This window comes from Vulpes vulpes, chromosome 4 (assembly GCF_048418805.1).
Source record: "Vulpes vulpes isolate BD-2025 chromosome 4, VulVul3, whole genome shotgun sequence".
Classification (NCBI taxonomy): domain Eukaryota; kingdom Metazoa; phylum Chordata; class Mammalia; order Carnivora; family Canidae; genus Vulpes; species Vulpes vulpes.
The window spans coordinates 41313367-41546312 of record NC_132783.1 but is presented as its reverse complement, the minus strand read 5'-3'; the positions used below and the strand labels follow the sequence as shown (position 1 = coordinate 41546312).

Sequence of the window (232946 nt, the reverse complement as noted above, 5' to 3'; positions counted from 1 at the left end):
GGGCGTGTATGGATCATGTACGTATAGTCCTGAAAGGATCCTGGCTGACAGTCCTCTTCCTCCCACCCTTTGCTCCCAGGGTCCCAGGCAGCTGGAAGGGCAAAGGGGCATGGAGGAGTACATGTCGGAGTTTTGAATGGCCATTTCCTCTCACATTGCACTAGAGAAAGACTTCAGTCCCATGCCATGCTAAGAGCAGCGAGGCTATAGGCATGATCAACTTTTGTTCCCAATATTAGGAGGGAGGTTGATCTTGGTGAACAGATCCCAGGCTCTGGCACAGATCAAAATTTTTTACCCAACTGATAGAGGAGCTTGAACCCAAAGGATCTTCCTAATTCCAGCTTAGATGCAAAAATTCACTCACCCTGAAAGTCCCCCTGCAGTCATGGTAAGTGGCCATTACCAAAAGCAAAATCATTCCCCAGGATTAAGAATGGAAGATGCACTGTGAGGACAGTCGCAGTTCCTCTCCAGGAACTCCTGGGAGATGACCCAGGGTGTTGGACCAGGTGGGCGGAGGAGAATTACAGCAGAGTCGTGTGGCCCTTGCACTGACCCAGGAGGACTCCTGCTCTCCAGGCCTTGCGGTTTGTGGTTCCTTGAATGCCGCACAACACACCTTGGGCTTGCTGATGCCAAGATTAAGAGTCTTGTTGGGTGGCCTTGAGGTCCCACCCAAAGGAGAGGGGCAGGCAGGTTTATCATCCTTGTGATCCGCAGAGAACTGGCAGGACCCTGATTCCCATTCCTCAGATGGAATCAGGACCAGCAGTGGGTTCTTAGGGACCTAATACTCCCTCCAGGCCAGAATAGCAAATGAAGCAGAACTCTAGAAACCCCTTCTCTGAGGGTTCCTTCTTAGGACCCAGGAAGCCGAGTTGGTGCTGAAGATGGTCAGATGAAACCTCCGGGCACATGAGGGGAATGTGTAGGATCAGAGGAGGTTATATGAGTTGATGCTGGATACCAGACAACAGGGTGCTAGGACTATTCTCTGGCAAAAAATATTGTTTTTTTCTCATTTCCAAACTGTTGTGCCGTTCCCCTTCCCTTTCCTAACGTAAAAAGAATCAACAACAAATTATTTTTGTTTCAGAAATTCAAATGAGAAACTTCTAGTTAATGGATTTTTTTTTCTTTTGCAGGACACCCTTTTATCACTTTGTTCAAATGTAAACGTCCCCTTTTGCTTTTGAAATACATTTCCTTTTGTAGTTTTAAGGGAAAAAACCCAAAAGCAAAATCCCAAACTTTCCCCTACACAATATTTCCAAATGTTTATTCCCATAGCAATCTGAGAAGTAAACAGGGAAGGATTTAATTCCCACCATTTTCCACAAAACGGCAAAGCCCCCGAGGTACCTGGGATTTCCTGGGCTGGTGTAAACAGTGAGGGCTGGACTCGGCCTTCAGTGCTCGCACTGCCCCCTCACTGAACGAGTGCCTGTGTCCTAAGGGAAAGGTCACAGGGACATGCCCGGGAGAGGGAAGGAACAGCGGCCAAGTGCAGGCACTGAAGGCTGGCGGGAGTGGCCGGGGGCAGCATCCCATCAGCAGTGCCCACGGCCACACAGGGCGCCCCGCACCAGGCCCTGCGAGCAGCCCCCAGGGGCCACTCTCCTCTTCCTGCCCGCTGTCCTCCCTGTCCTTCCTCCTGGCCTCCTTTGCTTTGGGGCTCTCAGGAGCTGCTTCTCCACACTCTGTCCGGTTCTGTGTTTTCTTCCCCCAACAATTCAGCCGAGACCTCCAAACTCTCCCGAGGGCCCCCCAAGTTTATGTGGGATCCCGCCCCACAGCTGCAGCGCTGCTTGGCCCGGAGAAGCCAGAGGGCCAGAAATCACAGCCCTAGGAAGCCCGACTGCACCCCCTCCCTAGAGTCCCCAGCCTGCACCCCTCCCACCACACCTAAGACCACTGCGGGGGGGCAGGGGGGTGCGTGACCTCCCCCGCAGGGGCCCAGCTGCCCAGGAGGTCCAGGTACTCCTGGACCCAGCAGTCCTTAGAGGCCTTTTCCTTCCCAGTTTTGCTCTTTGGCCCTGACTTCCTTCCTACCTGGCCCAGAGCACCTCTTGAGTGACAGTCATCATACTACACACACTTACATGAGCCAGGGACCACTTGAGTTCTAAAAGGCAAAGCGATACCAGATTTAAAGCTTCAAGACAGAATTTGTGGGTGGCGAGTCACCCGCACACCCAGGTGGCCGCCTCCTTAGCCAGTCTCCATCTCCCTCTTCGGCACCAGAAGGTCCTGCCTTTCTTCAGAGGAGCCTGAACTAGGTTTCCGCCCCTTCCCACTGCTCGCCTCCACTGCACCTTGTCAGAGCTCCTCTGACTTCTCCCTCATCCATCACCTCTCCAGGAGGCTTTGTGCCAAGTTTTCATGACCTGTAGTAACTAAATTAGGATTAAAAACCATAATCCCTCCCCACTCCCTCATGCCTTCTATTTTTCCTCCCTCCCTCCCACCCCTGTCTGCCTGGCTTCCTCCTCTGGCCCCTTCTCTCTTCTTCCTCTTTCTTTCCCTTTCACTCTCTCCCTTTCTTTCTTCCTTTCTCTTTGCCCCCCCCCCACTCCTTTCTCCTCCCATCCTCCTCCCCCTCTTTCTTTCCTTCCTTGAAGAAGACTCATCTATTCCAGGGCACTGGGTTCCAGGACTCTGAGGCAGAGAGGGGCTGGGGGTGGTGCAGGGGGAGACTCTGCAGGCTCTTCCCCAGAGCCTCCTCCCTACCTTCTTCAGGGGAAGCCTCCTGGAAACCAGTGCCCTGGCCCGCCTCAGTCCCCTCCCCTACCAGCAGCCCCATTTCCTGTGCACAGGAGGCCTCTGCTGGAAGCAGCAGAATTTTGCACAATCATGCAACAGCTGGTATGCCTCTTGCTACTCAACTTTTTTTTACTTCGACAAATTTGGAAAACGGCTTACAAGAAAAGGGAATTAGAAACTTCTTGGGCTTTCTGCCTCAGTGTTTTTCCTTCAATTCAGGTCACAGAAGCCTGATGATTATTTTCCCTTAGCAGAGAAGACTTAAATTGTTTTTTCTTTTGGCAAGAAAAATGTAAACTCTCCTAGGCCTGATCCTTCCAGCCAGGGCAACCTTACTGAGAGGAATAAGCCTTGTAAGCCAGCATTTACTACTTGCTCATCCTAGGCATTGTGCGTTCTGCATCTTATTTAATTTTCACAATCCTATGAGATCCTAATTACTATTAATCCCATCTTAAAGATAAGGAAACAGAGGTGTGGAGCTTAAGTGATTTGTTCAAGTTCAGTACGATTTGGAACCAAATTTGTACATCGGAGGTTCCATATCTGAGCATGAACTCATGGGCACTGTACTACATGGGGCCTTTATGTGTGTACACATACTCACATTCACACACACACACACACACACACACAATTTGGATCTTTAACAAGACAAAATCTAGTTATTTTTGTTCAAGTACCAAAAATAGGGATAGGGAAGCATGCCAATCACCCAACTTAGGCTGGCTTCCGGTGATGAAAAAGCAGGGCTCTTCACTCACCTGGGCAAGTTGGGCCTCCACAGCCTTCCTTACTAGAGACATGCAAGTGCAGAGAAGTGATGACTAGGAGGCCCTGGGCTGAGAGAAAACCCAGGCGCCCACACTGCTCTCTCCAAGGCCCAGCTGTGTCTAACCTCCCAGCCCATGCCTGCATCTGTTTGAATGCTTCTGATTACAAGTAAGAACACTTGACTATGATTAGATTAAACCAATAGTGGTTTTCTTTTATCATTACAAGGTCAGAGATAGATAGATCTAGATTTCACATTTTTAAAAATGTTAGCAAGTAATTTAACTCTTCAAATCCCTATTAGCACCAACAAAATGATCTGCTGGCCAAATATGACCTGTGTGACCTGACAAGCTTCCTACAATTGTACATTCAGGATGACGAGGTAGGGTGATGAGCTTAAGGCTTTGGGAAGGAATCAAGGTCTTTACCTCTCCCCTTCCGGGAGCCACTGCTGGCCCCTTACTCCCAGCAGCGACCCTGACTGATACTGTTCCCAGCCATCACCCAGTGCCTGAGTAAGTTCCTGTTTTGCCCACTTGCCTAGGCTTTCTTTGATTACTTAACACAGAGGAAATGATCATTATAATAGCTAACATTTTGTTGAATAGTTACTGTGTGCTATCAATTTCTATGCATCATCTAATTTAATCTTCATTAGCATTATTTTATTATTTATTTATTTATTTATTTATTTATTTAATTATTGAGTATACAAGTGGGGATGGGGGTAGAGGGAGAAGAAGAGAGAGAGTCCCAAGCAGACTCCATGCTGAGTGGCAAGCCAGATGCAAGGCTTGGTCCCATAACCTGGAGATCACTATCAGAGCTGAAATGAAGAGTTGGACACTTAACTGACTGAGCCACAGAGGCTCCCCATATTACTCCCCCCCGCCTTTTTTTTAAAGGATTTTATTTATTTATTTGAGAGAGAGAAGGTCGGGGAGGGAAAGGGAGAAGCACACTCCTCACTGAGCAGTGAGCCTGACGTGGAGCCCCATCTCAGGATCCTGGGATCGTGACCTGAACTGAAGGCAAACGCTTAACTGACTGAGCCCACCCATGAGCCCCTCTCACTTTTAAAGATAAGCTAAGGCACAGAAAGACTCAGTAACTTATTTGCAATGTCAAACAGCCTACTAGTGTGCATCTGGAACTCAAACATAAAAGTAAGTCTGATTTCAAACCCACATCCTTAGCCGCTATAATCAATTAGGATGTTTTGGACTATAAAATCCGAAAACCTGACTACAACTGGATTAAACAAATAGGGTCTTATTTTTCATAAGCAGACCAGTGTTAGAAGACTGCAGGGTTAGCTCAGCAGTTTAACATCTCTGACATCCCCTGGTGTTAACAATGTTTCCTCAAGCTCACAAAAAGGCTGTAGCAGCTCCAAGCATCGAGTCCTCACACAGCAACTTCTCAACTGCACCCAACAGCAGAGTTCTTCCTCAGATCTCTTTCTTGTCAGGCAGGAAAACCTTCCCACCCCAAACTCCACATCAAGTGTCAACTTGTGTTTCATTCACCAGAACTGAGTCACATGCTTCACCCTAGACCAATCATTGGCAGAGAATAAAATTAGTATAACCAACTACAATTCAGTCCCTGGGGCTGGACACAAAGTTGCCTCTATTAGCAGAGAAGAAGGGGATTTGGCTGTAAGATGGCCTGGCCCATTACGTCTGCCTCAACCATTGGGAATATGTGAATTGACTCTCAGGATCAGGTAAATTTTACAAAAGCCCTAATAACAACAGAGTAAGAACAAGAGGACTGTTCTCACGTGGATGATAAGCCAGGAAATGATTACTAGTACTCAACCAGAAATTTCCATGAACCTAACATCCCATTTCCCGGGATTTCTGGGTCACTTCAGTGTTGCTGATATCATTTGTACAGCACTGTACTTTGTACTATGCGCATAACATAACGTGCCACAAGTTGTTGCTCAATAAAACCTTTGTGAAGGCTGAGACCCGAGCTAAGGGATTAAGCTGCATTATTGTTGCCAATATTTTTTTCATGGCAGGATTCAGGAACCTGTGTCTAAGATATAAGGAGAGATAGTGATAAAGCCTGACACAGTGATGCAGTCCCCTTATTTTTGCAGAGCCCATTCCAGATTTGGCCCCTACTCAAGGGCTCAAAGACAAATCTTGGCAGGTTGCCCAGCCTCAGCTTAACAATCACAAGCTCAGAGTCCAGCCTCACTAACTACCTGGTCTTGTGCTTTTCCTTTCTTCTGCATTAACTACAGCAAGGATCTTTTAAGACTCTTTTCTCAATTGAAAAACTTTTTTTTTCATTTGTTTTTTATCATGTTATTTTTTTTAAGATTTTATTTATTTATTCATGAGACACACAAGAGAGGCAGAGGGAGAAGCAGGCTCCCCGTGGGGAGCTCAATGCGGAACTCAATCCCAGAACCCCGGGATCACGACCTGAGCCAAAGGCAGATGCTCAACCACTGAGCCACCCAGGTGCCCCGGGCATCCAACTCCTGATGTTGACTTGGGTCATGATCTCGGGTGGCACTACTCCTCCCTCAGACTCTGTGTCAGCATGGGGTCAGCTTGAGATTCTCTCTCTCTCTCTCATCCTCTGCCCCTCCCTCTTGCTCGCTTGCTATAAATAATTAATTAATAAAATCTTTAAATAAAAATAAAGTAACCTGTTTCCTTTCTTCCACAAACCTCCCCTTTTCCCTTCTTAGCCTTTATTTCTGGAACCCAGGACCACCCTGAAAAGGACTAACAGGATGAAGGAGGCTGGCAGCCTATTCAGTTCCTGTTGAAACCAGCCAGATCCTGTACTTCCCTATAAACTCCCCAGGCCCTACCTGGGGGTGGCAGTGGTGGTGGGAGGGCTTACAGTTTTTGAAGGCCATAGCCTGCTGCAGCCTCTTGAGCCCCACAAAGCAGTAAAGCTATTGTTCCTCTTTATCCCAAACTCTTTGAGTTATACTTTGGCCCTGACGTACAGAGGTTGGTTTTTGACAACACCCCCACAATGGACAGTAGTGAGAACAGAGACTTGTCTGCCTTTTATCATCGCAATACCCCCAGGGACAAGGACAGTGCCCGCTGCTCAGGGTGCCCTCAATAAATCCTTAGTAAATTAACAAGTAAATTCTCAAGTTAAACAGTCTAGAGTCAGAACATAAACGTGTCTTAATACTGGTTTTTCTCTGTGCTTTTAGGGTCTTATACACTATGTGGTTGATGCTTTCTGTTAAGTCTCAGAAAACAAGAATCTCTCCATCCACTTCAGGATATTACTAAATACCCTCCTGCATGCCCCTTCTGATTCTATGTGCTTAATGAATCGATAAGATTGCATTCGCCGGGCTTATTTTGAAATGCTTTGAATTTCATGCACAAGAAATGTCTACTTGTTTTTCTCCCTAAATCTTACCAAGTGGGGGAATAAATTTCATATGTGAGAGCCCAAGAAACTCTTCCTTATGTCTCAGGTCCCTGTCACTTTGGGAATGCATGGGAAAGTCAGCTTTATTTCTACTGTGTTCCAGTTCACTTTCATTCCAACAGAGAAAACAATCTTCCTTTTTATTTTCTAAGTGACTTCCCATGGTTTGAAAACCTCTCACAATGAAAAGTAAGAAAAAAAAAATAAGAAGAGTTACAGTGAATGTGAATGAGAAAATTACCATTTTTATTGTCCTCTTGGTTCTCAAATGAGAAGATGGAATCCTGTGAACTGACCTCTCTTCATCTCACACTCTCTGGAATGTGCTTTGCATCCAGCATAGCAGAAGGACTCCATCCTTCTCTTTCCATTTTCTCTGTTAATGTTTGCATAACTACTAGCAGAAAAGTCTTCTCAGAAGTCCAAAGCCAAGAGTAAGTACATCAGACTCTAACCCAGTATGTATGGCAAAATAAAATCTATTTAAATGGTAGTGATGACTAAACACAGTGCCACTCATGAGCTGTGGAAGACAATGTTACCATTGTCTTATGGAAATAATGTGTATACAGCACATTGTTCTCCTTGTATCAGTTACTGTCAGCACATATTTATGTCTGTTCATTAATTTATTCTTCCTTTACAAATTTTCTGATATCTTTCTCGCCTCTTAAAAATATATCTGGAGGGGCACGTGGGTGGCTTAGTTGGTTAAGTGACTGACTCTTGATATCAGCTCAGGTCTTGATCTTAGGGTAGTAAGTTCAAGTACTGCACTGGGATCCACTGGGCATGGAGCCTACTTTAAAAAAAAAAAAAAAAAGTCCAGAAGACATTTGCCTTTAAATTTCCTTTATTTTTACTCCTGCCTCATGTATTAATTGGGAAATAATGATTATGATGTTAAACAAATTACAACCACCAATTAAATAGCACTTATTTTGTTCCAGTTGTTTAGTCCTCACAACTACCTTTGAAGATTAGAATTATCTCCATTTTACAGATGAGAAAAAGTCCAGTTTAAGCAGTCACCCAATCAGCCTCACAACCTGGATTCCAATTCATGTCAGTGTGGCTAGAAGCCCAGCCCTCCCTAGGACAAGAGGGTCACCCCCAGGATGATGCGTGCATTCACAGGGTCCTTACTATGGGCCAGCTCTGGGCCTAGCCCCCTAGCTCAATTTCAAATTTATTCTTCAAAACAAACTTACAAGGGGAGTGTACTTAATCCCATTTCACCATAAGAAAACTGAACACAGAAGCTAAGTAACTTAAGAGCTAGAAAGGGCAGAATTGATATAAATTTTGGCTCATCGATTTCAAAGCCCACCTCACAGGGTGCCTGGCCTAGAAAATTCTCTAGTTTAATGGAGACAGGATTTCAACATTGACAAGAAAATTGTGTATTTATCAACTAAGAAACTTCTGAGTTGTATCCCCAAGTCCTAGATTTTCATAAGACTGTTTTTTATATATTGAAATAATTGAGGAAACTCATATATTGAAGGAGAGGCCTGGATTGCATGCATTTATTTTCTTTTTAGTCACTGAACCATGGCCTAAACCTTCTCAGGTTTAAAACCAAATCTATATCTAATTAGTCTTGATTTTAAAGCCAAACTCTCATTGCCATTCCATTACATAACCAATTCCATGATTCTTCCCAGAGAAAACCCATCAAATACCTTAATCCAGATTCTTCAAATTCTCCCAATTTATCAAATAGAATAAAAAGTTGGCCAGAGCTAAAGGGAAGTTAATGCCCAGCACAGTATTGGAGACAGCTGAATGTTTATGGAGTGATTAAATAAGCCACAGATGAAATACCATGTTGTCAATGCAATTTATATAACTTTTAAATTTTGATACAGCTTCAAATTTATGGGAAGGTTGCAAGAGCAGTACAAAAGAATTTTTACATATCCTCCACCCATTAACATTTTGCCCCATTTGCTTCATTATGAATGCAATTTATAAACATGATCATGCTTAATAAAACAATTTTATAGCAATTTATAATTAATCAATATTAGTAAAAATGATTTAAACCCAAGCTAAAAAAAAAATACAACTTTGCTGCCAGGGTTAACAAATATAAATCTAATCAAATATAAATCACAGCCTTTGAATTGGAAAGTTCATTGGATTTTGCCCCATCTATAACCCACACATAATTATCGGTGACAATGTTAAGACACCCAAGGCTGACCACAGTGATGTCCATTTCAATGTGAGCTTATTTTTCAAAGGAGAATCACTCTAAATGGCCTTTGAAAAAAGAAGCTGTTAATGCCAAAACAATATTTGTTTTTGAGAGAGAGAGAGAGAAGTGTGGGGAGGGGCAGAGGGTGAGAATCCTAGGCAGGGTCCATACCCAGTGCAGAACCTGACTCAGGGCTCAATCTCATGACCCTGAGATCATGACCTGAGCTGAAACCAACAGTGGGATGCTTAACTGACTGGGTCACCCAGGCATCCCAGTCAAAACAATATTTTATAACAAAACCCACAAATGATAAAAGAATCCTACCTAAGAGAGTAATCAAATGGCAACAATCAATGCCTCAAACTTTCCAAGAACAACAACCAATACAGCTGCTGCCCAGGAATCCCTATCTATGTGACAGTTGAACCTCCATTTCCTCAGAGAATAATAACAAAGCAGCCTCATTTTGATAATTCACTATTTTTCAAAGCTAACTATAAGAAATCTACATGACCTCACAACCTTCCATATTTGGCTCCACAGACACTGCAACTGTCATGTTCCTATGATTTCCTGACAAGACAATGTGTGGACTTCCTTTTCTGGGTAGGAAGAGGTGTTTGGGTTATAACTGGGTCATGTGGCACTAGAGGTGTAGGGGGAGGGCTAAAATCGCAGTCCTGGCACAGACTGAAGAACAACCTTCACTGACAGAACACGCCGTCCAAACTCTTCACAGAGAGATGAATCAGGCATGTGGTAGCAGGCAGACACATCTCCTAGCTGCTTCATCTTCTCTCTGGTTGTCTTCAGCTCCAGCCAGGGCCTTAGAAATGCTTTATTCCAGTGTCCGCTGAAAATACAACCTGTAATCCCTCAGTAAATATCCATCAGGGAAGTCACACGAAAAGATTGCTCTAATTCACTCTTGCTGGTGGGCTGCCAAGGGTAAAATAATACAGTCCGCGTCCTTTCAGTCATGAGGAAACCATTGTCACTGAATCTCCCAGGGATGCTTCCTACATCTAACCAAACAAAGGGAGCGACAGCAGAGGTTTCCAGATCAAAAGCAAATGTGTTACCTTGCTGAGAGATGACAGCCTGAAAGAAAAAGATAAATTAAGTGGACGATGAGACAAGACCTATCTATTCTGTGCACAGTGCCGATCAGGACATTTATGTGAGCCAACAAGGAGCGCATCTCCAAGAGCTTTGGCTCTGCAGCTGCCAAAGTCCTATATTCCATGCACTGTGTCAGATACTAAAGATTACATGGAAATTTATTTAAGGCTGTGGGAAATTACCAAATTGTAATCTCCAACCACGTGTAGAAATATGTAGCCTCCAATTATTAAGGAGAATATTTCACGAGACACTCAAAGCTTTGTTATCTGTTAGAGTTTTTCTCAGGGGATCAAGACAGGAACATTTTGGCCTAAGCGCTGGGAAGTTTCAATGACTTTCTCAGGGTATAATGTGGAGCTAGCTGTGGAGCACAACCATGGAGCTTATCTTCTGGAAAGATCCAGCAATCTAGACAGCCACCTGCCAGGCATTTACAAAAGCTCTACTGTTAGAGCTTTCTCTCTTTGATTGCATAGCACCATAAAATCACATTGTTAGCACTTCTAACGCGTGTGAATCCCATACCACATCAGCAAAGGAAAGTGCAATTTAAACCCTGTCATTAGCTAGCCAATTAGCACATGCTAAAGGTTGGGCTGTGCCCCAGAGGGTAGGGGTTGTCAGGTTCTCTCAGTGTGAGCATGCAGCTGAGAGTGATCTGGTATTTAAAGCTGTGCCTTTGACATGAAACGTGAACCCTCTAACGTGCAGGCATGCCACACCATAGGTCTGATGTTGGACGCGATGTGTGGCATAACAAATTTCAAGGCGCAACTTCTACTCTATGTAATTCTGGCCTTACACCTCATGCAAGATTCTGAGTCATACACAAGAAACTGTACATTGGAGGAAACAGGAAAAGAATTTAACAAGATGTATTATTAGGTATCTCTCGGAGTTTCAGAGATTCGGGTCTGAAGCTAGATGTTAAACTCCCAAATCATGCTGCCCAGCTGTTCAGTGAAGACCCTAAAGCAGTCACAGGTGTGCAATTCACATCCAGCCTGCCAGGCTGCCAGGGAGACCTCAGCTACTGTTGCTCAAGGTCAAAGCCAGAAGGGACACTGGTGCCTGGTTCCTCTTACTGCCTTCTTCGGACCTGAAGTCTCCTATCTATATATGACTGCAGAGCCTGGGCTCAAGCTTGTACCCTGGCTTCAGGGAGATATGGTAAACAACTTCCTGGCATCCTACAGGGGATAGCACACCTAAGTGCCTGGCCTATGTTAAGCCTGCAATAAATGTGAACTATTATCACTATTATTATATCACTTTAGGAAGGGCAAGTCTCATTGAAATCCAAATGAGGTAGGAGGAAGGAACAAGCCCCACTTCTCTCCCACACTTATTTGCCCCAAGGTAATGAGGTCTGATTTAGGAAACAGAAAAATATTTTAAAATCCTAAATCTACCTAAATTTATCTGCTGCTATATACACTTTTTTGGTTTCGTTGTTCTTGTTTTTCTGGAAAGAAGCTGTGTAAATGTATGACATTCCCTTCATAGCTGTTACCCATCAGTTGTTACAAATGACTTACATCTCAGTCTGTGAATACTTTACTATTAATTAGAGAGATATGTTTTCATTTCAAGAACTGAGTTTTAATATGATTATTTCTAAGTCAATGCCAAAAAAAACCTCTCTCACTTAAGCATTCTCAGTGAAGTTCAGGTATAAAACAAATTTAACCTTCACTAAAAATAGAGAATAGAACTTTCTAGAGAATACATTCAATCACCATGTATACGGAAAGGATAGGAAAGGTTTTCAATCAACTAGACAGATTGCAAATTCTCCAGCCGCACTATGTTTGTAACAACACACCCTGGTCATCCCATTTTTTTTCTTGGCAATTATAGGTTTGGTGATTAAGCTACTTTGAAGCCATAAGTCAAAGAGAGTAGAGGGAAATTTTAAAAAAATTCATAGACTATACTTAAAAACTCAGAGTGCTTCTGCTGGGGTTTCCTGGCCGCAGCACGCAGCACACTGCTCCACTCTCTGCACAGATTTGGTCACTTGTCAACGCAGCACATGATACTTCAGGGATGAAGCAGTAAAGCCCGAGGGTGGGGGGCGGGGGGCAGGGAGAGCAAAGCCTGGAATGCGGTGCAGGAGCAATCCAGGATGATGACTCCTGCTGCCTCTTCCTGCTCTCCTCCAGCCCACTGTGCAGGGGTCAAGGGACAGCAAGAGTGGCAGGAACCCTAAACTTTGACAAACACTGAATTAGAAAAAAAGTCATTTGGGCTTTGCTTCTAGAGGGAAGAGACTAATATTCCCCAGGTCCTAGGTAAACTCGGCACCAAGGAAAAATCCTGCAAAATGCAGGATGTCATGTACCTGCCCCAGGAGCAGGACAGCTTGGCAGGGGCCACTGTGACCCCAAGCCCACCAGTTCTTACAGTGATGTAACCACTTACAGTGATGTGCGCCTTGTGGAGCCCCACGGTCTCACTCAGTGAGGACAGGAAGTGATAGTTGGTTGGGCTCGAAAGTTGGCTGTCAGTTGAAAGGTAAAAGGAAACCACACAGCTCTGGCGTGTACAATTCCCACAATTCTCCAACAATATAGGCACAAACTCCTCATAGAGGAGAACAGCTTTCCCTGCTTTCATGACAAAATACTCCGTCTCAGAGGAGCACAAGGGCTCCAGGGAACTCCACGTGTGGATTCTCACCTGGGAGAAACAAGACAGAGCAAAAGCAAACATTCTTGGTTACTATTTTTTTAAAAGAGAATAACAGGTGAAAGAAGAGCAGAACTAGTTAAGAGACTGAACCGTGGGTTTAACCCCAGCCCCACTTAGTACTAGTTTTGTAATGGACCAAGTTACTCAACTTCTCAAAGGCTCCCTTCTTCCATGTAAAATGAGAATAATAACAGCACTAACTTCACAGGCTGTTTTGAGAATAAAATAAAGTAATCCATGGAAGACGCAGGACCTGGTGCACTGTCCTTATTCCATAACCGTGACCTATTTGCAGTGTCCCCCGAACTGTAGCCTGAGACTCTCTGAGTTTCGACCCTCTTTTCTTGCCTTGCATTATTTTAAATCCAGGTGTATTTTTTCCATAGACATTCTGAATGCTTTTACAGATTTTCACTTTAACAAACCATTTTTTAAGGATTTCTTTCTGTCAAGTTTAGGGTATTTCTAGCTTCTTGTGATTATGTAACCTTATATCTTAGTGGCACTTTACAGTTTATCATCATTTGCTTTCCTCTCATTATTTTATTCACTACCCATTGAAACCCTTTAAGTTAGGATGATGAATGAAGATATGATATTCACAGATGAGGAAAACAAGTCACCAGGCATTACACCTTATGGTCAGAGGATAAATGGCAGAGTTTTCTTTATTTTTAATTTTTTTTTAATGGTAGAGTTTTACCCCGAATATACAAGTATTCTGAGTCCAAGGACAGCCTGTTTTCTGCCACAGGCACTAGAAATACTTTAATACAAATTAATTTATCTTTTCTTTTTCCCAAAAGAAACACAACCAAATAACTACAGAATAAAAATAAATAAATAAAAAAACCTCTCCCTCTGCCTTAGAGAGAAAAATCCTCCAAGCAACTTACAGTGAGCTTCGCCTTACAGTCAGAGCCCAAGTCTGACACACCATAGATGAAAAACAGGTCTTGATCCTCAAAACCCACTGGCAACAGTGGGGCGAAGAAATGCCGAGCAAAGTAATGAAGCATCTTCCACTTTCCTCCGTACTCTAAAAATAGGCAAGTTAAGAGATGGGTAGGGTCAAGTGGTCAGGGGCATCTTGCCCATGGGCCAGCTATGTCTGACTTGTCATGATTCTAGGGACTGAGCAAGCAGGGAGAGTCAACAGGAGCAGGAACCCATGTTCACTGAGGCTTCGGGGGCATTTGGGACATTACCTCATGGCACGCTCACATCTGGGTGAGGTCAGCATTAACACCCATTTCGCAAAGAGGAAGGAGAGGCTCAAGCAGTTAAATCAAATGTGCCACAGGCCGCACTCTGAGCCCAGACTTGACTCCTAGGCAGCACTTTCTCATGCATAATTTGGCTTCCAAGAGCTCAATATACCAATACACTTCTCTACTACATGTAGATGAAGAGGGAAGTCAGTTGCAGGGCAGTAAAAGTATTACATATATTTGTAACTGTAAGAAAATATAACAATTGTATAAATAATATTATAAGTATTCATTTATAAGAGTTACAGGGAGGGGGTGCCCAGGGGGCTCAGTCGGTTGAACATCTGTCTCGACTTCAGCCCAGGTCATGATCTCAGGGTTGTGAGATCAAGCCCCATGTCTCAGCTCAGTGCAGAGTCTGCTGGAGATTCTCCCCTTTCTCTCTCTTTATCTGTCTCACTGTCCTTCCCCCCGTTCACACACACTCCCTCTCTTCCTCGGATAAATAAAGTCTTTTAGGGATGCCTGGGTGGCTCAGTAGTTGAGTGTCTGCCTTTGTCTCAGGGCATAATCCTGGCATCCTGGGATCGAGTCCTGGACTGGTCTCCCCACAGGGAGCCTAGTTCTCCCTCTGCCTAGGTCTCTGCCTCTCTCTCTCTCTCTCTCTCTCTCTCTCTCTCTCTGTCTCTCTCATGAATGAATAAACAAAAATCTTTTTAAAAATGAAATAATAAATAAATCTTTTAAAAATACAAAAAATAAGTTGAAAAGAACATAGTAATATAATAACTTTGTATGGTGATAGATGGTAACTACACTTATGGTGAGCATCTTGTATAGAAATGTCTAATTACTGTATGGTACATCTGAAAAAAATAAACACACTTGGAAAAATAAAACAATTAAAAAAGTAACAGAAAGCATTAATTAGCACTCAAACTTTCCTTCCTTTTTCATGAGCACAAAAGCCTCTGAGTGAAATAAAACAACTATTGTCACAAATACTATTGGCAAGTCAGCCTGGAGGAGCACATCCAAAGAGATGACAATTAATGACAGTTGCTCAGATACAATTAGAAGCTTTGAAGAACCTCTGAATTCTGTGTCCTGCTGGCATGTCTAGTATGCTAAACCCACAAACCAAAAAATATGTTAACATGCCTCTATTTCAAAAAGATCTTTCCCACAAAGTACTGCATCACGGAACAACTTCCAGAGAGATAGTAGGGGGGAGGAGGGGGAGGAGGAGGAGGAGGAGGAGGGTGAGGGGGTGAGGAGGTGTGGTGTGGAGGGAGTATCATGTCCAGAATTCACAGTGCAAGCTGTCGAGATGGACAAATGTGGTTTGAAGTTCAGATAGAAACAATTTCTTCAGGCTTTCCAAAATTTCAACTGCAACCCTTACTATTGGAGAGGCCTTTCATATTAGATCTATAAAATGAACTAGAACTTATAAAACTGACCTTGAAAATGGGATTGGGGTACCAACCTCCGTGCAGTCAAAAACCCACAAGAAACTTTTGACTCCCCCAAAACTTAACTACTAATATCTTAATGTTGATCAAGCCTTACAGATAACAGAAATAGTCAATTAACACATATTTTGTCTATGTATTCTATATTGTATTCTTACAACAGAGCAAGCTAAAGAAAATATTATGAAAGTCAGAAGGAAGACAAAATGCATTTACAGTACTGTACTATATTTACCCTAAAAATCTGCATATTAGTGGACCTGCACAGTTCAATCTCATGTTGTTCAAGCATCAACTGTATTTGGAAAGTTTTCCCATAAATGGAAGATGGCTCAGACCTGAGGTAACTTATATACACTCACGTGTGATACCCATTACAGGAGAAGAGATTTCACATGCACGGCTCCAGCTTCATGGCCACACATAGAATATAGGAGAACAGCAATTGAAGCACAAGGTCTCACTGATACACATACTAGTTACTAATCAGTGACAAAGTATAGATGTCAATATAATACCCTGCATAATCAGCTCTAAAAATGCTATGTGATTTCTGGCTTTTCCACTAGCTCTGTAACTGTCCGAGTTTATGAGCCAAGCAAAATAAAATGTCCAGGTGGATTTCTGTATTTGTAAAATTCTAAATAAAAATGAGACTAATTTTTAAAAGGAAATATATAAGAATCTATAGATTCCAAGCAGCACCATTTCAGAGGAGAAGAGGTGACACATACCTTCCCCACCCCACCTGCATACACTATAAGCACCAGATTCATTGAACCAACGAAGTAGAATCAAACAGAGGCTATGCGGCTGCCCAGAGCAGGAGCAGACATAACATACCTTGTCACACCTTCTCCCTGGCACCTGTTTCCTGTAACAGCTACAAGAAGATGGTGACCCTCTCCACTGAGACACTGTCCTGCGAGACTTTAGACAATGAATGCTTGCTCTGCCATCATACTCCTATACTTGGGTTTACTCACCCTTTCTAAAGGATTCATTAAAATCATCTCAGTACAGTCATTTAAGGAAAGATTTACAAAGACTGGGCTCTCCCAGTTGTCAAACCAAACTCGGCTTCCACGACCTCATCCACATACACGATGGCAGGGTTAGGGTCCAGTGTTTCTGAATGATTTCTTTGTCCAGTTTTAAGCATCCCAGAAAGCCTACTCCCCTCAGTCTACCCCCGATTCTCATTCAATATTCTTTCATCTGGTTGCTGTCAACAAAGAGTTTGGTCAGAGAAACTTGATCAAAACTCCAATTTACTGCAAGAGGTGATTCGGCACACTGACCCAAGCACACGGGTAACGGACTCCTTTGGATTTGTGTCCACAGCTAGTTTGAGAGCCTCACTCAGCAAAGGGGCTTTTTCACTTTGTGTCTTTGCCTCACTTTTGAGTCAAAATTCTTGTTAACATTAACTGACCTTTGCTTCAAATCACCGCTAGTGAATGTCAAAGATTATTACTCCTTAATTTAAAAAAAATATTACAATAGAATAATTCACACTGCAGGCACCATGCCAGTCATCTTCCTATTGCCAAATGAACTGCTGCAACTGATAACCCTTCCTACGTAGATTTCTGACTCCACTACCTTTCCCCCCCAAGAGATAAACAGGGCAAAAATAAAGATGACCTTATGGACCTAAAGGGAAAGGACATATTAACAGTCAGCTGGGCCAGCCTTCCACTTGGTTGAATTCTTCTAAATAGAGGAAGAGAGGCTTAAATGAATGCTTCTTTTGCCTGGAAAGTCTTCCTAATTAAATTAGAAATGTTCAGCAATAAGACACATGGCTGAGATCTACATGAATCTACCCTCTTCATTAGCCTGCTTTTATGACTTTGCACAGCCCAGAACTCAAACTAAGCTGCCTCTAAGGCTCCTGGGGAGACCAGGCAGGTGGGCGGGGTGGCTGGGCCCCAGTTCACAGGCTGCAGGAGGACCCCTGTGAACCCCGCTTGGATTAATCTGACCCCTCAGGCTCCCAGCGTTCTCAGTGCCTCTCTGCAGGGGAATTGCTTTCTCTCTCACACGCACACAAAGAATGCTGCAACACTTACCTAGAGAAGCCCAGGAAGGAGCCTGCCAGATGTCATTCAGCTGCCAATAAAGGGCGCCCATGGTGTATCCTTGCCCACGCACTATCTCACTGCGGCTGCGCCGATAGAATTCAGTCTCTACTTTGACACACTGGGCCTGCATCACCTGATTCAGGGGAAAACATTGAAGCACAGGTGTTACGGTTTGACCTTAGTGTCTGGATCTGAGAAAACTTTGGGTGTTTTTTTTTTTATTTTTTTTATTTATGATAGTCACAGAGAGAGAGAAAGGCAGAGACACAGGCAGAGGGAGAAGCAGGCTCCATGCACCGGGAGCCCGATGTGGGATTTGATCCCCGGTCTCCAGGATCGCGCCCTGGGCCAAAGGCAGGCGCCAAACCGCTGCGCCACCTAGGGATCCCCCTTTGGGTGTTTTTTAAAGCAGGTTGGATAAATTAGGGAACCTGATTAGCGTTACAGCTACCATTATTATACTAGAACTGGAACTAGACCCTCAGCACAACAAGAATGTTGTCTACAACGGCTGATTTGTTTGGGAGTCTTAGTGTTTCGTTTATTGTAACACTGGGTGATGGAGGAAATAGGACGGTATAAAAGGTACCTTGCTAATGATAGTGTAGGCAATAATGGAAAACACTTTTATTCCAGAGTAAATGACACATATAGTCTAACACTAATATTTTTTTCATAGTGATGGGTTTTAAAAATGTATTCATAGCTACTAAGGAAAAAAGTTTTATTAGAAAAAATTCTACAGGGAAAGTAACATTATGCGTGTGATACTGTCCAATCCCTAACCCCCCCTTTTTTTTATTCAAGCAACTGTTCTTATGACTTTAGATAACGTAAAAATTCTTATGAATGTAATTCCTCCATTATAGCAGAACAGATGTTAAATTGGAGCAATGAGACAAGTGAATTTAGTTCCTATTGAAGAGGCAGTAAAGAAGTTCATGCAGGACTCTTTTTTTTTTTTTTTTTGAAGGACTCTTAATTATTGGCAACATCATTGAAAACTCATTCTTTCATTGCTGCTGTTATCATACACTTTTTTGTGTGTGAAGATTTTATTTTATTTTAGAGAGTGTGAGCCAGGGGGAGAAGCAGAGGGACAGATTCTCAAGCAGACTCCACACTGAGCACAAAGCCCAACGCAGGGCTCTAGCTCACCACCAAGACCTTCCCAGGTCTGACCCCTGCATCTCACTGGCCTCCAGTCCATTGCTTCTGGCTCTCCATGCTCAGACCACCTTGGCCTTTCAGCTCTTCTGCATTCTCTGCTCACCACATGGGTCCCCTCTGGCTGCCAGCTTCTGCCCTCTTTTTCTCTTTCCTCTTTTATGAGGACAGCCATCACTCCTCAGCTAGGCCTCTTTCCCCTGCTATCCACACTCCTAACATTGCTCACCTCTCCTTCTTAGCACTTATTACTGTTTAAAGTTTACATTTACTTACATGACTCTTTACCTGTCTTCTACATAAGTCAACAAGCTCTTCCAGTGTATATCAGACTAGGAAATTAAGTTATCTATTTCAGGCAAAAATGAAAAACTTCTAAGACAAACCCATAATCTATTAAACAGTCATGGTTGCACTTAGTTAGATCTAATCCAGAGGACAACTACATATTTTATGGATAGAGGTAGAGGTGACCTGTGTTTTTCTTTTTCTTCACTGAAGCTTTTTTTCAGGGGAAAAAAAAAAAATCTCAGCAGCATCAAATTATTTACATTGCTCCAAATTCTTTCCAACCTTTGTGAACACATATTTGCAGCATATACATTTAGTATTTTATTCTCATTTAGTTTTCACATGTGTACATTTCCATGCCCTGGCACTAGCTAGCATCTCTGTGCTTTAAATGGTTATAAAGTTATACCACAGTGTGATTCATCATTCTCCAATTATTGGGCTTTTGAATGGTTTCCAGTTTTTTCTTTCAGTGTAAGAGCTAAGAACATTTTATGTTCTTGTGTTGTTTCTTTTGGTAAGAACATATGACAAATGTTAAACTCCTTGCTGCATATTGCTATACTAGGTTCTAGTCATGAGGCTGCTATTAAACTAAACTGGTGGTCTCTAAGCTGACCTTTGCCTCACACAGATTTTAATTGGTCCACAAAGGTGGGTGGTTTTTGGTTTTTGGTTTTTTGGATGTGGGTGTTTTTTTGTTTCTTGTTTGAATGTTGTTTAATGTCTTAAGCCAGGGCCTATATATTCCATTTTGTCACAGTTCCCAATAATCATACTCCTATCCATTTAAATTACCTTCCTAGACCCCACAAACATTTGATTTTTAAGTCTCTATTTCAATTTTCAGAATTATTTGCAAGATATATTTATTTCTGTATACCTAACAACCTCCTCACTGTAATTTATCTTTTCTGCCTTAATAGGTAAATATTAATAATCTTTTAGGATTTTTACACTTAATTTTTTTTACAGGCATGCAGGATTCCTACCCCTTGCTAGCAATGAAAGAACAGGGCACTAGGCAAGTCCTAACTAGTGGCCTATCATATCTGAATTTGGTGGGAAAGAGAATAATCAAGACTCTTGAGCACTCTGGGCTCTAGCACAGTGCAGTACACTCCACAGACAGTTGGTGCCATGCCAATATCATGGATCTGGGTTTACCCAAACCAGTAGGTGCCAGTTGAGGGTAATGAATGACACTTTTGTTCATAAAAATACAGAAGGCCATTGCCCACTATCCTTCTTAAAGGGATGTTGTACAATCCCACTTCCCTGGAAAATTTCTGGTACTGCCTCTTTCCCTTTAAAAATTTACCTGTATTTATACACCATGCAACCTTCCCTAAAGAGGACAATCTTTACATATAAGAAGAATAAATGCTTAGTCATTTCCTAGGCTACTCAGTCCCACTCTTAGCAGACAAATCTTATTTTAGTTTCAAAAAAGTCTATTTTCAGCAGCTTGCTTGATTACACTTATGAAATCAGTCTCCTTGGAGAAACAGATGGTAGGGTAAAAAGAAATTGGACCAGGACACCAAGACCTAGGTTCCAATTCCAGCTTTGCCACTGGGATGGAGATTGCTAGCTATTTACAAAAACCCATTATCCCTGTCCTCCAGAATGACAGAGCTGTAGGTGGGCTACACTCCCTAGAATCACACCCTTTACCCTTGGAAGCCCTCCTGACAGAATGTAATTTATATTTAAAGAATATAAAAATTATCCTGACAATAAGAATCTTCCAACGAAGCCATGTTTCAAATTGACACAATTCATAATATACAGTTCACCCTTGTAGCTTCCAATTCATTGGTTTTTAGTAAAATCACAGATTGTGCATTTTCATCACTACCTAATTCCAGAATGTTATCACCCCATAAGGAAACACTGTACTATACTGGTTAATAGCAACTTCTCATTCTCCCCTCTCCTCTGCATCTGGAAACCACTCATTTACTTTCTTCTGACTCTATGGATTTGCCTATTCTGGACATTTTATGACTTTGCACTTACATTTAGATCTTTGATCCATTTTAAGTGAATTCTTATATATCGTGTGAGGTAGAGGTCCAAATTAATTTTTTTACATGTGGATATCCATTTGTTCTGGCATCATTTGTCCAAAACACTATTTCTTTTTATCCTTTCATTGTTTTGGAACCCTTGTAGAAAATTTGTTGACCATAGACTTAGGTGTTTATTTCTGGACTCTCAATTCTATTCAATCAATCTAATGTCTGGCCTTAGGTCAATACCACACTATCTTAATTGCTGTAGCTTTGTAGTTAAGTTTTGAAAGTAGGATGTCTGGCTCTTCCAAATTTGTTTTTTCCAGATATTTTAACTATTCTGGAATATTTTAACTATTCTTGCATTTCCATATGAATTTTAGGATCATTTTCCCATTTCTCTGAAAATGGTAGCAGGAATTTTGATAGGGATTATGTTGAATCTTGGATCAATTTGGGGAGCCTTGCCATCTTAATAATCTTAAGTCTTCCAATCCATGCCTTTCCATTTCTTTAATTTCTCTCAATAATGTTTTGTAATTTTCACAGTGCAAGTCCTGCATCTCTTTGGTTAAAAACATTAAAAAATATTTTACTCTTTTTGATACTATTGTAAATGTAATTATTTAATTTCATTTTCAAATTGTTCATGCTTAGATGCTTAGAATACAGCTGATATTTGTAAATTGATCTTATATCGTGCAAAGTTGCTGAATTAACTTATTAGTTCTCATAGGTATTTTAGGTGGATTTTTAAAGCTTTTCTATATAAAATTATGTCATCTGCAGACAGAGATAGTGTTACTTCTTCCTTTCCAATTTGGATGACTTTTATTTGATTTCCTTGCCTAACTGTTTTGACTAGAATCTCCAGTACACTCTTGAATAGAAGTGGCAAGAGCAGGCATCCTTGTCTTGTTCCTGATCTTAGGGAAAAATTTTTCACTATAATATATTAGCTGTAGGTTCTTCATAGGTGCTCTTCTCAGGTTGAGGAAATCCCTTCTTGTCCTAACTTGTTAAAAAGTTGTGTGTGTGTGTGTGTGTGTGGTTTTTTTTTTTTTTTTTTTTTGGTCACAAAAGGGTGTTTTGTCTAATGATTTTTCTTCATCTATTGAAATAATCATGTAGCTATTTTTCCTTTATTAATATGGCATATTACATTGATTTACTTTCATATGTTGAACCAATCTTACATTCTGGGATAAATCCCACTTGATTATAGATTATAAACCTTTTTATATGCTGCTGGATTTAGATTGTTAGTATTTTGTTGAAGATTTCTTTCTGTCTATATTCATAAAAGATATTAGTCTCTTGTTTGCTTTTCTTATATATATGTCTTTGTCTGGTTTTAGCAACAGAATAAAAATGGTTTCACAGAATGAGTTATGAAATGTTTTCCCTTCTGGTTTTTGGGAAGAATTTGTGAAAGATGGTGTTAATTCTTCTTTAAACATTTTTTTTAGAACTCATTAGTGAAGTCATCTTTGTAGAGGACAATTTTTTATTACTAATCAGTCTGTTTAGTGGTCATAGACCTACTTAGATTTTCTATTTCTTCTTGAGTCAGTTTTCATTGTGTCTTTCTATGAATTTGCCATCTCATCCAGATTAAATGACTTCAGTTATACAATTATTTACAGTATTCTCTAATCATCTTTTTTTTCTTTAAGGTCAATAGTAGTGTTCCCTTTTTCGTTCCTCATTTCATAATTGGAATCTTCTCTCTTTTTTTCTTGGCCAGTCAAGCTACAGTTTTTTCAATTTTGCTGATCATTTTAAGGAACTAACTTCTTGGTTTTGTTGATTTCTCTATTGTTCCCATAAGGCCTTTTTTAATGTGCCAAATTTCTGATGTCAGCTTTACTTAAATACTGAAAATTGATGTTATAGTCCAACCAATCACCTCAGTAGTTATAGAACTTCCCTTATCTCAACTGTGAAAGGATATAATATTGTAGTTTAAAAGGCAGAAACTTGCTCCGTTCATTGCCTGAGAACTTGGGCAAAATACTTAACCTTTCTGAGCTTGTTTAAATATAAAATTAAAACAAAAATATAGATGTTTGGAGATATTGTTAGAATTATGTGAGAAGATATGTAATGCATCTCATGGCCCAGGGCCAGGCATTTACTAGACACACAAAGAATATTGATTGTTTGACTGCTAAATTACATGTTGCATATAAATATGTTAGTATATAATGTACTCTATTAATCATTCCCCTCCTTTACTCACTCCATCCATCTTAAAAGCTCAGCATAGCTTGGATCTTCTATCAAATCTCAGTGCTGCTTATCAAAGAAATAACTGTCCCAAGGTAGCAAGTATCATCGATATATAGCCTATAACACAGTATAACTTTTTTTGTTGTTCTTATGATCAAGTTACATGCAACACAGGAACACAAAATAGATCCCTAAAGAATATGAATCTCTTAAAGACATTCCCAAGCATCTAGCCCTCATTATATTAACAAATATGTGAAGAATAAATGAAGGCACTAGAGGGAGCTATAAGCTAAGGGGTTAGTAAGAACTGTCAATAACCCAGCTTCCTCTCTCAGTGGCTGGTAAGACGCCATACTGACAGACTGAAGTTGACTAACAGTTTAGATGTGTTAGTATAGACAGTCTTCAAACTAAGCAGTGAGGCCTGTGCAACATAGCTTAAGAGAGTGGGCCTAGGTAAGTAGGCTATTTGGAATATAATATAACAGGATAAGGTAGGAGAATGAAAGGTGAAGCAAGATTATTTTGGAATATTAGAAGAATTAAAGAAGTACAAACTGAGTATGCTTTTGCTATTACAAGATAAGGAAAAGATAGGAAAAGATCTAAATGTGAAGAAACTTACTACAAAGCTTTCTCAGCTAAGATTTTTCTGAAAGGTGAAAAAATTGCTTTATAGAACATCTTAAAATGTGGTATACAAGCAGTTACTCTGTTCTTTAGAATAGTATGACAGACAATGAGAAAAAGAAGAGAAGGTAGAAGCAGGAACAGAAAAAACGGACCAAAGAAAGGTTTTTCTTTCTAATGCACATGTCAAAGATGATTGTTCTAAAATCACAATAGTAAGGGGAAAAAGAATGTTTTATTCTAACATATCCTGTCTATATTTCAGTCAAGAAAATTCAACACTAAAAACAAAACAAAAAATCATAATTCTGATTTTTTTCCACCTCAGATCCCATCTGGTAAGTATATCAGAAAGTTCTAAAGTAGAACTAACACAAACCCAATTCCAAGCCAATGCCTATAAGACACCAGTGCTAAATTATCAGATGAAAGCCTTCCCTAACAAAAACCAGCAACAAATAATTCCACTTGTACACCCAGCTCCTGTGTACCACTAATGCTAATGAGTTCAGAAAGAACAATTATTTTTGTCAGTTCTCTGAATGTGTTTTTGAGGAAACAGAATAAAGTAACAGTAATAAAATGAACAGCTGGGAGAAGGACAGCCAGCATGAAAAACAACAACTGAAAAGGTTCCCGTGTGTGCACACACGAATAAGGATCAGCCTATTTCATGTCTCAAAACTGAGACACTTTTACAGAATATTGGTTATGAAAAGCTAATAATAATGAATTCAACACTTTAAAAGGGACAGATATCAACTTTATCTTTTAGCTTGTGTTCTCTGAGGTAAGTTCATAAATTACACCACACTGGCAAAACTTCCCTAACTGATAAGCTTATGGTTAAAACATTAAAATTTTTTTAATCAGTTTATCACCTTCTAAAAAAGAGTATTCTTTTGGCTTACAGTTTTCTGCTTCAGCTTCCATCCAGAATTTTAATGTTTTTATATAGGAGAAAACTGATGAGAGTAGGCATGAGTTTAGATAAAAATTGGCATATTTTTAGGTGCTAAGATGCAAAAATTAAAATGTGATCATGTTTAACAAAAACTTCTAATCTACTTCAGATCAACTCATATGATTGGGATTAGGCTCCTGCCTTCTCTCTCCGAACTTGAAATAAGTATGGAAAAAAACATCAGATAAATAAGAAGTGACTATAATATACTCTTTTTTTTTTTTAAGATTTTATCTATTTATTCATGAGAGGCACATAGAGAGAGAGGCCGAGACACAGGCAGAAGGAGAAGCAGGCTTCCTGTGGGGAGCTCAATGCGGGACTTGATCCCAGGATTCCAGGATCATGCCCTGAGCCTAAGGAAGACACTCAACCACTGAGAGCCACCCAGATGCCCCAACTTTAATATAGTCTTAGGTATGTACGTAGTTCACAGGTTCATAAAATAAAATTGGCAAATAAAAAGAGTAAATGGAAACATTAAGAAGAAAAGATTACCTAAAATTCAGTTTGATGATTTCTTACAAAGTTAAACATAAATTTGTCATATAACTCAATAATTTCAGTAATGTATTTCAACTCAAAGGAAATGAAAATATGTGCACAAAGATTTGTATGCTTATATTCATAGCAGTATTATTCATAATAGTCAAAAATCGGTAATAATCCAAATGTCTACCAACAGATGAATGGATATATAAAATATTGTATATCCATTACAACAGAGTACTATTTAGCAAGAAAGAGGAATGAAGTACTGGTACATGCTATAACATGGAAGAACTTCAAAAACGTTATGCTAGGTGAAAGAAGCCAGATGCAAAATATCACACATTATATAAGTCTAGTTATATAAAATGTTGAGAAAAGTAAAATCTACACAGACAAAAAAGCAGATTAATGTTTGCCTGGGGCTGAAGGTGAGAAAGGGGAGTAACTGCAAATAGGAGCAAGGGATCTTTTGGGAATATAAGAAATGTTCTAAAATTGGGTTATGGTCATGGTTGCATGACTCCATAAATATACTGAGTCACTTATTTGTACATTTAAAATGAGTGACTTTTATGGTATGTCAATTATATCTCAATAGAGTTGTTTTAAAAATAATCCAATAAGGTGCATAAGGTGCATAGAGATCTTAAGTGTATGCCTCAATGAATTTTATCATATGTATACACCCATGTAACCAGCACCCAGATCAAGGTATAAAGCTTTCTTTTAGCACTCCAGAGAGTTTCCTTATGCACTTTTCTAGCCATAATTCAGTATCCTCTCCACAAGAATGGTTGCCACTAATTTGCTCTCCATCATTTTGATTCATTTGTCTATACTAAAACTTCAATGTTTCTTTTGCTCAACATGTTTGTGAGGTTCATCCAAGTGATGCTGATATCAGCAGTTCATTCTTTTGTATTGCTATGGAATATTCTATCACATAAATACACCATAGTTTAAAAATCCTTCTGTTAAAGAACATCTAGGCTCTTTCCAATTCGGAGCTATTATGAATAAAGCTGTTGTGAACATTATTTTAGATGTTTGTTGGCAGACATATGTACTCATTTTTCTTGGGTACATAGCTAGGAGTAGAAATGCTGATTCAAAGAGGAAGCGAATGTTTAGCTTGGATAGAAACTGTCATAAAATTTTCCAAAGTGGTTAAATAAATTTCTATTCCTACTAACAATGTCTAAAAGTTCCAGCTGTCGCACATCCTCACCAACAGTTGGCATTGTCAATCTATTTAATTTTAGCCATTGTGCTAAAATGACACTGTGTACCTTGTGTGTGGGAGTATCCTATCCTGATTTTCATTTGCATTCCCTTCATGGAGAATGAAATTGAACACATTTTCACATATTTACTGACCTCTGGATATCTTCTCTGGTTAAGTGACTGTTCAAGGGTTTTGTCCATTTTTTAGTAGGTTATATCCTTTTATTACTTTACAGAAATTATTTATTCTGAATACAAATCTTTTATCAGATATATATGTTACAGATACTATTGCCCAACCTGTGGCTTGTCTTTTCTCTCTCTTAATGGTATCTTAATTTATAAAAGTCCATAATCTTAATGAAGTCCAATTTATCTTTTTTTTTTTCATAGTTTATGTCCTGTTTAAGATATCTTTGCCAAGGCCACAAAAATATGTTACTTTCCACAGTTAATCCTTTGATCACTGATCAAATTAATTTTTGTGTATGGAGTCAAAGTTCATTTATTTTCCTATAATGATACCCACTTGATACAGTACTGTCTATTGATAAAACTATCCTTTCCACAGGATTGCAGTGACATCATGGCCGTCAATCAAGTGATTATATTATACGTGAGTCTGTTTCTGGACTCTATTGTGTTCCATTGTTCCATTTTATCTTTGGGGAAAGCTATTGTTTTAATTACTAACACTTTATAGTGATCTTGAGTTAGGGAACATTTTAATGCACAATTTGTTGTAGAACTTTGTGAGCTGTTTGTTCTTTGTAAGAGAGACAAATACCAAAAATTAACTGTTACAAGTATTACATGTCATCATTTATCTATTTTGAAGAAGATAAATTCCTCAATCACTGAAATAAAAACCTGAATATTTTTTCACCACATAAGGCTTTTACAAAATCTACATGATTCCTTATGTTAATTGCAGGAACCTGTTGAACTCCAGAATGAAAATGCCTACCTGAGTAAGGTAAATGGTATCTTTGAATGTCTGTAATGGATCTGTGCTTTCCGGGAGTTTGAAATGAAATCCAATCTGAAGTAGTATTTCATCATTACCACCTGCGTGATGTTGTCGATGAAGTGAAAATTTGCTGTTGTAAGACCAGTCCTCCTTAGATGAAACCTTTCGAGTGAAGAATAAGAGGTACAAATTGAGAAGTTAGGAGTGAAACTATTTTTCCACACACTTCTAACAAACTCAAAAAGTGCTCTGCATACTGGAAAAGAGCTCAAGGTTTATTCTGCAACTCTAATTTCACAGATGGTAGATGTTTTTGCCATCATACTTGTTATTGGTGAAAGAGTAGCCCTGTGCAAAACTGAATCACAAAACTAGGATTTGGCACCTATACTTTCCCTTACTCAAGCCTAGAAAGTTACATTTTGGCATTCATATCAAAAGTCTTGTCCTATCAAAGCACTATTCCTATTTTTAGAACATTCATCATGTTTATTTTTAAATGTTATTTTATCTATTCAAATGAATAAACTGTCAAAAATGAATAATGGACTGAAATCAGTATTCTGTTAAAACTGTCAATTCTTTGACAAGAATAAAATATGACTATTAAGACAGTAAACGCTTTAGCACTTGTTCATTTGTTTCTCAATTACTACTAAATATATTTGACATATACACATGTTTAATTTTGAAATAGTTGAAGACACAAACCAAACAATGATACTCTTTTCCCCTAATAATAAATCTTTTTTTTTTTTAAAGCCAGGCACAATTTATACACTCAGTCATCTCTTTACGAAGTGATCATCAAATCAAACTAAGAAATAAAAACAAATACCATGCATATGTTAGCAGTATACCTTTTACAGAAAAATAAACAATGATTCTGGCTTCTAGGCCTATGATTTAATGTCCTGTTAGCATCTGAAAAAGATATAAGACAACTGCTGCCTACACCTGAAAACATCAGTTTAATTCAGATTACACAAAGACTTTGAAAAACAGTCTATCCCACTCTCAAAAATCCCTGGAAATTAAAAATATTAATCTTTGTTCATAAAATATGACTTCTAATTCCCTATAAACATGAAATGAGGGATCCCTGGGTGGCTCAGCAGTTTAGCACCTGCCTTCGGCCCAGGGCGTGATCCTGGAAACACAGGATCAAGTACCACGTCAGGCTCCCTGCATGGAGCCTCCTTCTCCCTCTGCCTGTCTCTGCCTCTCTCTCTCTCTCTCTCTCTGGGTCTCTCATTAATAAATAAATAAAATCTTAAAAAAAAAAAACATGAAATGCCCAGACCCATCACTTCTAAAGGAAAAATTTATTCTTTAGGAATTTATTTATACTAAAATATAAGTAGTGTACATTAGCCATGTTCACTGTGGAAGTTTTTCCAAATTATATATGTTTTCCAAAACTGTTACCACCAGAGAACACTAATTACTACAGTTACTTATTTAAAAGAGGTATTAGTATTTACAGTCATCTTGTACACATTTGAGATGTACACACCTTTACTTCTTTCAATGCTTCCCTTCTTTCAATGCTTCTTCCTTTTTAAAGCCTGAAACACATCTTCAGGCTTCTCAGCCCTGATTGGTAATGATATGAATGTATCCTATAACTGGTAACCTGATCTTCTGTTATGTGGAAAGCTTTTAATTTCTGATAGCCATGGTTTGAGAGTCTTATAATTTTCAGCTGTAACGATGTTATCAGAAGGAATTAGAAAGTGCCAGATAAGGCTCTAATTGTTTTAAGAATATTACTTACTTAATCCTCATGACAACTCTACAAGTTGGTATTATCATCACTCTATTTTAGATATGAGGCACAGAAAGGTTCAGTAATTTGTGCAAGAACTTAAGTTAGTTGGCACAGTCTAGCTCCAGCCTCTAGTTCTTTAAACCTAGATGCCTTTGAAGAAAATAAAACCTTTATACAGGGACACCTGGGTGGCTCAGCGGTTAAAGCATCTGCCTGCAGCTCAAGGAGTGATCCTGGAGTCCCAGGATCGAGTACCACATCAGGCTCCCTGCATGGAGCCTGCTTCTCCCTCTACCTCTCTCTCTGTCTCTCTGTGTCTCTCATGAATAAATAAATAAAATCTTAAAAAAAAAAAAAACTTCATACAAATCCTCCTAGAATGGACTTTATTGACAATAATAACACCTTACATTTTAAGGGTTGTCGCTATGTGTCAAGAACTGTACTAAGTGCTTCATGTGTAAATTAACTTAATCTTTACACGTGATCGCATGTACACATGCATATCTGCATATAGACACACACACATTCTTTCTCCCTTCTCTCTTCCTCTCTTTTCTCTCTCTCTCTCCCTTCCCACCCCAACGGTATTTTACTACTACTAAACCCAATTTATAGATAAGGACACTAAAATTTTTAAAAAAAATTAATTGTTCCAAGGCAATATAGCTAGTATATGACAGTTCTAGTATTCAAATCTAGATCTGTTTATTCCAGAGCCCAAGCTTTTAATCATTGTGCAATACTGATAATGGACTATTGAAAATATTATTATTTTTACAAAGAAATAATATATACCAAACTAGTAAGGGACATTTTAATATTTTTGTTAGATACATGAAAAAAACCTCTAACTAAAAATTCAAGTTTTATGTAAAGTTATTCTTTTGGCTTCTTTTATTTCCCAATTACCTAATTCAAATCTTCAACTAAGCAATGTAGCTCAAAAAAGAGGTAATCGTTAAATCAAGAGCTCATAATAAACAGAATTTACAGAACTTAGTTTCTCCTTTCCTATTTTAAAACATAGTGTTTAGTATCTTTGAACATAATCAGGCATTTCCCAAAAACTGCATTATTGTCAGAAGGTAAACAGAAAGGCTAATAGATTTAAGAAAAAGGTTTAGCAATTTATAGCACTCACTGAAATGTATAGCACCTCCTGAAATGTATGAAAAAAATAGTTCAGCTCTGGTATGAAATAACATTTGAATACAGATATGCTACTTGCTACCTGGGGATAATGACAGAACTCTCACTCTAGTACCTTGATTTCCTCCTGGGCCTCAGTTAAGGGGATGGGGGGGGGGGTGGTGGTGGAGATTATTATTATGTGGAACAATGGGTCTCTGGTAAAGAGTGTCTGCTCAGTAAATGATTTTGCTTCTTTCAGTCCTTCTTTCCCATTCTAATGCCTATTCCTACCTGGGTCAGGATGCTCAACTCCATCTCCTTCATTTTGAAACAATAGTATTCCTAAAAAAATCCACCCCATAATATGGGAGTAATAAAAAAAACAAGGGGGTAGAGCTAAGGTTTTGACATTATTTTTTAAAGCTAAAAATACAACATAACTTCATTGTGTGGAAGCAAATATAGTTTGGTTCAAGTGGTAAAATTGAGGAAGATTTTGAAACTGTCTTAAAATTTTTTGTGGTTACATGAGTAATAAGGGAGGGCGAAACAAAAGCTACAGGTATTTGATTATTTTTTATAACTTTTTAAAAGACCATTTATTTTGAGAGAGAGAGTGTGCACGTGTGCATGCATATGAGTTGGGGGATTGGGAGGGGGAGAAAAGAGAAAGACTCAAGCAGACTCTGTGTTGAGTGCAAAGCCCAGTGTGGGGCTTGATCCATGACCCTGAGACTATGACCTGAGCTGAAATCAAGAGTTGGATACTTAACTGAGTGAGCCACTCAGGCACCCCCAGGTACCTGATTATTACAATAGATGAAGAAAGAAAGCATTTGACAAAATTCAATTTCCTTTTATGATACAACCACTCAGCCAACTAGGAATAAAAGGGAACTTCCTCAACCTGATAAAAGGCATTTATGAAAAACCTATGGTTAACTTCTTACTAAACAGGAAAAGGCTAAAAGCTTCCTCCCTAAGAAAAGCAATGAGATGAAGATGTCTGTTCTCACCATTTCTATCCTACATTGTACTGGAGGTTCTAGCCAGGGCAATTAGCCAAGAAAAGTTAATAAAAAGAATCCATATTGAAAAGAAAGAAGTAGAACTAATTCCGTCTGCAGATGACATGCTCTTAAATATAGAAAACCATAAGGGATTCACAAAAACTATTTTTTTAAGATTTTGTTTATTCATGAGAGACACAGAGAGAGAAAGAGAGAGAGAGAGGCAGAGACAAAGGCAGAGGGAGAAGCAGGCTCCATGCAGGGAGCTGGACGTGGGACTTGATCTGGGTCTCCAGGATCATGCCCTGGGCCAAAGGCGGCACTAAACCACGGAGCCATCTGGGCTGCCCCACAAAAACTATTAAAGTTAATAAATAAGTTCTGCAAGGCTGCAGAATATATGTTCATTCTACAAAATCAACCGTCTCTTTACATACAAGTAATGAACAAGGTGAAAATAAGTAAAAAAAAAAAAAAAATTCCATTTACAAAAAGAATAAACTGCTTAGGAATAAATTTAAAGTATAAACTTTGTATACTGAAACTACAAAATATTGAAAGAAGACATCAAATGTTCATGGATCAGAAGACTTCATATTGTTAAGATGGCAATACTTTGCAAACTGATTCAACACAATCCCTATCAAAATTCCAGTGTACTTTTTTGCAGAAACTGGCAAGGTGATTCTAAAACTGATACATAAATGGAAGGCACCCAGAAGAGTCAAAACAACCTTGAAAAGAAGAACAAAGTTGGTGGAGTCACACTTCCTGCTTTTGAAACTTACTACAAAGCTATAAATAAAGAGGACAGTGCATACTGGCATAAAATAGATAGGCAGATCAATGGAAACAAATTGAGAATCCAAAAATAAACCTTAACATTTATCATTAATTTATTTTTACAAAGGGGTAAAGAGAATCAATGGGGGGAGAGAATAATGTTTTCAATAAATGATGTTTGGGTAATTAGATATCCACATGCAAAAAAACGAACCTGAACACCTCACACTTTATAAAATAATTAACTCAAAATAGATTACAGATCTAAATGTAAGAGCTAAAACTAGAAGACAACATAGGAGTAAAGTTTTGTGATCTTAGGTTAGAAAATGGTTTCTTAGATGCAATAATAAAAGCACAAGAGATAAAAGAGAAGATTGATAAGGACTTCATCAAAATTTAAAACTGTTGTGCTTTAAATGATATTACCAATTAAGTAAAAAGAAAACCTACAAATTAGGAGAAAATATTTACAAATCATATATCTGATAAAAAATATATCCAGAATATATACATACATACATACATGCTCATATACATATAACTCTTTTAAAAACTTTTTATTTAAATTCAGTTTACTTAACATATAGTATATTACTAGTTTCAAGGATAGAATTTAGGATTCATCAGTTGCCACTGCTCATTGCATCAAGTTGCCACTGCTCATTGCATCAAGTGCCCTCCTTAATGTCCATCACCCAGTTACCCCATCCCCACCCACCCACCTCCTCTCCAGCAACTCTCAGTTTGTTCCGTATAGTTAAGAGTCCCTAATGGTTTGCCTCCCTCTCTATTTTTCTTCTTTTGTTTTTACTTCCCACCCCCTATGTTCATCTGTTTTGTTTCTTAAACTTCATGAGTGAAATCATATGGTATTTGTCTTTCTCTGATTTATTTCATGTAGCATAATACAGTCTAGTTCTATCCACATCACTGCAAATGGCAAGATTTCATCCTTTTTGATGGCTGAGTTATATTCCAGTGTGTGTGTTTGTGTGTGTGTGAGTGTGTGTGTCTGTGTGTGTGTAGATAGATATAGGTATAGATATAGATAGATATAGATATAGATATAGATATAGATATAGATATAGATATAGATACCACATCTGTCAATGGACATCTGGGCTCTTTCCATATTTTGGCTATTGTGGACACTGCTGCTATAAACACTGGCACATGTAACAACAAAAAGATAAGCCAATTAAAAAATAGGCAAAGCGTTTGAATAGAAATTTCTCTAAGGAAAATATACAAATGGCCAACAAGCACATGAAAAGAGGCTCAACATCATTAGCCATAAAGGAAATGCAAATTTCCAGGGAAATGATTAAAAAAAAGAGAGAGAGAGAGAGAAAATAAATGTTGATAAAGATGTAGAGAAATTAGAACCCTCATACATTTCCTGGTGGGAATGTAAAATGGTGCAGTCATTACAAACTATGGGAAACAGTTTGGCAGTCCCTTGGAATGTTAAACATACGGTCACCATGTGACCCAGTAATTCCACTACTAAGTATATACTTAATAGAACTGAAAACATATGTTCACACAAAAAAATGTATACAAATGTTCACGGCAATATTGTTCAAAATAGCCAAAAAGTGGGAATAACACAATGTACATCAACTGATGAATGGATAAACAAAATGTGGTATATCCATACAATGGAATATTATTCAGCAATAAAAAAGAATGACAAGTACATGATTTGAGATGGATGAACCTTGAAAACTTTATGCTCAGTTAAAGAATCCAACCTAAAAAGGTCACATATTTTATGATTCCAATATATGAAATGTGCAGAACAAATATATAGATACACAAAGCAGATTAGAGGTGCCTAGAGCTGGGGTGGGAAGGACTGAGAGAATAGGGAGTAATCTGGGTACACAGTTTCTTTGGGGTAATGAAAATGCTCTAAAATTAGGTCATGATGATGGCTGCACAGCTCTGTGAATATACTGAAAACCATTTAAGTGTACATTTTAAATGGGTACATTGGGCAGCCCTGGTGGCACAGCGGTTTAACGCCGCCTGCAGCCCAGGGCGTGATCCTGGAGACCTGGGATCGAGTCCCACATCAGGCTCTCTGCATGGAGCCTGCTTCTCCTTCTGCCTGTGTCTCTGCCTCTCTCTCTCTGCATCTCTATGAATAAATAAATAAATAATCTTAAAAAAATTTTTTAAATGGGTGCATTTTATGGTCAGTGAATTATATCTCAATAAAGCTGCTTTAAGAACACATACAACTCTGAAATTGAATCCATCTATGAAACTGAATCTGTAGGAACAAGGAAAGTGAAATGCCATAGTGAAAATCAAATACACCAACATGAAAAATAAAAGGAGAAGAAAGGGGAGGAGGAAACAGAAGAGGAAGGAGAAGAGACTAAAGAAATAATATGATCTGATAGCACTAGACAAAAGTTTATGTATCACATTCATTTCTCTTACTGTGGCAAACCATCCAGTTCTGAATATCTGTAAATGATAAAATAGTTGTTTGGATATATAGAAAGGAGAAGTGAGAGTTACTTTCATGCATGACAAGAAGTCAGGCTTAAGCAACCACTGGTTCCTGTTTAATTTTTAAATGTTAAGTGAAGGAACATTATTAAAAGCAATATCGAAAAGGTGTAATCCCCAAAATGATGACTACAAAAATTTAGCTCCCCAAACTTTATTATTTTTTAAGATTTTATTTATTTATTCATGAGAGATACAGAGACAGAGGCAGAGACACAGGCAGAGGGAGAAGCAGGCTCCCTGTGGGGAGCCCTATGCGGGACCCAATCTCAGGACCTGGGGACCATGACCTGAACCAAAGGCACACGGTCAACCACTGAGCCACCCAGGTGCCCCGGTCCTAAAACTTTAAAGAAAAAAAAAAGTTCTCTTCTATGGTCTTCCTAAACTTTCATTTAAATAAGAAGTACCTTTCTTAAAAAAAAAAAAAAAAAGATTTTATTTATTTGAGAGAGACAGAGAGAGTACAGTGGGGCGGGGAGAAGCAGGGAGAGAGGGAGAAGCAGACCCTCTGCTGAGCAGGGAGCCCAATGTGAGACTTGATCCCAGGATGCCAGGATCATGACCCGAGCTGAAGGCAGATGCTTATCCGACTGGGCCACCTAGGTGCCCCAAGAAGTACATTTCATTTTACTTTCTGAAATACTGTTGAGAAAGTGGAATATGCCCACTTCTTACCATTTTGAATTATTGGGAAATCAAAAGTGGCTTACCTTTTCTAATGTACTGAAGGAAGGCCAGGACTGATATCCATATTCAGATACAAATCGAGCTTTGGGGAAAACTTTCCAATTCCAACAATCATTGATATAGTCATAAAAATGTACGTCACCAAAATTACTGTCATATGGGTTGACAGAGAGCCAGCCTTCTTTAATAGATTCGGCCCCATTTGTAGGGCTGGATATGATAAAAGGACGAGAGCTGTCTTCCTGAAATCAAGAATAAAGTGATTTAAAAGATATTTTCACCAGTAAAGTACAAATCATTTACTTTATTAAGTTTTTCTTTTCTTTTATACTAAGATTTTATTTATTTCTTCATGAGAGACACACAGAGAGAGGCAGAGACACAGGCAGAGAGAAAAGCAGGCTCCATGCAGGGAGCCTGACGTGGGACTCGATCCTAGGTCTCCAGAATCACACACTGGGCTGAAGCCTGCGCTAAGCCGCTGAGCCACTGGGACTGCCCAAGTTTTTCTTTTCATTCCAAAATAGTTAACATATAGTGTTAAATTAGTTTCAGGTGTACAATATTGTGATTCAACACTTCCATACATTACACACTGCTCATCATGACAAGTATCCTTCTTAATCTCCATCACTATTTCACCCATCCCCTCACTCACCCCTTCTGGTAATCATCAGTTTGTTCTCTATAGTTAAGAATCTATTTCTTGGCTTTTCTCTTTTTTTCCTTTGCTCATTTTTTGTTTCTTAAATTCCACATATGAGTGAAATCATATGGTATCTTTCTCTGACTTATTTCACTTAGCATTATACTCTCAAGCGTCATCCTGTTGTTGCAAATGGCAAGATTTCATTCTTTTTATGGCTGAGTAATATTCCATTATATATACAATATATACAGTATATACACACACACACACACACACATACACACACACACACACACACACCCACAATCATCTTTACCCATCACCTATCACTGGATATTTAGGCTGCTTGTATAATTTGGCTATTGTAAATAATGCTGCTATAAACATAAGGGTGCATGTATTCCTTTGAATTAGTGCTTTTGTATTTTTGGGTAGATACCCAGTAGTGTGATCACTGGGTAGCAGGGTAGTTCTATTTTTAACTCTCTGAGGAACATCCATACTGTTTTCCACAGCAGCTGCACAAATTTATATTCCCACCAACAGTTCCAAGGGTTCCCTTTTCTCCACATCTTCACCAATACTTGTTATTTTTTGTCTTTTTTGTTTTAGCCAATCTGACAGGTAAATATCTGACAGGGTGATATCTCATTGTGGTTTTGATTTGCATATCCCTAATGATGACTGATGTTAAACATCTTTTCATGTGTCTGTTGGCAATCTGTATGGCTTCTTTGGAGAAATGTCTGTTCATGTCAGATCACTTATCTTTTTTTATTTCCTTAAAGATTTTATTTATTTATTCATGAGAGACAAAGAGAGAGAGAGAGAGAGAGAGAGAGAGAGAGAGAGAGAGAAGGCTGAGACACAGGCAGAGGGAGAAGCATGCTCCATCCAGGGAGCCCTATGTGGGACTAGATCCCGGGACACTCAGGATCATGCCCTGAGCCAAAGGCAGATGCTCAATCGCTGAGCCACTCAGGCATCCCAGATCATTTACTTTTTTAAAAAACTCTTTCAACTTCTAGAAATGCCAAGTGGCTGACAGAAACATAATAGAACCATTAACCTTCTACATTAAACAACCACCAGCACCTGCAATTTTGTCAATCCTTTATATCATTTTGTAATTAACATTTAGCTTATTCCTCAGTACCTGTTCCTAATCTTTTTTAATCACATTGTGCCTCTATATTACCTTCTACCAACATGGGTAGTGTAGTCTACTGCAGGATTTCTCAGGCTTGGCACTATTGACATTTTGAGCTTGATAAATTTTGTGTGTTGGTGACTAGGGAAAGAAGGCAGGAGGGGTGGGGGTGTTTAGCAGCATCCCTGGCCTATACCTGCTAGATGCCGGTAGTACCCCCATATACACCAAAAAACATCTACAGACACTGCCAAATGTGCCCCTGTCCCTTGGGAGACAGAATTGCCTCCATGTAAGAAATACAGGTCTAGTGCTTAAGAATAAGAGGCTAAGTCTCAGGATACAAAATTAGTATACAGAAATCAGTAGTATTTCTATACACTAATAACAAAACAGCAGAAAGAGAAATTTTATTTTGTTTTTTAAGATTTTATTTATTCACTTGAGACATAGAGAGGGAGAGATAGTGAGAGAGACAGTGTCTGCAACAAACAGGTTTGGAGAGGGAGAAGCAGGCTTCCCGCTGAGCAGGGAGCATGATGTGGGGCTCGATCCCAGGACCCTGAGATCATAATTCAAGCCAAAGGGAGGAGTCAAACCAACTGAGCCACCCAGGCACCCCCAGAAAGAGAAATTTTAAAACACCACCATTTACAATTGCACCATAAAGAGTAAAATACCGAGGTATAAACTTAACTAAAGAGGTGAAAGACCTCTACTCTGAAAACTATAAAACACTGATGAAAGAAATTGAACATGACCTAAACAAATGGAAAGACAGTCCATGCTTGTGGATTGGAAGAATAAATATTGTAGAAATGTCCATACTACTCAAAGTAACCTGTAGACTCAACACAAACCCTATCAAATTACCAATAGCAGGTTTTATAAAACTAGAATAAATAATATTGAAATTTGTATGGAACCACAAAAGACACCAGATAGCCAAAGCAATCTTGAAAAAGAAAAGCAAAGCTTAAAGATGTCAAAATTCTAGATTTCAAGATATCCTACAAAGCTGTAGTAATCAAAATAGTATAGTACTGGCATGAAAATAGATACATAGATCAGTGGAATAGAATAGAGAGGGCAGCCTGGGTGGCTTAGAGGTTTAGCGCTGCCTTAGGCCCGGGGCATTATCCTGGAGACGCGGGATTGAGTCCCACATCGGGCTCCCTACATGGAGCCTGCTTCTCCCTCTGCCTCTCTCTCTCTCTCTCTCTCTCTCTCTCTGTTTCTCATGAATAAATAAATAAAATATTTGAGAAAAAAATAGAGAGCCCAGAAATAAACCACTGATTATACGGTTAGCTAATCTACAACAGAGGAGTCAAGAATATACAATGGAAAAAAGACAGTCTCCTTAATAAGTGGTGCTGGGAAAACCAGACAGATACATGCAAAAGAATGAAACTGTATCACCTTTTAATATCATAAACAAAAATAAACTCAAAATAAAGACCTAAATGTGAGACCTGAAATCATAAAAAATCCTGAAAACTATAAAAAAACGCCAGCAGTAATTTCTCTGACTTCAGCCACAGGAATATTTTTCTCAACATGTCTCTTCACACAAGAAAAACAAAAGCAACAATAAACTATTTGGATAGCATCAAAATAAAAAGCTTTTGCAAAGCAAAGGAAACCATCAACACACACACACACACACACACACACACACACAAATATATAAAGAACACATTCAACTCAACACCAAAAAACAATCCAATTTAAAAATGGACAGAGGACTTGAATAGACATTTTTTCAAAAAAAGACATAAAGATAGCCAATGGACATATAAGAACTCAACATCACTCATCATCAGAGAAATGCAACTCAAAACTAAAATAAAATACCATTTTATACCTATCAGAATGGCTAAAATAAAAAAGATAAGAAACAACAAATGTTGGTGAGGATATGGGAAAAAGAGAACTCTTGTGCACTGTTGGTAGGAATGTAAACTGGTGCAGCTACAGTAGAAAACACTTTGGAAGTGCTTTGAAAAATTAAAAATAGAAATATCATTTAATCCAATAATTCTACTACTGGGTAGTAGAATTACTACCAATGAAAATGAATACACTAGTTCAAAAAAAGATACATGCACTTCTGTGTTTATTGCAACGTTATTTACAAAAACCAATATACTGAAGCAATCTAAGTGTCCATCAGTAGACAAATGTATAAGGAATATATGGTTTATATATATATAAATAAGTAAAATAAGTCAGACTGAGAAACACAAATACTATATGATTTTACTCACATGTGGAATATAAAGCAAAAACAAAAATGAATAAACAAATACAAAAAAAGAATCAGACCTATAAATACACAGAGTAAACTGATGGTTGACAGAGGGCGATGGATTAGCAGTTGGGCAAAATGGGTGAAAGGGAGTGGGAGACACAGGATCCCAGTTACAGAATGACTAGATCATGGTAATAAAAGGCACAGCAGGAGAAAAAAAGAAAAGAATAGAGGCTATTAAGCCAGAACAACTTGAGTTTATATCTCAAATCAGAATCTTATAATTCTTGGACAGATCTAAAACTCAATAGTCTCATCCGTAAAATGGAAAAAATAACAGTGCCTTTCATAGGACTAGAGTAAATGGTGAAGAACTCATGTATAGAAGACATGGCTATATGTCCACCAAATTCATGGTCCCATTTCCATAGTAGAGAGCTGTTCTAAGGAAGTGGCTTTCTAATGTCTTTGCATCACTGAGGGGCCATGTGCCTCATTCTCATCCCCCTGGAATCATAAGCTCTTAACCACTGAGCTGTGAAATGAAAATCCTCAAATATTAAAATCCATTTCTTAAATCCATCAGATATGAATAATGTAATACCAACACTATGAGTAAAAAGATTATAAAATAAAATTTTTATAAATATTAATTAAAGCTTATATCATCACACTTTGTGTACAGAAAAAAATTCTTCGTGACACATGACTAAGTATATCAGATAAGCTAAAAATCTGAACCTTGGTTTTTCATGAATTCTCACTGAAGTTTCTTCACATAAATGAATAGCGCCATGAACCAAACATATTTGGGTGACAAAATCACATACTATTCTCTTAAATGTATTGCTTTTCAAAGTACTTCAGCATATACCCAAATATTTAAAATACCTAATAACAGATAAAAATCAGAAGGACAGATTATTAAATCACATTCTAAACATTAAAGTTTTTAAAAGTTATATCATTTGAAGGCATTACTGAAAAAAAAATAAAATAAAAGCTGCTTCCTTTCCTTGCAAAAAAAAAGCTAATTTATATTACATAATGTGTATGGATATAGAATATGTAAGTACAATATGCCTATTAAAAATAAGTGATGGGCAGCCTGGGCGGCTCAGCAGTTTAGCACTGCCTTCAGCTCAGAGTGTGATCCTAGGGACCTGGGATCGAGTCCCACATTGGGTTCTCTGCATGGAGCCTGCTTCTCCCTCTGCCTGTGTCTCTGCCTCTCTCTCTGTGTGTGTGTCTCTCATAAATAAATATATAAAATCTTAAAAAATAAATAAATAAAAATAAGTGATGAAAGAGAACCATCATACCATAAAGGAAGGGTTCTAAGGTAGAGTTGGGAAAAGCTCTTTGCTCTCTCTTTCCCCTTATTTAACATAGCAACATAATCATATATGATATACATCAAGTTCTGCTTTAGCATTTATAATTACAGAATTTTAGATGACACATTAGACCAGATGGACTTAACAGATATATACAGTATATCACCCAAAAGCAACAGAATACACGTTGTTCTGAGGTGCACATGGAATGTTCTCCCAGATAGATCATCTGCTAGGCCACAAAAAAAGTCTTAACAAATTTAAGAAGACTGAAATCATATTCAAGCATATTTTTTGGACCCCACAGGTATGAAACTAGAAATAAATTTTAAGAATAATACTGGAAAACTCACAAATACATGAAGATTAAGGAATCTGCTATTGAACAATCATGGATCAACAAAGAAATCAAAAGAGTAATTGAAAAATACTTTGAGACGAATGATAATGGAAATATAGGGCAGCACCGGTGGCTCAGCGGTTTAGCACCACCTTCAGCCTGGGGTATGATCTTGGAGACCCGGGATCGAGTCCCGCGTCGGGCTCCCTGCAGGGAGCTTGTCTCTCCGCTGCCTGTGTCTCTGCCTCTCTCTGTGTGTCTCTCATGAATAAATAAGCGAAAAATCTTTAAAATTTTTTTTTAAAAATGGAAATATACCAAAAACTTACGAGATGCAGCAAAAGCAGTTTAAAAGGAAAAATCATAGAGATAAATGACTATTTCAAGAAATAAGAAAAATGTCATTTAAAGAAACTAACTTTACACCTTAATAAACTAGAAAAAGAAGAACAAACATGGGCCTAAGTTCTAAGTTACTAGAAGGAAGATCAGATCAGAAATAAATGAAATTGAGACTAAAAAGACAATATAATGAAATCAAGCAGGTTCTTTAAAAAAGATAAACTGCGAAACCTTAAACTAGATTTGCCAAGAAGAAAAAGGAATCAAACAAAATCAGAAATGAAAAAGATGTTACAACTGATACCTCACAAATATAAAGAATTGTAAGAGACTACTATGAATAACTGTACACCAACAAATTGGACAATCGAGAGGAAATGGATAAATTCCTAAAAACATACAACCTTCCAATACTGAATCATGAATAAATAGAAAACATGAACAGACCAATTAACTAGTAAGAAGACTGAATCAACAATCAAAAATCTCCCAACAAACAAAGGCCAGGACCAGACATCTTCACTGATGAATTCTACCAAACATTCAAAGAAGAATTAATACCTATCCTTCTCAAATTCTTCCAGAAAACAGAAGAGGAGGGATAACTTACAAATTAATTTTACAAGACAAACATTATTCTGATACCAAAACCAAATAGAGTCACCACAAGAAAATTCCAGGCCAATATCCTTGATGAACAAAGATCCAAAAATTCTCAACAAAATATTAACAAACCAAACTCGTATAATTAAAAAAATCTTATACCATGATCAAGTGTAATTTATTCCAGGGATGTAAGAATGGTTCAGCACCTACAAATCAATCAACATGATATACCACATTAATAAAATGAAGGATAAAAATCATATGATCATGACAATCAATCATGTCAAACAATCTTATTTACAACTGCATCAAAAAGAATAAAATATTGAGGAATAAGTTTAACCAAGGAAGTGAAAGACTGAAATTATTATTGAAAAATTTAAGACAGGGAAGCCCAGGTAGCTCAGCGGTTTAGTGCTGCCTTCAGCCCAGGTGTGATCCTGGAGACCTGGGATCGAGTTTCACGTTGGGCTCCCTGCATGGAGCCTGCTTCTCCCTCTGCCTGTGTCTCTGCCTCTCTCTCTCTCTCTCTCTGTCTCTCATGAATAAATAAATAAAATCTTAAAAAAAACAAAAACGGTCACCTGCAAGAGGATGAAACTGAACAACTATCTTCAACCATGCACAAAAGTTAATGTAAAACGGATTAAAGAGTCGAATGTAAGATCTGAAATTGTAAAACTTCTAATAGAAAACTAGGTGGAAAGCTCTTGACATTGGTCTTGGCTTGAGTTTTTGGATTTGACACCAAAAGCAAAGGCAACAAAAATAAACAAGTGGGACTACATCAAACTAAAAAGTTTCTGCACAGCAAAGAAGACCATGAACAAAATGAAAAGGCAATATACTGAATGGGAGGAAATATTTGCAAATCATATACATGCTAAGGGTTTAATATCCAAAATATATAAAGAACTTGTACAACTCAACAGCAAAAAACAAACAATCCAATTAAGAAATAAGCCAAAGATCTAAACAGATATTTTTCTAAAGACATACAGATAGCCATTAAGTACATGAAAAGTTGCTCAACTAATTATCAGGGAATTGTAAATCAAAACCACAATAAGGTATCACCTGACACCTGTTAGGATGGCTATTTTCAAAAGATATGAAGAGATAACTAATGTTGGCAAGCATGTGGAAAAAAGTGAACCCTTGTGCATTGTTGTTGGGAATGTAAATTTGTATAGTTACTAAGGAAAACAATATGAAAGTTACCTAAAAAATTAAATGTAGAACTACCATATGATCAGCAATCCAACTTATGGATATTTATCTGACAAAATAAAAACACTAACTCAAAGAGATATATGCACCCACATGTTCACAGCAGCATTATATAACCAAGATACTGTAATAATCAAAATGTTCATTGATGATGAATGGATTTAAAAATGTGGTATATATATATATATATATGTATACATATATATAAAACAGAATATGACTCAGTCATAAAAAAAGAATGAAATCTTGGACCACCTGGGTGGTTAAGTCAGTTGAGTGTCCAACTCTTGATTTCGGCTCAGGTCATGATCTCAGAGCCATGGGATCAAACCCTGCATTGGGCTCTGTGTTGGGCATGGAGCCTGCTTGGGATTCTCTCTCTCCCTCTCCCCTCCCCACTTACGCTGTCTCTTTCTCTTTGTCAAAAAAAAAAAAAAGGAATGAAATCTTGCCATTTGTGACCACATGGATGGCCTTTGAGGGCATTATGCTAAGTGCAATTAGAGAAAAGCAAATACTACATGATCTCACTTATACGTGGAATCTAAAAACAAGAACTCATGAAAACAGAGAACAGACTGGTGGTTGCTAGAGGTGTGAGGTAGGAGGTGGGTAAAATGGGTGAAGGCAGTCAAGAGGAAGAAGAAGAAGGAGGAGGAGGAGAGGAAGAAGAAGAAAGAAGAAAGAAGAAAGAAGAGAGAAGAAAGAAGAAGAAGAAGAAGAAGAAGAAGAAGAAGAAGAAGAAGAAGAAGAAGAAGAAAAAGAAAAAGAAGAAGAAGAAGAGAAGGAGAAGAAGAAGAAGAAGAAGAAGAAGAAGAAGAAGAAGAAGAAGAAGAAGAAGAAGAAGAAGAAGAAGTAGTAGTAGTAGTAGTAGTAGTAGTAGTAGTAGTAGTAGTTGTTGTTGTTGTTGTCGTCTCTATGTCTCTTAGGAAGGAAAGAAGGAAGGAAGGAAAGAAAGAAAACAGAAAGGAAGAAAGAAAAATATAAAAGAAATATCCATAGGACAGCTGAGTCAGCTCTGTGTCTCCTTCTCCTTGTCTATGGAAGTCTTCTAGCTGGGATGTCTGGGGTAACTTCAGATATCCACAATGGATACACACACACACACACACACACACACATGAATGGGAGCAACTTCCACATCCAAACACTATCTGTACTGACAATCCTGGAGTCTCTCATCCTGCACAACCTCTCTACTTACAGCCTGCTCTATACAGCATGTCTATTTACACAGAAATATAGTTCTAGGTGAAATGCTATGTTCCTAGAAAACATAAATATCCATAGTTCCAGAAGTTATAAACCCAAATTTGGATAATAACTATAGGAGAAATGAAATATATTACAGAGGAGATCATTTTTGCCCCTACAAAGGCACTAGACCCAGATTATTTTATGGGTGAATCTGTCTCAGTAAAACTGATAATCTTTATTTTATATAAACTGTTCCTAGACATTAAAAACAACAACAAAAGGCTCGTAACTTATTCTGTACAGCAAGCACTAACACATACACATGTAACAAATGCGGTACATTTGTATGAACCAAAAGCTGGGTTCTCTGGGCTAAATCTATCTCACAAATAGCTTTGTTTAGATATCATTTTTTTAATGCTGAATATGAGACCCAACATCTATATCCTAGTACCACAGATGCCTCTTCTCTCTTTGTGAGCCTCATCTACTCTACTTAATATTTTAAAACAATTTTGGCTCTTCTAGGCTTTTGAGTTTTCAATTCTTACCAAAGACTGAGTTCATTTGTGAATATAAAATTTTATGTTCTAACTAAAGTATTAGCAAATCAAATCTAGCACAGAATAAAAGAACAAAGCATTATAGCTAATAGAGCTTATACTAGAACTAGTTTGTGATTAGAAAATTAACTCACAGAATGCACTATATTAATACTGAGGGACAAAAAGAAAGAAAAAAGGAAGTGGCATATCAGTAAGTCATTTAAAGTAGAAATTCTCAACCTCTGAGGTTCCATGGATGGGCTCTAGAAAGAGTCCATGATAATCTGCAGTTATAAACACAATATTGGTGTGTATGTAGTGAGTTCCACAGATAAGTTAATTCTCAAAGAAGTCCAGAACACATAAATCCGTTCACATGCTGCAGCAATACAGTGGACTGTTATGTATTAAAGTGATATTGTTGAAGATTGCCCTAAAAAGGGCACAAAAATATATTCTACCAATATTCAAACTGATCCATTTTTAAAACAGGTTCTTAAAATCTGTTGCATGAAAAATCATTACTTACTGCCAAGACAATCTTTCGAATATTTTTCACATACAGTACCACATAGTCATTGATGTAGGTATGCAGTTCACTGGCACGTATATTATACCAATTCATCATCAGGGCCGCTTCATTTTCATTATTTCCACCCCATACGATGATGGAGGGGTGATATTTCAGTCTCCTGATCTAAAATTTCAGAAAACAAAACAATTTTCAAATGATCAACAAGAAAAAAAGCCTCATAGCTATAATTAATAAAATGACAGCCATTTCATTTCTGTACATAAATTCTTATGTACCAGAAAACTCATTAGAAAAGGGTTGTAACATTACCCATGGGAATACATTTTAAGAAATCTCTGATTTTTTTTACCTAGACTTTATAAACACCAATAAGATAGGTTCCTCTTCTCTACTGTATAAAACCTAAAGAAAACATAATCCCTTTTATTAAAAAAGAAAAATAAATCAACCTCATCATTTTCTGACTTGCCACAAAAATGTTCTAAGAAATACAAAAGGCAGGAGACATTACATTACAGAGGAGTTTCTCAAGAACAAGTTGGGGTTTTGTGTGAAGAAACAAATAACGTAGAACAACCACTTCTGCTGAAAGAGGGGTTGAGGTTGTCATGGCCCCTCTGAGATCAGAAAACCACACAGACAACTAAAGAGGGTTTTACAAAGCAAGTGAATCCCAGAGATACTCTGTATGTTAAAGACAAATATATGGAATGTTCTAAAGGAAAAAAGATTAGGGCATCAAGAGGATGTCTCCAGAAATAACTATCTGTGTCATATCCTGAGAAACCAACTAAGGTTAAGTAAGTTACTGAATATATCTGAACACAGAAGAAGAAATTAAAGAATCTGAAAATCCTGGCAGCCTTAAGAATTGAGCCTGCATGAACTGGGCTCTTTGTGGGCTGACCCTACATAAAGGTGGAAGGATCCAGTTCCTCTGACACACTGGAAGATGTACTCCAGCAGAAGAAGGCAATTAAATCTCTTTGAGAACACAGTGAGTCAATAGTCAAGAGAAATTCCTTTGGAACATATTTTAGCAAAATAACCTTATTGGTATTTATAGCTTCTCTTCCATGTAATAGATGATTACAGTGATGGATCCTAGCTGATGTTCTCACTATGGCTTCCATTCAAGATGCTAAGTCTCTCCTACATGAAACAGGGATGCATTAAGGATGTATTAAAGGGATTTTATTTTATTTTATTTAAATTCAATTTGCCAGCATATAGTATAACAGCCAGTACTCATCTCATCATGTGCCCCCCTTAATGCCTGTTACCCAGTGCATTAAAGAGATTTATCTCATTCTTAAAAATTAGTCTTGTGTTTTTCTAAACCAGACTTATGAATACTCTTTCCTTTATTTGCCTCTGTGCATGCCCAGGTAAGTGACAGCTGCTACCAACTATGACTGGCATGTTTCTTATGCTACTGAAAACAAATATTGAAGAGACAAAAAGCTCCAGTGACTCTGTGCTACACATATCCTTCAAACTAACCTAGAATTTTTTGACTAGCTTTACTTTAAAATTTTAACAAAGTCTGCATAAAAAGTTCTCTTTAATAATACATAAAAGAACTGAAGGTACAGAGATACCATATTTTATTTATTTGTATGAGAAAAAAAATTTAATGGAAATGTTTGCAACCTATATAACTATAATTATTATTTTTAAAACTTATCCATCCATCCATCCATCCATCTATCCTACTGATAAATAACCCAGCTGGATAGTGGGGTTACAGAGAAGAACAAGCTCTTAGGCTGCAGGAGATTACAATCTTCCAGGGGAAACAAAACACTGAGCAACTAATTCAAAGTGTGATATAGGTCACAAAGGCAAATGATGTGACTTAGACTTGCAAATATAGAAAAGTTTTTTCCCAAAGTCACGCTCAAGGTAAGAGGTGCCAGAAGAAAATGAGAGAGTGGTCCATAGGGAGGGTGAGGGGAAAAGTATTCCAGAGCACAGATGGCACAGGAAGAGGGTGCTTGATGGGGCCAGGGAGGCCCACAGAGACAAGATAGTACATGGTGAATATCCTTATCTGGAGAGCTCTGAGGAAGAGATGATTCATTTGTACCTTTAAAACCTTTTTTAAAAAAATAAAACACAGATATAAAAAAACATATTATGACTTAGTAAATTATTATAGTGCAATCACCCTTGTAACCACCACCCAGATTAAGAAAGAGAACCCCAGAAGCCCTCATGCACCTCTTTCTTTTTAATTTTTAAAAGATTATTTATTTATTTATTTATTCATGAGAGACACAGAGAGAGGCAGAGACACAGGCAGAGGGAGAAGCAGACTTCCTGCAGGGAACCCGATGCAGGACTCGATCTCAGGAATCCAGGATCACACCCTGAGCCAAAGGCAGATGCTCAACTCATGTATCTCTTTCTAATTGCAGTTCCTTCCTGCTTCCAACAGTAACTACTATCTTGAGTATTAGAGTAATCACTTCCTTGCATTTTTTTTTTGGTTTTGCATGCAAATGTCCACCAAAGACATTATAATTATGAAATCATTAATTTTAACATACTTGATGGATTTCAACCCACTGATATTCTTATCCTTACTGAATCTCAAACTGTCCCACTCTTGGTTGGTGAGAGTCTCATCAAAGTTCTTTAACATACCTCTGATAGCTTCCTTGTTATCTCTATGTCAAAATATTCCAGGATCATCTAGTATACTTCCTGTCCCAGACCTGGACTCAGCCATTTCTCTAAGGAACCCTTCCCTTAATGGGAAAAATGATTTCAGTAGGAAACACAAGATTATTAGGTGGTTCATTGTTTCTAGTCCTCTACAGTGGACACAGCTAGGTTATAATCACTTCCTTGCACTTATCTATAAATATAAGTGTGTACATACAGAATGCAAAAGAAATCAAGGAGTCAAGAATCATTTTAAGTTTTTGACCTGAGAAATGAGAACACTGGCTTTGCCATTTACTGAGGTGGGAGAAGCTACAGGAAAAGCAGGTTCAGAGAAGATAATGCAACTTTGATTCAGACATGTTACAGCTGAGATGACTATGAAATCTCCAAGCAGGGAATCCCTGGGTGGCTCAGTGGTTTAGCGCCTGCCTTCGGCCCAGGGTGTGATCTTGGAGTCCCAGGATCAAGTCCCATGTCGGGCTCCCTGCATGGAGCTTGCTTTTCCCTCTGCCTGTGTCTCTGCCTCTCTCTCCCTCTCTCACTCTCTCTTTCACGAATAAATAAATAAAATCTTAAAAAAGAAAGAAAGAAAGAAAAGAAACCTCCAAGCAGAGGCGCCAAATAGGCAGCTGGATATAAGCACTAGGAAATCAGCAGAGATGTCAGAATCAGAGGTAAATCTGAAAGTCATCAGCATATTGGTGGTGTGAAAGCCAGGAGACTGGGTGTAATTACCTAGGAAGTCAATTATCTGACATGATTTTCATGGGATTTAGCAAAGAGAACAACAACAACAAAAAAAAGTGAGGAAAGGTTTAACAAAAGGCAAAATGAAACACAAGCATTTTCCTTCTTCTTGGAATGATAATAACATACCTGGTGAGCAACTTCTGCTCTCACGGAATTCATGAAGTCCCGACCAGTTGGATAAAGGGCACAGGCAAACATAAAATCCTGCCATACCTATCAAACCAACAAAAAGCAATAAAGTACTTCCATATTTTTTTTTTTTACACAGAAAGAAATTCTTCATTCTGAACTTTGGGAATTATCTTTCAGGCAAATGAAAAAACAAGTTAGCTTGATGAGTGTGATCATTTGAACACTACTATGATTGAGGCAATGGGAGAGGCTCTCACATGGACCTCAGGACTTTCCAGAACTATACAAAATTGTGGGGGAAATCTGAGCAAAGAAAATTTTAAGTAGGGAGAAAAAGAAAGAGAAGAAAAAGGGAATTCAAATAAGAAACAGTGAGTGTGTTGAGGGAAATAGGAAATTTGAAAAGAACCTTCCCCAAGCCTCACTTGCAATACTCACTTGCAATACTTCAATTTTTTACTGGGAATTTGGTATTGAGAGATAGACCAGATTGTTTATAAAGGGACTAACTTTTCATGGCAAAAAGGATGACTACATGGACATTTTTGTAATACAACCACATAAGTTCATTTATTTTTTTCTGGCTTTTGGTTTTTTTGAGAGAGAGAGAGACAGGGAGGAAGAGAAAGAGAAAGAGAGCTGAGGGGGGTGCCGAGGGAGAGACAGAGAGAGAGAGAATCCCAAGCAGGCTTTGTGTGACACAGGGCTCGATCTCATGACCTTGAGATCATGATCTGAGCCAAAATCAAGAGTTGGATGCTTAACCTACTGAACCACCCAGACACTCCCACATAAGTTCATTTCTAGAGAGGCTGTTAGGATGCACTGGTTAAGAGCACAGGCCCTGAGTCAGAACCTTGGTTCCACCACATTCCTACTATTTGGGTTTGGGCAGGATATTCAGTCTCACCTCCACGTGTCAGTTTCCTTATTGGTAAAATGGGGATGGAATACAGCAGTAACTACTTCATAGGATGGGCAAGACGATGAAATAAAATAATAGATGCAGAGCACTGAGAACAATGCCCGGTACTCAATAAATATTATAGAATATTGTCACATTATCATGACCATCAGCATTATCAATATTACCATAATCACTATTCTTTTATGGAGTATTTTATATTATAGAACTGTAATACCAGAACTAAAAGACTGTATTTCCTGTGCTTAACCCTCACCAATGTAAAACACATTTGGACTACTTAATGACAATATCAAGCACAGCTTTACTTCATTGAATCTTATTTTTCTTCTTTCTAGGTCTTGTTATGTCTCCTTAAATTTTAAAATATGTATGCACACCCTTATATCACAAAGAAAATTAGAAATATAAATGTCTCCCACTTAAAATAATTAAATAATTATGATATTCCATCATCTATGGTTCTGGGTTTGTAAGATGCCATTTATTCCTCTGCAAAAAATGGATTATCAGTCCCAGCTCTGAGAAAGAAGTGAAGGAGCCATGTCACACATCAGAACACAGGAGGTCAAAGTGAGGGTATAGTAACATATCAATCAATAAAATGCTGTCAACTACGCACCATTATTCCTAGTTCATCACAGAGTCTATAAAATTCATCCTGCTCGTAAATTCCTCCTCCCCAAACCCGAAGAGTATTCATGTTAGCATCCACAGCAGACTGCAAAAGGAGCCGTAACCTGTAGAAGAGATTTTATTTTATTTTATTTTATTTTTTTAAGATTTTATTTATTTATTCATGACAGACACACAGAGAGAGAGGCAGAGACACAGGCGGAGGGAGAAGCAGGCTCCATGCAGGGAGCCTGACGTGGGACTCGATTCCAGGTCTCCAGGATCACACCCGGGGCTGCAGGTGGCGCCAAATCACTGGGCCACCGGGGCTGCCCCAGTAGAAGAAATTTTAAACAAATGTTAACTTTAAATTTGGGGATGTTAAAAAAAAAAAAGATTTTAAAACACATGGTGTTGATAAATACATTTCAAATCTCTGTTAGAAAAACACATTTTAAAATTATGATGGTTTAGGGGGCACCTGGGTGGTTCAGTTGGTTAAGAGTCTGCCTTTGGCTCAGGTCATGATCCCAAGGTCCTGGAATGGTGCCCTGCATTAGGCTTCCTGCTCCATGAGAGAGAGTCTGCTTCTCTCTCTCCCTCTGCCCCTTGCCCTGCTCCTGCTTTCTCTCTCTCTCAAATAAATAAGTAAAATTAAATTAAATTAAATTAATAAAATAAAATAAAATAAAATAAAATAAAATAAAATAAAATATGATGGTTTGGATATAATGCTAGGTGAAGAAAGTGAGACAAATTATACACACATTAACCTGGAAAAATTGTGTGTTATATCTTTCTCTGCCTTCTGAATTCACATTTTTATTATGCTATTTTTGAAACTAAATTTTTTCTTATTCTTTTTTTTTCTTATAGAAAAAAAATTTGTAGGGATGCCTGGGGGCTCCATGGTTGAGCATCTGCCTTTGGCTTGGGTCATGATCCCGGGATCCGGGATTGAGTCCCACATCGGCCTCCCGGCAGGGAGCCTGCTTCTCCCTCTGCCTGTGTCTCTGCCTCTCTCTGTGTGTCTCTCATGAATAAATAAAATAAAATATTTTTTAAAAAAAGAAAAAAATTGTAAACCTTAGAAAGTATGAGGTAATTTTATAGAACCATTTCAAATTATAAGACAAAAATCAAAGTTTGCACATTGATACCTAGCTTACTCTCATCTCCTTTTTTCAATTCCTCCAGTCTAGTACATATTTTCCTCAATTTACAATGGGATTATATCCCAATTAGTCCATTGTAACTTGAAAATATTGTTAAGTCGAAAATGCATTTAATATACCTAATGTACCAAACATCCTAGCTTACTTAGCCTCACCTACCTCAAATGTGCTCGTAACACTTACATTAGCCTACAGTTGGGCAAAATCATCTCACACACACAGTCTAGGTTATAATTAAAGTATTGATATTTCATGTAATTGATTGAATACTGTACTGAAAGTGAAAAAACAGAATGGATATATGGGTACAGAATGGTTCTGAGTGTATAGGTTGTTGACTATCAGTACAACGTGGCTGCCTGGGAGGCCAAGGTTTCTGCTACTGCCCAACATCACAAGAGATTACTGTACTGCATATCACTATTCCAGAAAAAGACCAAAATTCCATATTCAAAGTATAATTTCTACTGAATGTGTATCATTTTTACAGCATGATAAAGGCAAAAAATCATGCCGAACCATCATAAGTAGGGCACTGGCTATGCTTCTTCTTTTTATTTTTAAAGATTTTATTTATTTACTTGATGCAGAGAGAGAGAGCGTGCGCAAGGAGGGAGAGAGGCAGAAGCCAACTCCCCACTGAGCAAGGAGCCTGACTTGGGGCTCAATCCCAGGAGCCTGGGATCATGGCCTGAGCCAAAGGCAGACACTTAACTGAGAGCCACCCAGGTGCCCTGCTTCTTTCTCTAGTAAATTTCCTTTCTGATTTTTCCAATTCCTATTCACATCATCCACAGGAAAATCCAGAAATTTACAGCCACTTTGAGAACATCTACCTTGCATTTCTAGAACAGAGCCCAGAAAGGAGCCAAGAAGGCCAACAACTGGCCCACTAAGCACCCGGAGCATTGTGCTTCAGCAGGTTTACTAACTGGCCCAGCTGTACTGAACAGTCACTGCCAACACCAGCCAGGAGATGACAGGAGCCAGGAGATGAAAAGAGGCAGCAAGTTATCTGTGTCTATGTCTGGAGAATAATTTCATTTTCACATGAAATTCGATACAACATACACAGTTTAAAGTAAAAGCAAATTACTGCAACTTTTGGCAAATTCTAAACACCAAATAATATACCACAATGCATATTTATACACATGTAAATAAGCTAAGTGTTTATTTTCTCTTTAAAAAAGTTTATTTTTACTTTCATCAAGACAGTTTATAATTGCAATCAGGAAATACTATTTTCATGTAAAGTGCTATTCTCAAAGCTTTAGATAAGCACTTTAAATTTTCTTCTTGATTTAAAATTGCAAAGCTTTTTTAGTTCCTTTTACTAAGATAAAAGTAAAAGAATATACAAATAGCTTAGAATGAAGAAGGAAATATGGATTTCCATATTTTTAAAAGAATGCACAGAAATATTTAAGGTATTCCTTGAAAAATTGAAAAAAAATTAATCATTTTTTTCAGGGACTAACTATCCAAAGTGTGCATTAATGATTTTCTTGTTCTTCCACAGGAAATATATAGTAGTTTTCTAAAAACTGGATGGTTTCAGCAGTCTCAAGTCATTTAGCTGTTAAGACTATCTATAGCTCATAAGAATAGAATACATGATTTAAAAATCCTTTCCATTCTAAAGTTTCCATCACCCTAGAATTCTGTCTCCATTCCTTCCACTGGAAACAAAGAAAGTAAAAATGAGTAACTCTTTAGCTTTGTGGGACTGTTAATAAAAGAAAAACAAGAAACAGAAAATAACTTACAAGTCAGAGGTTACTCGATCCTGGAATGAATCTGCTGGGATCCAGTTCGAGCCTTTCAGAAATATGGGCAATCCATTAATTTTGAAGTAGAAACTCAGACCTTGAGAACCTTCAATGGGCTCTTCTATAAGTTCCACCGTCCTAAAATAAACCTATTATGAACAAAATTAAATACTGAACATCAAATTTAAAACATAAGCCAAAGAGATCTTTTTTTTAAAAAGGAAAACAAACTTTTAAACAATTTACATAATATGAACATAATTTAATGTTAATTTCAAATTTGCTATGAGGCACTTAATATGGAAGTACACATTTCAGAAAAAAAAAATATATATATATATAATAAATTAATGCCAGATTGTATCTTTTAGTAGATATAAAATACAGAAACTATTAAAGAGGAAATATATTCGAGTCTTCCTCATGAAACAGGCATTTGTAATTTCATCATAAGAAATATATTTGAGAGGTGCCTGGGTGGCTCAGTTGATTAAGCATCCGACTCTTGGTTTCATCTCAGGTCATGATCTGAGCCCCATGTCAGGGTCAGTGTGGCATCTGCTTGGGATTCTCTCTCCCTCTCCCTCTGCCCCTCCCCACACACACAGAGGAGGGGCAGAGGGAGATCACTCTCTCTCTCCAATAAATAAATAAATCTCTTTTAAACAAAAGAAATATATTTGAACAAAAACTTATACTATTTCACAAAAACGGGAGAAATCCCACCAGTTAAACTGATGAATCTTGGATAGGAAAACACACTCTCATTTCAATGTTGTTAAAATGTGCTAAAAAGTGCATCTTAGAATCAAAGACAAACAGCACAAGGTATTTCACAATTTAACAACTTTCCAATATTAATAGCATATTAGTATAAAATCATTTTGCTTAATGGGCAACAATTTAATCCCAGCTAATCATCACATTAAATTCAATGTTTGAGAGAGTTCTAAAAATGTAAGTGGTGTTTCAACTGGAAGATGGAATTGGAGCACACACTCCAATATTATAACTGCTGTGTGAGAAAATGCTGAGACTTTGGTCCCTGTGACACTCTAACCAGGATTTCCCACAGTTAAGCAGGAGAAGCAAGACTCTAAATAGAGATTTATGTTCTTATCCAAATCTTCATTCCTTCCAGCTATAAACTGGATCAAGGAATGAAGAACATAGTTCTATACCAACAAAGCCTAGCCTTGAATCAAGACTATGCATTTCTTCCCTAATTAAAGTAAATAAATGAATTAATCAACTTATTTTATGAACTGAAAGTGTCCACCATTCTTGTACTTTCTTACCCTTGCCCTTATTACTATGACATGACAAAAAGGTATGAGTTAACTTTATGAGAAGACACAGAATAAAGCTTGGTTGAGGAGGATCTTGACGTGGAATTACCATACCTGCTGTAGGGTTGCAAAAGGCAAAAAATGCTCAATGATTTTCACAGATAACTTTTAAAACACCTTGATGGGTAAATTCAAATATCTAGAGCAGCAGTTCTTTAAGTATGGCTGGGGGCTACAAGGAAACCCTGAAATCCTGCAGGGGAGTCCTTGTGTTCAAATCCATTTTCATTGTAAAGCTAAAACATCATTTGCCTTTTTCACTCTCACACTATTTTAAATATATGGTGGAATTTTCCAGAAGCTACATGATGTGTGATGACATCATCACTTTGTTGGCCAATGGAATGCATACTTGCATATTCTGGTGTGCTCTACTTCTACAGTAGAGGTTAAGTATATGAAGAGGTGTGTTTTCAGAGATTAATTCACTTTGTTCTTAGCTTCTATTGTGTTCTTAATAGTAGTGTTTGATTATTCCTGCTATAATCTTGGTAACTTCATTATCATGCAATAAATTCTCCTTTTGAATCTCAAAGTTTCCCTTGCAATCTACACAGAAAGACAAAAGGACTGGGTACCTTTTGTTAATTTGTTTCACAGTGATATTTTTAAGTTTTCAAATGAAAACAAATTTTAATTGAAACTCATTTAAGTTCAGTATGTTATTTTATTCTAAAAAATTATTTATAATATACTTTTTCTTCAGGGGGAACCCGCAACTAGAAGACTAACATTCTCAACCTAGAACTATACTGTCTCCATCTAAAAAATGCTAGGAAAAAAATGAAATATCAGAGTTTTCTTTTTTTTCTTTCTTTCTTCTTTTTTTTTTTTTTTTTTTAAGCAGGCTTCATACCCAATGTGGACTCCAATGTGGGGCTTGAACTCACAACCCTGAGATCAAGATCTGAGCTGATATCAAGAATTGAATGCTTAACCAACTGAGCTACCCAGGTGCCCAACATTAGTTTTCTGACTCATGGAAAGGAAAAACCTACTCCAAAGAAACTGGGTAAAATTACAAATAAAAAATGAAATTATATTTAAAATATATACATATTTTTAAAAAAGAAATTATGAGGAAATCTGTATTTCCCTCAACTTTATAATTGTTAATAATTTACCTTATTGTGGACAGCCCGGGTGGCTCAGTTGTTTAGTGCCACCTTCGGCCCAGGTTGTGATCCTGGAGACCCGGGATCGAGTCCCACGTCCCTGCGTGGAGCCTGCTTCTCCCTCTGCCTGTGTCTCTGCCTCTCTCTCTCTCTCTCTCTCTCGCTCTGTGTCTCTCATGAATAAATAAAATCTTTAAAAAATTTATCTTATTGTGTCTAATGCAATATAACATTTTAAAAAACAATATTTATGGTGCCAGTTAAGTTGCAGTATCATTTTGAGACCAAACATTCTAAGTATGAAGAAAAAAGAACTGAATATTTTAATGTTCTTTTTTTTTTTTTAATTTGTATTTATTTGTGATAGTCACAGAGAGAGAGAGAGAGGCAGAGACACAGGCAGAGGGAGAAGCAGGCTCCATGCACCAGGAGCCCGATGTGGGATTCGATCCCGGGTCTCCAGGATCGCGCCCTGGGCCAAAGGCAGGCGCCAAACCGCTGCGCCACCCAGGGATCCCAAGAACTGAATATTTTAAACTTAGACAAGATAAGCTCTTTAAAAGGCAAACATTGTTTATTATGCTGTAGCATATTATTTTATATTGTATTATAATGTTTTCAAACTAGGAATGAAAAAGTCACTGGAGCATCTTACAGGATTGGTTATCAAATTACACAGCTGGAGAAGCACACATATTAGCTGAAGAGAGTTTTACAGTTGACATTGCTGAATGCCTACTGGATAAAAAGTCAGAAAATGAAATCACAGCATTGTCACTTTGCAATGATATAGTAAGTCATCCAATTAAAGGTTTAGCAGCAACAGGATACTGAGCTGATATCCCATCTGAGTGTCAAACTTTGCCTTACAAATGCATGAATCTCCAGAATGATGGACTTACTGTTTGCTGATATTTATCTGTTAATCAGCACAATGAATCATCAAAGTTCTCATTTATGTGAATCTTTGGCAACACAGTACAAGAAATGCTGAAATATTAAAAGTATTGAATAGTTTCTTTGAATCTCAAAGTTAGCAACAACTGTGTTAACATTTGCCCTGATGTTACAAAAGCAGTGGTGGGTAACACTGCTGGTGCCTCGGCAAAAATCAAGGCAGTAGATCCAAACTGTGCTAATTGTCACTGTACCCTTCACCTTCAGGCATCAGAAGGAAAAAAAAAGTCAGTTTCACTTAAGAATGTTGTGATAAAGCAGCAAAAATTATTAATCCTATTAAATCCCAACCTTGAGTACACATCATTATAATAGTCTGTGTGATGGGGCACCTGGGTGGCTCAGTGGCTGAACTGATAACATTGACCTTCTGCTCAGGTAGTGATCCTGGGGTCCTGGGGTCCTGGATCAAGTTCCACTACAGGGAGCCTGCTTCTCTCTCTATGTCTCGGCCCCTCCTCTGTGACTTTCATGAATAAATAAATAAAATCTTTTTTAAAAAATAGTGTGATGAAATAATGGAATAGGAAATTTGGATAAAGTGCCACACAATGGATTTCTTGAGGAAAAGCATCTGGGCCATTGCTTGAGTTGTAAATTGAATTAGTCATCTGGTTCATGAAACTTCATTTTAACTTGAACAAACTATTGTTATTCAGACATGGCTATCGGCAGATATTTTCTGAAAATGAATGAAGTGAGCCTTGTCACTTCAAGGAACATAAGCAAAAGTATTGTGGACAAAGATAAAACTCAAATTTACAGGCAAAAATTAGGATTTAGGAAAACTTGTATCCACTACCATGAGCTTGAGTGTTTCCCAATACTTAAAAGACTTTTCAGATAACATCCGGGTGATATTAACAAACGTTAATGTGGTATTATATAATGGAATGTTTCAATGTTTGGAAACATTTGAAACTCTCAAAACTCTATTATTTTTCAAATAATCATTGCATTATATTATGATATCACATACAGATAAAAGTTCCATTAGGAATGAATAAGTCATAGTAATAAAAGGTATAACACAGAGAATATAGTCAGTGGTATTATAACATTTTATGGTGACAGATGGTAGCTGCGCTTGTGGTGAGCAGAGCATAAGGTACAGAGTTTTCAAGTCACTCTGCTGTACACCTGAAACTAATGTCACATTGTCAACTATGTCTCAATAAAAAAAAATAATTTAAAAGATCCATTAAAGATGCAAGAAATACCAACAGATTTTAATGTAACAGAGTACAAACAGTTCATTAAAATGGCTTCAGATTCCACACTGCAACTAACTTTAAGAAACTACCACTACTTAAGTTCTTGTGTGGTACATAGAATAGTCTCAATTATTTGAAAAGGCTATTAAAGTACTTTCTTTTCCAACTGTATATCTATGTAAGATCATTTTTTCTTTGTATATGTTAATGAAAACAACGTGTTGCAAAAAAGAATGCAGAAACACGAGAATCCAGCTGCCTTCCATTAAGCAACACATCAAACAGATTTGTAAACATGTAAACAATATCACTATTCTCACTACATTTTGTTTTGTAAATATATTTATTTTTCATAAAATAACTCATATACTAACATGTCATGGATTTGATACTGTGATTTGAAATGAATAAATATTCAATCCCCAGTTTTAAACTTACCCATGTAAACAAAGGTACTTTGGGGTTCTCAATAATTTTTATGGATGTAAAGTCATTGTGACTAAAAGAAACTCAAGAATCACTAATCTATAAAATAGAACTCATTTATTTCTTTATACCGATTAATACTACAAATAATATTAATGATAAAACTCATCTTCCCCGATTTTTTCTTTTCTGCTCAAATTTTCTTGTGAAAAGATAGCTATCCCCATCTCTCACTCTTATAAACATCTCACAATTTTATGACTCAGGTCAAAATAAACCCTAAAGCACCTGACAGTATTCAGAGGGGAAGCAGGAATTACCAGCCACCTTTTCCGCTGGGCATTCTTTGACAGGTTAAAGGCTGGTGGGTCTATGATTAGTATCAGTAATTCTCCATGTCCTCTGGAAGTCCTGATGAGTAACATAAAGCCTTCTTCTGCAAGAGGTATTTTACTTAGAGGAAATAATAGGCTTTGAAAGAGTTTTTTTGAAAAGAACCCTGAGTAACACATATTTACATCCAGAGTGAATTACAAGATCAAAACTATTTTAAACAGCCCAACAAAATAAATTGTCTAAAAATAGAAAAAAAGGTATAAATACCTAAGAACCTAAATGTGTAAGTCAAGCCATTTGAATTTAAAATTTTTTAAATTTCCAAACTTATTTATCCATTGTTGAAGATTCTATTAGCAACTCACTAGGTAAATTTTTTAAATGAGCCTTATGATTTCATTTTTTAAATAGAAAGATTAACTTTCAAAGTACAGAATAGGTGAACACATTTCTTAGACAAGAGCTAAGAATATCTTAACTAAAGAGCTTACGGGGTATGTGTCTGATAATACTGTACTTCTCACATTTCTCCCTCTGGCAGACCAGATGATGATGTAATGAATCATAGATTCATAAGCTTCATATCCCTTCTCAGCTGTTTGTAATCAAATAATTAAAAAGCTGTCATACTTGAGGTGCTTGGGTGGCTCAGTTGGTTGAAATATGACTCTTGGTTTCAGCTCAGGTTATGATCTCAGGGCCCTGAGATCGAGCCCCAGTTCGTTAGGTTCTGTGCTCAGTGGGGAGTCCGCTTCTCCCTCTTTTCCTCTCCCTCTGCCTTTTGCCCCACTCATGCACGCTCTTGCTCTCTCTCTCTCTCAAACAAATATAAATTTTTTTTTAAAAAAAGCTGTCATAGTATCACTAGATACTAGTAATTTTCTTCTTAAAAAGAACCTTATTTCCAGAAATTGACAAATGGTACCTGAAATATTTTTCAAATAATTTCCATAGATTTCCAAAATATACCTAAAATCATTTCACCTATGTTATGTATTTTTAGAGACAACCAAACACATTTCTGTCTGCTCTGAAAGTGCTTTAACATGCAGAAGCACTGAGAAAACACGTGCTGGGTTTCCACAAAGAACTCTCCTGACACAGGCCTGTGCAGGATGACACAGAAGAGTCTCTCTTTGTTGCGCCCTAGAAATATGCAGACAGCACAACCAGAAGTTAACAGATACAAGTTTACACCAGCATAGTTACCTGGTATTTTTGTAGCCAGAAGTACACAAGAGATCCAGAATGGACAGAATTGCTTTCTAACACTCTTTTACATGACAAAATTATTTTCAGTAATAATAGTGAAATGAAATGATTATCCAGAAAGCACTTTCTTTTATTTAATGTTATATATAATATCATACCACTTTTAAGTAAAATAAATATGAGTAGAAAAAAGGAAAACTAATGGATTCATGTATTTGATTATATTAATGTTTTTGAAAAAAGTAAATAACATTTCCATAGATTGGTTCACTATGGAAATGAATAATACTTGTTATTTTGAACCTTAACTTCTAAAAATATCAAGAACTTTGTCAAAATTGATCTTCCTTGTATGTATATGCTTTATAAAGAATATTGCCAGATTTGTCAATCTATCCTTGCATAGTTTATAGAAGAACACCTTTATTAATTTTAATTTAGAAATGTTTTTTTCGGGCAGCCCGGGTGGCTCAGCAGTTTAGCACCTGCCTTTGGCCCAGGGCGTGATCCTGGAGTCCTGGGATCGAGTTCCGCATGGGGCTCCCTGCATGGAGCCTGCTTCTCCTTCTGCCTGTGTCTCTGCCTCTCTCTCTCTCTCTCTCTCTCTCATGAATAAAGAAATAAAATTTAAAAGAAAAAGAAATTTTTTTTTCAAATGAAGCCCAAACTATACAAATATTTTGGGAAAGTATTAGACATAAAGGTAGGTCTGACAGAGATTCATAAAAACCCCACTTCTCAATGAATTCTAAAAAATGCAGTAGTATCCATGCCATTGTTTCTTTGAGATTCACTCAAAGTGTTTACAAATGCCTCTGGGGTGAAAAATTCCCACTTTTTCTAAAAGTAGCAAAAGCAGAAAAAAATGGCTAAATGATAGTGAACACAGACATTATTTGATTCATTGAGTTAGAACAAGTATCCAGTTCTTGGTGAAAATGATTAGAGTATTCAACACGGCTATTTTGATTTCTCTGGGCAATGTAAGATCAGCATCTTTTGTTGTTCCTCCTGACACTCTTCTTCAGAATTTGATTCTTTTTTTCTTTGTAAATGTTCATTTCTTAACATTTTGTTGTTGTACAGTAAATAGCCTTCACCAAAATTTCTGGGCACTTATCGTCAAAGAAAAGTTTGAATGCTCTGCATCACTTGCCATCAGGGAAATACAAATCAAAACCACAATGAGATACCACCTCACACCAGTGAGAATGGGGGAAATTAACAAGGCAGGAAACCACAAATGTTGGAGAGGATGCGGAGAAAAGGGAACCCTCCTACACTGTTGGTGGGACTGTGAACTGGTGCAGCCACTCTGGAAAACTGTGTGGAGGTTCCTCAAAGAGTTAAAAATAGACCTGCCCTACGACCCAGCAATTGCACTGTCGGGGATTTACCCCAAAGATTCAGATGCAATGAAACACCGGGACACCTGCACCCCGATGTTTCTATCAGCAATGGCCACAATAGCCAAACTGTGGAAGGAGCCTCGGTGTCCATCGAAAGATGAATGGATAAAGAAGATGTGGTTTATGTATACAATGGAATATTACTCAGCAATTAGAAACGACAAATACCCACCATTTGCTTCAACGTGGATGGAACTGGAGGGTATTATGCTGAGTGAAATAAGTCAATCGGAGAAGGACAAACAGTGTATGTTCTCATTCATTTGGGGAATATGAATAATAGTGAAAGGGAATATAAAGGAAGGGAAAAGAAATGTTGGGAAATATCAGGAAGGGAGACAGAACATAAAGACTCCTAACTCGGGGAAATGAACTAGGGGTGGTGGAAGGGGAGGAGGGCGGGTGTTGGAGGGGAATGGGTGACGGGCACTGAGGTGGACACTTGACGGGATGAGCACTGGGTGTTTTTCTGTATGTTGGTAAATTGAACACCAATAAAAGTTAATTTAAAAAAAAAAAAAAGAAAGCTTGGCATTTCACTGTACATTGTTCAAGGCAAATTCTGGCTATTTGCGAATATGTTTGTATCTGATTAACCTCAACTAAAATTCTACACCAGGAAAAAAAAAGATAATTCAGAAGAGAAAAACTCCAGTAGCAGAAGACAAAATCTGAGCTGATTCTCATGCATCCAACATTCTTTTGGATCGCACAGTACTTCAAAGTGTAGATTAACCATTCAAAATTTACTGTGTCTTTGCCTCATAATGAGCATTCCATCTTGTCTAGGAAAGACTTTCTGTAGCTTTTTCCAACAATGAGGTGAGATTTAAAAGAATGAATAAAATTTTTCCAAAGTTCCAGAAAACATCACACATGAAGAAATGTTTCCAAAAAAAAAATTCCCCAGGTTCAAAGAATGACTTCCAAAAGACAGAAATAAAATCTGAGATTAATCTCTTTGATTTCTGTATAAACCAATGTGAATATTGGTCATATATGCAGCACTCTCCTATCCACTGACTACAAAAGAGGTTTATGAAACAACAATCCAGTTGTTTCAAGATATCCTCTGTAAGCTCTGCTGCATTATTTCCAGAAATATAAGAATGACTTCCATATATCAACTCTTACCACCTTTTATACAAACAGATCTGATTAACTTACACGTTTGATCTCTATGAAGCATCTGAAGTACTATCAAAAAGATTTTGGGTTTTTTTAATATATGCAACTACTAAATCATACCACTGATGCCAATTCACTTTCATTCTTTCTTTAGTTTTAAAACAATTAAAAATTCCCACAACTATATGGTCAACGAAGCATAGAACAAAGCAGGAAAGAATATGTAATGGAAAAAAGACAGTCTTTTCAACAAATGGTGTTGGGAAAATTGGACAGCCACATGCAGAAGAATGAAACTGGACCACTTCCTCATATCATATACAGAAATAGACTCAAAATGGATGAAAGCCCTACATGTGAGACAGGAATCCATCAGAATCCTAGAGGAGAACACAGGCAGCAACCTCTTTAACCTCAGCCATAGCAACTTCTTATTAGACATGTTGCCAGAGGCAAGGGAAACAAAAGCAAAAATGAACTACTGAGACTTCATCAAGATAAAAAGCTTCCTCACAATGAAGCAAACAATCAACAACACTAAAAGGCAACTGATGGAACATATCTGATAATGGGTTTTTGTCCAAAATCTGAAAGGAACTTATCAAACTCAACACCCAAAAAACAGTCCAGTTAAGAAATGGGCAAAAGGCATGAGTAGACATTTTTCCGAAGAAGACATTCAGGTGGCTAACAAATACATAAGAAGATGTTCAACATCATTCATCATCAGGAAAATACAAATCAAAACCAGGATGAGATACCACTTCACTCTTGTCAGATTGGCTGAAATTAATAACACAGGAAACAACAGGTGTTGGAGACACCTGTTTCTCCAGGATGTGGAGAAAGAGGAACCCTCTTACACTGTTAGTGGGAATGCAAACAATACAGCCATATTAGAAAACAGTATGGAGTTTCCTCAAAAAGCTAAAAATAGAACTACTGTATAATCCAACAATTACACTACTAGGTATTTACCCAAAGGATACAAAAATACAGATTCAAAGGGGTACATGCACCCTGATGTTTATAGTGGCACTATCAACAATAGCCAAATTATGGAAAGAGCCCAAATGTCCATTGACTGATGAATAGACAAAGAAGATGTGGTGTGTATACACACACACACACACACACACACACACACAGTGGGATATAAATCAGCCATCAAAAAGAGTGAAATCTTGGGGCACCTGAGTAGCTCAGTCAGTTGAGCATCCAACTCTTAACTGCAGCTCAGGTCATGATCTCAGGGTTGTGGGTTTGAGCCCTATATCAGGCTCTGCGCTCAAAGGGGAGTCTGTTTCTCTCCCTCTCCCTCTGCCCCTCCCCCTGCTTGCATGCTCTCTCTAAAATAAATAAATAAATATTTTTTAAAAAAAGAATTAAATCTTGCCATTTACAATGGTGTGGATGGAACTAGGGTGTATATGCTAAGTGAAATAAGTCAGAGAAACAGAAATACCATGATTTCACTCACATGTGGAATTTAGAAAACAAAACAGATGAACATATGGTAAGGGAAAAAGAGAGAGAGGGAAGTAAACTATAAGAGACTCAATGAAAAAAAAAAGAGACTTAATGATAGGGAATAAACTGAGGGTTGATGGAGGGAGGTGGGTGGGGAAGGGCTAAATGGGTGATAGGTATTAAGGAGGGCACTTGTTACGATGAACACTGAGTGTTATACGTAAGTGATAAATCACTAAATTCTACTCCTGAAACCTATATTACATTATATGTTAACTAACTAGAATTTAAATAAAAATTTGGAAGAAAAAAATTAACAAGTAAAGAATTTCAATTCTAAAGATATAAAAATTAGTAAAATATTTCACATATGAATTCAAATATGTACTTGCCAAATAAAATATTACATATTATACATCACAGTTCACACTATCCTCTATTTAGGTTTTTTAAGACTTAATTTTTTTAGAGTAGTTAAGATTCACAGCAAAATTGAGGGGAAGATACAGAAATTTCTCATATACCCCTTGCCCCACAGTGCATGGCCTTCCTCATTACTAGCATCCTCCACTATGGTGGTACATTGGTTACAACTGATGAACCTATACTAACACATCATTATCACCCAAAGACCACAACTTACATTATACTTCACTCATAGTGTGTTACATTCTATAGGTTTGGACAAATGTATAACATGTATCATTAGGGTGTCATACAGAGTAGTTTCATTGTCCTCTAAATCCAGTATGTACCACCTATTCATCCCTCTGTACCTCCTCCCTACAGCCCCTAGCAACCACTGATCTTTTCAATGCTTCCAGTTTCATCTTTTCCAGAATGTCATATACTTGGATTCATACCATATGGAGCTCTTTCAGATTGGCTCCTTTCACTTAGTAATCATCATTTAAGCTTCCTCCAAGTCTTTTCAGAGCTTAATAGCTCATTTCTTTTCAGCACTAACTAATACTCCATTGTCTGGATCCACCAGGTTTATCATTCCACTTACAGAAGGACATTTGTTTGCTTCCAAGTGTTGGCAATTAGGAATAAAGCTGCTGTAAACAGAGATGGATTTTGTATGGACATAAATTTTCAGTCCGTTGGATAAACAGTGAGCAGATCGATTGCTGGATCATATGGTAAGAGTATGCTTAGTTTCATAAGAAACTACCAGATTATCTTCCAAAGTGACTGACTGTACCATTTTGCATTGCCATCAGCAATGAAGAGCTCCTGCTGCTTCACATCCTCACCAGCATTTGGAAATGTCACTGTTCCAGGTTTTGGCCACTCTAATTTTTTTTTTTTTTTTTTTTTTTTTTTTTGGTTTTTAAATTTATTCATTTGATAGAGAGCGAGCCAAGTGAGTGAGATAACTAGCAGCAGGGAGGGTCTGAGGAAGAGGGCGAAGCAGACTCCCCCTTGAACAGGGTGCCAGATTACGGCTCCATCCCAGGACCCCAGGATCATGACCTGAGCCACCCAGGTGCCCCATGTTTTGGCCATTCTAACAGATGCATAGAGCCGTCTTGTTTCAATTTGCATTTTTCCTAATGGCATATAATATGGAATATTTTTTCATATGCCTAATTGCCATCTGTATCTCTTCAAGTTTCTATTAAGATCTTTGGCCCATTTTTTAACTGGGTTATCATCTTATTGCTGAGTTTTAAGAGTTCTTCATGTATTTTGTTTAACAAGATATGTCTTTTGCAAACATTTTCTCCCATCTGCGACATGTTTTCTCATTCTCTTGACATTGTCTTTGGCAGAGCAGAAGTTTTTAATTTTTTAAAAAGACTTATTTATTTATTTGAGAGAGAGAGAGAGAGCATGTATATGAGTGGGGCAGGGAAGGTTAGGGAGAGGGAGAGACAAAATCCCAAGCAGACTCTTGGGGAGTGTGAAGCCCAAAGTGGGGCTAATACCATAACCCTGAAATCATGACTTGAGTCAAAAATCAAGAGTTGGACGCCCAACTGAGGCACCCAGGTGCCCCTACATTGAAATTTTTACTTGTAATGAAGTTCAGCTTATTAATTATTTCTATTTAAAATTTTAAGCATAAAAATCAAAATTCCAAGAGTTCACACTGAAGTAGCTCATGCTGAGTTTCTGTTTTTTTTTTTATAATCACTCTGCTGTTATTGTTTCCGAACTACTTTTAAATGCAAGAATACGTAATAAGATAGAGACTTTGGATATAAACTATGCACAAAACAAGTTTAAACTATTTTAAACTATAATAAACTTACTTTCAAAATGACTATATGAAAAAAAACAAAAAACAAAAAAAACAAAATGACTATATGCAGCTGAGTCTTCTTTATCCTGGGGACAACTAGATAACCAAGAGTTATCCAAATTTACTTCTAGGTAGAATATAACCTTTATTAAAGAAATTAATAAAAATGTGCTAAATTGAAGCCTACATATGTTATTAAAACTCAGGAATAATCCCACAGATGGATAAAACTTAGACCAAGAAAAGATTTTGCAGGGAGGAGTATTTAATCACTGACATTGTATAGAATTGCCAGATATCTAATAGTAAAATACAGGCCAACCTGTAGTCTACACACAATGCAACGACTTAATGCCTGTACCCAGGGCTAACTGCTCCCATGACCCAGTCTGGGTAAGCCACTACCAATAACCATTTTGGAAATGTTTAATTAAAATTGGACAGGAAGAAAGACAAGAGGGAAATTTACTGAGATGAACAACGTTCCTCAAAATTTATGTCACTCAGAAACTCAGAGTGTGACCTTATTTGGAAATAGGGTCTTTACAGATATAATTAGTTATTAAAATGAGGTTATACTGGATTAGGATGGGCCCTAATCCAATGGCTGGCATCCTTATAAGAAATTCAGAGACACACATGGAGAGAAGGCCATATGATGACAGAGGCAAAGATTAGAGTAACTTACCTACAAGCCAAGAAATGCCAAGGATTACCCACAACCACCAGAAGTTAAAAGAGGCAAGGAAGGATACAACATGGCAGCCCATGTTTAGAAGAAACATGGCCTGCCAACACCTTGATTTTAGACTTTGAGCCTCCAGGACTATGAGAAAGTAAATTCTTTTTGTTCTAAGCTATTCCATTTGTTATGTTAGGGAACCTAGGACACACAGAGGGAGACACACTTCACAATCTCTATAAACTCTCAGTATTGATCAGAAGTACAGAGTGGTCAGAAATACACCTTGATTATTCTGAATTCCATATTTTTTGGCTATGTACTTCTAAGGTCTTTAGAGAGCCAAGAGTAGCACTTAGAAAGAAAAAGAAAAACATCTCACTGGTATTGTGCTCTCTTTCTGCACTATAGGTACTGCAAAGGTGAAACTGGTAATTTTTAAAAAAAGAACAAAGCAAAATTTGAAAAAAAAAAAAAAGAAGTTAAGTCTCCATTATTTTTTCTAATTGTGATAGCTAGGGGCAATTTTTTACCTCCTCTGACTTAGAAACTGTGCAATACAATTTCTAATTGTGGACGACATATTATTACATTGTTTCTTCTATTCCCCTACAATAATTTAATTGGAGAATACTGATGTTGGGTCAAATATAAGCAACTACCTTCTGTTGCTTTTAGCAAGATTTGCCTTACATAGGGAATACATGGGAGAGTCATATAAAATAAGTTATGCTAAAGAGAAGTATCAACTAATTGAGTTCCTATTTTTCCAGAAAGGTAAACTATATTAGTCCTTAAAAAATATTTATTACGTCTTTAACACGTCTTAGGTAGGAATTCAGTATAATCAATTAGTAGGATAAAAATATTCAATAAACCTGGGCAGAAAATGGCAAAACAGTGATTAGGAAGATTTTTTTTTTCCAATTTACCCAAAGTAGCCTCTCTCATTACACTTCTACACAAAACTTCCTTTGTTAAAAGAAAGCAGACTCTACCAGACTTACATTCTAGAGTCCCTGAAATGACTTGTTGGACAGAATTTATAATATCCCAATGCCTATCTTTTATTTCTTAATTTATTTTAAAATTTCCTATATTTTCATCATATTATTTCTCTTCATACTTACAGATGTGTCTCAGAGTTATTTCTTTCAACACCAAAAAAAATTTCAATCATCAAGATTTTTTTTGTGTTCAGAAAGAAATGTAGTCAGCCTTTCCCCTCCTATTAGATCCAGTACATCTCTGCTGCATGGGCTGCATCTAAAATCTGTAACTTCCCTAAGGTCTTTTGTCTGAGTCAACTGTGCTGCTGTCTTGAGACATACTCAGTAAACAAAAAATTAAAATGTGTTATGTCTAATCTCAATGGAAGAGAGTCACGAAAGAAAACTGAAGCACGATGGATTTCAATAAGATGTTTTAAAATAGGAATAGTTTTACATAAACCAATTTTATGTAATGTTACATCTTCTTTTATATTATGTTTTAAGATCATAATAGAACCACCAGAATACAAGAGCAATAGCAGTGAGATAAGGAGGGGCCGGTGATAAGAACAAAAGTCCTGACACAATACCTAGTGCGGGGGAGCATGTGAGTATATGGAGTAAAAGTGAAATACAAGCACTTTGGAAGGCAGTTTAGCATGCTGTCACAGCTGACCTACACATGCCCTATGATCCTGTGATTCCAGTCCCGGCAGAAATGCTGTTGGGAGCATACGTGCTTTGAATCAATAATGCTCATAGCAGCATTACTCAGAATAGCCAAAACTGGAAAGTACCTAAATTTTAACAGCAGAATGTATAAAACACTGAAATAGTACACAGCAATATAAATAAACTACAGCTATATCTGACAACATATCTAAATGTCACAAATACAATGTTGAGTCAAGTTAGTCAGACACAAAAGAATGCATACTATGTGGTTCCATGTCCATAAAGGTTAAAGACAGGCAAAAATAAACTACAGTGTTAGATGGCAGGATAGTGGATCTTTGAGAAGGAGGAAGGCACAGTGATTGGGGAGGGCTCACAAAGGGTAGGGGGACCTCCAGAGGGATAAGCAATGCTCTATTTCGTGATTAGGATGACGCATTACATAAATGTGCTTTTTCTAATAATTCATTAAGCATTACACATATGTTCTGTGTATTTTTCTGCATGTGTGTTACAATTTACAATAAATTGAAAATAAAAAGAAATTCCAATTTAACAGTATGAATGGACCTAGAAGTTATTAAGTAAAATAAGTCAGACGGAGAAAGACAAAGACCATATGATTTCACTTACATGTGCAATCTAAAAAACAAAACAAACAAAAGCAGCAACAGACCCATAAATACAGAGAACAAAGTGACAGGAGGGGGTATGAGGTTGGGCAAAATGGGTGAAAGAAAGTAGGAGATACCAGATTCCAGTTATAGAATGAGTAAGTCATGTAGAAAAAAGATACAGCATAGGGAATAGAGTCAATGGTATTGTAATATAATCATATGGTGGCAGATGGTAGTTACATGTGTGAGCATAGATAGCATATGATACAGAGCTGTCCAATCGCTACATTGTACACCTGAAACTAATGTAACATCGCGTGTCAACTCTACTTCAATTAAAAAAGAAGAAAAGAAATCCCAATCTGGCACATTCCCACCAAAGAAATAGGAGAAAGACACAGATAATGATGGCAGTTGGCTGTCAAATTCCTTGCCTGCTGAAACACTGGCAAGTCTGAAACCATGAAGAAATTTAGGACTGGCAAGATACTTATTTTCCTGTAAGAACCACCCTGGAAACAAAGGTGAATTAGGTATTATCTTTCACTTACAAAGTGTGAAATTAATCTATACTTTTAATCTAAATTTCAAAGGCAAACACTGATTCCTGAAACTTGCAAAGAGCTCAAATTTGTATTTCATTCTAGGCAATCACAGAATCATGGGGTGGCACAAGAGATCATCTAATGCAACCTCTACCATCCCAGTCTAATAGACAAATGGACATAAATACTTTTCAAAGTTCCCACTGCAAATGAATGCTGAGGTGTTCCTCAGTTGCCCACTCTAGTGTGCACAACCTTGACTACCGCACAGCCACTCCCATGGGTGACCTTGGTCTCACATGCTCCACTTTAAGTTCACTTCCTTCTCCAGCTCTGTCCTATTACAGATGAATAAAAAAGTTCAAGAATAACAAGTTAAAGAATTAGCAAACACGTCCTCAGCTCTCCAAGGTAAATTACCTTATTCCTTTATCCTCTTTTTTCTTTAATCACCTTCATGGCCATCTTCTGAGCAGAATACCAAACTGATTAAAATGTTATAGTAAGGTTTTAACAGGCTAACTAAAATAGTACCTTAAGACTCCTATATGACATAGAACTACTATTCCTCTTAACATTCTAGAAATAACAAGACCATTTTAAAAAATCATATCAGGGAAAGATATCTAGTTTTGGATCCAAGCCTCACCTCAAACTTTATTTCTTTTTTTAAGATTTTATTTATTTGTTCATGAGAGACACACAGAGAGAGCCAGAGACATAGGGAGAGGGAGCAGCGGGCTCCTCGATGCAGGACTTGATCCCAGGACCCCTGGATCATCACCCGAGCCAAAGGCAGATGCTCAACCACTGAGCCACCAAGGTGTCCCTCACCTCCAACTTTAAAGTGTTGCTCAAATACAAGGGATTTCATTGGCATGAGTACAAGCAGGGTAGGCAGAGGGTCCAATTTCAAACCACAGTGCAACCAAAACACCTTGTACAACACCACCAAACCACCCTAACACGTCACAATCAGAAATCAAGAATTTATCCAAAGTGAGGGTATCGCAATTCTCAGATAAAGAGATTCAGAGTTTTCAGCCTCAGGTGGGCCCTCAATGCTGCCCCAGAATCCCATCATATTGCCTTAGCCTTTTCTCTAGACTAGCTTAGCTCAAGGCTTCACTTTCTCAAATTTCTAACTTGCCCTCCACTCCTCTTAACAAGACATTACATCCAACTCCCAGGAGAGAAAAAAGTTACCTGACCAGAACTCCCTGAACTTTCTTGTTCAGGTTCACTTTTTCCTCTTTGGACTCTGCTGAAAGAAGAGGCTGCAATTCCCATAGAAAGAAACTATGCCTTAAGTGGTCCTAGAGATCTTCAAAATTACTTCCAACCTCATGCTCCATCTTCTCCTCTACATATGTTATTTTATCTTTAACCCCTATGACAACAAAACACTGAATCCATTCACTACTGTGGTGACGCCATCCTCCCTCCCCTACCTTATCAGAGATAGCCCTCTCAACCACCTCTCAGATTTTGAACTGTTTTCACTCTTGCCCTGGCTACTGACTCTTCCCATCAGGATTTTGTTGTCATTGCTCTTCATTCTCTTTAATGGTGCTCTTTCTCATGTTGCAACATTTGAAGTCACAAAACAATTGCAAAGATAGTGCAAAGAACTCTCGAATACCCTTCACCCAGAGAGAGACCCCTTTAGGTTTTGTCAGTTGTCCCAGTGACATTGTTTACAGAAAAAAAAAAAAAAGAAGAAAGAAGAAAGAGAAAGAAAGCAAGAAAGAAAGAAAGAAAGAAAGAAAGAAAGAAAGAAAGAAAAGATCAAGCACTGCACCCAGCTGTGACATCTCTCTAGTCTCTTCAATGTGGATTAGTTCCTCAGTCCTTCCTTGACATTTTTTAAGATTATAGTAGATTGAAGTACATTTGAAGGTTTTAGCTCCTAGAGCTCATTTAGGTTGCCTGATGCTTCCTTTGGGTTAGATCCAGGCTATCTGCTTTGGCAGGACTATCACAAAAGTGATTCTAAATTCTTGTTGCAGCTTGTTGGGTGGACACCATGTCACTTTGTCATGTTGGTGGTGATAACCTTAATCACTTAATCAAGATAGTGTCTGCTAAGTTTCCTCACTGCATTTTTTTCTCCACTGTAATTATAAATAGTTTGCTGAGAGATGCTTTGAGGCTATGTAAATATCTCATTTTTCTTGCCACTTTTACCCTCAGTTTCAGCATTTATTCATGTTTCTTACCTGAATTACTTATAACCACAGTAGTTACCAAATGATTATTATTCTAGTTCCATTATTCCTTCTACATTTATTAGTTGATTATCCTCTTTAAGGAATCACTTTCCTTTCTCTCATTTGCTTGTTAAATGGGTTATAATCTTTTACTACCACTCTTTTATTTTAATGCTTCAATTTTCTCAGATTTGGCACATTAAACTGGTTCCAATATCCTTCTGACTTATCCCATCATTCTTTTTTCTTTTTTTTTAAGATTCTATTCATTTATTTGAGGGAGAGAGAGAGTGTGTGTGCATGTGAGCTGGGAGTGGGGTAAGAAAGACAATGAGAATCTTAAGCAGACTCCCCACTGAGCAGAGCCCCACACAGGGCTTGATCTCCAATCCTAAGATCATTACCTGAGCTGAAATCAAGAGTCTAACACTTAGCCAACTGAGCAACCCAGGTGCCCCAACTTATCCAATCATTCTTGAGTACCTTCTTATTTTCTAGTGCAGCAAGATATTCTAAGCTCCAGCCCCAGCCTCCATCACTTCCCTGAAGAGCCCTGATCCCTTTAAGTAGACAGTATAATTTAAAAACCAAGATCTGAACACTAGTTCTCTTCATTGTTACTAGAGTGCCACTATTCTCAAGACCTCTGGGAAGGCCTGGAAAGAGCAAAGAAATGTGTGTGTGTAAATATACACACATGCATTTACATCTGTATATTTCTATTTTTATCTACATATGCTGAAAATCATGAGTTCACACTATTAGCTCCAATTCCAATCCATTCTGGTTTTCTCTTTTCTCTCCACCTTCCTCCAACCATGAAAAATCTGGATCTCAGTAGTTCAATATATTTACTTATTTGCACAGTGCTGGTATGTAGCCAGTCTTCTGACCCCAATTGGCCATCACTATTACTTGGCTCAGATGTGATTCCCACGAATCATTTCTCACAGTCGTCTATTCTCACTGTCTCTACTTCCTCACCTTCAGTCACTTCTTGACCCACTGCACTCTGACATCCATTCTGGTCTGATCCAGCAGTCATTTGCTTATTACCAACCTAAGGGATCTTTCTCACTCCTTTTCTAACTTGAGTTCCTTGCAGGATTTAACACTCTTTAAAACATTCTTGCTTCTCATACTATCTTCCTCTGGCTTCTGTGACTCCCCACTCAATTGGTTTTGCCTCTACTTCTTTGGTCATTTCTTCTTTAATCCTCTATAGGAAATTTTTTCTCCCTTCCTGCTTCATTATTATGATTCCCTGGAGTTTTGTTCTAGAGCTCCTCTCTATGCAGTCCTTGAAGTAGTTCATCCCCTCCCATGACTACAATTAACTTATTCTGTTGACTTCTATATCATCTAATCTTTAATTCAGATCTAATACCTAAGCTTCAGACCTATATAATGAAATTCCCATTGAATATTATTCCTTATTATTAGGTATCTCTTAATCACTCCATACAAAACACATCTAACATAGAAATAATTTCCACCCCATCCTGTCTCTCAAACCTGCTCTTCTGTCTGAGTAATTGAGTTCAAAGAACAGAAATGTGGCCTTTTAAGTGACCCAAACAGCAACTTAAGAACCAATGTTAACTCATTCTTCTCTCTACATATCTACATCAACAAGTCTGATGGTATTAACTCCTAAATTTCTCTCAAATCTATTTCCTCAGCAATTCTACAGACTGAGCAATCATCATCTTGTGCCTGGATCATCACCACAGTCGTCGTCTTCTTCTTCTTTTTTTTAAAAAAAGATTTTATTTGTTTATTCATGTGAGACACAGAGAGAAAGGCAGAGACACAGGCAGAGGGAGAAGCAGACTCCAGGCAGGGAGCCTGACTCAGGACTCCGTTCCAGGTCTCCAGGATCACGCCCTGGACTGAGGAAGTGGATGAACTCAGTGAGAATTTCAACAAAGAGATACATTAAAAAAAGAAGAAAGAAAGAAAGAAAGAAAGAAAGAAAGAAAGAAAGAAAGAAAGAAAGAGAGAAAGAAAGAAAGAAAGAAAGAAAGAAAGAAAGAAAGAAAGAAAGAAAGAAAGAAAAGAAAAGAAAAAGAAGAAAAAGAAGAAGAAGAAGAAGAAAGAAGAAAGAAAGAAAGAAAGAAAGAAAGAAAGAAAGAAAGAAAAGAAAGAACAAACAAAATTGAAGAATACAATAACTGAAATAAAAATAAACTAAAGGGAATCAACAGCAGATGAGAACATACCTGGCGCTAAACTGCTGAGCCACCCGGGCTGCCCACCACCACAGTCCTCTAAGTGGCCTCCAATTTTTGTCATTCTTCCAATCTGACCTGCACAATCCTTGTAAACAAATATGATCACGCTCTTTCCTTAAAATCCTTCATAGAATTCCCACTGCCCTCAAGGCAGTCAGTCCAGTTCCTTCACATGGCTTACTAGACCCTACACAATCTTGCCCTTAGCCTACCTTTAAAACAACCCTTGTTCTACTTCAAACTCAAATGCAGCCACATTGAAATGACTTTCACTTCCAAAATCACATAATATTGCTTCAAGTTCCTGGGCCACGACATATTCTTGTCCCTCTACCTCTTTGCCACATTGTTTGGTCAAATTCTACTTGTCCCTTAGAACACAGATACCATTCTATAGGAATCTTCCCAGGATGCTCCTGCTCTGGTGCTTCTACAATACTCTATGTTTCTCTAGAGTGCTTATTACAATTGCTTGTTTAATTATTTAATTTCCAAACTAAATTTTTAGGTTTATTAAGAACTAAGAGAGAAATGGAAATAATGTCTAATTCACTGCTCTATCACCAGAGCCTAACAAAGTGGATGAAACCCAGTAGATGTTCCCTAAGTATTTAGTGAATGAATGACTCTCAAAAATAACAAACTCTATAGTTGCCACAGTCAAAGGGTACACTTCACAGGTACACATTAATATAAAGCATGGGAAAATACATCTTCTTTCTCTCCTGTTGCTGGCCAATTTGAAAAATGGCATCTTTAAAGGTAATAAACAGTGTGTGTGGGGGGGTGGTAACTGGGTGAGAAAAAAGAAAAATAAATAAACAAATGTAATAAACAATAATGCAACCATAGTAGCCTGAATAAAAAGAATTATTTCCCACAAACAAAAAAACATAGAAGTTCTTCTTCCTTTCATGAAAATAACACACAACAACTCAACATGTGAGAGAGCAGACATCTTCCACCAAAAAGGTTAGAATAAGAATAAATGTTTTGGCCCTTTAGACAACTCTAGGATATTCTCCCTACATATGCTATGGACACACACACACACACACACACAATGTCTCAGAAAATATAGAGCATGATTAAACAAAGAAAAAATAGATAATGAGCTTCTAATTTCCATATTTAGCATGGTGTCTGGCTCAAAGAAGAGGTAACACCAAATATAAGGGATGACACCAGAGTATAACACCAGCCAACTGCAAACACCAAAGGTTGCTGTTGGGGGAAGGAGGAGATCTATGAAAGGGATTAAGATTAGTACTATTTACAATACACTATTATAAGCTAGATCCAGGTTACTTCATCTTTACTGCCCCATTTTACATGTAAGGAAATGAAACTTGAAGGATTAAATAAGTAGCCTATAGCTAATAAATTCCAAAGTGCTATTCTTTCTAATCCTTAGTGCTGTATCTCAAACCAGGCAGGATTTAGTCATTTCTTTAGACTAAAGATATATTTTCCTTTCAATATCCTCTAGCTAAGATTACCACAAGGTTTATTCACAGATTTAGAGACAAAAATAGATGGTTATACTTTCAGGAGGAAACATTTTTATTGTATTTTTTTTAATAATAGTCCCTGACAGATGGAGGAGGGGGCAGAGATTTTTCTAGTTACTTTGAGAGCAGTATTTTGGAGTACAGGGACTACTTTTCCCCATTGTCCTCTCTAGATCACTCCAGTTTCTATCTTGACTCAATTTTAGAATTTTTAAAGTGACATGAAAAGGCAGCTTTATGTATAATGACCTACATAAGGTATTTTAATTCTAAAAGCAGAAATCAAGTACACTGTTTGGGAAAGGGATCCTGAGTCTCACCTATCATTTACGTTTCAGAATCAAAGAGGTTTGAAGATACAAAGCACACTGAGAGAAGGAGAACAGATGAAACTACATGCTGCATGTCAGAACCTTAGTCCTCTTCTGCCACTAGATTCCCTGAATGGTAACAACCAGTCTTATATTCTCCAGGCAGGAAAGTGGAGAACGTCCTCACTGGCAAAGCTAAACACACACACACACACACACACACACACACACACACACACACACGATCTATAGCTACTGATATGTGGGCATCACCACATGATAAAGCTGGGTTTCCATTTGAATAACAAATATTGAAGCTCATATAGGACTTCTTATCTGTATTTTTGTGAGTTAATCTTCAGAATGGACACCAAGGATCACCAGGCACTCAAGGAAGATCTCTAGTGGGAATAACAAGAGACCAAAAGACAGAATAAAAAGATGAGATGGAATACAGAAGGGAAAATCTAAAAATATTGCTCAGTCTAGGAGGGCCAATATCTGATTAACAGTTGTATCAAAAAATTAAAACAAAGATGAATAAAAACTATAAAAGATATAAGAAAATTTCCAGATTGAGTTTCTAAATTGGAAGAGCTCATAAGGATAACTAGCACAAGAACAAGTACAACAAAAATCCACTCATTTTCAAATGTTTAAATTTAGATTATTAGAGATAAATAAATCCTAAAAGCTTCCAGAAGCCAACATAGTCCTATACAAGAAAACGAAAATTAGAATGTAATTATATTTCAAAACAAAAATACTGAAAGCTAATGAAGCAATGTCTTCAAGATTCTGAAAGAAAATTATTTCCAACCTAGACTCCCATACACAACCAAACTATCAAGTGACTGTGAGGATAGACTTTATGTATTTGCATGTTTCCAAGTTCTCAAAAATGTTATCTCCTACACACCTGTTCTCAGGAATCTATTGGAAAAACTGTACCAGCAAAGGTGGAAAGTCAAATTTAAAAAACGAGAAACAGTAAGTCCAAAGAAACAGGGTTCCATGTTTAATCCAGAAGAAAAGATGAAGGGAATACCTAGAATTCCTAGAAGACAAATGAAGAAAATTCCAAGAATAATAAAAGGAAGTTCCAAGACAACTGTTAAGTAGAAGATCTAGAGAGTAACCAAGTTAAGATCAGGGAGATGCTCTTCCTTGGTTACTCTAGAAATGGCTCTAGAAGAGAGAGTTTTGAGAGATAACAAAAATTAAAAGAATAATAATAGTAATAATAAACAATGGATAGAGAGCATCTAGGAGTGTGACTAAATTTAAGGATATTTCAAGTATGTCAGAGAGTTTGTACCTGATTTAGAGGAAGATAAAAGAAAAACAAAGCAACTGGTAACATGAGACAATTATTAACTCTGAGGAAAACGGAAAGTTGCAAAAGAAAGGAAATATGATTTTAATATACCATGTGCTTCAGGTTTGAATAGTGTATTTGTAATATAATAATGTAAACACTGAATACTAAAGTAACAAAAATGGCCATTGGATGACATGGGGAGGGCAGAGGGAGGCAAAATGTGTACACTGGGGGCCAAGCAGGTGTCATCAGAGAGAATCATGTGAAAGAATTATATCTTCATCCCCTAGGTTTGAAGTCAGTAGATATTACATCAAACTGAAAAATTAGAAAACACCAGTAGAAGCATGTTATTTGGGAAAATGAAAATAAACAGAAGAAATAAGCAAAAGTTAAAAATGATTGATTCTGAGGAATAGAAAATAGGAATAAGAAGGGATGGGCAAGGTACCCTGTTACCTTCTGATAATATCTGAGCTTTAAAATTATACATATGTATTACTTTGAGACAATGTACAATTTACAAACACAGGAGAATATTTATAAATAAAATAACATGTAAAGTCTGATCCATTTATAAATACAGATACACAGAGAAGCTTTGGAATGCATGTAACTGTCACTAATGGCTCTCTGAGTGAGTGAAATCACAGGAGCTCTTCTGATTTCTTTTCTTACAAAGATCTGTATGGCTATTATGACAAGAAACATACTATTTTCCTCACAAAATATTTTAAAGCATTTGCTTACCTTAGTTGATTTTTCAATACTTAAGCCTCTAACCAGTTTATAAAGAATTGTCATGTTGTATCCAGTCTGGTGTCCATGTCCACGAGGCCACCAAGTTTCTACAGTAACATTCTTTCAAGAAACAATGTAAGTAATTGTAAGTAATCTGTGGCAAATTTTCATCAAAATAATATAGTGATTACGAGTATTATATCAATGTTTCATAGAGTCAAACACAGAAATTCTAGGTTCTATATTATGCCAAATTATACCATTCCATAGATAATATTTAAAAATCAACATGCTAGGTGTTTTTTTTTTTTAACATGCTAGGTGTTTAGCATGGATTAATACACCAAAAGGAAAAGAAAAGAATAGAATAGAATAACATAGGTTTTCAGAGAAACAATTATTTCCAACACTGAAGCTTACATTTACTCTGTATTCTTAACACTAAGAATTGGACTTTGAGGTTGACTCTTCTTTCAAGCCCAGAACTAGAAATTGTTTGGAGTTCTCACTTTATCTGAATAGTCACTGAATGTTGCTTTAGTTCATCCTGTTCAGTTCACAACAATCAATCAGAGGAATAAAAAAAAGGAAAGGGAAAAGGGAAAATCCAGCTCACTTCAACCCATGAAAGATCATGAGTTTAGATTTAGAATTCTGCATGTAAAATAAGCACCAATATTTAAAATAATTAATACATACCAAAAGTAATCACTGTATTTATTTTTTTTTAATTTTTTTTAATTTTTTAATTTATTTATGATAGTCACAGAGAGAAAGAGAGAGAGGCAGAGACACAGGCAGAGGGAGAAGCAGGCTCCATGCACCGGGAGCCTGACGTGGGATTCGATCCTGGGTCTCCAGGATCGCGCCCTGGGCCAAAGGCAGGCGCCAAACCGCTGCGCCACCCAGGGTTCCCAGTAATCACTGTATTTAAATTTAATGCTTAAAATGTATTTTGGATTTAGGAAACTGCAAACAGTACAGAAAAATTAAGATACAAAACAGCTGACTTCTTGAGATAAAAGTATGCCAAATCACATATTCTCCATTTTCTTAATCTTAAAATTTGGGAATATCATCCCTTAGTTCATAACACACAAAATATATATGAGAGGTTAAAAGTGAAGGAGAAAATAGAAATGTATATTTTTCTTTCATACTCAGTCCCCTCTTTCTAGCCATTTCTTTTGAATAGTACTGCTTTTCGTCTGGTGATTCTGAGGAAGTGCCATCATTCACCTTATTAATTTTCACAAATAGCTCAACAATCCTTTCCCCAGGTTGAAGTTCAATGCTGTATGTCTGCTGTGTTTGCAGTTTAGGTATGGATACGATCACTTGACCAGAAATTGGCTTTGGGCTGACAACATCAAAAGAAGACTCTATTTCAAGACTCCACACCTGGGTATGGTTATCTAAGGCATAGAGAAAAAAAAAAGAAACATATATACACACATATATATTTGTATATATATATATACATATATATATGAAATATGCCACACATTATTGCCACACTCCTTAGGATTCATTGAAGAAAAGACTAAAAAGCAGCTTCTAAACTAATAAGCACTCCACAGATACAGTCATGACAAAAAGTCCAGTGGAAATTCTCATTTAATCTTGGGAGCTTGATCATTCATTTTGTTTTTCTGTGTTTTATTACATCATTCATTTTGAAGAAGAATAACCAAAAGTATGAGTCTCATATACTTCTACTCTAAAAATGTGACAATCATTAAGTCATAAAAACTTTATAAATAGGACATGAGTAGAATGTCACAAATGAAAATAGATTTTCTAAGATTGATACATGCTTGTTCCTTTTCATAAGACAAAGTAAAAATACAGAGTTTTTATTTTATTTTTTTATTTTAAAGGTTTTATTTATTTACTCATGAGAGACAAGGAGAGAGAGGCAGAGACATAGGCAGAGGGAGAAGCAGGCTCCACGCAGGGAGCCCGATGTGGGACTCGATCCCAGGACCCTGGGATCATGTCCTGAGCCAAAGGCAGATGCTCAACCGCTGAGCCACTCAGGCATCCCAAAATTCAGTTTTAAAGCCATATAATAAGGTATAAACTTAGATGTAGTAGAATTAGGTATGAAAAAACAAATATATAGTTGACCCTTGAACAACATTGGTTTGAACTGCACAGGTCCACTTATATGAGGACTTTTTTTTAAGATTTTTTTTAAAGATTTTATTTATTTATTCATGAGAGACACAGAGAAAGACAGAGACATAGGCAGAAGGCTTCAACCATTGAGCCACCCAGGTGCCCCAAGATTTTATTTATTTATTCATGAGAGACAGAGAGAGGCAGTGACATAGGCAGAGAAGCAGGCTCCATGCAGGGAGCCCAATACAAAACTCGATCTCAGGACCACAGGATCATGGCAGACGTTCAACCACTGAACCAACCAGGCGCCCCATGAGGACTTTTTTTCAAAAAACATATTGGAAAATTTTTTTGGAGATTTGTGACAATTTGAAAAAACTTGCAGTTGAACTACATAGCTTAGAAATACGAAAAAAAAAGGTATTATTTTAAGAGTACTGTATATAATGCATATACAAAATATCTGTTAATCACCTCTATCTGTTATTTGTAAGGCTTCTGGTCAACAGCAGGCTAGGAGTAGTAAAGTTTTGGGAGAGTCAATGGGGTACCTGGCTGGCTCAGTCAGTAGAGCTCACAATTCTTGATCTTAGAGTTGTGAGTTCACGCTCCACATTGGGTGTAGAGATAACTTAAAAAAAAAAAAAAAAGAGTTATATGTGAATTTTCAACTGCACAGGGATTAGCACCCCTAATCCCCAGGTTGTTCAACAGTCAACTGTTATTTTAAATGTAGATTATTTAACGAAGAAATATTTACTGAGAACATTCTATGTGCTATGTACTTTGCTAAGTGATAGCAATTACATGGTGATCAGGATAAACATGGTCCCTAACCTCATTAGTTAAGAATCTAATGGAATATAGACAAATATAAAAGTGAGAAAATACCAGGGTGGGAGAAATATGAGGTTGTTCAGAGAAAATATACACAGGAAGGAAGGTCACTTTACACAGGGTGAGGGAAGGCCTTTATGAAAAACCAGTATCTAGCTGGGCCCAGGAGGATGCTTTAGCTAAATTCAGAGGCAGATGAGAAGTATTCTAGGCACAATGAAAAGAAAGGGTGAAGAGCCATGACTGAGGAGAACAATGCCATTAACAAAAACTTGAGGGCAGCCTGGGTGGTTCAGTGGTTGAGCGTCTGCCTTTGGCTGAGGTCGTGATCCCCAGGTCCTGAGATTGAGTCCTGCATCGGGCTTCCAGCATGGAGCCTGTTTCTCCCTCTGCCTGTGTCTCTGCCTCTCTCTCTCTCTCTCTCTCATGAATAAATAAATAAAATCTTAAAAAAAAAAAAAAAAACTTGAGCAATAATGAAACTGGTCAGAGAGGGAGATCCGTGTTACTGAGGAAGTAAGCAGGGTTCAGCTCATGCTGGCTCATGTGAGGAGTCTGGCAACTCTCTCCTAGACCAATGATGAGGAGCCGCTGGAGATTTTTCACCAAAAAGGGTAACACAATCACATCTGTATTTTTAAAAAAATTACAAAGGGCCCATCACAATGATACAGCAGGATAAAAACAAAAGAAGCAGAGACATGAAATTTCTGTCTGTGCAAAAGGGATAGAAGGTGCCACTTGGAAAATCTTGCAACAGAGAGGAAGAAAAGAAAAAGGGAGTCAAGCTGAAGAGGAAGGTCACAGGGAGAAAAGAAAGATGAGACAGCTGCCAAGGAATAACACTTTGGGAGTGGAGTTTGTGAATGGGGTAGAATGTTTCAAGGGAGTTCTGAAGTAGTGTTTTACATTATATGCAATATAACCCCTTCCTCCATCATCCATTAAACTTATATTGTTTAATGTCTCCAGAATTGAATCTGTGTTTGGTTTTGGTTGTAAAGTAAGACATGTCAAAGCAGGCTTTGGGTAAGAGTAGAGTGGAAAAGCAGATCCACATTTTTTAGGCTTCATGGGAGAAACCAGGGAGGAAGTATCCAAAAAGGCTGGGTAGGCAAGATGTCAGAACCACCAACAAGAGTTCTCATTCCTTACAGCCACAGAAAGGAGAACGGTTGACTGGTGCAGATGCACTTAGCTTTGTATGATCTATGGCAAGAAACTGAGGAATTTCATGCTTAGAGGCTTCTATTGTTCTCTGTGAAGAAGGGACAGAAGGAGGTTATCAGCTGGGAAATATCTTAGAGACCCTTCTCCTACAAATAAGGAGGAGACCAAAAAACATGGCTCTGCTGCAAATGAAGGAAAAGTGTATATACTGATCAGTGAGCAAAGATTTTATAACTGTCACTCCTTACAAATGTAGGACCACATCTGCATCTCACATCAATCAAAAGTACAGGGATACCTGGGTGGCTCAGCGGTTGAGCATCTGCCTTTGGCTCAGGCTGTGATCCCAGGTCCAGGACCAAGTCCCTCATCTGGCTCCCTGTGAGGAGCCTGCTTCTCCCTCTGCCTATGTCTCTGCCTCTCTCTGTGTGTCTCTCATGAATAAATAAATAAAATCTTTTAAAAAAATCAAAGGCATAGATAGATTGGTTGTACATGGAAGTTAAAACTAATCCTAGACTTAAGAACTGTTTTTATTTATAAAATGATCCATTCTCTCTTTTTAAGGTCTTACTTATTTAGGAGCACCTGTGTGGCTCAGTCAGTTAAGAGGCTGCCTGCAGCTCAGGTCATGATCTCCAGTTCTGGGATTGAGCCTGGCATCTGGCTCCCTGCTCAGTGGGGAGTCTGCTTCTCCCTCTGCTGCTACCCCCACGTGTGCTCTCTCACCCATACCCTCTCTCTCTGAGAGAGAGAGAGAGCACACAAGCGGGGCGCAGGGAGGGGCAGAGAGAGAAGCAGACTCTTCACTGAGCAGGTAATCAGACATGGGGCTCTATCTCAGGACCCTGGGATCGTGACCTGAGCTGAAGGCAGATGGCTTAACCAACTGAGCCACCCAGGTGCCCCTTAGATGATCCATTTTTAGGAACACTAGTCAATGAACCCTGAATTAATCTGTTCTGATCCAGCCAATTCTGGAGTTTACCCACACATAGAGTCCAGTTTTCCTAAGATATAGTAACATATATCAAGACAACCACACTTGATTGTTAAAAATACTTTTCTCCTATCAAGTATATAGTAAGTCTCTCAAGTTTCCTTTTACAGCATTTTTATTGTTTTTAAACAGAAACACACACTACAATCTGATCCAAAGGTATTTATTTTCTAAAATATCCCTAAAAACACACACTACAATCTGATCCAAAGGTATTTATTTTCTAAAATATCCCTCAATCTTTGATAGCTACATGACCTTTAGCTCCCTATCACAGTCCCTTTGCTTCCCTTACTATCTCTTATTTCAAGAAATAATAATAGGGGCAGCCCTGGTGGCCCAGCAGTTTAGCGCTGCCTTCAGCCCAGGGCCTGATCCTGGGGACCCGGAATCGAGTCCCACATCAGGCTCCCTGCATGGAGCCTGCTTCTCCCTTTGCCTGTGTCTCTGCCTCTCTCTCTCTCTCTCTCTCTCTCTCTCTCTCTGTGTCTGTCATGAATAAATAAATAAAATCTCAAAAAAATAATAATAATAGATAACACCAAGAACTTCCTGTGAGCTGGGCACTGTTTTATGCTCTCAACATTTATTAACTTATTCAAGAATCACAACATTTAAAAAATAATAATAATAAAAATTAAAAAATAAAAATACAAAAAATAAGAATCACAACATTTCTATAAGGTAAATTCTATTATTATCATCATTGTATAGATGAGAAAACTGAAGCACAGAGGAGTTAGGTAACTGACCCAAGGTCACACTGTTAGTAAGTTGCAGAGCTTGAACAAGAACCAAGACAGTCTGAAACTAGAGACTAAAACCTTAACTTCTAAATTATACCAATTGTATCTAAATAATTTCTGCCAAAACCATGTCTTATTGGTGCTCAGAATATTTACATTAGGGAGAGGGTTTAATTACATAGGGGAGCATTTGTTTTAATGATAACAAGTGAAGATAGACATCAAATATATCTTTTGGCTGAGTCTTTAATCACAGCAGCACAGATTCATAAAACTTTTGAACTGTATGTTGACAGATTGCCTAGTCTACTTTCTGGTAAGTGTTTAATTCCCTCTAGACCATAGGCTGACAAACAATTGGTCTTTGGGCCAAATCTGACCTACAGTAAAACAGCTCTGAGACGCACAAAGCATTTGCTGGTCACATGGTGGCTCCAATGCAAGCAAAATACAGTTTATTCGTTCCAAGTCCTGTGCTTTCTTTCAGCCCACTTTATCGCCTTAATCCAGTTTGTGTATATTTTGAATTGTGTGCATGGCCTCAAAACTGAAATCAATCACGAAGTCTCAAGTGTGATTAATCCACAAAGTGCGCAAATACCTAATCTCACCTGAATCTATCTTGAGGAAGATTACCAGTAGAAGGCCTTGGTATGATTATTTGATAGAACCAATTATTGTAAATAAAACATTTACATATATAATATATATAATAAAGGAATGTAAGATCAAAAAAAATCCTTTTTTAGTTCAAAAAAAACTTTTTTATAAAAAAAAAACCTTTATTGGAACACAGTTGCTATGGACTGAATTGTGTGTCCCCACCCTGACTCTAAAATTCATATGTGGAAGCCCAAACTCCCCAGTATGACTGTGGTAAGGTCATTAGGAGGTATTTAAGTTAAATGAGGTCATAAAGGTGAGGCCTTAATCTGATAGGTCTGGGTCTTCTAAAAGGAAGAAATCTACCTCTTTCTTTCTTTCCCTTCCTTCATCTTTCTCCCTCTTTCTTTCTTTCTGTCTGCCTGTCTGGCTGTTTTTCTTTCTTCCTCCCCATCACCCTAATCATGTGAGGACACAGCAAGAAAGGTAGCTGTTCTGCAAGCCAGAAAGAGAGCCCTCTCTACAAACCCATCAGCCAGTACCTTGATCTGAGCCTTCCCAGCTTCCAGACCATAAGAAATCAATGTCTGTTGTTGAAGTCACCCAGAATATGGTATTTTGTTATGGCAGGCCAAGCAGGCTACGACAGCAACCATGCTCACTTGTGTACATGCTGTCTTTGGTTGCCTTTGCACTACAATGGCTGAGTCGAACATTTGCAACAAAGGTGATACAGCCCAAAAGGCTAAAATGTTCACTATCTGACTCTTTACAGAAAAAGTTTACTGATCTCTATTCTAAAATATTTCCCTCAAAAGGCTATTCTAATCTCTCTAGTATCTGTCATGAAAAGAACCTCTGCTTCACAAAATAGCCTTCCCTTTTTGCTAGCCTTGACTAATGCCTATTGTAAAGTCATTTCCTCACATTGATTTGAAATCCCCTTTTCTTTAATTTTCACCTAGAGATTTTAGTTCTGCCCTCGAGGTACCTCCTACCAACTAATAACCACCAAGTTCAAGCTAACCCCTTGGATGTTTCCTATCACCTCTCTTCAGTGAAAAATCAGCTGCTTGTAACAGCCTCTGGCAGGAAGACAAATACTGCAGTTCTCAAAGGTTACTGGCAGTTTCTAACACTTCTGACAGGGAAAATTCTAAAGAAATCAGCAGTCCTCTGAGGCTCACCCAGTTAACTTCCTTTTGTGCTACTAACTGAAAAAACTAAGACCAGAATTCAAACACTCAGTATGAACACATGCAAGTCTATCACATCATCAGTAGAGACACTATGCCAACATATTTGTCCCTCTCCTCTTCTTCCAAATGGAATACAACCCTTTGTTTCAGAAGCCATGGAGAATTTAAGCAATTTAGTTTCCTAAAGCACATGTAGAGTCTTAAATCATCAATAATCTTCCTGGTATTACCTGGTAATACTTTTTACTTGTTACTTTTTAAACATATAATCCTATTTTTTTTTTTATTAAGGAGAGCTCCCTCTTATAAATTAAGATCCATTTCTAGGGGCACCTGGGTGGCTCAGGGTTGAGCTTCTGCCTTCGGCTCAGGGCATGATCCCAGGGTTCCAGTATTGGGTCCCAAATTGGGCTCCCCACAGGAAGCCTGTTTCTTCCTCTGCCTATGTCTTTGCCTCTTTCTCTGTCTCTCTCATGAATAAATAAAATCTTAAAACAACAACAACCAAAAAAAAAAAAAAAAAACCAACAACAACAACAAAAAAACATTTCTAGAATACAGCTTCCTGTCATACCTCTCCTAGGATTGATAAATTAGCTTTTCCTAAGGAATACCCATCACTCCTACATCAAATAGCCAAAGCAATCTCAAGAAAGAACAAAGCTGGAAGTATCACGATTCCAGATTTCAAGATATACTATAAAACAATATGACACTGGCACAAAAATACACACATAGATCAATGGAACAGAATCAGGACTCCAGAAATAAATCCATGATTATAGGTCAATTGATTTATGACAAAGGAGGCAAGAATATGCAATGGGAAAAGACAGTCTTGTCAATAAATGGTGCCAGGAAAATTGGACAGTTACATGCAAAAGAATGAAACTGGACCACTTTCTTACACTATACTCAAAAATTAACTCAAAAAGGACTAAAGACCTAAATGTGAGACATGAAACTATAAAATTCCTACAAGAAAACATAGAGAGTAATGTCTCCAACATCATGCCAAGCAACATTTTTCTAGATATGTCTCCTAACGTAAGGGAAACAAAAGCAAAAATAAACAAGCAGGACTATAGCAAACTAAAAAGCTTTTGCACAGCAAAGAAAACCATCAACAAAATAAAAAGGTAACCTACTGAATGCAGAAAGATATTCAAAAATGATATACCCTTTAAGGTGTTAATATCCAAAATATAAAGAACATATACAACTCAACACCAAAAAAACAAATAATCCAATTTAAAAAATGGGCAGAGGATCTAAACAAACATTTTTCCAAAAAAGGCATACAGCTGGTCAACAGACACATGAAAAGATGCTCAACATCACTAATTATCAGGGAAATCCAAACCAAAACCACAATGAGATATCACCTCACATCAGTAAGAATAGCTGGAATCAGAAAGACAAGAAATAACAAGTGTTGGTGAGGATGTAGAAAAAAAGAAACCCTCATGCACTGTTGATGGGAATGTAAATTGGTGAAGTCACTGTGGAAAACTTATGGAAATCCCTCAGACAGTTGAAAATAGAAATACCATATGATCCAGTAATTCCACTACTGGTGTTTACCCAAAGAAAACAAAAACACTAATTTGAAAAAAGATATATGCATCCCTATGGTTACTGCAGCATTATTTACAACAGCCAAGATATAAAAGCAACCTAAGTAAGAGTGTCCACTGATGGATGAATGTATAAAGAGGCTACAATGTGTATGCGTGTATAATGGAATACTACTCAGTCACAAAAAAGAACGGACCTAGAGGTTTGGTTTTTGTTTTTTAAGATTTATTATTTTTTTAGAGAGAGAAAAGGAGTGCACAAGCTGGGGGAGGGGTAGAGAGAAAGGGGAAGTAGATTCCCTGCTGAGCAGGGAGCCCCATGTTTCAGGGTTCAGGCCCAAGATCATGACCCAAGCCAAAATCGAGAATTGGACACCTAACCAACTGAGCCACCCAGGCGCCCCTGAATCTAGAAGTTTTTATGCTAAATGAAGTAAGTCAAAGAAAACAAATACTGTGACTTCATTTACATGTGCAATCTAAAAAACAAAACAAAGAAAAGATAAAAATAGATATATACATACGGAAAACAAAGATGGTTGCCAGAGGGGCAGAGGTTTGGGAGGGGGATAGGCAAAATGGATAAAGGAGAGTGGGAGATACAGGCCTCCTATTATAAAATGAATAAGTCACAGAAGAAAAGGCACAACATAGAAAACACAGTCAATGGTATGATAATAGAGTGAGATGGTGCCTTTACTTGTGGTGAGGACAGCATAACATAGAGATTTGTTTAATCTCCTGAAACTAATGTAACATTATGTGTCAACTACACTCCAATAAAAAAATAAAATAAAAAATAAAACAAATACAAATAAATAAAACATGGAGATTAAAAAAAATAACTAATACCTATTACTCCCAGCACTCCTGCAGTAGAATGCAAGTAATTCCAAAAATGGACAAAGTACTGGGGATGGAGGTAGCTAAGAAGAAAAACTATTATATGACTCAAAATCCCCTCCCAGATATCCTTCCCAATTAAACCAAATTTTACATCCTTTCCTTACTCTAATCAACCCTGGGCCCAAACAATACAGGAATTCTATCAAAATAGGGTAGACAGGCAAGGCTGACCTGCTCTCTCTACAACTTGAGCCCTTCCCTGGCCCAGAGATTCAGGGATGCCCTACCTGACGTCCTGCTCCCTGCAGAAGAGACCATGCTTTCTAGTTTATATGGAACCTCAATCCAGCAGGCAACCCATGGGATAGCAGAGAATGTGGTTCTGGCCACTGACTAATTTTCAGATTTTTCGAAAACTGATTTAGTGAGGTCCCTTTATTTATTTATTTATTTTTAGATTTTATTCATTTATTCATGAGAGACAGAGAGAGAGAGAGAGAGAGAGGCAGAGACACAGGCAGAGGGAGAAGCAGGCTCCATGCAAGGAGCCCGATGTGGGACTCGATTCCAGGACTCCAGGATCACACACTGGGCCAAAGGCAGGCATTAAACCACTGATCCCTCAGTGAGGTCCCTTTAAAAACCAACCAACCGACCAACCACCATGAATCTGACTTAGATGGAAATTTGTATAAAAAGTAGGTAGCTATTCAACCATAATCATGTGTGCTGCTTCTTCATGCAAACAATCTTCAAGACAATTCCAATTTGTATAGCTGTGGCCAATACATTAACCTTTAAAATCTTCTAAAATATGCCAGCTTGCTCCTTTTATATTCACTTCTTTGTCGGGATGTGGTCAGAAAAAAATAAGAAAGAAAGAAAGAAAGAAAGAAAAGAAAACAGCTTGGGGTGCCTGGTTGCCTCAGTTGGTAGTACGTGTGACTCCTGACCTTGGAGTTATGAGTTCAATCCCCATGTTGTGTGTAGACATTACTTAAAAATAAAATCTTAAAAAAAAAAAAAGTACTTATTCAGTTGTCTAAGAGAAAAGAAAACTGTAATAAGACATAGAAGCAGAAAAATAAGAGATGGCTGAGTTACTTTAATTCAAATGTGGCCATAACTACCAGAAAAACTCTCAAAGTATATCCAAACCCTTGTTTTAACTGATGATAATTAAGCCGCAATTATCAAGTCTTTTAGTCTTGTGTCTAGCTTCAAGAAAAACTGAATTCTTCTATACTTGTACCCTCACTAGGTTGTAATGACTGTTGTAAATTAAGAACACAGGAAAAGAAACATGGAATGTTAAAGCACAAGAAACTTAGCAATCTCCTCATCACTTTGTAGATGAGGTTCCCAAGGCCCCAACTGCAGAACCTAGCTCAGAAGCTCCTGAGAGTAAAGACAAGTCAAGCGCCCAGTTTTCCTGAGTCTGGTGTTCTCCACCTTGCATTTATCTCTCACTTCCCAAAGAGAAATACACTAGCAGGCACACATCGAAATTTGTGTATAAACACTGAAGAAAGCAAAAAACAAAGATACTTTTATGAACCAGGAAACACACTACTGGGTTTTTACCTCAAAAATATAAAAACATGAATTCAAAGGGATACATGCATCCCTTTGATGGTTATAGCAACATAACTGATAATAGCCAAACTATGAAAGCAGCCCAAGTGTCCATGAATAGCTGAATGGATAAAGAAGAGGTGATATATATACACACAATGCAGTATCACTCAGCCATAAAAAGAATGAAATCTTGCCATTTGCAACAACGTGGATGAAGCTAAAGCATATTATGCTAAGTGAAAAAGGTCAGTCAGGGAAAGACAAATACCATATAATTTCACTCATATGTGGAATTTAAGAAACAAATGAGCTCGGACGCCTGGGTGGCTCAGCGGTTGAGTGCCTGCTTTTGGCCCAGGGCATGATCCCAGAGACCTGGGATCCAGTCCCACATCCGGCTCCCCGCACGGAGCCTGCTTCTCCCTTTGCCTGTGTCTCTGCTTCTCTCTGTGTGTGTCTCTCATGAATAAATAAATAAAATCTTAAAAAAAAAAATGAGCAAAGGGAAAAAAAGAGAGAGAGAGACAAACCAAGAAACAGACTCTTAACTATAGAGAACAAACTGCTGGCTACCAGAGGGGAGGTGGGTGGGGGATGGGTGAAATAGGTGATGGGGATTAAAGAGTACACTTACCGTAATTGAAAAAAAATAAAATAAAATGATAAAAGCAATTGCCTTTCAGGATCCTACGTCCAAATATCAAATACATTCAATGTGAAACAAAGTATTTGGAAGGACAGAATGTAACAAAATATTAGCCTCTTAATAAAAGGGCAGCCCAGTGGCTCAGTGCCTTCAGCCCAGGGTATGATCCTGGAGACCCGGGATCGAGTCCCACGTCGGGTTCCCTGCATGGAGCCTCCTTCTCCCTCTGCCTGTGTCTCTGCCTCTCTGTCTACCTGCGTCTTTCATGAATAAAATAAATAAAATCTTTTAAAAAATAAATAAAAGGGTCTGTGAAAAAGATCGTTGAAATCTACAGAGAGAATGAGCCTGACCCTCTACTAAATGCATAATTATATGTTGCCACAGTTCCTGCATTTCCCAAAATACCATCTCTGTAACCTCAACTATCTCACAAGCACATGCCAACAGTCATGGGAGCATCAAAGAATGCAAATATATTTCTTGAAATTACTGTCTATAAACCTTGACAGGCACTCAAATTACATCCCAATCCAAAAAATCAAGATGTTGAATCTATGGAGAGAAACAAAATATACCCAAGGGTCACGGTTAAGAATACAGGATGGCATCTGGGTGGTTAAGAACTAGCATGGAAATGGAAGAACATTCAGGTCAGCAGGGGAAGATCTGCAAAGGATGGTAGGTTGCTTATGTAAGATGAAAACGATGCTTCATCTCTTTGGGGGAAAAAAGCTATTCAAAGATAGCTGCCGTGATTAGCTTCACCCTGCTGAGCATCTAACAGTATCTCCTTTGCCCGCTCGCTTCTTGCATCTTTAATAGGTGATGAAAAGCTGCAGTAAAAAAGTAGTCCTGTGCATGTGAAGAAACAGCAATGACGACAGGCTGAAATGACCAAGCTACACAATGTTTCAATTCAAACAGAGGATATTTTCCTGTGCTCCTGCTAGAATTACAGGACAGCCTTCAGCAGCTGCTTTTCAAAGAGCGAACAGCTTGCATTAGCCAGAAAGGCAGGTTTACAGTTAGTTACAACAGCTGTTTTCCCCTTCTTTACCAAACAGCAGGATCTCCTTGCTTGCTCAGCAGGACAAAATCCTCAAAGATGAAACAGACACAAAGCAAAATCTCCCCCAAACAAAGATAAATTGGTAAATTCCAGAGAAAAAATTCTACTCAGGTAACAAGGCAGCTAATTGCAGGAGAGATTAGTCAAACAACCTACCTACCCATAAAGATATTTTTAAGGATGAATACTGTTATTCTATGCGTAAAGTAATTCAAAGATCAATGAAAACATAATTCAAAATGAATGCATTAAAAAAAATGCATCAATGGGGCACCTGGGTGGCTCAGTAGCTGAGCCTCTGCATTCAGCTCAGGTTGGGGTCCTGGGATCCTGGGATCGAGTCCTGCAGGCACTCGTCCCACAGGGAGCCTGCTTCTCACTCTCTGCCTCTTTCTCTATGTCTCTCATGAATAAATAAATTAAATCTTTTAAAAAAATGCATCAAGCAAGGTATTAAGCAAGATTGACAAATCTCTGCTATACTGTAATATTATGTTCCTTATAAGCAAAGGGCAGCAATGACCCTCAATATAGGCTTCTGTGGGGCAGGCCAGGGCCTAGCTGAGAACTAAACTGACTCCTCCAACTCAAAGGCTAGAGCACTTTGGGCTGAGGTAGCAAGTAAATTTGGATAGGATGGGAAGGCAGCATCGCTGGGGTGGTGGAAGTGTGCAAGCACAGGTCAAAGACCCACAGCTCACTTCAGCTCAAGAGGATTCACATATTGAAAAACTTCTCTACACTATTTTTTTCTGACAGTGGTAACAAAAGATTAAACAATGTAGCATTTTATCAGAATATACTTAGTATATATTTGGACTTAATGTGTTTATGTAAGCTTATGAGAACCTCACAAAACTAGATGGTCATCCTTCCCTAATAAATTTTAGGGCACAGTGTGAACAATTCACATCAAATTACAAATATGAAAGACCTAGCATGGAAAAGACAATCAATAAATGAACATATGTTTCCCTCTGTCTCTGTTTCTCTGACTCTCTCTCTCATACATACCACCACCACCACTACTGCCACACAGGGCCTGCATTCTGGGCCAGAATTTTTGCTTATAAATGTCCTAATCTTTGGAATTGGGGCATTCACCCCTACTAGCTACCTTCTCCCCATCTTTCTTCTTCACACTCCTTGGAAACCCAAGTCCAGGCAGACTTTCTCCTCCTCTGCCCCAGCAGATGGGATCATTCTTCCATCCCTTCACCAAGAGAAAAGAAAAGGAGAAACTTGCTGGGTTTCCTACACACAGTATAAAGCATCTGAGCTTCCCTTTTCAGTACCAGGTCAATCTTACACTGTTCAAAATACTGAAAATGTGGATGCTCTAGACCAGCTACTGCTATTTAAAACCTGATTAGAAAAAAATTAAAAATTAAATAAATAGATAAATAAAAACCTGATTAGAATATTTCAGGGCTAAGAGAGGAATTATTCAAATAAAGATTTTCTAATAAAGTTTTAAAAAAAGTCACGTCAATGAATTGGTATCTCTTAATACTTAGATAAAGGAGATAATGGGAGTGGGATGCCTGGGTGGCTCAGTGGTGGAGTGTCTGCCTTTGGCTCAGGATGTGATCCCGGGTTCGGTTTGTGGATTGAGTCCCACATCAGGCTCCCCACAGGAAGCATGCTTCTCCCTCTGCCTGTGTCTCTGTCTCTCTCTTTGTGGGTCTCTCATGAATAAATAAAATCTTTAAAAAGAGAGAGATAACAGGAGTAATTCTTGTTTTCCTTTGACCTCAGTATTTTTTTCAGATATGAATTTGTTTTTATTATCTTAAACATTAAGAATATGTGAAAATCATTGAGGAAGCTGAGTTTAGGGCAAAATGAAACAAATGACCATAAGATACTAAAAAATGCAAAAGTTTGGAAACCACCATTATAAGGACTCCCCATTACAAAATACATTACAGTCACAAAATATAAAAAACTCAGTTGATATAGGGAATTGATTATACTGAATCTAAATTAAATTTTAAACATCATTTAAATTGATTTAATTCAAATAAAATTCACACAGTCACTAGTGACTAATAAACTGAACTTTAATGACTCATATTCAGGAAGAAATGTTTAGTTTCATATTCAAAATTTTAAATTAGAGCAGTGTTACTGAAATATTTTCAGGTATCAGGGTCTCTAGAACTCATAGCGCTTTTTGCAAACCACCTAAAACAGTGATTAAACTTCAAAATGATTAAATAACTCTTTGCAAAATCAGACCCCTCTTTACACTAGATTTTATTATACCTGAGGAAAAAATATCGATGGGAATGTGGAAGAATAAACCATTCTTTGAATTTAGTAGAAAAACTCAGTTCAAGTTACCTCGCTAAATAATTCAGAAGCCCTAGAGAGTTAAGAACAGCCACATTGACACATGCAATTTAAATTGCATCTTTTTATGCCCTTTTAACATTTAAAAGTGTAGCAGCACCTAATAACCTCAATTACCAGCCGTTTCTGATTTGTTTTGGTCTTCTGCCTTTATTTTGGTTTTCTTTTGTTTTTTTTTTTTAATTGAAATTCAATTAATTAACATACAACGTATCACTAGTTTCAGAGGTAGAGTTTAGTGATTCCTCAGTCTTCTATAAGACTGTCTTCTGCTTTAAGAAAACAGAAGCCAAACAGCTTTTGGCTCAATGGAATAGCAATCTCAAGTCACCAGGGCCTTAAAGATAACAGAACTCCTATACTGACATACCATGCTCTTGCTTGCTGATTTCATCCAGTTAGGTCTGCACATAACTGGACTGAGCATTCAAAATCCTCCTTCATCAGTTTCCCTGACTTTGTGGGGTTCCCATCCCACAAGCCTATTACACAGTCTTGTATAGTGTGGTAAATCTCCCATCCCCCCACCCCAACCAATGTGCAGGCAAGAGTACATGTACTCCAGGTCTTTTCCATGCCAAATAAACAAAGTGCCAGGCAAACAACAAATATCTGACCAGCTTTTCACTGATTTGTTGACATCAATGAGATGTCCGAGGTTTTATTCAATGCTCCTTTCTTGTGAATAGTTCCTTCCGCTGAAAAAGCATTTTTCTTTACCTTATAAAACTTTATGCTTCGTTTGCATTCCAGTTTATTTTCAACTTTTATCAAGGTATGTCATGGTATGTCATGGCCTTCAATGAGAAAATGTGCAGTGATAGACAGCCCAGTGATATGAGAGAACCCAAGACCTGACCTCAGCACAGCTGGAGTTCTGAGAGTGAGCATACAGGCCATAAGAGGAGTACAAAGCAGCAGGCTCAATTCTTTTATTTATTTTTTTAATTTTTTTTATTATTATTATTATTTATGTATTTATGATAGTCACAGAGAGAGAGAGAGGCAGAGACACAGGCAGAGGGAGAAGCAGGCTCCATGCACCGGGAGCCTGATGTGGGATTCGATCCCGGGTCTCCAGGATCGCGCCCTGGGCCAAAGGCAGGCACCGAACCGCTGTGCCACCCAGGGATCCCGGCCCAATTCTTTTAGAAGGAACACTCAGCTCAAGGAAACTTAGAGCTTGCTCTGGCTTTCTTTCTTTTTCTTTCCAAAATATGTTTTAAAGTATCTATCTACCTCCTTCCTGCTACATATTATAAATTTTCACCACAAATCAGTTTGTATATATTTTTCATGCTTAAAATTTTAATGTGCCACAAAAATTTTTTAAATGAGTCTCTGAAAAGTATATCTTTTTATTCAAATTATAAACCCAACTTTTATCACAAAGAGGAGGCTCAAAAATGAAAACCAAGAATCACATCTCTTAACTTACCATATATAGGGGAAAACGTGAAGTAGTTCAGGTGACAAATGTTATAGGCTTCAATTCTGACATCTTTCCAGATGCCCTGGGTAGGAAAGGATGGCCCCCAGTCCCAACTAAAGGAACTCTGCTCCTATAATTTCAAAGGGAAAAAAGAAGATAGATCCTGATTACCACGAAATTTAAACACTATGAAAGATCTGTTCTTTAAAAATATTATATACATATATATCGGTTTGCTAGGGCTGTCATAACAAAATACTACAGACTGGATGGCTTAAACAACAGAAATTTATTGTATTACAGTTCCAGAGGCTGGCAAGTCCAAGATCAAGGTGTTGACAGATTCGGTTTCCCCGAAGCCTCTCTCCTGGGCTTCCAGATAGCCACCTGCTCCCTGTGCCTTCAAATAGTCTTTTTCTGTGCACACACACATATACATTTCCTCTTCTTATAAGGACATCATTCATACTTGACTATGTCCCACCCTAAAGGTCCCATTTTAATCTAATCACATCTTTAAAGACCTTATCTCCAAACCAGGTTATATTTTTAGCTACTGAGGATCAGGACTTCAACATAAAAATTCAGGGGGTGACACACAATTCAGTCCATAATAGTCTTTGTGTTATATGCGTGTTTCCCATATAGAGAATCTAAAATGGCCTACAACGATCCCCTCCTGGAATTTATGCCCTGTGTAATCCCTCTCCTCCAATATGGATTAAACCTAGTGAATCATTTCTAACCAAGAGAATACAGGAGAGGTGATATCATTTCCAAAATTAAGTTATAAAAAACAGCACCTTCTGTTCTGGGTGCTCTCTCACGCTCTCTCCTGGCCATGAGGGAAGCCAGCTGCTATGCTGTGAGGCAGCTCTGTGGAGAGGCCCACAAGACTAAGCAGGCTAGAAGCCAATCTGAGGCTTATCAGCCAATCGTGATAACCACACGAGTGAGCTTAGGCACAGATGCTTCAGGCTTAGTAGAGCCATAAGATTACCACAGCCCTGGTCCATACTTGACTGTAACCTCATGACTGGCCTTGAGTCAGAGGTACCTGGCTATACCACACTCAGATTCCTGACAGAGAAAAACTAGGATAATAAATGTTACTTTAAACTGATAAGTTCTAGGATCCCTGGGTGGCTCAGCGGTTTGGCGCCTGCCTTTGGCCCAGGGTGCGATCCTGGAAACTCCCCACATCGGGCTCCTGGTGCCTATGTCTCTGCCTCTCTCTCTCTCTCTCTCTGTGACTATCATAAATAAGTAAAAATTAAAAAAAAAATTTTTTTAACTGATAAGTTCTGGCATAACTTGTTATACAGCAAATAGATAACTAATACAATAACTACAAACCTATGCAACATAGTTAAATTTGGCAGAAATGTTTTCAGAACATAAAATCTGATTATGTACATTTATTCTTCAAAAGCATCTGACAGCACAGCCCGGGTGGCTCAGCGGTTTAGTGCCGCCTTCAGCCAGGGCCTGGTCCTGGAGACTCAGGATCAGTTCCACGTCAGGCTCCCTGCATGGAGCCTGCTTCTCCCTCTGCCTGTGTCTCTGCCTCTCTCTCTCTCTCTCTCTCTCTCTCTCTCTCTCTCTCTCTCTCTCCCCCTGTGTCCCTCATGAATAAACAAAATCTTAAAAAAAAAAAAAAGTATCTGACATTGATGCAATACAATAGTTACTCTTTAAACTTCTCCAAAATATCTCTGAATTTACCACTGTATTTAACTGTAATAACTATAAAGAATATTCTATTTAAGTGTAATAACCATAAAGAATGAGAAAACATTTAAAAATAAAGATAATTAACATTCTGAGGCTATGAGCTCAGCTTTTAAAAAAGAATATGCACCACAGGAAGTACTAAGACCTTTCTGAATGGAGCATTTGTAGAATAGAGCCCGAGGAATCACCCAAATCATTCTCATGTAAGTATTATTTCCTAAGATCTGTATTTACCTGCAATAAAGATAAATTAGTTTCCATTACAGAGAAAAGCAAAGAATTAAAATCACTTCACACCAGTCACATTTGTCTAAATTCACCACTTCAGTATCAGATTCTCATGTTTGGAATGAAAACCATCTTGGGGCTATTTATTGAGGAGTTTGTAAGTTTAGGTATATAATTCCTTTATTAAGACAGGGATAAGGAGGAAGGCAAAAATATCCAACATCTCATAAAGCAGACTATTTTCCCCATCAAAGCCTACAAATCACTCTTATTCATACAACTTCTCCAAATGAAAGTTTTCACTTATTAAAAAAAAGATTTGTGAAGTGCTCTTTATATTTCAGGCTGGGAGTACATCAACCTACAAAACAGACAATCCTGTTTATAGTGCTCACAGTATGGCAAGAAATTTAGGTATTGAATAAATAATCACAAATGCAAAAGACACCGACAGGGAACAATACAATGGGGGAGAGGAGAAAAAGGTGTCAAGACAGGTATCCCTGAATAATAGTGACTTTTATAAGGAGATCTAAAGGATGAGTACCACTTATCCAGTGTGTTTAAAGGATAAGGAAGTAAAAGCATCCCTTTCAGAAGGAACAGCACATGCAAAGGCCTTGAGGTATAAGAGTATGACACAGTTCAGGAGATGAAGAGGGAGCAATGGGAAGAAATAGGGAGAAGACCAGAGAAGTGGGCATGAGCCCAACCAAACCAAGACCTTTAGCCTAAAGGCAATGAGAGACTTTTGAAGAGCTTTTTTTTTTTTTAATTTTTTTTTAGGATGTATCCCTTTTTTTAAAAAATAAATTTTATTTATTTATTCATGAGAGACACACAGAGAGAAAGGCAGAGACACAGGCAGAGGGAGAAGCAGGCTCCATGCAGGGAGCCCGACGTGGGACTCGATACCAGGTCTCCAGGATCATGCCCTGGACTGAAGGTGGCACTAAACCGCTGAGCCACTGGGGCTGCCCTTTGAGGAGCTTTAAGAAGGAGAGGGCTCTAACAATTTTTGTCTGAAAACATCACTCTGGCCGATCTATGGAAAATTTATTGGAGGAAGGCAAATAAGGTTGCAGGATCCTAGTTAGATGGCCAACGTAATGTTTCATGCAAGAAATGATGATGGATTAAACTCAAGCATGGTATCAGGCATAGAGCATGGGAAGATCACAGAACTATTAAAGAGGTAATGTCCACATGCTCAAAATGACTTAGTAATGGTTGGAGGGAAAAGAGAGAGAGAGGGAGTTATCAAAAATAGCTCTTTCTCTACCTCTCTCTCTCTCTCTCTCTCTGTGTGTGTGTGTGTGTGTCTCATGAATAAATAAATAAAATCTTTAAAAAAAAAAAAAAGCTCTTTGGCTTCTGGCTTGAGCAACTATTCTGGATGGCACTCCATTCAATGATACAGGGAACCCTGGGAGAAGGGTTTAAATCCAACTATAGTTTTGGACATCCTGAGCTGTAAGTCCCTGTGAATCATGAATCAGGCAAGTGAAGATGCCAAGTAGGCAATCCAGTATAAGGTCTGGAATTGAAGAGAAGTCCGGACTGAAAATACAGTATTAGAAGTCATTAGAAATTTGGTTATTGAAGAAGTGAAGCTAAATGAGATAGCCTAGAGAGGATATAAAATGAGAGGAGTAAAGTGTCTAGAACAGAGAGGAGGGTGAATAATACAACTTCTAAAAGGGGTAGGTTGATCTGGATAAAGAAACTTAGAAGGAATGTCCAGAGATATCAGTGGAAAACAAGGGGGATGGCGGAGAACATTGCTAAGAGGGTAGCAGAAGTGATGTGTCCTACCATCCAGGCTGGACAGAAAAGGTAAGAGACAAGAGGGGACTTATATTGACATCTCTACTCCACTAAATTCATATAATCAGTTATACACTTAGACATCCGTAACTACAGAAATAAGTCCCCAAAATAAATAATAACACTACCCTACATTTTGAATAGCTAGCTATATAGTACTTTATTGTATGCAAAGTGCATTTACATTATTATTTCACTGTATGCTCCTATCAACACAGTCAAAAAGAGAAAGGATTAGCTCCATATGTAAATGATGGACTTGCCTAAGATCATTCTGGTCACAAAGCCAGAATTCAGATCTAAGATGCCTGACTTGCTCTCCAATTTAGGTCTCTTTCCATTGGACCATGTTGGTCTAGCCAGAAACATCAAGATACAATTCATTGCTCTGGCAAGTTTGCCCCAGGGTTAGCGTTCCACTCATCCTGAGAAGAGAACATTTGGGTCTGATTCTTGGTTTCAGATAGAACTCTGTTTCATTTAAATAACCTGAAAGTGTGTGAGGTTTTTTTTAAAGATTTTTTATTTATTCATTAGAGAGAGAGAAAGAGAGAGTGCAAGCAGTCAGGAGGATCAGAGGGAGAGGGAGTTGGGATCATGACCCAAGCCAAATGCAGGCACTTAACTGACCCACCCAGGTGCCCCAAAAGCATTTTTTAAATGCCACAAGCTGAATGAGGGATAGAGGATTATTACACATGAATATATGCATAACATTATATATTTTTACTGATGACCTAAAAAGGTAACATTAGGACTTAGAAAGTCTTCATTTTGATCAAAGATTAAAGATAGAAGAGGAGAGAGAAAACATGCAAACTCTAATATTCAAACCACTGTGCCATTTGAAGCCCAAGGCCAAAAACAAAAGATGAATTTTAAACAGAAGAATAAGTACACAGTATTTCACAGAATACCTGAATGATCAGTTACAGACTGTTCCTTTATAGTACTATGAACAAATGGTTATAATGAGACTCTGACACAAATTTAGTTAGGCTGACTAAAAGAAGAGGGGGTATAATTTTGACCTTACTACTTCTATTATGTAAACATAATTTAATGATAAATCTATCCAGCCTGAAGAGAGCCACTTACCTTAAATAATCAGCATTTATCAACTGAGGCTTTAGCTAACAAGTACTGGAAAAATATTCTAAGTATCTTCTTTTTTTTTTCTTTTTAGGTTTTTATTTATTATGAGAGACAGAGAGAGAGAGAGAGGCAGAGGGAGAAGCAGGCTCCACGCAGGGAGCCCGATGTGGGACTCGATTCCAGGACTCCAGGATCATGCCCGGGCCGAAGGCAGGCACTAAACCGCTGAGCCACCCAGGGATCCCCTCTAAGTATCTTCATAATGAAACCAATGATTACATTTGCTGTTACAACTAAGTGCCAGTTTCTAAAAAAAATTTAAAATAGAATTACCATATACTCCAGTATCCCACTTCTTGGTATATATGCAAAATAATTGAAGGCAGGATCTCAAAGAGATATTGGTACATCCATACACAGCAACATTATTCACAACAGCCAAAAGGTGGAAGCAACCCAAATAAATGTCCATTGACAGACAAATGAATATACAAAATGTGGCATGCACAAAAATGGAATATTATTCAGACTTAAAAAGGAAGGAAATTCAGATACATGCTACAATATGAAGAACATTATGCTAAGTAAAATAAGCCAGGCACAAGACAAATATGCATAATTCCGCTTATCTGAGGTATCTAGAGTAGTCAAACTCATAGAAACAGAAATAGCAGTGGTTTCCAGGGGCTGGGAGGAGGGGAAAATAGAAAGTTGTTGTTTTAATGGGTATGGAGTTTCAGTTTTACAACATGAAAAGTTATTGAGATTGGTTTCACAACAACATGAATGTACTTAATACTAGTAAACCACACTCTTAAAGATGATTAAGATGGCAAAATTATGTGCTATCATATTTTACCACAATTAAAAAAATTTTTTTAAGATTTGTTTGTTTGTTTATGATAGAGAGAGAGAGAGAGAGAGAGGTAGAGACACAGGAGGAGGGAGAAGCAGGCTCTACACAGGGAGCCTGACGCGGGACTCGATCCTGGGACTCCAGGATCATGCCCTGGGCCGAAGGCAGGCGCTAAACCGCTGAGCCACCCAGGGATCCCTAAAAAACTTTTAAATAAAAATAAAATTAAAAAATTAATGCCACATAGAATACTAATCCAACCACATACTGGAATAAACTCAAGTCATTTAGATTCAGATGAAACTTAAAGAAAAATAATCATCGGGCAGCCCCGGTGGCTCAGTGGTTTAGCGCTGCCTTCAGACCAGGGCCTGATCCTGGAGACCTGGGATCGAGTCCCTCATCGGGCTCCCTGCATGGAGCCTGCTTCTCCCTCTGCCTGTGTCTCTGCCTCTCTCTCTCTCTCTCTGTGTCTCTCATGAATTAATAAATAAAATCTTTAAAAGAAAAGAAAAATAATCATTTTATGGATTTTTTTATTCATTTTTGTTAGATTTTATGTGAGCCTAGCAATAAAATATAAGAGTACATCAGCAAATATATTAATTTTGCAGAAAGCTTCCTATTAATGAGAATCACTAATAAATATAAACTGTACAGTCTGGTGAAAAGTTTGATAAACCTAAATGTTAAAAAAATAATTTACAGGGGTGCCTGGGTGGCTTAGTCAGCTAAGCATCTGACTTTGGCTCAGGTTACAATCTCAGGGTCCAGGGATGGAGCCCCCACCTTGAGTTCCTCACTCAGTGGGGAGTCAGCTTGTCCCTCTGCCCTTCCCCCAGCTCCTCCTCTCTTTTTCTCTCTCTGAAATAAATTAATAAACTCTTAAAAAATAATTTGTAAGATTACATTATCAGTCACCTATTTTTCTTCTTTTTCTGTTGTTACTTAAGTTCTGAAGTATGTTTCAGGAAGGAAATCAAGGGAGACAAAGATTCTCCACAAAAATTCATATAATCTTCTGGTTCTGATTTCAAGTTTTCCATCCCATGAAGCAGTCAGGAAGAGACACCCAACTTCTGAAATAAGATTGGTGCTGTCAAACAAGCATTTCACATGCCAGCACATCCCATTATCAAAGCTAATGCCCCCTCCATTTGCAACACCATTACCTTTCGAATAAAGTTGACATGACACTGGCCCTTCTGTACAAGCGGAGGGCAGTCTGGAGGCACGGAGTAGCTAGTGTGAGCTTTGCTCTGCTGGGCTGCATACAACACTGGTGACTGGAAACGCAGCTCAAGGGAGTTCACATTGCTAACCACACTGGTAATATCAAAACTCTGCATTAAAGGAAAGAACAGATATAGCAATAGACTCATGTGCAAAATTTTAGATACAGACATATAAAAATGTATGAGAGATGCATAATATAATTGAAATCTTTAGGGTTAAGCTTTTTGTAGAAGAAAGCACTTCACTGAAATAGTATAACTTAGGAGTACCTGGGTGACTCAGTCAGTTAAGTGCCTGCCTTTGGTTTAGGTCATGATTTTACACTGAGCTCCCCACTCAGCGGGAAGCTTGCTTCTCCCTCTCCCTCCACCTGCTGCTCCCCCTGCTTGTTCTGTCTCTCAAATAAATAAATAAAATCTTAAAAAAAAAAAGTATAACTTAGTTGCGTGCATAAAGTTACAGCTGAGCACATTCTCCTACCCAAAAGTAGATTTCTAGGTTTCTCCTTCTATTTGTATGAACAGATGATGGTCCTAGGCAAAGAGAGCAAAGAAGAAAGTATCTTTAGCCCTGGAATGTCTGCTCTGGCTATTTACATTTGGTCTTGAACTTGCCAAGGAGTTTCCTAGAGGCTTTGTGACAACCTGACTCTCTGGTATGAACAGCATGTAATTCTAAGTCATTAGTTATTTTGGTTTCAAAAGTATATTCTTGAATGAAGATCAGGATATGACATCTTAATGGTATTACTCCAGAAAGGAGGGAACATTTTCTTTTTTAATAATTTGTCAATTGGCATTTTACATGAAACTGAATCACCAAACGAGAGAGAGGGGAACAGCATTTACTGAACACTTAGCATGTGCCAAGAACTGTGTGTCAAATATTTTATATAATTAGCTTATTAAATCCTCCCAACTCCATAGGGTCTGTGGTGTTTTCATCATTCTACAATGAGGCAACTAAGAATGAAAGTAACTTACCCAGTGCTTCAAAGAGCTAGTAGCTGCCTGCGCGGGCAATTATGCAATTACCTTTCTCTACTCACAACAATTAACACACAAACACATATAAGTAGGTTTTAATCTGATGTCATTGTATACTTACATATCTTTTGAACATGTTGTCTGTTTTCCCAATAGGAACATTATTTAGCAAGACTTTTGCAACTGTATCAACGCCCTCAAAAATCAAATTCACTTTTTGCCAATTCCTTAAAAAAAGAAAAGATTTTTAAAACAAGATGTATAAAACTTTAGCTTAAAAAAAAAACTTTAGCTTAGATAAATCTTCATTAGTTAAAAACTAAAGGAATAAATATTTCACAGAAAATACACATTCTTAAAAAAAAAGAAAATACACATTCTTAAAAAGCAGTTTCCAATGAAATTTTCAAAAGCATTGGTTTAATACATTTTATTTAAATTCATTTAATTAACATATAGTGTATTATTAGTTTCAGAAGTAGAATTTAGTGATTCATCAGTTGCATATAACACCTAGCGCTCATTAATTACATCACATGCCCTCCTTAATGCCCATCACCCAGTTACCCCATCCCCCCACCCCCCACCCCTCCAGCAACCCTCACTTTGTTTCCTATAGTTAAGAATCTCTTACAGTTTGTCTCCCTTCTGATTTCATCTTATTTTCTTCCCTCCCTTTACCTATGATCCTATTTTGTTTCTTAGATTCCACATATGAGTGAAATTATATGGTAATTGTCTTTCTCTAATTGATTTATTTCGCTTAGCATAATACCCTTGTTATATTGCCTGATCTAGCTTATCTTTCTTAATAATATTTCAATTGCCAAGGAGAGATAGATGGGGGGGATGGGATACTTGGGTGATAGGCATTAAGGAGGGCATGTGATGTGATGAGCACTGGGTATTACACACAACTGATGAATTACTGAAAACTATATCGGAAACTAATGAAGTTGTTGGCAAACTGAATTTAAACTAAAAAAAGAATAATATTTCAATTGCCATAAAATCATAAGCACAGCTTATAATTTTGAAACATACTGACCTTCTAGGACTTTACAAAGTTCTTATGATAATTAAGTTAAATAGTAGACCTAAAATATTTTCACAAAATATTACATTTACTGACACTATCTAAAAGAACACATTAGCCAACCAACAAGTATTCATGAGCGAATATTACGTGCCCAGCACTCTGCTAAGCCCTACTGGGAACTAAAACACTCTTTGAATTTAAGTAATCTGCAGTCTAGTTGCCATTCAAGCCTAAAACACAGGAAATGAAAAAAAAAAAACCCTCTCAATCTCTTCTACTTTATAATATTAATATAGTCTTGTTGGACAGTCTACCAGTGCTATCTAGAGCTTATGTTACAAGGGAAGACTTCAAGCAACAAGAATTTAAGGACAAATATAATAAATAAAATGTGGTATATCCATGCAATAAAACATTACTTAGCAATAAAAAGAAATGAAGTGGTGAATGTGACAACATGGATGAACTTTGAAAACATTATACGCTAAGTGAAAGAAGCCAGTCACAAAGGACCACAGATTGTATGATTCCATTTAAGTGAGATTCCCAGAAGAGATAAATCCATAAAAAAATGAATCAGTGGTTGCCTAGTGCTGGGATAGAGATGAGGGGATGGGGATGTTGAGAACAGCTAATGGGTATGGCTTTCTCTCTGAAGTGAGGTTAGCGATGGTGGCACAACTCTTTGAATATACTAAAAACTACTGAATTGCATACTTTAAAAGAATGAATTGTACAGTGTGTGAATTAGGTCTCAATAAAGTTTTTTTTTTAATGAGTAGAAATGTCTAAGTAGAAGGTAGACCCCCAAAGAAAAGAAAATTCAAAATAAGGAAGTGCTAACAGCATTAGTACATTAAGATAATAGGCTAGATTCAGGTGCAGAGGCTGCACTAGGGAGCTACAGGGAGGAATCTGGTCAAGTCAGCAGGGTAGGAGGGGCTGCAGGAAGTGGCACAGGAATAGGCAAGATTAGGCAGCATTTTCAGACAATCAGAGAGGATTAAACTGGTTTTGTCAATTAAAATGAAGACACTGTCAGGGCACTTGTGTGGCTCAGCTGGTTAACCATCCAGCTCTTAATTTCGGCTCAAGTCATGATCTCAGGGTTATAAGATTAAGGTACCCCCTACCCCGAATCTAGCAAGCCAGCCTCAGACTCCCACTGGACAGGGGATTGACATTTTCTCCCTCACCCTCTGCCCCTCCCCCTGCCCCCCACTCATACTCACTCTCTCTCTCTGTCTCTCCCCCTCTCTCTTCCTCTCCCTAAAATACATAAATAAATCTTTTTTTTTTAAAAAAAAGGAAAACACTGTCATTCTTTTTTTTTTAAGATTTTATTTGTTTATTTGAGAGCGAGAAGGAGAATATCAAGCAGACTCCCCCACTGAGTGCAGAGCACGAAGCAATGTGGGGCTTGATCTCAAGACCCAGAGATCATGACTTGAGCTGAAACCAAGAGCTGGATGCCTAACCTACAGAGCCACCCAAGTGGCTCTGAGCAAGAACGTCATGGTAAAACCAATATTTTGGAAAGATGAATCTAATTTGGGTAAGATGAGTCTAATGTTTCTACATACCAAGACCAGAGAATAAAAAGACAAAGCAAGAAATTTAGTTACACAGCTTTGGCCCAATTGCAGGCACTCACTACCAAAGGGCTGGGCAAATGTGGAAACTGAGAAATGAGGAGGAAGGGGCTGAATCAAGAAAAATGATAGGCAGAAATTAACAGACTGCATACAGAGATGAAGAAGACAGTATAAACCAAAAACACCTTAGGCATAGAAGGTCAGCAAAATAGTGTTACATTAGGAGAAACAATAAGGCTGTCAGAATATAAAGTAAGCTTTATGTGGGAAAGTCACTTGTTTAAATTTTGGATATGCTGAATTCAAGATGAAAAAGGACCCCTTAACAGAGATATTTTAAATATGATTTGGAAATAAGAGCCTGGAGCACAGCAAAGTTGTGATGTTGAGCACTAGAGTCTGGTTTTATTTCTCTTTTAAGAGGCCAGTAAATAATTACCCAAAAAAAGTCAGACAAAAGGGACAGAAGATTTTTTTTATTTAGCGATAATGGTGGTAGATACAAATGGGTTACTTTCTGCTATACGGAACATTACTGAAACTGTACTATGCTTTTCCTCATGGCTTCATGACATAATTAAGGCCAATGCCATGGCTTCGATAGCTGCTTAACACCACATGGAACAAATGATATATCTCTGATCTTACTTGACAAATTATAAAAATACACACTCTATTGATTATGGGGTGGAGACCAGAGAGAAGGAAATGGAAATAAGAAAATTGAATAGGTCTAGGTGACTCCATTATAACCACTGGAAGAATAACTGAGTAAGACATAATTTCATGACTGATGATCAGTGGCACCATTCTTATATAAAATCAAAACATAAATATTCACTTTTATAGGAGAATGCTTTAGTCTGACAACTCTCTGATATGTACTCTAAATAAACAAAAGGTTATTACAAAGAAAGAAAAAGAAGATCAATAATAATAACTAAATACATACAGATATACATACTGATATACACACTTACGTACCTAATGTTAAAGGGAATTTTAAAGTTCTTGCTATAGGTCCAGTTATCCAAGGAGATCCATCTGTAGTTAAGATCATTAAATCTGTAGTAAGGATCCTGTTGATAAAAATTATGGTAGATGATTATGTAAAAATAATAAATTAAATAAACATGAAATAAATTATTAACAATAGCTATTTGTCACCTAAAAATTAATGAATTCTTGGCCTAGGAGTATAAGCATTTCACATGCTGAAACATCTCATCCCCAAGGCTAAAGCTCCATTCATTTAATTTCCAACAAAATTAACATAGCATTAACATAACTAAAAAATACTAAAAAATGTTTTTTAAAAATGTCCAACAAAATACCTCAATGAAAGAGCTTTGAAATAGAAATAATATAGTTTCATTATCAATAAGAACATGTATGGAGATGAAGATTACCTGTCCTTGCTAAAACCAAACACAGAACTTCCAAGGTATTGGCAGAAAATAAGTCAAAACTTCTGGCATGTGGCCCTCGGGGAATTTTAAGATTTTTTATTTTTATTTTTTATTTGACAGAGAGAAAGAACATGATAAAGCACAAGCAGGGGGGAGTGGCAGGGGGAGAGGGAGAAGCAGACTCCCCACTGAGCAGGGAGCCCAATGTGGGGCTCGATCCCAGGGTCCTGGGATCACAGCTTGAGCCAACGAGCAGATGCTTAGCCACCTGAGCCACCCAGGCGCCCTGGCTCTCAGTCTCTTACACCCCTTTTATTCTCACCGTGCTTATTGTGCCACTGTAACCAGCTGGCCTCCAGGGGGGAATGGTTCTCCTCTACTACCCAAACATCAGCAGAACTCCCACTTCTTGGATTCACTTAGCATTTCCAAAGTCATTTTTCACTAAGCTTTATTAAAGCACAAAAAAACGATCTCTACACAGCCAGCACAGACAAACTTCAGGTTGCTTATATTATCTTAGACCAGGTCAGCAAACTACAACCCACAGGGCATGCAGCTCACTGCCCATTCTGTGTGGCCAGTGAGCTAAGAATGGGCATGTGTCAATAAATAAAGTTCTATTGGAGTATAAACATGCTCATTCCTTTACAACTCATAAAGGGAAGTTTTCATGCTACAATAGCAGAATTAAGTGGGTATGCCAGAAGCCATATGGCCCATGATGCCTAAAATCGTGTCCAGTCCTTTACTGAAAATGGTTGCCAATCTCTACCCTAGGTGACAGGCCTGCTGAGTGTCCACAGATACTGTTCTCACTGAGTGTCCAGTCCCAGGCCCTCCCTTTCATAATATTTAGAGATCTTTCTTCTCCTACCCATTTTCCACTGTTTACCTTTCAAATGAGGATGTAGAAAAAAAGTGGTAAGTGAAGCTTTTTGGCCCATCTTTCTGTGAACATCATCACAGCTTCAAGAGGGAAACAGTGCAGCCCCCTCCATCTGGGACAAGACCAAGGATGATTTCCTCAGGGATTGCATCTCCAGATGGAAAAGGAAAAGCCAACTTTGTCTAACATCTAACAGATGGCCAAGTTAGGTTGACAATGGCCAGTTGGGCACTTGCTCTTAGTTCAAGTCAATAAGAGGCACTACAACGTGGCTGGGCGTATGTCAAGATGTAAAGAATGGTATCTGTCAGAAATTGTTCCTGACTGGAAGAAATATTTTATTTTATTTCATTTTTAAGACTTTATTTATTTTTAAGTAATCTCTATATCCAGTGTGGGGCTCAAACTCACAACTCCAAGATCAACAGTCTCATGCTCTACCAACTGAACCACCCAGGCACCTCCAGAAGAAATATTTTAATAAACTACTGGGGAAGGGTGTAGTTGATGATGAGATTTAACAACAACCAATAATCACCAAACTGACTTTTAAGGACTGATCAACAGTGAGGTTGTATTCTGCTAAGTGGGGTGTGCCAGGCCCAGCCAACCTGTTTCCTTTTCTACTCTTCCCACACACATAGGACTCAGCCCCCCCCGCCCAATGAATAAGCATGGAATAAATATTTAAGGATACAGGTTTAAAGAAGTACCTAATTATTAGCCTGTTCACGTATCTTCACCCAGCCTTATTTACAACTCTACACTGTGGACTTAGTCCAGAACAGTTAAAAATATCATGAGAAGAAGGTGTGAAGGCGAAAGCAGTTGCAACACGTCATCCTGCTAAGCCGTGGGGCTGGCTGATGATGTGGTTCGTGGGGAGCGAGTCCCCTTGAAGGAAGCTAGCTGCATGTTGAGTTCGAGAGGCCAAGCTTCTCAGATATATTTTTTCTAGACAAATAGAACTTAGAGATTAAAATTTTTCTTTTAGTTGAAAGAAGCGAATCTGAAAGGCTACATACCATATGATTCCAACTGCAGGACGTTCTGGAGAAGGCAAAACATGGTGACAGTAAAAAGATCAGGGCTTGCCAGGACACATGGTGGCTCAGCTGGTTGAGCATCTGACTTCTGGTTTCAGTTCAGGTCATGATCTCAGGGTTACGAGATTGAGCCCCACATTAGGCTCCACACTCAGTGGGGAGTCTGCTTGAGATTCTCTCTTTCCCTCTCCTCTGCCCCCCATACACACACACTCTCTCTCTAATAAATAAATAAATATTTTTTAAAATCAGTGGTTGCCAGAGATTAAGGGACAGAAGGGTGAATAGGCAAAGCACAAAAGATTTTGAAGTCCATGAAACTCCTCTAAATAATACTATAATGGTGAATACATATCAGAATAAATTTGTCAAAACCCACAGAGTATACAACACCAAGAGTGAACTCTAATGTAAATTATATACTTTGGGTGATAATGATGTGTCAGTGTAGGTTCACTGATGATAACAAATGTACCACTCTGGTGGGCGGATGTTGGTAATGGGGAGAGGCTGTACATTTCTGTGTCGGGGGGTGTATATGGGAACATTTTCATTAAATTTTGTTGTGGGGGATCCCTGGGTGGCGCAGCGGTTTAGCGCCTGCCTTTGGCCCAGGGCACGATCCTGGAGACCCGGGATCGAATCCCACGTCAGGCTCCTGATGCATGGAGCCTGCTTCTCCCTCTGCCTGTATCTCTGCCTCTCTCTCTCTGTGTGTGACTATCATAAATAAATGAATAAATAAATTAAGAAAAAAAAAAAAGAATAGGGCATACTGTTCCTTCTGATTGGAATGCCCTTCTGCTTTAAAAAAAATAAAATAAAATAAAAAATAAAAATAAAAAAATAAAAATAAAAATAAAAAAAATAAAATAAATAAAAAATTAAATTTTGTTGTGAACCTAAAATTGCTCCAAAAGATAAAGTCTACTCACAACTTTCCTCTAAGGGAAAATATCTTACCTTCCCTAAAATAAAGATTACAGAAGCTTAGACTACATTTATAATAACTATTCCAAATGATAAGCAACCAACTTAATTTGATTCCAGACTGGTCCTGACCCCCTTAGATCATATTAAAATTCTGAGTCCTATCTAAAGCCAACAGCCCAGTCTCTCTGCTCCTTGACGATAGCTATTCTTCCAGTCTTTGTGCTGAATTTGTAGTACTCAAATTCACTGTCACAGCTTCTGAAGAAGAGAAGCTTTTCGTGCGAGGGCTCAAATGTAACCCCAATAAGCAGGCTCTGGGAGACCACTTCAGCAGCTTTGGGCCCACTTCTGAGGTGGTTCCTGTCAAGGACTCATGAGACTCAGCAATCCTGGGGTTTTAATTTCTTCACCTTCACCAAACCAGACAGAGCATGTATCAGATGCCGTGAGAGCCATGAATGGAGAGTCTCTGGATGGTCACCGATCCACATGGATCACTCTGGTAAGTCGGCTCAGGGAACTAGAGGGCATGCCTTTGGGGCAAGGTTGCAGCTACTCTAGAGGTGGTGGGGAACAGGACTATGGGAGTGGCAGATATGACAGTCTACCTGGAGGATACAGATATGGAAGGCCAAAGTGGTTATGACCACTACTCCAGAGGAAATTACAGAGACAATTATGACAACTGAGATGGGGCATGTGTACCTAATGTAGATACACAGGAATAAAACTTCTGACCCAGGATCATTCTTCCAAATGGCTGTACTTATAAAAATTTTTAGAGCTGCAGTGAAACATCTGTTTTAGTGCATCAACTTCTATTTTTGAAATTGGCTCCCAAGGTAGCTTGTTAAAGACATTTTAGAAAGCTCCATGTGGTTTTTAAATTTTTTCTCCCATTTAAAGACAAATTCTGGAGACACCTGGGTGGCTCAGTGGTTGAGCATCTGCCTTCAGCTCAGGGTGTGATCTGGTGTCCTCCCCTGCAGGGAGCCTGCTTCTCCCTCTGCCTATCTCTCTGCCTTTCTCTGTGTGCTACTCATGAATAAATTAATAAAATTAAAAAGAAATAAAGACAAATTTTGGGACATCTGTAGAATCTGGTATTTTTCCTTTTATCACTTTTTTAGTTTAGGCTCTAAGGATTACTTGTGCTGGCAAAAAAAAAAAAAGTTTGGCCAGAGTGCTTTACAAAAAAAAAAAAAAAAAAGGTAATAATGCGCATTTAGGGACATTTTAGAAGCCTGTACACAATGTTTATCATGAGTGGAAAGCAATTTCCAAATGCAACTATAAGGAATCAAGAACATGGTTAGAGATGTTTTTTAATTCAAGGTCACCATGTGTATTACATAGAAGTATCTTTAAAATATTTGTGAATGTCACTTTTTTAATACCAGGAAAAATATTCCGTTGTGTCTCATTTAGCAGTTAGGGCATCCTTCATAGCACTGATTAAAAAGTTGAAAACTGGGCAGCCCAGGGGGCTCGGCAGTTTAGCGCAGCCTTTGGCCCAGGTGTGATCCTTGAGACCTGGGATTGAGTCCCACGTTGGGCTCCCTGCTTGGAGCCTGCTTCTCCCTCTGCCTGTGTCTGTGCCTCTCTGTGTCTCTCATAAATAAATAAATAAAATCTTAAAAAAAAAAGTTGAAAACTCAAAACAAACAAAAAATAAGTAAAATAAAGCTAACAGCAGTTCAGTGTTACACCTGATGACTAAGAAAAAACCATGTAAGTACCTGAGTTGTTAAGCAAACCCATGAACCCTAAAAAACAATAGAAGTACCATTTGTTGTCCAAGGTAAGTACTCACATACTTTTGTCTTCGTAACAAACATATGCAGTAAATAACCATTCACAGAGGAAGAAACTAAAGTTCCAAAAGATTCCACTCTTGAGGTTCCACGACTAATCTAGAAACTAAATCAACTCAATCTAACACCAAGGTCTGCATTCTTTCAACTATACTACAGTGCCTCATGCCACATACACTTACACTTCTATACCAGATGATCACCCAACCACTGGGACAGGTATTATCATTCTCATTTAGTAACAAAGAGTCCAAGGCTCAAAGTCAAATGAAGTGGTGGAGTACGACCCAGGACGTCTGGCTCCAGAGTCTATATGCTCAATCATTACCTAACACTGCCATTAATGTCACAAATGCCACCAACAGTTACAATGTCAGTGCTATCTACCAAGCAGGAACCAAGAGATAAACATGCTATATAAAGCCTGTGCTAGTAATTTATAATTGGCATTTACCATGCTTGCTGTATATCAACCAACTATGTGGCATCACACCATACAAAGGACATTATCAGTCACATTTTCTCTGTAAACTTCTGAATTTAATCTATTATAACTGCTTATAAATACATAAATTCCTAACCAGGTGTACCTTTTCCACTCCCCAATTCCGCTTCAATCCAATGCCTGATTCTATCCCAGGCATAATGACTTCAAATGGAGTTACAAAGAAAAAGAAGTCTTTGCAACTGTTTCATACACTGATATTTTCTTGGACACTTTGGCAAAAAAAGTTTAAGAAAACATTTATTCAAAAACAATACATTAAGATACACAGATATTTAGCAAAATCATAGTTTGTAGAAAGGTAATCAAGAAAACGTTAATTCAGGATAGTGGTTACCTTAGTGGGAGGCAGGTGATGGGAATGGGAGAGCCAAGGTAATTCCAATACTGTTGGCAATGTGCAGGCTCATAAACTGGATGGTTAAGGGCATGGGTATTCATTTAATTATTAGACTTTAAAAGTCATAAACACACATGTACATATAACTTTCCATGTATCGAATACTATATAATAAAAAGAAAAAGAAGAAAAAAATGCTCATAGGAAGCTAAGCTATTCTAACCTACATAGGGTATTTATGTGTTCCATTCCGAAGAAGCTGTATTCTCCAAACCTCAGTTTATCCATCTCCAAAATGAATTTCAGCTATGATTCTTACTTCAGAAGGTGCATAGGCATAAGAGATCCCAAGTTCATGAGTCAAGACATTTTGGTTGGCCTTAACATCGTTTGTTTTTTTTTTTTAAGATTTTATTTATTTATTCATGACAGAGAGAAAGAGAGGCAGAGACACAGGCAGAGGGAGAAGCAGGCTTCATGTAGGGAGCCTGACATGGGACTCGATGCCAGGTCTCCAGGATCATGCCCTACACCAAAGGCGGTGCTAAACCACTGAGCCACAGGGCTGCCCCTTAACATCGTTTTTGCCTAAAATCCTTAAACTAGCAAATACTGCTTCATGTGTACCACAGCTTTAGGCAAAAAGAGATTGCAAGTTAAGGAAACTCCTTGTTTTCTAACCAAAGAGAATTTAAAGGGTAATTTAAAAGGAGAAACAAGATGCTTTTCTTAGCCCACTCCACAGTGCCAGGCTAAAACTCATGAAAGATTAGCATAAATGCCCAGAGAGAGATTCTTGACTGACATGAAGGGTGAAAGGAGCCAGAGATCACACTTGCTCAGGGATCGAAGTTGGGCCAGTTGAACAGATCAACAGTCATAGTTCCTGCCTCTGAGATGAAGCTGGGAGTTGGGGGGTGGGGTGGAGCTGACAGGTAAGAACAGCAGTGGGGAGCAACCTTGTTTGCATGAGTTCAAGTCCTAGCTTGGCCCAAATACCTGTGGGATCTTGTGAAGCTCATATAGCACCTCTATATTTCTGTTTTCTCAGTTCTAGAACAGGGTAATACTAATACCTCCTAGAATCAGTAGGAAAATTGCAAGAGGTAAAATGTGGAAAGTGCTTAGAACCATTCATTGCATATAGCAAGCATTCAACAAATGATAGCTATTGTTACTGTTATAGGTACTGGGCTGAAATAACTTCTAGGATATATGTCAAGTTAAAGAAAAAAGTCAGTACCAAACAATATACATAGAATGCAATCATTTGTGAAGAGAAATATAGAAAAATCCATATGTATATAGACATATATCACAAGATACATGAGTATACACAAGAATCTGGTTAACAGTGGTTGTTTCTGTGGAAGGGAACTAGAAAACTAGGAGAGAAGGATGGAAGGATACTTACTTTCATTATGTATCCCATCTTTAAATATTTGTATCGTTACTGTTAACGCTCAGTAGTACAGTTAACAATATGGTGCTCCTAAACCCCATGCAGTTAAAAATCTGCTTATTAACCTTTGACTCCTTAAAATTATAAATTTAAGGCTATTATTAGCCTATTATTGACCAGAAACCTTGCCAATAACATAAACAGTAAACATATTTTATGTTATATGTATTATATACTGTATTACTAGTATATACTGTATTATATACTGTATTCTAGCTTACAATAAAGTAAGCTAGAAAAAAAATGTTAAGAAAATCTTAAGGAGGGACACCTGGGTGGCTCGGTGGTTGAGCTCCTGCCTTTGGCCCAGGGTGTAATCCTGGAGTCCTGGGATTGAGTCCCACATCGGGCTCCCTGCATGGACCCAGCTTCTCCCTCTGCCTGTGTCTCTGCCTCTCTCTCTCTCTGTGTCTCTCATGAATAAATTAATAAAATCTTTAAAAAAAAAAGAAAATCATAAGGAAGAGTAAACACATTTACAGTATTTTGCCATGTTTACTGAAAAAAAATCCATGTGTAAGTGGACCTGCACAGTTCAAACCCATGTTCAAGGATCAATTATATATCCCTTATCGTTTTGTAAAAGTCATTAAAATTAGTTGACCTCTTTTTAAAAAAGAAAACAATAAGCTAGGTTGATAGCAGTATAAATGACAGGGCAGGAATGGTTATAAGATGTCGTAGGCTGGACCTACAAGATCCAAGAAGTAGCAATATATGTGAGAAGAAACAAAAATGGCATCAAAATTCCAGGCCTATTCTCTGAGAAAATATTGGTGCTTTTATTAGAAGTAGGTAAAAGAAGAGAAACTAAGGATTGGGAGAACTGAGAGAAGAAGCATTTGGATATACTGACTTTCAATACTCCATGAAGACATTCAGGTAGAAGAGTGGAGCAAAATTTCCAGCCACAAATCAGGAGAGGACAGAACCAGAGATTAAGGCACCAGAGCAGTTCTGGCACAGAATGATGACCAAAACTCAGAGACTTCCAAAAGACAGAACAGAGAAGGGACATGTGGATTGACCCTCAGCAATTGCTAGCTAGCATTTATCAAGAACTTTTAGCAATGGGATACTTTTGGTGGCATTTTTTAAAATAATTTTTTAAGATTTTATTTATTCATTCATGACAGAGAGAGAGAGAGGCAGAGACACAGGCAGAGGGAAAAGCAGGCTCCATGCAGGGAGCCCGACGTGGGACTCGATCCCAGGTCTCCAGGATCACACCCCAGGCCAAAGGCAGCACTAAACCGCTGAGCCACTCAGGCTGCCCTGGTGGTATATTTTGAACAGTATATTGTGCTTGTCACTGTTTTCATTGGATATCTTCAAGTTAAAACAGCAATTGTTCTCTTGCTTAGTATTTATTCTTGCCAACAGGCAGTATGGGATGTCAAAAGAAGAAGTGGCTTGAATCCCTGCCCCACCATTTAACAGACGCATGATCTTTTAGTCCATAACTTCTCTGAGCCTCAGTCAATGTAAGTAATGATACCTTCTCCACAGGATTGTGGTGGGAATTATATGAACAGGTACAACTAAAAGGGTCAAGGAGAGTGCACATGGAAGACATTAAATAATCATTATAGGAAGATGAATTTCATAGTGTAGGTTGACTATACACACTTAATATGTGATAAAGACCAGCCAGCCCTTACCTAAAGATCCAACTCTCAGATGTTCCTTTCATTCCCAGCGTTGGGCCATGAAAAGCAAATCCTCCTATGTCCTAAACACACCCCACAAGGCATCAAACAAAGAAGCCTATGTGAGGTTTAAGAATCAGGATTTTCTAAAGCTATCTTAAAAAAGAAGAAGAAGAAGGCTTAAAAACTTTGTAGTTCTCTCTTCCCCAAAACCAAATGACTATTTCTGCTCAAATTTAAACTTCAAATAGAGTCCTTCTCTCCTTAATGTCACAGATCACTTAAGCAAACTTTTAGAAAACATACAAATCTTTAAATGACTCCTTTTCTAAAAGCTTTCGAGATCATATCACATCATAAAATGATTGAATAAAATCAAATATTCCATTTTTAAGTCTTTTGTAGAAGGTGAGTACAGAATCCAGAAAAAGTACCTTCTATTTAAGAATAAGTTTATACTTGGTCATCATGAGACTTCCTCCTCTGAAACAGAACAAAAATATTCAAATGTATGATAATGGTATTATATTTAGAATCCATAGTGAAATGTTTGAGGATGAAATGATGTGATGTCTAGGATTGGTTCAAAATAAGGGGTGGTATAGTGAATGGAGGACTAAACAAAATGAACTGTGTTGAAGCCAGGATGATGGGTAAATAGAAGTTCATTTTGCTACTCATTTTTGTATTTGTTTGAAATCCACATAACAAAAACTTTTAAAAGTATATTTACATGACAATTGCCTCCTGGCTACTTCAAGAGTACAAACATACATTTATCCACACTGATGCACGTATTTTTTTTTTAAGATTTTATTTATTTATTCATGAGAGACACACAGAGAACGGCAGAGACACAGGCAGAGGGAGAAGCAGGCTCCATGCAAGGAGCGCGACATGGGACTTGATCCCGAGTCTCCAGGATCACGACCTGGGTGGAAGGTGGCACTAAACTGCTAAGCCACCCGGGCTGCCCCTCCCACCATATATTTTAAATGAAGTACTTACAAAACCATTTCAGGAATTGACTTCATTTTTATACTGTTGTATTTGTATATACTTAGAAAAATCTGGAAAGATGCACATAAATTTTACAGTGGTAACTTCTACTTTGTAGTATGCTTTTTATTGTTTTTTTCCTTGTTCTTTATATTTTATATTTTTGTGCATCAATTTTTTTTGTTCAATCAGCATTAAACATTTATAATTCTTAAAAAATAATTTTAAGAGAGGGAGTAATAAAACTATCAGTATGTGAGAATTTCATACATAAAAAAGTAATTTTATATCAGTTGACAAAAGAAAAATTGTGAAATTATGGGATATAAAAAACTAACCATTTGAAAAACTCAAGTGGATCAATATTTTAAATATATAAAGGAATTATAATGAACTACAAAAAGGAAATACATATAAATATTTATTTAATTGGGAGAGAGGGAATTATTTTCAAAGTATAATATCAAAGACAGAAGAAATCATAAAATGAAAAAAACAAGATCTCAATAATAGAACTTTAAGACATCTACATGAAAAAACATATCGTTAACATATGAGACATTTAAATATATATATAACAAAGAGGTCTAACAAATCTGTATGATAAAAGATGAACAGCCAATGGAAAAATAAAGAAGATGAGTAAGCAACCCCAATTCATCAATAAACATGAAAAAGGTATTCAACTTCACTATAAATTACTTATGGTTTTGCTTTTTAAAATAATGTCCTAGGGGATCCCTGGGTGGTGCAACAGTTTGGCGCCTGCCTTTGGCCCAGGGCGCAATCCTGGAGACCCGGGATCGAATCCCATATGGGGCTCCCGGTGCATGGAGCCTGCTTCTCTCTGCCTATGTCTCTGCCTCTCTCTCTCTCTCTGTGACTATCATAAATAAATTAATTAATTAAAAAAAAAGGAAACCAAGTTGGATTCCTAAAAAAAAAAAAAAAAAAGATAAAAAATAAAATAATGTCCTAATAGAGTGCCTGGGTGACTCAGTCAGTTGAGTGTCCCACTCTTGATTCTGGCTCAGAACATGATCTCAGGGTCAAGGGACTGAGACATGGCCCACACTCCCTCTAAGCTCTCTGCTTAGAGGGGAGTCTGCTTGAGATTCTCTCTCTCTCTCCCACTGCCCTTTGCCCCTGCTCACATGTGCCTGCATGCTTTCTAAAATAAATAAATAAATCTTTTAAAAAATAAATTAATTAAATAATGTCCAAGTCTAGCACCTAAAATGAACACTGATAAAATGATAATGGGAATCTAAAACTGTTTCAATTTTTATTGAGAAAAGCTTGGAAGTACATATTAAAAGACTAAAAAAGTGTATACCCTTTGAATCAGCAATTGCTTTTCTAAGAATTGTCTAAGAAAATAAGGATATACACTAACATTTAGTTAAAAGGATCATCAAAGAATAGAAAACAATTGAGTCAGATAACTATCCAATAGTATGTCGTTGATCATAAATGATAGCAAATATATACAATGAAATAAAAAAGAACCATTAAAAATGGTTATATATGTGTATATATATGTATATATTATACATGTGTATAACTATCAAAAAGAGCCTACGTAAAAAATTGTTACACTTATATATTTAAATAATTATCAGAAATGTGTATAAATGGATCTAGTACATTTTTAAATTTTAGTGGTAGTTATCTCGGAAAGCCAGGTTTCCAAGTGTTCTTCTTACCTATATTTTCTAATTTAGGCACACTGAGAATATCTTTTATTAAAAAAAAAAAAAAAAAAAGCTTTTCAAACTTGCACCACTGAGGAATTGCACAGGAAAGCTGAGAACATTCCTAACAAGAGTCCCCTTATCTAAGCACTTAGTATATCATATGGTGACTAGTTAGGTTTTCTGCCTCACAAGAATGTGACCTCCCACAAAACAAGAGTTGAGTCTTACTCATTTCCTTTTTACTATATAATGCATACTTAAGTGTGTGTATAATAGTAGGCTGAATGAATGATAACCTTTTTTAAAAAAAAATTTATTTATTCATGAGAGACATAGAGAGAGAGGCAGAGACACAGGCAGAGGGAGAAGCAGGCTCTTTGCAGGAACCCAATATGCAGGATCCCAGAACCCAGGATCACGACCTGAGCTGAAGGCAGCCGCCCAACCACTGAGCAACCCAGGCGTCCCTGAATGATAACCTTTAGCAGGCAGCCCAAAAGACTCTCCAAGACACCTAAAATTTATATTCTGTATAGGAAACACAGCCTCAGGGACCCCTGGGTGCCTCAGCGGTTTGGCACCTGCCTTTGGCCAGGGGTGTGATCCTGGAGACCCAGGATCGAGTCCTGCGTCCGGCTCCCAGCGTGGAGCCTGCTTCTCCTTCTGCCTGTGTCTCTGCCTCTCTCTCTCTCTCTCTCTCTGCATCTCTCATGAATAAATAAATAAAATCTTTTTAAAAATAAAAATAAAATAAAATAAAATGTGTTCTCATAAGATTTCTCACCATTTCACCACTACCACCTTGGTCCAAGCAGGAAGTCATCTCTTGCTCATTTAAGGGCAATAGTCCTCTAGCTAGTGTCCATGCTCCTATTCTGTTGCATTGTAGTCTTCACACAGCCAAATGACCTCCCAACAGGCAGATCCATTCATGCAACTCTATGCTCAAAACTCCCAATAGCTTCCCCATTACATGTAGAGAATAAAATCCAAGGTGTTTCCCTCGGCTTACAAACCCTGCATGATCTGCCCTAGATGCTTTCTTTGAACATATTCCTTTCCCTGCTGGCTCACAGGTCTCCAGCCACACCGGCCAACTTACATTCCTAGAACTTGTCAAGCATGTTCCCACCTCAAGGACTCTCCCTTCTCCACTCTTGGTTTTTTGTTGTTGTTGTTGTTGTTGTTGTTGTTTTGCTTTTTGCTCTCTTTGCTGGAAATCCACTTCTTCTTAATTGACCTTATCAAAAAGATCTCTGCTTAAAACTCACTTTATCAAAATGGCTATCTTTAGCCACTTTCTTCTAATAGCAATCCTTCCCAACCAGCCCTTCTACTCTCCCTTCCTTGAATTGGCTTTATTTCTTTTCAGCACACCACTTGCCAGTATTATTATCTATTAATTTGTTGATTGTCTATCTCCTCCACCAGAATGTCTATTGGGACAAAGAGTCTGTTTTGTTCACTACTCAATTTCAAGCACTTTGAATAGGGCCTGCTATTTATTCAGAAGTACCAAATAAATACTTAGAATTAGGTGAATAAATAAGTAAATAACTTTGGCAAGATATGTTTCAAGTTCTCATACACAGTACTGGGGCCAGTGTCTGCTCTAAACTGTAGAATATTTCCTGAGGGAGGCCAACACCAAAAAGGGATGTTGTAATAAAGTAGGTGGAATAACGGTAGCATATCACTCAGTAATAATTCTGATGTTGCTGATGATTAGGCTTGGAGTTCCCCAATCCCCAAAAGCCTCCCTGACCTCTCACCCACTACCATTTAAAACCCACTTCCACCTTACTGAACTTTACGTTTTTCTGAGAATTTCTGAACATATTTAACAAAACATTGTAAATTATTTCCATGAGGAAAAGTCAGTTATTTCATACTCTGAGCAACCTCCTTTTCATAAGCTAATAATAAAACACTGTTGCTTTTTTCTTTTTAAAGATTTTATTTATTTATTTATTTATTTATTTATTTGACCCAGAGAGAGACAGAGAGAGCACAAGCAGGGAGAGTGGCAGGCAGAGGGGGAGGAGCAGGGAGCCCGACAGGGAGCTCTATCTCAAGACCCCAAGACCATGACCTGAGCAGAAGGCCGATGCTTAACTAACTGAGCCACTCAGGTGCCCTCCAAACACTGTTTCTTAATATGTAGCCTTGTAACATGGAATAACCATTTGATTTGCTAAAGTCACTGATTATCTCACAGCCCTTAATTTTTCAGTAAAATGAGGCAAGGAGAGACTCTGCAAAATAAACACAGGCATTCTCAAAGCTATGTGAGGGAAGCCTCAAGGTACCCAGGTCAGCTGTGGCCTATGTCACAAGTAGTTTGTTAAGTAAAAGTAGGCAAAATACTTAAATTGGAGAATTAGTTATTTTTAAAACTGAACTAGACAATGGTCAGTGTCATTTACAGCATTCACTTCCTTTCTGATAGTATTTCTCGAAAAAAGCTAATGTGAAACAATCAGAAGTTTTGCCAAACCCTAGTTGATGATCCCGTCATTTAAGTAAACTGTGAAAGAAACTCCTCAGAGTCGAGCACAGGAATCTCATAATCTTTCAAAACACCAGTAAGGGTAGGACAGATGAAAACCCAGAGACTATGGAATGGAGTCAGGCCAGCCTGGGCTAGAATTCCACCTCTGCCACTGAGTGGTTGGGTGATCTTGGGTAAATTCTGTAACTACTCTGGGCTCCATAACCCCATGTCATCCATAAAATGCAGATAAGATCTACTCTTGAAGGGTTGTTATGGGGGCTGGGACAATGTATCAAGGATATCCTGTCCCAGGCAAGAACGATTAAAAAATGGGAAAGCCACATGCAGCTGATGTAACCACAGAAACCGTGGAAGGTGGAAAAGTCTGTTTGCAAACCTGTGCACACAGGCAGTCAAATCGGCAACAGTCCTCCACAAGGAGTCTATAAATTGGAGCATCTGTTAAGACATGCACGCGCGCGCACACACACACACACACACACACACACACGGACCACGTGCCTCGAGAGGAACCGTCATCTTTCTTCACATCCCAATCAGCCTGAAACATTACTTCGCCGTTACACCAGCACCACTACTCCTAACCGTACACCTGCACGTCTCACTGTCCTCGCCGCCCGTGCTGCATCAATCCCAAACCTGAGTCCCGGAGGGTCTGCACGCGAAAGAGAAGAGCAGACATTCCGGACTACAGCTGACACTTAGCAAAGCCTCAGGCTCCGTCACTAACAGTCCTTGCAGACTCTCCTCGGTGGAGAGCTACGGCAATAGGAAAACCGCAAGTAGAAGCACCGCGCGCCGCTACGAAGTTCCGCTTTCCAGGACTGCTCAAGTCCCAGCCTGCGTGCCCCCCCCCGCCCCGCCCAGGCGCGGACCCCGGGGTGCTCTCCGCCCACTGCAGCTACGCGGCCTCGGCACGGCCCCGGGCCAGACCGCAGGACGCCAGCGGAGGGTCCGGGCCAAACCCAGGAGCCCGGCCTCCGGCTCCAGGGCGGCCAGGCCGTCCGCGGGGCGGTCACCGCCAGGGGCGCGCGGGGCCGAGTTCGGGCGGGGCGGCCGCGCACTGTACCTGGATGAAGCCCCGCCGGCGCAGGGCGCTGTGCACGCACCCGGGGACCTCCCCCGGCAGCTCCAGCGAGCCGTTCCCGCTGCGGATCCTCCAGCCTCCCCGCAAGCTGAGGCTGCGCGACAAGGCGGGGGAGCCCGCGCCGCACAGCGGCAGCAGGAGCAGCAGCCCCAAGCGCATCGCGACGGCGGCCGCGGCGGCCTGCGCGCGGGGAAGGGGCGGCGGCTCCGGGGCTCCCCGCGCGGGCCCCGCCCCCAGGTCAGCTGAGCGGCGGGGCCCCGCCCCGGCCCCCGCGGGGAGCCCGGAGCTGCAGGGGGTGGGCCGAGCGTGGTGCTGCCTGGGCCCGGGCGCCTGCAGTCCCCGCGCTTCTCCGCGCGTCTTCGTGCTTCCCCGGTGCCTGAACGGGGCGGGGGCCGAGCACTGTGCGCGGTAGTTGGGACTCAGATCCCTGGGCACAAAGTGGCGCTCAGAGCCTGGGGAGGCTCAAGGACAGACAGGATGATGGCACGCAGCAAGAGCCAGGCTCCTCACTGCTTCGAGGAACCGAAACACCGAGCGGCTCGCCATCTCCCTTCCCCCGGGTGTCCGCAGACCCTCCTCCGCCTGCGGGGACTGCGGACGCGCGGGGCGGCGCTAACGCTCCCCTCCCAGCTCCACAGGTTGGTGTCCGAGAGTACCCCTCCCTCCCTTCGAGGACTAAGCAGCGACTACAGTTACCGGATTCGTAGGGTCATTGTGAGGGCTGAAAAACCCCGTGTAGGGCGTGCAACCTAGGGCCTGGCCCAGGGAAAAACAGCACGTTAGTTAATGTTAGTGGACGCTGTTTTTTTTTGTTTTGTTTTTTTTTTATTTATTTATGATAGTCACAGAGAGATAGAGAGAGGCAGAGACACAGGCAGAGGGAGAAGCAGGCTCCATGCACCGGGAGCCCGACGTGGGATTCGATCCCGGGTCTCCAGGATCGCGCCCTGGGCCAAAGGCAGGCGCCAAACCGCTGCGCCACCCAGGGATCCCAGTGGACGCTGTTTAACACTGTTTTAAAAAGCCTTACGGAGGAGGCTTCTGGAGGTTCCAGAGCGTTGCACTAAATGCGCAGGCAAATTTAAAATCCTCTGTTGGTCACTGACTGTGAGACTCGAGCTGGAAAGTTTCCTGAACTCGAAAATGTAGTCGGTACGCTTTTCTCACGTTGTTGTAAGCCTAAAATGAGGGAACGTGTAAGGCTGGCAATGCAGGGTTACCCAAGGAATAGCACAGGCTTTCATCATCACGTGGTCTACTTAAGACCATTTTGCAATAGGATGTAACAGTGATCTTAGGAAGTTGACATGGAATTTCACGTAGCATAACATAGATTTATTCCCGTGCTGATGTTATCTCCCTTATTTCCATATTTAGGGGGAAGTCTTTGAAGAGTTCTCCCCTTATCAAATCTGAACTTTGTTTTGGCTATTTATAGTGACCCTGGAATTGCTTAAATCTGTAGACAAAGGATGGTATTTTCCTTTTTCAGAGTCTTTATTTTTCACAAGCCTAGCATCTTGGCTTTAGGGGCATTATGGATTATCCTGTTCAAGCCTCTGGCTTTACAGCTGGGGGAACAGAGTCCAAAGGGTCAGGTGACTTGCCTATCATATACGGTGGCAGACAGGACCAAAATTCTCCATTCTGGCTTAGTCTTCTTGTAGTAGAGCCTATTGATCCCCAAGTGAAAAGGCTCTGGCTGCCTCAAAGCCTTCCTCACTTCAGCAGCATTCTTACTTTTGATAGGAACAAAGCTCTCAATTCAAATAATATGCTATAATTCAGTACATTATATAGTCAGCCCTGCTCTGTTCAAAACTAATGACAAGACATGATGGCAAGACATGGCAAAGCAATTTTTTCCATAATCAGAGATTCCATTAAGCCAACTCAAAGGAAAATTGATCCCAGCAAATGTATTTGGATATGTTCTGTTGTTCTATTAAGAAATAGTTTTAAAAATATATTTTAAGAAAAAAATAAGAATACACACTTATCATTTCTCCTTGCATTCCAGACAGCAAACATGGCGTGACTTGGATTGCTTCACCTTGAGATCGAACTGCTTTGAGAAAACCAAACCCCTAATAACTATTCTGCCTAAAGTTTGGACTGGCACAGGTAACATGATGCATTTTCATTTTGTTATAGGATAATTTTTTGTCCATTCTCCAGGAAGAATAAATCTTATTTTTAGCCAAAAAATTCTCAAGTAATTTATTTTTTCTTAAAGATTTTATTTATTTATTCATGAGAGACACACACAGAGAGAGAGAGAGGCAGAGACGCAGGCAGAAGGAGAGGCAGGCTCCATGCAGGGAGCCCGATGTGGGACTTGATCCCAGGTCTCCAGGATCACGCCCTGGGCCAAAGGCAGGTGTTAAACCACTGAGCCACCCAGGGATCCCCTCAACTTAAGTAATTTAAAGTCACAACATGAAACACAATTTTAAAAATAGTCACAAGTCCTTACACTGTATAAATGGATTCCATTTTGGTCATCTCATTTGATTCTTTCCAGAATTCAAATTGTTTAGATCAAATGATGGTTTCCTGGTCTAAAAAGAAAAATAAGTCTTCTAGAAGTTAAATGATGTGCAGGGTCAGCATCCTGCTACAGAAGACCAATGAGGGCTTTTTGGCCCATGTGACAATGCTTCCATCAGCTCTAAATATATGAAGTTGGTAAACTCATTAGAACACCAAGGTATAACAAGGCCAAGGATGTCCTAATCCCATGAGATAATTACATAAATTATAATGAGGGAAAGAAAAATGACTCAGAGTGTCTGCTTAATTCCCAAAGCTAGAGACAATAGGCCAGAAGTATCTCCCTAGACAGTTAAACTCTCCTCCTCTACCTCTAAAATAAATAAATAGAATCTTTAGAAAAAGAAAAAGAAAGCTTCTCCTCTCCTCACATCCTCCCATCATATTACTAAAGTCTTATTTAAAAAAAAAGTAAATAAATAAAGTCTTATTTACCACAGTTCCTTTCACCCAGCACACCATGTATGGCTTTCAACAAAAAATTACAGTGCGAAAAACACAATTTAAATAGGAAGAGAAAGTACTAGGACCAGACTCAGATATGCAGGAATGTAGGATTATCTAAGTATGATTAATATGCTAAGGGTTTTAATGGGATAAATAGCATGATAGACCAAATGGAGAATGTAAGCACAGAGAGTCTAAGAAAGAAATTCTAAGGAAGACTCAGAAATACTAGAAATCAAAAACATGGAGAAAAATGAATAATGTGTTTAATAGGATCATTAATTAACTGGACATAGAAGTAGAGAAAAATCTCTGAACTTGAGGATATGTCAACAGAAACTTCCCAAATCAAAAAGTGAAGAAAAGAGACTGGGGGGAAATGGAATAGAATAGTAAAGGACCGTGGGAAAGCTTAAAAAGGTGGAACAAACAATATGAGTATCAGAAGGAGAAGAAAAAGAGAAAGGAACAGAAGCAATATTTGAAACAATAATAACTGAGAATCTCCCCCAAATTAATATCAGAGGACAAGTTACAGATTGAGGAAACTCAGAGAACTCCAATCAGAATAAATAATGAAACAACAACCACAAAAACCCCCCAAAATGCAACTAGGCATATCATTTTCAAACTTTAGAAAACCAAAGATAAAGAAAAAATCTTGAAAGAAGCAAGAGGAAAAAAACCCACCCTACCTATGTAGGAATAAAAATAAACTTACATCCAATTTCTCTTCAAACACCATGCAAGCAAGAAGATGGTAGAGTGAAATGTATAGTGTTGAAGGAAAGAAAAAAAAAAAAAAAACACCAAACTAGAATTCTGTACCCTGCTAAATTATCCTTTAGAAGTGAAGAAAAAAATAAAGATTTTCTTAGACAGACAGAAAATGAGGGACTATGTTGTCAAATATACCTGCCTTACAAGAAATATAAAAAGCTCATCAGAGAGAAAGCAAATGATATAGGTGCCAAAACTTAGATCTACATAAAGAAAAGAAGAGCATTAGAGAAGAAATAAGTGAAGACAAAATCACAACTTTTATTTTTCTTATTCTTAATTGATCTAACAGATAATAATTTGGTCAAAATAATAACAGTGACAATGTATTTGGTGATTTTAGCTTATATATAAGTAAAATGATTGACAGTAATGACACAAGGTACTAGGAGGGAGGAACTAGGAATATTTTATTATAAAGCACTTGAAGCAATATAATATGTTTTGAATGTGGACTTTGACAGTGGAGTTGTAAAAGGTATATTGCAAACTCTTGGTTAACCACTAAAAAAAGTTTAAAAATAATAATTCATATGCTAAAAAGAAAATGGAATCATATAAAATGCTCTTTAAAACCACAAAAGTCAGGGAAAGAATGGAAGACAAATACAGAACCAAAGAACAAGAACAACAAATAAAAAACAGTAACAAACATGGTAGTTATTAATCCCATTATATCAATAATCACTTTAAATGCCAGTAGTTTAAATATACCAATTAAAAGACGAGATTATCAGCGTTTATCAATAAACTCAAGCATATGCAGCCTATAGTCACCTATATTAAATATAAAGACAGATTTACATTAAAGGAATGGAGAAACACATACTATGCTAATACTAATCAGAAGAATGCTGGAATAGCTATATTAATTTCATAGTGAGCAGACTTCAGAGCAGAGAAAATAATCAGGATAAAGAAGGGAAGTAAATAACATCAAAGGAATTGATTCTTCAAGAAAACATAACAATCCTTAATGTGTATGTGCTTAACAACAGAGCAACAGAGGACCAAATATGTGAGTCACAAACTAGTAGAACTGGAGGAGAAAAAAATGTATCCACAAATGCAGTTGGAGATTTCAACACCCATCTATCAGTATCAGCAGAAAATCAGTAAGAGCATACTTGAACTCAACAACACTATCATTCAACTGGGTATAATTGACATGTTTAGACCACTTTTTTTTTTTAAAAACAACAGATTCACATTCTACTCAAGTTCACATGGAACATTCCAGGACAAACCACATTCTGAATCATATAACACACTTTAAAAAATTTAAAATAATAGACATCATACAATGTATACTCAGACCAATTGAATTAATGTAGAAATCAATAACAGAGAGATAACTGGAAAAATCTCAAAATACTGGGAGTTTAAACAAAATACTTCTTAAAACACATAGATCAGAGATGAATACTCAAGAGAAATTTTTTCTTAAAATTTTATTTATTCATGAAAGACACACAGAGAGAGAGAGAGAGAGAGAGAGGCAGAGGGAGAAGCAGGCTCCACACAGGGAGCCCGATGTGGGACTCGATCCCGGGACTCCAGGATCACACCCTGGGCTGAAGGCAGGCGCTAAACCGCTGAGCCACCCAGGCAGGGATTCCTGAATACTCAAGAGAAATTTAAAAATATTTTGAGCTAAATTAAAATGAAAATACAACTCAAAGTTTGTGAGATGCAGTGAAAAAAAGTGTGTACATTCCTGTATTCCAGAGGAAAGATCTAAAATCAATGATGTAAATCTCCACAATAGAAAGCTAGAAAAAGTGCAAATTAAATCCAAAGTAAGCAGAAGTAAAGAAATAATAAAAATTAGAGGAGAGATCAATGAGATTGAAAATAGCAAATCAATAAAGGAAATCAACAAAACCAAAGTCTGTTTCTTTTAAAAGATCCATAAAATCAATAAGCCCTGGGGGTGGTTCGGTCAGTTGAGAATTACTCTTGGTTTAGGCTCAGGTCATGATCTCAAGGTCATAGGATTGAGCCCTGTGTCAGGCTCCATGCTTAGCATGGAGTCTGCTTGGCACTTTCTCTCCCTCTCCATTTGCATCTCTCTCTCTTTCTCTCTCTCTCTCTCTGTCTCTAAAATAATTAAATCTTCAGGGAATCCCTGGGTGGCTCAGTGGTTTAGCGCCTCCCTTAGGCCCAGGATGTGATCCTGGAGCCTCAGGATCGAGTCCCACATCAGGCTCCTTGCATGGAGCCTGCTTCTCCCTCTGCTTGTGTCTCCACCTCTCTTTCACATGCTCTCTCTCTCTCTCTCTCTCTCTCTCTCTGTCTTTCATGAATAAATAAATAAAATCTTTAAAAATAATAATAAAAATAATTAAATCTTCAAAAAAAATCAATAAGACCCTTGCCAGGCTAAGAAAAAAAATAAGAAGACAGAAATTACTAATATCAGAAATGAAGAAATGATATCACTGTAGATCCCACGAACATTAAAAGGATAATAAAGGATTAACTCCAGACCACAAATGCAATAATCTAGATGAAAGAGACAAATTCCTTGAAAGACAAAATGTGCCAAAACTCATGCAGGAGTGAGTAGGGTACAATCTGAATAAACCATTATCTATTTAAGGAATTAAATTAATAAATTTCAGTAATAGAAGGCATCAGGCCCAGATGGATTCTCTGATGAATTCTACCAAACATTTAAGGAAGAAATTACATCAGTTCTCTATAATATTTTCCAGGAGGTAAAAACAGAGGGAATACTCCTTAACTCACCTTATGAGTCCAGCATTGCCCTAATACCAAATCCAGACAAAGATAGTATGAGAAAAAAAAACAAACCTTCATATCAGTATCTCTGATGAGCTTAAATAGAATAATCCCTAACAAAAAAAATTGCAAATTGAATCCAACAACATATAAAAAGAATTGTACACCATGACAAAGTGAGATTTATACTGGGTATGCAAGGCTGATTCAATATTCAAAAATTAATGTGATCCATCACAACAACAAACTAAAAAATAAATATTACATGATTATATAAATAAATACAGAAAAACATTTGACAAAACCCAATACCCATTCATGATAAAAAAAAAATTCTCTGCACACTAGGAAGAGAGGGGAACTTCCTCCACTTGATAAGGAACACTACAAAAAAACTACATCTAACATTATATTTTCTGATGAGAAACTAGAATCTTTTTTGCTAAGATCAAGAATAAGGCATGAATATCCCCTGTTACCACTCCCTTTCAGCATCATAGTCTTAGCTAATGCAGTAAAGAAAAGGAAGTAAATAGTGTATAAATTGTGAAGGAAGATATGATTATCTATGTAGAAAATCTGAAAGAACGACTACAAAAACCTCTGGGACTAATATACAACTTATAGCAAGGTTGCAGGATACAAGATTAATATAAAAAAGCCTGTTATTTTCCTATATATCACCAATGAACAACTGGAATTTGAAATAAAAAACACAACACTATATTAGCACTACAAAAATGAAACATCCAATATAAATTAGCAAAAATGTATAAGATCTATATGGAAACCTACAAAACTCTGATGAAAGCAATCAAGGAAGAATGAAATAAATGAAGAGATGCTCTATGTTCACAGATAGGAAGACTCAATGTTGTCAAGAAGTCAGTTCTTCCCAACATGATCTATAGATTCATTGGAATCCCACTTAAAATACCAGCTAGTTATTTTGTGGATTTTGACAAACCGAATCTAAAGTTTATAGAAAGAGGCAAAAGGCCCAGAATAACTAAGACAGTATTGAAGAAGGCAAACAAAATTGAACATTACCCTATCAGGAACTCAGTTGAATTGGGAGAGAGAACTGAGCTGCCAGGTGTTGGAACAACCAATCAAAGCAACGAGAAGCCAAAATGAAAGTAACAATGAAGCTTGTAATCACTTACTTGTGATAGTATAAACAAAAGACTAGGGGATCCCTGGGTGGCTCAGCGGTTTTGCACCCTCCTTTGGCCCAGGGCATGATCCTGGAGTCCCAGGATCAAGTCCCGTGTCGGGATTCCAGCAGGGAGCCTGCTTCTCCCTCTGCCTGTGTCTCTGCCTCTCTCTCTCTCTCTCTCCCTGTCTATCATAAATAAATAAATCTTTAAAAAAAAGACTAAAATAGAGAAGATGCCAATTCTCCCTGCATCATTTCCTCCATGAAATGGCATACCAGTTGAAGGTCAGGTGGATCAGCAGAGATATGTGGGTTATCTCACTGCTGAGGCTCTGGTTGCTTTATGGACAGGGGCAGGGGTGGGTGGAGAGAGGAAGGGCTAGGAGTAGAAAATTGCTGGGTACTGCGTCTAAGTAAGGATAAATGTGTTTAAGGTTTCTCACTTGTCCTGACCAATAAGGAGATATCAGCAGAGTCAGCTGAACAAGACCTTTGCCCAAGACCTCAGATAAAGAGACCTAGGAATGAAGTTACTGGGGCGAGAGATGTAAATATGTGAAGAGCATGAACAGCCAGAAGGACATCAGTCCTTCACTGCAATTCCCTTTAGAGATTCCCTTTAGAGATACTTTGGCTGTATGCTAAATCTGGTATGAGGGGATGGATTTTTCCTACAAGGCCTGTCAGGTAAAGCCTTTGTAATTGCCTTTGGTTGGGCCTGAAAAATTATATTTACATCACGTGATCCAACAGATCTGATAGTGCTGGAGATTTCTCCATGGAGGAAAATGAGTTTGGAGCAAGCTCCAATTGAAGAGTCATAGTGTATATCCTTTTTTTTCCCCCAAATATTTTATTTATTTATTCATGAGAGACACACACACACAGAGGCAGAGAAACAGGCAGAGGGAGAAGCAGGCTCCGTGCAGGGAGCCCGATGTGGGACTCGATCCTGGAACTCCAGAATCACGCCCTGGGCCAAAGGCAGGTGCTCAACCACTGAGCCAGCCAGGTGTCCTTATATTCTGGAACAAAGCTGGGTACTTCACCATAAAGAACTATTCTGAAAAATAGGTCCCAGGATGCTACTGGATCTTAGCAAAGATCAAACATCTCACCATGGTACATTAAAGGACCATGCAGCCTGAACTGCGGTTTATCAAATCAACCAAATCATAAAGCTGGGCAGAGGCAGAAATGTCCCATTGTATGTAGAAAGTGATATATTCAGACTCAAGCAAAGCCCAGAGAACTCAAGTATGAATAGATGGTCTAGTCTTTCATGTCACTTATCTCTGCTGCACTGATGACCTCCTGGGGAGTTCCTTATGACCAATTGACAGAAGCCTGATTCACATGTAGGTGGTTCCAATATTGGAACTACCCATAAAAGGATAGCCGCCAACCACATTACAGTGCTATTCAAGAATGGCCCTGCATGACATTGGTAAAAGGAAATCTTATTATACCGAGTTGTGAGACCTATGTTTGATTTTTCACTTTATGTGAAAGGAGAGGTAGCCTGAGCTACAGTTATATATCGAACATCTGAGCAGAGCCAAAAGTCTTATTTGGTTGGGCCTTAAAGGGACCTTAAAAGAGGAGTGCCTGTGTGGCTCAGTTGGTTGAGTGTCTGACTCTTGATTTTAGCTCCTGCCATGATCCCTGGGTCATGATATTGAGCCCCATGTCTGGCTGTGTGCTCAGTGGTGAGTCTGCTTCTCTCCCTCTCTCTCTGCCCTCCCCTTGCTTGTGCTCTCTCTCGTGTGCGTTCTCTCTCTCTCTCTCAAATAAATAGATCTTTTGATCTTTTTTAAAAAGAGGGGGCTTAAAAGAAATTAGAGTGGAAGATGGATGACATGGAGGCCTGGGTAGATAATATGTGGATGGACATTGTAGGAGTGGACACGACACATGCAGTTTTGTCGTGTCTCACATTAATGCTCACAAGAGAACATGTGTCACAGAGGAGGGTCTTGACAATCAAGTACACAGAAAGCCCAGTCCTATGGATTTTAACCAGCCTCTCTGTGCACCATTCCAGTACTTGACATTGAGCACTTGAAGAAAGTGACAATAGTAGCCAAGATGAAAGCCAAGCATGGCTCCAACAACATGGGATTTCTCTCACCAAGGATGATCTTACTTGCTGCCTTTGCTGGTTGCCCAGCCAGCCAGCAGCAGAGACAGATGCTGAGTTCTAGATAATGGTACCAGCCAGCCACCTGTTGGCAGACTGATTACACTGGACCCCTTCCTCCTTGGTGGGGCCATCAAATTGATTTACTGGAATTAATACATATTCTGAAAATGCTCTGCCTTTCCTGACTGCAGTGTCTCCATTAGGACCATCCCAGAATTATAGAATTCATTCTCTTGACATATTACTACAACATTGCCTTAGAAAACAGACCCACTCGGTGTCAAAGAAAATGTGAAGATGGGCTCATGAACTTAAGAATCACTGATTTTACCAAGCACCCTATTACCCAGGAGCAGCCATCCAAAACAAAACAAAACAAACAATGAGTGGGAAATATCAGAAAGGGAGACAGAACATGAGAGACTCCTAACTCTGGGAAACGAACTAGGGGTGGTGGAAGGGGAGGTGGGCGGGGGGTGGGGGTGACTGGGTGGCAGGCACTGAGGTGGGCACTTGATGGGATGAGCACTGGGTGTTATTCTATATGTTGGCGAATTGAACACCATAAAAAATAAATTTATAAAACAAAAACAGCAAAATAGTAGAAATTTTAGCATAGGTGTCAGCTAGAGGACAGCATTTTGTGAGGTTGGGGCTATTTCCTTCAGGATGCAGTATGTATACTGATCTCTGGCCGATATATGGGATTGTGTCCCCCAGAACTAGAATACTCAGGTATAAGAACCAAGACATAGAAGTAGCTTTTGCCTCTCCTTTCATCATTATCAGTGACTCACTAATGGAATTTGTGTTTCCTGTCCATGAAACTGTTGACTCTGTTAGGTCAGAAGTCTTGGTTCCAGGGGTGGGGCAGGTACAGTGTTCCACCCAATTGGAAGTTGCGACTAATATTTTGGAGTCACTTTGTGTTCCTCATACTATTGGACAAACAGGTAAAAAAAATAGAGTTAATGTACTGGCTAGGGTAATGAATTCTGATTACCATGTGAAGCTAGAGTTGCTACAGCTTAATGAATGCCGGGATGATTATGTTTGGAACCTTGGGGAGTCAGTGGAATATCTCTTATCCATGCCCAGTGTTAACTGTCAATGGGAAATTATAGTGTCCATAACCCAATAGACTCAAAACAACCCAGCATGGCAACCCACATGGGCCTTAGCATCCCCAGGACCCAGGCCTAACCAATCAGTCCCACGGTTAGTCAGGTTCCTGTTCTGTGTAATGTTCCTCACATTTATCCATGTTATTCATTCTTATCCTTGAAAGATCTTTTTCTTGTTATAATATTCTACGGTGGTAGCTATTTTTCCTCAGTGCTTTGAAGATAATATTCCACTATCTTCTTTTTCCAAGATTTATTGAGAAATCTTTCATTTTTGCTCAAGTCGATCTACTTGTTGTTTCTTTGCAGGTAATCTACTTTACTTGCTGAAGGAGTGGCAGTTCTATGTGGACCCCTGGACTACAGGTGGGAAGCGCATATGCTGTACAGAGGCTTGTAGAAGTAAGTTCTGGTGTACGATGCTCCAGGACACGAGAGGCTGTGTGTAGGCCATACAGGAACGTTGGTTTCCATATCAAGGGGATTGCAAAAAGATGATCACCTGGCCAAGGCTGCAAAGTCATGTATGAAATGTGTTGTATGCATGTGGAATTTACTGAATGTCTTCAGACCCATACCAGCCAACTACCACTTCACACCAGGAACTGCTGGAGAGCCTTTTTTTCCTGCAATATTCCTCCAATACCCTCTACTGAGAAAGTTTAACGTTATGTTCATTTTATTTGTTAATTTTTTAATTTAAATTCATTTAGTTAATTTATAGTGTATTATTAGTTTCAGAGGTAGAGTTCAGTGATTCATCAGTCTTATATAATACTCACTTCTCATTACATCACATGCCCCCCTTTTGTCTTTTTTTTTTTTTAAGATTTTATTTATTTTGATAGACATAGAGAAAAACAGAGGCAGAGACAGAGGCAGAGAGAGATGCAGTCTCCTTGCGGGGAGCCCAATGCAGTACTTGATCCTGGGACCGCAGGATCACACCCTGAGCCAAAGACACATGATCTACCGCTAAGCCACCCAGGTGTCCCTCATGTGCCCTCCTTAATGTCCACCACCCAGTTACCCCATCCCCACGTTCCTCCAGCAACCCTCAGTTTGTTTCCTATGATTAAGAATCTATTCTGATTTGTCTCCCTCCTGATTTCATCTTGTTTTAATTTTTATAATCTCTTGCTCTTTATATTTCAAACTGCTTTCATTTCTGGCATAAACGTTGAGAGATAAGACTCTGGAAATTAAAAAAAAAAAAAAAAAAAAAAAAGGGATCCCTGGGTGGCGCAGCGGTTTGGCACCTGCCTTTGGCCCAGGGCGCGATCCTGGAGACCCTGGATCGAATCCCACGTCGGGCTCCCGGAGCATGGAGCCTGCTTCTCCCTCTGCCTGTGTCTCTGCTTCTCTCTCTCTCTCTCTGTGTGACTATCATAAATAAATAAAAAAAAATAAATTAAAAAAAAAAAAGACTCTGGAAATTGATCACCTGGACCTAAGTCCTAACTTCTGTTACCTGAGTAACCTTGGGTAAATCATTTAGCCTCTTTGTCACTTAGCTTCCTCATCTATATAAGCAGGGATAATAATATAAATATATTAGTTTGTAAGTAAGCATGTATTTGTTGATAATGTAAATATATAAATAAGTATGTTTGCTATGAGAAATAAGAATTAATATATATAAAGAATTCAGAATAGTTGTTGGCATCAAAAAAGTATTACAGAAGTATTGGCTACCATTCTTTATTATATATATATATACACTTGAGGTAAAATTCACATAATAGAAAATAAGCCAATTCAAAATGTATAATTCAGCAGCATTTAGTACGTTTACAATGTTGTGCATCCATCACCTCTATCTAGTTCCAATTTATTTTTATCACTCAAAAGGAAGACCTCATATCCATTAAGCAGCTACTCCCCAATCTCCACCGCTACACCCACATCCCTGGCCTACATCAGTCTTTTTGTCTCTATAGATTTAACTATTCTGAATTATATTATATTCATATAAAAGGGATAATGCAATATGTGATTAGTTTGTTTCTTTTCCGAAATGTCTATTTAAATTTTTTTTTAATTCCAGCATAGTTAATGTAGTATTAAATTAGTTACAGGTGTACAATATAGTGATCCAACAATTCTGTACTCAGTGCTCATCATGATAAGTGTACTTTTAATACCCTTCTCCTATTTCACTCATTCCCCCACCCACCTACCCTCTGGTAATCATCAATTTGCTCTTCATAGTTAAGAGTCTGTTTTTTGGTTTGTCTCTTCATGGTTATTGCTTTTTGGTTTCTTAAATTCCAAATATGAGTGAAATCATATGGTATTTGTCTTTCTCTGACTGACTTATTTCACCTAGTATTATACTCTTTAGATCCAACCATGTTGTTTTAAATGGTAAGATTTCATTATTTTTATGGATCAGTAACATTCTATTGTATATACACCACTTCTTTATCCATTCATCAGTTGATGGACACGTAGGCTGCTTCTGTAATTTGGCTATTGTAAATAATGTTGCAGTAAACATAAAGGTGCATATATATCTTTTCAAATTAGTGTTTTCGTATTCTTTGGGTAAATACCCAGTAATGGAATTACTGGATCAAATGGCAATTCTATTTTTAATTTTTTGTGGAACCTCTGTACTGTCTTCCACAGTGGTTGTACAGTTTGCATTCCTATCAGCCATGCACAAGCCATTCCCACATCCTTGCCAACAATTGTTTCTTTGTTTTTGATTTTTGCCATTCTGACAGGTATGAAGTGATATCTCATTGTAGTGTTGCTTTGCACTTTCTTGATGATTAGTAATGTTGAGCATCTTTCCATATGTCTTTTGGCCATGTATATATATGTCTTCTTTGGATAAATGTCTGTTTGTATTTTCTGCTCATTTTTTAATTCAATTATTTGGGTTCTTTTGGTGTTGAGTTGTATCAGCTCTTTATATATTTTGGATACTAACCCTTTATTGGAAATGTAATTTGCAAGTATCTTCTCCCATTCAGTAAGTTGTCTTTTAGTTTTGTTGATTGTTTCCTTCACTGTGTAGAAGCCTTTTGTTTTCTTTTTTGATTTATTTATTTGAGAGAGAGAGGGAGAGAGGGAGAGGAGAGAGAATCCCAAGCAGACTCTGCTCAGTGTGGAGCCTGGTGTAGGGCTTGATCCCATGACCCATGAAATTATGGCCCAAGCCAAAAACAAGAGTTGGTTGCTTTACTGACTGAGCCACCCAGGTGCCTCAAAAGCTTTTAATTTTGATGTAGGTTCCAGTAGTCTATTTTTTGCTTTTTTTCCCCTTGCCTCAGGAGACATATCTAGAAAAATGTTGCTATAGCCGTTGTCAGAGAAATTACTAGCTGTGCTCTGTTCTAGGATTTTTATGATTTTAGGTCTCACATTTAGGTCCTTATTCCATATTGAGCTTATTTTTGTGTATGGTGTAAGAAAGGTGGTCCATTGTCATTCTTTTGCATGCAGTTGTCCAGTTTTCCCAACACCATTTATTGAAGAGATGTCCCTTTCTATTGCATATTCTTGCCTCCTTTATCAAAGATTAATTGACCATATAATTCTGGGTTTATTTTGGAGCTCTCTGTTCTGTTCTATTGATCTATTTGTCTGTTTTTGTGCCAGCACCATACTTGTTTTGATTACTATAGCTTTGTAATATAACTTGAAACTGGGAATTGTGATATCTCCAATTTTATTCATTTTTTTCAAGATTGTGACTATTGATGTTGACTATTTGTGGGTCCATATGAATTTTAGGATTGTTTGTTCTAGTTCAGTGAAAAATGCTGTTGGTATTTTGATAGGAATTGCATTACATCTGGTGATTGCTTTCAATAGTATTTGTTCTTCCAATTGATGAGAATGGAATATCTTTCCATTTGTGTCATCTTCATTTTCTTTCATCAGTGTTTTATAGTTTTTAGAATATAGGTCTTTCACTTCTTGTTAAGTTTATTCCTACGTACTTTTTTTTTTTTTTAATTTTCTTTATTTATTCATGAGAGACACAGAGAGAGAGGCAGGGACATAGGCAGAGGGAGAAGCAGGCTCCCTGCAGGGAGCCCAATGCAGGACTCTATCCCGGGTCTCCAGGATCACTCCTGGGCCAAAGGTGACGCTAAACTGCTGAGCCACCCAGGCTGCCCTCCTAAGTACTTTATTATTTTTGTGCAATTTTAACTGGGGTTGTTTTCGTTATGTCTCTTTCTGCTACTTCGTATCTCTTTCTGCAACAGGTTTCTGTATATTGATTTTGTATCCCATGACCTTACTGAAAGGTCATTTATCAGTTCTAGTAGTTTTTTGGTATAGTCTTTAGGATTTTCTATATATATTATCATGTCATTTGCAAAGACTGGAAGTTTAATTTCTTCCTTCTCAATTGGGATGACTTTATTCCTTTTCTGATTGCTATGGCTATGACTTCCAGCGCTATGTTAAATAAAAGTGGTAAAAGTGAACATCCTTGTATTGTTCATGATCTTAGTTGAAAACCTTTCAGTTTTTCATCATTGAAGATGATGTTTGCTGTGGGCCTTTGATGATGTTGCATATACGGCCTTTATTATGATGAAGTATGAATCCCTTTAAACCTTTGTTGAGTGTTTAGCATGAATGGATGTTGTACTTTGTCAAATGCTTTTTCTGCATCTATTGAAATGATCATATGATTTTTATCTTCTCTTTTGTTGATAAAATGTATCACATTGATTGATTTGCAAATATTGAACCACCCTTGCATCCCAGGAATAAATCTCACTTGATGATGGTGAATGGTTTTTTTTAATGTATTATTGAATTTGGTTTGCTAATATCGATGATTTTTACACCTATGTTTATCAAAGATATTGGCCTCTGGTTCTCTTTCTTTGTAGTGTCTTCATCTGGTTTTGGTATCAGGGTGATGCTGACCTCATAGAATGAATCCAGCTACTTTCTTTCCTCTTTTTGGAGTAGTTTGAGAAAAAATAGATATTAACTCTTTTTAAAATGTTTGGTGGAATTCCCTTGTGAAGCCATCTGGTCCTGTACTTTCATTTGTTGGAAGTTTTATGATTACTGATTTAATTTCATTGCTGATTATTAGTCTGTTCACATGTTCTATTTCTTCCTGCTTCAGTTTTGATAGGTTATGTGTTTCTAGGAATTTATCCATTTCTTCTAGGTTGTCCAATTTGTTGGCATATAATTTTTCATAATATTCTCTTATTCAAATTCTGCTGGAAAATCAACTAATAGTCTTATAGGGTTTCCCCTGTACATAACTATTTTCTTTTCTCTTGTTGATATTTTAATTCTTTTAAAAAATAAAATTCTGTCATAACATTTTGCCGTTAAATTTACTATTACTGTTGTGGACCTCATTGGGTTGATTTCGTTGGGGGGCTCTCTGGATCTGGATTCCTGTTTCCTTCCCCTGACTCAGGAAGTTTTCAGCTACTATTTCTTGAAATAAATTTTCTTCCACCTTTTCTTTCTCTTCTCCTATGGGATCCTATAATGTGAATGTTATTAGGCTTAATGGTGTTACTAAGTTCCCTAACTCTCTTTTTTTTTTCTTTTTTCTCTCATGTTCAGCTTGATTGCTTTCCATTACACTTTCCTCCAGGTCACTATCCATTCTTCTGCCTCCTCTAGTTTAGTTATTTATATCTAGTGTCTTTAAATTTCATTTATTGAATTCTCCATCTCTGATACTCTATGTTTCCTATGTTAAGGATCTCCCTCAGGTCCTTCACTCTTTTCTCAAGTCCAGTGAGTATCTTTATTACCATTATGTTATATTCTCCATCAGGCCTATTACTTATCTCCATTTAGGTTTTTGCTGTGATTTTGTCCTGTTCTTTCATTTGGGACATATTCCTTTGTCTCCTCATTTTGTCTGTCTGTGTCTGCTTCTACGTATTAGGAAAGTCAGCTATGTCTCCTGCTCTTGAAAGTTGTAGCGTTATGAAGAACAGGTTCTATAGTGCTCTGCAGTGCAATATCCCCTGTTTTTCAGAACCTGGTGTTTCAGGGGTGTCTCCTATGTAAGTTGCATGCACCCTGTTATTGTGGCTGAGCTGCTTTTGCCTTCAGTCCAATTATCTGCAATGGCTCTCTTTGTCTGTTTGGGTCAGGGTTTGGTCTTTTTGTTGTTAGTGGGCAAGTCTGGGGCTGCCTTGGGCTTGAGTCACACCAGGCTTTTGCCAGAGTTGCAGTATACTGATGTGGGAAGAGATTTGGAGTGGACAAAAGGTAGATAGTAGAGTGTTGGCAACATGTTGGTTCCTGCAGGTGGCCTATGTGTTTATGGTGGGGAGGAAAGGATGAGTGGAGGGAAATGATGCCCTCCAGCTCCTTTGTTCCTGGAGAAATCTCTCAAAGATCCCTGTCACTCCAGCACATGCTATGAGATTAGTAAACAAATCTCCCTCCTGTTTACTTTTTCAGACTGCTTCCATGATATATCTCTGCGAGATGGTTTGTTGTGCCAAACTCTTGAAGGGTTGAGCCTCAGTTTCCTCCTGCCCTCTCAGCTTTCCCACTGGCCTGCTAATTTTTAAGTTCCAAGCTTTAGGTCTAGCTGATTTTAAGAAATTCAGCCCTTAGGGTTTTAAGGCCAAATGTTATGGGGATTCGTCGCCCCAGTGTGGGTCCTCCGTGCCTGGGGTGCCTGGTGTGGGTCTGCTCTTCTCTTCTTTATGTGCCCATGGCATCCCTCCCTCCTGTAGGTCCATTTAGCTCCCAATTGTGTCTCTGTCCTTCCTACCCTCTTTGATTCTGCCAGTCTTCGGGTCATTTTGTGGGTTACTTACACTGATGTGGCTGTTACCTAGTTTTATCCATTGTACATGAGGTACCTTAGGTCCTCCTACTCTGTCATCTTCCTTGGAAGTCAAAATATGACCTTTCCTGTCTGGCACCTTTCACTTAGTATGTTTTCAAGGTTCATCCACATTGTAGTATGCATCAGTACTACATTCCTTTTTATAGCAAAATAATATGCCATCATGTGAATATACAATGTTTTCATTCATCCATTGTTTCCACCTTTGGCTATTGTGAATATTGTGAATATTGTGAATATGAACATTCATGTACAAACATTTGTTTGAATTTCTGTTTTCAATTATTTGGAGTATGTATATAGGAATGGAATTGCTGGGTCATGTAGTAATTCTGTGTTTAACTTTTTAAGGAAATGCCAGCCTGCTTTCCATAAAGTCTGCATCATTTTATATTCCCACCAGCAATGTAAAATGGTTCTAATTTCTCCGAGTCCTCACAAACATTTATTTTCCATTAAAAAAAAATTATAGCCATCCTATTAGATACAAAGTGGTATCTTATTGTGGTTTGATTTGCATTTCTCTAATAAACAATGGTGTTGAGCATCTTTTTCAAATGCCAGCTGGCCATTTGTAGATCTTTTTTAGAGAGGCATTTTAATCCTTTGCCCATTTTTAAATTGGGTTGTCTTTTTATTGAGTTTTAAAGATTGATATATTCTGCAAACTAGATGCTTATTGGATATATGATTTGCAAATATTTTCTTCCATTCTATAGGTTCTTTTCACTTTCATAGTGTTTTTGGACATACAGAAGTTTATAATTTTGACACATCCAACTTACCTATTTTTCCTTTTATTGCTTTTGCTTTTGGTATCATTTCTATGAATTTATTGCCAAATCCAGACTCATGAAAATTTACTCCTCCTAAGAGTTTTATAGTTGAAGATCTTACATTTAGGACTTTGATCCATTTTCAGTTAATTTTTGCATGTAAGGGTCCAGATTCATTCTTTTGCATGTGAATATCCAGTTGTCTTAAAACTAATTGTTTAAGAGACTATCCTTTCCCTATTGAAAGGTCTTAGCACCCTTGTTGAAAATAAATTGACTGCAGATGTGTATGGGTTTATTTTTGTATTCTCAGTTCTATTTCCTTGGTCTATATGTTTATCTGTGTGCTATTACCATATTCTTAATTACTGTAGTTTTGCAGTAAATTTTGAAACAGGAAGTATGAGTTCTCAAACTTTGTTCTTTTTCAAGATTGTTTGGTTCTTTGTGTTCTTTTGCAATTCACTATGAATTTTAAAATATTTCATTTCTGAAAAAACAGTTATTAGGATTTTGATAGGGATTGCACTGAATATGCTGAGGACCACTGTCATCTTCACAATAATAATTCTTCTAATCCATTAACACAAGATGTCTTTCCATTTATTTAGGACTTCTTTAATTTCTTCCAGAAATGTTTTGTAACTTTTAGTGTGAAAGTTTTACACTTCCTTCGTTAAATTTATTCCTATTTTTTGATGTTATTGTAAATGGAATTGTTTTTTTAAATAAAATTTCCGATGTTCATTGCTAGTTATAGAACTGATTCTTGCGATTTTTGTACCCTGCAATTATGCTGAATTCCATTTTTAGCTCTAATAATTAAGTGATTCTTTAGGATTTTCTATATCATGTCATCTGTGAATATATAGTTTTACTTCTTTCCAATTTTTGATGACCTGATATATTTATCTGAAATTTTTGCAAGTCACATCGCTCCCATTCATGGTGCCATGTTCCTTTGTATACTTTTTTTCTATGTAACTGTGAGCTATTACTGAGTTCCTGCAGAGTATTTGTTTGCTTCTGCCAATACTTGGCTGCTCTGATTTGGAACTATTTTAAAAATTAAATCTTCTAAAAAATTAAATATTTCGCTTGAGTTTTCTGGGACCACTTATGTAGTAAGATTTAGGGTTGCAAATCTTCACAAAGGCCAAACTATTACTACAGATTCTGAGCGAATATTCTCCTGCCACAGAGCACCAAGTTTCAGGATATGCAGACTCCATTGTATTAAGGAGGGGCTTCTCTTACTTGCCACCACTCTTTGGATGCATTCTGGGCTTCACAAAAATTATAGTTCACTTGGTTTCTCTAGTGTTTTTGAAGTGAGAGTTGGTTTCTGGTTATATTTTCTTTTTGGGCTTCTGGCTTCAATTTGTTTTTGGCTTGTGAGTACTCCTTTCTTCATTACACATTTTTTTTAAAAAATTGTTTTCCCCAGGGTTTTTAGTTTCTTTTTGTACAGGAGTTTATCAGGATAAGCATCCATGCTAAGAGAAGCTAAACTGTCCATTTGCTGTGATGCTACTTTATGTATGCTTATATTGTTATACTTTTATTAGTAGTCAGAGAATAAAGAAGGTTCCATTCATTACATCAGTCCCCCTTATCTGTGGAGGATACATTCCAAGATCTACCTCCAGTGGATGCCTCAAACTGCTAAAGTACTGAACCCTATATGTATTTTCCTATACATACATGCCTATGATAGTTTAATTTATAAATTAGGTACAGTAAAATTAACAAAAATAAGCTATCACAATTGTAACAACATACTGTTGTAACAACATAATAAAAGTTATGTTAATGTGGGCTTTCTCTCAAAATCTTACTGCACTGTGCTCACCCTTCTTGTAATAGGAGAGGATGAAATGTCTGTGGTGATGGGAGAAGTGAGGTAAATGTGACATACTTATGCTACCACTGACCTCTTGACAATGTAACAGGATGATTTGCTTCTGACCCACAGTTGACCATGGGTAACTTTAGACTGTGGTCAAGGGAGGACTACTGTATAGTTTGTTTTTTGTACTTTTGGAGTTAAACATACAGCAAGGAATATTTTTGGTAAAGTCTGCCATTTAGCTCCTGATCAAATGTCAAATTCAAGGTGGACAATACCGAATATGCCATGGCACTCCATAATGGCAGGGTTGTTGGTATTTTATGTAGAGCTGAGAAAAACCACTTTAATAGGTTTGACATTTGAATACTTACAGAGAAAAGGGAGCTATATGGCTTCTGAGATAATTCTAGGTCAAAGGGAACCAAGGGCAGATATCTTAAGGTGAGAGAAAAGTCTGCATGTTCAAATCTCACCAGAGGCCTTGTGTGGCTGAGCTGAGGGAGCTGGGGAGCAGTGGAAGAGTGTACTAGAGAAGTAGAGGTGGTGGGAAAAGTCATTAAAACCTGTATCGGGCAGCCCTGGTGGCTCAGCAGTTTAGCGCTGCGTTCAGCCCAGGGCCTGATCCTGGAGACCCAGGATCGAGTCCCATGTCAGGCTTCCTGCATGGGGCCAGCTTCTCCCTCTGCCTGTGTCTTGGCCTGTGTCTCATGAATAAATAAAATATTAAAATAAAAATAAAACCTATAAGTCGCTTTAGTATTTCAGCTTTTACTCTGAATGAGATGGGAAACATTCAGGTTTGCATTGATGACATACCTGATGTGGCTTAAAAGGATTCTCCTGAGTGGTGTGTGTGGGACAGACTGCTGCAAAGTTAAAAGCAGGGAGGACCAGAGGAAGCTTTAGCAGTAATCCGAGAGGGTGATGGAGCTTTATACCATGGTGGCAGCAGTTAAATACAGCGAATAAAGATTCTGAGTAAAAACTAAAAGCAGATCTTAAAGGATTGCTGTTCAATCTGAAAGTGCAAGTGTGAGAAGTCAAGGTTGATGCCTAGGCTTTGGGCCAGTCCAACTCCATGGATGTTAGAGGAGGTCAGGGTGTATGTATCTGTGTGCAGAAACCCAGTAGGTTTTAGACACTTTGAAGGTAGCTTTAGGTAGCAGGTGGATAAAGAATAAGCTACACAGTTTAGGCGAGATAGCTGGGACGCCAGAGGACAATGGTTAACCATATTCTTAAGCAATTAGGGCATGAAACTCCATTGTTTGGTCTTACTTGACATTATTCAATTTTGATATACCAACAAGGTATAGAGGTTAAGAGGCTCAGACAATAGTAGGTAAAATGAACAGGTGTTATTCAAAAAACCACTTTCAGTACAGGGAAACTTGAGTTTCATCGAGAAATAGTGTACAATTTGGGAAGGTAACGGACAATGGAACCTTAACTAAAATTCCACATTAAAAGAGCAATTACTAGAAATAGCAAGCCAGAGTTAAGAATCATTAAAAAAAAAATTCTTCAAAATGAGGCAAGAAAGGACCAAATAGTTATAGAGTGCAGGAAAGAATGCAAAATTGTGTTAATTACTGGGGACCTAAAGAAAACAAGATTATCCTAGGCTTTCTGATCTTTTACAAAGTTCCTCCATAAATTTTTGGGGGGTTGGGGGTGCAGAGGTGGTCATTCTTAAATCCTGTTTCCAAATCACAATTTTTGTATTACATTGGGAGTGTTGAAAACTTTAATAGCTACTTTCAGATGTTTATTATATGCTAAATCCAGTGAACACTGCAAACACCCTCATTATGAAAACTTACCTTTTCACTAAAAAACAAAAACACAACAAAAAACCCACCTAAACAATTTTCTAAGGCCAAAGAATGAGACCAGTGTTCAAATCCTTGCTTAGCTATCTAACCAACACTTTAGCAGACTTTTGTACCTGGTAACACTTTAAATACTACTTGGCGATTGGTTGGATTATACATACGCAAAGTCAAGTCCTTGTTATAAATTTGAAGGTCCTCGCTAGACAATCAAATTAGTTAAGTAAATGTGTAAAACGACTTATTTGTAATTCAAAGTGCTATAAATTACCTGGAGTGTGGTTTGGTATTTTCCATGTTAAAGAACTTCCCAAATGATAAGGATTATGAACTAGTCTTGGAACCACACTTTGAGAACCAGTCTTCTTTATAGACCACTGTTTTATAACTACTATTTTAAGAAGTTCAAAATAGAACTCACACACAGTATTAAGTGTGGATTTCATGTTAGCTGGAATTACTGAGACCAAAGTGTCTTTAAACACAGACTTTAATGGTAACAATTCCTTTAAGCTCAATTAACCTTAGCTATTACAAGTGTTATGCAGATGTCACTATTAAGACAATATTTAGTGACTTGTACTGGTTTCCTCATAAAAGACAAATTCACTTAAAAGTGTAGTCAACAATCATTTTAACAGTTTTGTTATGCCAACACAAAACACGGCTAATTTGAGTCACCTCCAAAATCACTAACACAGCATGATCAGTAACTGAAGCATATCTTAACTAAGCCATTAAAAAATAAAAGTGAGTGTTTCACTACCCCTGAGACCACTAGTTAGCTGTGGTTCATACTTTAAAAAATTGTGAGTACACCCACACAAGAAAGCAAACTAACAAGCTTTAAAAAAAAATCTAGTATCACATTGCAAACTTGCCCAGGAAAAATTAGTTAAAATATAATGTACTATTAACAGGTCAGCTGGACTATAATTCTTAGATCGAAACTCAGTATTAAAAATTTGACTTTATGCATTGAAAGATATATTTAAGAACCAAAATCAAATTTTAATCTTTTAATACGCATCCAGCCCTACACATGGCACTAGTAATGTATATATGGGGGAAAAGGGCAAATTCTTGGATTCTTTTGAAGGTTTCATTGGAGATGATCTCAAGTCCAGTGTCCATACATTCAAAAATGTTGGTTTTCCAGGTACTTTACTGTTCTCTTAAACCTGGAGAAGCCTTTATGGCTTATTCCCTTAAGTGACATAAGAAATGTAGAAAGCATCAAATCAAAGATACAGAGACTGGACACATCTAGTAATTATTATGACAATCAATGGTTTAAGTATTCATAGAGATGACTTAAAAGTTGTCTATGGCTAAAAAAAAAAAAAATCAACTTGAAAGTCAATTAGGAATTCAGAAGCTGACAAACTGTTTATTCACAGCTGGCTTTCAAAGATATGCCTACTAAAGCTATTATTTGGAGTATAGAATCAGAAGTAATTATTTTGAAAATAAAGCAAAAGAACAGTATTTCTTACCTTAAGATTACTAATTTCTCATTTGTAATTTGAATCCAAAATAGCTTTAACAATATGATGTCTACCTTTAAAGAGTAGTTTTTTAAGTAAAAGAGGAAATGAAAAAAAATTCACTCATTGGAAAATTGTATAGCTGGGTTGATATTTCTCAATGAAATGCTTAAATTACAGAACTAACAAAGTCAGAACATCTTCGGAAGGCATGCATTTCACTTGCAGTTTAGAGAAAAACCTTAAGTCAATAAACCATGTCCGAACTACGTATTAAAATGTTTATAAAAAAAAATCAAGCTTTAACATTTATTTTATATCTAGCTTTCCACATCTGTGTGCAGACAAGGAGTAAGATTGCACATTAAGTGTAATAAGCAGTGCAAAATGTGTAAGTGGAGAAAAGTCACAGATGTGCTAGAAATCAAATACAAGATTTTAAGAAAGCAATGGACAAATCAAAAGAACTAGAAAAAAAGAAGTAAAACTAACAGGATCAGGATCAGGAAGGGTGAAGAATGATAATGCCCTTGTTACTACAGAAGTTAAATTAGTGGCACAGATAGCACTTATCAAACAAAAAAATAATCCAATAGCATTAACTTTTATTCATTCATGTTAAGTAACCTGAAATGATATCTGTTGCATTTAAATGCTCATTAATGTAAATGGCTGAACAAATCCATTTCAATGGATATTCAATATCCCACATAGGTAAGTCACTTCAACACAGCCTCATGACAACTCCCACACCAAAACAGTACTTTATTTTGTAAATTTTGACCCATTATTACTCCCATGTTATGGTTTTCTCAGCTGTCAAGTGTACAAGGTGAAGAAAGAATTTAATAAGATGGGGGTTGCACCTGGTAAATAAATTTCTTAAACTCCATATACATGTTTCAAAGCTGCTGGGTCCCAAGTCCATCTATGAACTCCAGGGCTGCAGTATCATGTGCAGCATACTAAAAGCTACACTATCCGAATAGCTTATTAATTCTGCATAAATCAGGTCAATCAATGTGTCAACCTGTAACAGACTGTGCACTTTTAACTGAACATGGCAAAATATTCACTCTTTTGAACTTTACATCATCATTTGATGTCAAACAATGAAGCAAATCCCAACAGTATATACAAAAACAGCTTTGCATTTACAAAAGATTGTTTCCCATACTGATTAATTCAGGCAGCTAACTCATTGGTTTATGCAACTTTATTGAAGAAAAATAAATCAATTACTAGCAGAGCTATTAGTTGATCACTCATCCATTGACAACTTTGCATCATTTATTCAGTGCTATATTAAACAGTGTATTGGAAGATAGATTAACTAATAGCTCCAAGCTTCCTAACAATTTAAATGAGAATTACAAAATGTTTGAGACCCTATTTTGGAATACAAAGGGTGTTTGACTTCCAATTTCCATTCTCTGTAGAACAAGAACAGGTCATTCCTTTATTGACATGCATAAAATACATCACATTTTCTGTTCTGCTGATGCTATAAATTCAATACCAATTCTCCAGCCACATCAGTTATGAGCATAAAGTATATCATGTAACCTCAAATCTCTAACAGTGGAAGGCTTAAAAAAAAAAATCTGGATGCTAGAATAATGCTGCTTCCTTTGATGTGACAACTGAGCATCCATCTCCCTCCCCCTCAGATGATTTCTTCAGCATGTTAGAGCAGTGAGGAATGGTTTTAGTCTCATAACCAAGTTAGAGTGAAGACATTGGCCACATAATACACATGCTCCATTTTTAAAAAAATTCTGAATCTTGGGCAACTGTTCTCTTGTAACTACTTTACAGTTTCTAAAAGCAGTTATTGTCCAAAGCTGGAAGAACTTAAGTCTTCTCAGATGAGCATGTGAATGAATGGAGGGAGGTAAACAAAAAATAAAATTAAAAAAGATGAGGTCTGATAGGGGAGCAGCCGGATAAGAAAATCAAAAAAGGAACAGTAATTTAAAGTTTATTCCAGCTATAATGCAGGTTATTCTGACTTTAAGGTAGCATCACATGGCATACTTCTGAGTCCATTCCCGAGATATTCTGTTGTACCTGTAAATAAAGAAGATGTTATTTAAAAAGTCAAAGAATTCTTAATACTTAAAAATATTTCAATTTTACCTCCAGAATCATCATGGAGTCATCTCTCATGGTTATGATTAGAATTAAGCCAACAGGGAGAAAAAGCATTGGTATTCAAAGCAATGTGGGAAATGGAAATCTTAATGCTTCCAATGCAATGTTCCAATACACTGAAAGTTTAAGTATTAATAAACACAATCAAGTGGCACTGAGATTGGGGAGACTAACAAAAATTAGATCCTTTCTCTCCCCTACCACTGAGTTAAATGTTCTATTAGAGATTCTCTAATTAGTATCATTCCAACAAATTTTAACATTAAAAAAATTATTTTACAGTTCATCATGGATTTATGTCAGAATAGCACACACATTCTGTAATCTATAGAAATTACCACCAAAGCTGGAACTAAACAATTTAATCTGAATCCTAGACCTTGAGAAATTACTAGCCTTGCGTAATACCAGGAAATACCTCTGAGATTTAAGCACAGGTAGAAGATTAGACACTGGGGAGGATGAAAAAAAGGAAATTTCAAGAGGGATGTGGGTGTGACTGGTATGTATGTGTTAATTATAACACTTATGTGTTACTTTTAGAAAGGGTGGTTACTGGAACAAGCCTCACTTGAGACCTGATGAACGGGAATCTCTACTAGGAGTATAACATGGGGGCATCTGTTTAGAAAGATCAACAGATAATCCACACATAAGCAAGGTTATTTATTACTGAGGAACATCACTAATATTGAGAAAGACTATCATTTTCTTCCTGTATTACATCCATGACATAGGCTACTTACCAACCAAAAAATATAGTGATAACTTTAAGAAATGAATATACATCAAAGGGCAGCAGAAGAGAACTTTTAGATTTGTATTTCCAGTTTAAACTTTCTAAAATATTAACTAGCTTCATTTCAAACCAAGAACCAACCATGGTTTGACCACATTTCTAAACTTTGGCATACAGTTCTTTCTACCATTCATGGTTACCTCATTTAAGGACACCCTCTCAAAAAGCCAGCACTTTAAAACAAAGGTTTCATTTAGCATACAGAGAGCCACAAAATAAAGCTGGTATTAACGCATGCTTGTCAGTAATCAACATTTAGTTTAGATGCTTAGAGACTTTATTAAATGTGTTTTTCCCTTACATTACTATTTCGTGGCCAAATCTGAACTAAATCACATTCCATATAGTACTGGTATAAAGGTTAAAATATAACAAATTTAAAATGTAATACCACTGTAATTTGAGATACTACTTATTAAACTTTAATTTCTTACTAGTGCTATATTTAACTGTTTTGCCATGCAAAAATACTCAAGAGCAATAATGACTACTTGGTATACTTTCACGCTAAACAGAGATCAAGCAGTTAAATGTACAGTTTTCAAAAAACTGTCCCATGTTACCTTTTTGTTAGTTAATACAGTGCCTTAAAGCATGCAGCACTCAAGTGCTGGCAGTACCATGAATAAGCGCACCATAGAGTGCAGATCCTCTTACCCTACAACATAGCGTATTTCTCTGTCCACTCTCTTGCTAACCTATTGTACCTAATTGAACAAGTACACTTAGCATTAATTATAACATACAACAAAGTTATAATGGTTGAAGTCGTACATAAAGATAATTCAAATATTTGAGAAATTTAGACCAAATTTTTATAGCAGTACCAGTATTTATTTCACAAACATAACTGGAATAAAGAAAACTTTGCTTTCTTCCCAAAAATTTGTAAGTGACAAAGCCCTGAACATGTTAAAAAAATAAAATTTTAGAGGGGCTATTCACTGTCACATAAACGAAAACTTATTTTTTTTTTTTAAATCCCATTTCAAAAAGTATCTTTCTGTACATCTTAACTATTATCTTACCAGAAATAAATCCTCAAATCTTCTTGGCATTGCCACAACTTACAACAGAGTGTAAGCCTAGCTCATTAAGAAAAACCACACACTTTACATTATTTCCTTAAACTACTACATACTTACTTATCTCTGTCTGTTTTATAGATCCGTGCAATCTCTGGCACTAGGGGGTCATCTGGGTTTGGATCACATAGCAGTGAACAAATGGATAAAAGAACTGCAAAAAAATATATAAATAAATAAATAAAATAAAAGCCTGTTACCCAGCATTGGGAATTTAGATAAATAAAAATGTATCTAAATAAAAATGTATCTAAAAACATCTATTAAAAGCCTCAACCCTCAAAAGATTTTTATTAGTTTGTAACAATGTCAATGGGACAAAGCTTTGTAGAGATTTGCTCACAGAAGACAAACTCCTGATAAGTAAGGAATGCTAGAAATAGAGCTTTGTTGGATCTAGTACTGACTACCTATAAAAAACAAACTCAGGAGTTCTGACATTTTCAAATGATGCTCTATTAAGTTTATTATCCTTCTTAAAAAGTGGTAATAGAATTTAAGTAACTGGAGTTTCTTGGTACTTTGAGAGGAGGAAAAATCTAGCAAAGAATATGCAGGCAACATTAATGCAATATTATTTTCAGATGTTAGGCCTGATGAAAAATCCACTCTCAGGGAGCTTGGCTATGACTACTGATCTTGGGAGTTATGTGTGCAAATCCCATGTTGGGAGTAGCAATTACTTAAATAAAGATATATTTAAAAATTCATTCTCTGCCCTGCTCTCCAGAGTTTCACAAAAATTCCAACTGCTTCACTGTGTTTTGTCTCCTTGAATTTATAAACTAACAGTATTAGTTAAATGAATGCTGAGATCCATCTCTATTACTAACTGAGCCTTCTCAACTCTAGTTCTTAGTCTGACCTGTTTAATATATATACTTGGAAGATACCAAGCATTCCAGAGCATGTATCTAATTCATTTTGTATGCCTGTTATGTGCCACACACTGCAAAAGTGTTAACAAAGACTGCTCATGAAAATCTTCAAAGATAACAGTACCATGTAAAATAGTAGTAACGTAATATATTACGGCAAATATAATTTTAAACCCAAAGGCAGGAGGGCACACATATAAAATGCAACCCGTATTTAACAGAAACCTAGTGCTGAGCTGTATTCCCAACAATCATAAACTTGGAATCTAGTATTAAGATATTCTTGATCCTTTATTTGTAGAGTATCTGTAATGTATCTGGTGTTAAGAGAGCTTGAGTTGCATGCAAGGGAAATAGAATGTATCCCAAGAAGGTGAACAATATCTAAAATTATGTCACGCTTGAAATTACAGCACCATACACCAAAACTGATTTTTCTTCTCCAGAAGATTTCAGATTCGTTGTACAAATATGTGAAACACTGTCTTTTTTTTCTTTTTTAAGCAACATTAAAAAAAACTCATTTTTTTGTTTGAATGCTAAGTCAACAACAAAAATCAAAATTTATGGGAAGGCAGACTTCCTTCCAACTATGCAGTTTAGTGGTAGGGGATTTCTTTTGGGGGGGGGGGGGGCTGGGGTGGGGAAAAGGTAACACCACCATAGTCCTTCAAACCGGAGAAAGATAGAGGCACTTCATCTCTATCTGGGATATTCATGTGGAGACTGGACAACCTATTAGCGTTGTCACATAACAGGCCCTTATTAAAAAATACTGTTAATAAACACACAAGAAAGCAAAATCAGAATATTCCTAGAATGGAAACCAAGATTTAAAAGCTCTATTAACTTTGCATATACCATTTTATAAAACGCAGCCAGTGAGATGTGAGTGGCCTAGGATTGGAAACTACTACAGAAATCTATTCAAGAAACTTTATTATTTGCAAATAATGCCTATATCCCATTTTGAATTTTAAGGTTTCCCCCATCTTTAATCAATATGGCTGAAAGAGCAAAAACAATTTTTTTCTTCTCTACCTCTTACCAAAATGTTGGTATATGGAGGTTCAGTAGGCCCCAAAATAAAACTCAATTAAAAAATGAGAGCAGCTCAAGACTTTCTCTAAAAGTATTTTACCTTTAGAAATAGTTAAAGCAGGAGACCACTGTGATCTTAGAATATCGAGACAAATGCTGCCATTACTGTTAATATTTGGATGATAAATTCTTGTTGTAAATGCAACCTAAAATAAATTAAAAAAAAAAAAAAAAAGCTTTTAGGTATTTTTCCAAAGTAAAAATAAAAGCATCCTAATCTGAAATAGACTTTTAAAGCAAGGCTTAAAATACTGTCATACAAACACAAAATCAAAAGGCTAAAACCTATTTGTACACAAAAAAGACTAAAAATTACATAAAGTGGTTTGTATATTCTGATCAAGATATTTCAGGGGCTCCCTTTAATTAAAATAGAAGATATAACTTTGAAGCAAAAATTTTATTATCATGATGTGGTGGGATATTCTGAAGGTTAACTTTGGCTTTAACATGTAATAGTGTCAAAAAGAACACCGTGAAAGGTAGTCAACATTAAAAAATAAAGGAACTTCAGAATGTAAACCAAACTTACAGATCAACTTATTTAGGGTATCAAGTTACAAAGTTATGTGTGTTAGTCTGCATTTCCACTGTACATAAAATACAAATGCGAATGATCACCAAAAGTGTTTCACTTCAAGTAGCTGTTATACTGCACCTATAACAGGACTGCAAAAATGGCTGAAGTGCCAATGTTATCCTTTTTTAAAAAAAGATTCATTCATTCACTCATTCATTCATTCATGACACACACAGAAAGAATGAGAGGCAGAGACAGAGGCAGAGGGAGAAGCAGGCTCCATGCAGGGAGCCCAACACATGGATCGGGGATCCAGGATCATGTCCTGGGCCGAAGGCGGCGCTAAACTCCTGGGCCACTGAGGCTGCCCCAATGTTGTTTCTCTGTTGTTATTCATATAGGTTGGATTTGTTAGTTGTTCTGGACAGTCAAGGACCATATGCTTTTAATAACTGTAAACCAGTCACCTCCATGCATTAAACAACTCTAAGTTTTGTTACATTTATTGTTATATATGCAAATATAAACCCCTGAAAAATAACCCATCTAAACCCCAACAAACAGCATAGACTGCAGCAATATTGGCAAATACACACGAAACTAAATACCTGAAGCCTACTATTGCAAAGGTTAAGAAAAATCTATATGAGCATAACAGGAAAAAAAATTTTTTTCCACATAATGTATCATAACCTTGCATCAATGAGGGATAAGTCTGTTCTTATCTGGATTTACAAAGTTCAAATCCAGGTCTAACTGCTCTCTTAACTAAAGGTTAAAAGTCAGCATTCTGTATTGGTGACTCAATACACATATTTTTAACTTAATTATTCTTATTCACTACAGATACACATCCCAATTTAGCCTTAATTATGTAGAACCTTGATTTCTAACTATACTCCTTTGAAATAAAGCACAAATCTATACTAATGGATTTTGGTGGTGAATACTTGCCTTAGGTGGTTTGAAGGGGTAGTCTGTAGGAAAATGAATTGTCAAAAAGAATACACCGCCTTGATATGGGCTGTCATTCTGTGAAAAGAAAAATTTACTTAACTCTGATATTTAAAATATCATAGGAAATAACCCATGTGACATTTCTATTTCCTAAGCATTTCTCAAACATGAACCAAAATTACCTGTTTACGCTGCAATAAAGAGTATAAATTATTCAACAGTTCAGTTCATATTACTAACCTACACAATCAAAATTTACTATAGAACAATGAACCCTTACTTTTACTTAGATCCAATTTTATGTAAGTCATCAAATAATTGAAAAATTAACCAGAAACTCAAGTGTTCTAGATCTTGATTTTCACAAAGGAAAGTATACTTTGTAATAAAGTCTATATACGGCATATCAAACTTGAATTTTAAAATAAGGTCTTATATTTATTTCTTCTGATGATAACCACATACACATATATGGGCTTTGTACTTAAAACACACCACTCTGATCACTTTGGCAAACCAAAATGTTAGCTATTGCAGGTTAACCTTTAATTATCTTCACAGGAGAAGCAAAACAGAAACAAAACAGGTTTTTAACAAAAGTTTAATTCCCAAATAGCTCATCAAAAATTCTCAGTTTTTAAAAGTTTATTTTTTAAGTAATGTCTACACACAATATGGGGCTCAAATTCCTGATTCTAAAATTGAGTCACATGCTTTTCCAACCCAACCAGCCAGGAACTTCTCAAAATTCTCATTTAAAACCATGATTTTTTTTTTTTTTTTTTTAAAGATCTGAGAGAGAGAAAGAGAGAGAGAGAGAACAGGAGGGAAGGACAGGGGGAGAGCCTTAAGCAGACTCTGCTGAACACGGAACCTGACTTCGGGTTCAATTCCAGGTCCCTGAGGTCACAACCTGAACTGAAACCAAGATTTGGATGCTTAACTGTGTCCCCCAAGGGACCCCCGAAACCATGGAATATTTTTCTTCAAAAGCATACTGAATTTTCCACAACAAATCAATACACAGGATTACTAGATTTGGAAAACAACATAGAACATTTTCTCTTCCACTTCAACAGAAAAATAGAAATTTTCAAGCTATAGCACCACTCTTCCTCCTTTGTTGATTATTAATTGGGGTATGAAGAACTCTCCTAAATATCACACAAAGTTAGTATGAAGTAGCATTTGGAAAACACTACTTGCTAGAATCTTACATTTTACCAGGAAAAAGACAGAATTGTGTTCCCACTTTATGGATAAATAAAAATGGGACTTGAAGGAAAAACTTAGGTGGTAGAAGACAGAACCAAGATTGAAACCAGGGCTTTTAAAAACATTTTTTTAAAAAAGAGTTTGAGAGAAAGAGACAGCACACAGAGGAGGAAGGGGCAGAAGGAGAGGGAGAGGGAGAGGGAGAGGGAGAAGCAGACTCCCTGCCAAGCAGGGAGCCCGTTGCAGGGCTCAGTCACAGAACCCTGGGATCATGACCTGAGCCCAAGGCAGATGCTTAACCAATTAAGCCACCCAAGTGCCCCCAAATCCAGGTCTTATAAATAAAAGATCACTGGTCAACATGGATTAGAGAGTGATGACAAAAGACAGTGACCTTGTCAAAAACTTTAAGGTGAAAGTTGAAGAAAATATGAAAACTGCCTATGGTTATGCAAAGAAGCCACCTGACAAGGTCTTTGAAAATGTATAGTAACTGAGTTATTACCAACATCCATTTCTCTACATTCAAGAGAGTATGTGTGTAGTGCTAACATGAGCCTTTTACAATGCCCATTCTGGTATGAGCCAAGTAAAAATGTTTTCAGATCTGAAACTTTAAAATATAGCTCATTTAATTCCCAGCGCTTTGTAAAATAGTTGAATTAATCTAACTTCATTCTATAGACCAGGCACGTATAAAGGACATAGAGAACAATTTATCTTGATGGGATAATTAACATTCTGGTAAAGAGACATGCAATAAAATGTTGCAAGTAAGAAAAATGAACAGGAGATACCTGCAACTTGAAGGAAAAATGTCAATTTACTGATAAAGTTCAAAGAAACATTCAGCTAGTATAATCTGAGTCCTTTTTACTCCAAAGCTTTTTCTTTTCCTATTGTCTAAAAACTTTAATTCAAAAAACAACACTGAAAAGCAGGATATTAAAAGTACAGAAAAAAACAAAGCACAGAATATGATCTAAATTTATTAGATTAGCATTATCTTTGTTAACAGCTACATTAACTACCAATAGATGCTTCAAATGGCATATTGCTTTTACAAAATAAACTAATATGGAAAATGTACAGTGTACAATAAACAATTTTAGGGTAATTTTAAATAGTGAAAGTTTTTATAAAACCAAATCATGAAGTTCTAAGTTTACATTCCAAGTTTCATATAATCGCAAGTGCTGTATTGGACGGCTTCTGGATAAAGGCAATCTAATGATAAGATTTAGTTTTTAATTTTTTTTTTAAAGATTTATTCATTTGACAGAACGAGAGAGCACAGGCACGGAGAGAAGCAGAATTCTCACTGAACATGGAGCCCAACGTGGGGTTCGATCCCAGGATTCTGGGATCTTGACTTGAGCTGAAGGCATGTGCCTAGGACTAAGCCACCCAAGCACCAGGCCCCTAATGCTAAGATTTAGGGAAAGTCAAATTTCTTTTTTTTTTTTTTTTTAAAAAGATTTTATTTATTCATTCATGAGAGAGAGAGAGAGAGAGAGAGAAAGCAGGCTCCATGCAGGGAGCCTAATGTGGGACTCAATCCCAGGACACCAGGATCACGCCCTGGGCCGAAAGCAAGCGCTCAACCGCTGAGCCACCCAGTTGTCTTGCCAAATTTCATTTGTTCAAAAAAAGAACATACAGAAGGAACAATTCAACACTACATTCTTTCAACTCAGAGGAAAAGCTGGTAAAATCACAAAATCCTGAGGTAACCGAACTATTATATCTAAAAATTGAGGCTCTGTATCAAATTTACTATAAATTGAAAGCAGAACTCTGGTGGCTCAGTGGTTTAGCACTGCCTTCAGCCCAGGGCATGATCCTGCAGACCCAGGATCAAGTCCCACGTTGGGCTCCCTATGTGGAGCTTGCTTCTCCCTCTGTGTCTCTCTGCCTCTCCTGAATAAATAAAAAAATCTTAAAAAAAAAAAAAAAAAAGCAAACAATATATAAAAAAAGCAAAAAGGAATACTTTGATCAGTAAGTTGACCCAAATCTTAGAAATCCAGAATTTTATTAGATCTCTTCTTTAGAAACCTTCTACACCCTGGTTTTAACTCCCATCAATCCAAAGTCACTCCTTCTCAGTGTCTGTACTCCTCCCCCAGAGCAACCATAAAGTTGCCCAGATCCATCTTCTGCTTTTATCTCCTGACCCATACTTATTTTGGCAACTCTTTAATTTTTCTTTAGTATAGTTATTAGTTCCAAGACATATATATTCAAATGCCTATAAATATTTATTTCTGGATGTTTCCTGTGTCCAAAACACAAACCACAAACTCTTCATTAATCAAAGTAGTTATTAATCTTAAAGACCCTTAAAGTTTCTTGAACTAGCTAGCTTCCTTCCTCTCCTTTATGCCCACTGCCACTACTCTGCGTTCAAGATCTTACCAGTTTTTATTTATAATTACGGCAATGGCTTACTTCTGGTATTCCTTCCTTCACTCTTTTTCTTCTCATTTATCCCCTGCCCCAATGCTGAAATTGTCGTAAAATACAAGTTACACCCCTGCTTGAAATCTAGTACAGCTTTCAAGATAAACTGCAAACTCCTAAGGACACAAGGTGCTTTATGATCTCCTTCCCACTAAATACAGTTGGTCTCATCTTCCACCTCGTCTCCTGTATATGTTCTCTTTACTGCACTTAAAATATTTCACACCTCTTTTTTCTATTATTTCTTTCTTCTAACTTGAAATATTCTTATCTGCATCCTTATCTTCTTCATCTCTAGGACCCTACCTATACTGTTGGATCCATCTCAAGCTTACATGTCCTTAAAAAGATAATACTGCCTTTCCTTTGGTTCAATATCCTGCTGTCCTTCTTTTATACCTTTCTGTGCACATACTATTCAACATGCTTGTAACTTATTTACTTTTATTTCCCTCTTCCTCTAGACTACAAAGTTCCTTAAAAAGGGAAGAGTTTTCATGGATCATTAGCCTTTGTAGGAACTGACACAATACATTTAAAGTTAGTTGCAAAAATAACCCTTATGGACCAATAAGACAATACCTATGAACCAGTTAGTTGACTTCAGATGGTTTTTGCAGCTGATTCTGCTCAGACTAAGGACTAAGGTTACATTGTATTACCCCCAAAATGGTACTTTCTACCATGGCTGTATCATAGTATCAGTGTGGTTCTCCTAATAATTTCAAAATATCTTCCTGCCAGCTCCATCTCCAATTGAAGAAAAATCAAGTGTATAAATGTCAGGTAAGGAGTTAATTTCTAATTGCATTGTTAATGGGAACTGCCCTTAATACCAAAAAAAAAAAAAAAAAAAAAAAAAAAAAAAAAAAAAAAAAAAAATCATAAAAACCAAAGTTTAAAAACCACATAACCAGCAATGCTGTCAATTCCTTCAAAGGTTTAGTTTAGTATTTATGCTTCCAAAGTATCCTACCTTCAGAAAGAATAAGTCAGTTCAAATAGTTATTAGAAAGAAGCATTTCTGCCTCATAAGCTTAATGATTAAGAACATTTCCAGACTACAGTACACTAAATTCAATAGTTAACTCTGTATTAAAACAAAATAGATGCTCCATTTCTTAGTCAGGAACCTTTACTTATGTGGCACTACCAATCACTTTTACTGACCTAGAAGAAGTACTCCAAAGCAAAAGTACATTTGTAACCATTTATTCTTTCAGCAAATGTGCAAATATGTGTTGTTATACCACCAATGGCCCTATGTTTTAGCTCATTTATCTGCATGTCACTTACTAACAAAATAAAGCAATTATTTATCTAATTGAACTGTGATATTTTATCATAAAAATGCAATCAAAAGCCAAAATAAGAATATGAGGTATTTCATTGATGACTCTCTAAGTAAGGGTAATTGTTAACTACTTGCAAGTTCACATCTAAACAGGTGCTTACTTAAATACAGTTTTTGCTTTTGTTAATCAGAGAATATTTAAGTAGTTCTGATAATCAAGTATTTGTTTTTAAAAGCAGAAAACGGTCATTTACAGTTGCTAAAAAAATTTACAAGGAATAGCTATAATCTGAAATAGGTATAAAACAAGTGAAAAATGTTTTCTGAAAATAAAAGCAAATTAAACAGTTACAAAAAGGTCAGGATAAGCAATCTCCTTTTTATTCTCAGGAATATTGCTAGCATAAACTACTTACTTATACTTCACTTTCATTTACTGTAAGTATATTCCTTACCTTTTGAAAAGACAGTTCAAAAAAACCGTGAAGTCTCAAAGTCCAGCAGGAAAACATCACACTGGTTTCAAAGAGTTGGTTTATTATGCCCAATTAGAAATCTTGATTACCAACTCTTTAGTGCTTAACACCGACAACTAATTTTTTATAAATAAGGCCATCTTGAAAGCACCCTCTGGATTGAAGATGAGCTTTTACTTGGTAGAAATACTAAGGTATTTTACTGAGTACTCTGCTTTGAAAATTGGTAATCTATGAGAAAATTCTAAAAACTATAAATCTAAGTGCCTACAGAAACTAGGTAGGCAAAATTAAGTTGATAGGAATACTATGAGACACAGACTCCATATAAAAAAGGGAGGTAGTTGCTACTCCACCCCAAGCCATTAATGCAGTGCAATGAAGGCCTGGTACAGGTTTTAATGTGAAGACAGCCAACTTTTAGAATGTTCTGGGGATCAAACTGGGCAAAAGCCACACTAAGTTAACTATGTGCATTTAAAATAAGTAACAATTTTGCTACCCAATAATAAAAGGAAGCATTTTTAAAGCAAAATAAAATTTACCACAGCTAAATATCACCCCACTCTACCACCATCACCAAGTTTAACTTAACTGGATTCACAATCTCCTTGCTTTTAGGTCCTAACATTTCATAATTACTCTAACTCATCCCGGCTATGATTTCCCATAAAATTTCTCCTACTAAGTGCTTCATTCATGTATCACTTACTTCCCACTTTATCACTGTTTTAATTGTATTTCCCAGATTTTTAAGTTCCGTAAAGAATGAGAGGGATCATATCTATCCTTAATGGCTGACAACACAGTGGGGTAATCACACTAAGATAGAAAAAAATATTAGTTATCAAAATCTGAACTACGAAATAAATACTTATTGATCCAACTCATTAACTGGCTAATTTTTCCAAGATCATTTCTCCATTTAGAATGATAGACATCCATTATTGACCATTATCTCACCAAGTACATTATTGACACTTATGTTGAGATTAAACCACCAAAAGGGAAGGGGGCAGATTAAGACATACATATAATTTAGAATAGAAATCCTCAAGTGCCTTCCAAATCAAAAAACATTAAGTATTGTGCAAGATACAGTCTTACCCCAGGTTGTTTTACTGCGTTCTAATTCTGTGAAATTCTTAGATGGTATCCATAATTCTGAATATTCAATTATCCAGCATATACAGTTTCTTATCTACCCAGGATAGAAAGGAATTTTGCTGTATTCAAAATATCACTTTCTACCTAAAAATATTCAAGTTTTGCAAAAAACTAAAGTTCTATAGAGAATCAAATATCAAAGTAATACAACAAAAACTTAGATTTTTGGCAGCAACAAGATCTTTGAGTAACACCATGGTAGAGTTATTAGTAAGTTAATTGGCTCTATAAAAGAAGCTTTGTGACAATGTTTTACAACATTACTATAAAAGAAAACTAGTATAAAGTGAAAAAAACATTTTGATAGGTCAGAAATGTTATATTCTAGAACCTGAAATCAGGGACACACAGCAAATGTTAACAAATGACTAATTCATTAAATTATTGTGCCTTTCAAAAGCAGTACAACTATGGCAAGTCCAAAATGGTACTACAATGTAATAAATATAAGACTAAGTGAAATACAACTAGGTCAATACTGAATTTTTAATTAAAAGCAAAAAATTTTGATTCTTAATACTTACAGGTCCCATAATTGTGGCTTGCCAATGAAACACTAGGAAACAAACAAAACAACTGTTATCTAAAAATGGACAAGATTGTTTGAAATTAGCTGTTAAAATCAACTTGAGAGTTACTTACTATCATCCCCAACTGGACCTGCAGAACATTGTGCTGGAGGGTCACGGGCCAAATCACTAAGTTCCTAGATCAAAACAGAAAATCATGGGTTATGTAACCATAATAATAATAATAAAAAAAAAAAACACAAGCAAGCAGAGGGTCAACTGTTTATTTTCACTCCATCCTTTAAGGAACATACAATCAGAGTTCACATCAGTAACATTCTAATAAAAGAGAGAAAATCTAAGTAACTATAGTCCAGATCCTGGGACAGTAGTAGGCATAAGATATAAACATTTGTAATACCAATAAAAGCTGTCCAAAACAAAAAAGCTCTTATCAGATACTTTCATGGCCTAAGAACTTAGACAAGGCAATTTTCAACATTCATGTTGTTTGCTGAACTTTCTGGACATCTCAGAGGCCCTTGTTTTTACTATCTTAAAATCCTGTTATTTCTGAACCACACTATGCCCAGACCTCACTTTCCACTTGAAAAATCTCTCATGGGGTGAGGTAAGTATCCTTTTTGGTTTGATCTTATTCCTGCAACACAACCATGTCTTTTATACAATGCTCAGTAAAATTACAACTCTGAAAGTGCCTGATGTTTGCTCTTAGTAAAACAGGCAGTTTCCAAAATTACGTATTACCTTTCATTTACAAATATATTCTTAGCTCTTCCATGACTTGTACATAATATGGATAATGTAATAAGAACTGTTTCCTTACGTTTTTAAAGATGATGTAACTGCATCTATATATACGCCTATATATAAATCTCTATAGGGATTTACAGAACCATGAGGTAATAGTGGGTTTCTAAGAAAAAGGTGGAAATACAAGATACTGCAGGAAGACAACCAGAGCAAAAACTTGCCTCTACCATATGATCGAAATGCACTTCAGGAAACAGCTAATGTTTTAGGAATGCTCAATCTAGATTCATCCCATTAAAAAACAAAACAATGCAGAAGAACTGTCCTGTGGTAATCATTTCACAAAATACATATATCAAAATATTATGTGGTGTATGTTAGCCAAAAAATGTTACAGGTCAATTTTATTTCAATAAAACTGGGGTGTGGAGGGGGGATTGTTCTGATAAACCCTATTAAACTTGCTTCTGAAACTCATACCATATCTGCTTTTAAGATTATCAAAGCATCCAGAGATACAGGATTCACAACCTTAGGATAATGGAATATCAGATCATTTATGCTTGTCTTTGTAAATATATACCTTCAAATGTTCAAATATTTAAAAAATGGGAGAAAATTCATTCCAATTCACCGTTGATCCTCACCAGTAGGAATTACAGAAACTCTTGACTGAAAGTTAAAAACAACTGCTTAAAAGAAACTATGTATGGTTTTAGCTTAAAAATAAAAGCAGAGGGATCCCTGGGTGGCGCAGCGGTTTGGCGCCTGCCTTTGGCCCAGGGCACGATCCTGGAGACCCGGGATCGAATCCCACATCGGGCTCCTGGTGCATGGAGCCTGCTTCTCCCTCTGCCTGTGTCTCTGCCTCTCTCTCTCTCTCTGTGACTATCATAAATAAATAAAAATATTAAAAAAAAATAAATAAAAGCAGAAATGAACACCTGTGTATCAAATAATTTTGAACCAGTAATTTTTTGGAAACTATACTTCTTTGAAAATAGAAATGTAAAAGAAAAAAAAAGAAATGTACTTGCAACTTGAATTAATCAACTAGCCATTATCAAGCAAATTACTTTGTCATAGACCAGATGAGTTTTCGTATGGTATTTATTTACATCCCATAATCAGCCACTTTTGTTATGATGGAAATCTACTTTAAAACCATCTCAAGGTATAAAAATTTTACTGACGGTAAGAATCAGGTAATCTAAAAGAATCGTAACTAAAAATGAACAGAGAATTCTCCCATGTCCCAAAGCTTATACAACAAATTCTTTTGTTTAACTGGCCAACCAAGAAAGGATACCAAAAGCTAACTTATGCAGTCTAATTCCCTCTTTCCTTCAGGAACATAGGGCTCAAAAAAAGGCCTATTTTAAGTTTAAAAACTTACCTGTTTCAAACTATCCCCTCCCTCTTTTTCCAGATATTTACCTCTTAGTTTCTCACAGTGATCTACCCCAAATTATGTTACTTGTTTGAAATGGCTGAGGAAAAAAAAAAAAATCTAGCCGTTATTTTAAAATAAAAACCAATCCAATGATGGTTGATCTAACAAAATAGCCAAGTGACCTTGAAACAACTTCATTATAAATACAACTGCAGGCATCTCTAAAGTTGATCTAGAATACATAATACCCTGTTTGAAAATTACACGTTTCAATTATGAAGAATCTAAGAAATGATTTCTTATAGAAGAAAAGTTTTCAGGCACAGTATTTATAAATCATTAAAACCTTTATGTGCTGGCATTATTACTCCAGAGTGAAGGTCTAATTTCAGCTCTTCCAATAATTTTAGGATCTTGGTCTCAAATAATTTATAAATGCCTTATTTTCCAAGTTCTCCATGAACAAGACACATCTGAAGTAATAATCAAAGATCTAAAATTAGGCCAATTACCTTATGTACTAAAATCTACTTTAAATGCAACGTTGAAAAAAAAATGACAAGTTATTTTAAGGATCAAAAATAGGTCTTGGGATGTCTGGGTGGTTCAGCGGTTGAGCATCTGCCTTTGGCTCAGGGCGTGATCCCGGAGTTCCAGGATTAAGTCCCACATCCAGCTCCCCAAAGGGAGCCTGCTTCTCCCTCTGCCTGTGTCTCTGCCTCTCTTTCTCATGAATAAGTAAAATCTTTAAAAAACAACAAAAAACACGCCTTCTAAATCATGTACCAGCATTCACCTTTAACATAACAAGTAATTCTCATGACATTATTATGCTCGTAGCATAAGCAAATGAGATTATAGAGTGACTTAGCAAGGAAAAATATGAGAAAGCATAGTAACAAGTCATCCTAGACACTCTTCTATATATATGACATTTTGTCTACTCAATAAACCATCTTACTCTTTCATGAAAATGCTTTCCCTTACTCCAAACATGTGATTGTAGTTTTTGGTTAATGGTGGCTGCTAATCACCCATTACTCAGACAGGGCTAATCGCAGAATTTTGTTCCTTGAGCCTGTAATTAGCTCAAAGGGTTGGAAAGTAACCTAAACCAGGACCTGACCTAATCAAGTCCACCCATCTCTGCCTGGTTTTTCAAATTGAAGCTGGAACACTTCTTTCTCTAAATCAGGAGCTGTAAAGATGTGACCAAGAGCTGTTGGCAGGCATGTGCCTTGAAATTACATGGTGAATCCAAAGAAAAAGAGACCACATTGGGCAGCAGAGATAATAAGAGCTGACTTGGCATATACACATGCAATTTTAGTCCCTGAGGTTGTAGCTTGCTCTGGGGTTCCTAAAGCTATTTCCTTTGATCGTTAACCACTCCAGTTTCCTTCTAATAAATCCAAAGGGGGGAAAAAACCGGAAGAGTGAAGAGACCCCATTCTAAGTAGAGCTACTACTGGCACCCATATAGACTTTATCCCACCTAAAGCACAATGTAATGCTCAAGCCATGTATTTTAAGAAAGAAATCTAAATGAAGCAGTCTTAAAATTAAGCTAGAAGGCGCAGTCATGTGTCTTGTCTAACAACTTTTAATCTAATCAGAAACTAGACGTTAATTTAAATCCATTTCTAAAATGAAAAGTGTAATATCTGCTATTCAAGTTTCACCATCAAAACATTCACTCACTTACAAGACTGCATTTCTGGCATCAAGCATGTTAGGTTTGAATATACCAAGATAAAACATGAATGCATTCCCCAAAAGACTCAATATAAAATAAAGTAGGCACAATGCAAAAACAACAAAAAAAACCAAACCACACTTTAGCAACTTACATGCTTAAAATAAAAGCATTCACATGCTTTGTGAATCCTAAAAAGGTACCCACTAACCTTTCCTGTGTTTAAAAACAGTGACAACTGAGCTAGGTCTTGATGGAGGGCTAAGCATTCCAAACAGAAACTCATTCAAAAAGTGTAAAATACGGGCTATAAACATTTGCTTATAGTCTGGCATACTAGAAACACAACGGTATACAAGTAAGGAAGTAGCACATGTGGCCAGAAATACTTAACCACGACTGGATCTTTCATGAGCTTTGAGTACGTCCAAGAGTATCCCAAAGGCAATGTCAACCACCGATAGTGGTTTTTTTTTTAAAATTGAAGATCTACCCACTTGTTTGGGAGAGTACATGTGCGGGGGTGGGGGGGGGGGATTTCAAGCAGACTTCACACTTAGCAGGTAGTCCCTATTTGGGACTCAGTCTAAGGACCCATGAGATAAAAGACCTAAGCTGAAACCAAGAGAAGATGCTCAACCAACTGAGCTACCCAGGCGCCCTGAACCATGGATAGTTTTTAAGCAGGAATAAGACATCATATTTGGTTTTTATTATTTTTAAAGATGTATTGGCAATAGTACACTAGAAGAGATTCTTTTAATTTTTTAAATTATTAGGTGATATCGTAGAAGTACCCATGAGTCTATGTACCCAGCCTGTCAGTTAAGTAAAGGTTAGCATTTTTACACTCTCTTCATATTAAAAAACAAAACAAAACTTGCGGATATAATTGAAGATTGCTCACATACTCCCCAAATTCCATTCCCTTTCCCCCACAGGAGGTAACAGATTATCCCAAATTTGGCTTCCACTATTTCTCCATATTTTTATGTGCAACTAGATCTGTACCTTTTCACATATAGCATTGTTTTGTAGGGCCTCAAATTTTAAGCGATGTAAAAACTATCTATATATATATAAACCTAGGTCTGTATCCCTGTTATGTATCATTCAGAGCATTGGCTCTTAACGCTATTTGTGACTAGGACTTCTAAGACTCTAAGTGCTGACTTTCTATCCCCTAAAATACACGTTATGCCCCCCAAAATTTTAATTTGTGGGGCTATCACTGACTCTCTCAACCCCATATGGTAGAAATTCCTAATACAAACAACAGAGAAGTAGGTAACATTAGGAACTATAGCAGTAGTTCAGGTAAGAGAAGAACATGAGAACTAAGTCACGGAGAATGAAAAAAAAAGATCTTAAATACCAAGCATTTTACCCTTTCAACAATCTTAGGGAAACAGGCCTTATTTCTATTTATGTCAGAGCCCCCTACTAGAGGAAAGATTGCATTCAAATGTAGGACATACTAAACTTTAAGGATGGGTCAGAAAACAAAGTAGTTTATCTACCAGATGCTTGAAAATTAGAGGTCTAGGAATAGATTTCAAAATGGCTGCTTTTTCAAAAGGGTGATCTTGATACAGTATTTGGCAAACTGAAGAAAAAAATTTCAACTGTACCAACCCAACTCTCCATTATACTCAAGGAATAAATGCCCCAGAATGAATGATATGGAATACAGGTTTCCTAAGGATCAGTTCCTCTACAATCAGTGTGAACCTAGCATTACCTAGCCTTTAAATTAAAGCCACTGAGAAAATAATTATCTGTTCCATTCCAGGAGGAAACTGTATTTACTGGACTGAAGATCACTTTTCAATGAAGCCCCTACTCAAAAATTTTTCAAAATTGTCTTTGGTTTTAACCTTATGCTTTAGATCCTAAAAGTTTCACAGGCTTTAGGGACAAAAACAATTTGCAAAATTATACAAAGAACTGAAACAGCTCTTTGCTTCATAGGAGAGAGGACCACTGCCAAGGACCAAAGAGAACAGCTCACATACAGCACCCGTAACGTCTTCATACTGCTAACCACTCCTTTCCCCAAGAAGAGCATTACTAAGGTGGGCTCTCGGCCAACTATTAAGACCACTAAAATAGCATAGAGGTTGGCAGGGAGGCTGTCACACACTAAGAGTTGCTAATGTCTCCACTCATGTTGACACTTTAAAACGGACCAAGGGCATACAAGGACATAAAAAACAAACACCAAAAACCTCACCAAAGTTAGACATTTCTTTGCCATAGTGTGTTCTTTGGAGAAAATTTTCTTTTTGGATCACCATCCTCTGAACTGCTTCTCCTGAAAACTTCCTGAACACCTGCTAAGTGTGAGAATCCAGGCCTTTTCTCACTTAGAAATATGCTTCTTTCCACTTAAAAGCTTAAGCAGACTCAAAGGATAGAGAGTCAAGGAATCTAAAAGGCAACCAAAAGGTATAGCTTATGCCACTGAGTGTTCTGGTCTGGAGGTATATGACTAAACGTTAAGGAGTTTGACCATTCCTTTTGTGGGACTCAGCCTCCAGGTCATCTTGAGAAAGATCTTTGCTTTGATCATTACAGCACACTCTTTTTGACAGTTGACTGTTAGAAGTAAATCATGAGGGATGCCTGCGTGGCTCAGTGGTTGAGTGTCTGCCTTTGGCTCAGGGCGTGATCCCAGTCCAGGGATCCAATCCTGCATCGGGCTCCCTAAGAGGAGTCTGCTTCTTCCTCTGCCTATGCCTCTCTCTCTCATGAATAAATAAAATCTTAAAAAAAAAAAAAAAAAAAAGTAAATTATGAAAAGGCCGAGGGCAGCCCAGGTGGCGCAGCGGTTTAGCGCCGCCTGCAGCCCAGGGTGTGATCCTGGAGACCTGGGATCGAGTCCCACATTGGGCTCCTTGCATGGAGCCTGCTTCTCCCTGCCTGTGTCTCTGCCTCTCATGAATAAATAAATAAAATCGAACGAACGAACAAACGAAAGAAGAAAGAAAAAAGAAAAAAAGAAAAAAGAAAAGAAAGAAAAGGCCGAGATACTGGCCTAGAAGTCTAAACAGAATGCTAAATATTTGCTTCTTGCTTCCCTTGCTACATCTTACTCATTTCAAAGTGAAATGACTAATCATAGGCTGTGAAGAACAGGAAACCAAGGTATCAAACACAAAAGCATACAGAAATGATAGGGAAGTATAAAAAAATAGTCTCTACCTTTTATTTTATTTTAAAAATATTTTATTTACTTATCCATGAGAGACAGAGAGAGAGGCAGAGACACAGGCAGAGGGAGAAGCAGGCTCCCTGCAGGGAGCCAGACGTGGGACTCGATCCCGTCTCCAGGATCACGCCCTGGGCTGAAGGCAGGCGCCAAACCGCTGAGCCACCCAGGCTGCCCAGTCTCTACCTTTTAAAGAACTTATAAAATTGGAAATACAAGAACTATTTACAAACAATGAAGCTACACAGCAGCCACATTAGATCAGTGTTCAGGAAGATTTAATGCTTCTAAGTAATAACCATTTAAGCAATCTGCTTAACATTCTTCCAATGATAGCCACTACTTACATATTAAAAAACCAAAGTCAGTATTTATGAAAACAAAGATGATTACTGTGGTAACGCCAAGTTCACGGGTTCCACCCTTGAGTATAATAATTATCACCATGTTCACAATAATTTGTTACCCCATACTCCACCATTCATCTTGCACATTATCACACAAAGGTCCCAATGATAGCAGTAGCATAGACACAATTCCTATCATCACTTTTGGGAAAACTTAGAGAAGTTCAGGCCATTACTGAAAAGTAATTTCTTGTATTTTTATTAAAGAGTCAACTTCTTTAAAAATTTTTGACTTAGGGATCCCTGGGTGGTGCAGCGGTTTGGCGCCTGCCTTTGGCCCAGGGCGCGATCCTGGAGACCCGGGATCGAGTCCCACGTCGGGCTCCCGGTGCATGGAGCCTGCTTCTCCCTCTGCCTGTGTCTCTGCCTCTCTCTCTCTCTGTGACCATCATAAATAAATAAATTAAAAAAAAAAAATGTTTAAAAAAAAAATAAAATATTAAAAAAAATTTTTTTGACTTAAAGACAAAATATGCATAAATAACTATGGGGAAAAGCACTATAAGGACAGCCCTTGACTTGCCTCTAAGACCTATACTGAGCACAAGAAAATACTACCTTGGGGGCTGGATGAGATGAGGCCATGAGGTGGGAGGCAAGAAGAGTGCCTTTACAAGAAATTTTGAGGTAAGAATCACCCTCAAGGAGCCTTTACAACCTAGCAAAATATAAAGGTACATATTCAGATCAATGATAGGACAAAATGCAGTACAATTGCCTAAATAGGCATATAAAAACTATTTTAATTGTTCTTATAAAGATCAGGTTTACTATAAAGTAAAAAACTTCAGGCAGCCCGGGTGGCTCAGCAGTTTAGCTCCGCCTTCAGCCCACGACCCTGGAGACCCGGGCTCGAGTCCCACATCACATCGGGCTCCCTGAGAGGAGCCTGCTTCTCCCTCTGCCTATGTCTCTGCCTCTCTTTCTCTGTGTCTCTCATGAATTTATAAAATCTTTAAAATAAAGTAAAAAAATTTCATTAAATTTAATGTTGTGAAATTTCTATATACCATGTGTAAACACAAATGGTAAAGGAGGAAACAGCAAACATTTCAGAGATGTATGCTCCCCTAAGTTATTTCAGAAGGAAGCGTGGCAAAAATACTTGGGGATCTGAACAATTTCATAAAACTGCAGACATGAATTAGAAGGAATAGTCACTTTAAAATCATTTTAGTTTGGAATTTGTAATTTCTGAGAAATCCTGGAAGTTTCTTTTACCTTAAGGATTAACAGCTACAAACCATGTCTCACTGTATCACTGATAATATATTTATTTCCTATTTAGTTCTAATTACAGGTGAGACAGTGTGCTTGTTCATTAGACAAGATATAAAAAATGGGTCAAACGAATAAGACAATTTTTTCTTTAGATCACCACTTAAGTCACTTAGAATTATTCAAGCTATCCTTCCATAGGCAAAAACAGCCAAATTCAGGTTCTCAGCTTTGATATGTAAAAGCATACAAGGTATTTCATAAATGGAAAAAATAGGGACGCCTGGGTGGCTCAGCAGTTGAGCGTCTGTCTGCCTGCCTTTGGCTCAGGGCATGATCCCGGAGTCCCAGGATCGAGTCCTGCATCAGGCTTCCTGCATGGAGTCTGCCGGTCTCTCATGAATAAGTAAATAAAATCTTAAAATAAATAAAACAAAATTAACAGAGTCCAGTGGTTGAAAACATCCAATTATACATTAGCTTTGAAATGATAAGACTAGGATGAATGTGAACCAGTACTCCATCCTAAAAATGAACAAGTAACCAAGTAGTGATTCATAACTGAAACTGACAAGGCCAAATATGACAAATCCAGCTGTGCAAAGTTCAAAGTCTGAATGATACAAGATTATGTTGGAAGTATTGTTGGAGATAAAAATCAGATGTTTAAGGGAAAGTATAAAACACTTCATCAAATTTTTCCCTTCCCCAAATAACAAGGCAGAGGGTAGTTTTGAAAATCTTATCTACCAAGATTAACTTGGCTAATAAAATATTCACTAAATTCATCTGTTCTTAATTACACTGTTCAATTTTTAAATAAGATCATTGCTATTAAAAAAAAAAAGATCATTGCTATTGGTAGCAAAATCAAATCATGAACACAAAATTTTCCAAGCAGAGGCTGAAAATCATTTTGTTAATTTCAAAATACTTTCTTTTGACAATGAGAATTAAGTTAGAAAAACTACCCTAAGATGATAAAATACAGGTAAAATATTTAAACTGTCTTTAATAATAATGGGTAAACCTAATACGTGAAAAAAGATTCCCCTTAATTCTTTTTAATTTTTTTTTTTAAGATTTTATTTATTCATTCATGAGAGAGAGAGAGACAAAGACACAGGCAGAGAGGGAGAAGCAGGTTTCACGCAGGGTGCTCGACGTGGGACTTGATCCCGGGTCTCCAGGATTACACCCTGGGTCAAAGGCAGGCACTAAACCACTGAGCCACCCAGGGATTCCCCCCCCCCTTAATTCTTTTAAATGGGTGTTTCTCATCCTCGATTTATATTCTTTCAAGGTAAGTTGCACAAGGTGACAAACACCTAGTCCTGTATTTATACACTTGTTTCTTCCACTCAAAGCACAGATTCTCGTGGGTAATAAGGCTTCCTCATTTTTTATCTCCTGGGACTAGACTACTGTGCCAAACAGAGTAAAACCTCCATGTAAGTATTGATTAAAAGATTATCCCTAGGTCTGTGGATCTTAACCAGAGGGAGGCCTCAGAATCACCTAGGGGACACTTCAAAATTACGCCTATTCCCAGAGAAAATGATTCCATAAATCTGGCTAAGATCCCATATGCAATAGTCTTTAAGAAAGTGCTTAATAGGGGATCCCTGGGTGGCTCAGCGGTTTGGTGCCTGCCTCTGGCCCAGGGCGCGATCCTGGAGTCCCGGGATCGAGTCCCGCGTCGGGCTCCCAGCATGGAGCCTGCTTCTCCCTCCTCCTGTGTCTCTGCCTCTCTCTTTCTCTCTGTGTCTATCATAAATAAAAATAAATAAATCTTTAAAGAAACTGCTTAATATTCTGATATATAAATGCAGCCCTTGTCAAAATTCACAAACCATCATATATACTACAGAAAGCAAAAGCCAATCAAAGGTTTCAGATTTTAATCTGAAAACTTTTATGTCAGTAGTAGGAACCTAATCAAGTGTCTTCCTTACAGGAAAGGGATCATTAGGGCAGCCCCGGTGGCTCAGCGGTTTAGCACCTGCCTTCGGTCCAGGGCGTGATCCTGGAGACCCAGGATCACGTCCCACGTCGGGCGCCCTGCATGGAGCCTGCTTCTCCCTCTGCCTGTGTCTCTGCCCTGTGTCTCTCATGAATAAATAAATAAATGAAATCCATAAAAAAAAAAAAGGGGGGGGGGATCATTATAGTCAAAAGGATTTGAAAAATCTGTAAGAATCAAACTGTATTTTGTACTAACAAGCACTGAATCCATGAATTAAACAACCTATAACCTAGAGACAGAAGTAGTTGTTTTCTTCCCTAGCGCTAATAAGAGTATTCAACTTTATATTTGCAGGAATAACGAAAACTAGACTACTACAGATGAGGAGGAGGATGAAAGCAACGTCCAAGTTAGTCACTCTTAATAAAACTAAACTCCAAGGTCACCATCATCAGCATCCGTGAGTCACACAACAATCCTACAAAATTAGCTGGCTACCGAAGCACCTTAAGGATCTTAAAGAAACACCTGCAAAACCATGTTATCCAGCCTATAGGCTCTTTGGGGACAAAGTGTCTTTTAAGATACATCTAGCAATTAGTCGGCACATGGTGGTTCCCATAGTCCTTGAAAAGAGACTAATCAAAAAGAAACTCACTCTTGTTTTCAAAACTTAGGTTAGTGGACCACTTAGTTCACATTTAGCCATAACCTGAGAATAAGATTGAAGTTGAATCCCAGTTATTTAAATGTGAAATGGGAGAGGAGAGTAACAGGTAGCAAGACCAAACTGACATTCATTCATGTGATAAAAAGAGAAACTCAAATGGTCTGAAATAGCAGTATAGCATAGAGTTTAAAAGCTTAAATTCTTGAGGTAGACTATCTGATATGCATCTCAGTCACTCACTAGCTGTGTGACTACACAAGGAACTTAACCTCTCTTTGCCTGTTTCCTCATGCATAAAATGGAATGGTAAAGAGCATCTATCTCAGAGAACTGTTGTGAGGATTAGAGAAGTGGATTCTTACAAAGGGCTTAGGAATAGTGCTTGGTACATAGTAAATGCTAAGTCTTCACTATTATCAGCAGCACAATAATGCTAAAGAAAAGTCTTTTAAATACCAAAAACCTAAAGTTTGATATAACAGTTAAGACACAATGTAGAGCCAGACTATCCAGGTTCTAATCCCAATTCTCCCATGGTATGACCCTGGGCGGTTTTTGTTTTACCTTTCTGTGCCTCAGGTTTCTAATCTTGAAATGAGGATAATAATTTAATTGTACCCACTTCCTTGAGTTGTTGTAATATTTAAGGAGTTAATTCAGATGTTTCAAATAGTTCTGACACACTGCAAACAAAACATTGCTCATCTAGGCTCAGCTCACTTATTTTTATAGGCTCAGCTCACTTATTTTATGTAAAGTTCTGAAAATTTCCCCAAAATACAAGCACTCTATGTTATATTGTTTAATGGAAGTAGTAAAATTGTGGTCCTCAAACACCACTAATCAACTTGGGAGTTCCCTTTTTTTGATTCTAGTTGTTTAATTAAATAGTCCTGTAAAACCAAACTACAGCTTATGAAATAAATAATACAGCAAAAAACCCAAGTAAGAATATTTGATAGGGCTGCTTGGTCTAAGAAATACTCAAAATATTGTAACGTAAGGATTAGGAAAAAAAAAAAAAAAATCCAAAGGCTTGATCTAAGGAACTACTACTAATGGCTGAAAATTTCCCATTGATAAGCATTTCAAGAAAGTATCAACAAGGAATACAGATCTCTTAATAGTTTGAATTTAGGGGCTGTAGACAGTAAATTCAAAACAAACAGATACATGACAGAAGAAATACCATACTAACATCAATGCCTACTCGACCTCATTTCTAGAACAGAGGTTCCCCCCAAAAGAGCCATCTTCTTTATCCACTCACTAAAATTGTTTGGATCTTGCATTTTTTGTTTTTTTTTTTTTTTTACGTTTCATCATGTGATTCTGACATTAACAGCTAAATACCAAGCCACATGCCTTTCAAAAACCTTCTATAGGCTGAATCAACAGTCCCACATAGCACTGTTTCTTCCAATTTGGAAAGTATTACGTCCAGTTTCTGTATTACGCATACCTTCAAAATATTTACAGCAAAAGACAGACCGGTATTAATGAAAAGTACTAAACTAAGAAAGTTCTTTACAAGTTTTTGAAGATTAAAAATAGTAGTATTAATAACCTGAATGCCTTGTGCCAGGGGCCTGTTCAAAGCCACACACTGACCTCTTTAATCCTAGAATTAAAAAGAAGTAAAATCTAGGTACCTAAATTTGTTTAGCTCGCTGTTGCATCCCTACTGTCTAGAACATACTAGACACTCAACTATTGTTCGTAGATAACAAGTATTCGCTTTATAGAGGCATACAAATAACGTGCCCATTCCCAGAACTCTAACTGGATAATTTCTGCTCCAAAGTTCACATTCTTAACTATTATATTGCCTCTCTAAAGCTTTTAAATCATTAAGTAGTGTCACAGCAGCTGGGTATCACCTGTAAAAGAAAAAAAATCAATGAGACCTTCCTTTCAAGTGTTGTTCCACATGCATAAAAAGCTATGGATTTGAAATTACTCCACATCTTCAGTAACCTGAACTAATTCGCATAGATAAAAGGTTTTGATCTGTACTGAATATTCTACAATGCTATAAAATATGACCATGCTTCTCCAATGTGTTGCTGGCCTTAGAATAGGCAAAGAAATGCTTAATCCTTTTTACTTTAAATCTTAACTCCTAAAAGTTTTTTTTCTCTCCAAAACAAACATTTAAGTGTATATTTTACATAAACGCACAATGACAATGCAATGATGGGACTAAATCAAAATTCAAGATTTCAGTCTCAATACATTACATGAAAATCTGAACCATCATCTTCCAGAATACCAGTTTGGTCAAATAAACTCAAAGTCACACATATTAAAAATTAGGCAGCATCAGGTCTACTTAGTATAAGCCAAGTCCTTGCCATGCCTTCCATATAGAACTCCTTTAAAAAAAAGTAACCCATCAAAACCGAAGTTTCTAACCCACAGCCCCCTCTGTCTCCCTAGTTTTTTAGTAAGGCTGAATTTATTCCATGACATTTTTTTCAAGTTAGCTGTAAATACTCCACCCTCCTCGATTGTGCAAGAACCAAATACACCACACATACACAAGTTACAAAAAAGGGAAATGCAGTCAGAGTTTGAACATCGAGTCTTCAGCAGGACGTCTTAAGAGCTGTGTACAATCTGATGTAAAAGTTAACATTTAACAAAGAATATTATTTCATATAATTACGAAAGGAGATGCCGGAAAAAGCCTGAACCAGTTAAAGCAGCCGCCATCTTAAAATGCGGGATAGAAGTTAGAGCAAGAAAATGAGACTAAACCACCGGAGGTGAAGGTTCCGCTCACCCGGCGCCCCCCCCCCAGGCTCGAAAAAACGTATTTTTTCAACTTCTATCAATAGTTCGTATCAAACCACGTTTCAAGTTGCCAAACAATCATCTCCGAAAGTGTTATAAAATCAGCCGAGACAAAGATAGGTACACCAAACCTTCCCTTACTGCCATCACACCCGTACCGCCCACCCTCCTACCCCCCAGTCAAAAGAAGGGAGCTTCCAGAAGCCTTTTACATCAGTTCTCAGCGTCCCTCTTACAAATTCGAGGGAGAAGTCTCAACTACAAAACCTAGGAAGTGGTAACATCGTGTCAGCCCATCTCTTCCCAGCCCCACTTATTCTTGTGTAACCTGCTCAGAGTCGATGAAGTTTAACTAGGTTCAGTCACTACTCTTCAGCCGCCAAGAGACTTCTACACCGACCCTCAATTAGGTTCAGGACCCGCCAGATTTCTATCACCTCCCCTAGGAGTTTCCTACGATTCTTCCCCCTAGAAAACCCGAAAACCTTGATCTTACAGCCAAAGTTCTTAAGCACCGAGAATAGGGAGCGCCATGACATCTGCTGGAGCGTCTCTGGGCAATTCTGACCCTCAAACAAGACTAAAACTCTGCTTTTAGCAGCAGAACCGAAGCGCCTAAAATCACTCTCCCCCACCCCTAATTTGGGCCGACTCCACTGAAACATACTCAAGACAAACAGCTCATTCGCCACAAGTGTTCTGTTCTCTAGCTTTAAAGCCTCCTTTCTTTCCCATCCCCCCCCCCCAACAGAAGTGACCCAAGGAAAGACGTTTTCCTAATTATACTTCCTCCCCACCCCCACGCTTTCCTCCGAGACCGAGCCTTCCTTCCCTCCCACGACCCCATTCCCTTCAGCCCCGTGGGTTACCTTATTAATCCGTTTCAGCGCCATAGTCTGTGCTTTTCGTCTGGCTCCTCACTCTCTCGGTGTGTGCTCAAAGGTCCGGCCAAAACTCTTGATTATCCGGGCGGCACGGAAGGATTGTCTCTCTTCGTCTCACACCGGCTCTGCCAGACACAGGCGCCTTTTGCAAAAACGGAGCAGATCAGCACTCGCACAGGCCCCGGAGAGACCCTGATGAATCCAGGTCCCTTAAAACGGCCGCGATCCGGGGTGGGTGGGGTGGCGTGGCAAAGCCACCAACAGCCTCTATGCCGTGCTTCGGCCCGAAGAGGCGGCGAGGGTGACGGGAAGAGCGGAGGGGGCGGCTACAAGTTTGACTTCCCGGCCTCTCGAAAGAGACCCGGGTGGGAGAGGAAGAGGCGTAGGAGAAAGGGGTGGGTGCGGGGCAGGGTCCGGAGCCCAGCAGAGGAGGAGCCGGGGCCTAGTCGGCGCTGTGCCGGCGTCACTAGGGCAAAGAAAGGCTAGGGGGGAGGGGGAGCACTGGAGGCTCCGGACTGACGCCGGAGTTCTTTCGGTTTCTGCTCAAAGGTGCGGCCCGGAAGGAGAAGGAAATAATAAAGAGACTTGCTGTAGGCTGCTGTCCCCGCAGCCAGAGCTATTCTGTCGGCCCTGACGCCACCGTACACTCCGCCTTCCAGCGCGCTCCCGCACGCGCCCGCCCCGCCACCGCCACCACGCGCCCGAGCTGCCCCTGAGGCTCCGGCTGGGGCGCGAGGACGCGCCCATTCCCCCACCCCCTTGGGCAGGAGAGGCCCCGGCGTCCCCAGCCTTCCCACCCCACCCCACCCAACAGGCTGGTCACTCAAGCCACCCAAGGCCTGGATCTCCCCTCTTACCCGGCCGGCCAGGGGGCCGGCCTCCCTTCCCTTCCCCTAGCCGTCCACACCCACGCGTACAGAGGGGCCGGGGCCTCCCTCAAGCTGCGGCCTCGGCCTCCTCCCCGCGCGGCAGCTGGTGCCTCCCCGGCCCTACGGGGCTCACGCGCACGACACAGCCACAAGATGTCCGCTCTGACGGAACTACTGCCAGCTGCCACGCTCCGCCCCTCCCCCCTCCTCCTGCCTCTTCACCGCCGCGTATCAGTCCGCCAACGCCGCCGTCGCGAGCACAGGACGAATCTAAGGGTGAGGGGGGGACGGTTTACTTCCTACGTCCGGGACCGAGTTTATCTGTGCTACCCCCTCTTCCTCCTTTTCGGAACAGCACCTTCTTACTAAACAGATCGGAGGTTGGACTGGGAGGGCGGGGGCCGGAGGCGGGTCATGGGCTGGGGGGGAGGGTGGACGAGCGGCGGAAACCCTCAGACTCAGAGAAGCATCGAGAACCGGAAGGAGACCATGGGAGGAAGGTAATGGAAGCGGCAGCTGCGCGGTCGAGACCCACGCCCCTCCCAGCAGCGTCCCCCGGTTTCCTCACTTGGTATTGAGGCGGCGGGTCTCGCGAGAACCTCGTGGCTGGCTAACCGGAGCGATAGCCCTGCAATGACTTAAGGGCAGTTGTGTGAGCTCTTCCTGTTGGGGGCCCGCCCCCAAATCTACAAATTCTCGCGAGATGCGATAGGCACCGGCTGGAGTTGGGGCGGGCCGTCGTCGGCAAGCGCCGCCCCTGAATGCTTCGGCTGGTGGGAGGGAGGGGAACTGGAATTCCCCGGACGGGTCGGAGCGCGCGCCGACGCGTCGGTCCCTCACGCGCCCAATCAGGAATGTGCGGCGGGAGGTGCCACGGGCTAATTACTAGGTACCTTTAGTCCAGGTTGATCGGGCCTTCCAAGATTTCGGTGAAGCAGGTGAGCAATATATATATACTCGCCTGCCCGTGCGGGCTAGTTAACCAGTGGGAGGAGGCGCCCCTCAAAGTGCAACACTCATTTTAAATAGAACCGAGCGGACCGCTGATGAGCGCGCTCACGTGCCGAGACACGGCGCGTCTCTGACCTAGAGGGTCCGTACTGAGCAAAGGGGGCCTCCTAGAGCCCTTCCCAGAGTCCCAGTAGCCCAGGAATCAGATTCAACTATGAGTTAACGTGGAGGGTAGGGAAATAGGGGCAGGCTATTTGCCTGTCACCATCCGCCAGGATTGAGGTACGGGAAGAGACTTAAAACCTCTTGCTTCCTCTTGCCGTGTTTCAACCTCTAGGTCCACAGAGTTGCAAAACTCAAAAGATCAGAGTTTTGGGTCAGAAAAACTTAATTACTTAACTGAAACATCCGGGGGCGGGCAGAAAGAGAAGAGCAGAATTGGCCTGTTTAATCTGCCGGGTGTAAAATAATGGGGAAGGTGGTTTGGCTCTCTAGTGTATCCTTCAGGCAAAGGGGTGGTACGACAGTAATTTTTAAAAGGATTAAAGGTAAGCGCTGACCTGCTTAAAGTTTTCTAACATTTCCTGACTTAACGAAGTGGGTATTTTAAAGAATCAAAGAGGAGTATAAACTTGTTTTTGAAATATACTTAAAAAAAAAGAAAAGCAACAATTTCTGGTTACAATAAAGTATTACCTAATAAAAGCTAAAGTAGGTCTGTGATGAATGGGCTAATGTACACTGCTTACGTGGTCAGGATGAGTGTCACTCGAGCAATTGGTGAAACCCTGCTCAGGCAAGCATCTATGTGAATCAGCTAAGGATTTTGTTCAGAATGTGGATTTTGATGTAGTAGGCCTTGGTGGAGCATGAGATTTCACAGGTGGTACGGATGATTCTGGTCGGAGTACAGCCCCGTGAATAGCAGAGTACTAAAGTGCTCATCACATAGCCTGTTTCCCTTCTCCCAGAATAATCTTTGTTCTCTGATTTAACCGGTCTACTTGAGTAGAAACATAGAATTAGGCAGTTGGGGTGGAGGGTGAAATCCAGGTTTGAGTTCTTGCTCTATTCTCCTTGGTGTGATACTGTGTGGTTGCTTACCATCTTAGTTTCTTCCCACACTGATATACATAATAATAGCAGCCCTTTTTTTTTACAGGTTTGTGGTATAGTTCAGGTGTCATAATGTATGTGAAAGGGCACTGTAGACTATAATACTGGTAAACATAAGTTATTAATCTAACCAGTCAGACATTAACTGGCCAGAATGTGAAACAAACATGTAAGAATAATCGTAAATATAGGTAATGTATATGCAACACTTGTCATGTGTCAGGTACTGTGCTTATTAACCTTTTACAAATAAAGAACTTGATGCTTAGGGAGATGAAGTTACTGTCCCAGGATTACACAGTTAATAAATGGCAGAAGTAGAGTTTGAACCCAGGCAGTTAACTTCAGGGTATTTAATGAGTGGAATTTCATACTGCCTTTTAATTTAGAAAGTAGAGGGACACCTAGGTGGCTCAGCAGTTGAGCACCTGTCTTCTGCCCTGGGCGTGATCCTGGAGTCCCAGGATTGAGTCCCATAATGGACTCCCTGCATGGAGCCTGCTTCTCTCTCTGCCCGTCTCTTGCCTCTCTGTGTGTCTCTCACGAATAAAAAAAAATTTTTTTAAATCTTAAAAAAAAAAGTTTGTTTAAAAAAAATAATAATTTAGAAAGTAGGGGAGTAAGATGCTTTATATTTCTACTTTCAGTGTCCTCTGAATCTAATTTTGACTTATTTCTCCCTCTGTTTTGTTCTTTCAGAAGCCAAGGTTACAAGAGTGGTAGGAAACATCCCCCAAAGGGAACTCACAATATCCAGGAGGTCCATAAAGAAAAGTCTCAGATAAGCCAATTTGTATTCTCCTAATCTAAACAAACTTCAGTATGAAAGTATAATGGAACATGTTAATGCTCTTAATTAACAAAGCATAACAGACTGGCACAAATTTGAGGTTAGAGTTCTTAACTTTTTTGTGCCACAGACCACGTTGGCAGTCTGGTAAAGCCATGGACTCTTCTAAGAGTAATGTTTTTAAATGTATAAGGTAAAATTCATAGCAACAATAATGTGATGTAAAGTATCTTACTTCTCTTGGTGATACAGATGTAGGTATTGTTGCTTACTTTCAAAATTGAAGGAAATGGTAAATTTCGGTTAGAGATTAGTAAAAATAAAGATGTATTTTTTTCCCCATCCAAATTCACATACTCCCTAGTTCTGTCCATGAACTTTAGGATAAAAAATTTTAGGTAAGGTCTTAGTGGACTTATTCCTGTTGGTAAACCTTGAAGGGATTGTGAAATTTTAACATATGGTTATAATTTGTATTCATAACAGTAGTGATTCATTAAAAAAGGTTTAATTACTACCAGTATACTTATTAAGAATACATGAAAGTACATAATAGGTCTAGGAAATAGTTTATCCCATCCGTTGATTTTTTTTTTTTTTTTTTTTTTTAACTGTACCTATAAACATACCCTATAGAAAACTTCCCTACCCAGATGATTCATTCCCCAAGCATTCTGGTAACTTAGGTTTTACTATATCATTCTTATTTATTACACACCTTTACAAATAAGATGTGGTGGAAGAGGGTGCCCGGGTGGTTCAGTCAGTTAACAGTTTGCCTTCAACGAGCCCTGCATTAAGCCTTGAGCCTCTCATCAGGCTGCCTGCTGTTCCCCCTGCTTGTTGTCTCTCTCTGTCAAATAAATAAAATCTTAAAAAAAAAAAAAAATGTGGTGGGGATGCCTGGGTGGTTCAGCGGTTGAGCATTTGCCTTTGGCCCAGGGTGTGATCCTAGAGTCCCGGGATCGAGTCCCGTATTGGGCTCCCTGCATGGAGCCTGCTTCTCTCTCTGCCTCTCTCTCTCTCTCATGAATAAATAAAATCTTTTAAAAAAAGAATTTCTTTAAAAAAAATGTGGAAGGGCTCCAAAATGAAATAGCCAAAGGTGAAATTAAATACTGTGTAAATTTCTTAATAAGTGTTAACAATTATTATTCGAAGTACTGTGTGTGGAGTCTTTTAATTCATTGTTTTATCAAATCCCTGTTATATAGATAAAACACTCAAGGTCACAAAATTATTAACTAGTAGAGTCAGGATTTAAAACCTAGGCAGTTTGGCCTCAAAGCTCACACTCAACCAGTAAATTGTTGGATTATTTTTTTAGTACTTTGACTATTGAGCGATATTAGTTTACCTAATAGTGAAACAAGTACGTATTTGCTGCCTCAATTATTTATGCATTTCTTAATGTTCCAAGTAAAATTCCATCCAGCGACTGAAAGGAATTTTTTTAAATTCTTCCTTTGCAGCAATATTGTTTATAGTATCCAGTGCCACCTTTAGCTAAGTGAGCAACCATTTCGGGCAGGAAAATTGTTTTGCAGAGATTTTTATTGCAATAGAGTTTTGCTTAGAAGATCAAGAAATCCACTTAGCCTTTCCCTGCCTTACAAACATGCTTTCTCATCTGGTATTAAACCTTTAGTTTATAATGGTGCCACTATATTTTTACGTTGGCCACTGTCAAGATTGTATAGAAGAAATGATGACATACAAATAAATCCTGATATATGAAAGCCTAGATTATATATGCTGAGAAACAAATGATTGTGTAATCTCAAATTTTTATTTCGCACCAAAGTGAATTTATTGATTAGACTTTGCTTTTTATGATTATACTAGCAAACTTAACAATTTTACCCAATTTTGTTAGAGTTGAACTTAAAATGAACATGGCCTAGAAACATTTTGATGCTTTAGGGCAGCCTAGTTCACATATCTAGTGTTAGCACTCACCTTACAGTTGCAAATAAGGTTAAAACCGACATTCATTTGACTATTTGTATTACAGTGGTTGAAATGTCTCTATCTGATAAAAGACATGTTTTTATATTGGGTCTACAAAGGCCTAAAAAAGTTTTTATATATGAAAGAAACACATTCAAAAATTAATACAGGCACAAAAATTTTGAAAAGAGCTTTAAAAAATTCCTAGTGAATATTAAATTGAAATCTCAAAAACTTTCTAATCATAGTAGATCTTACGTGAAATGATGTAAAACAAAAAAAAATATAAAGGATCAAGAATATCAGTATAAAGGGGCAATAGATAATAACTAAGGAGGGATGCCTGGATGGCTCAGTGGTTGACCATCTGCCTTTGGCTCAGGGCATGATCCCTGAGTCCCGGAATCCAGTCCCATATCAGGCTCCCCAGGGAGCCAGCTTCTCCCTCTGCCTAGGTCTTTGCTTCTGCCTCTGTGTGTCTTTCATGAATAAATAAAATCTTAAAATTAAAAAAAAAAACTAATGAAAATGTATAAAAGTCCTATTATGTGAATGTATCAGCAAAGCCACATTATTATAAAAACTTGAGTCCTGATTAATTAAAATGTACTTGTGAATAAATATTAACATAGATTGATGCATAGACTCAATAAACATAAGTATATCTTCAGATCTTTGTAATTTTGTCATGGGATTTTATAACTTGCTAAGGATACTGGCTCTAACACAGTGTATGCCATTTTATTATTTTATAAATTGTAAATGCTGTGGTCTAGACTTTATGTTCAGAATCTATGATTATATATGCTGCTTGGAATACGTAATTTGGAGCCCAAGTCAACCAAATGTTATTTCATATTGTTTGCATAAGAATCAAATTATCCCTTCTCTCTACCTTACCAGTTCAGAATCTCCTTTTATGATCAGGACAAGTTAATGTGGTTTAGGGAACTATACTTTATTTTATGCTAATAACATCATTTTGGCCTTAAATTTAAGATGGTTTTTGGTACATAATGAGCCATGCACCAGTGTTTTAGCTAAAAACAAATTTGAGCATTTCCACATAAAAATTTATATATGTGAATATTATCTATAATAGCTAAAAAGGTGGAAAGAACTAAATGTCCATCAGCTGATAAATGGATAAATAAAATGTGGCATATCCATATGATGGAATAGTTAATAAGAAAGGACAAAATACTGATACATTTCTTGAAGCCTGAGAATATTTTGCTAAGTGAAAAAAAAAAAGATACAAAGGCCACATGTTTTTATTCCATTAATAGGAAATGACTAGAATAGGCAAATCCATAGTAACAGAAAGGAGATTACCGGCTGCCAGGGACTAAGGGGCAGGGGGAATGGGAAGTGATTGCTAAATGATTATGGGGTCTTCTGGGGGGAGATGATGAAATGTGCTAAAATTAGATAACAATGATGGTTGCACAGCTCTACAGATAAACTAAAATCCTCTGAATTATACACTTTGAAAGAATTTTATGTTATGTGAATTATCTGAGTTAAAAAAGTTAAATAGAACCAAATGTGAAATCAACCTGGAAGTTTATTTACTAAATATTTTCAGTATCTCAACATTCTCAGATTACTGATGATAAATAAGCTATAGCATCCTTCTAAATGTGAAAAATTTACAGCTGGCAAGAGGTTTTTCCTTCAATACAAACAATATAATTCAGGTTAGATTTTAATATAATAAGGCTTTGCTGTTAATTAGTTTTTAATTTGGGAGTATTTTCACCAATTTTATTTAATAAAAGATAGTGATTAAAAATTAATTTTAAGGAGCTTATAATTATGGCCAGAAATAGATACATCCAATTACAAAAAGTCTAAATAGATAAAAACTTTTCTTTAAAATTAAAAATGAAATTAAATTAGGTTGAAAATCATGGATAAGGGCAGCCCAGGTGGCTCAGTGGTTTGGCACCACCTTCGCCCCAGGGCGTGGTCCTGAGGACCCCGGATTGAGTCCCACGTTGGGCTCCCTGCATGGAGCCTGCTTCTCCCTCTGCCTCTGTCTGCCTCTCTTTCTCTCTTTCTCTCTCATGAATAAATAAATAAAATCTTTAAAAATAATAATAAAAAAAGAAAATCATGGATAAATCACCTAGGTAAGGATTTTGAAGATTGGTATCAAATGAGAAAACTGAAACAATGTAGTAACAAATTTGATGTTCTAAAAGAAATAATCCATGGATTGGGGGAGTATACTTCCTAACAAAGTATACTTTCTTGTCAGGGAATTTGGGGCAGGGGCCAGTTTTACAGAGCATTAGAAGCAGTAAGATGGTAGCAGCATGGTTGGCTAGGAGGTTGGCGATTTCCTTACAAGGTTAATACGTCCTGTTTTTTAGGATAAGGTAAGCTAGCTAAAGCTGAGTTGAGGAATTCTGATTGGTGTATGCTGGGTTTTCAGGACAGGTGTTTTCCATAAGCTCTGGCTGATTTATGTTTAGATTTATGACATGAGCCAGGCCCCTATAAGGTGGCCTCCATTTTGTGGATCCCAATATGCAAATCAACAACATCAGGACTTAACTGAAAAATAAGTATTTAGAATTAATATTACTTACCAACAAAAATATAATCTATGTTGCTTCAGTAAAATATAAAAAAAAAAAAAGAAACATACTGTTACTTAGACCAGAAATGGATCGTTGTTTTGCCAATACTGGATTTGATTATTTAAATATATCTATGCAAGAATTCTTTAGTAAGTTAATAAATTGTTAAAGAATTGTAAGAAGTGGGGCTCCTGGGTGGCTCCGCAGTTGAGTGTTTGCCTTTGGCTCAGGGCGTGATCCCGCAGTTCCGGGATTAAGTCCCACATCGGGCTTCCTGCATAGAGCCTGCTTCTCCCTCTGCCTACGTCTCTGCCTTTCTCTCTCTGTGTGTCTCTCATGAATAAATAAATAAAATATTTAAAGAAAAAAAAAAGGAATTGTAAGGTGTGATGGGAATGATTGTGATGGGTTCTGAAGGATCTGATCTATTTAGTATGTAAGTGACTTCATGGAGCCACTATGACACTTTACAGTTTTCTTTTTTTTTTTTTAAGATTTATTAGAGTGTGGGCATTAGCATGTGGGGGGAGAGGGTGTTTTTTGTTGTTGTTTTTTTTTTTAAGATTTTATTTTTTCATGAGACACACTTAGGCAGAGGGAGCCCGATGTGGGATTCAAACCCAGGACGCTGGGATCATTACCCACGCCAAAGGCAGACACTCAACCACTGAGCCACCTAGGTGCCTGGGAGACAGAGTCTTGAGCAGACTCCATGCTGAATGCAAAGCCCCACGTGCAGGGCTCAGTCTAAGGACCCTGAAATCATGACATGAGTAGAAATCAAGAGTTGGTTGCCTAAATGACGTATCAGATAAAGGGCTAGTTTCCAAGATCTATAAAGAACTTATTAAACTCAACACCAAAGAAAGAAACAATCCAATCATGAAATGGGCAAAAGACATGAACAGAAATCTCACAGAGGAAGACCTAGACATGGCCAACAAGCACATGAGAATATGCTCTGCATCACTTGCCATCAGGGAAATACAAATCAAAACCACAATGAGATTCCCACCTCACACAAGTGAGAACGGGGAAAATTAACAAGGCAGGAAACCACAAATGTTGGAGAGGATGCGGAGAAAAAGGAACCCTCTTGCACTGTTGGTGGGAATGTGAAATGGTGCAGCCACTCTGGAAAATTGTGTGGAGGTTCCTCAAAGAGTTAAAAATAGATCTGCCCTACGATCCAGCAGTTGCACTGCTGTGGATTTACCCCAAAGATACAGATGCAATGAAACGCCAGGACACCTGTACCCCGATGTTTGTAGCAGCAATGTCCACAATAGCCAAACTGGAAGGAGCCTCAGTGTCCATTGAAAGATGAATGGATAAAGAAGATGTGGTTTATGTATGCAATGGAATATTACTCAGCCATTAGAAATGATAAATAACCACCATTTGCTTCAAGGTGGATGGAACTGGAGGGTATTATGCTGAGTGAACTAAGTCAATCGGAGAAGGACAAACATTATATGGTCTCATTCATTTAGGGAATATAAATAATAGTGAAAGGGAATAAAGGGGAAAGGAGAAAAAAATAAGTGGGAAATATCAGAAAGGGAGACAGAACATGGAAGACTCCTAACTCTGGGAAACGAACTAGGGGTGGTGGAAGGGGAGGAGGGCGGGGGGTGGGGGTGACTGGGTGGCGGGCACTGAGGGGGGCACTTGAAGGGATGAGCACTGGGTGTTATTCTGTATGTTGGCAAATTGAACACCAATAAAAAAATATTATTAAAAAAAAGAATTGGTTGCCTAATATTGCCAGTTTTTAATACACGCTATTTGGTACCTGTTGATTTTTTCATTGCACCAAAGCAGTAGTTTTAACACAGGCACTAAAAGAATGAAATTTACTAAGAAACAATTCACTATATCTAAATAAGTTTTAAAGAATTTGGCTTAGTTAGTGTTATAGAAGTGTGACAGTTTCAGAAATATCCTATCATCAAAGCATATTAAAATCTCAAAAGTAATAATGAGATTAGGCTTTACAGTATATATATATATATATATATATATATATATATATATATACTTGGTAAGAGAACAGTATGATACAGCTTCTCTGTCTTACAAAAAGACCCATACAAAAACGGAGAATCTTGGGTGCTACAATCTTGAAATTCAACTGTCCAAGAGTACTTTCAACAAAAACCACTGAGATTTAAGATAGAATTAGATGTTCACAGATTTTTGTGAATTTAGCTTTTCCTTGTTTTCCTTCTTTTTATTCTGCAGTAATGAAAAGACAGAGATTACCCTGGAGCATTTTAGAGATAAGACTAAATGCCTACTGGCTTGGATTGGGCTATAATTAGGGAAAAAAGGTAAAGGACATTGAAGAGGTGTGCAGAAGTGGGAAGAAAAATGTCAAAGGCAAAACTATTCTTAAGGAAACAAGGAAAAAGGAGGATATATATTTTTTCTTCCTCCTCTTTGCTCAAGCACTGTAAGAATTACCCTCAGGCATAGAATTTAGGCTACCATTATTATGGTGGTTCAGTTTTACACAACTTGATTGCCATTTCTGTACTTGCTAACTTGAAATGTAGTCAATCTAACATTGTTCACATATGATAGTGCATTCTTCCATCCCAAAAGCCTCATTTGTGGCTTTTAAAAACATCCATTTAGGGGCAGCCCAGGTGGCTCAGCAGTTTAGCCACCCCCCTCCCCCGTGTCTCTCATGAATAAATAAATAAATGAAATAAAAATAACATCCGTTTATAGTATAGGACTGCTTTTTTTTTTTTTTTTTTTTTTTTTAAGATTTAACTTCTTTATTCATGAGAGAGGCAGAGACACAGGCAGAGGGAGAAGCAGGCTCCATGCAGGGGGCCCAACGTGGGACTGGATCCCCGGTCTCCAGGATCAGGCCCTGGGCTGAAGGCAGCACTAAACCGCTGAGTCATGCAGGCTGCCCAGTATAGGACTGTTTTTGATGTCACTTGAGGCAAAACCAAGAGACTCACAGTTTGTCAGTCAGCAATATTTGGGTCTAACTAGGCCAAGTGGAAGTTTCTCCTTAAGTGAAGGTTTAGGCTGAAGAATGTTAATGTAATAGAGACCTGTTGATACTACAATCTTCCCAACTATTGATTTGAAAAGAAGAATACGGGATCCCTGGGTGGCTCAGCGGTTTAGCGCCTGCCATTGGCTCAGGGCGTGATCCTAGAGTCCCAGGATCAAGTCCTGCATCAGGCTCCCTGCATGGAGCCTGCTTCTCCCTCTTGGTCTCTGCTTCTCTCTCTGTGTGACTCTCATGAATAAATAAACAAAATATTTTTAAAAATACATATCAGGGGATCCCTGGGTGGCTCAGCAGTTTAGTGCCTGCCTTTGGCCCAGGACGCGCGATCCTGGAGTCCCGGGATCGAGTCCCACATCGGGCCCCCTGAATGGGGCCGGCTTCTTCTGCCTGTGTCTCTGCCTCTCTCTCTCTCTGTGTATCTGTCATGAATAAATAGTAAAATCTTTAAAAAAAATACATATCAAATGCGTATTATATGCAAGGCATTGAGCTAGATGTTGAATATGCGCAGGTGAAAGATCCAGCTGCCACCTTTCAGAAAGTCTTTTAATTGGGGGATACTATTAAGGATCTGTCATAATGTGATGACATAAATGCATGCATAGAGTAATATTAATGTACTTAATTTAGCTGGGGGTGCTCAGGATAAGTTTCTATGTGGAAGAGAGTTGTCTTTAAAGAAATGAAAAAAGGCATAGCTGGGGGGTGAAAAAGGAGAAAACCTAGGCAGAGGGAACAATGTAAGGTCTCAGCAAACTTGACCTCGTAAGTTTTGGAAACTACAAGTTTGGCAAGTACTTTGGCTGCAGTCGGGGTAGGGGAGGGCAGAGGAGGAAATGAATGAGAAAAGACAAAGCAGTTGAAGACAAGGCTGCATATATTTAGGGCCTAACATGACAGGGTACTAAGTTCAGATATTATTCTGAAGGGTATGGGGTGGGAAAATTAAATTTTAACATTAAGTCTTGATCAGATTTTAATCACAAAAAGATAAATATGACAGCAATGTGGAAGATGTAACTGAAATGTGTGTTGGGGTAGAAACTAGAGGCAGACACCACTTGGGATGCTATTGAAATAATCTAGATGAAATGTGATCGTGAGAAAAACCTAAAATAGTTGCAGTACTTGCACTAAAGACTCATAGTACATTTAGTGTATTTACTAGGTAGAGTTTATATTAAAAACATTTTTGAGTCTCTTCCAGTTATTTTTATTAGAATGTTATAATAAAATCATATAAAAATCATAATAATCTAGACCATTGTAATAAAAATAGGTTAAGACATAATACTTGGTATGAACTCTTTATGCTCTTAACTCTTAAAGAATTTTTGTAAATAAAGTTTATAAAATGTAGAAAAGTATAAACTAATAAAAATATGTGCCACTTTAACTTTTTTAATGTTTTGCATATTGCCTCCTGAAACATAAATACAGAACTAATTGCCACTATTTAGGTTCTCTAAATTTGGCATGTCTGTACTAACTGTTCTGTTCCATATATGCTAACCAATTTTCTCTACTAGATCTTTAAGAGACCTCTGTTCATTCTTTTACTGATGTCATTTGGCTTTCCCATGGCCAGAAGTGTTTATTATCTATTTCTGTTCTCATTTGCCTAAGACAGAGTGCTGCTACACAATACTAACAATACAGGCTCTGGAATCACATGGTAGTATTTAGTTATAAATGGCAATTGCAGTGATTTGAACTATGACTATATTATTATAGATTAATTAAATAAATCACAATATGGGGGAAAATCTGGGAAAGAATTCATGGATTCTAGTTTGAGAAATGCTGATGTAGAGATTATTAAAAAATCCTTTTGTCACATACCTAAAGTCAAATTTGTTGAGTCTGACTTTGTGACTCTGAGTCAAGAAATGCTAGGCAGGTAGGACAGATAAATAAGTTCATTCTAAAGTGCAAGTTAAGTTGGGTGGGGGGGAGGGCTTAGGTGCACTTTAAGGTTCATTCCTGTTCAGGAACCAAGAATATAACATCTCATAGGAAAGTAATTCTGTCTCCAGATCAATCCACAAAGGGCTATTCTCTAAATCCAACCTCTCTTTTCATGTTCCTGTGAGAAAATACCCCTTAAGAGTTTCCAGTCGATATAGCAGGAATGATCTCTGCCCATCAGAATGAGGCATCCTACCTTTCTGTTTTGTTAGTGAGAAATTCTCCTACCTTCAAATAACAAGAATTCAGGGATCCCTGGGTGGCGCAGCGGTTTAGCGCCTGCCTTTGGCCCAGGGCGCGATCCTGGAGACCCAGGATCGAATCCCATGTCGGGCTCCCGGTGCATGGAGCCTGCTTCTCCCTCTGCCTGTGTCTCTGCATCTCTCTCTCTCTCTGTGTGACTATCATAAATAAATTTAAAAAAAAAATAACAAGAATTCATTACTTCCTGTAACTTAGGGCAAGAACTCAAGCAGAGCCGGTATAATTGGACAGAGGGTAAAATCATATTTAATGGTGAGATGAAAGCTTTAGAAAGTTGGAGATTGGTGGCCAGACAATCTGTATATTTAACCTTAAGTGTCACTGTATGGTTTAGGTTGGCTCTGGGACCCACCCCCATCTTTTCTTTTTTAGTGCCAGATTAGTTCACCCACATTCCTCTCCTGTGCCATTAACAGTTGCTCCCTAACAGAAACCAATAAGCTTTCTTTTCTATCCCACTAATTAGAGAAGAATACAATCTCACAGAATTAAAAAAAAATAATAAAGTAGAATTATTTATTTCCTTATACTTTTGTTCCTAAAGCACATATGTATCCTGTTAAGTTTTCATAAAGGTTTTATTTCTGGTAATAGGATGTTAGTATTTATATATTATTATAAGCAAGAGAGTAGTTGTAGTGATATAAAGAATGCTTCATTTGATCCTGGTTTCCTTCCTATTATCACTTCCAAGCTCCACTCAACAGATCAGACTCAATAGAAAAAGTCACAAGATTCAAGTGTACTTTACTTTTTTAAAGATTTTATTTATTTATTCATGAGAGACATGGAGAGAGAGGCAGAGACATAGGCCTAGAGAGGGAGAAGCACGTTTCCTGCGGGGAGCCTCATGTGCAACCCCATCCTGGAACTCCGGGATCATGCCCTGAGCTGAAGGCAGATGCTCAACCCCTGAGCCACCCAGGCATCTCAGTTCAACTGTACTGTAAAGGAAAATTAGAAATGGTTATTGTAATACTCTTGATATAACAAATTACTACAAATTCAGTGGTTTATTTTTTTATTTTTTAATTTATGATAGGCACACAGTGAGAGAGAGAGAGGCAGAGACATAGGCAGAGGGAGAAGCAGGCTCCATGCACCGGGAGCCTGACGTAGGGTTCGATCCTGAGTCTCCAGGATCGCGCCCTGGGCCAAAGGCAGGCGCCAAACCGCTGCGCCACCCAGGGATCCCTAATTCAGTGGTTTAAAACAACAGTTATCTTAGATATTTGGAGGTCAGAAGTCTGAATGGGTCCTACTGGTCTAAAATCAAGGTATAAGCAAGATTGATTCTTTTCTAGAGGTTCTGGGGCACAAAGTATTTGTCTTAAAACTAATTGTTGAAGAGACCATTCTTTCCCTATTGAAAAGTCTTAGCACCCTTGTTGAAAATAAATTGACTGCAGATGTGTATGGGTTAATTTTTGTATTCTCAGTTCTATTTCCTTGGTCTATTGTTTATTTGTGTGCCATTACCATATTCTTAATTACTGTAGCTTTGCAGTAAATTTTGAAACAGGAAGTATGAGTTCTGTCTCGTGATCCCCTTCCATCTTCTTTTTTTTTTCCCCTTCCATCTTCAAAGCCAGAAATGGCCCGTTGAGTCTTTGTCACATCGCATCACTCAGATACACTTGCCTGCCTCCTTTCATTTATAAGAATATTTGTGATTATATTGGGCCTACATGGATAATCCAGGAAAATCTACCCATGTAAAGTCCAGGTGGTTAGCTACCTTAATTCCACCCACAGCCTTAATTCCCCCTTGCTATAAACATATTCACAGATCGCAGGGAGTGGGATTGTAGACATCTTCAGTGGGATGGAAGATCAGAGGAGAGACATTGTTCTGGCTACTACAGCTATTTATAATTCCTTGGGTATTCTTTAGTTTAAGAGCAACTTTTTTGCTTCCTTTCATAGGTTCTCATTTTATTCATTCAAAATATATTTGACTACTAAAATATCAAGTGTGAAACGGTATAGAAAGTTATGCTAAGGATTAGAAACTTGTCAAAAAAAAAAAAAAAAAGAAACTTGTCAACTGGATCCCTGGGTGGCTCAGCAGTTTAGCGCCCGCCTTCGGTCCACAATGTGATCCTGGAGTCCCGGGATCAAGTCCCATGTCAGGCTCCCTGCATGGAGCCTGCTTCTCCCTCTGCCTGTGTCTCTGCCTCTCTCTCTCTCTCTCTGTCTCTCATGAATAAATAAATAAAATCTTAAAAAAAAAAAAAAACTGGTCAACTAACTTTGTCACCGGTGACTCAATTTTGTTGAGGTACTGTTGACAATTTAAATTTAAGCATGTTGGGGAGTGAATGGAAAAATGCAGAGCTTGGTCGTGATAGGAAGTTAGAAGATAGGAAATTAGCTTAGAGTAACTCAGGGTCAAAGGAGGGTGCTTTTTTAGAAAGAGAAATTTGAGTATATTTATATTCTAGAGGAAATCAGGAAAGATGAGATACAGAACAGAAAGATTCATATGGAGTCATTTTCTTCACAAGATGTGACAGTAGGTCAAAAATTGAGTATTTGACTTTGAACAATGGGGAAACATCAGACACTAGAGGAAATAAGATCAGAATGGGTAAAAATGAAGATAATTATAAGTGGGAAGAGGCAGGACGGGGTTGACCATTAATACTCCATTTTTTTCAACTTAATTGGAAGGAGTGCTTTATCCATTCTTCGGTTGATGAATACTCAGGTTGCTTCCATATCTTTGCTATTGTAAATAATGCTGCTATAAACATAGGGTTATATAATCTTTTCAAATTAGTGTTTTCATTTTCTTGGGGAAATACCCAGAAGTGGAATTACTGGATCATACGGTATTTCTATTTTTAATTTTTGGAGAAAATTTCCATAGTTGATACACTAGTTTACATTCCCATCAAGAAAGCATAGGAGTTACCTTTTTTCTACATCTTTGTCAACACTTACTATTTCTTGTCTTTTGATACTAGCTGTTCTGACTGCTATGAAGTGATAGTTTGGTGTGGTTTTGATTTGCATTTCCCTGCTGATTATTGATGTTGAGCACCTTTTCATGAGTCTGTCAGCCATCTGAATGTCTTCTTTGGAAAAATGTCTGTTCAGGTCCTTTATTTTTTAATTGTAGTGTTGTTGTTATTATTCTGATAATGTATAACTTTTCAATATACTTTGGATATTAGCCCCTTAGCAGATATGTCATTTTTAAATATATATGTCTCCTCTCATTCTATAGGTTGCCTTTTTGTTGTGTTGGTTTCTTTTGCTATACAAAAGCCTTTTAGTTTGATATAGTGCAAATTGTTTATTTTTGCTTTTGTTTTCCTTGCCTGAGGAGACATATCCAGAAAAATATTAAGTCCAAGAGTTTACTGCCTATGGTCTCTTTTGGAATTTTATTATTTCAGATCTTATATTAAGTCTTTAATCCACTTTGCACTTAATTTGTATAGTGTAAGAAAGTGGTCCAATTGCATTCTTTTGCACTTAGCTGTCCAATTTTCCCACCAGTTTATTTTTTAAAAGATTTTATTTATTTATTCATGAGAGACACACAGAGAGAGGCAAAGACACAGGGAGAGGAAGAACCAGGCTTCATGTAGGAAGCCCAATGTGGGACTTGATCCTGGAACTCCAGGATCACACCCTGAGCCAAAGGCAGCCACTCAACCACTGAGCCACCCAGGCGTCCCATTCCCAACACTTTATTGAAGAGATTATCTTTTACTCAATGTGTATTCTTCCCTTCTTTGTTGTAAATAATTGACCATATAAGTGTGGATTTATTTCTGAGGTCCTTATTCTGCTCTGTTGATCTCTATGTATGTTTTGTGCCAATACCATACTGTTTTACTATAGCTTTGTAGTACAGTTTGAAATCAGAGATTGTGATACGCCGAGCCTTGTTCTTCTTTCTCAAGATTGGTTTGGCTAGTTGAGTTCTTTTGTCGTTACACTCAAATTTAAAAGTTATTTATTCTAGTTCTGTAAAAAGTACTATTGGTATTTTGATATGAATTTCATAGAATCTGTAGATTGCTTTGGGTAATATGGACATTTTAACAATATTAATTCCTCCAGTCCAAGAACACAGAACATCTTTCATTTGTGTCTTCTCCAGCTTCTTTCACTGATGTCTTAACAGTTTGTAGAGTACAGTTCTTTCATCTCCTTGGTTACATGTATTCCCAGGTAGTTCTTTTTTGATGTAGTTGTCTATAGGATCATTTTTGTAATTTCACTTTCTTGTAGTTTGTTCTTAGTGTATAGAAATGCAACAGAGTGCAATATTGGTTCTGTATCTACTAACTTTACAGAATCCATTCATTAGTTCTGATAGTTTTTTGGTGGTGTCTTTAGGGTTTTCCACATATGATCTCATGTCATCTACAAACAGTGAAAGTTTTGCTTCTTTCTTACCAATTTGGATGCCTTTTATTTCTTTTTCTTGTCTGCTTGCTGTAGTAAGGCTTCTAGTACTATGTTGTATAAATGTAGGGAGAGTGGACATCCTTGTCTTGTTCCTGATTCTAGAGTAAAGCTTTTAGCTTTTCACTACTGAGTATAATGTTAGCTGTGGTTTGTCCTATATGGCCTTTTAAGTATTTTTTTTAAAGATTTTATTATTTATTCATGAGAGACACACACACACAGAGAGAGGCAGAGACACAGGCAGAGAGAGAAGCAGGCTTAATGCAGGGAGCCTGATGTGGGACTCAATCCCGGGACCTCAGAATCATGCCCTGGGATGAAGGCAGGCACTCAACTACTTTATGTTTTTTTCTAAACCCATTTTGTGGACTGTTTTTATAATGAACAGATGTTGAGTTTTGTCCAAGACTTTTCGTGCATTTTTGCAGATGATCATATGATTTTATTCCTTCATTTTGTTACTGTGGTGTATCATGTTGATTGATTTGCAGGTGTTGAACCATCCTTACATACCCAAAATAAATCCCACTTGAATATCTCCTTTTAAGATATGGTTGAATTTGGTTTCCTGAAATTTGTTGAGGATTTTTGCATCTGTGTTCATCAGGGCTATTGGGCTGTCATTTTCTTTTTTGTAATGTCTTTGGTTTTGATACCAGAAATCTTCAATTTGGAAGCATTCCTTCCTCGTCCATTTTTTGGAATAGTTTAAGAGTTTAAGAGGAATAGTTTAAGAGGTTAGGTATCAGTTCTTTAAATGTTTGGTAGAATTTACCTATGAAACGGTCTAGTTCTATACTTTTGTTTGTTGGGAGGCTTTTTTTTTTTTTTAAAGATTTTATTTATTTATTCATGAGATGCACACAGAGAGAGGCAGAGACATAGGCAGAGGGAGAAGCAGGCTCCCTGTGGCAAGCCCAGTGTGGGACTTGATCCCAGACCCTGGGATCATGACCTAATAAGCCAAAGGCAGACGCTCAACCACTGAGCCACCCAGTGCCCCTGTTGGGAGTTTTTGGTGACTGATTCCATTTTGTTATTAGTAATCAGTCTGTTCAGATCTAATTCTTCCTGATTCAGTTTCTGGAGATTGTATATTCCTAGGAATTTATGTATTTCCACTAGGTTGTCCAATTTGTTGGCATATACTTTTTCATAGTAGTCTCATAATCCTTTGTATTTCTGTGGTGTCAGTAGTAACATCTCCTCCTTTGTTTCTGATATTATTTTCTTTAGGCAAGGGGAAGGCAGAGGGAAAGAGAGAATCTTTTTAATTTTTATTTTTTATTGAAGATCGATTTGCCAACATATAGTGTAACATGCAGTGCTCATCCCATCAAGTGTCCTCCTCAGTGCCTGTCACCCAGTCACCCCATATCCCCATCTACCTCCCCTTCCACTACCTTTTGTTCCTTTCCCAGATTTAGGAGTCTCTCATGCTTTGTCACCCTGTCTAATTTTTCCCACTCATTTTCCCTCCTTTCCCTTATAACCGCTTTCACTATTCCTTATATTACCCATATGTGTGAGACCATATGATGATTGTCCTTCTCCAATTGACTTACTTTGCTCAGCATAATACCCTCCAGTTCCATCCATGTTGAAGCAAATGGTGGATATTTGTCCTTTCTGATGGCTGAGTAATATTCCATTGTATGTATAGACCTTCCTTATCCATTCATCTTCCGATGGACACCGAGGCTTCTTCCACAGATTGGCTATTGTGGACATTATTGCTATAAACATTGGGGTGCAGGTGTCCTGCTGTTTGTTTCACTGCATCTGTATCTTGGGGGTAAATCCCCAGTAGTGCAATTGCTGAGTCATAGGGTAGCTCTATTTTTAACTCTCTGAGGAACCTCCACTGTTTTCCAGAGTAGCTGTACCAGTTTACATTCCCACCAACAGTGCAAGAGGGTTCCCCTTTCTCCACATCCTCTCCAACATTTGTTGTTTCCTGTCTTGTTAATTTTCACCATTCTCACTGGTGTGTGAGGTGGTATCTCATTGAGGTTTTGATTTGTATTTCTCTGATGGCAAGTGATGCAGAGCATTTTCTCATGTGCTTGTTGGCCATGTGTATGTCGTCTTTAGTGAAATTTCTGTGCATGTTTTATGCCCATTTCATGATTGGATTGTTTGTTTCTTGGGTATTGAGTTTAATAAGTTCTTTATAGATCTTGAATACTAGCCCTTTATCTGATATGTCATTTGCAAATACCTTCTCCCATTCTGTAGGGATGTCTGTCTTTTAGTTTTGTTGACTGTTTCTTTTGCTGTGCAGCAGCTTTATATCCTGATTAAGTACCAATAGTTCATTTTTGCTTTTGTTTCCTTTGCCTTCAGAGATGTATCTTGTAAGAGGTTACTGTGGCCAAGTTCAAAAAGAGTGTTGCCTGTGTTCTCCTCTAGGATTTTGATGGATTCCTGTCTCATATTTAGATCTTTCATCCATGTTGAGTGTATCTTTGTGTATAGTGTAGGAGAATGGTCTAGTTTCATTCTTCTGCATGTGGCTGTCCAATTTTCCCGGCACCATTTATTGAAGAGACTGTCCTTTTTCCAGTGGATAGTCTTTCCTGCTTTGTTGATAATTAGTTGACCATAGAGTTGAGGGCCCATTTCTGGATTCTCTATTCTGTTCCATTGATCTGTGTGTCTGTTTTTGTGCCAGTACCACACTGTCTTGATGATCACAGCTTTGTAGTACAGCTTGAAATCCGGCATTGTGATGCTCCCAGCTTTGGTTTTCTTTTTTAAAATTCCCCTGGCTATTCGGGGTTTTTTCTGATTCCACACAAATCTTAAGATGATTTGTTCCAACTCTCTGAAGAAAGTCCATGGTATTTTGATAGGGATTGCATTAAACGTGTAAATTGCCCTGGGTAACATTGACATTTTCACAATATTAGTTCTTCCAATCCATGAGCATGGAATATTTTTCCATCTCTTTGTGTCTTCCTCAATTTCTTTCAGAAGTGTTCTGTAGTTTTTAGGGTATATATCCTTTACCTCTTTGGTTAGGTTTATTCCTAGGTATCTTATGCTTTTGGGTGCAATTGTAAATGGGACTGACTCCTTAATTTCTCTTTCTTCAGTCTCATTGTTAGTGTATAGAAATGCCACTGACTTCTGGGTATTGATTTTGTATCCTGCCACACTGTCAAATTGCTGTATGGGTCCTAGCAATCTTGGGGTGGAGTCTTTTGGGTTTTCTGTGTAGAGTATCATGTCATCAGTGAAGAGGGAGAGTTTGACTTCTTTGCCAATTTGAATGCCTTTGATTTCTTTTTGTTGCCTGATTGCTGAGGCTAGGACTTATAGGACTATGTTGAATAGCAATGGTGAGAGTGGACATCCCTGTTGTGTTCCTGATATCAGGGGAAAGGCAAGAGAGAAAGAATCTTAAGCAGGCTCCATACCCAGTGTGGGGCCAATGTGGGGCTCAATCTCATAACCCTGAGATCACGATCTGAGCCAAATTCAGGATTGGACGCTTAACCGACTGAGTCATTCAGGCCCAATTCTTTCTCTATTTTTCCTTGATGAGTCTGGCTAAATGTTTATTAATTTTATTTTCTCAAAGAACCAGTTCTTTCTTTATAAGTAATTGATCTACTGTCATTACTATGTATTTGCTTTTACGAGTGGAATTTTTTCCTTTTATAGCTTCTAGATGTGGCCTTTTCATTTTTGCTTATGGAATTCCCTTTAATATTTCTTGTAAGGCTGGTTTAGTGGTAAGCTTTAACTTTTATTTATCTGGGAAACTCCTTATCTCTCCTTCAGTTCTGAATGATAACCTTGCCTAATATTCTTGGCTGTAGATATTTTTCTCTTTTGAGCATTTTGAATATATCATGTTATTCCTTTGTGGCTTGCAAACTTTTTTTTTTTTAAGATTTTATTTATTTATTCATGAAAGACACACAGAGAGAGAAAGGCAGAGACGTAGGCAGAGGGAGAAGCAGGCTCCAGGCAGGGAGCCTGATGTGGGACTGGATCCTGAGACCATGGATCACGCCCTGAGCCAGGGGCAGGTGCTCAACTGCTGAGCCACCCAGGTGTCCCTGGCTTGCAAACTTTCTGCTGACAATTAGGTGATAGCCTTTTGGGGTTCCCCTTATATGTAACTGTTTGCTTTTCTCTTGCTGCTTCTAAGATTCTTTATTTAATTTTGGACATTTTAATTATTATATGTCTTGGTGTGGACTGCCTTGGGCTCACCTATTTGGGCCTCTCTGTGTGGCCTAGACTGAGATGTCTGTTTTCATCCTCTTAAACATAGGGAGGTTTTCAGCAATTTTCTCAAATAAGTTTTCTGCCCTTTTCTTTTCTCTTTCTGGGACCCCTGAATTATGAATGTTAGTTTGTTTGATGTTGCCCCAGAAGTCCCTTAACCTATCTTTTTTTTAATTTTCTTTTGTTTTTACTGTTTGGCGTGGGTTCTCTCCATTACTCAGTCTTCCAGATCACTGTTCCATTCTTCTGTTCATTCTCTCTAGTTTTCTTTCATTTCCATTATTCTTCAGCTCTGATTCTTTTTTGTTTTTCTTTTTGTTGAAGTTCTCATTGAGTTCGTATGCTTCTCTCAAACTGGTTAATATCTTTGTGACCGTTACCTTGAACTCTTTATTAGATAGATTCCTTATCTCTTTCATTTAGTTTTCTTTCTGAGGTTTTGTCTTGTTCTTTTGTTTAGGACATAATCTTCTGTCTCTTGATTTTGTCTGTGTTGTTTCTGTATATTAGATAGGTCAGCTATGTTTCCTGATGTTGAAAGTAATGGCCTTATGTAGGTATCCCATGGGGCCCAGTAGCACAATCCTCTATGGTTACCAGAACCAGGCACTTCCAACGATGTCCCCTGGGCTGCATGCACCCTCCTGTTGTGACTGGGCATGACTGCTGCAGGCACACTGGTGGGCAGGTCTGGCCTCCAACCTAGCTGGCTGTAATGATTAGCTTTGACTACTGTGGGCAAGGCTGGACCCTGGTGCGGCTAGTTGAGAAATCTGGCTATAGTGGGTCTGCTGGTGGATGGAGTTAGCTCCCAGTGCTGCTAAGAGTCTTAGCCACAATTGCTATGAGCATGCTGTTGGGTGGGGCTGGAACCCTTCCCTCTCTGGAGCAGGAGTTGCTCTGGAGGTGCAATGGCCTGCCCTGGGGCTGCCCGCCACATGTGGTGGGGTGGAAGTTGCTTTGAGGAAACACTGGTCAAAACTGAAGCAGCCAAGGCACCTGGCTGGCTCAGTCGGTGGAGCATGCAACTTGATCTTGGGGTTGTGAGTTCCAGTCCCATATTGGGTGTAGAGATTACCCCAATAAAATCTTTAAAAAAAACCAGGTGTTTGCCAGGTGTGGTGTCGATTGGGCTGGACAGGTCTGCAGGGGAATGCTGGGGTGGGGCAAGTGGTGTTATCAGGACAGATGGAGAGTGTGTCAGAACTGGCTCCCACAAGCATCTGGCCAACTAAGCTGAAAGAAGGCAAGAAAAATGGTGCCCACCAACACTTCCTAGCCCCTTCAGCACACACCCTAAAATTAGTAAATTTCCTTCATGTATAACCCAAGTACTTTTCAAACTGCTGCTTCTATGTTGGATCTCAGATCAAATGATAAAGTGCTCTGACCCTTTGAGTGGAGTCTTGGTTTCTCACAGCCTTCTGACTCTCTTGGAGTTAAGGTAAGTCCTGCTGATTTTCGGAGGTAGGTTTTATGGGCGTTTCTCTGTGCAGGTCCCCAGAGCCAGAGATGCCTGGTATGGGACTTGATTCGTCTCACTCCTTAGAGAGGACCTCAACTCCTGTGTTAACCCTCCTGCTTGTGGGTTGCTGTGCCAAGGGTTTGGTCCCTGACTCTCTGCCCCTCCTATCCTTCTGAATGTGTCTTTTTCTTTATATCCCTAGCTGTGGAAAAGCTGTTCTGCTAATCTTCAGGTTGTTTCCAGAGTGAGTTGCATTAAATGTAGTTGTAACCATGTTGTGTCCCTTGGGGGAGGTGAGCTCAGGATCCTTCTACTCTTCCATCTTCCTTGCAATTGGTACTGTTCTTTTAGTGTAAAATCAACAGCTCTTCTCAAAAACTAATACTCCTATCTCAAGAGACTCAAAAGGCAGAATAAAATTTTATATGCCACATGAGAGAGAAGAATACAGAAAGAAGTGAGAGTGGCATTTTCTATTTTAATCAAGATTCATTCAGCAGGTATTCATTGAGCAGCTACTCTGGATTAGCCTCTGAATGTGGCTTATGGAAAGCATAGATGATTTTTCATGCTTCCCCCTCCACCAAGAGTCCTTAAGTCTACAAAACAAAGAAGCTGCCTGAGTTGGAGGCTAAAGACTTGCCCACTCAGAATCTTTATCACTTTCCCTCTATCTCTGATCCCATACCCACTCAGGGTACCTCAGGATATGGTTCTGTATCCTTAGTGTTCACTAAACAGAGTGAAAAACCAATGATCTAATGAATATTAATACCAAAGCCTCATTATAATAGTAATGTGAGAAACAAATAGTATGAAATATATTAAAGTATAAAGATAGGCACTCAGATGAAGAGAATCTGGCCTAACGGCAGACATGTGATAAAGACATGAGAATTTCAGTTGTTTGACTTCTCAGAATAAGCTGGCAATATGCTTAGGGCTACCCAAAGAACCTACAGTTTTACCCTAAAAGATGGAAATATGTGGTCTAGAACAAAACAGTTGTTTTTTTCCTCATTTTCATTGGTCAGATCAGTTTTTTTTTTTTTTTAAGATTTTACTTATTTATTAGAGACACAGAGAGAGAAAGAGAGAGCCAGAGACACAGGCAGAGGGAGAAGCAGGCTCCATGCAGGGAGCCTGACATGGGACTCGATCCCGGGACTCCAGGATCATGCCCTGGGCTGAAGGCGGCGCTAAACCGCTAAGCCACTGGGGCTGCCCGGTCAGATCAGTTTTAAAAATTTTTTATAGCTTTACTGAAGTACAATTGATATACAATACATTGCATATACTTAAAGTGTACAGTTTGGTAATTTGACATAATGTATATACCCATGAAACAATCACTAAAATCAAGATAATAAACATAGCATCACTGCAAGTATCCGTGTACTCCTTTGTAAACCCTGTTGTTCCCCCAACCCTTTCTCCCCTGTATCCACAGGAAGCCACTGATCCATTTTCTGTCTTTTAGGATAGTTTGCATTTTGTACAATTTTAAATAGAATCAAACAGTATGCCCTCTGTGACTTTTTTCATTCAGCGCATAATTATTTGGGATTTTACCTGTTGTGTCACTCAATAGTTTATTAATTTTATTGTTGAGTAGTATTCTATGTATGGGTATGCCACAATTCCCATATCCATTCACCCATCAGTGGACATTCTGGTTGCTTCCAGTTTTTGCCTGTAACAGATATTCTTGTATAAATGTGTATATGGGCACGGGTTTTCACTTTTTTTAGGTAAATAGCTAGGAGTGGAATAGTGAATCGTTTGATAGGTACATACTTAACCTTTTAAAAAACTGCCAAGCTGTTTTCCAAGTGCTTATACTGTTTTACATTCTTCCCAGCTGTGTATGAGAATTCCAGTTCCTCCTGACTTGTTATGACCAGTCTTTTCAGTCAGCCATTCTAATAGGTATGGAGTGGTATATCTCATTGTCATTTTAATTTGCTTTTACCTAGTGACTAAAGATGTTCTGCATGTTTTCATGTGCTGCTTTGCCATCTGTATTTCTTCTTGAAGAAAAGTCTCTATATTTTTCCCATTGTTTTATTGAGTTCCTTTTGTTTGTATTTATTTACAGGTAACAAAAATTAAACATTTATAGCAGCAGCCTTAGAATTTTCAGAAAGTAATAAAGTCATAACAAGGTAACATATACATGGAAGAATATGAAAAAGGCATGAAGAACTCAACTCATATTGGCTAGTGCATAAGTCACTTCTAAAACTGTGTAGGCACTACTATCCTAGAGCTGGCTTATGCTGCCTTATGAGTGTGAATTTTAAAATTTTTAGAAAATTTACAGGCTGTTAAACATAGCCATTATTAAAAATTAATTATATAAGCTGACAATTATGTTAAAATCCAATATATAAAACTCAGTAATACTAAAAATTCACTTGATCATTTTACTATTATCCATGTTTTTGTGGTTATGTCTATCATATCCATATTGTAGACATACTATATTATAGTTTGATAATTATACATCTCCTTCCAATTCTGTGTTCTGTGATGTCGTGTGGTAGCTTGAAATGAGCCACAGTGGAATATTTACCCCTCAAAATTTGTAAACACCACAATCAAAGCTTTTTTTCAAAGATAGAGCTATTGCTATGGTTGAGTGTCCATTACAATTTAATTTTAAACACAACTAGGAGAAACCAAGCATTTCAAAAGGAAAAGAAACCATCTTAAAGTTCACGGTCTGAATTAAAGACATATACATTTAAAATATAAAAGAAACAAACCATGCATATGACTTATTTTTTTCCAAAGATTTCTACATTTATTTTAGAGAGCACATGTGTGTGTGAGTAGGGGTTGGGGGTAATGGGAAAGAGAGAATCCCAAGCAGATTCCCCATCAAGCACAGAGACTTACTCGGGGCTTGATCTCACAGCATTGAGATCATGACCTGAGCTGAACGCTTAACTCACTGAGCCACCCAGATACCCTGATCAATAAGACTTTCAATAAGACACTTGTTATGTCTCACATGAAATTCAAATAGAAATTAAAGAAAATGTTTGCCTGATTTTTAGTAAGGTACTAGTACCCTAAAGTACTAGTAGTGATAACTGTTTAGAGTGATGCATGCTGAAGAATAGCAGTTTGGCATTTTTAAGATTTTATTTTTTATTAGAGAGTGCACACAAGCAGGGGGGAGCTGCAGCCAGAGAGAAAAGCAGGCTGCCCACAGAGCAGGGAACCCAATATGGAGCTTGATCCTATGACCCCAGGATCATGGCCCGAGCCAAAGGCAAACACCTAACTGACTGAGCTACCCAGGCACCCCAGCAGTTTGGTATTAAATTGGAGGGAATAAATAATCCTTAAACCAGTCAATGCCCTGTGTAATCACACTAATAAACTGGACAAAATAGATGGAACTTTTATAAAATCAGCACGTACAGGCTTTATTTTTTTAAATTAAAAATGAGGAAGAAATACATATTCCCAAGGAGATAACTTCTTTCTCTCAACTTAAAATTTATTTATAAAGGAGATTGAATCATCTCAAATGAAAATATCTAAGAATATATGAAACTACAGATGTAATAGAGAACTGCCTGTTGAACATTTCCACAATTAAAATGAAGTAAATCACAGTATTCTCCTTAACCCGTGTCCTGATCTCCCAAATCAGTTCCTCTTCTGACTGATTTAAGTGACTATTTTTATGTCACCAGGATTCACCATATTTGAATCATCTTTTCTTTCACCATTCTCCTTCCCTACCTGTCTCCATTTTTAATTCTTTGGATCTTCAAATGCACATTATACCTTAAATTTATGATATACATTTAAAAAGATTTTTGTCATCATTTATTTGTATAGCCACTCTGTGAGTTAAGCAAAAGTTATTAGTATTTCATCATTCTATTAAAGGCCTCCAAGGTGATAGGCATGTAAATAAGCAGAATCAGACAGGTTAAATAACTGGCCCGAGCTGACAGGACCAGTAATTACAAGTCCTGTGATTCTGATGTCAACATTCTTTTCATTACACTATGATGCCTGTCATCAACAACTCATATTTGGTCCATTACTATAAATTCCCAGCAGATTTCTCTACCTCTATCCCTACTTCTTCAGTCTATCATGCATGTCACTATCAGATTAACACAGCTTTTATTAAAAAATACCAGAATGAAGAAATTTCCAGTGGTTTCCTATTGTATAGAGAATACAAACCAGAACTTTACCTTTGCTTTTATATGTGAAATCTCAGCAAACTGGCCTCCTCATGTTCCTTCAAATATACTTGTGAGGCACCTGGCTCAGTTGGTTAAGCATCTGCCTTTGGCTCAGATATGATCTCTAGGTCCTGGGACTGAGCCCCATGATGGGCTCCCCACTCAGCAGGAGTCTGCTTCTGCTTCTCTCTCTCCTCTGCCCCTTCCCCCAGCTTGTGTGTTCTCTCCCTTAAAAAAAAAAATCTTTCAAATATACTTGTAACTTTCCTGAGACTATGTCTTTGCTTCTAGCAGTGTTTCCCTTCCTTGAGTTACAAATCCCAGAGTAACAGAATATTGCAGGGGACCTGGGCCTAATCATGCATGTATGTGTGTGTAATATATATATACATATATATGCACACATATATATTATGTTTATTAGGTATTTACTTAGTTTATATGTTAAACGTGTACTATTTAGTTTGTATGTTAAACGTGTACTATTATATACATATATATGCACACATATATATTATGTTTATTAGGTATTTACTTATTTAGTTTATATGTTAAACGTGTACTATTATGACCTTGTGTGTTTTGGTAAGAGAGAGGTTAGTGGCATCTAGTATAATTTTTGACATTAAATATAAGTCCTTGAGGCACCTGGCTGGCTCAGATGGTGGAGCATACAACCCTTGATCTCAGAGTTGAGTTCAAGGCCCATGTTAGGTATAGAGATTACTTAAAAAAAAAAAATTAAAAATGAGTCCTTTGCAGTTCCACTTCTGGTAATGAAGAAGTAGGTGAGTTTTGATGAGAACTAGAATTGTAGGCCAAGAAAAAGAAAACTGCATTTCCTTAAAGACACCGAAAAGCTACCAGATTGGTGTGGATTGCAGAACCAAGGTCTGAGAGGGAGACATTTTGGAGAGATGCTTGAACATCTGGGTCCCTTTTTCTGGTGGCCACATTGGTCTCTTCCAAAAGCAACTGAGAAGGTAAATACGGATTTTTGCAAGCTCACAGGCCCAGAAGAGGAGGTAGGGAAGTTGAAAAAGTGGAGTTTAGGGCTCACCCAGGAAGAGATAAACACCTTAGCCTTTCAGTTCAGATTCTGAAGGGCTGTACCCTAGGAGTCAAGTGAACTGAAAATAGATCAGAACTGGCAGTGACTGAATCATCTCTGGCCCTAACTGGTCTGTAGTGATCTGAGTCTCCTACTGGCCCCAGATGAACTGCCTAATAGAAGCAAAAGAAATCCTCTCTTGAGGAAAGTAGTGCTATCAGGAGCTTCAAAATACCTCTGCAGTATTTTATATATAATATCCAGCACAAATAAAAAATAATCAGGTATATGAGAAGATACAACAAAACCAAAGAAGCAACAGATCATAGAAACAAAACCCACAGGGATTATGAAACAAAAATATACCATGTTTAATTTGTTCAGGAACTTATAAGAATAAGAATGTGCATAGAGAATGGAAACACAAACAAATGGAAATTCTATTGTTAGGTCTTTCAACAAATTAAAAACACAGTGGATGGACTTCATAGCCAATTAAACAAAGCTAAAGACAAAATAGGAAACTGGATGACGTTCAGAAGAAAATATGCAGATTTACAAAGACAAAAGAATGAAAATATGGAAATTTTTTTTAAAAAGTGGAAGACTTATGGTTAGAATTTTTTTAAAGTCTAACATAATCATAATTAAAACCCAGAAAGAAAGGAATGAGAGAATATAATAAAGTGATACTTGAAGAGATGTCTAAATTAAGTAAAAGGCATCATGCCTTGGATTCAAGAAGCACTAAAAACCTTAAGCAAGAAAAAGGCAAAGAAAATCACACCTAACACATCATAGTAGAAGTGCTGAAAACCAAAGGGGAAATTTTTAAGCACCCAGAATAAAAAGACAAATTACTTTACCAAATGAATGACAGTAAGAACAGGATTTGAAGGATGCCTGGGTGGCTCTGTGGTTGAGCATCTGCCTTTGCCTCAGATCATGATCCCGGGGTCCAGGGATCAAGTCCTGCATTGGGCTTCCTGCAGGGAGCTTGTTTCTTTCTCCCTCTGCCTTTGTCTCTGCCTCTCTTTCTTTGTCTCTCATGAATGAAAAATCTTTAAAAAAAATACATTCTTAAAAAAAAAAGATTTTATCTACTTGAGAGAGACACAGAGGGGGAAGAGGTGCTAAGAAAGAGAGAAAGAGAGCAAGCAGGGAGAGGAGCAGAGGGTAGGAGAGCGAGAATCCCAAGCAGGCTTGGCACTGAGCGCAGAGCCTGAAGTAGGACTCGATCTCACTACCTTACTTCAGGCCATTGTCTCCTAAAGTTCTTCTCAATGAAAGGATTTCCCTTTACGATTGTGTTTCAGGGCCACTAATGAGTGATGGTGTTGTAATACCAGTGACCATTCACATCCAGATAATGCCAGCTCACTGCAGATCCTTGTGACAATTAACAAGGCTGACATGGTTTTCTCTTCCATTAATTGGTCAGAGGAGCTCCTTATGAAGCCAGTTTATATGGATTGAGGGAGAAGTGCTGAAGGAATAGGGGCAGGTACTAATAGTAACCTGAGTCACCTGCTCATTCACTTTAGTTGTGGCCATGTTCCCAGTCTTGTAGGGAGTGGACTGCTGTTGTGCCCATTCAGTTGTATGGTTTGGTGAATCAGATAACATCAGTTCATGATGGATAGTTTGATTATTCACATAGTCACTTGTCCCATGGGCAGGTGTTTCATCTCTACCAGGTACCAGCAGCGAATCAGGAGCTACTTTTCAAAGAAACAAAACAAAACATTGGTTGAGAAAGATCTTTACTCAACAACCAAAGAATCTGTGTTGTAATTCTCCTATTGGCACTTACCAGGCTTCATATATAACATCTCTACCACGTGAACTTCTAATACTAATTTCTAATACTAACTTCTAATTGTAAGGCCCAGCTGACAAGACAGTTTGCTCTGGGCTCCACTGAAAACTACAGTTACTCAGAAGATAGGTTAGAGTTCAATTAATGTTAATGTTCAATTTTGTTGTTTTCAGAAGCCAAAAAGGCCTGCCACACATTTTGCCTTTTTCTTTTTTGTGTTGGTGAAAAAACAGTCACTCAGTCACTGAATGGGTAGCCTGATAAGTCTCAGGCCATCAGACCTCTAGAAACTTGCGGCAGGTCCTGAAAGTTCTACAGGGTTTTTCTTGTGCCTTCTGGCATGCATATAACTTACCAAAACATGTAGAGTGCTTACTACTTCCTGCTCATTGGGTTCATTTAACATTCATTTCTATAATAGACCAATGTAATATTGTAATAGTGTAATATTGTAATAGTGTAATATTCTGACACAGCAAGATGATCAAGGTCCCTTCACACCACAGAACAGAAAGTTGACACAGTCCTGAGACAAGACAGTAAGGGTTCACTGTTGTCCCTGCCATTTAAATGCAGTTTATTTCTGACTTCCCTTACCAGTTGAAATGGGGTGTGTGGGCCATTTCCAGACAAAAACCTATATATCACATCAAAGTCTATTTTAATTTCCTCCAATGAAGATCCCACACCTAGAGCAGCAACTGTAATTGGCATCTCCATGTGATTTAACTTTGCAGTAATCCAATCATTCTTTACTACCCACCTGGTTTTTACACTATCATTCCCTACCCCCATTTGGTGACCACAAAGGGCATTTATGTGAGACTGTGGTATGAATCACTATGCCAGCATGGTGGCACTAATTTCTACAAGTTCACCAGGATGTGGTGCTTTCTGTGTGCGGTCTTAGTGTGAGCGTGGTAGCAAGTACTTACAAACTTCTGCATAGCCCTTCCTACCATGATAGCCCTCATTCCATTGGTCAGGAAACCAAAATGAAGATTGCTTCAGTTACTAAAATACATCTATTCTTACTACACATCTAGGCCTGGAGAAATAACCAAAATCTGGGTCTCTGGACTGTTTTCCAGACTCAGGCCAAGACAACATCCTGTCTTTAGTAAATGGCCACTAGAGAAGGATTAGGGCAGTGATCCCCTAACTTCTCACAGGATTTACCAGGGGAGCTTTAAAAAATATCAATGCCTGGATTTCAGTGCTTGAAATTATGATTTAATTGCTCTGGAGGGTGTTATTTAGAATTCTCAGGGGTTCTAAAGTACAGACAGGTTTGGGAATCACTGGATTAGAGGAAGGTTCATGGTTATACAACTGTGGCTGTATTGCTGGGTGGTTCTTCAAAGGGACCCAGTCTCTCTCCATCATCAAGGAGTTCCAGGTCTGTGAACTGGATGGGAGGCTTCAAATTTCTCTATGACAACACAAGTTAGTTTAGAATTTTCCCACCTATACATGTCAAGCAGCACCTTAGTGAGCTACTTAAGCTATTTCATTACTAGGGACCTTGTTATCATTTAGTCAGTTACTCCCTTCCCCTGCAGGTCAAAACAATCGGATTAACTTTTCTTCTTTGACTTACTGTGGCAATTTGCCCACCATGTCTCTGGTGGTTATTTGCCATCATGTGGCCTTTGTCACTTTGGGTTTGTAGTATTCTCTTTGAGATCAGGAAACAATTCGACCACAGCATTCATCACCAGCATTCTGACAGAGGACAGCCATTCAGAGCTCTTTGGGAATGATGATGCTCCTATCAACAATGCACTTCTCAATGACCTGTTGAAAATAGAGAATGTCTAAGGAGCCTTTGTATTTCCTCCTCTATGGTATGCCAGGGTATTTCAGGCATTTTGAAATTATTTCAAATTACATTTGTAGGCCATTTATTATTTCTAACCTGTTATTGAGCCCCAGGTCTCATCCTATCAAACTATTAATGCCAATATATTAGATGTTGATCCCTAGGTGAGTACACCTGTGCCAATAAATTTCCCATGATAAGACCTTATATTTATTACCCCTTGGTGTAACATTTTTAGAACCCACTTTTATGGAGGAGGGTGGGGGGAAAGTGAGGGGAGATACTTTTTGGTCTTTTGTTTTTTTTTATCTTCCCCAAGACAGTCTGGCCAACTTGCTCCGGTAATGCAATAAAGACATTGCAATAAAAAAAAAAAAAAAAAAAAAAGAACCCACTTTTATATATACTCCTAAGGTTCCTGCTGATAACCTTTGGGGGAAAGGTCTCCTTTTCTTTTTTACCTGGGCCACCAAAGTCTGTTGTGGCAAAAACTACTACTGTCTCTCAATGTCCTTTCTTCTCTTCTTGGGTTAGTATTAGAACTGCCCAATTTTAGCTTTGGACACTGCCACAGAGCCCAGGACTATATTTCCTAGCCTCCCTTCAAAGTGTGGTCATATAACTACATTTTGGTCCATGGGTTAGAAGTGGAAATGATGGCAGCAACTTCTATGGCATGTCCTTAAGAAGAAAAAGTAGCTAGAACAAAAGATATTTACGGTTTAAAAATTTTTAACAGGTTGCTAGACTGTTTTGCAAAGAGATTGATAGAGTTCATAAGCATACAGCAATGTAAAACAATACCATTTTACCTGGATCCTCACTAGCAAGACTTCTCAAGTCTAAGATGATGTCTCACCCCACTCTTAACAGGCAAAATGCATACTAAGCCTACCTTAAGATTAAACATTTTCACTTATCAGTGTCAAATCCAAAACTTTGGTAACATACTCTAATGACAATGCTGTGCATTCTCAACTGATTTTTACAATACCTGTGGAGGTAGATTTAGCAATATCATCCAAATTACATACAAACACACAATTTGATCTAATAATCTTCTTGCCATGAATTTACACCACAGATATCTTGAACATGTGAGACAGAACTGTGTACAGTATTATTAATGCATTGTTTTCAAAGCAAAAGACTGAAAACAATGCTAATGTCCAGTCAGAAGTTTGGAAAATAAATTTTGACATCCTTGTAGTGGAAATACTATGTAGCTATTGAAGAATGAATAACCTTATGCAGCTCACTGAATATTCTAAGATGTATCATTAACCAAAACAGTGAGATGCAGAACATTGTATACATTATGATCACTTGTTTTTAAAAGGGGAGAATATAGATTTGTTTTTATATAAGAAAGCTCTGGGAATTACATTAAACCTATTAGAATGGCTGTTACCAAAAACTCAAGAAATAATAAATGCTGGTGTGGATGTGGAGAAAAGGTAACTCTTGTGCATTGTTGGTGGGAATAGAAATTGGTACAGCCACTTTGGCAAACAGTAGGGAGGTTCCTAAAAAACTTAAAAGATAGGGACCTTGGGTGGCTCAGCAGTTGAGCCTGCCTTTGGCTCAGGGTGTGATCCTGGTCCCAGGATCGAGTCCCTCATCAAGCTCCTCTCAGGGAGCCTGCTTCTCCCTCTGCCTATGTCTCTGCTTTTCTCTGTCTCTCATGAATAAATAAAATCTTAAAAAAAAAAAACAACTGAAAAGATAGAACCATGTGACCTAGAAAGTATACTTCTGGGTATTTATTCAAAGAAAATGAAAATGCTCCAAAAAATATATACACCCCATATTCACTGCAGCATTATTTACAGTAGCCAAGATATGGAAGCAACCGAAGTACATGTGGAAAGGTAAATGGGTGGTAAAGAAAATGTAGTATATATGGATGAATAAGTCATGGAAATAAAAGCCACAGCATAAGGAATATAATGATACTGTAATTGCATTGTATGGTAACAGATGGTAGCTACACTTGTGGTTAATATAGCATAATGTGCAAACTTGTTGAATTATTGTGTTGTACACCTGAAATTAACACTGTCAACTATACTCAAAAATAGTAAAAAGAAAGATAAATGATCAAAGTTTAGAGGGAAAAAAAGAAAATATATAAATATGTATACACACACACTCTAGAATATTGGTCACATAAAAAAAAAGTATGAAATCTTGCCATCTGCAACAATATGAATGGACCTCAAGGGTATTATGTTACATAAAAGAAGATTGATAAAGACAAATACCACATGACCTCACTTATATGTGGAATGTAAAAACAATCAACCAACCAACCAGCCAAGATACAGAAAACAGACTGGTGATTTTAAGAGGTAGGGTGGGCAAAATGGGTGAAGGGGGTCAAAAGGCACAAACTTTCAGTATAAAACAAGTCATGAGAATGGGATGTACAACATGGTAGCTAGAATTAATTTTGTATTGCATATTTGAAAGTTACCAAGGAGGTAAATCTTAAAAAACTTAAAAGTTCTCATCACAAGAAAAAATACTCTGTAACTATGTATGGTAACTAGATTTACTGTGATCATCATGCTTTACACCTGAAACTAATATAAGGTTTTGTGAATTATAACTCAAAAGAAAAAAAAAAAAAAGAAAAAGAACACCATAACAAGTTCAGAGAGACTGCAGAAGGGGGAAAAAAGAAAAAAAGCTCTAGGAAGATACACAAGAAAATTGTAACAGTAGTTGTGAGATATAGACGGCATTGGCATGGGAAATAGTGGATGGAGTATACATGTGGGAAACTCCAACTCAAAACATAAATCTATATCTATCTAGACACACAACATCATTGGAATGAATTCCCTACTCAGAAAGAAAAGTATTTCCCAGAGAGTGAATTCCCTTGTTTCCTTTATGTCATTTTTGCCATGTCAATTTACCTGTTTGATCCTTTCTTCAACTGTAAAACCAGGGATTTGATACACTTTATAGTACTTTGTAAGCACTTATATTAGATGTATGTGTTGTTCAGTGCTGTCCACATAATCATAATTTAATAAATGTTAGCTGAATTAAGAAAATGGTTTTGCCATTCTCTTAGGCCAAATCGACATGTAATATCTTAATTTTCATGTCCTTGGTTTTTCCTGATTCTGAGCATCTTTTCACATTTGGGTTTACTCTTTGCTGAGTTCATATTCTTTGCCCACTTTTCTGTTGAATTGCAAGTTCCCTTAATATGAATTTCTATGAGCACTTTGTATAGTATAGATGTTAAACTTTCTTATGAATATTTCTTCTAAATTTACTGCATATCTATTAACCTTAATTATAACTTTTGTATGCAGGCTATATATATATTTTTTTTGCAGGCTATATTTTTATATTGACAAATGTCTATCTTTTTTGAGAAGAATGTATATTCTTTGTTTTGGCGTGAAGTATTCTGTAAATGTCAGTTAGATCCAGTTGACTGATGGTAATACAAAGTTCAACTGTATCCTGATTTTCTCTGCCTGCTAGGTCTATCAGTTACTGAAAGAGGGTTGTTGAATTCTCCAACCATAATAGTGGAGTTGTGTATTTCTCTGTAGTTCTATCCATTTTTACCCCAGCTATTTTAATGCTCTGTTGTTAGATGTACACATTAAAGGTTGTATCTTTTTGGAGAACTGACACCTTTATTGTTATGTAATGTTCCTCTCTATCCCTGGTAATTTTCCTTGTTCTGAAGTCTGTTTTCCCTGAATATAGCAACTATACTTTCTTTTGATTAGTATTAGCTAGTTGGGTCTTTCTCCATTCCTTTACTGTTAACCTATCTGTGTCCTTATATTTAAAGCAGGTTTCTTATATATGATTTCTGAGAAAATGGAGTACTAGTAAGGGTTGTGGGCTTTCTCACTCCAAATCAGCCCTGTGTTAACTACAGAAATAGGGAAGCAAGGGGTTGAGGAATAAGATAAAAAACTGAGAAAACCCTAGTAAGGGTTAGAAGTAAGTTTTTACGTTTTGTTCCCTGGCACTTCCCTCCACTGCCTTGGTACAGTCAGTGCCAGACAACTGATTGCTATAGATATCATTAGCAACAGCTTCCCAGTATAGAATAAAACAAAGGGTCTGTGGAAGTGAGTTGCTGATGAAATAAAGTGTGACCAGATACCCTATAGAGAATTGAAACATTTACTCCCCTACTCCTTCCCCAAACTTCTAGGGTTTTGGTGGATTACAACAGCTAGATTATGAGTTTTGAAGTAAATCCTCACCCAGAGGAGCTGTCAACATAGCAACAGAGATAGAGCACTATAGCTCCTCTGTGGTACCTGGAGCTCTCTGGTCTCTAATCCCTAAACTTGTGAGAAGGGATAAAAAACTAGAGTCTACCCCTTTTCTCTTCCTCCATATCCATCATCAGAAAGGGTCATAGAGGGGTAACCTGGGTGGCTCAGTCAGTTACATCTGTCTTCCGCTCAGGTCATAATCTCAGGGTCCTGGAAGGGAGCGCCACATCAGGCTTCCTGCTTCTCCCTCTGCTCTTCCTCCCACCCTTACCTCTGCTCTTGCTCTCCCATGCGCTGTCTCCCTCCCAAATAAATTTAAAAAAAAATTTTTTTTAGAAAGGGCAGTAGAGAATAAGCTTGTGAACCAATTATCTAGACACCTGAGGAGCATGATCACTTTGTTTTTGTTTTTGTTTAATTTTTTTATTTATGATAGTCACAGAGAGAGAGAGAGGCAGAGACATAGGCAGAGGGAGAAGCAGGCTCCATGCACCGGGAGCCCGATGTGGGATTCGATCCCGGGTCTCCAGGATCGCGCCCTGGGGATCACTTTGTAACATAACCAATTACTTAACATATACCAACTGAAGCAGAATTATAGGAATATAGATATTTAATTGAAATTTTTTTAAGAATTTAAAAATGATTCAATTAATCATTCAACAAAATTTTACTGAACACTGACTAGTGTCAGGCACTGATGATTCATAAGTGAACAAGACAGACAAAAATTTGTATTGTGTATTTTATGCATGAGGAACATAGACAAAAACATCAAACAACTCATTATCTAAGGAATAAGACATTTTAGAAGGTAATATTTGCTATAAAAATGAAGTAGGATAAAGCTGTTTGGGATAGCTGTAAAGGGTCACAATTTTATTTTATTTTTTATTTTTTTAAAGATTTTATTTATTTATTCATGAGAGACAGAGAGGCAGAGACACAGGCAAAGGGAGAAGCAGGCTCCATGCAGGGAGCCTGACGTGGGAATTGATCCTGGGTCTCCAGGATCAGGCCCTCAGCTGAAGGTGGTGCTAAACTGCTGAGCCACCCGGGCTGCCCAAGGTTCATAATTTTAAAATGAAACTAAGCCTAAAATAGGAACCAAGAGGATGCTAACTGGGAGGTTAGTAATATATAAAGAAGGGACAAGAAATCACTAAAAAGCCATGTGAGAATATTAGGTATGGAATATGAGTTTAAAGAACATCATAGATAAAATAAAATTTAAAATAAGAACATCATAGATGGATAAATAGGGTTGATCAGATTTTATGATGCTTTTGAGGTATAGAATTTTAGTATTTTTATGTAGTTAAGATCTCTAGATTTTTCCCCTTGCAGTTTCTAGTGCTTTCATGTTTGAAAAACATGACATTTAAAATATTTTAAGTTATAAACTAATATTTGTACATGGCAAGAAATTCAAACAAAATACAAGGAAAGTAGAAAGTAAAGGCTTCATCACCTCTCCCCCATCACCCTTTCCGTAGAGGTAGTCATTTTTCTAAGTATCCTTCTAGAAATTTTCTATGTATAATCAAATATGCATATATACATGGTTTAACAAATTTATAAATAGGATACATGTTTCTTGCAGCCTGCTTTTTCTTTTCCCAGATTTGGATCTACTCCAGATATTGAGGTTTGAAATGATAGAATTTTTGGGCAAAAAAGGTGGCTTTCAAAAAATAAAAAGAAACTTTAAAGGTCTATGGAATCAAGCTTTTTATTATGTATGTATGCCTATATCTGTGTATTTACTTTATTAATTTTATTTGAGAGAGTGGGTGTGCACACAGGGGTGGGGGAGAGGGAGAAGCAGGCAGTGAGAATTTCTTTTAGGAAGCAGGCTCCCCACTAAGCAGGGAGCCTGATGTGGGGCTCGGTCCCAAGACCCTGACATCATGACCTGAGCTGAAGGTAGATGCTTAACTTACTGAGCCACCCAGGCACCTCTGTATTTACTTAACTGTAATCTTTTTCTAGTTAATGACTGCAAATGTGGCATCTCAATACAGACCAGACAGTCCTTTACGATGGTTTGACTCACAATTTTTCAACTTTATGATGATGAAAAACCAGTGTGCATTCAGCAGAAACTGTACTTCAAATTTTGAATTAGGATTTTCTTCTGGGCTAATGATATGTGATATGATACTCTCTAGTGATGCTGGGCAGTGGCAGCAGCCACAGCTTCCAGCCAGCCACGAAATCACTAGCATAAACAATACATGAACAACTCTCTGCACCAATACAACTCTTGTTTTTCACCTTCAATACAGTATTCAATAAATTACATGAGATATTTATTATCAACTATGCTTTGTGTTAGATGATCTTGCCCAACTGTAGGCTAATGTAAGTGTTTTAAGCACATTTAAGGTAGGCTAAACTAAGCTATGACATTCATTAGGTTAGGTGTATTAAATGCATTTGCGACTTAAAATAATTTCAACTTATGATGGGTTTGTTGGGGCATAATCCCATCATAAATCGAGGAAAAACTGTATATACTCATTGAATAGGTAGAAAGACTTTTTCAAAGCTCACTCTATTCTACTCCATATCTCTAGGAATTTCCTATTCAGCAATTCTATAAATTTGTTTTTAGTACCAGGAAGTATTATGGAAGATGATTTTAAAAGTTTTACCGTATGATATTAATTTACCAGTAACAGTTTTGTTTATCTAATTTTGTTTTCATTTCCAGTTTGCTATATTTCCTCTTAGAACTGTGGGTATGGTGAGGGAGTTAAAATAGAGTTCCTTATGAGGAAACGGGAAGTATATGAGAACACTAAAATCAAAATACTCTTTTTAACAGGTTTTGTCTATCCCTTTAAAAATGTTTGAATAAATAAATTGTAAGTTTAATAAAAATTATTTTTAAAAATTTAGTTTCTGGGCAGCCCCTGTGGCTCAGTGGTTTAGCGCCGCCTTCAGCCCAGGGCATGATCCTGGAGACCCAGGATCTAGTCTCATGTCGAGCTCCCTGCATGTGTCTCTCTGCCTCTCTCTCTCTCTCTCTCTCTGTCTCTCATGAATAAATAAATAAATCTTTTAAAAAAATTAGTTTTTGATGTAATATCCATTCATTTAACCCCAAACTACAGCCCAGGAGAGTAAGCCTGCAAGTAATTTGTTCAGACAAACAGGCATATCTAAGACATATTGTGAGTTCAGGTCCAAACCACCGTAATAAAGCAAGTATCTCAATAAAGCGAGTCAAATAAATTTTTAGTTTCCCAGTGCATATAAAAATTATGTTTACACTATACTGTAGTCTTCTCAATGTACAATAGCATTACGTCTAAAATAACAATGTACAAACCTTAATTAAAAATCCTTTATTACGAAAAATGCTAACTCATCTGAGTTTTCAGTAAGTCATAATCATGGATCACAGATGAATGAAGTTTGATTTGTGAGAATTACCAAAATGTGACACAGAGACACAAAGTGAGCAAATGCTGTTGGAAATTTGTGCCAATAGACCTGCTCAATGCAGGACTGCCATAAACCTTCAGTTTTGGGGGAAAAAAAACCACAAAACATTATCTGTGAAGCACAATAAAGGACAATAAAACAAGCTATGCTTGTGTTAGGTGTTCCATTAATTTCATCTTAGTGTTCCAATCCATCAATCTGCAATTCCTTTACCCCTCTCTTATTTGGGGTTTCATATTTCCTTAACCACATGCCCTACTTTTCTTGATTTAAACCTCATTTAGCTTGAGAAAGGCTGTATGGAGTATTTATTTTCTGAGATCTTTTTTTTTTTCTGAGACCTTTTAGGTTTGAAAATAACTTTATTCTAGCCTCGTAACTGATTAATAGGTCAGCTTATAAAGAATTCTAAATTAGAATTAATTTTCCCTCAGAATTTTGAACACTGCTCTATTTATTATCCTTTTGTTTCCAGAGTTGCTACTGGGAAGTCCAACACATTTACCTTTGTGCCCATTTAAATGAAGCCTGTTTTTTTCTCTCTATAAACTTGTACAATCTTCTCTGTCTCTCTACCTGCTATCTTTGTAGAGTGGAATAAAGGAAGAAGGGAGATATACAGAAGTAGTCCAGAAATCTTCATGGGGTCCCTTTAAGCATTTTTTATTTATAGCCATCTTAATAAGATCCCCAAGAGCTACATGTGATTAGCACTGACACACCACACTCACACACTGACCATGCAGCCCTACGGTAACCACTGTAGAAAACAAAGTGCAGCTATAATAAAAAAAGATGTGCTAATAGTTACATAAAAAAATAATTATGACAATAGAAGATAAATGACAACAATAGAAGATAATACAGCTGTGCATGTATATGCACCATGTGAGTTTAGTTGCTTTGTGTATATTAATCACTGAATTTAGTATATACATACCACCTTAACGGGTAGGTATTATCTAGATTTTATAGGTTACATAATTTATTTTGGCAGACCCAGAATTGTAGTCTAAAGAGTCTAGCTCCATAATCTATGTCTTAACTGTTATGCTATAATACCTTCTAGTAGTAGGTGGTAGTAGTTTTTTGTTGTTATACTGCTTTTAAATATCTTTTCTTGACAAAATAAAAAGTTGGCAAACCTATGCTGATTTTCTCAATTTAAAAAAACTATTGGTGAAATCTAAAAGCCACTAGATCACTAGCTTGTGGGGTCAAGAGACAGCAAGAAAAATGAAAATTTAAGAAGATAACTGATGAAGCAAGGTCTTGGATGACGAGCTTCAGAACACAGAGTGCAGAACACTTGGAGGGCAGGGCAGATGCTAATTATAGGAGGAATTACAGCCACATTTAGAGATGCTGGTGAGGAGAACTTATCTCTTAACTAAAATTCAGGGTCCCTGAAGCTCAAAATAAGCCTAGTAGTAACAATCAGAATGCTTAATGCTTAATAAATAAGTAATGTAAAATAGTGAAAATTTGGAGGAATGGAAAAAAAAAATAAATCCAGGAATGGCCAGACTAGAAAAACAGAGATGGTTTCAACACTAAATATCTTGATAAAGTCAAAGAATAAGTTTAGTAGGAATAAGGGAGTAGAAGATAAACAGATAAACAAGGTTGTAGTCAGAAGGTAGTATTTCTAAATTTAAGATCTCAAGATGATGACGATACTGTTGATAATAAGCATTCATTACGCACACGAAAACAATTATATCTAGTCATAACCATTAATACCAGCATATTACAGAGGAGAAACTGAGGCTCTAACAAATTTTCAGTAAAACTCTTTTCAATAGTTCTTAACAAGATAATTCTAAAATTCATATAGAGTTACCTATAACTGGCATTCCCAAGATAATTTTGAATATGTGCATATTAGTTGTTGTTCATATCCTCCTGGGTATTAACATTACTATAATGCTGTAGCAATTATGATAGTGTCACAGATGTCATACAGATTGACCAATGGAAAAGAAAAACTACCCACTGATGTGTGGAAACCTGATTTGATATCAGTGACATAAAACAAAAGTTAAACTATTCAATAAATGCTTTTAGAACAATTAATTGTACATACATAAATAATATAAATTTAGATCTCTAACTCATGCACAAAAGTAGGTTGATTAAAAACATAAATATGAAGAATAAAAGTTTTAAACTTTTAATAAAATGATAGTTAAAAATCTTATTTGGGGTAGGAAAGGATTTCTTAAACAAGATCTCCAGGGTACAAAATATAATGGAAAAGATAAATCTGATTCCATTAAGACTAAATTTCAGTGTAAGAAAAGACACCATAAACAAAGGTCAAAGAAAAGTCTTAGACTGGAAGAAGACAGGCAACCAATATAGCCAATAAGGTATTATTTTCCAGAAAACAAATCAATGAGAAGGGTGAATGAAGCATTAGCAAAATGGGCACAGATGCAGAGATGTCCGGAAGGCATTTGGGATTTGCAGTACAAGAGAAGTCTGGGCTGGAAATAGAGATCTGGGCTACATCAATTTATTGATCACATCTGAATTTATGGGATTAGATAAGTTTATAGAAGGAAACTTATAAAGAAATTAGAGTTGGGGGCCATCTGGGTGGCCCAGTGGGTTAAGAGTCTGCCTTTGGCTCAGGTCATGACCTCAGGGTCCTGGGATGGAGCCCCCCCCCCATATTAGGCTCCTTGCTCCACCAAGAGCCTGCCTCTCCCTCTCCCCTCTGCCTGCCGCTCCCCCTACGTGTGTTCTCTGATACATACATACATACATACATAAAGAAATTAGAGACATGGATCTAGCTAGGACACAAAGGAGGCAGAGGATTTACTGATTCTCGTTCAATTTCTTAACACTAAATAACTCCTTTAACTTTATTCACATATTATTTTGTCTGGCCTTTTCTGACCATAAAGGACATTTATGTCTTTTAAAGACTGCATCTAGGGCAGCCCAGGTGGCTCAGCAGTTTAGCGCCGCCTTCGGCCCAGGGTCCCACGTCCGGCTCCCTGCATGGAGCCTGCTTCTCCCTCTGCCTGTCTCTGCCTCTCTCTCTCTGTGTCTCTCATGAATAAATAAAATCTTTAAAAAAAAAAAAAGATGGCATCTAAATATAAGAAATAAACACTAATAAAACCAGATGTTGTCGGACACCATGTCAGAAAGTGGTTAGATAAGCCTGTCACTACTGTGTAGGATATTATGTTCAGCCCCTCTATTTCACGTACTGCCAAGAATGTGGGAATGTGGGAATGAAATGCATATTAAAAAATATGACTGAAACAAGATTTAAATTTTAAAGTAAAAGGAATCTAAAAATATATTCCCTATAACATAGTAAGAATTTTATTGGTGGGGTTATGAACTATCTCCTTGTATACATTTATGTAGTTCATGCAATGCATCTTCTCTGAATTTTAAGATGAGAGGAAGAAAGGAAAAGAAAGATCTGTAGATCACAGACTTCCACTCACTACATTTCTTCTACTTGGAAAGAGCAAACCTGCTATGCACATAAACTGCTCAGGGAAGATAGTCACAAAAGAACTGCATACTGTGGGACACCTAGGTAGCTCAGGGGTTGAGTGTCTGCCTTTGGCCCAGGGCATGATCCTGCGGTCTTGGGATCGAGTCCCGCATCGGGCTTCCTGCAGGGAGCCTGCTTCTCCCTCTGCCGATGTCTCGGTCTCTCTCGCTGTGTCTCTCATGGATAAATAAATAAAATCTTAAAAAAAAAAAAAAAAAAAGAACTGTGTACTGTATATAAGTCCTTTTATATGAGTTCAAGAACATGCAAAGCAAGACACAATAGTAGTGTTGGTGGTGGTAGGGATACATGGTTGGAAGGGGCACAAAGCTCTCTTGAGTGTTGGATAGATTCTGTATATACTGATCTGTGGTCACATCAAATTGTACCTTTGGCACCTGAACATTTTACTATACTGACTCTCTTAACTGAAGTATTTACTTTTTAATTCCTTTAAAGAAAAACCTTCGAAGTCTAAAGAATCTCACTCAACACACTTTGTTTTGCCCTTGTCAAGGCTACATGGCCTGTAATTAAGAAACAAATATTTAAGGGCTGTAATTTGCCTCACTCTCAAAGCACCTCTATTTCTTTCTTTCTTTCTTTCTTTCTTTCTTTCTTTCTTTTTTTGTATATTTTTTATTGGAGTTTGATTTGCCAACATATAGTATAACACCCAGTGCTCATCCTGTCAAGTGCCCCCTTCAGTGCCTGTCACCCAGTCACCCCAACTCCCTGCCCACATCCCCTTCCACCACCCCTTGTTCGTTTCCCAGAGTTAGGAGTCTCTCATGTTCTGTCACCCTCTCTGATTTTTCCCACTCATTTTCTCTCCTTTCTCTTATGATCCCTTTCACTATTTCCTATATTCCTCGTATGAGTGAAACCATACAATCTTTATCCTCCTCCGGTTGACTTACTTCACTCAGCATAATACCCTACAGTTCTATCCATGTTGAAGCAAATGGGTATTTGTCATTTCTGATGGCTGAGTAATATTCCATTGTATACATAGACCACATCTTCTTTATCCATTCATCTTTCGATGGACACTGAGGCTCCTTCCACAGATTGGTTATTGTGGACATTGCTGCTATAAACATTGGGGTGCAGGTGTCCTGCTGTTTCACCGCATCTGTATCTTTGGGGTAAATCCCCAGTAGTGCAATTGCTGAGTCGTGGGGCAGTTCTGTTTTTAACTCTTTGAGGAACCTCCACAGTTTTCCAGAGTGGCTGTACACAGTTCACATTCCCACCAACAGTGCAAGAGGGTTCCCCTTTCTCCACATCCTCTCCAATATTTGTTTCCTGTCTTGTTAATTTTCCCCATTCTCACTGGTGTGAGATGGTATCTCATTGAGGTTTTGATGTGTATTTCCCTGATGGCAAGTGATGCGGAGCATTTTCTCATGTGCTTGTTGGCCATGTGTAGGTCTTCTTTGTCACCCCTATTTCAATTATTCCCCAAGGGTACTTCTACATCTTGATCAAGAGATTAAAGATAACCCCTAAAAAGAACCATCTGGAGGACAAATATGTCTGAGAATATAAATATTCATAATAAACAAGCTTCAAGGTCCTTCTTTCGCCAAACCAAAAGTAAGCTCCCAAAAGGAAACTGAAAGGAAATCCTAAGGTAAACCTTTTGATCATCACTTTGTATATACCCTTCTATGTTGTTCTAGTTCATGAGCCTGTATCTAAACATCCTCACTGAATTTTCATTGTAACTGTATTTGAACAGGGTAAAGTGAGTGAAAATTAGTCTATCTAGATTTCAACTAACTCTCATACTGATGGTTATCTTTTTTAAGTGAAAAGCCATCACATACTCGAGTCCAGAGAACAAGTTTTGAAAAATGTCTTCCCTTTCTCACTTTAAAATGAAAAAAATACCAAGGGAAAGTTAAAGAAGAAAACGTACTTAATACAATCATCTGTTCTACTAAGTCACACAAAATGAAATACTGCACCAGGAGCAGTTCGTTGGAATTACAGGTTATTGGTCAGGTGGAGTTCAAAACCGTAAGGAGGCACCGAATGAAGTTAGCAAACCACATACACAACATGCAGTCAGCAAATGCATTACTTCGGATATTTCACTTTAGTAAAAATAGGAAAGTCACGTCAAGAAAGACGCTGCAAGGAAGTGAAGCTGTCTCCTTTTTTCAATTTTTAAAAAGATATTTATAAACATAATTAAATGTAATGATCTTCACGGATACTCGAGCTTGTAGCAGAAATCCTGCAACATAAAAGTCACCTGAAGCTTTTATATTGTTTTACCACCTTCCTAGTTTTAGTTAACTGAAAAAAGAAAAAAGATCTGCAGAAGGAACTGAAAGTATCTGAAGGACTATCACGGGTCATATCTAAGAGGCAAAAACAAACAAAACCCTCAGGGTTGTAGAAAACTGCCGAGCGGCTAGCTTTAAGCAGTTCGTCGCTTAGGTATTCTTTCTTTTTTTTAAAAAACCTGGCTTGTAGGGGTGAGGGGACAGACAGGCACCGCGGGGAAGAAGGGGAGGGTGCTCTCAGAAGTGTGCAATCCTGGGGCCGAGGCCCCCAAACCGGTTCCGGGAAGAAGGGGCCGAGACCAGACTAGGCCCAAGGGAAAAGCGACTCCAGGAGAAACTCACTTTTGAAAGGCACTTTCCGGTTACAAAGCACTCTCACATGCTTTATCTCATCGGACACAGTATCCTTTCTGCCGGCCTCCGGGGTCTACAGCTGTAAAAGGCCCAACGTGCAGGCGGAACCCCTGCCACATCCAGAGTCCACGGAGGGCCTCGCTCCGCAGCCCTTCCCGCCGCTCCGCGCCCCGCGGCCGCGCGCTCCCCCTCGGCGGCGGCGGCGGGGGCGGCGGGGGCGGCGCACGCACGTCACTCGCCCGCCGCCAATCGGCGCCCAGCAGGTCAACCACTCCTCCGGGGGCCCCCGGCGCCGCCCCCTCCTGCCCGCCGCGGGACCCAGGCCGCGACGCCCGCCCGCCCCCGCTTCCCGTCTGGGCGCAGGCGCGGGAGGAGCTGAGGCGCGAGGCGGGAGGGGAGTGGACGCTGCTGGCAAGGATGGTGCTGGAGAGCGTGGCCCGCATCGTGAAGGTGCAGCTCCCGGCGTATCTAAAGCGGCTCCCTGTGCCCGAGAGCATTACCGGGTTCGCCCGGCTCACAGGTAACCCCCGCCTCCAGCGAGTCCCCCATCCTTGCAAGTTTTCCCAGGTGGGAGCCGGGGGTGGTCCTAACATCCCCCGGGCCGAGGGGCGGGGCGGGGCTGGGCGAGCGGCGCGTTACCCCGTGACCCCGCGCGCGGAGGGCGGGGCCACGCGCAGCCGCAGCCGCAGCCGCAGCCGCAGCCGCAGCCGCCGCCGCCGCCGTGGGGCGCGCGGGAGTCCCCCTCTGGTCCTCGCGTTAGCGGCTCTTCCGTGTCTTTCCGTGACGGAAGACGGGGTGCGGGCCGCGGCTTCTCCTCTCTCGTCGCTCGCCGCAGTGTGCTTGTTTATGTTAGAGTAGGATAAGTCATGGTTAGCGGAGGGGCTGTGAATCAGACGTCCCGAGCTCGGCGGGGTTTGACCCATGGCGTGTGAGCGTGTGTGCGTGGGAGAGAAACGCAGACACACGCCGTAGTGAGCTGTCTGGCAGGCTTGTTCGGTGACCACGGAGAGGGACCTCCGTTCCCGTAGGGAAGACTTGCACTGCCCCGCAGGCCTTTGAGGTCAACTCCCTGACTGTGGGCCTGGCGGTGCTTAAGGTAACGTGAGGAAACAGGAGTTCTCCAGAGAGCGTTGGGGGCTAGCTAGTACGATTTAGGGAGTATATGTGACATGCCGCATTCAACAGCCCGCCTTCACACACACACACACACGCACACACACACACACACGAAACAACCCGCAAAGGACCCACAACTCAGGATTTCATATCTAAAGGACGAAAATTTCCTTTTCGTTGAATGTGGTCAACACTTGGAAGATGATGTTGGGTTTTGAGTGTTATAGTGTGAGTGGGATATTTGTTTTTTTGTTTTGTTTTGTTTTGTTTTGTTTTGTTTTGTTTTGAGTGGGGTATTTGTAAACCAGATTGAGACTGATTGGGATGGTGGGGGGGGGGGACCATATCAATTCAGCAAACTTTGAACTCCTCTGTCCTGAATGTCAGGGAATGAAGCATGAATTTAAGATAATTTTGAGATGAATAGGGTTGCTTAGCCTGGAGCAGTGTGGAGTTCTATGGTAGCTGACATAAAACACAGCTTTTGGAAGGCTTACTGGTGGAAGAAGAAGAAATTGTATTTTCTGTAGACCAAAAGACAGAACTAGGACCAAATTAGTGAAGATTATTTAGAGATGGATTTCAGCTCCAACACACAGTAAGGCTTCTGTTAGGTGGTTTTGTTTTTTTAAGAGTATGTATATATATATACACACATATATATATGTATATATATATTTTTTAAAGGCAGAGTCAGGTAGTAGATTTCAATGAGATGAACTAGATGACATTCCAAATCTAGAGATTATTTGAATTATGGCTTGGTAGGAAGCATGTCATTGAATAGAAAACATGGTAACTGAATAATTGACATTAAAAGAAACATCTAAACAGAAGCAGCATAAAAGTAACATAAAATGAAAATGTTTCAAGTTAAGTATTTATAAACATCAAAATCCTCTTTTGATCCTATTATTCTAATAGATTTTCTGCAGTTAAATAAAAATTTTATGCTTTTTTCCTCTTTATCATTGCTTTTGCTTTAGTGCTTTACATATTTTAATGTGTTCCTCATCTTTTTTCTAACAACTATATAATCCTATTTTAGATTAACATCATTGTAGGCCTAACCATTCCTCTGCAGTTGGAAATTTGCAATATTTGTATATATATGTACTTTATTCACACTGTTCAGTGGTAAGTAGCCTTGAACCAATTGTTAGGAGTTTTTTTCCTCCTCTGAATTACGCACTTGAATGTATTCACCAAAACGGTACCACCTGGCAATAGGAGCTCAAAAGAATGTGATCATTTTGTGACATTTGTTCCCATTTGCCAACTTATATTAATAATTTGCCCAAATTAACTGACAAGTTTTTAAAGTCAAGAAAGAAGTCTTACTCCCACCCCAGCCCAGTGAAACCTGAATTATGCGTTGATTCTAATGGTGGCTGGTTTTATGTTAATTTCAGTTTTCTGTAAATAAGAGTGTAGTTGGAACAGATAGAAGGTATGTCTATGATTTCGTGACTAGATTTTTAGAAGCTTTTTTTTTTCTTGATTTCTACTGTCAACAAATATTTAATTCCCATTAAAGACATTAAGGAAACTCAATCTAAACCTTTTCTCCCTTAAATCAATAATATATATAGTAACTTCCTCTTCAAAGCTGTTAAATATTTAAACTGAGGACTGATTCTCCGAACTAGTGACAACTCTGATCAATGTCTTAAAAACATATATTTAAGTTCCATTAGGTGTGTCTACACTCTATTTCTCATTGTATTGTTTATTTGCTAGGAAGTATTAGCATGTTTGTAATAACTGCTGTATGAAAAAATGGATAATGACAATATAACAGTTGAAGAATCTGTTTTGGAGCATTGTGGAAGAAAAGTTCTACCAACCAATTTCCACTCTGAGTCTTCCCTTCAGAGTAGATTGTAATAGCTAGTTACATTTACTTCTAGAATCCATACTTAGACACTTGTTGAAACAAAAACCTGGAAGATAACTTTTCAGCAATTGTTTAAAATGTCTAGGACACCAAAAGTGTTTTCATTTTTTATTTGTGAAAATTAGAACAGTTATAGCTTACATTATTATTGCCTGTTTTTTCTTCCCTATTTAGATCTAGCGGTTTTTTGTAAAGTAATTGGCCGTCTCATGATGACTCTGCATTCTTAGTAAACACTTGGAGATCCTTAATCACTTTACAGTATTTACAGACAGTCCTTATCTATTAGAAACAACTTATCTATTTTTGTTTAGGTCACATGTTTAACAGTAAGTCTTTTAAGATCAATTTGTGTGATTCCACACTTTTGAAATATAGTCTATTCCAATAATTTGACCTTTAACAAAGCTTTCCCTGTTGTGTAAACTTTTAAAATAGAACAACAAAATCTTCCTATTCAAAAGTCAGAAACAGTCTACTTGTAGTTTTAAAAGCTTGCTATGGAACTTTAAATATAATTGCTCTTCCCTCCTTGACCCTGGTTGCTTCTTTGAAACATAAGGGTTTTGCTCCTAAAGATAAAGCAGTGAATCCGAAGATGATCAATATCTTTTCCAGAGTAACACCGACACATCCGAGCTGACAGGATTAAAGGCATTAGCTCTGTTTATCCAGAAAGGGCCAATTTTGAACAAAGAATTTAGAAGTGGAACAGGGTTGAAAACCTATATCCATAAGAAAACTTCTGCAAGCATGTTCATACCTGCTTTATTTATAATAGCCCCAAAGTGGAAGCAACCAAAATATCTACCAACAGGAGAGTGGATAAAAAAATTGTAGTATATTCATTGTGAAATATGGGTTGGCAATAAAAAGAGATAAATTACTGATCCACAGATGAATCTCAAAAACTTTGTGTTGAGTGAAAAAGCTTTGGTTATAAATATCAGTGGTGGGAGAATAGACTAGAAAGGGACAGGAGAATACTTTCTTGGGTGATGGGAGTATTTTGCATGTTTTTACATTTTCACTTGAGGCTACTGGCGTATATTTAATTGTCACAACTCAGAGCTAAACACTGAAGTTCTCTTTATTTTATTGTATGTAAAATGTACCAGAATTTTTTTTTTTTTAAGAAATGGAACAAAAGGTGAGTTTTCTCAGTAGGGATGTATAAGAAATTAAGTTCAAACCCAGAAAGTTGCATTTATTAATATGTAAATAATAGAGACTATTTTTTTTAATAGAGACTATTTCTAAAAGATCAAAGAATTTTTATTTTAAACTGTTTTTGTGAATTTGGTGAAATAGTTACATAGTTCCTATAAGTTATAAAAGTTTTTTCCCTCTTCGTAGTTAAACCAACCATATATAAAAGTCAGTGTAATTAAAGAATTAAAGATTATACTAGCCTTTGTGGAGAACAGTTTAAGTGGTAATAGCAAAACCATCCATGGGAAATATTTTACTTTCTCTTTTTACAATTCAGAAATAGAAATCATTTCTGTATCTTACCTGAAAATGATACACAAGAAAATATGTTATTACCAGGAACCAAGTTCCCAATATTATTTTTTATGGTATCATTATATGCCAGCTTTTGAGAAGGCAAAAAAGACTACCCTAGTTTCTTAGGATAGAACTCCTCTTTGAGATCCATGTGTGTCTATATGTACTTTTTACAAATGTCTTTATCATAGTATTTGTTTATATATCTTGGTCAGGAGTAAGTGTGATAGGTAGCTATTTGAATCTGCCCTGTCTTAAGCTGAATTCTATTTCTCTGAGGAGATACTTTTAACAATGTCTGAACTTTCAAAAAATTTATGTTAAAATTGCTTGCTACTCAGGTTGTTTTGAAATGTTCTTTTCTATGTACATTTTGTTTCTATGGTGGTACTGGTTCTTTCACTCTACCTTCTTAGTCTGTTTATCTTAACAGTGGGAAATAGAATATTACAAAACACATTTAGAACCCTGCATGGTATTTTAGTATTAATGTGGTCTGATTTTTTATTTTAACTTAGAAAACTTAGGTGTTTTTAAAAAAAATGGAAGTAGGAACACTTCACTGATAGAGGAAGAAGGTCTTTCTGAAGTGAAAAATTTGAAATAAAGGAAATATTTAAGGAAATTCAAGCCTTCTACATTCAAATGAATAAGCAAAATGCTGCCTAACTAACTGGGTGCCTTTTTAGTTGAGGTCAGCCAGTTCCCTGTACTTGACTTAATTACAGCCCAAAATACCTACATCTGCCCCCCCAAACCTTGATCTCTCACACTGTTTTCTTCTACTCCTGGCTTGTCTACTTCATAATTTTTCATAGATGCACCTTCCTGCCCTAAATGAAACAAAGCTGTCCCTGAGGAAGGCACTTCCCCTGCCAGTAGCGCTCTCAGTGGTATCTTTTCTCTTTTTCCTTGTCTTTCTGGGATGAGGGAGCAGGGGGAGTTGGCATCTTTTAGGATCTGCAGAGCAGCCTCTACACTGGTCTATTTCACTCTGTCTTAAAGAAAGCTGTGACTTGTGAAATCCAGCAGTATCTCTAATTTTTTTGCTGGTAACTGTTGGCCTTTAGTTTCTCCCTTACACTCTTTAAGGATGTCAACACCTCATATTTTTCCTTTCTTCTACAACACAACACTGGTCTTTTCCTGCTTAAAACTGCTCTTCTTATGTTCTGTTTTGGTTTGTTTTTAGATTACAGACCAGTATCTCCATCCATCCAGATAGTGAAACCAGAAATCTGGGAATCATGAAGGAGCCTCACTTCTACCATTTACCTGATGCTCCATACTTGACCACTCACCCAATCCTGTTGATTTTACTACCTAAGTTAGTGGTTCTTAAGTTTTAAGGCAATGAAGATTGATCACTTTGTTCCCAGTGAAAGCATCAGACTATCTCCTCTAGGGATGCCTGGGTGGCTCAGCAGTTGAGCATCTGCCTTTGGCTCAGGGCGTGATCCTGGAGTCCCGGGATCAAGTCCCACATCAGGTTCCCTGCATGGAACCTGCTTCTCCCTCTGCCTGTGTCTCTGCCTCTCTCTCTCTCTAGACTATCTTCTCTTCAGGCAGTTTTAGGGGATACATTTGTCGTCTTTAATGGCCGCTGCCTTAGTTTAAGTTTCCATTATTTTGCGGGGGCGGGGGAGGATTATTTCAGTGGATTTCTAACTGATTGTCTTGCATCTTGTCCTCCAACTAGTGGCCCTCTCTGCTCTTCCCTCTGTCTCTTTACCAGTCCATCTTCCATCTGATACCATAATTCCATCTGATTTCATAAATGAAGTTTTCCATAAATGAAGTTATATTAGTATTCAGATATATCAATAGTTCCATTTTATGTACCAAATAGATTTTACTTACCTGTTAATTTTTATCATCTGGGACCTGACCACCTCTACAATTTCTCTCCTATTTCATTGTTCCAATAGTATTGTGGTGCTTACTTCCTTAAACTTTTCATGCACCTTATATCTCTGTGCTTTTGCCTATCCTGTTTCTTCTGTGTGAAATGTAGTCCCTCCTCCCATAAGCCTGTGGACTCCTATACTCTTACTCATCTTTCAGAAACCTGGTTAGGTGCCAGATCCTCTAGTCTGCTCATCCCTGTGGAGTTAATCATGTCTTTTTCTGTGTTGCTTATTTATAATTACACATATTATACAGTACTGTAATCCTTTTTTATAGAACTGTATTCCATACTAGATGAAAAGCTTCTTTGGAATGGGACTGTGTCTTGTAATTTTTGTATCTTCACCTGTCATATCACCTAATCTGTCTGTGGGGTTTTATATTTCCTGAGGGTACTTAAAGTTTTTTTCTTAGTTTAAACAGAATTCTTTTTTTTTAATAAATCTATTTTTTATTGGTGTTCAATTTGCCAACATACAGAATAACACGCAGTGCTCATCCCATCAAGTACCCCCCTCAGTGCCCATCACCCATTTACCCCCACCCCCCGCCCTCCTCCCCTTCCACCACCCCTAGTTCGTTTCCCAGAGTTAGGAGTCTTTATGTTCTGTCTCCCTTTCTGATATTTCCCACACATTTCTTCTCCCTTCTCTTATATTCCCTTTCACTATTATTTATATTCCCCAAATGAATGAGAACATACAATGTTTGTCCTTCTCTGATTGTCTTACTTCACTCAGCATAATACCCTCCAGTTCCATCCACGTTGAAGCAAATGGTGGGTATTTGTCGTTTCTAATGGCTGAGGAATATTCCATTGTATACATAAACCACATCTTCTTTATCCATTCATCTTTCGATGGACACCAAGGCTCCTTCCACAGTTTGGCTATTGTGGACATTGCTGCTATAAACATCGGGGTGCAGGTGTCCTGGCGTTTCATTGCATCTGAATCTTTGGGGTAAATCCCCAACAGTGCAATTGCTGGGTCGTAGGGCAGGTCTATTTTTAACTCTTTGAGGAACCTCCACACAGTTTTCCAGAGTGGCTGCACCAGTTCTAAGTGAAGGTTTTCAACTTTAAATTCCTATTTATTTACTTTTTGACTTGGACTCATTTAACCTTTCATGATTTTTAAACTTTGTAATATAGAATAATACTTAAAGTTACTCTACATTTAATAAATATTTATTGAATAACTACTACAAAATATTTTACTAGGTGTTGGGGTCAATAGCAATGTCAGACATTCATTGCCTGATCTAGAAGATAAGTGTAAATCGATAGTCATAGTACTCTGTGGTGATTGAGAAAGGGACTGACGTTTATGCTGGGCATTCATTTATTTAAGTAATTCATAAAACACCTTGGAGGTATCTACTTTGCTCTAGGAAGAGTGATATGTAGCTCCTTTTCTTACAGGCTTATGAGTCAAATTTATAAGCAGATGACAGTAGAGTGATAAACGATGAAAAAGGGCTTGGAAGTAAAAGTGATCGATCTTGCTTTGTTATATCAAGGAAGGGTTTTGGAGAAAGCAATATTTGACCCTAACCTTAAAGGGTGTACACAAATTAATCCAATAGACTAGAGGTAGAAAGACAGAAGGAATACCTTTGCAAAGAACACTGAAAGGCAGCTACTAGGTGGTAGCTTTGGGTGCCTTCAGGTACGTTAAGAGATGGGTTCTGAAGCTGTCAAAGCAGCTATGCCATACTACAGAGATGTTACTTTATTGAAATAATGGTCTGTAGCAGTGCCATCCAAAAAACATGATGGAAGTGTTCTCTGGGCTGTCAGATATGGTAGCCACTAGTCATATGTCGCTGTTTAGCTGGTGATATGTGACTAGTTTGTCTTAGAAATTCAATTTTGAGTTTTAAAAGTAAATAGCTGTATATGTGTATTAATCATGTTTTTTTATTTTCTATATTTTATGGTGCTTTGACACTTTGGGGCCAAGAAGAACCTGCACCTTCCCAGGAGTAGCTAATTCCTAGAGATAGTAAACAACTTGCCTGTGAACTCACTTTTCATATGCAAACCAACCATCACCTTTATATTACTCTCACATACCACGCCTGTATTCCTCCTGCCCTAATCACCAGGGCTAAGTACTAGACAACTGCAGACCATCCCTATAGCCCAGAACCCACAGAAATTATTCCTTTGCCTTTTTGATGGAAACCACAGTAAAGATTTGTGCTGGTGCTTTCCTCTTACCTTCCTCCTGACCAAAGCTGGTACTTCCTTCTGTTGTCCTGTGTGGCATGGTGTACCCCCTCTTGGGAATTAGAAACAATAAACTTTACTTTCAACTCAGTTGTCTCGTCTGTCATCTTACCATACTTGTTTAAAATAAAATCCCAGGTACAAATCAAAGCAGTGTGGCTAGTGGCTCCTATATTGGACAACTGATCCATAGGCAGACCCCCTTCTCCCGGAGAAACAGTTCATTTCCAGAACTTTAGTTCATTAAAAGAATCTATATGAAGTATCTCTACTTTGATTATGAGAATAGAACAGCCAACATGACAAAGTCCTTGTCCTTACAGAGCTTCATTCTGGCAACTAACATTGTCATATTCCCAAAGATTTCAACTATATACTGTTATCAAGTTAAGTTTGCAAGGAATTGCTACCAACCTCCCTTCTAGTAATAAATGTTATCATTTATTATGTATCTTCTCTGTGCTAGGCACTCTTGCAGGTTCTATACATGGAGTATATAAATAGGTTGTTTCATTTAGAGCTAATAACAAACCTTTGGCTTGGTGTTGTATCAAAAATAGTTTCATTTTGGGGGGATCCCTGGGTGGCTCAGAGGTGTAGCGCCTGCCTCATGCCCAGGGCGTGGTCCTGGGGTCCCGGGATCGAGTCCCGCATCGGGATTCCTGCATTTTGGAAGAGTTTGTATTAAGCCAGTCTTTTAATACTTGCATGGTAGAACAATTATCTCTGGGAAGTAGTTTTACCAAGAAAAGAGCAGACAAAATTTTAAATACGGGGATGCCTGCGTGGTTCAGTGATTGAGCATCTGCCTTTGGCTCAGGTCATGATCCTGGGATCTGGTATCGAGTCCCACATCAGGCTACCTGTGAGGAGCCTGCTTCTCCCTCTGCCTATGTCTCTGCCTCTCTCTCTCAGTCTGTGTCTCTCATGAATAAATAAATAAATCTTTAAAAAAATAAATAACACAGCTTAAAAGAGTTAAATAAAATACAGTTGTACTCTTAGCATAGTCTATTGTTAACATTCATTAGCATGCCTTGGCACATAATCTTTAGTTTTTCTTTTTCTTGACTATGCTATTTCTACATAGTGCTTAGCAAGATATCAGTTAAGTACTCAGTGAAGATTGTCAAATGATAACATTTAAGAACAGAAAGGATTCTCTACAGAGCCCCACAGAGTCACAGCGCTAGCCAGCATTTACTGACTGCATGCTGAAATGTTTATCTTGGTTTCCTTATGTATTTGTCTTCATAGACATAGGGACCATTTTATTTATTTATTTATATTCCCTAACCCCCCTGAGGCAGTATTTAGTATTCCCGAAGGCATTTAATGAACACTTAGGGAATAAGATGTATGTAATAATGAGAATTTTCAGTGTATGAAAATTTCAGTCTCTTCAGACAACATTTCTTTCGGAATCACTATGTCTTACAAGAATGTAAATTAAAGCATTGAAGACATGTTTTATCTGGAATCCTAAATCAATGGTAAAATATTCATTTTTTGATATTCTGTTGTATGATATGTTTTTTAAAAGATTTTATTTATTTGTTTATGAGAGACACACACAGAGAGAAAGAGAGGCAGAGACACAGGCAGAGGGAGCAGCAGGCTCCATGCAGGGAGCCCTATGCAGGACTCAATCCCGGATCTCCAGGATCACGCCCTGGGCTGAAGGTGGCACTAAACCGCTGAGCCACCCGGGCTGCCCTATTTTTATTTT

At 38.1% G+C, this 232946-nt stretch overlaps 3 protein-coding genes and 2 long non-coding RNA genes across 15 annotated transcripts in view; 2 read left to right on the top strand and 3 right to left on the bottom strand.

Annotated features, from left to right (window-relative positions):
* Positions 1–7807: 7807 nt before the first annotated feature.
* MANBA (mannosidase beta) lies at positions 7808–122973 on the bottom strand. Its single transcript, XM_025983820.2, has 17 exons — positions 122717–122973; positions 107374–107468; positions 103877–103982; positions 102706–102876; positions 95800–95923; positions 79848–80023; positions 78618–78728; positions 53900–54051; positions 50963–51080; positions 49410–49496; positions 45855–46022; positions 35699–35917; positions 27759–27923; positions 17759–17903; positions 13894–14036; positions 12728–12985; positions 7808–10279 (listed from the first exon to the last, which is right to left on the bottom strand). Exons 1-17 carry the CDS (start codon positions 122891–122893, stop codon positions 10055–10057), a joined length of 2640 nt encoding a protein of 879 aa, XP_025839605.2. The 5' UTR covers positions 122894–122973; the 3' UTR covers positions 7808–10054.
* A 22461-nt stretch (positions 122974–145434) lies between these two features.
* Positions 145435–177672, bottom strand: UBE2D3 (ubiquitin conjugating enzyme E2 D3). 11 transcript variants are annotated; one of them, XM_072755553.1, is made up of 9 exons: positions 177520–177625; positions 176068–176224; positions 161201–161264; positions 161083–161114; positions 153941–154018; positions 152507–152612; positions 150548–150641; positions 150060–150109; positions 145435–148519 (listed from the first exon to the last, which is right to left on the bottom strand). In XM_072755553.1, the coding sequence occupies exons 2-8, from the start codon at positions 176089–176091 to the stop codon at positions 150061–150063; spliced, it is 447 nt and encodes a 148-aa protein (XP_072611654.1). In that variant the 5' UTR covers positions 176092–176224; positions 177520–177625; the 3' UTR covers positions 145435–148519; position 150060. The 11 variants fall into 11 exon arrangements, with proteins under 11 accessions (XP_072611654.1, XP_072611653.1, XP_072611651.1 ...); XM_072755552.1 differs by lacking the exon at positions 177520–177625 and adding an exon at positions 177310–177473; XM_072755550.1 differs by lacking the exon at positions 177520–177625 and adding an exon at positions 177166–177414.
* Positions 177673–177726: 54 nt separating this feature from the next.
* LOC140598583 (uncharacterized) lies at positions 177727–184409 on the top strand. The gene is made up of 2 exons (XR_012001039.1): positions 177727–177889; positions 179718–184409. It is a non-coding gene; the product is annotated as an uncharacterized lncRNA (long non-coding RNA).
* Positions 184410–201325: 16916 nt separating this feature from the next.
* Positions 201326–206679, bottom strand: LOC140598584 (uncharacterized). Its single transcript, XR_012001040.1, has 2 exons — positions 206546–206679; positions 201326–201443 (listed from the first exon to the last, which is right to left on the bottom strand). It is a non-coding gene; the product is annotated as an uncharacterized lncRNA (long non-coding RNA).
* Positions 206680–222847: 16168 nt separating this feature from the next.
* Positions 222848–232946, top strand: part of CISD2 (CDGSH iron sulfur domain 2) — a 13366-nt gene continuing 3267 nt past the window's right edge. Inside the window, exon 1 of the mRNA XM_025983815.2 lies at positions 222848–223074. Coding sequence (XP_025839600.1) covers positions 222972–223074 — 103 coding nt within the window. The 5' untranslated portion in view covers positions 222848–222971. The remainder of the gene's footprint in view (positions 223075–232946) is intronic.

Excerpts from the sequence above, each read along its gene's own strand:
- UBE2D3 (XM_072755553.1), bottom strand. The coding sequence starts at position 176,091 with ATGGCGCTGAAACGGATTAATAAG. Across the intron at positions 154,019-161,082 it reads AAGCCACAATTATGGGACCT|AATGACAGCCCATATCAAGG; the intron begins GTAAGTATTAAG and ends TTCTTTTCACAG. Across the intron at positions 150,110-150,547 it reads TATAAAACAGACAGAGATAA|GTACAATAGGTTAGCAAGAG; the intron begins GTAAGTATGTAG and ends TTGTTCAATTAG.
- MANBA (XM_025983820.2), bottom strand. The coding sequence starts at position 122,893 with ATGCGCTTGGGGCTGCTGCTCCTGCTGCCGCTGTGCGGCGCGGGCTCC. Across the intron at positions 46,023-49,409 it reads GAGCAGAAGTTGCTCACCAG|ATCAGGAGACTGAAATATCA; the intron begins GTATGTTATTAT and ends CTGAAATTTTAG. Across the intron at positions 17,904-27,758 it reads ATACCATTTACCTTACTCAG|GTGATGCAGGCCCAGTGTGT; the intron begins GTAGGCATTTTC and ends CCCCTGAATCAG.